General features: G+C 37.9%; 5 protein-coding genes and 1 non-coding gene across 12 annotated transcripts; 3 read left to right on the plus strand and 3 right to left on the minus strand.

Annotated features, from left to right (window-relative positions):
* Positions 1-80,068: 80,068 nt before the first annotated feature.
* LOC133525596 (insulin-like peptide receptor) lies at positions 80,069-101,383 on the minus strand. 3 transcript variants are annotated; one of them, XM_061861904.1, is made up of 8 exons: positions 100,990-101,383; positions 100,224-100,446; positions 87,574-87,784; positions 86,173-86,313; positions 85,511-85,716; positions 84,905-85,051; positions 83,856-84,030; positions 80,069-83,159 (listed from the first exon to the last, which is right to left on the minus strand). In XM_061861904.1, the coding sequence occupies exons 2-8, from the start codon at positions 100,244-100,246 to the stop codon at positions 81,276-81,278; spliced, it is 2,787 nt and encodes a 928-aa protein (XP_061717888.1). In that variant the 5' UTR covers positions 100,247-100,446; positions 100,990-101,383; the 3' UTR covers positions 80,069-81,275. The 3 variants fall into 3 exon arrangements, with proteins under 3 accessions (XP_061717888.1, XP_061717889.1, XP_061717890.1); XM_061861905.1 differs by having other exon boundaries at positions 101,185-101,228; XM_061861906.1 differs by lacking the exons at positions 87,574-87,784; positions 100,224-100,446; positions 100,990-101,383 and adding an exon at positions 86,910-86,995.
* A 15,629-nt stretch (positions 101,384-117,012) lies between these two features.
* LOC133525601 (uncharacterized) lies at positions 117,013-172,530 on the plus strand. Of its 5 annotated transcripts, XM_061861910.1 has the most exons (25): positions 117,013-117,152; positions 118,595-119,092; positions 120,966-121,055; positions 125,990-126,208; positions 126,786-126,934; positions 131,865-131,993; positions 133,075-133,170; positions 133,648-133,668; positions 134,883-134,942; positions 142,694-142,711; positions 143,736-143,813; positions 145,195-145,398; positions 146,787-146,931; positions 148,163-148,325; positions 150,617-150,688; positions 152,850-153,032; positions 154,925-155,072; positions 155,414-155,537; positions 157,340-157,465; positions 157,880-157,970; positions 159,490-159,688; positions 159,856-160,028; positions 160,654-160,854; positions 169,198-169,313; positions 172,355-172,530. In XM_061861910.1, exons 1-25 carry the CDS (start codon positions 117,094-117,096, stop codon positions 172,479-172,481), a joined length of 3,489 nt encoding a protein of 1,162 aa, XP_061717894.1. In that variant the 5' UTR covers positions 117,013-117,093; the 3' UTR covers positions 172,482-172,530. The 5 variants fall into 5 exon arrangements, with proteins under 5 accessions (XP_061717894.1, XP_061717895.1, XP_061717897.1 ...); XM_061861911.1 differs by lacking the exon at positions 134,883-134,942; XM_061861913.1 differs by lacking the exon at positions 125,990-126,208.
* Positions 158,863-158,969, plus strand: LOC133526038 (U6 spliceosomal RNA). The gene has a single exon (XR_009800671.1). It is a non-coding gene; the product is annotated as a U6 spliceosomal RNA (small nuclear RNA).
* LOC133525603 (uncharacterized) lies at positions 165,584-168,897 on the minus strand. Its single transcript, XM_061861916.1, has one exon. The coding sequence runs from the start codon at positions 168,788-168,790 to the stop codon at positions 166,154-166,156; it is 2,637 nt and encodes an 878-aa protein (XP_061717900.1). The 5' UTR covers positions 168,791-168,897; the 3' UTR covers positions 165,584-166,153.
* Positions 172,531-172,683: 153 nt separating the features above from the next.
* On the minus strand, positions 172,684-175,906 carry LOC133525610 (26S proteasome non-ATPase regulatory subunit 8-like). Its single transcript, XM_061861927.1, has 5 exons — positions 175,703-175,906; positions 175,456-175,631; positions 174,998-175,205; positions 173,873-174,043; positions 172,684-172,871 (listed from the first exon to the last, which is right to left on the minus strand). Exons 1-5 carry the CDS (start codon positions 175,808-175,810, stop codon positions 172,728-172,730), a joined length of 807 nt encoding a protein of 268 aa, XP_061717911.1. The 5' UTR covers positions 175,811-175,906; the 3' UTR covers positions 172,684-172,727.
* Positions 175,907-176,042: 136 nt separating this feature from the next.
* Positions 176,043-215,496, plus strand: LOC133525611 (centrosomal protein of 164 kDa). The gene is made up of 23 exons (XM_061861928.1): positions 176,043-176,447; positions 185,140-185,251; positions 185,554-185,701; positions 187,033-187,183; positions 190,889-191,158; positions 191,483-191,684; positions 192,898-193,100; positions 193,781-193,994; positions 194,432-195,341; positions 195,625-195,802; positions 197,777-197,934; positions 198,124-198,264; positions 199,055-199,155; positions 199,815-199,956; positions 203,187-203,280; positions 207,083-207,163; positions 208,249-208,318; positions 208,502-208,635; positions 208,882-209,039; positions 210,640-210,774; positions 212,314-212,446; positions 213,667-213,740; positions 214,749-215,496. Exons 1-23 carry the CDS (start codon positions 176,381-176,383, stop codon positions 214,830-214,832), a joined length of 3,960 nt encoding a protein of 1,319 aa, XP_061717912.1. The 5' UTR covers positions 176,043-176,380; the 3' UTR covers positions 214,833-215,496.
* Positions 215,497-215,756: the final 260 nt, after the last annotated feature.

The following is a 215,756-nucleotide window of genomic DNA, read 5'->3' on the forward strand; positions in this document are numbered from 1 at the left end:
CGGGACGAGTGCAGAATGACATTTCCGCACGTGTATCGAACGACGTTTTTAATACAGTTGCGAAAAAATAATAAAAACATCAAGTACTTTTTTATGCATGTTCTATAAGACAGAAACAATTGTAAATATAAAATATTATACTATTATTTATTACCTAAGTATCATTATTTACGATTATTTGTGTATCGTATATTATTTTAAATTATATAAAAACAATATCGAATGTTGCCTTTGGAAACTTAAAATATTCTTGCAGTACATAGACATACAATATAACTTGCAGTAAGAAAAACGCCTCTGCTTTGACAGGCGTTTCGGCAGCTATTCCGTTCCATTCAGACAACTTATTAAGAACGGTTTTTCAATATTCAATATTAAAAAATAAACGTGCTATAATGATGAAGAGGTAAGTAATAAAATATGAAATATGCTTATATTTATTATATTTACATTAACAGTAGGTTTTTATGTTGATTATGACTTTTAAAGGAAACTAACATTAACACTCATCAATAAGTAGTCATGAATTGGAACAAGTGGAAAAGTAAAAAGCACTAGTTCGCGCAATGCAACTTTCCGCACGCTAAACAGCTACGTAAAGTAGCACTTTTTGAGCAACTGTATTAAAAAATATATTTTATAATGATTACACAGGGCGTCATGGACTGATTGGCCTTAATTAAAATGTATTTACATACATTTGTATGTTTGTACGTACGTATGTACATAAATTTACGATGAAATGAAAACAAAAACTTTTATTTTAATCCTTGACCACTAAGTAGCTCATTCCAGAATCTTTAATATTATTGCCCACGTATTGCCAATGTATCAGTATCGGCCCACTATTTTTTATTAAATAACGAAATACTCTTTTACGAAATATTTTAATTCCAATCCATCTCATATCAATGCTTTTTTTTACACACACAAGCATACGGCCCGTCTGATGGTAAGCAGTCACCGTATCCTATGGACGCCTGCAAATCCAGAGGTGTTTGTTACATGCGCGTTGCTGACCCATTAAAATGCTTTCCTTCGTATTGAAATATATTTATATACCAAAAATGAGTTATAAATTGAATTATTGGATCATTACTGCGTCTCTAAACTCTAAACTTCGCAAGTCACACAGAGAATACAACATGAACACGATGATATCAAACTGCTAATCTCATAAGAGCTACTTAATAGAATAATATTGGCATAAACGAGTGAATAACGTAGACCAAGGCCACCGAGGGTCACAAGGGTTCTTCAGGGGTCTGGTTTTTAAAATAATATGACCAACGGGGTCCGTTTCTACTTAAGTTTATTAAGACACAAGTGGAGGAACCGCGGAAATCGCCTTTTCATACAAACGTCGTTCTCATTTTCCTCTCTGGATATTAACGCAGCGTCTTACGTGAGCGATGATTCGCGAATGCAACGCGGTGCGGTGCGGCGGCCCAACGGCATTCGCGTTCACAACGAGATCGCCCACGTAGGACACTTCCATAGGTATCAAAGGATTGAATTCACCCGCGCCGCGTCGCGCCGCGCCGCGCCGCTTCGCGTTCGTGAGTCGTTCGCTCACGTAAGACGCTGCGTAACATTATTAAAAAAATTTGGACATAATTTGTTGTATATCAACCACAGCTATCCACGTAAAGGACGTTTGATTTTTTCCGAATTGTTAATTATTATAGGAATTAGAGTCATTTAAAATTTTGTATGAAATCTGTTTTTCGCTCCTAATTATTATAATGATACAAAAATCGAAAAAAGTCAAATGTAGAAACATAGCCATGGTTAATATAAATAAAATCATGTAAAAATATTTTCCGTAATGTCAATATCCAGAGAGGTAAATAGGGACTACGTTTGTATGAAGAATCGGCCGTCCTCTTTCCTCTTAAATAAGGAAATAAGTAATATAGGTCGGCGGTCTGGATTCGAACCGCGGTCCGCCATTTGGTGACCTTCGACGTAGGCTATAGGGTCTATACTCTGTAGCTAACACAAATCAAGACAATATTGAATTGGGTCACTCACGTTTTTACCGTGATTTTGGCTGGGCTTTGGCTAGGGTCGAGCACGCATGTGAGATTTTTTTTCTAATTTTGTTTTCTAATAGTGCGGAAAAGTTGCGTTATATTATAGATAAAATGCAAAAATTTTTCATAATTTTTTGACATATCCCTTACAAAACTAAAAAAAACGGTTTATCCTAAAACTCTCTTGGGTACTTACTATTAAGTCAGTGGTTAGTCTGGCCCAAAGAATATAATACTCAGTCTGGCCTGTAGCTAATGACGTAGCGGGTGTTGTGTGTGACGTACGTGACGTATTATTGGATAATAATGTCGAAAACTTGGTTAGTTTCTCGCCTCCTACTGTGAAGGTTTGAAGATAACTGGCAATAGTAACAGTTATAGATTTGAATTCAGAACTATCGCCCTGCCAGATGAATACAAATCAGAGGGCCTACCGCGAATCATGTACGACGTGTTGCCTCTCTGTCGCACTTGTAAATTCGTACGTAAGTGTGATAGGGAGGCAACACGTCGGACGTTGTTCGCGGTAGGCCTCCTGCAGACGAGCATTCCGAAGGAGTAGTCGATGTTTGTGATGTAGCTGAATGATAAAAAAAAAAAATATATATATATATATATATATATATATATAGTATCAGAAATCTACGTCTGCGTTTATATTCTCCACCACAGTTAGACGCATTCCTTTTACAGTACCTATTTTTAAAAGTTATTATTCGTTTAATATTTGCCTTTTTAATTTACTCGTCCCTTATATTACCAATGAAACGTATGTGCTCATATTTTATTTCTCCAAGTCTAATTTACGTTAACCTAATCAAGTTTGAGAACTAATATGCTCTAGCACAGATCTGGAGCAAGTTTGGAATGCAAAACTCAGTAGAAACGTACAATTATCCCTAACTTTGTTACCACCTGTTCAGGGTTTAATTACTCTTTTACTTTTCTGTCGCTTTTGGACTCTTAAATGCAAATCGTCTTCGATTTCGCGCTTAAAGTTGCTCCTCTGATCTCGAGAAGGAGGATTTATTTTTCTGCTTACTTAACTTTCTTGTAGCTAATTTGGCTTAAAGTTTATGCTGAATGGCTGGGAATGTAAATTGTACCATTAAAATGTTGAACAATCGTAGAAACACGTAAACTAGTTGCACTTACAGTTTGGAGCGCCTGAAGAATTTATTAAGGAAATCGTTATTTGTTTGAAGTGAGTTTTTGCTCTAGGTTTTTTGGTAGGCGTTGTATGAAAATCCGATATTAACCCTTCGGGTGGCATATACATCATTTTAGAGTTATTGGAATACTAACTTTTTGTCAATGAAATACATTTTAGACCGACAAATAGATGTTTATATGAGTATTAATAGATTTTTACATGTATAAAATTGGTATTTCCCTCCATTATAAATAGTTTTCCCTAACATTATGTTAGTGTCCACTAATGTTCGGCATGCTGTAGTATATTGTTTCCGATGTAGGCATATTATTCCCCGTATCTAGTGGACAAGCCGCGGGCTGCAGTGCCAGCGGTAATCGGGGCTAAATAATTAATAGTCCGACCAAACGTTGCAGCTTTGCCTCTATTAACTCCGTATTGTGCCCTAATCTGTGCCTGACATACCTGTTTTCTAGTCAATGGTAAAGACGCTTCAATTTGTAAAAAGATGATGGTACTGCTGCAGATAGGACGGCCTCCCTCTTAGCTTAAGAATCATATGAAGCTAATCGCCGCCATACAGTTGAAGTAACGCTCATCCCGCGTAGCCAACATGCCAATCATTAAGAGGATACGGGAGCTGATATTTAAATATTTTAGGTGAATATATCCGTCTCATCGCTAACGGAAGCGGCTCCTTAAACTACATAAGCTGTTTCCTAGGCGACATACCTAAGCTATTTCCTAGGCAATGGAAAAGACGCTTGAATTTGTAAAAAAAAATGATACTGCTTTAGCAACTGTAGATAGGATTGTCTCCGCCCTTAGTAAGAATCATATAAAGCTAATCGCTGACATACAGTTGAAGTTACACTCGGCCCGCGCAGCCAACATGTCAATCATTCACGCACCATAGCGTAGTCATCTCTCTCTATCACTCTTCCATATTAGTGCGACAGTGACAGTTGCGTTTCGTTCGCTACGGAGCGTTAACGATTGATACGTTTGATACGCTGACGGACGTTTGAAGAAGCAACAGGAGTGGTCATTTCTCCATACAAACGTACTCGACTGTTTCCTCCATGGTTTTTGAAGCTAGAGCAATGATTTTTTCAACACAGATTATTATTTTTAATATCTGTGTCGGATGTATGCTTTTTTTTAATATTTTTGTTTCTTAAGGCTAATTTACTAGGCCACAAAGAAAAACATGGTATTCAAAACTGACATCAATTAGCCCTAAAAGCAAAACAGTCCGACACATAATTTCATTACCATTTAAACCTCAAAGTTTCGTTCCATTTGGTTAAGTTTTGGAGGAGGAAACAGTCGAGTACGAAACATCGTTTTTTGAGATTTTTCGCCTAATCCGGCGTTGTCCTTATCACGCTAGTTTTAGGAGCCGCTTCCATTAGTGAGACGGATATTCACCTAAAATATTTGAATTTCAGCTCCCGTATCCTCTTAATAATTGGCATGTTGGTTACGCGGGCAGAGCGTAAGCTCAACTCAACACTGCACTTAGACTGCGCGATTGATTCGAATTCGTGAGTGACACCACTGTACTAGGGGCCTACAGCGCAAACCGAAATTCGCAAATTGCGGGAACTTTCTCTTTTACTCTCACCATGACGTGATTAGAGCGACAGAGAAAAATGCCCGCAATTGACGAACTTCAATTTTCGCGGTTGTAGCCCTTGCTCCATTCTTATTACCCGTCAGGCCCGTCCTTAGATATATGTAAATGCCTCCGAGTTAATTCTAGAACTAAATTAAATAAATAGGTTTTCGTAAATAATACAGTTGTGCTAAGTTTTAAGGAATAAGACAGGTATCTCAATGCTAGGATTGATTGTATGATATTTAAAACCATTCAAACCCATGACCAGTGGGTTCAGGCAGGGTTACTACCCACTAGGCCCGACAGTTACTATAAACTGTTTGCAATTTATAATTTATAAACTAGTAAAAAACGGGTGTGTAACATTCAGCTACAATGATTTTAAAACTGCAGCTTTTAAACTAGCTTTGAACCGGTCCGGTACGATACGATATTAACCGTACCGTGTACCAGTTAGTGCAACAACCGTAATCTAAGCGAACATGCCGCGTGCATGAGCTTCATGTGCCACAGACGAGTCAGTTATGAGGACTGCTAACAGGGTGAACCCTCCTGTGAATGAACACCCCCCAGTGAATTAACAAAATCACATTTTATGTCTAAAGATTTTTACCACTGGCCGTATATTTTTTTACTAACTACTTGTTTTCTATGCAATGGCAACACGTAATAAATTTATTTTCACGTCAGCAGCTAGAACAAGGGTAATTTGCTGCTTAAAAACAGTGAGCAAAATCGCATTTTGCTCACCGAGTGAGACAAAATAACATTCAAGTGACCTTTATATTCGAATGTCATTTCAACGTGCGGGGCCTAATACAAGTTCGAAATATTTGGATTCTATTATCTTTATCCCTTTCACGTCATTAGCAAAAAGAAAGAGACAAAAAGTGCATACGTAATTCAACGGTATATTGACGGTTTATAATAGACCCCCGAAATAAGTCAGACCGCATCGTTCCAAAACACCCTACGAGTCTTCATTCGTAATAATTAATTAATTAAATAAAAGTTTAAAATTTAATAAAAACACCATATTTTACGTATTTTATTATACAATCAAAACAATGAACTTATACAATTTTACGCAATTGTTACGCAGTAAATAATTCTACTTAACTACTTTTAACGATCTCTACTATAGTTGACAAATAGTAGTATCCGCAATTCGGACCGAATCTTAGTGTTTTTTTTTTACAAAAAAAAGTTGTCGATTGAACTGTCAATTGGTTTTTTTTTTTTTTGATGTTCGTTAATTCATTATTTTCGTATTATTTTATTGAAATTTCTTTCGTTTTGTTTCATTACTGTAATTAAAGTTAATTGTTAGAATACCTTCAGAAAACATGAGTGAAATAGTGATCCGTCCGTCTGGATTACATTTTTTCAGGTTGTAATTTTTGATGGCCGACTGACGTGAAAAATTTTGTGTACTACACGAGATCAAAGTTATTTACATCTCGTGCGCTTTTGAGTCCCTTACTACGCTCAAGATTCTAAATTAGATTCACGAGCGTAGCGAGATTATACAATCTTTCGCTTGCACGGGACTCAAAACAAGCACTCGAAGAAATATCAAACTTTGCTCTCTTGTTGTACAAATAACTATTTCGACCCGTTCGACTAACACACACTCAGTAACTGTCTTTTGAAGTTTGTGTGATTCTGGTTTTGAGGATTCGTATGAAAAAAAATAGATCCCAAGTGCTTACGTTTGGAGCAACATATAAAGTGCTTATTTAATGTAAGTTTTGTTATTTGCGTGTATTAGGTTTACCAAAGTCAAAGTCAAAATATTCTTTATTCAAATAGGCCTAGCAACAAGCACTTTTAAATCGTCAAATTTTACAAATATCATCTTAATCTAAATATCAGAGCAATTTATTGATGCAGTTATTATTGTTCTAAAAAAAACATTGAACTATTATAGATATGGTAAACTTAATAATAAGAATTTCACAAAAAGATCGTCAAACATCAAAATTGTATAAAAATACTAGTCTAGAACCTTTCTAGAATAAAATCTAAATGTCAAAAAATACGGTATATATATACATTGAATTATCAATTTCATCATTAATAACATAACAATAAATATTCATTCTTTACAATCACACTTAATCCCACGGTGTTTCATCATTCATGTAGTCTTGTGTGCTATAATAGGCTTTAGAGATAAGCTTACGTTTTACATAATTTTTAAATTTACTAACAGACAATTCAGTTATAATATTAGGAAGTTTATTGTAAAATCTTACACAATTACCCATGAATGATTTCTTAATTTTATGGAGCCTAGTGAAGGGCACTGCGAGCTTATGCTTATTTCTAGTATTAATATTATGTATTTCACAGTTTTTCTTAAAACTGGCAATGTTTTTATGTACATACAGAATATTCTCATAAATATATTGACAGTGCACTGTCATTATGTTAATGTCCTTAAACTTATCTCTAAGTGTGTCTCTATGGTACATTTTATATATTGCACGAATAGCCCTCTTCTGCAGAACAAAAATGGTATTTATCTCTGAAGCACTACCCCATAGTAAAATACCATATGACATAATGCTATGAAAGTAACTAAAGTAAACTAATCGAGCTGTTTTCACGTCTGTTAACTGACGGATCTTGCTCACTGCAAAAGCTGCAGAACTCAGTCTATTCGAGAGATTAGCAATATGGGGACCCCATTGTAGTTTAGAATCTAAAGTTATACCAAGAAAAACTGTGCTATCTACTAGTTCCAATTCCTCATCCTTGACAATGACACCTGTTTGCTCATTCCTTATGTGACTTGTAACAAACTTAATGCACTTAGTCTTTTTCTCATTTAACAATAAATTATTAACATTAAACCAATTTACTACTTTAGAAATAGCATTGTTTACATCACTGCAAGCTTGTTGCTGTCGTTTGACTTTGAAAATAAGTGAGGTATCGTCTGCAAACAATACTATGTCATGGTGGGTCTTTACAAGGTAAGGCAGGTCATTAATGTAGATAAGGAACAGGAACGGCCCCAATATTGATCCCTGCGGTACACCCATAGAGACCAATGACCCCGGTGATCGCTGTCCACTCACATCAACCCTTTGTATTCTACCGTGTAAGTAAGACTTTATTAAATTACCTTCTGTAAATGTAAATTTTGTTAGCTTATTCTCTGATTAAGTCTTAATCTTTTTATAGCTCCATTACTAGATCATGAAATATTCTCAAATTAGTAAATGAACGGTGTGTTTATTTACTGGAGTCGCGAAGATTTCATTTTATTCTAAATTTAAATGTAAACGTAATGGTATTAAGCTTATTTTTTGTGATTCTGCATAGAAAACGATTCTGATTCTTTCAGCCAGTTTTGGAACAAAGCAAATTTCTATAGTCCATTTACTAGATTTTTATGTATGAACAATACAGTAAACTATAAAAATTTGGCTTATTTATTTATTACATTTCTACTAATTCTATGTATGAACAATGTAACGGCGAACAAAGTTTATTATTCTAAAGACTTTGCTGAGCCAGACCCTTTTTCTTCAAAATTTACACGTTATTACTTGTTTTACATAGATTTTCTTTCCCTTGTTAATTATTTAATATGTTCCTGTATTACTGGTGAAAAACATTCATTTTATTATATTCTAATCTATTTAGAACCAATATGGATGAGTAAAAAAGATATGAACATGTTCGATTTATGTCCTAAAAAGAGCTGGTAAAGCTTTTCTTTTTAAAAATGTTTGTAATGCTGATTAAAAAGACCTAAATAATGTTCATTCACTGGGTTTTGCGGTGTTCCTTCATTAGTTTTTATGTTCATTCTTGCTAATTTAATTGAGGATTGATTAAATAACAAATATTTTTTCCAGTTATTAATGAATGCTGAAATACATACATCATTCACTGGAGATCTTACCCTACATTTAAACTAGTTTAGATCCGGTCCGGCATGATCCGAAATTAACCCCTCAGGTATCGCTTGACTGGAGGGTGTGTTATGATTAATATAATTATAATAAAACTCTCATACACTTGCCATAATGCCATTTCATATATTATTACTTGTTATAATGTAATTATTATTTTTACACGTTGATTTTATTATATTATGATTTAATCTAAACCGCTATTGATATAATGCCTATTTTTGTATTGATTTTTAACTAGTATAAATACATATTGCATAATGGCTTTTGTTATATTATATTTTAATATAACGTAATATTTCACAAAATTTAAAACTTTTTTTATGGGGTAACAGTTCTAACCTAACCTAGCCCACTTATTGCTAGATATTCGTTTGTAAAAAGCACTTAATTCAATTTTCTGGAAGCCTTTTACTTCATTGGCCTCGTCAACAATATTCAGAGCAAAGCCAATTTGTATAGGCAATAGGCATTCATAGGCAAGAATAGGCATTCTTTATTTTTTACTGGTCTCTGGTGTCGCCTAACAAGCACCGAGCATTTCAATATTTAAAAGCAAAAGTCGTATCTGTATACAATTTCGTTATTGACATACGACTTTTTATGTAACATAGAACGATCTAACGATTCAATAGATGGAGCACATTTTTACGCTCTAAATTCTGCTTCTAAATGCGTTCCGATTAAGGTGTATTGGAGTTATTACGTGAAAGGAAAAATACAGATTAAAAAAACCTAAATAAAATTATACTCATTAAGTAAAAAAAATTTAACCATTCAAATTCATTATATGTATGTCATTATAATCATTCTATGTCAATAAAATATTCACACAACACAACCACAATCTTATAATAATAGGACAACCATAGACAATATTAAACATTGGTCCAAACGCCATTTTAAACCGACTGCCCGCTGTCGTTCGCTCCGGTCACTAACTAGATTTATGATAGCTGTGATAAACTTCAGAGTCAATTGTTGTTTCAGATGTTTAGGGTTCTGTATTCTGTACCTTATAAGGAAAAAACAGAATACTTATAGGATCACTTTGTTGTCCGTCTGTCTATCTGTCAAGACCCTTTATCTCGGAAACGCGTGGAGGTATCGAGTTGAAATTCAAACCATATTATTCAGTTCTACAGTCCCTTGAAGCTGTGAAAAAATCAAACTTCTAAGTTAAGGTAAAAAAAAAATATACTGCCGTTTATGCCGCAAAATCGTATAATTTCCACACGCAAGGGAATCTAAATTAATAGCGTACCTCCCGTTGACTTAGAACTATGAAATTTGGCAAATAATATCATCTACTCTATATAAACTACTACTACAGGAAAAATCTAAAAACAATATATTTGTAACTACAATTTTGTGGTGACCAAATATTTTTGTAGATTACAAAATAGTACATTACGATACAAGTGCGAAAAATAGGAAATTCGAAACGAGTGGCGATAAATTAAAACACGACCGAAGGGAGTGTTTTAAATCGACACGAGTTGCGAATTACCTATTCGCACATGTATCGTACAACGTTTTACAGTACATATGGCCCTTTAAATGTTTGACACAGTAACGTAATATACTTATTTGCGCACTAGTGCGCTAAAGTAGCACCATATGTACTGTAAAATATATAATAAGTACCTATACTATATATTCATACCGAATCCTCTTTTGTTTCACTTGTTTGTGTGTTTCACGTCGACTCGCACTTGTCCGGTTATTGTTTCCTGAAATTGGTTAGCTCATAGAAGAAACGAAAAATATTATATTTAAACACGTGTTATCTTTGATTGGTTTTTTTAAGTGTTAATCACAATGCCAGTTCAATGAAAAAATAGCAGCTAAAATGACATTCTAGACTAATCACGAACCCATTTAAAAAACTACCGGAATAACCCAAATACTCCCCTATTTCTAGTTGACGGATTTAGTTTCTAAAATACAAGCTGGCTAACGATTTATTACCAGAGAGAATTCTCTGACTAAAAATTCTAAAATCAAAACGCTGTTTTTTCGAGTCGTATCTATAGTACTACTGTTTTGAAAGGTTAGGTTAGTAAAATTAACATATTCATGTTTTAAATTTAACTTGATTGCGTACTTTTATAACTTATTTCTTATGAACGAACTCCAATGCTCACCCACCTAAAAAAATCAAATCAACAAAAAATCCATACAAACTATCAAAAACTAACGAAATCTCACGAGAATCTTTCGGATATAAGAAATAATTTTGTGTCTAAGCTGAAACGTAGACGCTACGCGCTCGCTCAGACAATTATAAAAAGATTACTAGTTTTTCCTCTAACTAAAATATAAAATAACATCGCAAATAAATGCAAAAGATGACAACTTTTAATACAAAAGAGGTCAAGTTGTCAAACTCGAAAAGTTACTTAGAACGGACGTTTCTATTAAAGTTGTGAAAGTACGAAGTTATAGTTCCTTTGTTAGCATTACAAAAAAGGTAAACAATCTTGACCTATCTTTTTATTTGAAAACACTTGAAAAATAAGTCACGGCAAATATGTTACAATTAATAAATCATAGCTACTGTTTTTAGAAAGCGTTTTTCAATAAAACGACATGTCAAGCTTGTTTACCTTTTTTAGGGTTCCGTAGTCAACTAGGAACCCTTATAGTTTCGCCATGTCCGTCTGTCTGTCTGTCTGTCTGTCTGTCTGTCTGTCCGAGGCTTTGCTCCGTGGTCGTTAGTGCTAGCTGAAATTCGGCATGGATATATAAATCAATAAAGCCGACAAAGTCGTACAATAAAATCTAAAAATTTAATTTTTTTGAGGGTACCTCCCCTACACGTAAAGTGGGGGTGAATTTTTTTTTTTGCTTCAACCCCACAGTGTGGGGTATCGTTGGAAAGGTCTTTCAAAACTAATAGGGGTATTCTACAAACATTTTTTGACAAAGTGAATATATTCGGAGATAATCGCTCCGAAAGAAAAAAAAATCCCCCCCCCCCCCTCTAACTTTTGAACCATAGGTCCAAAAAATATGAAAAAAATCGTGGAAGTAGAGCTTAAGAAAGACATTAAATGAAAACTATAGCGGACATGATCAGTTTAGCTGTTTTTGAGTAATCGCAAAAAGTTTCCCCTTCATAGTAAAAAGACTTACTTTAATTAGGTATACTGATTATGCAAATTAGCCATTTGTTTAACTTGCGTGAAAGGTACCGTTTCATCCCTTGGTTAACAATTTACTATACTTTAAGCTCCAGTTTAGCTTATTGTGACGGAAGAGTAACTACGGAACCCTACACTGAGCGTGGCCCGACATGCTCTTGGCCGGTTTTTATTTTCTAATGCTAACAAAGAGACCATAGTTTTAACCCATTAACCCCTTATTCATAAACGTCCACTAAAGTTAACAAGTCGCTAATAATCGTTTGTCCCTTTCCATCATACCAATACGTCGGAAAGGGACAAACGATTATTAGCGGCTTGTTAACTTTAGTAGACGTTTATGAATAAGGGGGTTAGAATTTCTGGCAAGATATGAAACTGTTATGTACTCCAATATGTACATACATCAATACCAAGCAAAACAAACAAATCGCAGGCATCCGTGCGGGCGCAGAACTCACAACTTCAAATTGAGTTAAATTATTTAACGGAAATACTTTCCAGGACCTTATTTTGCTATTGACATTCAAATTATACTGAAAATCTATTGGCTATATTTATATAACCAGCCTTCAACCAGGAGACTCTTCCTTGCTCCTAGGGCTTCTTAAAGATGTCTCAACCACAGATTTAGGGTTGCCATTATTATTGAGTCATCATTGAGTATTGACTTGAGAGGCGCTTGAAATCTGGAGGAGGCCTGCACCCAAAGAGGATCTACAAAATATGTTTATCATAATATATTTTTAAAATTTTTATTTTTTACTGTTATGTTGTTGATAATTAATAAAGGCTTTATTTTAAGTGAGACACAGACTTTCACTACGATTAGTAATTTAGTAAGAGGCAGAGCCTCTTTGTCGTGCAGTGCAATCTATATCCGTGATAGGTCCTCAGTTCTTGGCTCTTCTTGACGCTCTCGCTCTTTCACGCTTTATTTCGGAGAGCTTTTACTAGATTCCTATGATTTAATTTGCTCAGTTGCTAATACTAAGTACAAATTTAAACTCCAAAAAGATGTCTTATTTTTATCCGTTAAGTACCTATAATTTAGTTCGTTAGTTTAAGTTTTGCACCGACCTTGACATGACAAATGGAAGTGCCATTAAAAACTTCATATTTTCAAAGTAATTTGACGGTTATGGTGCCACTGTCACACTCTGTCACTGCAAACTATAGAGTCTGTGCCGAGTTAACTTGGTCTGACTCTATTTGTTCATAAATGCTCGATGGAAAGAAGAGGACGGTTTCAAGCTACTGATTGTATTGGATTTGTATTATAGGGTAGTGTACTTTGATTTCTAAATACGAACATGGGACATGCGATGCGAGCGACAACTTAGAGTCTTAGACTGAACTTCGAGTTTCGTTTGTAAGTATTCGACAAATACTTAATTCTTTTAAACCGACTTCGAGAAAACAATGGTGTACAATTTGGCACTATGATTTTGAAAGGGAAGTAAGAATAAAACACCGAGTAAAATTATAAACAGGCGTTTGTTTTTTCTATCTGAAAAATCTTTACACAATTTAATATAAAACATAAAAAAGTTTAGCATCTTATAGATTTTAGGATGAATAAAGTTTACGCGATGTAGGATATTCACCGGTCATAACAGCGCCATCTACCAGGATATTGGGAAAACACATCAAATGAGGAGTTTTATACAAATTATGTTGTATTTTTAGAAGCTTTTGTTTATTTGATTTTACCGTTTTCTGTGTGGCTTCAATAACTATATTACTTATTTGACTTTTATATGTTCCGGTTTTATGTGTAGGTACCTAATATATATCGTCTTTAGTCACATAGACTAATTAACTATGACAGTCGATCATTTCAAGTTTGAATGTGCATAGACTGATAAAAAACAAATGTCGATATGCCTCTACACATGCCTCTTACCAAACTTACTTGTCAACGAAAAAGTCCTTAACTGTTATCTTATCTAGGATTTCCCCCGTTTCTTAGATCGTAACATTCGTAACCATTTAGATTTGCCTCCTCACCGAAGTGCAATGCTTCACTTGAATTATTACGGAGCAGTCCGATAGCGAAGACGAATGCATCGATGCAATTGACTCTCGACCAACGGAGCGGAAAATATACAATCGTACTGATTCATGTGTTTGGACTCGGGAAAAATGGCTAATCTTAAAAGCTTGTTCTCATTCTCAGATATGTATTGAAGATTTATAGAGATCTTTGGGAGAAAATGTAAGGGATACGTACATTTGTCGGGTTGGCCGTGTCGGAAAAAGTTCTACGCAATATCAATTGTTACCGATTGTAATCAGTGCCATCTTTTGAACGAAAGTGAACTAGGATAACATACGTCGTATCTTAATGTTCGGTAGCTTCATTATAATAACGTGTAACGTATGACGTGTAATGCATTGATACGATACAATCGACAATCGTGATAAAGGAAACGGCAAAATGGTTCTCTAAATCATTACCGAATATTATTTTGCCGAATGTCATTTAGCAACCAAGTATTCCCATAATTTGTGTAATAATGTCCTATAATTTCACTTTGCTGAATGATAAATTGGCCACTCAATACAATAATAATTAACCAAATCTACTAATCAGTAGTAAAGTCAGCGAAGGCGCTGCCGGAGACTAATGCATCGATACGATTGACTCGTGAGTCTCGTGACAAACGAAGCGGAAAAATATACAATCTTTCTGATTCATGTGTTTGGACTCGAGGAGAAATGATCAATTTCAATAACGTAGCTGGGAAAGTGCAGTTCTAGAGTGGCTAAGTTTCAAAAACAAATTGGAATTGTTTTGATGATATCTCGTGATGTAACGAATGATCCCTATTACAGTACAGTGACTGTTACGTACTATAGTCATCAGCAGAAGTTTTTTGTCCGTCTGTCAGTTCATCCACGGCTTTGCTCCGTGATCATTAGTGGTTCCTACCACTAAAAATAATAATAATAATATAATATATATAAAAAAATACATATATTGCAGCTTCCTAGCTGCAATTTGGCATGGATACATAAATCATGAATGGCGATAGAACAATAAAATAAAAAGTAGAAATAAATTTTATTTGGTACCTCCATACAAAATATATATATTTTTTTTTAAGTCAATGGTGTGGGGTTTCATTGGATAGGTCTTTCAAAACGAAGGGCTCCAAAAACAATTTTGTGATAGAGTTAATATTTTCGGAAAAGCGATTGCTATGAAAAAAAAATGTTCCGTTCCTTCTAACTTTTGAACCATGGGTCAAAAAAATCGTGAAACAAGAACTTATAAAATATTTTCAATGAAAACAATAGCGAACATAATCGGTCCAGTCGTTTTAAAGATATTGCAAAAAATCTTCTTAGTAAAAAAACGTACAAAGCGCTGCAAAGGTACTTCCTTATGCTTGTAATGTACATTATACTTACTAATAGCCCCCGTTTGACCTATTTTAACAGAATGGTTACCACGAAACCCTACACTGAGCTTGTCCCGACATGTTCTTGGCCGATTTTTCTTCCTCCTTTTGGCGTTCACTGAACAGATATAGGGAGAGGGGACTGATACAATTCAAAACAACCACAGATCCGAGACAACGTAAATCAACAGTAGGTAATTATTGTTTACAAACAACAACAAACAATTTTGTAAGGAGTGCCGCTGTAAATACTACAATTGATATAGGACAAAAGTGAATATCGACAATAGCCACGAAATCTTGGTATTTATTGTACTTAAACTGATAAAATTAAATAATAGCACACAAAATCATATTGTAACGTTTCCAGCCAGCCTCGGCAGAGAGTACCATTTTGTAACATTTGGCGTTGAAACTCTAGGTCCGTGGGGTCCCAGCGCGCACAAGTATTTTGCAGAAATCGCAAAGCGTCTGGATGACGTAACTGATGACCGAAGAGCTGGCGGCTTCAGCGCAATACGCATCAATGCGATACATCGAGGAAATGCCGCCAGCAACCTTGGTACAATTCCTCAAGGGCCTATTTTAGATTTAAGCTAGCTATACTAATCCTCTATATATCATTATGTATATTGTTTTTCATGATTTTAGTGGAAAATATGTACATAAGTCAAAATACTTCCGATCCCGATAACAAATTTACAAAACAGCCCTCGAAGCATCTTCAGTCCGTTTGTAATCTGTAATCACCTAACGAATATTTATCCTCTGCCCTCGGCCGTTGGAGTATCCGAGGGCTTTATATTAATAAAATAATGTAAACAGATCTGAGATCAAAAGCGAATATCTACAGTTATACGTAGTTGCTAATACAGGGCGTTATTCATAAATCTTACCGAGTTTTTCGTCGCAACCGGAAGAATGAAGGGAGAAAAAATCCCAGGGTGTTGTTTAGTCACCTGCAATAATTTACGGGCTGAATATATAGGTCATGCTGAGCAAATTTTACTATGGGACCAACACTGAAATAGTGAAAAAAAAAATTTACTCTCCCATAGAAAATGTCAAGGTCAGACAGCCAGAGTGTATGAACAGCCAATATTTTTTTTCACGATTTCGAGGTTGGTCCCGTAGTAAAATTTGCTCATTATGACCTTTATATCAGCCCCGTAAATTATTGCAGCGGTGGCAGCATGGTTCCATTTTTATTGCTTGTCACTATGCCCGTCTCTTTTGCGCTTATGTACATACTTGTTAGAACGTAACAGGCATGGTGACAAATGATAAACAGTAGGCCATCTTAGCCCTACAGGTGACTAAATACTAAATCTTACTACGTATTACTTAAGCATGCTAATCACACTGACACTTCAATATCATAACTATGTAAGTACACACTTTCAATGGTAATTATTTCACTAGTTTTATAAACAAGGTATTTAGGTAAGTACTAACTTTGAATATTGCATATTTTACACTGTATCTTGGTTGACGTGATCTGGTCCTGGCAGAATATCAGTGCCTCTCCCATAGGGTCAAGCTTAATACTGAGCCAGAACCCTTTTGTTTCGCTGCGACACACACAATAGATATTTCCTATATGTATGGAACAGTATTATTTCAATGTATTTTTTCTTTCTACTTCTATTTTGTATAAATGTGTATTTCTCTCGTTTGATTTTGTATTATCTGTTTTTTTTTGTCATTTTATTATTTGTATTTCCTGTGTTTATTGTGGCAAACAAATAAAGGGATTATCTATCTATCTAAATAAACATCCTGTGTTAACAAGAAAATCCACTTCGATCTGAGGATGTTCCAGCTACGATCGCGCTATTACGTGCACTATAGCGTCGTAGTGGAGGCACACAGTGATGGCAAAAGTTCCTATTACGAAGAACAGTAGGCCTAGGACAGTTTGCCTTATGATGAGTTAAAGGCCCGACGATCCACTGGAGGCAGTGTCTTACCTGAGCGAATAACTCGCGAACGCGAAGTGGCGCGGCGCGGGTGAATTCAATCCTTTGACACCTATGGAAGTGTCCTACGTGGGCGATCTCCGAATGCCGTTGGGCCGCCGCGCCGCGTCGCATTCGCGAGTCATCGCTCACGTAAGCCTAGCTGTCATATACGACACTTACATACTTCTTAGAACGTGACAGGCATGGCGACAGACGATAAAAATGCGACCAAGCTACCGCCGCTGGAGTGTACATTTTCTGCTAAAATACGAGTAGGCTATGCCAGCCACCATCAAGCTCTTTTTTTTAGCTACATGTTTAAAAAGAGCCTTTATCAATGAGACATGTTGGCTCCGTTGGGCCTCTACATTATAGTTACAATGTGTTACAAGTTATCAAAAAACTGTACACGTATTTCGCAGTTTTAGACAGGGGTTCCGCCAATATCCCTCAAGCTCTCAAGCTCAACGTCGCTCGCGTCGACCAGTACAAATCCAGTCACACCGACCAGGACGGGAACAGGATGGTTACTAAGTCACACCATTCAATATATCGCACTAATGTTGAAGCGCTTGTCTGGTAAGCGATTGGTATATCAGCCCAGCCCAGGAAGATATTGGATCAAAGTTCACTGAGAGGTTTTAATTTCAGAAAAGCCTAACTTTCGCCACAGTTTTAAATATATAATCCATTTACTTTGAAGAAGGAATCGACGAAATGTAAGATCAAAGGAAAATTAAGTTTGGGTATCGAATAAACAAAACGTTTAAAAATAAATTCGTAATTACGTATATAAATATCAATACCAAAATTAAAACAAATGAACACTTAATACACACCTAAGAGTAAACACAAACAGAACTGCACGTGTAAATCTGTACAAGGGGAAAGTGAAGATTTGTATTTTCGGCCTTATTTCAAAGAAATAGAAAATCAGAACGGAAAAATGCCTAAAGAAGCCAATTTTAATTGAAAAACAACACTTGAACAAAGAAAGGAACGTGGATTCCATTGTTATTTTCATGGCTAACTGACCGAGCATTAGCGTAGGTGTCCGTTTCAGCTTGGACAAAAATGCTTTAGTATGTCCAGATGTTCACCTCCCAAGCGAAATAGTTGCTGCTCCTAGTGCGTCGGTGTTCAGAACAAAACTAAAAAACTGGCTTGTCGAGCAGGCTTTCTATAATCATAGCGAGCTATTTTGTGTTGATTTAGGATAGGATACACATGCTGTTGTACTGTATTTTTTGTGTGAAATTGTGAATACTTAATTAATTATTTGCAATATGTACATATGTACTTAAGTATAAAATGTATTGTGACATGTAATATGATATTACCTATAAATATGATTATGATTATTATGATTATGTTCTCCCCTACGGGTTGCATTTCTTAACCGATTCTTATGAAATTTTGAAAGCAGGTTCCGTAGTTCCTTAGATATTTTCTGTCGTTTCCTTTGTTAAAAAATGTTCAAAACATCGGAAATTCGCCTATTGGCATTATTAGTAGGGTCCAGGACACTTAAGACTATTGTGAGTTCTCTATGTTAAGGCCTCATGTAAGTAGGTATTGTTTATTAGGGTTCCGTAGCCAAATGGCAAAAAACGGAACACCCGAATTGATAACCTCCTCCTTTTGAAATCTTGAAGTCGGTTAAAAATAGGGACGAAAAACAAATTTCATACAAATGTTTAAATGCTCCTAACTTTTATACTAATTAGAAAATCGAAAAAATCAAATTATAGCTGCGGTTGATATAGGTACAATAAATTATATGAAAATATTTTCTAAAATGTAAATATCCAGAGAGGAAAATGAGGTCTACGCCGACTACGTTTGTATGAAAAGGCGCTTTCGAGCGAGTCCTCCACTTTCATCTTTAGCTATTCTAAAATAGTAGTCAAACCAAGATAAGTTTGCAGTGATTTTGATAGCCCAGACGGTACATGGGTTATTTTAAACGTCACAATTCTAATGAAATTATGGCATTTACTTGACACTTGTACCATCTGGGCTTTACCTGGACCCGGGTACGTCCTTAAACTACGTCCAAAAGAGAGGTATGGGCATTGTGAATTTCATCTCGCTTTGTGTGGTAGGGCACAGCCAGTGGATGTCATTCCAGATCTAGAGCAGAGCCCAACTAGGGAAGTACCTCCACCTTACAGAAAACAGCAGCCAAATAACACTAGACCCTACTCATAGTGTTGTGTTCCTGCCGGTGAGTAAGGTTGCCAGAGCTCAACGAGGGGGGACGGGTTTAGGGTCGGCAACGCGCATGTAACTCCTCTGGAGTTGCAGGCGTACATAGGCTACGGAGACTGCTTACCATCAGGCGGGCCGTATGCTTGTTTGCCACCGACGTAGTATATAAAAAAAAAATACCTTGGTCTGACTCTACGCGTAGATGCTTTTGACGCATAGTCTGATCCGCCGATGCTGACTGTACAATGATACATTGCAAACCACCTCAGCCAGAATGTTCCTTTGCCGTCCCGTCGAGCTGAACCGTGTAATTTTAACTTTATTCACGATATCTAGGTCAGCCGGAGAAAATGCTTCATAAGCGTAATAAATATCTCTTCAATCATTTAAAGCCGTAATTTGCTAGAAGGCGGTGCTCAGCGATTCTGTTGCCAATAGCGGCTGCCGTGAACATCGATATTTGAAAATTGTTCTGCGTCCCTGTCACTATAATCCAAGAGCGATAGAGATGGAGAAAGAGTTTCGGGTGAAGTAACAAAGCGTTGGTTCTATTCTTTTCTAATACGAGGGGCCACCAGGAACATTGAAGTTCAAAAATTGTTCTGCGTCGGTGCGATCGAATTTACACACATCTTATTGAGCTTAGTGTGCGGCTTAGTCAATGTGTGTAATAGTGCCTTATAATATTTTTATATTTACAATCCAACGTTCCAAAATAGTATTTTATACAATCGTGATATAATAAAGAGCTTTTCAGTCGAGTTCCGTATTTCGGCATCGAAGCTTGCTGAGTTGCGCAAGTAAGGTACGAGATTGAAAAGCTTGATTATATCACTTTTGTATACAATATTTTTTCTACGAGTCATCTAAAATTTTGTATGTATCCGAGTCTTAAACAAAATACCCGATCTGATCAAATTGGAACCAAAAGAAACAGTTTCACAAAAAATTAAAACTTTTCTCGTACATAAATGCTACTACTCAGTGGAGGAATTTCTAAATGATGAAACCTAGTCGCACTATAAGAAAGGTAACTGTCAAAAAATTGTAACTAAGCAAACATTGCCATTCAATTTAACATTGAAATTATTTATACCTCATACCATATACGAAAATTTGCTTTGAATTATTTTTAATTATACCTACATTAATTCAAATACTACACAATAGCATGCATAATCTGTAATTTAGTATTAAGCTAGATATAAGACAATTTGTGTGCCCTGACAAATCGAGAAAATTTTAAGGAGCCCACTGATTACCAGTTCACCGGACGATATCAGCCTGTCAGTAATTCGCGAGTGTCAGCTAATGCGAATAACTGGCCGATATCGTAATCAGTGGACCCCTTTTATTAATGAGTGCGCTGTGTGACTACAGCTTTGTGAGCTGTAGACCTCACGAGCTTAGCTTATCGGCCCCTTAAGAGGTCGCGTTTGTTGTATCACCTAGTTCCTATCACTACCTTTGCTTTCCATCCTTTGGTCACAGGTTTTTCGTAAGCACGAGGTACAAAAGAAAAGATATACTCGTAATTGCCATCTCACGAGCTACTGGGTAGACGTGTTGATAGGCAAGGCTAAATGAGCTGGATAATTTAATTTTAATTCAGTTTTATGTAAGTTAATTGATACTAACGTAGGGTGTAAGAATTATTTTACTGTTACTAACAAAATTTATGGATCTTATCGGTCTGAAATAAATGATTTTTATTTTTTATTTATTTTATTTTATAATGGTCCGATCCCATACGTTATGGGTCTTAGAAACCCAACAGCATTGGACATATTATACACCCAACATATTGGGTCTGTGACACAAACAAACAATTTTAGATATAGATTGTACTCCTCAAACGGTGACACTTTGGTTCAATAACATTTAAAAATTATGAAGTTTTTAGACTTCCTAATTAAATATTATCTTCAATGTACGCCATCTTCATTATAATTGACGTTTCTTGTCACGCCTTAAGTACCAAAAATCGCAATACATTGCGTCTTAAAATTAACTTTAAAGATTACTAAAAATCAAAACACAAGTTATTTTTAAAAGTCGCTGAACAAATGTTGGTCAGTTTTAGGAGTATAGCTTACAGTTTAATTTTTTGCTCCTGTTACATGCCCTACCCGGTATGTACTAACCAATACATTACTAACACAGTAAATTAAATGAAATATTTTCCTCGCAATCGAAATGAGGAGCAGAGTATACAGACCTACAAATTGGACATAAATGCAAATTATCGGTATCAATTGCCTCGGCTTAAATGGGTTACTTTATGCCCTTGTTGCTTTATGCATTCTCAGAAATTCGTTGTAGAAATTAATCTTAATCTTTCAATACAACTTTTCCTAGAATTAGCGATATAAATTCTTATTAAGTTTTCCATTTAATATAATCCTAAGTGAAACCCGGTCTTCAGAACGTGCTTGACTCATGAGAGGAGACTCGAGGGTTTCTTAGCTCAGAGCCGATTTTCTTATAAATGAAATATCGTTTAGGTTTTACACGTAAATTAGTACATTACGATACAAGTGCGAAAAATAGGAAATTCGAAACGAGTGGCGATAAATTAAAACACGACCGAAGGGAGTGTTTTAAATCGACACGAGTTGCGAATTACCTATTCGCACATGTATCGTACAACGTTTTACAGTACATATGGCCCTTTAAATGTTCGACACAGTAACATAATATGCTACTTCTCGCACTAGTGCTATAAAGTAGCCCCATATGTACTGTAAAATAAATTATAGTTCAGCTCCGTACTTGAGGAAAATTACTGATCTAAATTATGAAAATATTATTAGTATTTTTTCAATACTCGGCCACAATTTACAGGTTAAATACGCATGACTTATTGAACAATTACTACTACGGGTAAAAAAAAAAACAATCTGGATTTGAATTAAGAATACCTACTACCGGTCGGGATTTGAATTAGAACCCTACTAATGTTTTGAGAAATTGGTATACAATACAACCAAATACAACTAAATTAATACTATTAGCCTTTTTTTATATTTGAATTTGTGTTGAACAAGTAGAAATGTCATATACGAAAAAAGTGACCAACAACACAACAAAGACACAACACTAAGAAAAGAGAAAGAGACAAAGTGACTTGGTCGTTTTTTCTTCGTATATGACATTTATTTCGGCTTATAACAAAATTAATTTTGTATTAAGCAAATAAATGAAAAGTAGAAAAATTCACTATCTCGGGCGAGACTCTTAATCACTAGCATCGCTCTGAGCTACCGACTTCACTCAATGACAGCGAATATTTTCACCATATCACTCATTTGTGCCTTAGGGAGGCGCCTAGCGACATCTAACGTACGAGCATTACACTTCTTAAACGACACATAAGTATTCCTTCACTTTTCATATTTTTCTAAGACTTGTACAATTTTTTTACGACTATAAATATTTATTAGAGTTTAAAAATTATATAATATTTAAATTATAATAGAGAGCTTACAAATTTTAGGAACTTATATCTAAAATATAAATTTTACTAAAACTTAAAAAACGAAAGCCAAGTGAAACAAAACATCAAGCGACATTGTTGAACAACTTACAGAAACTTTAACTCAAAAACTAAACCGTGAAAGTGTAACAAGTGAAGTAAAGCAGCTAGCGACTGTAGAAAGTGTAGAACAATTTATCAGGTTGCATAATAATTCAGCATCCCGCGAATCTGTTTATGCAAATGACACAAGATTGCACTGCAAAGAAAACATGTAAGTAGGTCATTCATTGTTAAATCAGTTACCATAATCTAGATGGTGTCATTCACGAAGACGCATGCCTTGACTCGTCGTCGTGGATGACACGAACTATCATGCCTTAATGTTTTCAAGACTTAGCTCAAACCTCCAACACGCGCCTATGATACACTGCTATGTCAATCAATCAATTTTTCTTGTTATACCATGAGTCACTGACAGTGTCAAAACTGACATATACGCCATCGAGAACATAATTTACTTTCTATACATCTCGCTCGCACTTATATGCGAGTACGAGCGAGATGCATAGAAAGTAAGTTACGTTCTCGGTAGCGTTTATGTCAGTGCCGAACTGGTGGTAGCCACATGCATAGATGTTGACGATTCTGCCAATGTCGAGGTTGTATAAGACATAGCTAGTATATCAATCATCATATTACGATCATAGACAGTGTTATTTTTTACTATGTATGTTTCATGCAGCAATTGATAATAAACATACGAGGGCTGCTATTTATTGTATATACGGAAACCAGGATTACAATCTTCTTAAATAGTATATTTGACCTCCATGGTAAAATTTGAACTTTTTTAAGTACTTGCCGGTATATTTTTTCTTTCTTATTAACGCTAGTGTTTTGTTTTTGACGGGTTTTAAATGTGATCTCGCTGCAAGAATGGAACTCACTCGTGAAAATATTCGTGCTATGATTTTTCAAAAAGCGACATCTAGGATGGCTCAAGGGCAACACCGGTGTGAGCGGCTCAGGGGTGTCGAGAGGTGTATGCCGATTTCTACCCAGTGGCTGCGAGCAGCCACTGTGCCAACTCGCGTCTTATGCAATTTTTCACTTCCACCCCTGGAGCTTATAGCTCTAACGACTCCACTCTGGCCGGCCGGCTAAGGCAAGCCAGAGGCAGAGAATCCTGTCCCACCCACCCTCCTTGCGGCTAACAGAACTCCCCAGGAGCACTCGAGTACGTGAGGTCGCTACTCGCCAACAGCTCGCCACAAGCTGCCCTGCGTTGCCTGATTGCACTGGTAAAACCAGCGGGCGATGGGGTCGTCACATCCCTACGCCTTATTACATCCCTACGCCTTATTATTGTTATTATTAAATTATTGTTTTTCAAAAGTTCTACTTTTCTATTTACACTATGTTAGTACTAAACGTGTAGCCTGAAGCTCCGCCTCTCGCTGTGAACCATTTTGTTTCATCGTGCGAAAATACCACGAAGCTTTTTAAGACAATATAAATTGAGGTATTTCCTTTCGTTTAAATAATATTTGTTTTGCCTGCGGATAGCGGATAAAAAAATGCGCGAAACAAGAGATACACTAAGATCTCGCTAATCCGGACGGACACAAAACCGGCCGTTGACGGATTATAGAGACAAAATTTTAAGACAGGTATGTATATAAATCGCAAATGATTTATTGTACCCATGTATCAATGTATTACTTTAATAACTTAAATTCTTGGAATACAATTTTTGACTCGGTGACTTTGTTTGGACTAGTTAGGAGGTGGACATACCAAAAGTCCCCGTTCGTTCGTAACCTTTGAGTCCTTGGCTTTGAGTGATTGAGCTCAGTAAAAACTAGGGCCTACGTCGATTCTGGGGATTAGTTGTCAAGCGGACCCCAAGCTCCCATAAGCCGTGGCAAAATGCTGGGACAACGCGCGGAACGTGTGTGCTTTTCGGTCATATTAGTTCATAGTGTCCATACGTCTATTGGCGCGAGTGAGATGCACGAGCGAATGAGAACAAAATAACGCCATTTATATATCATTTTTATGTCAAATGTAAGTTTGAATTGGTCTCCAGGCCGAACTCGACGTAGCTTCAAAGGCCAGGAGCGTCTAAGCGGAGCGTGGTTTCATGCGAGACCGTAGGTCAACCGATATTGTCCATGACCTGTCAAAGGTGCTTTATAAACGAACTGGCGGACCGAAGCGTACGAACGCGGCGCGCTTCTTGCGAGGCCGAAAGTTCTAGTTTTTCCCTGCCTTCCTATTTGTATCTTTCTATAAAAAAAATATGCAATAGTTGAACCAATGCATCAATGCATTATTATACTTCAAGTTAGATAAAAACACCGATAAGTCGTCCGTGAAATATGAAGCGGAATTTCCGCATCGCTCATTTAAATATGTTACTCGCAGCTTCCAAGATATGCTATATTTCTACACTACGTAACCTCTTATCAAACTATTGACATATGAAAAGCAACCTTAACATTAGGACCATAAAGTTCATGTCTAAAAAGCGCAAGGCAAAGATATGATTTTAAAGATATTGGCAAGGCATTTTCTTTAGCACTTACGCAAACTCGTAAAAAACAAAGGGTGCTACTTGAAAACTAACTCTATTCATTACACATTTAGGTTTTTAATAGAGAAAGTGCAACGTGAAGATATGATATTCACGATGACGGCATATTTCTTTAAGAGAGCTCGGATCGAGGCAACCAATACTTACTCTTTTTAGTTGTTCTTGGCAATACATCTTTTGCTTCAGTACTTTTGTACGTACACGTACCATACATATAAGAGATCTTTTATTTTAGAACCTACCATATTTGTGTTTATATCTACCATGAGCAAATTATATCCGCATTTGTCCATCCTTACTATACTATCCTTAATTTTTTAGCTTTACAAAGAGCAAGAGGTAAGTTAGCGCTTTTTATGAGGCTCTTTAATTGTTATTAATAAATAATAGTGGAATTATCTAATGTAGCATAGTCAATACTTAAAATTAATTTCAACATTTTACCGCAAAAGTGCCCAAGTAATTTGGAATCACAAGCTTACTACTGCGAAGTTCTTTCTAATGTTGAAAAAAACGAAGTACCTGTCCGGCCACGGTAGGTGACGGTAGCTACCGACCGTCACATGGGAGCTAGGGTGAAATAGTTATGTTCACGTCAGCAGCTCGAACAAGGGTAATTTCTCGTTTGGTGCGCACCAGAGGAATGGCACAACGCGATTGGTTGATGAGTTCGATTCACGCGCGCGATTGGACGCATCTAGTTGCGTTGGACATACGGCCCGATTCGAAGAATGTTTGAGGCACGTTTAAGATCTTGGAAAGATCTTTAAAAAATCGATAACTAAACGATATGTCAAAATTGACGTTTATTTCGATACCTTTGTGATCCCAATACGATCTATCTACGATGTTTCTAACGTCAAAGTGACATTGGTTGCCCGAATCGAGCTGCTTTTGTCAATTATATAACATACAAACGATATCTAAATGAGAACTTATCTAAACCAGAACTTATCGTTATCGAATCTCATTCTTCAAATTGGGCCGTTAAACGATGGACTCGCATTTGTGTACTTAGCAGTGTGCTGGGCCCATTCTTGCCCGTAAAACCCGTCTTTACGAAGTAATATATCAGTCAATGCCCATGTATCTAACATGGCACACGGTGTATAACACAAGTATCGAAACAGATCGTTCCACTTACCCACTTCCTTTTTTCATTGGCTTTAATGACTTGTGTAGTTTCAGTTCGTTTGTATTTGCTTTTATCACAGATTACATAACGCTAAATAGACACGCCACTCTGCTCGGAAAAATAACATTACTTACTGAATCTGCGGGAAAGAATTACAAGTTTTTGCTAAGTCGACAACACTCAGAGAGTAATGAAAAATTGGATTGGGTGGATATCCAATCCTACAGGATTGTAGTCACGAGTTCGAATATCGCCCGATTTTCCAATTTTCTTTTACGTGTCCTTACCGCAATAAAAAATAATTGTTGAAATTTGAACTTTAATAGTTGTCAATAGAGTTGAATATTATATCCGCCATGTATGGCTTCGTATGCGGTAAAGGGTTAACATTGTGGACATTGATATTTTTGATCACAGATGTTTCAGCTATACGATTGTTAACTTCCTCGAAAAAGCAGCAATTGCTTTAGGTTTTAGCAGAGAAACCGATTTTATGATAAAAAAAAACAAATACACTCGTGTACGGAATTTCCCGCAGACAGATTTGGGTGCTTTGCGTCTGAATTCTGATAATACTTCTTGTAGGTAATCTTTGCCTCCCCCGGTTCAACACGAGTACGAGGTTTTAAATCCTAAGTTATACGGATTTCATTTAGCGTTTAGTTTCTTTTAAACTAAACTTTACGAAACTAATGAAACAGAAACTTTGCTAAGTTGTAGCATTACATGCGAAAACCCCTTTAATCTATTATCTGTACATATATAGTAAGGATTCTGACCGAATTTTTAGTTATCCTTTGCATTTTGTTCGAGAACGATTTTTTCTGCTTTTTAGGCAGTTCCAGACTAGCGTGCTTTTATGCACGTATACGGCCGTTTCGGCGGTATGTGCTTATACGTGTGTCACATTTCCGTACATTTGATTTTCATAAGCTTACGCGCGCACTTTTAGCTACTTTTGGTCTATACGCTACATTTTTTTTTTTATTATACTACGTCGGTGGCAAACAAGCATACGGCCCACCTAATGGTAAGCAGTCTCTGTAGTCTATGTACGCCTGCAACTCCAGAGGAGTTACATACGCGTTGCCGACCCTAACCTCCCTATGAGTAGGGTCTAGTGTTATTTGGCTGCGGTTTTATGTAAGGTGGAGATACTTCCCCAGTTGGGCTCTGCTCTAGATCTGGAATGACATCCGCTGTGCTGTGCCCTACCACACAAAGCGAGATGACATTCACAATGCCCATGCCAAGCTGATGGTCCCGGGTTCAAATCCTGGTAAGGGCATTTATTCGTGTGATGAGCATGGATATTTGTTCCTGAGTCATGGGTGTTTTCTATGTATTTAAGTATTTATAAATATTTATATATTATATATATCGTTGTCTAAGTACCCTCAACACAAGCCTTATTGAGCTTACTGTGGGACTTAGTCAATTTGTGTAATAATGTCCTATAATATTTATTTATTATTATTATTGTATCTCCTTGGATTTCACGGGCCTATAAATCCCGGTCTTTTGATAGGCTTGCGTGGGGATATAGATCCAACACGTAGAGGCCTCTTGGAGAGCTTTAATGTCATGTAGAACGCTTGCTGGAACCCGTTCACAGGCGCAACAATAAACAGCCATGAACTGGTCGCAGCAGGCATTGGGACTATTGTAGTAAAAGTGAACAGTATAACGGTCTATGGATTGAAGTTTGGGAGGACAATGAGACTGGGTTATTGCAAAGAGGTTCGGACACCTGCCATAACAATGTTTTCACTAGTTATCGAGGCAGGCGGTGACTCGCCGTCCACTAGATGGGCCCCTGAAAATGCCGTCGTGAAGACGACCAGGAGCAACACCGGTGTGAGCGGCTCAGGGGTGTCGAGAGGTGTACGCCGCTTTCTACCCAGTGGCTGATAACAGCCACTGTGCCAACTCGCGTCTTATGCAAGTTTTCACTTCCACCCCTGGAGCATTTAGCTCTAACGACTCCTCTCTGGCCGGCCAATACCTCTCTCAAACAAATATAAAACGCTAGTTTGTAACCGCCCTCGGGTGCAGCACAACCGTGGTTTGAACCCACGACCTTTGACGACCACACCACACATACTTGTAATATGAAAAGTTAATTAGCATTGTTAATAAAAACGGACCAAAATAAATCTGCACAGGCTATACAATTTTTTTTTATATTACGTCGGTCGCGCATGTACAAAGGAGTTATATGCGCGTTGCCGACCCTAAATCCCCCCCCCCCCCCCTCCTTGAGCTCTGGCAACCTTACTCACCGGCAGGAACACAACACTATGAATAGGGTCTAGTGTTATTTGGCTGCGGTTTTCTGTAAGGTGGAGGTACTTCCCCAGTATGAACGTGCCGTTTTTAACCTATTAGCAAGGTATACATAATACAAAAAAAAACTGGAGGCAACCTTTAACAGGGTGATTTTGTTATGTCTGACCATATGGTACACACCCCTCAAAGTTTTGTCAGACTTGACAAAATTACCGTGTATATAACAAAATGGAGGGTTGAAATAGATATTGTAGTGTCTCCGCTACCCAAAGGTTGTCTGGAAGTGATCGTTCTTATGCGAAAAGACCGCCTGTTGTTACCTCTATCCAATTGCCTTTATTTGATTCTGTACATGTATTGTAAACTGTGTGAGGTGTGAAATAATAGTACATTATGCAACGAGGGTGGTAAGAGAAATTTTGCAAACGAGGGGGTTAATTCACGAAAGCCGCAGGCTGCAGTGAATTAAAGACTCTAGTTTGCAATATTCTTACCCCCAGAGTTACATATAATGATTATCATCACACTTGCGAAGATACGAGTATAACTAAATTTTAAGCGAAATAATTCTTAAATATGGTGGCACTTCACACATTGGTCCGCCATTTTGTAATTATATATGAACGCCATATATGATGTAAGATCCTTCATAGCAATCTAGTAACGAAAATAGTGTTTGTTTAGACAATGTTTATAAAAATCATAAAAATAATAAGATTCGATCATTAAATTGATTTTTTTGATCCAAAGTTTGGATTTTTCTTTTCTAAATGCAGAAATTGGCATAAGGGACAGATTGGCATTAAACCAGCAATAGCTTCAGTTTGCTTAAAACTATTGTGTAAAGTATTTTTCACTTTTACATTTTCTAAGCTTAACGCGAGGTCTACAGCTCACAGATCACAGACCCACTAACTAGTTTAAATAAAGGTACCTACAATACCGTCTACAAAGTTATAAAAGGTATTGTATTATTACTTGGCACTTTTTATTATAATTGGGGTCTTTGTTGAACTTTAATAACTAGAAATATTTTTCGTATTATTTAAAACTTTGTAAAAATTAAATTTATGATCTAATCCCGAAATGTTGACGACATGAATTTTTATAATGACATACGTTCGAGATATGTACAGATGTAGTGAATAATCCTTTCCCATCGTATTTTCTCGGGATCGTTCGTATTTGTCTTGCTACTTCAGTCAACCTCAGTACATTTTGCACTGAGACTGACTGAAATAGCACGACACGTTCGTACGTTTCCGTAAAAAAAACGATGGGAAAGGATTATTCACTACATCTTGTAGAGTCAGACCAAGATAAAAATGGCAGCGATTTTGACAACCCAGACAGTGAAACAGTGCATGTGTTATTTTAAACGTCGATCTTCTATAAAATTATGACGATTATTTAACACTTGCACAGGCTGTAGGGCTAATATGGTCGACTTTTTATCATTTGTCACCATGCCTGTCACGTTCTAACAAGTATGTAAGTGCGAAAGTGACGCATGGCATGACAGGTGATAAAATGCGACCATGATACCGCTGCTGTAGGGCTAAGATGGTCGGGTCTTTATCATTTGTCACCATGCCTGTCACGTTCTAACAAGTATGTAAGCGCGAAAGTGACAGGCATAGTGACAAGTGATAAAAATGGAACCATGATACCGCCGCTGGGCTATCAAAATCGTTGCCAACTTTGTCTGACTCCAACTTATTTGTTTTACAAGGGGACAAAGTTGTTGTACAACATTTCGTGCTGAATATTGATACCCGAGTAAGCGAAACATTCCAAAATTGAAAAGTAGGAGGGGTCAAGGCCCGCTGTTTAAACACTCATTCGTTTTTGAAGAATAAAGTGAGTCTTTACAAGCTGGTGTAGTCAAAATTATATTAAAAGGAAATCTTGAGTGTTCACAATCGGCGCCATATTTAAAAGAAAGTCACCGCTGCTGCCTTGAAATAAGGTTGGAGTTGCCAATTGTTGGAGTTTGGGCGACAATAGTTAAGTAGGTAAGTGCCTTCCCTATTTAGAAAGACAGTAAGTAACCCTGGGCTATTATTTGATTTGTTGGGCAATATTTCATTTTGAGGAAATGACAATCAGCCCCATTCGAACGTTCGCTGATATCAGAATGACATCTAACTGATGTCATGCAGATGCATTTCGCTCGCACTTGTCCGTACATGTATTTGCGCGATTGAGACGCACGATAACTAAATGACATCATTTAGATATCATTCTGATGTCAGTGTACGTTCTAATTGGCTAAAATGTGTGCAAACTTAATGGGAGCTTGAGCGTCAGGCAGTGTCTTACCTGAGCGAATAACTCGCGAACGCGAAGCGGCGCGGCTCGGCGCGGCGCGGCGCGGGTGAATTCAATCCTTTGATACCTATGGAAGTGCCCTACGTGGGCGATCTCCGAATGCCGTTGGGCCGCCGCGCCGCGCCGCGTCGCGTCGCGTCGCGTCGCATTCGCGTGTCATCGCCCACGTAAGCCGCGCTGGCAGCGGCCAGCAGAGCGTGCCGCGGCGTTAATGTAGCGGCCTCAGTGCACGCTGCTCAATGTTATGGACGCTCGACGCCACGCTATACGCGCCGCTACTCGCTCGCCACTGATGCCGTTCACATGTTTAGTAATGATTTCATTAATTTCATATGTATTATAATCCTATGTTAGTCTATGAGTTACTAACGAACAATTTGATTCCTCACCCACTGTGAAATATTTTCATATTTACTAAGTTAATTGGTATTAGTTGTTGTTGGCATTGGCAAATGTAAAATTATTATGACGCTTATAGATCGTGTCATTCACGACGACACGTGCCTTGACTCGTAGTGTCATTTTATTAAAGGTTAGATTTGACAAATCTGCACGTCATCGTGGATGAACGAACTATACTGTAAAAACGTTAAATAATAGGCTACAAAACAGTTTGTTCAATTGTTCTAATATAGGCTTTGTTGCCTGAATCAAACCAATTAGAAACAAATATAATTATTTTTTGAAAATATTCTATTTTAGGTTTGCCTGACTCAACATTTGAATAAATAAATAATTAGACCTAATCCCGAGCAAGCAGGGCCGCGGGCTTAGCTCATATAACCCTTGATAGATAGAATTCCTTAAATATTATATTCAATTCACATTTATACGAAATTGGCTGGCACGGTTATGAGGGAGACCAATTTATAAAATAAATTATCTTTCACCCCTTGGATTGGATTTGTAAAAGTGGCTGCACTGGAAATATCGCATTTACATGAAATATCATTTTAAATTTGCGTCCAATCCTGTTTTGAATTAACACAAAAATCTAATGTTATATCTCTGAAAATGTAGCATTCATTAAAATTAAAATTATCCTAGCAGAATTGTATTCTATTAGGTTTTTTGGTTTTTGCTAAAAGTATATCAGTAGAAATAAAAACCCTTTTCCTCTCACAAAGGCGATCAAAAATGTAGCCTACGTATTTCGCGTCATAAAACCAAATCAAATACAACTTTGGGTGGTGTTATACTTATATTTATTTGCGTTTATATTTTTGTGTAGTGAGTGGATAGGTAGATATTAAGATAGGAATATTAATTGCATGCAAAAAATACGCATGAAAGTTTAACGGGTTAGGTTAGGATAGTGAGTAATAACTGATTGACTAGCACGTGGTTTTGATTCCCTCTGATTTTGACCTTATTTACTTACGTGTCTTACTATTATCTACTTACGTTAATATCAAAAGCTCTCTGTAATACCTGGTTAGCTACCTGAGATTTTGAGTATGGTGTAATTACTGCGTATATCCTGCATTTGTCTCTAAAACCTACTATAACATATTCCTATCAGAAAATAACTATTTGCCAACTGTACATATTTGTACATATTTTGTGCAATAAAGTTTAAATAAATAAATAAAGTGTTACTAACAAAATATGGATCGCTGCTGATCTGAAAAAAAGCATTTTCATTATTATGTGTATTGTATGCTTCTGCAATCTTAAAAAAGAAAAACAAGATTATACAAACAAAAATTATAATTAAGAAAACACTTAAAACAAACCTAACTCACATGTCAACTCTAGCCTCATTTACCACCACCAACATATACCACCATAATAAACTATACACCAACAAGAAACACAGGTCCGGAAAAACAAATGCCACACCACAGCCCCCGAAACAACTCGGTCTGATCACACAGTACAGACAAAAGAAAATATTGATAACAATATTTACACACACATACACTAGAGTACTCCATAAAAATACAAGAACTAGCTGTTCGTGATGTTGGCAAATACCGCATAATAGGAAAATGCTTGAGATGAAAAACCATGCGGTAATAATTGTGATCATCATGAGATAGCAGAGAAGATCTAACTTGTTTTGATAAATTGTTTTATATGACTGGAAATTGACAGCGAATAAAACAGTGCCGACACAGCCGAAGATGCCGTAGCATAAGCAGCCGACGCCAATGAGGATGGAACCGACTTTCACGGGAATACAGTAGAGGCAGTGCTCGTGGACGTTCATAGCACGCATGGGCCGAAAGTCGGCGTTGTCCCAAAAGACGAACTCGCTCTGTCTTCCCCAAGAATTGCCCATTTTTGAAAAGTATATCACATGGGAATCATGAGGGATGAGTTTTAGGCTCTTCTGCCGTTCTTCTGTTTCTTCGCCTTTTTATTTTGGAGATAGTTTTGCTATTTTTGTTGTAAACCTCTAAGGCCTGATATTCTTTTTGCAATCATTGTACTATTGAAACATTTTACAATTCATAAATATTCATCTATGAGTTTCACTGTCTTGTGATATCTTGTTTGACACCTGACACAATATGACATGTTTATATGTATAATAAAAATGTGTTGTCCGAATTAAAATTGTGTAAAAAGTTATAGATACTTTTTTGTGAGTACATTGCATTTCTTCAGAATTTTGATCAAATTTAGATGTGCGATGCGCGCTTGGATGTTTTTGGGTATAACAATAACTGATTTTAAGGCCCCGTAGGTTCGTGTTCCCCCTGACTTTCACTAAGCGTAAGGCGTAAGCGTGAGTTACCTATATGGAAGTGCGTGCTCGTGACCGCAGATATCATGTTTTTGAATTTTAATTTGCTGTAAAATTTAACGAAAAAATAAATTGATCAGTTCCCTCAAAAATTAAATTACGCATTTTTAGAAACAATTGTCATATTTTTAGTTAGTAAATTGGTACAAATTTTTAAAGTGCGTTTTAAACCTATGTCCGTCATTTTTTTTTATCTTACGAAAGAAAATCACGATGCGAATCGATGAAGTCACTAAAAAATCCTCAAGATTGCTAATTAAATTCTTGGCAACCGTATTGTGTCTCAAAAAGTGGTACAATTTTTCAATAACTCCGCTCTTTGTACTGTACCTACGGAATCTTAATCAAATGATGCCCCCGGTACTCACCCAATTCATAGACTATAGATAATCATAGACTCCATTTTACTAAAAATATTTTTTTATATAAAACATGACAATGCAATAGATTATTTCCAGATAACAATCCATAATTTTACGGAAAAATACTCGCACTTTTAATCCGAAAATGTGAAAACGTGTTTCTTGTGATATTTCGCAAGGATAATAGCGCCCCTTCACGCCGTAACAGCAATTACAAAACCAGTTTAAATTAGGAATTTTTCGCGGGATAATAAGGTTGACAATTGAATGAGTTTCCAATGGCTGATATGGCTGTTATGTTTAGTTGGGTACAATGCCTCACCTAATGGGTTTTGTCACGGTGAATATTAAGATTAACCTATTTAAACTAGGTTAATGTTAACGAAATATATTTCAATTATTCAAAATTCACCAGTTACACACGGCACAGAAGAAAGTTTAAAAAGGTTTATTCTATGTCGTACCACTTCTACTGATGCTTTTAGTTTTAGCTCTGTTTATGTCTATTCCAGAATTGTAATCAAATTGCTTTCAATATGCAAGAATATCACGTCATATTTAGACTGAGCCATTTTTTTGCCGCAATTTTATTGTAAGGAATGTGCCAGAAAGTTGCATAATGTATGCCTTTAAGCGGGAAATACTTTGCTATGGGGTAGCGCTAATATTTTATCGATAACCTGCTAGTTCACACCTATATTAATTACGTGGAAGATTTAGTTGCAACAGACTTTTGATATATGCACTGTTGTACTAATTACAGCAAAATTATCCCAGTAATTAGTACCTACAAGTGTGAAATAGTGGGATAATTATCACAACAATTTGTCATCAATCAGCACGTTCCAATTCCAATCTGCCCCAGAAAATCCATTCTAATAATATGAAACAATATTTTACACTAATATTTTTCTGCAAATAATCACACACCGGTGTTGCTCCTGGTCGTCTTCACGGCGGCATTTTCAGGGGCCCATCTAGTGGGCGGCAAGTCACCGCCTGCCTCGATAACTAGTGAAAACATTGTTTTATCCACCCAAACTTCAATCCATAGACCGTTATACTATTCACTTTTTCTACAATAGCCCCAATGCCTGCTGCGACCGGTTCATGGGTATGACGGCTTAGTGCCGTTGTTAGGCTCTCCAGGTTGGTCAAGATCTGACATGTGGGCGTGTAAGACGACTTTAACAGTAGTAAATAAACAATGGAACACTTTTAATATGCGGTATATTGATCAGAACAAATAACACAACACTTTAAATAATTAACAATGACAATCATTAACTACAAATATTCAAAGTAAATCACTAGAGGCACAACGATCCATCGGAGGTTCGCAACAGAATGCCGGCGCGGGCGCAGTGTACCGGTATTTATGCCTTCTCACTGCTTGTCACCGCACCGCTCCGAAGTTCCGTTAGGTGGCGCCATCCAGACTGAAGCGCACCTTGGCCTCAACTTGGTCAATAGATCATCTTATTTTATTTTGCCGACACGGCCTTCCTGACTTTCGCACGTCCTCGGGCGCTTAATCTGTAAACATTTAGCATAAATTTCACATTAATCTTAATCTTAATTAAATTTGACATCGTTCATAACATCACTTTGACTACAAATCAATTCATCACACTTATGTCACTCCAACAGCTTTCGTCCTGCACTTGTTACAGCTCTGCGCCTCTATCTGGGGGCCGACACTCATATAGAGTGAGGCAAGCCAGAAGATTGCAGCCAGTCAACAAATATGCAGCTCACCTTCACACTAAATTCTGCAGCCTCACATTCGGCTAGTCCCAGGGACTACCGGAGTGTCTTCCATCTTATTATGCACCTCAACATCTACTACCATCAGACTATTCGCATTTGTGTCGCTTTCACTTGCCGACACGGTCTCATCCTCCACATCAATCTCATCACACATAGCCTCTGCTACTTCAGTCAGCCCTGCTCGCCCTTTAGGTACCTCTCGCAAGCTTTCATGAGGGTATTTGTAGGTCCTACTTGAGCCATCAATGTTTTGCAGTTCATAGCGGTCATTTTCCAAAACTCTGGTAATTTTAAAAGGACCTTTAAACTTTCGATCTAGCTTAGTTTGGTTACGCTCGCAACACTTCAAGAACACAAAATCACCCTCACTAAATGACTTTACCCGAGCTTTGCCCCTGTCAAATCTTTCTTTATCGGAATTAGCTGAAGAAAGAATATTATTAGCCGCAAATTGCCTGTCTTCCTCCAAAGTATTCCTATTATTGTCGTTAGCATCTACATCGTGTATTATCTTTGCAATGCCTAATGGTTGGCTCTTAATACCGAACATTAGCTCGATGGGCGTAAATCCTGTTACACGGCATCTTGTTGTATTTAAAACTAACTGAATTTCTTCAAGTTCATCCCTCCAGACACTATCATCATTATTTTCCACTATTGTTAAAAGATTCTTAAGAGTCTGCATTACCCTTTCTACCTGCCCATTTGCTCGACTAGCCCCGGTCGCAATGATGTGCAAATCTATGTGATTTTCGAGGCAAAAGGCCCTAAACTCACTACTGACAAAGCAGCGCCCTTGATCTACAATGACTCGTTTTGGAGGTCCAAATAAACTTACAGCATATTCCAAGGTGTGAACTGCATTGGCGGAATCTAAATGTAGTGTGTGACGCAACAAAACGTACTTGGTAAATGCATCAATGGTAACGAAAACGTACTCTTTTCTTTGACTTTTACCGCTAAGTTTACCACTAATATCGATATGTACGGTATGCCAGGGAATAGACACCTTAGGGATTGGATGTAATTGAATTTGTTGCGCGCCGGAAGTTCCTTTACAAGTTTTACATATTAAACACGAGTCAACAAATCTTTTTACGGCTTTAGCCATGCCCTGAAACCAGTAACAATCGTACAGCTTATCCAATGTCTTTTCGTAACCAAGATGTTTGAGTTCTACGTGAATATGACTAATGAGTGACCAAACCAAGGAACGGGGTACCACGGGTAACCACGAACTCCGTTTATTGCGCTGGATTTTCCTATACAATACTCCTTTCCTAACATCATAAGACTGTGCTACGTGTTGGGGAAGGTCGCCGTTACTCCATTTCGAAACTATGTCAGATATTTCGCTGTCACGTTGCTGCTCTACAGCTAGCCATCCATGCTGCAACTCAACATTTTGGACGATTTTGTGTTTTACGTCAGTATCGGAAGAGGTACTTTCGGTAGGGAGAGGATTTCTTGACAAGAAATCAGCATGTGACATATGTCGACCTTCTCTATACTGTATGTCAAAATCATAGCATTGTAAGATAGCCCACCACCTGTGGACTCGTGGCGTCAGGTCTCGTTTTGAACTAGAGCTTTTCAGTGCATTACAGTCTGTACGTACTGTAAATCGACGTCCATACAAGTAATGTCTGAAATTCTCTATAGCCCGAACTACAGCAAGAGTTTCGAGCTCATACGAATGGTAACGCGATTCGGCTTGCGTGGTACGGCGGCTAAAATAGGCCACCACGTGGGGAACTTTGTTATGCCGCTGTATCAGGACTGCACCATAGCCAAGGGAGCTAGCATCCGTATGAAGCTCTATATCCTTATCGGGGTCGAAAATGGCCAGCACAGGCTCAGAAGTCAAAATTTCTATGACTTTTTTGAAAACATCAGTATGCTGGTCTGTCCAATTGATGGTTCCCTTTTGTTGAACTAGTGGATATAAAGGTGCCATCAGCAGCGAGAATTTCGGTATAAATTGCCTAAAATAGGAAGCTAAACCGATAAATTGCCGAACTTGAGTAGCTGTACGAGGATGAGGGCTATCTACTAAGGCCTGCACTTTATTTGGGTTGGGTCTGATTTCTCCAGATTGGATGACATAACCGAGGTAAGTAATTCGTGTCTTTAAAAAGCTACATTTTTTCATATTCAACGAGAAACCAGCTTCAGTAAGAGCATTAAGAACACGATTTAATCTTTCCATTCCTTCAGCAATAGATTGAGATGGTATTAGGACATCATCCATATAAATTTGTGCAAAATCGCAACCTTTGAGGGCTTTTTGAATACATCTTTGGAAAACGGAAGGAGCATTTCTGAGGCTGAACGGCATTGCAACATATTCAAATTGTCCATCAGGGGTAACGAATGATGTTCGTTCTATGGATTCTTGTTCAATAGGGATACAGTGAAAACCAGAGGTCATGTCAAGTGAGGTGAAATACTTGGCACCGTGTAACCGATCGATTTGGTCAGCTATTCTAGGAAGTGGGTAATTATCAGCACGAGTATTAGAATTTAGTTCCCTATAGTCGACTACCATACGATCACTACCATCTTTTTTCTTTACTAAAAGAATGGGGCTAGCAAAAGGTGAATTGCTTTCACGTATTATTCCTGCTTCCATTAATTCAGATATTTTAGTCCTAACAACCTGTCTTTCAGAAGCCGAAAGTCTGTAAGGTCGTCTTTGTACGGTTTTGTTTTCATCGATCAATTCAATTTTCATAAAGCCAGTATTCACTCTATTTGTGGGAACACCTTCGACAAAACTATCAGAAAAGTTGGTTATCAATTCTAAAAGGGCAATTTGATCTGACCCTGTAACGTCAGTATCGATATTTGACATATCAACTTTTGGAAGTACATTACAGACTTGAGCAAATTTTGATTTAAATAAAGTGAGCCCTGACTCATCATCGATCTCAACACGTACCCCCATTTTAAGAATATCACGACCTATTAATACAGGTTCTACTAGGCTACTATCACTAACGACGTACAGCAATATCTCTAATGTCAACTGTTGCACGTTAATAACACAACGCAATTGCTCGTTACATATTACACCCTCACCTACACCCTTCAAAAGAACTGTTTCGTGAAATGGTGTACCTTTGATTTGTTGCGCAACGCTTCGTTTAACCATTGAAATTTCAGAACCAGAATCAAAAATAAAATGACAGCTTTTACCTGCTATATGTAGCTCACCAGTTACCGCTTGCTTGGAACATAGGTTGACTTCCTTGATCGTCACATTTTCTTTTTTTCCTTTGGCGGCTTGGCATGTTGATGACAGGTGTCCAGGCTTGCCGCAGGTAAAACAGGTGACAGAGCGTTTTTCTTCCGGTCGAGAGGAGGGCTGCTTTGAAATCTGTGAACTGGTGGGTCGATTCAGATGACAGTTCATTATTTTGTGGCCAACTTCACCACATCGATGACATGTGCCGCTAAAAGTGCGAGAATCAAAATACCGTGGTCGTTTATTATCGGTGTGTTGCTCGAAATCATCATGTTTCCTTTTTAGAAGTGATACACCTCGCAAAACTCGGCACAAATGAGATTTAGTAGTTATAATGTGTGCATTTAGTTCGCGTCGAATAATCGGGTCAGTATTTGATAGAATCGATATGGCAAAGCCAGTAATCACATTCTCAGATAAATCAACATTAGGAATCTTTTCAATTAATTGCCATAGTCGTACAGCAGCATCAGCAGCAGTTTCTTTGTTATTTATTTGGAATTTAATGATACTATCAAAGTAATCCTGCATAAGCATTGGCTTAGCAAATTTGGATAATAACAATTCCTTTATACTGTCCCACGTGATGCAGTCAGTTTTAATTTTCGTTAAGCAAGAAGCTGCACGACCACGTAATGCATGTGTTAAAGCCAATAATAAATCGGTACCTTCAAGCTTCCTTTGTTTTATTATAACCTCATTTATATTGCACCATCCTTCAATGTCAGCGTCAGCATCCTCCGGGTCAAAACGAATGAGCTTCAGTGGCGGCCCAGGCGCCAAATTAGGTGTCACTTGAGATTGTAAACCACTTGCCATATTACGCAATACTCGCATAAAAATATCAGCGTCATTATTGTTTGCACTCACGGATGTTTTGCCTTTTATACTTTCACATTTGTTTTTGCCGTCACTGGGTTCGTTTGTCACTTCTGATGACGGCTTAGTGCCGTTGTTAGGCTCTCCAGGTTGGTCAAGATCTGACATGTGGGCGTGTAAGACGACTTTAACAGTAGTAAATAAACAATGGAACACTTTTAATATGCGGTATATTGATCAGAACAAATAACACATTAATCACTTTAAATAATTAACAATGACAATCATTAACTACAAATATTCAAAGTAAATCACTAGAGGCACAACGATCCATCGGAGGTTCGCAACAGAATGCCGGCGCGGGCGCAGTGTACCGGTATTTATGCCTTCTCACTGCTTGTCACCGCACCGCTCCGAAGTTCCGTTAGGTGGCGCCATCCAGACTGAAGCGCACCTTGGCCTCAACTTGGTCAATAGATCATCTTATTTTATTTTGCCGACAGGTATCTATTGTTGCACCTGTGAACGGGTTCCAGCAGGCGTTCTACATGACATTAAAGCTCTCCAAGGGGCCTCTACGTGTTGGATCTATATCCCCACGCAAGCCTATCAGAAGACGGGATTCACAGGCCCGTGAAATCCAATTCCTTGGCGTTATTTATTTCCATAAATAATAACAAATAAATTGTTTTTTTGTTTGTTTGAATGTGAAAGCAGCTCTTTCTCACAAATACTAAGCTCCTGAAGTAAATTGATCAGTCATTATAAATAGAAAAATACTTTGATCGGGCATATACAAAAATGCTTCCTACTGTGTTTTTAAAATCATTAGAGGAAGAAAAAGAAACGACAAAGACTGAACAAAATAGCGGGTGGAGCTTTAGACACAGAGCTAGTGTTAATATACATATAGGTACGAGTAAACAAAACACATCATGGATACTTGATTATTATTAAGCATGACATATCGTGGAAATTTAATTTGATTTCATTCGTTAGTTGAACGATTCGATAATTGAGCGTAATGTTCAATCTAAAGTACACTGCTTTAATTCAATCAAGCTTTGTTCGAGGCAGAGTAGGGAACCATGTTTGCCGTATTTCATCCACATTTAGTATCCAATTATTATGGCTATCGCCTCATCATAGGCTGAATGCGTTTAAACTAGCAGGGACACAATAATGGACTAGAAATCTGTTAGAGCTCGTCTACACTGCGGGGTTTATAAATTTTACATACTTACACAGCAGACAAATCGACAGAGTCACTCCATATATAAGTTCCTTTTTGCCTTTTTGTCCGAAACCCTAAAAAAACTCTCAGATCAGATCTGACTTATTGGTTCATCAACACGGCTAGTATATCTTACTGCAACTCGAGCGAGAAGGATCACTGAAATGAACTGAGGGCAAGATGTACCTACTGGCTAGTATGTCTAATTATAAACAGCTCTTCTTATAGCTTAAAAGCTTAGTTTTGGTTCAATGTTACATTTAGAAACCTAGCCACAGCATACCAATATCATCAGACCAAAAATCGGCTACTCAGCCTTTTTATCAACTCTCTCTTCTTCCTAGCGTTGTCCCGGCACATTGCCACGGCTCATGGGAGCCTGGGGTCCGCTTGACAACTAATCCCAAGATTTGGCGTAGGCACTAATTTTTACGAAAGCGACTGCCATCTGACCTTCCAACCCAGAGGGTAAAACTAGGCCTTGTTGGGATTAGTCCGGTTTCCTCACGATGTTTTCCTTCACCGAAAAGCGACTGGTAAATATCAAATGATATTTCGTACATAAGTTCCGAAAAACTCATTGGTACGAGCCGGGGTTTGAACCCGCGACCTCCGGATTGAAAGTCGCATGCTCTTACCACTAGGCCACCAGCGCCATCACAGCCTTTTTATCAACCTTTTTAAAGAAGGCGTTTCTCAATTCAGTTGTTCGTTTTAAAACGTACCTACTTATGAAAAAGCTAGGCTTCGTTAGTAACATTATAGTTTATTTATATAAATAAATAAATAAACATTATAGTGAACATCTGTTAACCGCACACACTACACAATTCGAACATAACAGAATATAAAATAGGAACTCAAAGAGCGTTAGAATGGAAAATCGACCGAATGGGATGAATGGAATGGATGGAACACAGCAATTAATTGGCGAATGATTCGGCATAATTCCGAACTAAATTCGACTAAAATTTCGATTGATCTAGCCTGTCCAAATTACGGGAATCGAGGCATTTGTGGTGGCTACAGGAATTATTGCCAGCGTTTCGATTCGCTAAGCGTTTTGTATTCAATTAGGTCCTTAGTGATTAGTGACTTCAGCCATTGTAAGACGTATCATTCGAGGCCACTGCTAGGCAAAGGGTCTATAAGGATAATTTCGTCACGAAAGAGGGCGAGAAGTTTTTATATTAATAGATGAACAAAGAATAATTTTAGTTTTTTTTTATTGGCTTGGGTGATCAGATCTGGGTGCACAGAGTTAACTAAAGGATATTATGACACAATTATTAGGTAGATTCTGGTTACTGGTTAGTCTTAAATAAACTGAGTCGAAGCTTTGTTGATAGCACCGATAATTTTAGGGCATATCTAACGGAATATTAGTTCCATTGTATTATGCTCGGGTTTATCAATGTTTTACGTGAACGCTGTTGGATTTGTTTGATCATATAAATCATACTGCTTTTAGTAAAACCATTTACACAATAAGTACCATAGTTATTTGGTTTACAAGATGGCAAAGTTGATTTTTAAATCCTCGTAATCGTGTTTCACCACGCTGACAATTGGCACATGACACTGACAATTTTCTGAGTCGATAAGTAAGAACAGTATACCCACGCAGCGTCAATATCTACATATTTACTGCTTGTTGGACCAGCAATGTACGGCGAATTCTGATTGTCAATTGACAATTGTCACAGTGGTGAAACAGGAGCCAAGTGCCCTTTGACTTAAAAAAAACTAAATTAACTGTTTTGGCTCAGCGATCCAAAAAGAATCTTGGCCTCCGAAACGAGAGAACGCTATCTGTCCCTATCCAGCGCGGTTTCCTGCCATGAATTGGCATTCAGCCGACGCAGGTCCACCTCCACGACATCACACCAGCGGTACCTGGGGCGCCCGATCAGTTGAAGGCCGGTTGGTCGCCCGACCGAGCCGGTGAAGTCTGTGAAATTTTGTTACGCCGATGATATTGGGCTCAGCCACCAACTCGTCGATCTCGGCATTTTTCCGGATTCTACAGGAGCCATCATGACTTCGGACGGTCCCAAGGTCCTCCTGAACACTTTTTTTTCCGCTATCAGGAGCTGACTTTCTTCTTTTTGAGTTAGTGTCCAGACCCCATAGCCGTACATAAGAATAGGCCGGATGACGGTTTTTATAGATTCTTAATTTTGTACTCTTACTGAGAAGCCCGGACACCAACACTTTATGGAGGGCTGCACTACATCGTAGTGCGTTTTGAATGCGAAGTGCAATCTCCTCCTTCCGCGTGTTTGTATCGGTGACTGTACATCCGAGGTAGCGGAACTTGTCAACACCCTGATAGACAGTACCCTCCACATGAAGGATGTCACGGCGAGCTCGCGTGTTTTTGTACCGTTTCATGTGAAGGTATTCGGTTTTTGCTTGATTGATCCTGAGACCTATCTTGGTTTCTTCCTGCTCGAGGACCTTTACCGCCTCCACCACCTCTTCACGGCGTTCCCCTAACAGAACAAGGTCATCCGCGTACCCAATCACCTTGTGCCTACCCAGCTCTACTCCTATGTCAAGGGTTATCACCTTGCGGACATGCTTCAAGAGTACAGGCGACAGGGCATCACCCTGCTTTAGGCCGGTTATTACCGCGAATTCGTCCGTCAGTTCTCCCCCAACTCTGACTCTCATCCTGCTCTCCTTGGTTGCCATGGCGATCAAAGAAACTAGTTTTTTAGGTATGCCAAAAGTAATGAGGATGGATGGATAGAGCCCTCCGATCCACACTATCGTAGGGTTTGGCAAAGTCCACAAACAAAGAGTGGACGCTCTGCGCGTACTCCCACTTCTTCTCCATTATCTGCTTTAGCAGGCTTGACTTTTTATTTTCGGCTTGATATTTTTATAAACCTGAGCTTTGTTTATCATTCACCTGAAAGTTGAATATTAAATTTACTTGTTAGGCTAGTTTTCTACATGATCTCCTTCGCTGGAGCTTTTGTTTGAGTCGGCAAAACTGCATTATAAGGACGCGCTCAAGTACCTTATGAGCGCAGAGAAATCAGCCTATTCAGTAAAACTGCAATAAACTGGCATTATTCAATAAACTGGGGTCTTCAAACCACGGCATGCGGGCCACATCCCACCCATGAGTCAAGCAAGGAAACGGAAAAGCCAAAAGCCATACAATCTCAATTTTATTTATCTAAAGATGTATAAGATACTACCTATATAAGTTTAAGAAAATTTCTGTACTAACCCAAATTATAACAAACAGTTCATTTTTTATCGAACCCTCGAAAAGGAAACAGTAGAGACGCAGACGAAGAGACCCTTGATTAAAAGCTTTTTGCCTTTTTTGCCCTTTTTGCCACGGGCGCCACGGCTCACAAAACGAGCCTCGGATTGGATCGGTAACTTAATCCCAAGATGTGGCACAAGCATTTTTCTTTATGAATGCGATTACCTTCTGACGCTCCAATTCAGAGGAGAACTAGGCCTTATCTCATTGGAATTAGCTAAATTTCTTCAGGATGTTCTTTCGTCGAAAAGCGAGTAGTAATCAACTAATATGTCAATATTTCAGAAAAATTCACTAATCATTTTTGTATTGTTTCGGTGCGCTGCCTACGCACAGCTGTTTCATTGCTTGAAAACTTGCAGCTGTTTCACAACTTATATATGTATTAAGTTGGTGTCGAAAGTATATTAACTAACTTTAGTCTTGCTACATAAAAATAAATCTAAAGAAGTACAATATCGCTTGGCAGAAAAAAAATCATTTAAAATACTTTACAAATTAAATGATAAATAATTACAATTATAAATAATAGACAATGGCCTGCAATATCTGGTATTCGGTAGTCGAAGTGCGCTCGTTGGAATACGGAGTTCTTTGTAAATCCTGAGCCAAAAGTATCGCGATCTCCGACCGGGCGCCATTCGAATTTAACCTCAGTTAAATTTCATCTCATTTTGATTCTTACTGCGAGTAATAATTACAACTAAGGGCCAGGCTGTACTAACCATAATTGATGAGCTGAACAACGTTACACAGCACTAAACTACTTATGAACTTAAGAAATTTCCATACAATAAACTCTAGCAAACTTGGATCAACATTCTTTTCGTTGTCTTGTTTTTTGTTCCCAAAAAATGTGACGGAATAAATTTTTCTTATGTAAAATATAATCTACAGCTAGAAAGACATACATTTTATTTTAGATTTATTTTAGTTTTAATTTATATTGTGTTTTTATAATGAATAAAATATTTAATTTTTGTACAAAAAAAAAACAATAGCACTCGACTTTTTTATTTATTTGATAGAAGACAAGCGTGACAAAGTGGTGACAAACGTTTGGTTAAACTGACCTTAGATTCGGTCTAAGCTAACTTTGTACTGACAAGAACAAAACAAAGTGAGAGGGCACATTACAAACGTCATATTTTCATAGAAATTTGACATTCATGAAGACATTTCCTTTGTTGTTTTTATTATATTTGTTTGACATTTAGAATTTATTCTAGAAACAATCTAGACTAGTATTTTTTATACATTATTTTTTTGTATGACTGTATTTTGTGAAAGTTTTAGTATTAAATTTGATCTATGAATTATATTCATTAGTATTATATATGGAATAATATTTACAACATCAATAAATTGCTCTGATAATTAGATTAAGATAATTATATGTAATACTGTCTTACTATTCATAAGTGCTTGTTGCTAGGCCTACATGAATAAAGTATATTTGAATTGAATTGAATTGAATTGACATTGTCACACTTTGTTGTCGTAAATTCCATGCAGAGTTAGGTTACGTCCGACTCTAAAGGCTCCGTCACACCGACACGGAAGCGTTCCGGAGCGGTCCGGAGCGGGGCGGTCGGTAGCAAGGCGGTGGGGATTCCCTCCAGTCGCATAACAACTTTCGTAATATTTTTAACTATCATACTCATAACACTTTACACATAAAATTTTAAGCCATAAAAACTCCTCTGGAGTTGCAGGCGTACATAGGCTACGGAGACTGCTTACCATCAGGCGGGCCGTATGCTTGTTTGCCACCGACGTAGTATTAAAAAAAAAAAACTTTAGACATAATTAAACAAACAAAAAATATATGAAAATGCATGTTATCAAATACTATGGCTAAAATTGTATGACACAATATAATATGACTTTTTATATGACACAAGTTGTTATGCGTATCAAAGATATGACTTAAACTTATATGCAACCCAATATGGACCCCAAGGCGGTGATGTCACATTGACAGTGGAAATGCACTCCTGCTCATTCATATTCATATAATGCCGTTCTACTACCCTTTTTGCCCTGAATTGTTTTACGGATTAAGAAATTAACGACCACTTAAGAGGCCACTTAGGTCTCGTTCTGACGACGTCACTTTCGAGGTAAGTCACTTTCTGAGGACGTAAGGATTTGTTTCTGCTTTTCTTCGCATGCTAGGTAGAGTCACCATTAAATAGGCTTTATTTTGACTTCACTGGGTACTATAGCATTAATTAGTCGCCGAACGCAAAGAATGAGATTGCAAGGCATTACTTGAGTGCGGCGAACGACTAAATGTGATTGTGGGTCAAAATAATGGTGTGCCCGTGAAAGGGTTCCCAAACGGCATCTACGTGTTGGATGTACGTCCCCATGCACGCCTTATAAATGACCGGGTTCGAAATACCCTTTGAACGCTTTATATCATAAACACAAATATCACACAAAAATGCCAAAGTCCCGAGCGAAAGGGAGCTAATGTAAACCTTACTCGAAAGTGTGAAAGTTACTTTGACAGCGTCCGCCATAACACCTATAGTTGTCCTTGGCGCTGCGGGCACGACTCGTAACGACGACTTTAGGTGTTCTTGGCGTTCTAAGGGTTAAACAAACATACATATTTAATATAAATAATAATACTATTTACAGTACATAACGGCGCTAGTTTACCACACTAGTGCGATAATTAGCACATTACGTAACTACATACGTCGAAAATTTAAAGGGCCATGTGCGAATACGTAATTCGAAACGCAACTCGTGTCGGTTTAAAACACTCCCTTCGGTCGTGTTTTAATTTATCGCCACTCGTTTAGAATGTCCTATTTTTCACAATTGTATCGTAATGTACTATTAAATGCAGCATAGTTAATTTAAAACGCTAAGTAACTATAGGACACAATCAAATAAAGACCAATGTGCGAAGTTCGAATGGCGTCCGGAATGCATGCATGTACAGGAAAAGAATAAGAAAGGTAAGAGTTTTCACAGAAATACTGAGTATTATTGAAAAATGTTTGGGACGAATTTGTGCCGCCGACTTATCTCGTGGTTCGAAGCTATGATAGGAGATCTAAAAGTAAGGTTTTGAAATGTTATTCTTTACAGAAATTATGTGGAGTTTTAAGTTGAAATTCATAAATTGTGTCGAGACGTTAGAATAGCATTATTCATCGACAATAAAATATTACGTTTGACTTGCAATGCTCTTTACACAACAATGAAACTTTGAAACAAACAATAGTTTATTTGAATATTTTAACTATTCCTTATAGAGCGTCCCTCACCTCTGTACTAATGTCACTCTGTACTAATTTCATGCCATAATACGGAGAGAATATTTAGGTGGTACAAGAAATATATGTAACATACGCATACTCATTACTTAGTGTGAGAAACTTTTGTTATAATGAGCATCTTTTACTATGCGACCAACCCAGAAATCGCGAAAAACAATGTCTGTTTCATAAATTTTGGCTGTCTGACCTTGATATTTTCTATGGGAGAGTAAATTATTCTTTCGCGATTTCGGTATTGGTCCCATAGTAAAAGTTGGTCAATACGACCTATATATTCAGCACGTGACTAAATAAATACCCTGTATAGGCACTTGTCCTTCAGTACACCTGCAGGAAATAAGATCTTTTTCGAGCAAGTGTGATGAAAACTAATAAAAGGCATCTATAGATACCTTATGCGATTGTGAGTACAAAGTATCAGAGCAATCTAGAGCGTAACTAAGTTAGTATTGAGAACCGAACTTACTTACCCTTAAATGTGGCAGCAGACATCGTAGCCGATGTTTTTTTATACCACGTCGGTGGCAAACAAGCATATGTCACACTGATAGTAAGCAGTCACCGACTAGGCTAGGACGTCGTCAAATACAATACAACCTTACTAAAATACCCAAAAACAGTCCCTTTTCGAAACATCATACAACACAAACCTCAGAATCCAATACTCGTCACCCAAAGCGTCATTATTGTTCCAAAAATTGCCTCGCCTCGTCACGTGCGGACAAGTCCTCATTTATCAAAATCGCAGAAGGGTGACAACTTAACCAACGCTCTCAAAAACCTATCAATTCATTTATATACTTGCGATTTAAACTTAAAAGCATACACATAAGGTTTGATTTAGAGTGCCAAAGATGATAAGATAAGAGTATTTCACGTTGCAGGTTTAAGTGTTTACTGTGGCGGAATTGCGGCTACACGCATTACATTTGAACATGTGTTCGTTCCGCGGAGCGGAAGATATATGCCTTTCGCGTTTTGATTTCTTTCTAAGGCTTTGTGTTTATATGCAAGGGTAGCAGGGCACAGCGGAATATCTCGCATCGCATACGTGGGTTAGAGTAAGTCGAACAAAAAACATGTATACTTGTGTCTACAATTTTTCGGAACGTCTCTATTTAAATTTATTTAAAAGGGAGCTAACGCAAAATTTTAGTTTTTATATTAGATTTTTACCAAGTTTAATCAAGGGCAAATATTATGAAAAAAATCACACGGTAAATGGACTATAATTTGGAACGGCAAACACCAACCAAAACCTTAAAAGGTAAAAGTAAAGTTTTGGTTTCATAGAAAATCATCATCATAATCATCATTTTTTATTCAATAACAATATTACATTGTGTTTGAAAAATCTTAAATCTAGGCACATGCATACAAAAAATATTTCAAAAATAAATATTAAAACTAATTCAAATAAATCGCCCGCTCAAATAGATAGCCCAAAAATAAAAATAAAACATGAATAGTAATTTAAAAAATTGTCAGTAAAAAATTAAAAATGAAAAGAATTACGAACACATGTCTTATTTTCATTTGTCGAACGAGCGAGCAAAGCGAAGCAAAGTTCTTGCATTGAACTTGGAACACACGGCTGGCTAGGGGCACGTCCCGTCATTTGGATGTTTTAAGCTGAACTATCAGAGGATAGTTTGATCGACAATTACTTAAGTAAATTGGTTCTAATTTAAATGAAATTTGGCAAACCTGTAGTTGAGGGCATTATATTTTAGTCATTAAAATTATGAGCAGGCTCGATCAAGGGGTTATGGACCTAGAAGAGCCTAGAAGGCTAAAAAGCTATTTGTGAGGAGTCTTGCTTTTCTGGTCAGCTTATTTGCAAGAAAGTAGAATCGAGTTTGGTATCAAATGAAAGTGCTCGGCTTACACATTTATGATATTGTTTCTGAATTTGCGATTTAAATAATAAGCATGATAAAATAGCGGCCAAGTGCGAGTCGGACTCGCCCAAGAAGGGTTCCGTACCATTTATGACGTATTAAAAAAACTACTTACTAGATCTCTTTCAAACCAATTTTCGGTGAAAGTTTGCATGGTAATGTATATCATATATTTTTTTTAGATTTTCCATTCTGTTATTTTAGAAGTTACAGGGGGGGGGGGGACACAATTTTTTTTACTTTGGAAGTTTCTCTCGCGCAAACTATTAAGTTTAGAAAAAAATGATATTAGAAACCTAAATATCATTTTTGAAGACCTATCCATAGATACCCTACACGTATGGGTTTGATGAAAGATTTTTTTTTTAATTTTATGACGTATTAAAAAAAACTACTTACTAGATCTCGTTCAAACCAATTTTCGGTGGAAGTTTGCATGGCAATGTATATCATATATATTGTTATTTTAGAAGTTACGGGGGTGGGGGGGGAGACATTTTATCACTTTGGAAGTGTCTCTCGCGCAAACTATTCAGTTAAGAAAAAAATGATATTAGAAACCTCAATATCATTTTTAAAGACCTATCCATAGATACCCCACACGTATGGGTTTGATGAAAAAAGATTTTTTGAGTTTCAGTTCGAAGTATGGGGAACCCCCAAAATATATTGTTTTTTTTTCTATTTTTGTGTAAAAATCCTAATGCAGTTCATAGAATACATCTACTTACCAAGTTTGAACAGTATAGCTCTTATATTTTCGGAAAAAAGTGGCGGTGACATAATCGGACAGACAGACGGACATGACGAATCTATAAGGGTTCCGTTTTTTGCCATTTGGCTACGGAACCCTAAAAATGAAATAAAATAAACATAATATAGTTAGTTATTTCACATTTGACAAGAAGGATTAAGTACGGCTTACCCTTACTTTACGCTTTACTTAAATCTATCAGTTAAGAGCTCCACTTATAAGAAATGAATGAATAATATCTGGGAGACCAAGCTTTGCTTGCTTTGCTTTTGCTTGCTTGAAAACATATAAAAACTCAAAAATGCGCGTTTTCCCAGAGATAATATAGCTACAATAAAGATAGCTAGATCGATTTTTCACCCCCAAAAAACCCCATATAGCAAATTTCATCGAAATCATTAGAGCCATTTCCGAGGTGCCCGAAATATATATATATATATATATATATATATATATATATATATACAAAAATTGGTCATTTAAAGGTATAAATATAATGGCTCCTCTAAACGATGGCCCAGCGCAGGCCAGTCCAAGGGACGCATTTATGCGTTAGAGAAAGTAAGTGATATTGCGATCTCATTCCACCGCATAGCTGCGTCCCTTAGACTGACCTACGCTGGGCCATCGTGAAGAGGAGCCCTAACATTTAATTGAATGAATATTTTGGCATCAAGTTCATGTCATAATCTCTTAAATTCTCCAATTTCCAAGTGCCAATGGATCCATAAACGTGCCAGCTGCGTAGTAAGATTATACAATACTTGACCGACAACGTTGTTCATTACACTTCTATTGCCTTATTATTGAGGGAGAGCCATTAAGGGCCTTAACGGGACGGTTTTTAGATCGGACCTTCGATAACGGCCTTTGTTTTTAGCAGATTTTGAAGTAATTCTCGATGGAGGTTTTTGGCTGGGTTTTTTACACTTATTGAAGAGACTGGGTAGTGGTTATGTATACCTATAAGTAGGGTTGCCATGACAATTGGGTAGTGATGGCGTCACGGTGGGGGGAGGGTGGAAATACATATTCCGATGGCTTTGAGTAGGTATAGAAACAATGTGGTTAAACAGGGATGATTTTTTTAAGTATTTTACAACAGTATTGGTGACACACTGTTTCGCGTCTTTCCTGTAGACATCGCAAAGTCAAAGAAATCTAAAGATAATTATAGCACTGTACACTTACAGGCGGGCGGGATACATTTATTCAGTAATTGCAACTCAAATAAGAAAACCAGGATATATACACGGGACATGTACCAGAGTCGTTAACTTTTATTGCATTGTCCACAGAAGTGACCTTTTTCTAAAATATGTTTACCCATATGTCTTATGTTTGTGTTGTGTCTCTCTCACAGCCACAATTTACAGAAAAAAACCTCACCTCACCAGACACTAATGAAAAATAAGCCACTAAAATTATTCAACGAAATCCAAACGTCCATTTACGTTCAAGCCCGTTTTATGTAATAACCGTGTTATGGGTAAAATTTACGCAGTAAAATATAAATAAGTTGTAATATACCGATATCGGTCCCACAATGAACAAAGTTATACGATATGGAGCCAGTGGGCTGGTTTATGTGAATATTTTCTATTTGATGTGCGACTAAACGGGAGAACGGGACACAGTGATGGGGTTGAAATATCGATATCCTTATTTTGAAAATTTAAAAGTTAACTCCATGGATTTTTTAAACCATAACAGATACCGTTAGTTATTTACTAAAAATGTTTTGACTTACTGAGTACTCGACTTAGCGGAAAATCATTACTTATAACAAATAGGCACTACAGTGAAATAGTAGAAAATAAATGAGGGCGCCACTTTCTTCATAACTGCAACATTTTTCACGTAAAATGCTTAAATATGGCAATACTTTTGTTTGGAAATTCTTCAGTTTCATTTTATTTCATTTCTACTCATTCATATCGCACTATGAATAGAATAGAATAGAATAGAACAGAATAGAATAGAATAGAATAGAATAGAATAGAATAGAATCTGTTTTATTCATAAACACACAAACAGTATAGACAGACATAAAAGAATGCGTGATATAATTAGTATACATTAATGGCATTATTCATAAACGCCTGTTAAGTCTAAGAAGCCCTTGATAATCGTTTGTCCTTATTCGTCATTTTGATATTTGCGTTTGTTGGAAAGGGACACAATTTAACAAAGATCTTCTAAGTTTTATAAATACGGGCTTTAGGGGTTAGAAAGATAATATTGTTTCTGCTGCTAATTTGTCGGCTGCTATTAGATTACACTAATATTATTTATCCGCTATTGCGAAACAATATTATCTGCAACATTACATTTTAAAGCAAATATACTAGCCTTTTCTCTATTCAATAAGTTATATGGAAGGTATGTACAGTCACCATCAGTGGGAGCGGATAAGAACTACGACTCAAAACTATCCTCCGTTTTCTGAGATATATCTTCAGCTACAGACTTCTGAGATATATCTCAGATCAGAAGTACACTTTTCTGTGGTAAAACAATTGCAAGGGCGTCGCCAGCTATTGGACTAGGGGGCAGTTGCTAAGTTGCTATGGCCGATGGCGTGGAGTTACAAATTAGGGGCAGCTGCCCCTTGTGCCCCCCCCCCCCTGGCGACGCCCTTGAGCAATAAGAAAATGGCAGATATTATTGGCGCGTTGTTCTATCTACTATTATTGAAGGTGACTGTTTTTTTTTTTGTTACGTCTTGGAAAAATCATTACTTTTTCATATCGCAAATTGGTTACAAATAATTGGAAGGAAACCGCTGAAAGTTGTTAAGAACGATCTTGGCAACAGCAGTGGAGCAAGAACTAATTTTCCTTTTATTTCCCCTACGTTCGAGCTAGCGAGCCTTATCGATTATGGCTCATAAAATAAAGAACTAGAAACTTTCATGTTGACCGCAAGATTCGTTACGTTAAGAGGAAATGCGGCTTCTCTAAATTAGTCAAAGGGGAAGAAAGTTAGATTGAGTGGGCATTGGGAACGACGCTAAGTAGTAACTGCAAACAATTTTGATTTGTTATTTACAGAGATTTTGAAGAACTTTACAGTCGACTTGTGGTCTCTCGTTAAATTTGACATTTTTATGTCAATCTATGTCGAGAATTAAATGCATGTTAGTGAATAACTTAGGTCAGGGGTCAGGGTACTAGAAAGGCCACAAGTAAAAGTTTTTCATAGGTAGAGGTAGTACACTAAGTAAGGAGATAAATTAAGTTTGCCCTTTTAATAAAAATTGTTCCTTTTACATGGACATAGTTACGGTATAAGAATTTATGCGTTAACTTCCAAAAAGCATGTATTTTTCAAAAGGATTTTCTGAAATTTAACCCTTATGGAGTGAAAATGGCATTGATTTTTTTTAATTTCGTTCATAGGCTAAAGATAGGTACATACTGTAAAACATGTATCTAAAATCCAAAAGCTATAAGTTAATACAAACAAACTGCCAACCACGCTTCCGCTTAAGACCACCCGCAATCCACATGTGGCCTTAAGAAGTTGCTTGGCCATTCGCCAGTGTATAAATTACGCTTAACTTTAAATAAGCTTGCACTTGGATCTAGAAACCGATTCTGATTTATCAATTTGATATGGTCCATCTTGTTTTGATAAGAGCATGACAATTGCTCAAGCGGATTAGTCTCCGCGCGCGCACCATCGTCGTGTCATTAGGTATTTCTCTCGCACTTTTTGGTGCGCGTGAGATGCACTGAGAGCCGTGCCAAAGATCTTTTTTTTATACCACGTCAGTGGCAAACAAGCATACGGCCCGCCTGATGGTAAGCAGTCACCGTAGCCTATGGACGCCTGATACTCTAGATCTGTTACATGCGCGTTGCCGGCCCTTTAAAAACTAGTACACTCCTTTTTTGAAGAACCCCATACTGTAGACCCTCGGCAGGGAGCTCATTCCACAGCCGGAGCGTCTGCGGGAGGTAGTTCCTCTTAAACCGCACAGTGCGTGACCATTTAGGCTCTAGCTCTAGGGTATGAGAATGAACCGTTCCCTATCGACAGTACCGACGGCAAGCAGTATCGTATCTTCTTCGTATCTTGAACACAATGCCGCAGATGCCTTTTTTAGATGTATTTCAATATCGTTGCCGTTGAAGGCAGGTATTTTTGATATTTTTTGTACCTATAAGTTTTTATAATTAAAAACTTTTGCTTACTTTTTCAAAATCTAAATCACAAATTGTTACATTAGAATTGGCTTACTGGTAAAGTGGAACTTTGCTGAAAGCCGTGGTATAAATGCACTGAGTATGTCGTGTTATTAGTTATTGCATTTTATGCTTTGGTTACTGGGAATGGGAGCCAAAACGTTGGTTGCTTCTTTGATTTGTTGTCCATAAAAGATATAAACGTTACCTACGGATAGATTTGAAAAACAAATTGGTTAAAGAATAGGTATTAACGCACTTATTTTATAATATATACGCACTTAGAATAAAGTTTCCTTTTGAGTTTAAATTTAGAATAATTTCTTCCGTATTAACTAGTGTTTAAATACAACGTTATCTTAACTACTACAACTAAAGATTTCCAGCTCTTAAATTTTTTTTTCCAGCTCAGCTCAGCTCTTAAATGGTTTTACAAATAATCCTGACGACCTGTCTGGCCTAGTTGGTAGACTTATGAGGCCGATGATCCTGGGTTCAAATCCTAGATAGGGCAATTATTTGTGTGATGAACACCGATATTTGTTCCTTAGTCTTAAGTGTTTTCTATGCATTTATAATTTAGTCACAAATTAATATATATACCGTTTTCGAAGTACCCATAACACGAGCCTTATTAAGATTGGGGTGTAAATGTCCTATAAAAAAATATGTATCCAAGATACTATTTTTAATACCTTCACCGTGTTTGAGTATGTATGTATGACGTAAATATGTCATAAGAAAGTTGACAAATAAAACATCGATATATAGACATCCATCACTAGAGAAGGTCATTTCATCGCATGAGATGTGCGCGTCTATGCCGTAATAGTATTGCCACAGTAGAAAAACGGTAGTACGTCATCGAGCGTCTTCTTTCTTTTATTACTCTTAAATTTCCTCTAGTATAAATAAATTTATACCGAACCGTGGCGGCGTATTAAAAATGTTCGTACGCAAGCCGGGCGCAATTTGACTTTCTTTTGTATATAAGCTAAGAAAAGTATTCAACTATTTCAAAGGTAGGCAAGCCGGTGGGTATTGAGTTCTATAGACGCCCCGTCACTAACCAATCACTTGCACCAATCGCTGACTCGAGGTTAACCGGTTAAACCTGGAGTTACCATGGTTACCGGTTAACTCCGGGTTAGTGGAATGGTGCAAGAGACCCTTACTAAACTAACTTAACCCGATGCTCATTATCTGTGACAAAAAATCTTATCATACATTTGTGAATAAAAATAAAGTAATAAACACGATAAAGCGTTTGCATTTCAATAAAATATTTAAAACTTACACTTACAGTAACTCTCAATGTTCTTCAAATACTAAAAATACTCTGCGATAAGGTACCTAATTACTTTCTTTATTAGACAGTCTAATGTAGAATTATTTAATTTGCTTTAAAGTACACTGACCATAACCTGTTTTCAAATTAGCGACATGCGAGGCAGAGGCAATTATTCATATAAGTAATATTATGGGCACTACACTTTAAATCACGCACACAACAATAAAATCATGTAATGACGGAGAGTTTTTGAAATTATAGTTGGGTCCAGGACTGTCACATTTGAAACATACTATCTTTGTCTTACTCTGGTGCTAGCACCCAAAAGAAAGGGAAGAGTATAATTTTACTGGATCTTACTGACTGACAAGTTGTGTTTGCCAGACTATTATTCTTTTTTCGTACAGTACCTCTAGTGTAACTTCCATTCGATAGCGTAACGTAACTTTCGCGTTTAGGTTAAGTCTCATTTTGTATGGGATTTTGAACAGCGCACCAAGCGGGACGTTTTGGAAACTCAAAGAGCGAGTGTAAATTATAAGTACGTTTACTCAAAGTGTCGCTCACGTTTACTTTTCGTATCGTATTTATAAGGGATCGCAAACCGTTTTATGTTTTAAACCGTTTTTGTACAATTACTCGGGAACGAAAAGGTTTTCGTTTCCGCTTGCGGTTACCGGTTAAAGAACTATTCTAATGAGGTACCAGTTTATGGCAAATTAGTTTTATTTTGTGTTTGTGGAAAGAAATTAACCGGTTAAATTGAATATATCTACAAGATACAACGGCAAATATTGCTATCTTTTTAACATACATGCAAACGAGTTTAACTGAGTGTCTCCGAAACTGTCGAGAGTAACAAATATTAGGTATATCGTTCCGGCGAACCACAAAAGCTCGTTTCCTCTTATTTTTGGAAAAAAAGCAGACATAGGCAGATGTTACAAAAAAGAGGATAGGTACTTATTGGTTTTTAAATTATAAGTGCAACCTACATCCTGAGACAATTCCCACTAAGATTTATAAACATATTTAAGTGGCATTGTCCTCGGATTGAGGTAAAATAGGTACTAAACTAATATTAGTACAAGTACACTGACGATAATCTCTTCTTAACGATTCAATTCAATTCAATAAGCCTTTATTTAACAATCTTATTAACTAGTTTACAAAATATAATAATCATCTTATTTCCTAGTTTCACTTATCATTAGTTTAAAAACTATTATTATATATCAATGCTCAGTTTCAGACATCGGAGTCGAGATTGTCTTGCTTTCCAGCATAGGCCTCCCCCAAGTTTCTCCAAAGTTCCCGACCATGGGCTTTCCTCCGCCAAGTGGCACCAGCAAGAGCTTTGAAGTCGTCTTCCCATCTTCGTAGAGGTCTATGATTTTTTCTGCCACCTTCTTAACGATAAGGAGAGAGAACTAAGTTTTTTAGTTCATGTTCAATCAATAAACCGGTCACAAATGATAAAACTTAGATAAGTCATGTTTAAATATACCTACTTATAAATTTCTGAAAAGATTGGACATAAATAATAAAATATTTTTATTTAACGTTAATTTTATTATGGTCTATTTAAAAAACGAATAAACGTGTTTTGCACATTATACCGAAGCGAAATGATGAAAAAAATGTAGGCATGTAAATTTGTTAAATATGGTATTGAGTGAGCTCAAACTTTTAGTAGCTGATTGTTGATTTCATCTGTGCTAGATATGACTTATACGGTCCAGACAATATCGAGCAGAATTAAACTTATACATTCAAGAAATTCATTAAATTAAATTTATAAGTGACATTTATTTATTCTAATTTTATAAGTGCCGTTCAAGTATTTAACTAATCAATCTGCATAATAGAATGACTGTTTCATTTTCTATTTTATAATGATATCATTGATTTTTCCTATCTACTACTCGTTGTGGAGCCATCATCAGCAGTAAGCAGTAGTATCATAAACATGTTAAAATGTTTACAAGCCCTCGCATTAAAAATGGTAGAAATACAACACAAATTAATATTGACCTAACTGATAAAGTATTAAGGATGATATTCAAATGAACATCGAATCAAAACATCACCAAAGACGATGAAGATAAAACCTCTTTAAGAACGTTGATTATGAAGAAAAAAATGTCACAATTGGGTGAGATACGATTATTCCAAAGTAACCAGACTCGGATGACATTCAGTTTGACACTTGTCATGTAAAAAGTTAATCGAGCAAACTACTGACGATACGTTTTACTTTAATATGCGAGTGTATTGCGCAACGTGACACTTGACAATTCTGAAAGTTAGCTCACTACTTTCATAGTTAAATTCTTTTCGCATGTTGGCAGACCTGGGTGGTAATCATCAAATTACGAAGTACAGTGCATGTGGGATCTTCCGGCGTATAAAGACCGCTACTTTATTTGTTCAAGCTATAGGTACGAGGCCAATGAGTAAAAGAGAAGTTTTAGAGTATCGAACAAGCAATAAACTTTACATTAACGTGGATGCCATGCCAGTATGTACAGCAAAACCCTTAATAATGGTCATATAGCTGAGTACCTACTAATATTACCCGATGCCTACCTGAAGTCCGATATTTTTTCAACAGTTTCAGCACGCATCAAAAACTGAACTGGGGGCCTACTCAAGATGACAATCGTTTGTGCTGACGTAGCTATGTATCTCTATTTCACTAATATGGAAGAGAAAGAGAACGGAAAGCATTTCGTTATCGTAGCAAACTATTGTCATCTCGGCTAAGATGTAATCCCATCATCTTAGATCGCTCGTTGCATATCTACTTACCACTTTACGTGGCCAGTGCAAAGCAAGCATGAAGAGCGTAACATATCATAATGAGCTTCGAGAAGCGGCGGCACAGAGGCAAGTAAAGTATTCTACAGGATACATCTTGCTGAGTTGTTTTTGAGTGCACATAATTTTTGTACACATAGATAAACTATACTTATATTACAAAACAAAATACCAACTGTATTGTTTATATTTGATACCTACTTTCAAGATCTGTAAAAATATTGTAATGTAGCGAACGATCAATTAAAAAAGGCGTATATTTTATTTCAACTTTTTAATAATTAACATAATAATAATTATGTACATCTACAAACAATGTCTTACAAGGTACCTAGGGATAAAAATTGACCGAATAAGTCAAGCCTATCCACCGTTCTTCGGTCCGTAGCCTACTTCTCTCCGCTGAATGCTGGGAAGTAAATCTTCGTCCTCCTGATCCACTTGTAAGCGTTTTGGGTAGATCAAGACAGGTAGGTAAACAATTACTTTGATGAAAAGTTCCATGCTGGAGGCAATTTGCAACACGGTAATCCATGGTGTTTCACATAGGTACACATCACATACATTATGTATAATTTTCATTTTCATCATACTTGCTCGAAAAAGATCTTATTTCATGCTGGCGTACTGAAGGACAAAGGCCTATATTGTTCCCCCGGGAGTTATGGATTGTGAAAAAAAAAATAGCAACCGAATAGATCCACCGATTACCTTTATTAGGTATACCTCTATTTCTATTGTATTTTCATCGATGGTAAAGGTAAACAATATATACCTAAGCAAAGTTTTAGATCGATACGGCTATATAAAAAATAGGTAATACGGAATGGAGAGATCTAATTATATTATTACTACGAAACTTCCGATATAAGTAATTTAACGGTCACGGTTAGTTTCACTAGACTTAAATTGACCGGGATATAAACCATGATTACCTTTTATATTGTTTTAATAATATCGGGAGCTCCATAAAAATAATATAAAACCGGTCAATTAAAGTCTAATTCAACTGTCTCCTAGCCTAGACGGTAGTGACCCTGCTTACAAAGCAAGAGGTCCCAGGTTGAAGTCCCGGTATGGGCAATTATTTGTGTGTTCATCACGAATATTTGTTCCCGAGTTATGGATGTTATCTATGCACCTAAGTATAAATTTATCTATACAAGTCTGTGTATCGTCGCCTAATACCCCAAGCACAAGTTTTTTCTGAATATGGGACTAGGTCGACCTGTGTGAGATTTTTATGGACTCACGAGCTCTCACCACGTACCAGCCTCATTCCTTTCGAACACGTCTGTCAAATGGGACTATAAGAACAGTAAAGTTCGTAAGCATGATCCTGCACCACCCATCCACGAGGACTTAAAACGGGTTTGCTGAAGGAATGTGTCATCATGTCACATAATAATTTCTAGAATGTAATAAATTCAATGAAATAGGTACCAATTCACATATGTCAGAAGGTCAGAGGATGGCAGTTTTTTAAAAGACAAGGAATTTTTTCAAATGATTTTTGTCAAACAGTGTCTAATAAGAAAAATAAAAATATGTTTTACGGTTAGCTTTCATTTGATACCATTTTCTTCAGAGTGGCATGAAAATTGGAAAAGTTATTGAGTGAAGAACCAAATATGTGAAGTATTTAAGAAGATAAAGTGCTTGCTATTTCAAAGCTAAACAAGAGATACTTGAATTTGTGTAGAATGCTTCTGAGATTTTCGGGCAGTAATCTACACAGAAAACTATTTTTGCCTGTACAAAGTTTAATATCTAAAAATATCAAAAAGTAAGCTCTGCTTAAACTGAATATTATCGCCCTTAGTACAGTCAGCATCAAAAGTAGCGGATCAAACAAGGTTTCAAAAGTATCTACCATTCTGTAACAACTTCACAAAATGTGGTGGTTCTATATGTAGAACAATAAAGACGGTAAAAGATATACTTTTGAATGTAAATTTTAGAGATTTATCTATATTTTGAAAAGTTATCCGGAATATCAGATACTTTTGGCGCGTTGTTTCATCCGCTACTATTGATGCTGACTGTACTATGGCATCAACAGATGATATATTTTAGACGAAATACCTACAAATTACGTTTTCTTGCTCTCCTCAAAAATTGGTTAAAACCGAGATACAGCAGCACTCCTCTCTGACAGCAGCACATGCGACATGCCGTGGCCTTGTACGTCTGAACTTTTTCTTACTCCACGTTAAATGGGGTTGACCGGTCGAAGTATTTTACAGATGGCGCCAGCATAGGTTTTGTCAGTCCTAACGAATAGTGTCAGATTCTTGGTTTTATTGTACTTTAAAACACTTTAAGCCAAATTTCAGAACAAAACTAGAGACAATTTAATAGTAAATATTTCATAAATGTTAGAAAATGTAAAAAATGGAATTGCCACCTGAGGGCGAAACTCCAAACGCAACATTTCACTCGACAACTCTCGAGTGACTAATTTAACTATTGAGTTTAGGTTTCGAAACGTTTACGAATGTCATATTTGAATTTACACTCGCCCGCAGTCAGCGCGTTTGAAAACGGATACATAATATTCTTGTTCAGGGGTCGGCAACAGGCGGCCAGCGAACCTTCCTGGTTATTTTGTATATAAAATTTATATCAGGTCTACGTCTCTCAAGTCGGCGCGTTCGGAACGCAAATGATCATGACATAACATGACATGACAGGGCCAACATGATTCGTGGCCTCGCGCTTACAAACATCGATTTTGTTCGTAGTACTACATATAGTAAACACCCCTATAATGGAACAGGCACTAGTAATGGAATGGTATAGACAAATCCTGTAAAACAAGTATTTACCATCAGTTTTTAATCGCTGGCAACATTTTTCCATAAACAAGAGCCAAAGAGCTGCTTAAGTTTAATTTTTCATTGATACTTGTTATTTTGAAAATTAATGGCGCCACAAAAAACCACAGTTTTTATTGGTTAATAATATTGAAGTGTGTAAAGTCAATTGCAGTGTAAATTTCATTAAATACATAGAAAACATAAAGGACGAATTGGACATTTAACTTTTAAAGCGTAAAGCGGTAGAAATTTTACAGGTGTCGGTGAAATTACAAAAACACTCCAAATTTTCTCTTAAATGTTCCATGATTGGTGCCGTTAACATATTATAATTGTATCTGTACTTAATCTATGGTCTATTCAGATTTACTAAATAAGTATCGCGAACCACGAAGAAAGGGTGCATATTTTTAAACAGCTTGATTGTAGATTTTCATTATCGAAAAGTATTACTATCAAGTAAAAGGCAAGCGCAAGCCCGTGCGGCATTTGAACTTGAGAGTACTGCCGCTGTCGGGAACTTTTTTTGTATCCTTTAAAATAGGTATTTGTTGACAATTGTTGTCGTTTTCAGTCGTCGTTGACATTGTCGAGTGCTCTTTGCATAATAATAAATTATCAGATATAGTGATAAAGTTGCAAATTATAAATAAAGTGCATTGGCTGCTTAAAGGTTGCCGACCACTGCATTTATTCAACGGAAATATAACGCGAACCAATTAAGTGGTGATCTTAATACGCTCGAAGATCCCACATGGGCTGTACTTCGTAATTTGGCCACCTATAACACCCAGTTCTACCAACATACGAAAAAGGTAAATTACTGTCAAAATTAGCTATCTTTTGTAAAGGACGAGTTTGAGGTTGCATGTCACACTCGCATGTTAACTAAAAAGTATAGGTTTTTAGTTTCCGAGTAGTTTTCTCACCTAACGTCATCGAATAGTTAACGAATATTTTGCTTTCATGTTACACTAGACCTTCTGATAGCAAGTTGAATCGCCAGTTGCAAGATGGACCAAAAAGTTTCTTCAAGGTTTTATATTATTTAGCTGGATATCGTGCGCATAAGTCACATTTACTAATTCATACATTCAATATTGTTTTTACTGCTAGCCTACTCTTTGTAGCTGTGTGTGTAATAATTCACCTCAACTCTCCTACCGATACCTATACCATTTGTTTGACGGCCGTCAAATGAAATGTCAAATAAATAATGTGTCCTATAGCCGCCAGATCGCGCTATAAGGTATTGTTTACTCTAGTATTATTTTTTTATAAGTATGAAGTACTACGCCATACATCTTATGCAAGAAACAAATAACCGTTCCATACTAATTTCCAATGGACTGTACTTATTTGTTAAAAATAACAGACTATCGTTGCAAAGAAAATTACTGAATTGAAAGGTCATACTGTTTCCCTTCTACTGCGCTATTGCTTTTATTATGATTAATTTTTCCGCGAAAATATATACTTTACGATCATATTTAGTTACGGAACGCGGCAACATGTGGCACCTTTATACTTGAACTAAGATAACACACTGCTTGTACACTCGGCTATTTACACCACAGAATAAACAATAGTACTACCGTACAGAAATAACACTTCCTACAAAACCGAAGTTTGACAGCGATTCAGGGTCGAATTATGCTGTCCCTCTTATGTATGGCACTATCCCTTTCGGCCATTTAGGGTTGTCAAAATTCAAGTCATTATTTTATCTGTGGTCGTGCACGTATAGGGACGTCAAGTGGTGCCAACCCTAATAATTGCTCGGAGCAATGCTGAGCCGAGAAAAGCCGAAAGGAGGAGTGTCGGCCCACTGTTTACATTTTACTGGCTGCTGAGCCTGGTAATTGTATGTCTGATAGGTATATTCGGGTAATTTAGAATATCGAAAACTGTCGAATAATTCCGAAAAGGGACTCTTATTATGATGGGATTTTGGGTGATTTTCATCTGGTTGTCGGAATTATACCACATACGAAATTATTCGAAATATCCGAATACAATAAGGCCCGATTCAAACTTTAAGATAAGTAAGTCGAACATTGGCTACAGATACGATGGATCGGATATGTGAATGTCAAAAGTTACGTTTCTTCAAACAAAAACGATGTCCGATCCATATCGTATCTTTAGCCAGTTTTTGATGAATCTTAAAGCTCGAATCAGGCCGTTTGTCTTTATAGTTTTCAAGCTGAGCTGAGTTGTAAAATCTAATGTCTATTGTACAGTCGAGTTCATAAATATGTATTCATTTTTTCACCTTATTGCATAAGGATTAAGGTGAAGAATTGTATACATATTTATGAACTCGACTGTACTAAAAAACGCAAACAGAAGGCGCCTATTAAAATATTTGAAGAGCTATTTAATGTTCATCTAATATCATCTCTATGGCCCTAGGCAGTAGATACATATTAAACTGTATTGGACTGAACTGGCCTTATTAGCGCGTGTGGAGCAGAGGCCCTACCGCGAAAAACGAAAATCAAAATTTCTTTGTCTCGCTCGAATATCCAAGAGTGATGGAGAGACAGATAAGAACATACAAAACGCGAAGTGAAACTCTGAAAAGGGGGCGTCCATTCATTACGTAAGGAGATCAGGAGTGTAGGGAGTCTAGCGTAAGGGAGGTTTCGACAAATATCACTTAATTTTATTCACGGTCAAAAAATTGTGTAAAAAAGTGAGAATGTCAGAGTAATTTAAAGTTAAACATGGTTTTAGTCGTTCTAATGTTATCTCTGTGTAATCTTAATAGATTACTATCTAAACAATCTCAAATACTAAGTACTAGTCCTAATAATAATTATCAAAAACGTCTCACGTATTTAATGGACGCCCCCAAACGTAAGTAGTTTGTACTTTGTCTTAACTTCGCATTTTCCTGCAGAAATGCAATAAAACACACGCTACAAAATGAAATACTTGCTGAAAGGATGTTAAATGACGCGCCCAGGAATAATGCTTTAGATCCGTTCTCTATAAGTCTAGATTCTAGAATCTAGATCTAGATATGGCATGTGATCAGGTGCCTTAACACGCTGAACATCTAGAATCTAGATGCATCTCTAATAACTCTAATAAGGCATTTGATCACATTCCATAGCTCAGCTGTGATTTAAAATTATTTTATTTTATTTATTTTCTTTATTGGGAAAAAACTGACATAGGCAGATAGTTCAAAGAAAAAGATATTGGTACATAAACTAAAAGTTTTAATTAAAAAAATAAAAATATAATTTTGAATAATGTAAACTAAAACTAAAATATGACTAAATTAAATCTAAAATAAAACTAAAATAAATCTAAAAATGGCCCCTGCGGCATATTACCGAAGACGCTGGCAGCATTAATTATACATAAATAGGTGCAACCTACACCCTGAGACAATTCCCACTAACAGAGGCGGCGTTAGGCGTGGGCGACGTGGGCCACCGCCTACGGCCTCGCGGTCCGAGGGGCCTCGCGCCTCAAATAAGTACTTGTACCTCGGCACCGTAAAAATGTTCGTTATTTCATGCGCCACCAGAGGGCCTCGCTAAATGTACCTTGCCCACATAATATTTTGGTCTTGCCCCGCCACTGCCCACTAAGATGTATATATTTAGAATGTTTAAGTGGCATTACCATTGAGGTATAAAATGCGTCGAAAACTGCGTCGTCAAAATGATATTTATATTTTAAGATTTTTATTATTGTATGTATGTTAGTCTGTAAGGTATGTATATATGGGCCATAGTTGCCTGAAAATAAATGATATTTAATTTAATTTGATATTTAATAATGCAAGAGCTAATACACACTAAACTAAAATACTTATACTAACGATGATAATGATAATAACAGTGCTGACATAATAACTAGTGGATATTGGAATTAAAACATGTATATTGTACTCCTCAAACTAATTATGAAGTCTTCAGACGTCCCATTTTACAAACTAATGATTATCTTCAAGATCGTCATTATAATATACGATCTTGAAGATAATCATTAGTTTGTAAAATGGGACGTTTTGGAAACTCAAAATCCCATACAAAATGACACTTATCGCAAACGCGTACGTCACGTCTGGCTATCGAATAAATTTACACTAGGGGTACTGATTGACGTTTCTTGTCATTTTCTTTTCTTCACATTAAACATACCAAAATTCGCAATACATTGCGTCTTACATGCGTCTTAGAATAAACTTTAAAGTGTACTAAAAATCAAAACAAGCTATTTTTAAAACTCGCTGAACAAATTTTGCACAGTTTGAGGAGTTCCTACAGCCTTTACCCTTCAGTTTAATTTATTGCTCCTATTATGGGCCCCGCCCGGTATGCTTATAGGTATAGGTATAAGGTACCTTATTCATTCATCACACTTGCCAATATAAAGGAACGTAATAAATAATCTTTCAGGGATTCCAAATATTTTTATTTTAAGTTACAGAAAACAGCAATATGAACACTAAAAATGTATGGCGTTATTCATAAACACATAACAAGCCCGAATTAGCTATGAATAGTTTATCTTTATCTGTCATTTTGACTTATGTATTTGTAAGAAAGGGATAAAACAAAATTTAACTAATTCAGGGTCGTATAGTTTTATGAATAAGAGGCTTATTAATGTACCGTAAAATGTTGCTACTTTGCGCCCCGCTGGGTAACTATGCTCCAATTCAGTAAAATGAGGTTAACGTCTAATATATTCAAATATATATTTCTATGTTATGTTATTGTATAAATATAATATTAAACAAATTAGTTATAAAAAGAATACCCCTTCTAAAGCCTCCGCCTGCGGCAAAGATCCCATAACGCTGAGGGGTATTCTTTTTATAACTAATTTGTTTATTAGTATATCTTTTAGTTTTAGTTTTATTTAATATTAGTTTAATTTTTAAGTAGTTTTATTTTATGGCTAGTTTAGTTTTAATATAATAGTTGTATGTTATTGTTTATTTACTCAGATAAACGAAATTGAATATGTATTTTGAATTGCCACGTTAGTCATAAAATAATCTTTCTTTTTTGGCGAGCCCTATCTATTGTGAGCACAATGGGGTAACTTTGCGCCCCTAAGTAAACTATAGGTAGGAGCAAAAATACCCCAAACAATGGGTATGTTTTTGGGTATTTATTCATTGTTTTAGATATATAAAACAATAGATGACATCGATTTACCGATGAAAATACTAGATTAGAGTCAGACCAAGATAAGTTGACAGCGATTTTGATACGGTGCAAGTGTGCATAATTGCTGCATAAATGCTCAAAATAAGTTTTCATTTAAAAATCTTGCTAGCTGAATGAAAAAATCATAATGTATGCGTACTCGTAAGCTCTATATGTTTTGTCGTTATTTATGTATATGTATGTATTACATATGTATGTTATGTTATTGTATTATATTTTGTTGTTGTTAAAGTAGCACCGCCCACAATCTCTCTGCTTTGCCTAAAGGTTGACTGGTAGAGAATGCCTCTTGGCATTAAGTCCGCCTTTTGTACTATAAGGTTTTCTTTTGTGCAATAAAAAAATAAATAATTTCATAGAAATTTGACGTTTCAAATAACCCGTGCATCGGGTGCAAGTGTCAAGTAAACGTCATATTTTCATAAAAATCGTGCACCGTCTGGGGTCTGGGCTATCAAAATCGCTGCCAACTTATCTCGGTTTGACTCTAGATGTTTTGCTTAATATCAATTCGTCTGAATATTTAATAATGAATACTTCAAAAAATATTCAAAATTTCCTTAAAGTGGAGCAAAGTAGCATGACTCGAATACATTTCGCCCGAGCTAATAGTTACGGCCCGATTCGAAGAATGATTAAGAGTAATAAACACGTTTAAGATCTTGGAAAGATCTTTAAAAGATCGATAACTAAACGACATGTCAAAAGTGACGTTTATTACGATTCTCTGTGATCCCAATAAGATCTATCTACGATATTTCTAACGTCAAAGTGACATTGGTTACCCGAATCGAGCTGTTTCTGTCAATTACACGACATACAAACGATATCTAAATGAGAACTTATCTAAACCAGAACTTATCGTTATCGTATCTCATTCTTCGAATCGGGCCGTTAATAAGGGATATTGGGATACCTTCCTCCAATTGAGGGGGGATTTAAATCTTCTCGGGTCAGAGGTGTAGGGTTAGAGCCGGTGTAACTTTATTTGACGTTCATAAGCGCATGGTTATATGCCTACTTGAATAATAAACTATCTTTATCCTACGATGCTCCCCAAGGTTTATATTTATGAGAGTCGACGTCCGATCTCAAGCCATCCAGCTTAAAACAGTTAATCCTGTATCTGTAATGGCGGCAATCAAACCGTTTCTTTATCTGCGAGGAAGGTTTACAAATAGCGGCTTAAGCCGGCGATTGAGCCTGAACTATGGTTGTCGTTAGGGTAATGGAGCTTCTTCGAGTTAATGCGCTGTGGCCGCCGGGCGGTTTTGGAATCCGTCTAAGTCAACACAGATAAAAATATATTTTGAAATAAGAACAAGATATATTCAATAATCTCACTAACGATTCTGGGATGTTAAATTCTTAAAATTCAAGATAGGAAAGTCCTGTGACAAGAATTATATTACTTGGGTCAAGATATAATATTGAATCACAACATTCACAACTGACCTTTATTATTTTACAATTTGTCTTTTTGATAAAAAAGTAAGTAATAGTAATTTGCACAAGATCTACAATACCTACAAGACATTTTATTTCTTGGACGAAGAAATTTTCGAGTTAATTTCCATATGTCGAACTCTAAATGATCTTAAAATAAAATAATATTTCAAATCCTAGTAAGGGCATTTATTTGTGTGATGAGCACGGATATTTGTTCCTGAGTCATGTTCATGACTGTTTTCTATGTATTTAAGTATTTATATACCTATTACATCTATAAAGACGATAAAAAGCTTTAAAGCTTGTGTATTAATGAGCTCACTGTGGGACTTAGTCAATTTGTGTGATAATATCCTTTAATATTTATTTATTATAATATAGTATTCAAGATCTTTTTTTTATCCGTGAACTCTCGTGGCAGAGACAAAATATGTAAGTGCCACTATAAACGTCATACTGCTCAAAGGTTAACTGGAAGAGATCCCTTAAAGGGATAAGTTCGCCTTTGTACTAATGACGATTGTTTTTTTTTTCCTATTTTATTTTCATTTTTGTACAATGATGTGTTTTACTACTACTACCTCCTACTACTACCACATAGTCGTATTTTCATGAATTAACGTTTTAATGGCACTTGTACTCTCTGCAACTGCAATGTATGCAGTGCAGAGATAGCTTGGCCAAGCTACGCTTTAGCCAATCTAAATTTCATGCCAAGTGCTTCGTCAAGTATGGCAAGGAACATTTGTCGTTTCCAAGTATGTGCAGATTTATTAAGTTTCTTTACAGGTCACATTTATCCTATAATTGGCAGAAGCAGCTCGATTCGGGCAACCAATGTCACTTTGACGTTAGAAATATCGTAGATAGATCTTATTGGGATCACAGCGGAATGGAAATAAACGTCAATTGTGACATGTCGTTTAGTTATTTATTTATTTATTTAATCTTTATTGCACAAAAGAAAACCTTATAGTACAAAAGGCGGACTTAATGCCATGAGGCATTCTCTACTAGTCAACCTTTAGGCAAAGCAGAGAGATTGTGGGCGGTGCTACTTTAACAACAACAACCAAATATAATACAATAACATACCATACATACATAATACATACATACATAAATATACATACTTATATTTGTTATTGATCTTTTAAAGATCTTTCCAATATTTTAATATGTCTTAAACATTCTTCGAATCGGACCATTATGCTTTATTCACACTCATCGCCATCACAAAACAGGATCGGTGCTAAATTCCTCAAATAACCGCCAGCAACGTGTGGCAGCACTAAAGTTGACAAAACTTCTACAAAAAGACCTTTTGTTCTTACGAAAAACTTGTCACTTACCTACGTCTTTTTGGTACACTGAAATGTGAGTTCTTCATAAAAAGCCTATGTTGATAGGGATAGTGTATGGCTCAAGTCGTTTTTGATGTGGGGGGGCGATAAAGTTAGAGGTTCAGTAATAAGGGGTCCAGGTAGGGTAGTCAGTGCTATTAGTTACGGGTTAGCTGGGATTATAAGGGAAGGGAAACAATTAGTTTTGGCGGAAAGTCAAAAAGGGTTTGATTTTTGGATCAAGGGGGTAGATTTACAGTGATTTTTAATAAACTTACCTCATTATTATACCTAAGGACTTTTTTTGCCTGATACAAATATACAGTACCTAGGAAGCTCTCAATCAGTAAGCAAGATGCTTATACACAGACTGAAGATTGAATATGGAATAAACGTTTGTGAGGTTCTTCACAGATGATGTCTTTCCTACAGGTTCAACCGTGGTTAAAGTTGTGGATTAGAACGCTTTCAGTCCAAAACTTAAAAACCAAATAGAATTATAGTCCTGAATAAATATACTTACTTTAAAAAAAAACGAATGACAGTCATAGAGGCGTGTTCTGATTGTAATAACAGGTTAAAAATTTGACCTGGATTTGATATGGATATTTCAGTATCAAATGTGACAGTATTTCAACCAGAAATGTCACTATTGACACTGACATGTCATAACCATAAGAAATCCAGATCAAATTCATAACTTTTTACCTGATGGTAAATGCGCCTCCTAAAAATAATAATATAAGTAAGCCAAATCTTCAACGGTAGACACTAGTCTTTAGAGAAAACCGGGCATAGTTGTCTCAGGGGTTGGTTGTCACAGCAGCCATAAATAAACAACTAAACCAACGAATAAGTTATCTACCGGTGTCGAAAGATCGCAAGAGGCCTTCTTCTTTACGTTATGAAATCGATGTTCGTTTAGTGGTTTATTATGGCCGCTGAGACAACCATACCAGTACCCCTAGTGTAAATTTAGTCGATAGCGAAACGTGACGTACGCGTTTGCGTAAAGTCTCATTTTGTATGGGTTTTTGAACAGCGCGCCAAGCGGGACGTTTTGGAAAGTCAAAAATCTCATACAAAATGACACTTAACGCAAACGCGTACGTCACGTTTCGCTGTCGAAAATATTTACACTAGGGGTACCGATCTCCCCTACCTGGCCTCTACTAGTTACTAGAGGTAATGTCTAGCAAATTAGGATTGTATTCCCATGTGTACCAAAATGACCACTGCTTTTATAGGCGTAAGACAAATTCAATATCCGCACGTTAGGCCGGGCGCATATTGGATTTGGATATGAATTAATTTCGTAAGTTAGACGTCCGAGTGCCCGTCACTTAGTAAGTTGTCTCACGAGTAAAATTTCATTTAATTTTTTTTTATTAAATGGAGCCCTTTCCATCATCAGACATCCAAGCGCGGGGAGCGAATGCACCCATTAGTGGTAAACGTTCTATTTGTTCGCACGAAACGATTTGCCTCCTATTTTTTGGTACGGACGGCTAAAGAATGGAATGCGCTTCCGCCATATGTATTCCCTGATAAATATGACGTCGGTCTCTTTAAACCTAGAGTGAATAGGCTACTACTGAACCGGTGAGCTCCATCTTAGGCCCTGTCTTCACTTTCCATCAGGTGTGACTAGAGCCCTCGCAGTCATCCGGTTAACACCAGGACTGCTGAGAAGCAGTATGACTGGCAGGGTCGCCATGAAATGCGTTAAAGGTACTAATTGATACTCAGAAAATCGGTACAATACTAACTGCTTTATTAAAGATATACAGGGTTTATATAGTAGTCATCTACGTGCATTGATACCCTCCCTCAGGTCCCTCAATCAGGTCGTAACCTTTGCATTCGTTGAAACTACGTCACTAGGTACACGACGTCGCTGCCGATCGTTACCTTTCATCAGCTGTCCGAGCCGACCTTTATCAGTTTGACGTCAGCTGCACATCGAATTGGCCAAAGTGTTACTTTTGGATTTCTAATATTAATACTTATATTACTAGATTTAGTAGGGGTTCGCACTAAACCGCATGCAATATGCGACTGGCCTTATCCTACAAAAGGGAAATTGCGCATTTCCAGACCCTACATAATGTGACCCGTTTCATCGGAATCAGGGGATCGATTAACGCGCAATGAGCTCAAAATACGCGACCCTTGTCACGCGCATCGACGGCCCGAGATTTTCATTATAACGTAAACTAAATATAAACGTTGGGTGTTGTTAGGTGGTTGATATTGCTATGGGTATCGCTATCAGTTGATACCCTCACCGTGAGTTTTACGGGGCCATAAACGCTAGCGACTGCGTCAACTAATAGGCAGTGCATCTCGCTTGCACCAATGTCACTACGACGGAGATACATTGTTAGTTAGTTTACGCAGTCGCTAGCGAATATGTCAGTGACAAACTACTCATGTTGATGCCGTACGCTGAGTGTTTCGGAGGGCAGTCTCTGTAACTAAAATGTAGGTACCTGTAGGCATAGAAATGAAAGCCGCTACGAGTGTCAAAAATAGATCAGTAAAGTTTAAACAGACCGGAATAAGCAAATCATCAGGAGTCCTGGAACCAAGGGCATTTGCTCAGCAGTGGCAAAATACCAGGAAAAATATATTTTCGTCTCATTTTCCACACCAAGATGACAAGCGTTGTTAGAACACTCCAATCGAAACTTAAATTATGTATGGAAATAGTCACGTGACTTAAGTAGCATATGTCATCCCGATACATTTTTCTATTTGTTTGGCGTTTGTCGATGTACAGTCACCGACATTAATTGTTGAGCCATTTCAGGTTCAAGCTAATTGGTTGTCAAACTAACTGTATGAAATGTCCAATATAATAAATTAAACCCTAATCAACAAATAAAGTCCGTGGCTGTACGATTCTCTTCTTGGCTAGGGCCCCTGGTTAAGATAACACTTAAAAGGACTTCAGAAAGAATAGTTATTTGTACAACAAGAGAGCAAAGTTTGATATTTCTTCGAGTGCTTGTTTTGAGTCCCGTGCAAGCGAAAGTAAGGGACTCAAAAGCGCACGAGATGTAAATAACTTTGATCTCGTGTAGTACACAAAATTTTTCACGTCAGTCAGCCATCAAACATACAACCTGAAAAAATGTAATCCGTCTTCATCACTATTTCACTCATGTTTTCTGAAGGTATTCTAACAATTAACTTTAATTACCGCAATAAAACAAAACGAAAGAAAATTCAATAAAATGATACGAAAATAATGAATTAACGAACATCAATTGACAGTTCATCGTCAACTTTTTTTTGTTAAAAAAAACTTTGTAAGATACGGTCCGAATTGCGGATACTACTATTTGTCAACTATAGTAGAGATCGTTAAAAGTCGTTAAGTAGAATTATTTACTGCGTAACAATTGCGTAAATTTGTATAAGTACATTATTTTGATTGTATAATAAAATACGTAAAATATGGTATTTTTATTAAATTTTAAACTTTTATTTCATTAATTAATTATTACGAATGAAGACTCGTAGGGTGTTTTGGAATGATGCGGGCTGACTTATTTCGAGGGTCTATTATAAACCGTCAATATATCGTTGAATTACGTATGCACTTTTTTTGTCTCTTTCTTTTTGCTAATGACGTGAAAGGGACAAAGACAATTGAATCCAAATACTTCGAACTTGTATTAGGCCCCGCACGTTGAAATGACATTCGAATATGAAGGTCACTTGAATGTTATTTTGTCTCACTCAGTGAGCAAAATGCGATTTTGCTCACTGTTTTTAAGCAGCAAATTACCCTTGTTCCAGCTGCTGACGTGAAAAAAGTATTTGTTAACTTGAACTTCAACATTTATTCAGCAAATAGGCCACAAGGGCACTTTTACACGTCAACATGGAATTTACATTCAAGCAAAAACAAGCACATCAACAATTATAAAATACTACTCATTGAAAATATTAATGCAAACTACTTAAAAGTATTATTGTTTAAAGAAAAAGTAAGTGAATTATTATTATTACTTAGAGATGTATAAAGTCTATAAATGTCGAATTACAAAAAATAACTAAAATAATAATAATAATTAAAAAAAACAGATACAAAAAAACTAAAATTATTTAGAGGTGTAGATATCTCTAAATGTCAGAACTAAATTACTTTTATCAAATTATCCTTAAAACAATTTACGAATTCCCTCGTGAATTAGTTTATTTATTGCTATAGATATTCTACTCGTAGAAATATTTGACCACACAAAGGCAACACTTAGGTGCAAATCATAGCAATACCTAATAAGACCCTGGACCTGACGGCGACACGGTATTTATTTCTCGATGGCTTTTTACAGCGAAGTTATAACAACGTGCTTCACCTTAGCTGACAAAATGGCGGCATGCCGGGTTAAGGCCCCGTGAGTTCAGCTTCTTCTTTCACTCTCATTGAGCGTGGATATCATGTTACGTACGTGTATACCTAATCAATGAGTTCGTTTAAAACTAAAATTGACCATATAAGAAGCAATTTTTAAGTTGCGTTTCAGACGTATGTTCGTTATTTTTTTCTATGGAGAAAAAGTCAGGAAGTCAGGTTTCGAATCGATGAAATTACTACAGAAAGGCCTAAAGATTGCTAATTAAAGTTTTGGCAAGTATGTATTGTGATGTAAAAAAAGCGCTACGATTTTTCAAAACCTGTTGGGTGAATCTACTGCACCTTAAGGTGCATTTAAGTTTAGAGTAGCTATGACGGGGTTAGGGTCGGATTATGACACTAAGGCCTGAGTGGACGCTCGAAGCGGAGCGTTCGGCGGGGCGTGCAGCGTGGCGTCGGGCTTACAAGTGACGTGAGCAGCGTGCACTAAGGCCGCTCCTTTACGTTTGTATTAGAGTAACATGCACGCCGCACGCCCCGCCCCGCTGCAACCCCAACTCGAGTGTCCACTCAGGCCTTAAGAAGGCTCTTAGATTTGCGAAATTATGCTTAGTACTAAATGAAATTAAATTTAATATATTAAAACGGGTCACTCGCGTATTTTAAGTCGAAAAACGCTCCGCCGCCGCCGTCTGCGTCGGTCCGTCAACGCAAGCTCCTGACGACAATTCTCGGTACGGACTGAAACATGTCGAGCGTTTTTCGACTTAAAATACCCTTTTCACGTCAGCAGCTGGAACAAGGGTAATTTGCTGCTTAAAAACAGTGAGCAAAATCGCATTTTGCTCACTGAGTGAGACAAAATAACATTCTAGTGACCTTAATATTCGAATGTCATTTCAACGTGCGGGGCCTAATACAAGTTCGAAGTATTTGGATTTTTTTGTCTTTGTCCCTTTCACGTCATTAGCAGAAAGAAAGAGACAAAAAAAAGCATACGTAATTCAACGATATATTGATGGTTTATAATAGACCCCCGAAATAAGTCAGACCGCATCGTTCCAAAACGCCCTACGAGTCTTCATTCGTAATAATTAACTAATGAAATAAAAGTTTCAAATTTAATAAAAATACCATATTCTACGTATTTTATTATACAATCAAAACTTATACAAATTTACGCAATTGTTACGCAGTAAATAATTCTAGATCGAATTTTAACGATCTGTACTATAGTTGACAAATAGTAGTATCCGCAATTCGGACCGTATCTTACAAAGTTTTTTTAACAAAAAAAGTTGACGATTGAACTGTCAATTGATGTTCGTTATTACATTATTTTCGTATCATTTTATTGAAATTTCTTTCGTTTTGTTTTAAAGCGGTAATTAAAGTAAATTGTTAGAATACCTTCAGAAAACATGAGTGAAATAGTGATGAAGACGGATTACATTTTTTCAGGTTGTATTTTTTGATGGCTGACTGACGTGAAAAATTTTGTGTACTACACGAGATCAAAGTTATTTACATCTCGTGCGCTTTTGAGTCGCTTGCACGGGACTCAAAACAAGCACTCGAAGAAATATCAAACTTTGCTCTCTTGTTGTACAAATAACTATTTAATTGTACACATGCACTGCATTTTTATACTGTATGATCAGATTGTAGCGTTAACCCCTTACTTCATGTCGTAAACATAAGTATTATATCTGTTTAAAAATAAACTTTAATAGCTATCAATAGAATTGAATATTATAATTGCCATATAGGGCTGCGCATGCGGTAAGGGCTTAAATAGATAAAAATATAAGTAACATATAGACTACCTAGCTTGCATATTATACGAGCTTCGTCTGCCAACAAACCACTCTGTGGTTTGGCAGAAGTATATTGTAAATATTTATAAGGCATGAAACGTGAATAAACGTTTATTTTTTTTATTTTTTTTTTTAATATATTTAATAAAATGCTTACTATATGTTTGTAAATAGATAATAAAGATATTTCTCATTTTCATTTTCATTTTCATGTCTGTCTCACGGAAGATATATTATTAAATTATTATTTTTTCAAGTTTCTTTATCACAGGCAAGTTGGTATGGGTACTCTCAGCTGCATATAAACTTCCATGCAGAGAAAGGGTTAAATCTCTACAGCTGACTGCGGGGAAGTCGGAATATCAATTTTACTCAATACTTAATTAATATATACGGATGTAAATGACTTAATAGAGTGCCGATAGCTTTTTCCCAGGGACCCGAGTATTTTTCAACTGACTGAACCGACTCATTGTTTTAAGGCGCACACACACCAGCAGTCTGAGCTCCTTAGCTCCATGAAAAGACAATGCAAAATGAACAATAAGTTACGCTTGAAACAAATTCATACAATGTACAGACGAGTAGAAACAGTAGGAACTCCGCTACAATTTCTAGAAACAAAGGTGCGACATCGTTGTTACGGTAAACATGTTGATAACAGTACTATAACGCCACCACGTTGGCACACTACACACTGGTGAAATAATTCGTGTATAAACGAATTTTGGTATAGTTGTAGGTAAAGGTGCCTTACACAATATACTAAAAGTACTGACGAATGGGGGTGGCACTAAGGTCCCTTTTTTCGTAAATAACTCGTAACGGTGGCAGATATAAAAAAATAATTTATATAAAATTTTCTACAATAAATATTCCGTACACTTTTTCGCTAGGATCAATATTTAAAAATATATTAAAGCGGGAAAGTTAATTAAAATAAATAATATGATAAGATTTTTTTTTCGTGAATAAGGGGTCAAAGGGTAGCCAATAGTAAAAATGCTGTTAAACATTAATAATCTACACAAAAGTACACTTTTTGCACGGATCAATATTTAAAAAGATATTAAAGAGGGAAAGTTGATTAAAATCAATTCCAAGGTTCCTTTTCTTTACTTTTTCGTAAATAATTTGTAAATATTGACGGATAGCAAAAAATATTCTTATTCACAGAAATAATCTACATTAAATTTTCTACAAAAAATGTATTTGCAAAGGACATAGACAGCCAGGGATTTTATTAATTGTAAGTAATAAGTATTCAAGTTATCCTTAACTCGGAACTCAAGACTAGTCAAGACTTCCGATATTTTTTATAATAATAATTTTTAATAATGTCAATACTTAGGGAGGAAAATGGGGACTACGTTTGTATGGAGAAGCGGTCATCCACTAACGTCATAATCGAAACAACAATTGCTGCATTTTTCAACACGATTATGCAAAATTCATAACAGGAAGAAACGTATTTACCTCTAAAGTATCCAATAATTCGCATCAATGCCCTACTGATATAAAACTTTACTGTACCGTTGCATATCTAAGACCAATATAACCTGCTCTCTGAATAGATTCTTTACTGGCACAAAAGCTTATACTTGCGAACAATGCAAGCATCACGGTGGCTCAAATTAATCTGGCTGTGTCCTCTATTCAACTGTCTGTGTTACAATTACACGAAGTTGTAATGAAATGGGAATTGAACTGTACATTGATAACCTGTTACAAGATAGAGCATATCAGGACTAGCGATGCATTGGTTAGATTAGATTACTTAGGTAATGATATTTATTCAGGGTTTTAAAAGGTTGGTACCATACACACAACACCAATACAATATGTTTACTACAAATTGTAAAAAATGTGTGTACAATATCTTTATTAACAAATGTAATTCTAAAGAAAATATACGATCTCAACACAGATATGACATATGCACAGTTCGCCCTTCAAGTTATATTCTAAAAAAGAGCACTTATGTTAATGGAATAAAAATATGCAATGATTGGCTGCTGTATAAATGTTATTACGATTTAAATGATTATTTTTTGTAATTTAGACCAGCTATTTATAATTATTTCTTAGACATTAAATTTAGTAATACAAGATATTTTTTACGCTCGAAATGGGCAAAATTGTTGATACTGTTATATTTATATACACAATTTTGACAATAAAATATTATCTTATCTTATCTCAACACGCCTTATAAGTACCGCTTGCCTGTAAGGGGGCAGTATGGTTGTTTACGTGGTGTAAAAAGAACACACACTAGTTTTTATAACAAAACTTCTGTGGGACACAGTCATATTAAATGATATAAAAAATAAAATAAATAAAAATATTTGAAGTCGAAAATCGTTCGATATATTTCACATATTTCATATTTTACATACCACAAGGTTAATTTTGATCCTTTAGAGTACCATGAGGATAGTGATCGAGTTCACCAAGGAGTCATTTTCGCCAGGGATTCAGGTTCAGAGATTTCCGCGGTTGCGGATATAAAACAGAGTTTAAAATGAGATATAACCTCTAGCGACTTACGACGGTGTACTTGTAATCAATAATATTAGATAAAAAGATTAATTTGATTTTGTTGTAAAATGAAACAAAACGAATACAACTCTATTCCAAATAAATTTTAAAAAATGATTTTAAATTATGCAATATTATGTATTGAAACGACAGCTGTCATTCGTACCCGTGCTATGTGTAAAATAGTATAATATTGGGGCGTGGCTCGCTAGGATAAATAAATAAATAAAATACGACATCTAGTGGGTGATAATATACACGCAACAGTAGAAATGGTAGTTGCTGCTACGATATCGCAAATTAGACACTGCTGTGTTATTATTAGGTACAGTTATGACTGTTATGAGTATTAAGTACTATAATATTTACTAGACTGATTCAGAATTTAGACTGCCAATAGCAGGAAATTTGATGCCGTATAGTCCAGTCAGGCTGTAGAGATCACAAATCACAATTTGTCACCGCGGCCGGCAAAACGTCCCACTTTTTCGCTTGCCATATCTAATTGTGTTCCTAATTCATACGAACCAAGTAGGTATAAATGAGTTTTACTTTTAAAATACCGACGTTTATAATTTATTTTTATTATTGATATATTTAATAGCTGTTTAACTTTATTCAGAATTTTCAATCTTGGCTGAATGCCGGATAGGTCTGTGCCTTCGATGCCTAACCTGTCAAAGAATGACAATATGGCGGACGAATGTTTGAAATGTCACCGTAATTAAGAATTAATTCGCTTAAACATGGATCCTCCCATCACTGGAATTATTTTTGAACTAAACTAAAACTTTAACGGCAGAAGTAACGGTAAGAAAATATAATCTCAATATATATTTTTTAATTCCACTTTTTTATAATGGATGGCTCATTTTCTATCCATTTAACTAAATTTTGTTATAATATTCAACATGTGTCAAGGACCCAATTGCAATACTGATAACAGGGTTTGGTAAGGTCAATGTGTGTTACGACCGTATATAAGGCAAGACCGTCTACAAGTTCTTTCGTTGCTTTTAACTGTTGCGTTTGTACACATCCTCACTTAATACATAAGGTCGGCAGAGCAGAAAGAGTTCAGAAACAGCCAGAAAGAAAGAGTTCTACCTTTCTGGCTGTTTCTGAGCAAACATACGTATGTACGTATTCATATACGTAATGTACACAAAGACGAAAGTTCTTGCCTATTGTATGACTGCCTTCCCTGCAATAAATTGTATACGCCGGATTTCTCCACATTGACCTCAATAGTAAGTATTCATACTGTATCGCCCGGTTTACCCTCTAGCCTTGAACCAAACAGACCACAAAACTCTGTTAATAACGTCCCACGATGAACACTTTTAATTTAAAAAGCAATAAACAAAACGTTAAAAGAAACATTTTGTTCAATATTACTCATTTCCTTCCATTTGATAGAACGAGTTTCCTTAAAATCTTTATTGTCCATTGGACTGGAAGCCAAGCTATTGTTTCGGGTAAAATCTTTACGATCAAGAAAAGGCTTCATAAAGGATTATAAAAAATACACTTTTATTTCTATTAAAATTCTTTTTATAACGTTTTCCGTCTTTGGCTTTCATCACTGGTTTACTTGTTAAGCTTAATTAAATTTTACAATACATATCCCACACTAGTGCGGGAATGAGCACTTTCGGGCGGGAAAGTTTAAAGGCCCATATGTACTGTATAACATCGATACACGTGCGAATAGGTAATTCGCAACTCGTGTCAATGTACAACATTCCCTTCGGTCGTGTTTTAATTTATCGCCACTCGTTGAGAATTTCCGACTCGCCGCACTTGTGTCGTAATAGTACATTACGATACAAGTGCGAAAAATAGGAAAATCGAAAGGAGTGGCGATAAATTAAAACACGACCGAAGGGAGTGTTTTAAATCGGCACGAGTTGTGAATTACCTATTCGCACATGTATCGTACAACGTTTTACAGTACATATGGCCCTTTAAATGTTCGACACAGTAACGTAATATGCTAATTTTCGCACTAGTGCGGTAAAGTAGCACCATATATACTGTAAATTACTATAATATACTTACAAGGAACAAATTTAGCGGAAGTTGTTCTTGTTTTGTCTACAAAAGACTATATACTAAATAACATATATAATGTCAATTCGGTTTTAGTTATTTTTTTAGCATTTACCCCCTACGTCTATAATCAATAGGTCATATCTTGTTGTTTGTCATTCGTCAAATGTCAAATACTCAAAAATGTATAGGTAAGAAGTTTAAAAAGTCAATACCTAGAAGCGACCTTGTCGTGTGAAAACTCAAAATGTCAATAGACCAAGAGAATAAACTAATAATGTCAAAATTACTAAGTGAAGTATATAACTTTAATTACAATGTAATCCTGTGAGTACTATTTTTTATTTAATTTATATATGTAACAATTCAATCAAAACAAATATTTGTTTCAGTATAACGTCATAAATTAATGCAATTTTTAATACAATATTAAAATAGCTTAAGAGGGAAAAATAGCTTTTCGAATCTAACGAAATAACGGTAATTTATCAATGAAATTCCATTTCGGGAGAAATCGTTTTCCACTAACCAAATCTTAACAAATCACTTTGATTTTGATGTCGATCCTTTCAGGATATATTTAGAAGTGGAAAAATGTTTTCTCCTTTTATATGGGCGATCACGTGGAATACTTCTCTCTTAAATGCAGTATGACCTTATTATTATTTAACTATCAATTAAATCTGTCCGAGACACGTGTAACGAAGGCGTAAAATCTAATAAGGAAAATATTGGAGGCTCACTATCAGTCCGATAACTCGAAGTTATGTCCACAAGAGGTACAGTGTCACTCCGTACTCGGCACGTCGTCCACAAAAACCCGACTAGTACAGACAACATGCACAGACAAACAGCAAAAAACACTCCTGCCCACGTCAAATCAGGTGAGTGAAATGAAGATGTGAATTCAAGAAAATACTCTCTTCCAGACATCTTTTTTCTTCCAGTGCACCCAGACTGAGATGCTAGTGTCAATGAGCATACTTGAACAGTGTAGTTTTGGTCTTTCTCAAATTGTACAACTGCCGTTGTCTGAATTGAGGGTACGCACAACCTTTGAGTTTGTAGTGTACCCAAGTCACTCACATTTTTATCAGGCATTATTTTCAATATATACGCTAGTACAGGACCGTTAGATACTTTTGGTGGTGTCCAAGAGACTGATATAAGTCCAGGCTTAATCAGCTCGATGGTGCTGATAGAAGGCATATCAGCATTCTTCGAAGGTAAAGTCCTCACCACGCCTCTAGTCGATCTGCTGCAAAAGTCCTTTGTACAGGCGCGTAATCGAAACCTATAATCCCTGTACGGAGCCAAGTCTCCGACCTGGTAAGCGTTTCTTGGCGCACTGATATTTAAAGACAACGTCCGGACGAAGTAGCCCAAAGAAGTATTAGTCACTGGTAGCTCTTCTACTTCGTTGCACGCAGATCCAATGGAACTGCAGATGTCAAAATCTTCTTCTACCATAGCACCATGAGGGGTGCTCGATAGCATACCACACATCGATTCGCAGCCTTTACCGTAATTAGGTGGTGGTCTCATAACCACCGCATGTTGCCAGATTTCATCCAGCTCCTCCAATGCATCATCTAAATGCTCACATTGATTTCTTGCTGTAACATCTTCGGGGTATATTTCTACAAGCGTGACACTGAGCTCATATCGTGTGATATGAGGAAGGTAATCCACATGATCCGCCCAATGAAGGACGACTAAGTGAGGGTTATCCGCTACGAGTTCCATTAAAAATGGTGGTTCTGGTTTCCCAACAGTCGTAGTAAAATTGAGAATGGAACTACGTTTAAGGTGTTTCTCCTCGAGGTCATATGATTCAATACAAACAAGGTATGTGGAAGCTGGTCGGAGATTCGTGAGTTGTACTCGATTGGTGTTGTCAGGAGCTTTAATAGCACGCCACTCATATTTGCTACAAATCTCAGGAACGATTGATGTAGATTCCCCTGGTGGGATGCGCACGTAAAGAATAGTATAGTGCATATTATTACTAAACAGGGGTGTGAAGTTGACGATTGCAGATGTTTGGTTGACTTGTTTTACATTTACGCCAAGTGGGACCTCTTCACACCCAGTGTATGCATTTAAGCCGTAGCCATATGGCTTATCCTCTGTACCGTTAAACAGTTGTGGAAATGTTTTCTTTATTTTATCCAATTCACTCATGCATAGCATTGGATTACGAAGAATGTTTATAGAGCCTTTATCTATTTGGAGATTTTCTGTTACATTAGGAAGAAAAATTGTTTGTAGATTTGGATTATCGCGGATCAAAAGGCTGTATTTATTGTCTTTAAGTATTTTGCCGTGAATACGTTTAAGGGAAGGGAGGAAATCGATCCTTGCTAGTGATAGTGAGTCGTGTATGGCGATATAATGGAACACTTCTTGTATTTTGCTGAGATGTATTTTCATTTCTTCAAGGACTTCTGGCACGGCTGGTATGTGGATAGTTAGAGATCCGTTGATGTATACGCATCGATGGGCTGCTTGAATACTTCCCAATGATAATATAGTGATGTTTCCGCAATACTGGTGGGGACAAAAATAAAAATCTAAGTAAGTAGCTATCAATATAATAATAAGTTTAAATTTATCGTTTATTTTGTAAAATGTCTATCGAATTGAGTGTCGATCCAAAAAGCCATTGTGTTATTCGGGACATGCTACACATCACGCCACGTAACGATCTAAGCTACTTTGCACCGATTTGAATAGAACCAAGTGAGGTATGGAGTGTAGATTAAAAGGAGTGAAATCACTTATGGTAGAACTGTTGCAAAAGTGTCCAGCTGTCAGCTATAAATAATAGTTCAAAATATCTCCAGAGTAGCGCTAGAGTAGCTAAGAACCTAGGCGTTATTGACGGAGTGAAGTACGCTGTCTATGATTTGATTTTTTTGTTCAAGTACTCTAGTTCAAGTATTTTATTGTAGTGCCACCTATTTAAGGTTTTTTGATGACACTTTTTGGTATATGGAGATTTCTTTCCTATAAAGTGAGGGGTTTCATTATAAACGTCATAATTTCATAGAATTGGCAAGAAAACGTCGAAAAATCGGAAACATGCTAAATATTGAATGTAGAACAAGAAAGGAGCAGGTTGCCTTATGTTTTGTCTCTTTATGTAGGACAATCTGAAAATTAGCGAATAAGGTATAAAACTATTTTCTAGCAATGTGATAGCAAAAAGCGTTTTGAAGTAAATAGAGTTTTACATCAACTGACCTCCTTACAAGTAGAACAATATTCGCAGGTAACCTTGTCACCCTTGTCAGTCGTTATGTTTTTCTGGATGTAGTTGTCCGGGCATGCGATCACGCATCTGTTTTTCCACACCCATCGCTTCAGGCTTAAGCATTCTTCTTCTGTGATACAGTATTGGTTTTCTTCTAAGATGATTCTGTGAAAAAGTAAATTAAAACAATGTTAAAGTAAGTGGTTTGTCGAAGATTTATTATCGATACTTCTATCACCGGCTTTACTTCAACAATCATCAAGACGAACCCAAACACATGATGCGGTTGTGTTGCTTTGTAACAGAGTTTACAGTACATATGGGGCTACTTTATAGCACTAGTGCGAGAAGTAGCATATTATGTTACTGTGTCGAACATTTAAAGGGCCATATGTACTGTAAAACGTTGTACGATACATGTGCGAATTGGTAATTCGCAACTCGTGTCGATTTAAAACACTCCCTTCGGTCGTGTTTTAATTTATCGCCACTCGTTTCGAATTTCCTATTTTTCGCACTTGTATCGTAATGTACTATTCTATGGCCGCCTTCGAAGTGAACGGTTTATACACATTGTGTTATTATAACTATAATATAGAGAAGCTATACCAAACAATGAAATTGTTGCAATTGCAACCTGTACCAAGCGAACAAAACGTCGTAGGTGCCGTAAAATTCATGGCGCTTACGCGTTTAGATCGCGAGATTCACGCTCCCTCTATGGTTTGTTGTCAAAACAACAAGAACTGATGGCGCAAAAAACTGGTCCCTGTGCCGGATCTATACGTAGTAATAATAGTTCAATGTTTATACAGTACAGTGTATACTCGTAGTTCGTGTCATTCACGATGACGCGCAGATTTGTCGAATCTAACCTTTAAAAAGATCATGACAATAAGAGTCAAGGCAGTGTCCGTGAATGACACGATAAACGTATAACCTGAAAAATACTTAATCGTAAAATGGTTTACAAATTTTAAACACAACTTAATAATAGTAACATGCGCACATTGCAGAAGTATAAGTAATGGGAACTTACGTATTATTTGGGCATTTGGACACACACTGTTTCTTGTACGTGTAGTGGCGACACAGCGTGCAGTCCGTAGCCTCGGTCAGGCGACAGCCGAGGCATTGCTCGTGGCATGTCATCGCCTCTGGACCTTCTATGTACCGCTGACATTTCCTGGGAGCAAGGAGAACTTTCACATATTTCTGGACGTGGGCTCGGTCAGGAGACATCGCTCGTGGCATTTTATCGCCTCGGACCTTTTGTATGTCACTGCCATTTCCTAGACATAAGATTACTGAGCATATCCCTAGATTTTCACTCGTCTAGCAATCTCTTGCCGGTTTCCGACCAGCTCCAACAGAAATACGGGTTTTTGAACACAGTGTTAAACTTAATTGACTAATAGTGTTTCTAAAATCTTGTAGGAAAAAAATATTACGTTGGTATCAGCTCTAAGCTCCTTAGTCGTTCAATTCAACGGTCATGCACGTGATGGCTTAATCGTACTCGTTTTGAATTAGGTCCCTCTCTTGTTTTACATTCGCTCTCATTTTAACACCCGTTAGTCGCCTCAAAAGTTGGTCCTATCAACACACACCACTCGTTACCCTAAATGTAGGTCCCCACACTCACCTGTTATTCCAGCAGTTGTTAAATCTAGCATCATCAGTGCACATGCAAATATTCTTGCACACGACGTTATTGCTGGTCGGGCTGAGCACGTGTCTGTAATGCGGCGCAATGCTCTTCCAATCCACTGTGTCGACGTAACACGTATTTGGCCCGCCATAGATTATCACGCCGCCGCGATCGATCTTGAGCAGGCTGTATAGGTTGATCTGGAAAATCGCGTCAGATACAAATACGTCAGTTGAATTCATGAATAAAAAGCATTTTTGTGGCACAAGAGAGTTTGAGCTATAGTCCCCAGGGGACACATTTTATTGGATCTTAACTCTTTCGCGCGTTTCGTGTAGGCATCGCAAACTTGAGAGAATACAAAGCTAACATTTATGTGGCACCCTAACAGGCGAGATATTTTTTCCCGGTACTTAAGACTTAAATGACAGCTACTAAAAAACAGCTACTCGATTGAATCCAGCTCTGGGACCATGTATCGCCATCGCCATGTAGCCCGGAAGACTGACCTCAGTAAGTTAGTTCATGTCGTATATGGTGAGGGCGTAGTCATGCAGCACGGCTCGTCCGCGGATGCGCGCCAGACTCGTGAACAGCTGCACGATGGAGTCCAGCTCTGGGACCATGTGTATCGCCGTGTAGCCCGGTAGACTGACCTCAGTAAGTTGGTTCATGTCGTATATGATGAGCGCGTAGTCGTGGAGCAGGTCTCGTCCGCGGATGCGCGCCAGGCTCGGAAACAGCTGCCCGATGGAGTCCAGCTCTGGGACCATGTATATCGCCATGTAGCCCGTGATCTAAAAAGTATAAGCAATTAAGACGTATGACTAGAGTTGTGCCGGCTTGGTCTTTAAAAAGAGCGCTCCGATTTCGGTCAATTGGTCAAAGGAACTAGTTCGCTCTTTTAGTTCCTTTAGTTCAGGAGCAAATCTCGAGATCTGAAGGAAAGGAAGGAGCTAGCTAAATCGATCCGGTCCGTGGCTGCCGTTATCTGTACCGACGTGCCGACTACTGAACTAAAAGACCGAGACCGATTAACAGCGCTTAAGATGAAGTAGTTCCTTTCGGTCCGTGGTGGGATTTCATTCCTTTTAGTTCTTCGGTCCTGACCGACTCAAGCCTACGTAAGACTTATTTAATAAACTGAAACAAATTTTGAAACCTCGTCTCATTTTGAGTCCTCTGTCATAAGACTCAACTCAGTTTTCAATAAGTAATTAAAAACAACTTTAAAACTCCAATAGGTAATTAGACCAAAACTTGGGCTCTTTTAGAGCTCGTGTTAGAAACCCAAGTATTTTCTTTAGATTTGAATCCTTTTCAAAGAAGTATAATTTTTTTTACAACAAAATTCTAAAGGGCTAACGTAAACTTCTTAAGTTCAGATACTTACACAACTCATAAAATAACGCCTAATTTCTTTCACTGACAATTTTGAAACTGTTGGCTAAATCTTTATTCCGAGGTTCGAGTCATTTTGAGTTGAGCTGAAATAATTAAACAAACGACTTAAAGCTAAAGTTTTTTAAGCGCATAATCTCGTTAAGACGATTTTGCGCCATGAGTTCTTCTTTATAGACTGGAAAGACTTCGAGTATGCCAGAGGAAGTTCTCCTCTCCTCTCTTTATAATTATATTCCCGCGCAATAAATTACAAAGTCCATAGTTATCTTCTGGCTATTATGGGTGTGCGTCGTAGTGAGTAAGAAAGCGCCCTTATCTACGCCCCTCCTTAAGATTCCAGCAGTGGCAGCATAGTTGCATTTTTATCGGCTGTCACTATACCTGTCACTTTTGCACTTACATACTTGTAAGAACGTGACGGCATGGTGACAGGTGAAAAAATGCGACCGAGCTTAGCCCGTCGAACGTGATATTCTCAAAAATAGCTTCCTCCAGCCAATTATATGGACGTAAAGTTTTCCACTATACATGAGTCAATGCTTAAACCCAACAAAACTCAGCAGTGCAGAAACTACGTGACGATCACAACTACTAAGAAAACGTACACAGGTGACGGTATACAGAAGCTCAATAATGAGTCTCGACGTGCTTACCTCCTTAAGATTCCAGAACGTGATATTCTCAAAAATGGCCTCCTCCGGCCGACCGAAGTATATAAACGTAAAGTTTCCCACTATAGTGACGCACGAGTCGATGCTGCGCAAACACGGCAACGTGCGGCAGTGTATGGTGCCGCAGATTCCGTTGCCGGGCGTCGTGACGTTATAGAGGACTTGTGCTGAGATGACTCGGAGCAAAATGAATCTGAAATGAATAAGAGCGTTTGTGATCCGATATCGGATGTCGGATACGATTACAAAGAAGTAAAAATTAAAAAAAATTTTTTTTTATTATTCATTCACGAAAGTGTCCTCATTTTATCATCTGTACCCCTAGTGTAAATTTGATCGACATCATAACGTGACGAACGCGTTTGCGTTAAGTCTCATTTTGTATAGGATTTTGAGTTTCCAAAACGTCCCGCTTGGCGCGCTCTTTCTAAATCCAATACAAAATGAGACTAAACGCAAACGCGTACGTCACGTTTCGAAATCGAATTTATTTACACTAGGGGTATTGGATATTAGCATTATTGAAAATATTTTGACACAAGTTGTTGTATATTAAACACAGCTATGCCCTTACGTTAGATTTTTTTTATTTAATTTTTATTATTATGAGTTTGGAGCATTTAAAATTTTGTATGGAGACCCTCTAGCAGCTGCTTATCCCCAAGGATCATCCGACATCTTATATCGGATCTGACAATATAAATACGCTCTAACGTAACTATTAGACCCACTTAAATTAGCACTTATTACTGCACTATTACGAGGTAAAACGTGCAAAAACTATAACCTATTTAATAATGGCACATAATTATGGGTATTCATTAGTCGTAATAAATTTCCGGCCGATAACTTATCCAAAAGCTTAATACAATAACGTTTCAAACTATGACCTAGATATAGACAAGTACATTGTAAAGACTGTAAATGTTAATGTTTTGTCACAAAAGATCTATTTTTCAATATATCTAAAGATATACTACAGAATACTACAATTTCACTCAAAGAAATTTTAAAACGTGAGGATCCAGTTTTAATTAAATATTTAAAGCAGTATTATAGTATAAAAATAACAGGATTAAACGGATTTTTGTAAGTTATGGTCATTTAAATAAAGATAATATAATTAATTAAACATGTCATTTTTATCAAATATAATATAAAACCGAGACTTCGATAAATAATCGCACCTTCGCAGCCGGTGACTGTCAGTCTTTATTATTTACTAACCCCTGCTGTAGCTAACTCATGTAACATGTTCATCATTATTTTACCTGATAAATTAATTTTAATTATAATATTAATGACTTTACAAAATGCAATTTAATAAAATAAAAAACTTTATAATGTGTCGAAAATACGTAAAATTGTTATACCCTGAATCATAATTAAATTCCATCAAATCTACCACTGTGTTGTCAGAATACTGGTGGATGGCACCGCTCTGGAAGTCGTCAATAAGTTTTGCTACCTTGGATCGACTGTGTCAAACAATCTCTCGCTTGATGCAGAGATCGATATTCGTATTGGCAAAGCAGCGACCATGTTCGGGAGGCTACGTTCAAGGGTTTGGTGTAACAAACACCTCACTATTAGAACCAAGATGATAGTATACCAGACTTGCGTTCTAAGTATACTCTTGTACGGAGCAGAAACCTGGACGACGTATGCAAAACAGGAGCGACGGCTCAACACTTTTCACATGCGCTGTCTACGCAACATTTTAGGCATAACTTGGCAGGACAAAGTGACAAATCAGAGGGTTCTTGAAAAAGCGCAGCTGCCCAGTCTTGCCGCTCTTCTCAAACAGAGACGCTTGCGGTGGCTGGGGCATGTGCACCGGATGGAATCCTCTAGAATACCTCGACGTGTCTTGCTTGGTGCAGTTGCGTATGCTAAAAGGAACGTTGGAAGACCGATGCTGCGCTTTAAAGACTGTGTTAAGCGAGACATGTCAGCATTTGAAATCGACCACCATGCCCGGGAAACTTTAGCTGAGGACCGTGATGGATGGCGCAAGCGTGTTGTGGAGGGGAGAAAGCTATGCGACCAAGCCTGGTTTACTACGTTAGATAGCAGAAGGTGTCGCAGAAAGCAAATCGGGACTGGAACCTCAGGTGGCATGAGCTTTCTCTGCCAAAAATGTGGGAGGTCGTGCCGCTCACGCATCGGCCTCCACAGTCACCAAACCCGTTGTCTAAACAGCAATGCTTAAATCGTCTGCAATAGACGCAAAGGCCTGTGGTGGTGGTTGCCAGTAAAATGAAACGTTCCATAAATAATAAATATATTATTGGCGAAAGAATGCACGTAAATAAATAATTTACTACTAATTTGAACTACAACATTTATATGCAAAGTTCAAATAATTAGACTTATTAAAAAAAGCAGTCCCATATAATTAATATTGAATTTAAACTATTTTGCGAACATATCGTAATAATATTTTTTTATGATTCCAAAAAGGTTGGTGGCATCTGGTCTGTCATACTGACGTTGACAGATGTCATTGTGACAGTGACATTTCTTGGTAGATTTGATGGAATTTAATTATAAATTAGGGTATAATTATTAGGCCTCTTCTGTAATTAAAAAAATAGTATCTCTGATAAAAAAAAGTCATAGATTTTTCCAACGGGAAATTGTTTCCTGTGCGTCATGCACAATTTAACAGAAAAATCCCTAATAAGGGAATATAAGTAAAACGAGTATCCGAATAGAACAATTTGGCTGTTTTTGGCTACTTTGGAAAAAATTTCGCTATTTGCTAACGCCAAGCTGTCTATCTATATCAAACTTAGTACCTTATAGATAATTCATATTCTGAGTGTAAATAGTGAACAATGGCAAAGAGATCAATTTATTTAGTATCTATCCTATTTTAGCTACCTTTCTGTGCCGGTACCATAAATATATCACACAAACTTTGGAACATGCCTATACAAAAAATCATATAGGTAAGTGCTTTTGTTTTTATTATTAAGTAGATGCATAGTGGAAAGAGATACGTAGTCCAAGATTTATAACTTGGAAAGTTTCTAAGACCATCACGATCTGAGGGCCTACCGCCAAACACGAAAACCGAAAGTCGTTATCTGACCCTATCGTTCTACCATAGTTGTGCGATAGAGAGACAGAGGTAACGAAATTTCGGTTTTCGCGGTAGTCCTTCTGCCTCTGCACCACCAAGTATAAAAATGTGAACCTTAGTGTCCTATTCCATTTCATTTTCACAATATATCTTCATGAGAGTTTAGAAAAAGATTTTAAGAAACAGCAGGAGTGGTCATTTCTCCATACAAACGTAGAAACGTAGTAGAGTAGGTTTGTATGGAGAAACAATACAATACAATACAAATCCTCTTTATTACACAACCTCTGAAAATAATGTACATGGAAACACATAAAAAACATGAAGATAGAGGTAAACAACAGGCGGCCTTATCGCTACAGAGCGATCTCTTCCAGACAACCTTTAGGTAGGGAGAAACTGTTTCTTCCGTGGTTTTTGAAGCTAGAGCAATTATTTTTTCAACACAGAATTTTTATTATTAATATCTGTGTCGGACTGTTTTGATTTATTGATATTTTTGTTGCTTAAGGCGCTTGTGCACTTCAAATATTCGTAAAAACGGCCTTTTACTAGGCCTCAAAGAGAAGCATGGTATTCAAAACTAACATCAATTAGATTAAAAAATACAACAGCCCAACACAGATCACTTTATTACCATTTAGATCTCAAAATTTCGTTACATTTGGTTAAGTTTTGGAGGAGGAAACAGTCGAGTACGAAACATCGTTTTTCTACGCAGAATTTTTCACCTAACCTAGCGTTATCCTTATCGCACTAGTTTTAGGAGCCACTGCCGTTAACGAGACGGATATATACACCTAAAATATTTAAATATCAGCTACCGTATCCTCTTAATAGCTAGCCGTCAGCAATTGAACGCGAGACGGGCAAATGTTTTGAGTTTTTACCAAACAAGTAAACAAGCGTAATCTCTGCATGACAGGCAGGGATTACCTTTATAACAAACTAGCTGTGCCCGCGGCTCCGCCCGCGTGGAATTCGGTTTCTGTTATTAAGCGGCTATTTCGCCCCTAATTTCTCTCCCTCTCCCATGGAGGTGGAACTTGAAGTAAAGTTGACAGATGGATACGCTAGAGGACTATAGTCCAGATAAAATATTTTACAATTAGGTACCACTTAAACTACACTCCAAAATCAAAAGTTTTTTTCGCGCTTATTCAAATTTTTGAGGTGATTTAAACGACATAGAGTAGTAGGTGTATATCGGACAATACAGTACCATTTTTGTATGTTTACGTGCTTGACTGTACCTATCCAAATCATGTCCATGGCGAATATCATCCAAATCGGTCCATGAAAAGGTAAGAAATATACACATAGAAATCCATACCTCCTAACATACTTTCGGATGTAGGTGTAATATTAGTTAGAAGTAAGATGAGAGGAAAGGAGAAGAGATATCAAAATGTTGAGGCCGAGCATTTGCATTTTATTTACAGTTATGTTTATGTATGCACACCCAAATATATACATACAATTATATCTACAGTTACATACAAATAAGTAGGTATGTAAAGTATATTTACATAACATTGACATTTTACAATATTTTTTGTACACCACATTGTAAGTCTCCCTGGCGGGTATTAGCACGAATAGCTCCGTGCAGCTGGTAACGCGCAAACACGCCACGTAGAGCTGCCCGTGCGAGAAGCAACCCGTGCGCAAGTCCATGCCGGCGGCGCGCAATGTCTGCCCCTGTGACTTGTTAATGGTCATGGAAAAGCAGACGCTCAAGGATAACTGTAGGTGCTTGAAGCGGAACAGGAACTTGCTCAGGATGAGGGGCATGCGCGGGATGAACACGGCTTCTCCGGCGCCGCACCCCGTCAGGATCTGCGCCTCGATGAGATTTCGCTGCAGTTGCACTACTTTTAGCCGGGTTCCATTGCATAACGTATGCTAGGAATCCTGAAGCACTCGATGAGTTTAGGAACTCCACCGGGTATGTTGTGACGTTGCCTTCATCCAAGACAGTGTTAGAGGAATTATATATTTTTTTTGCGTGAATATGGCTCTCTCACAAACCCAAGATTTCTCACGCTGCGTCACATGTGTCAGGTCTCCGTTCCGAATGAGGTTTTCACGGACGGAAGGAACGATTCTGCATAACGTCTCTGGTAGTCGCGGCTACGTTTGAAATCACGATCGTCGCTAGTTTCGAGCGATCTCACAGATTGCGTACGATGTCTTTGGGATCGCAACGGAGACTCGCGCTGGCATGCCGTTTCAGCCGAAAGTGAAGCGGCCTGCCTGGCTAGAGCGCCACTGAGTCTCTTACCGTGGTCTTCCTCAGACTCCTGAGACCGTGCCCCTTGTAGCCTTAATTTGCGAGACTTTCGCGAAAGATTTCATTTTTTCGGGAAGGCATTTAAACGCGTATAAAATGCGAGTTATAAATCGTTTGACATTTACTCCGCAAACGTCAGAGAAAACAGTTTTTTTTTTTCAAAGTACCCACCTTCGTGGCCATCATTAAGTGCTTAAAGAAGGCTATACGTATGAATACGGATGCGATATAATTACGATTAGGTATAATTCATGACGGAGAAAATTAATATTTTTTAAAATAATTATGCAGTTATGCGTGTTAGATAATAAGTGACAAAGAGAGACCTAGATAATATTTTTCGGCAATACGAACAGTAATAAAAAGTAGTTAAACTAATAGATAATTAATTTTGATAACCGGAAGTACACTTTGTATATTTTAGTTTCGATTAGAGTATTGTGATGTAATAAATTATGAATAAATCTTAAATGAATTATCTTCAATTATGAATTGCTATAACAGTAATTATGAATTGCTATAACAGTAGTTTAAAGTAAGTTTAATTAATATAGATAACCGGAAGTTGTCTTGGTTGTTTTGTACAAACTTAGTTCGAATGAAGGTGGGGATTTTAGCACAGAATGGGCGGTCCACCAGTGGAGGGGACATTCTTGCTCTGACCGTAGCTGGAGACGGAAGTCTAGGAGGTTAAACTCCACACCTTCAATCTATTATTTTACCTTTGTATCGCATTGTGATATTGTTTAAAGCGGATTTTATGTAATACGTGGTGATCTGGATTTTGTGAAATTGGCAGTGTCAGAATACATGTAAGTAATTTAAATAAATATGTTTTATTTCCAGTAATATTTCTTTTTATTCTAAATTTATTATCCTCCTATTTAACAACATAAATGGCTCTAGATACATTGTTCGAATTGAAATATAATTAAATAGCTCACGTTTACTTCTATTTGTTTCATAAATAAAAACAAAATAGATATCTCCTTAAATTCTTCTATCATCAGAAGTGGGATCATAAAAAAAAATATATAAGACCACGCCCCTAATTTTTTTTTGTTTCTGTTTTTTTCTATGTTTACAAGCCATGGAGCCAACTCCAATTTTGGACTCCCTCGTGAAAGCTATTCGCGAGGCAGTGACATCAAATCAGCGGCACGATGATGTCGCGCTGCCGTTATACGACCCCGAGAAGAACGACAACGGAGCAGAGGCATGGTGCAGATCAATCGAGAAGCTTGGTGCTGAAATGAAATGGAGCAGCATTCAGCAAGCCGCCAAAGCCGGTAAGGCCCTTCGGGGCTCTGCTTTATTATGGTTTGAGACATGGGAGCCGGAGACCGAACGGTCTTGGGAAGTTATGCGTAAAGACATTATAGACTTATACCCTGAGAAAAAGAATCTTTCTGAAAGATTATCTAAAGCTGTTATGTATACTTCCGAATCAGCCGATACCTATTGTGAATACGCTAGGGAAAAGATAAGGTTACTACGTAACACTAAGGTAGCTTTTACGGAAACTCAGCTGATCGAACTTGTATGTGGAGGTATAAGTGAAGTGAATGTAAGGATATCGAGTCTAAACAATGCGGTAGGTTCAACTCAAGATTTGATAACATTGCTTTCTTCGTATGAGAAGGCGTCAAAAAAAAGACCTTTAGATTCTGTTGCACAATCGACAAATTCAAATAATTTGAAACGCTTTAAATTAAATAACGATTTACGTAGGGAAGAAAAAACGTGTTTTCTTTGTGGAAAGAATGGACACCTGATGATTCGCTGCCCAAAAAATGTTTCGCAGTCCAATAACAAGGAATCTGCAAATGAAAACATTCAAACGACTAAGACCACGTGTTCTTTTTGTAACAAAGTGGGTCACTCGTTTGATAAATGTTTTCATCGTGTGGCTTGTACAGTTTGTAAAAAAATGGGGCATTCCTCTGATAGGTGTTTTCAACGTACTTGGCAACAGCAGAACAAAAACATTAATAACACTGAATCTGAATCGAAGTGACTAGACAAGAAACTAACAAAAATTTGTATTAATGACATTGTAGTGGAATCATTGTTGGACTCTGGAGCTGATTGTAGTGTTATTAAAGAATCGGTGGCGAAACGTCTTGGGTGTCCCTTCTTACCTTGTTCTTTATATTATGATGGTGTAGGTAAAGGAAAGCTTCATGTTTTTGCCAAGATAAAAACTACAGTTCGGTCCCGTGATGTATGTTTAGAATTAGAACTAAATGTTGTTAAAGATGACGATCTCCACTATGACTGTTTAATCGGGCGTAATGCGGTACAGAGTGGTGACGCAGCGTTAGTAACAGATTCAACTGGCAGTGTTTTGATACCAACCAAAAGTATTGAGCCCCAAGTTTGCGTAGTTCAAGACAACCCCGGCATTAATGATCTCTTTTTGCGACTTGAACACTTGGACAAACCTTTGCAGGATAGGGTAGTCGATGTTTTTAAAAAATATCCCTCTATTTTCCCAACAGACAATCATATGAGCACAGTTAAGACAGGCGAACTAAATATTCGATTAAAAAGTAACAAAATAATTCATTATCGGCCTTATCGAATGGCTCCGATTGAGAGGGAGAAGGTGCAAAACATTGTTAATGATTTACTTCGTAAAAATATCATACGAGAAAGTGATTCAGAGTTTGCTAGCCCTGTTTTATTGGTAAAGAAACCTGACGGTAGTGACAGATTATGTGTTGACTACAGATCATTAAATAAAATAATAGAAAAGGAACGTTACCCTCTTCCCCTCATCGAAGACCAGATTGATCGTCTAGGAAAAGCACATTATTTTATTTCTATTGATATGAAAAACGGTTTTTACCAGATTCCTGTGGCACCGGAAGCTATAAAATACACTTCATTCATAACTAATGATAATCAATATGAGTTTTTGAAAATGCCGTTCGGAATCTGCAATGGGCCGTCAGTTTTTCAAAAGGCCATTACAAAAGCAGTTAAAGAATTAAAATTTCTTTTGGTCTACATTGATGATCTTTTAATACCGTTTACTACTATATCAGAGGGACTTGATTATTTAGACCAAACGCTTAAGGCCTTGAGTGATGCAGGTTTCACCATTAATATAAAAAAATGTAAATTCTTTGAAACTAGTGTCGAATACTTGGGCAGAACCATATCACACCAGGGTGTTAAGCCGAGTCAAAAAAAGATATCTGCTTTAGTTAATTCCCCTATCCCGGCAAACGTTAAACAGGTTAGGCAGTTTATGGGTCTTGCTAGTTATTTTAGACGTTTCATACCGGAATTTGCTTATCGAACGGCTTGTATAACTAAACTACTAAAGAATGACCAAAAGTGGGAATGGGGATCAGAACAACAGGAGGCTCGTGATTACGTGATTGACCATTTGACAAAAGAACCGTTATTAACCATTTTTAATCCAGAATTGCCGACGGAATTACATACTGACGCGAGTTCAATAGGCTATGGTGCGATACTTCTACAAAGAAATAACGGTTTAAATAAAGTTGTAGCATATTTCAGTAAAAGAACAAGCCCCTGTGAGTCACGATACCATTCCTACGAGTTGGAAACTTTGGCTATATACAATGCTTTAAAACATTTTCGCGTATACCTATTGGGAATTACATTTAAAATAATTACTGATTGTATTGCAATAAAATCTACGTTTAATAAAAGAGATATTTCCCCAAGAGTGGCGCGATGGTGGAGTTATATGCAAGATTTTACGTTTGAAGTCGAGTACAGGAAAGGCCAGTATGTTAGTCATGTAGACTATTTTAGTCGAAACCCAGAATTAAGTGAAAAGTCAGAAGCCGTTTCCCAAACTGCAAATGTAACATCGGAAACTTTAATAACGGAATCTGTTAATCTTATAATCTCGCCTCGTTCTTGGTTAGAGACTGCTCAGGATCAGGATTTAGAGACTCAGGCTTTAGTTGAAAGAGTACGGTCGGGTGATTTAGATAATAACCAGTACATGATTCAGAATAATATTTTATATTACAAAGCAGACCCCACATCCGCACCGAAATTATATGTACCCAAAGGAAGTAGGTTGAGCATTCTTCGTTTGTTCCATGATGACAATTGTCACGTTGGTTCCGAAAAGACACTTCAAAAAATATTTGAGTACTTTTGGTTTCCGGGTATTTCTAAATTTGTAATTAAATATATAAATCACTGTCGAATTTGCATCGAAAAGAAAAGCCATTGTGGACCAAAACAAGGAATGCTACACCCGATCGATAAGACTCCCATTCCGTTTCATACGGTTCATTTAGATTGTACGGGGCCATTTCCTCTATCTAGCAATGGATACAAGTACTTGCTAATAATAATTGATGGATTCACCAAATTTTGTATCTTAAAACCACTTAAAACAATGGGTGCTCAAGAGCTAGTTAACAAAGTTCGTGATTCTGTCATTATATTTGGGACTCCTTCCTTAATTGTAACTGATCGCGGCACTAATTTTAATTCTCGGCCAATACGAGAACTATTCGAAGAATGGCAGGTTAGGCATCACTTGATTTCCACGGGTACGCCCCGTGGAAACGGGCAGGTTGAGCGTTATGTGGCAACAATAACTAACATGTTAAGTACCACCTGTGTTGACGTGTCAGACTGGCCGAACGTTTTAAGTAAAGTCCAACTTTCTTTGAACACCACAGTGCAAAAATCAACGGGATTTTCACCAATGCGGTTACTTGTTGGTAGGAACTCTAATATTCCCACTGTGCAGGCTCGGTTAGATGAGATATTACACGATAACGATGAAATAATAGATGTTAGGGCTGATAGGTTACTAGCACAACAGCGTTTAAAAATTGTAGCTCAAAACTCAAAAGACAGATTTGATTCTACTCGTAGGGACAATATTCAATATAATATAGGAGATACTGTTTATGTTAATCAGGACCACAGGCGTCATAATAAATTAAGTCCTAAATATAAAGGTCCTTATGAAATAATAAACATACAGGATAATGATAGGTATTCATTAAGAGGTATTGGCTATTTAAGGAACATAACCGTAGCAAAAGACAAGCTACGGCTATGGCCTGGTGAATTTGTAGAATAAATTTTGAATAATTACATTATAAGCGAATATGATTGTATACGATTGAGTGGTTAAATGATTATACGTGGAAATATAATGTGACGATTATGAGTATTACTTTAGCTGATGTCCGGAATCACTGTCGCGGGTGATTAAGCTTCACCGACAGCGGGTGATTGGCCGTACACAGTATGATATGCGATGATTATTTACGATTATGACGATTATGAGTTACAAGTGAATCAATGATTTTGAAATGGTAATATGTATTTATATAAAAATTGTATATGGTTAGTATTATTTGTTGATACTTCGAGAACGAAGTATCTATCAGAATGGCCGTGTTAGATAATAAGTGACAAAGAGAGACCTAGATAATATTTTTCGGCAATACGAACAGTAATAAAAAGTAGTTAAACTAATAGATAATTAATTTTGATAACCGGAAGTACACTTTGTATATTTTAGTTTCGATTAGAGTATTGTGATGTAATAAATTATGAATAAATCTTAAATGAATTATCTTCAATTATGAATTGCTATAACAGTAATTATGAATTGCTATAACAGTAGTTTAAAGTAAGTTTAATTAATATAGATAACCGGAAGTTGTCTTGGTTGTTTTGTACAAACTTAGTTCGAATGAAGGTGGGGATTTTAGCACAGAATGGGCGGTCCACCAGTGGAGGGGACATTCTTGCTCTGACCGTAGCTGGAGACGGAAGTCTAGGAGGTTAAACTCCACACCTTCAATCTATTATTTTACCTTTGTATCGCATTGTGATATTGTTTAAAGCGGATTTTATGTAATACGTGGTGATCTGGATTTTGTGAAATTGGCAGTGTCAGAATACATGTAAGTAATTTAAATAAATATGTTTTATTTCCAGTAATATTTCTTTTTATTCTAAATTTATTATCCTCCTATTTAACAACATAAATGGCTCTAGATACATTGTTCGAATTGAAATATAATTAAATAGCTCACGTTTACTTCTATTTGTTTCATAAATAAAAACAAAATAGATATCTCCTTAAATTCTTCTATATCTCTTTCTTTTTCTTTTTATATTCTTCTTATTTGTTGATTTTACCACTAATTCGTAAGTATTTAAGTAAACTCATTTTTAGTTTACTTGATTACTAAATGTTTACTCAGTTCCTCAAAAGATGGCACTGTGCAATGTGTGACAATCAATTTACTGTTAAATACAATTAAATTTCTTGATATCCGTACCCCCTCTTCTAAATTTAGAGTTAATTTGGCAAAATCCTTTCTCGGAGGTTTAATTTCAGCGCCATCTGTTAGTTTAGCAGGGTACTCGATAGTCGTAGCATATATTTGAAAAAAGTTTGCACCTCCTTCAAACCAAAAAAAAACCAATAAAGTTTGCACCTTCTTTCCTTTTTTGTAGCGCCATAAGACTCAGGTGCAAACTTAATCGAGTGGAGTGGCTACGCCCCCCCCCCCCCCCCCCCTTGAATTTTTTTAGCCTATAACTTGGCCGGGGATTTTCTCGACAGATTAGTAAAGTTTGCATCAAAATCCGTTCAGCCGTTTTAACGTGATGCGCGGTTAAATAAACAGACAAACAGAAAAACAGACAAACAGACAAAAATTCTAAAAATTGTTGTAACGTCTTCTGTTATCGATTCTAAGTATCCCCAGCCAACTTTTTTTCGAATATCTTCCATGTACAGACTTTCGACCCTCTTCAGCTTTATTATATGTATAGATACTAGTAACAAAGTCAAGTCAAAGTATTATTTGTGCAAGTAGCGTAACCTAGCAACAAGCACTTTTAAATCGTCATATTGCACAATTATGTATCAGAGCAACTTATTAGTGCAATTATTATTGTTCCTAAAAAATATTAAATTATTATACAGATGTCAGACATAAAGAAAAGTCTAGAATAAAATCTATATGTCAAATCAACAACAAAAGTACCTTAATATACACCATATATTGAAATATCCATTTCATCTAATAATGATTCCAGGGGTGTCACTTGCGTGTGGCTAACTTTAAAGACAAACTCGATCTTTAAGGTGTACGTTTACTTACCTCCATAGACTATGCGCTCACTCAATAGTTACAAGAAACTCCAACATAAATCAAGTCAAAACTTTTGTACCGCAATGATGTAATCGGCGGAAAAGAAAAGAAATATTACCCAATCACCGCCTTCGCCGCCATGACACTTTGCCGCCAAACTTCTTATATTTTTTCTTCCTCGCACTCCACACGAGACGACCGAAGACTCTTAGGTAACGATATTTTATGTTTATAGGAATACACATTGTGTGACGTTTCCCATGCCGGCTCGATGGCCCATTGTATGCCGAGTGCGATTCCTACATTTCTAGTTTGCTTCGCAAATACACTAAATACACAAACTGAAAGGGCTCCTTTATCGTATCGTATGTGGTTCCACGTTTGAACAGACGGAAAAAAAGCAAATTTTCAGTTCGTTGAATTATTTAAATATGCGCACATTTAAACTGCAGTTTTTTAATACCTTACGGGTTGATAATTATAGCTTTTAAATTTAGTAAAATGTATGCCTGCATTTGGTACTTTCTCCCTACTTAGTTGCTATTTTCATATTTTTTATTCAAAATCGTTGTCTCTTATCCTAAAAATATTTGAAAAAAAACGGACTACGATCCGCCTACTACTGTGTCACCTAAGAAGATCTCAAAATCGGTTAAAATCACTCATCCACCAAAATCGGCTCAGTAGTGTTGATGTGACAATGGAACACATGATACTAACATACATACTTACTTACTGTTACAATACAATAGACTATTAAAATCATAAATCTTTCCGTAGTACGTAAAAATAGGACATTTTTGTACTTGTATAAAATTTAGTTTCCAGATCGTCACACAAAAACTAAACGTGACGTTCCGGAAAGGACAATTAGATACTTTTACTTTTTTTCGTTTTAGTTCGAAAGTTATTTCCCGCGTAATAGCCCACTTTATACGATTAGTAATTACGCTTTGTAATTTAAGACGCGTTTTTGCGTCGTTCTTTAAAAATCTTCTTAAGCGGGTTCTGCTACTAATTAGTGAAATTTTATTCCGTCAACTATTACTAAGCCACTGTGCACAGATATAAATTACAACCTATTGAACGCGCGTACACTTGAGGCATTTAAAATGTACTGACTTGGCACTGACATTTGACCGCACGAATCAAGCCAATGGAGCTAATCGAATCAAAGGACATTTCGATGGCTATTAATATCTTAATTTTAGTTCGTGACCCCAATAAAGGTCCATTAAAGACAGTCCCGACGCGATGATCAAATTGACCGATTTGATCAGAAAAGAAATGGGTAGTTTTAGTTTCCTACTAGTCAAATCAGTTTCGTTTTTCGAACTGTCAAAACTAAACTGTGACGTCACAGTCAATTCACCTACTTTTTAGTTAGTAGAAATCGTGTCAAAAAATGACTGCTCTCTCCGTTCTTATAATAATTATCTGGTGCTTTATTTCGTCCATGGTGTGAAATAATTTATTTTAAACACAGGAAACAACCCTTTTGGCATCAATCTCCTATTTAATCATCAATTTTAGATTGATGGTAATATTTAAGCGCTCTTAATTTAAAATATCCCAAACGCGAATAGCGTCACAAATTGGTATTATCAGTAATATCGGTCATAACCTTACAATGAAATCGGCGAGCCAATTTGGCATTTGCGTCCACACCACCTGATTTTCAGACAATTTAATCAGATTGCCGAAAAATTGTTTCCGTCTGGACTGGCCTAAACAGGAACAGACGTTTGATCTCAAAAGGCCTCATTGTAACAGTGGCGTGTTTAAATATTTTAAATATTTTTAAACGCCACTTTTTTTAATTTACAATTTTATTATGTTAGAATCACGAGGTCATACGGTTTCGGTCCAAGAAAAAAAGTGTCCCATGTTTTTTTCTCCTGTCCATTTTTCCTAGATCAAAATCTGTGATGACGTTATACCTATAAAGGAATGGACGGAACGAAAATTTTTTTGACATTTTGGGATTTTTTTTTCTCTTATTTGGATCGAAAGGGATCGTGATTCTAAGTGCCGGTGAGTAAGGTTACCAGAGCTCAACGAGGGGGGTGGGGGTTTAGGGTCGGCAACGCGCATGTAACTCCTCTGGAGTTGCAGGCGTACATAGGCTACGGAGACTGCTTACCATTAGGCGGGCCGTATGCTTGTTTGCCACCGACGTAGTATATAAAAAAAAAAACTAAGTAGAAATAACATAAACAAACAACTAAATTTCATGTTTTTGTGTTTAATATTTGTTTATTCGTGTACGTTAGTTTTTCCTGTTTGTAAATTGTGTGTATTTGCAGCAAACAATTTATTAAACGATTCATCTATATATATATATATATATATATATATATATATATATATATATATATATATATATATATATATGTTTATAGATACCTATAAAAAAATCAAATGAAAAAAATGCTGTGTATATGTGTATAATTAGCACCGAATCGCCATATTTTCAAGTTGTTTAAGAGATTGGTGCAAATTTTATTTCATCAACCATATATTATATGTACCAACGAACAAAATGGCCCATTTACACACAGTGATTGTTGTAATCAAGGCTTTAGGAACGTAGATTGCAGGTGCAGGATGACACATTAAGGGGCCCATTTCTCGAACGGTTTTAGTCTAATATTATTAGTGTGTTGCCATGGTAACCCATACGACTCGACTGCAATAATAATATTAGTCTAATACCGTTCGAGAAATGGGCCCCTGGACTAGGGAATGCAATAACGGGCCAAACATCATAAAGTCGGACCAAGATAAGTTGGCAGCGATTTTGATAGCCCAGTTTGTGGTAGTGTTAAGTAAACGTCATAATTTCATAGAATTTTGACGTTTAAATTAACACTTACACTGCCTGGGCTCCCAAAATCCCTGCAAACTTATCTTGGTATGACTAACCGGTTTCGGTTACAGTTATGTCCGAAAAATAAATGAAAGTGGTTTTGTTTAAATTAGATATCATACATTTTCAAAGGTGGTTTTTACAGATGGCGCCAACATAGTTTTTGCCTGTCAATTCTACGAATAAATATTGTCAAATTCTCGGTTCCGTGCCTCAAAAGGAAAAAACGGAACGCTTATAATATCACTTTGTTGTCCGCGTGGAGGTATCTCAAGTTAAAATTAAAACCATATACTTACTCAGGTCTACAGGCTCTTGAAACTGTAAATAAATAAATAAAAATTAAAAAATAAAAAACTAAGATTACTCTTACACTAAGAGTACAGGGAAAAATCTAAAAACTATAAATTTTTAATAAACTAAAAATAAGATCAATTTGTACGGAACCCTCTGTGGGCGAGTCCGCCCCGCACTTGTCAGGCTTTTTGTGTTAATATATTTTATGTAAAATCTCAAATCTGAGCATGCTAGGTAGTTTATTATTGTAAATATTTTATTTTAAATTATACTACACCGATCTGGTAAAATTGTATTGAGACCAAACAACATGTTATAAAAATGTACCATCTTATGTAAACATACAATTTATGGCAAATAAATGAAATGAAATGAAAACAAAACTAGACACAGCAGGTAAACCTTATACTCAGGGTTACCATACGTCCTATATATTTAAAAAGTTCCAATAGACTTCTCAACTTCTAGCAAATTCAATTCAATTCAATACTTTATTGATAAAATAAAATTTTACATGTCGGGTACATTGTGCTTATAGCTAAGTCTTATTATTTAATATTGCTCATAGTTGAGAGGCAAGGCTGAGTTAACGAACCAGTTGTTTTGTATGTATATATATATATATACACATATGTACCTAGTTTTACTCACTTGATACAGTGCTAGGTCTCGAAAAAGGCATCGACAGAATAGTATGCATCAGACACCAGTGCCCCTAGTGTAAATTTAGTCGATAGCGAAACGTGACGTACGCGTTTGCGTTAAGTCTCATTTTGTATGGGTTTTTGAACAGCGCGCCAAGCGGGACGTTTTGGAAAGTCAAAAATCTCATACAAAATGACACTTAACGCAAACGCGTACGTAACGTTTCGGTGTCGAAAATATTTACACTAGGGGTACAGTTTAGATTTAAGTTTTTTATTGAAATTTTCGTCGCTCGCAGTTTGTTTTAACTCGAGTAGTATTTTATTATATACTTTAGGCCCTACCGTGTGCATACACTTTCTAGACTTGGCAAGTCGCGTTTTAGGGGGATAAAGTTCATTTTGCCTTCTGGAACTCGCACCGCGTGCTAGCATACTATCTAAACATCGCATACCAAACCCGATAATATTATGATTAAGGATTACTAATGGGATTCCTTGGCTGACTAAGACTGAAGTGAACGAATCTTTGTTATGGAATAACTATCCTCTCACAACTCGAGAATTTTTAATAGGTATATGTCCGCATCAGGGAGCCGAATACCGAAGTTCGAAAATTGCGGACATCTTTTTCTCTTTTACTCCAATTAAGGGGTAATTAGATTGACAGAGATCGGAGCAGCGATGGTGCTCCAAAACGCCATGCACGCTAGTGGCGTTATTCATAAACGTTTGTCAAATGTAACTAACTGTCGATAATAATCGCCCCGGCCGGTTGGTCAATAGGTAACTCATGAGGCCCTAGTACCTACTTGCTCCTTGCTAAATTCAATGTTTGGACAGTTTTCTCGATTTTGGCCACAGTAGGTAACCTATGGAGATAAGCAACGCCAAGTGGTCTTCGTAGTCTATGGAGATTGCTATATTAAGGGTGTCACATGCGCGTTTCTGACTTGTGAAGCCATTGTTTCTACTATACATTCTAAAATAAATAATTAATTTTGGCTATCGTTTTGTTTCGTCCTCTTGACCACGGCGGCATCGGCACGTGATTGGTCAAATTTTAGATATAAATACGAGTACCTATACATATTAGTTGAGTCGGATTTCAGTTTAGTGTACGAAGTCTTAATTCACCCATAAAGGGTCCCACAAATTACCAGTTATTCGCAAAAGCTGACAATCGCGAATAACTGACAGGCCGATATCGTCCGGCGAACTGGTAATCAGTGGGCTTCTTTACTGTCGACGAGTAGAAAAAGGTTTGTAAAGGTTGCTAAGTTTTATGTATAAGGGATAGGTAGATTTTACATACCGTTGGTATCATATAAGGTGCAGTGGGTTCAGTCAGCAGTTTCTGAATATCGTAGCGCCTTTTTAGATCATAATCTTCTTCTTCTTCGGTCTCTCATTGCTCAGGATCACGACCATGTATGCTCCGTCTCCGTAGTACGCGGTCATAAGCCATATGGGACACGCACCTCATGTTGCCGCACTTGCCGCCGACCACCCTCTTCACAGCATCAGACCATCTCGTGGGTGCTCTTCCTTGCGCACGCTTGCCATCCATTTGACCCAAGATAAATTGCCTCTCTAGGTCATGTCAAGCTTTTTAGACCGCATGATATGACCAAAAAAACTGAGTGCCAAAAATATGAATAGGAATCTTGGGACCTTTCTCTATTAACTTCCTCGATTTGAAACTTGGTTAAACAACTTTCGCACGATATAAAAAAAAGCGGCCAAGTGCGAGTCGGACTCGCGCATGAAGGGTTCCGTACAATTTAAGACGTATTAAAAAAAATCTTCTTACTAGATCTTGTTCAACATTTTACCACTTTGGACACACATTTTACCACTTTGGAAGTGTCTCTCGCGCAAACTATTCAGTTTATAAAAAAATGATATTAGGAACCTAACTATCATTTTTGAAGACCTATCCATACATACCTTACACGTATATGTTTGATGAAAAAAAATTTTTTTAATTTTATGACGTATTAAAAAAAAAACTACTCACTAGATCTCGTTCAAAACAATTTTCGGTGGAAGTTTGCATGGTAATGTATATCATATATTTTTTTTAGATTTTTCATTCTGTTATTTTAGAAGTTACAGGGGGGGGGACACACTTTTTTTCACTTTGGAAGGTTCTCTCGCGCAAACTATTCAGTTTAGAAAAAAATGATATTAGAAACATTAATATCATTTTTGAAGACCTATCCATAGATACCCCACACGTATGGGTATGATGAAAATTTTTTTTTTTTTTAATTTCATGACGTATTAAAAAAAAACTACTTACTAGATCTCGTTCAAACCAATTTTCGGTGGAAGTTTACATGGCAATGTATATCATATATTTTTTTTAGATTTTTCATTCTGTTATTTTAGAAGTTACGGGGGGGGGACACACTTTTTTTCACTTTGGAAGGTTCTCTCGCGCAAACTATTCAGTTTAGAAAAAAATGATATTAGAAACATTAATATCATTTTTGAAGACCTATCCATAGATACCCCACACGTATGGGTATGATGAAAAAAAATTTTTTTTTTATTTTCATGACGTATTAAAAAAAAACTACTTACTAGATCTCGTTCAAACCAATTTTCGGTGGAAGTTTACATGGCAATGTATATCATATATTTTTTTTAGATTTTTCATTCTGTTATTTTAGAAGTTACGGGGGGGGGGACACACATTTTACCACTTTGGAAGTGTCTCTCGCGCAAACTATTCATTTTAGAAAAAAATGATATTAGAAACCTCAATATCATTTTTGAAGACCTATCCATAGATACCCCACACGTATGGGTTTGATGAAAAAAGATTTTTTGAGTTTCAGTTCTAAGTATGGGGAACCCCCAAAATTTATTGTTTTTTTTTCTATTTTTGTGTAAACATCCTAATGCGGTTCATAGAATACATCTACTTACCAAGTTTGAACAGTACAGCTCTTATAGTTTCGGAAAAAAGTGGCTGTGACAGAATCGGACAGACAGACGGACATGACGAATCTATAAGGGTTCCGTTTTTTGCCATTTGGCTACGGAACCCTAAAAACAGTAACATAGGTCTAATGGCTCCTCTATACTCATGGCCCAGTGATATAGCTGCGTCCCTTAGACTGGCCTACGCTGAGCCATCGTGTAGGGAAATTTGTTTCAATGATGTTTTTTTTTTAAATCTTTAAAAACCCCTTACGTAATTAATGGAAATGGACGCCCCCTTAATTCCTTTAAGGGGGCGTCCTTTCCAGTATGAGGATTCCCTTGAAGTGTTTTTCTTGTCCCAGTGTTTCTCTTACGCCATCTAACCTTATACTAAACTTGATTATTTATGAAATACGAACCTACAAATTGTTAATCAAAATTAGCTACCTACATAATAACTTAAATTGTGCTTAAGTGTAACAAAGACGTCTCGAACAAAAGGGATCAAGTGCCATAATTATTGCTCCAACAATACGACGTTCTTACCAAGTGTTGCCGTCAATACCGAACCCCTTTTAGTGTATACCGGCCTTAAATCAATTTTATTAAAACTGGAACGCAAAATATCGCGACGATACTATAGATTACATAAGGATAGCAGATACACTATTCTGTTTTTAGTAAGCAGGTTTAATTGCAACTGTGTGCACCGCCACCGCACCTTGTGGGCTTGCACCAAGCGCGGGAACCACAGAAAAAGAAAGATATTTTTTGTCTGATGAGAACATTGGGAGTTACGAGGTAAGTGGGGTTACCCTGCTATTCTTCAGAGCTTAGACTTACAGTAGACTGAAAAGCTAAAAGATGACGCACGTTAGAACGGCCCGGGCCCGGGACGGGACATCCGTCACTTCGTTTTCTATAGAAAGCATCACGTGATCACCGACCGTGAGTGTCAGTTGCCCCGGCCCGGGCCGTTCTAGCGTGAATCATCCTTAAAGCTTTCATTAAAAATACAAAACTTGCCTGTTATACGAGGATAATGATATTTATGTTTTTTATTTCTTTCGATAGCAAAAACAAACGTCAAGTATCTTATATAAATGGAGAGCCAAATAAATCTGCAAACCGCGCCCCGCGGCGAAATGAGTCCCCCGTCTTACCCGTCAAGTTTAACGTGAAGTATTTCTCGGCCATACATTGTCACTGCCGGATCGAGTACACAGGCCAAAAAGTGTGTCCACATGAGAAGTCGAACTAGAGCATTGCATTTCGTTCTAATTAGGGTGACCATAAGTCATATGTATGTGGGATATTAGGATAAGTTGGAATGTATAGTTTGGCCAAGATCTTTTCTGATTGGTATAGTGTGATTGGTATGGTATAGTCAGAGAGAATCACACTGTGTTTTCCGTATGCTAATATAACTAATGTATTGTGGTTACTGTGTGGTGTGGATACTCGTCATGAAAACTCACTTTATGTAAAGCTTCATACTGTGCTGCCAAGCCGGTGAAAAGTTAGTTAGTCTTGTAATTGCCGGAAGGTTTTTTTCAAGAGTGGTGTATCTATTATCAGTTATTAACATAGTCTCTGGCGATATTATGAGGCTGTTTACAGGCGTCGTTATTAAGGAGCTGTGTTTATTCTCAACTCGAAATTTAATATAACAACTTGCCATAGATTTTATCTATTGAAAGTCTGTCGGGGTATTTTGAGAGTTATGGTCGAAAGAGTATAAATTGAGTAATTAATTGAAGCGTTTCCCAGTCGTTATTAGATTATATTTAAAGTTCCTTGGAACTACGAGATAACATTTGATATTTACTAATCGCGCTTTTTAGAAAGGTTTCCATGGAAGACCAACATCAAAGTATCCAAACACCAAACGCTACCTTGACTACAAGGTAGGTTTTCAGAAGGCCTACCGCGAACCACGTTCGAGGTGTTGCCTCTCTGTCGCACTTGTAAACTCGTACGTAAGTTTGACAGGGAGGCAACATGTCGAACGTGGTTCGTGGTAGATCCTCAGTGACGTTACGTAATATAAATTTTGTGGAATGTGTGAAATAGTTAAGTTTTTGTTGTCTAAACGCTGATTAAAATTTATTCTATTCTATTCAATGTTTATCGGTGAAGGGTGGTGTAGCTTTTAATTTAGGGGGTAGTTTTTATTTTACCCGGGTTAAAATATAAACTACAAGAAAAACATAGTGTCGTTGGATAGGTCTTTCAAAACTAATACGGGTTTTTATAAATCATTTTTTTAACGTAATAATTTCGGAAGTAATCGCTCTGAAAGAAAAATAACATATGTTTCCCGTCTCTAATACTTCCCATAACTTCTGAACCATACGTCCAAAAATTAAAGACTAGAGAAAGAAGAGTTTTTGAAAAAAGTCTATATTGACGGAAGGGTAACTACCTACTAAGCTTGCTTGCTTATTCTAAACTAAAAATTTGAGTCTTGAAGAAAAATTACGAAAAAACGATGTTTTCTTAAATCATCTATGTCTCTTTGTTAACTTAAACAACCTGTAACTCCTTAAGTATTGATTGTAGAGTAAAAATAAACATATCTGAATTTGTCGAAAATTTTATTAATGTTTTGTCCGAAGTAATTATAATGCTATTTGTAAAGATATTCAAGATATGAGCAAAAAATCTGAAAAAAGTATTTTCAAACCCCTCCCCTCCCCTACACCCTCCGCACAACCCCCACCCTCGGGGACTTTTAGTATGTTCATCTCGTTCATCTGGATACCACAAGGTATAATAGGGTTGTTTCCAATTTTTTGAAACGCTCGTATTACGTTCTATATTAACTAAAAGTTGGCCCAAAATTCAACTTTTATATTAAAAACGGCTTTAAATATGTTAAATTAACAAAATATATTTGACAGATGCTTTCGTGCCCAAAACGATCTTTGAAAATTGTGTGACGTCACAGTTTACGGTTTGACATACACACGTAGAAGATACGAACTGTCAACTGACATTTGTCATTTCTTGTTTATCGCCAGTGATCGGAACTATGGGAGTAAAACTTTAACATAACTTGTTAAGCGGACATAAAATAGTGCATACAGCCCTAAAAATATTCATGTCCATAGGGATAGGAATAGTATAGTACTTACAGACATAAAAATAGTTACATTCATAGATATTCGAATATTTTTAAGGCTATAAGCACTCTTTTTACGTCCGCTTGATAAGTTTTGTTAAAGTTTTACTCCCATACTTCCGATCACTGTTTATCGCCTAACTGTCAACAGTGTCAATCCGAGAGTTGTGACGTCATCAGAATCTTAAATGACGTTTCGAGTTTGGTCACGTGTCGTGTGCCAAAAGATATTTTAAATTCAATATTTACAAAAATATGGTCATTACAGGTCCCCTAAAAGTAGTTTAACATGTTCTTATAATCCAAAAGAATTTATTGGAATACAATTCTGCCCTAAGATTTGTAGAGGGAAACAACCCTATTGTACCAATTAACGAAACTAGACGAATTATTTCCCCTGATTGCCTATATTCGGGTTAATTTTCTTACGCTATTAAATTTCCGTGCGTCCGCAATCTCCAGTCAAATACTATGTTAGTTACAAGCAAGTGGCTTGCTTTTTGACGATGCAATACATTTATACAGAAGTGCCTCAAAATGAGTATTCAAGGTATACTGTACACTCGAAATGTGTGAAGCGCCCATTACATCTACACTTCTCGATATCGGGCCCGAAATCAGTCCCGAATAAGGGCCTGATAATCGTTTTCGTTTCACGGAATATCAGCACATCGTTGAAATGTAAAAAATACTTCATCTCTAATTGCCAAAAATGTTTGATCTTTGATATTTTTGGATATGAACCATTTTTTACATTTAAAATATTGTAAACGATGTGCTGATATTTGGTCAAACAAAAAAATACTCTTTCTCGGGTCCAACATCGGGTCTGATATCAGGCCTGATAAAGTGTGGATGTAATTGGCACTTAACGTATATTTGACGTATAGTTGGTCAAGCAAATCTTGTCAGTAGAAAAACGCGGCAAATTTGAAAAATCGCGGGCTAGCAACACTGTGTTCGAATAATTCCAAAATCGCGTGTAATCTGTGTTTTATCTGTAGAATGTGGATCGTCCATCTTGTTTGTTTACATTCCGAATCGGTGCTAATTCAAGAGAAATTTCTGCTCCCAGCATTAAAATAAATATCAATATATTAAATAATATTGTGCATGACCATAAGCAAAGTCAAGATGCCTACAATGTAAGTAAAATCATGCTCGTTGATCTTAACCATTAGAAAATTTTGAGGTTATGATAATTACTGCAAGATCCCGGAGAATTTTTAAGATAATGTGCAGTTTTTTCTGTTTCAGGGTTAAAAGGCTTAAATAAAGATAAAACGTATGCCTCAATATATCCAATAAGACCACGAATTGTGCCCTCGAAACCGCAACTGATTCGATTGTTCCCAATATCAACAGATGAAGTCCTCAAATATTTTCAAAGGTAACTTTTTTAAACAATCTTAAGACGTTTAAGAACCTTGATTATACCTACTTTCTTTCGCAACATCTACCTAATACTTCCATATGTTTGTTGCAGGATTAAAACTCTCCCAATATAAGGCGTTCGTAAAAGTTTCTCTTCATACAAAACTTACCTACGGCGGTTTACGTACATACGTGTACAACGCAAACAAGACGAAAAATAAACTTGTTAATTAAAAAAACTAAAAAAATTGGTACAATAGTTTAGATTATTATTGTAAAAGTTGTCCGTTTGTTAATCATCACGAAAATATATTATTTAGGCTGATTTGTTTCATGCACTCAGCTATTGCACATGTATACCTATGGAAAATCCTAGTTTATACTTTCTGAAGTCGGTATGTACCTATTTAAGAGAAGTTTTAAGTCGCTTTACCTGTTTGTTCAATAAATTAAAATAATTTATTCAGTGTGCATAATTTTAGAAAAATATTTTAACATTTAAATCATACCTTCTATTATCCAGAAACAATATAACTCCATATTACTCACATGAGTGGAAGTTGTTAAGTTTCCATTGTCAAGGTATCTTTTATTAATATTTTGAGTACCTGAAATTGTGTCAGTTCCTGACAAGTCTTGAATAGACTAATGTGAAAGTTAATAAATTTCTTAACAGCATTCTCCTGATATCTAAATGACTTTTTTAATTATCTACATATAAAATATGATCTAGCCGATACATGTAAATATCTAACATTTTTAGCCTGTATAAAAACAGTAGTGTGAGCAAAACCTTACCAAGCTAGCATGTAAGAGTGGTCTCAGAGATATTGGAATATCTCTGTACTATAAATTAGGCAAATTGCTTAAGACTAAGTTTTATGTGTAACTACTACTGAATAAATTTTGAAACTTGGAATGGAAACTTTAAACTTGAAATTACAAATTTTCAAACAGATCTGTTTTATGCTTAAGATGCAATAAGTGACTAGGTACAAAGTATTCTGATGCTTGGTTGGAGTGGACCAGTAACATTGGTAACTTAATGATATTTTTTCAATGAATGGCCTGAATTAAGTGTAAGTAAGCTAAAGTGATCCGTATCTTAATTGCCTTGAAATTAAATGAACACCAAAATATCTGCAGTTGTGTTTTATTTATTTTTAATCTGTATATTTATATAAGTATATTGTAAAACCATTTCAAAATTACACTGGTATGTGAATGTGACATTGTTCAAGAGAAATACACTAATTTACAATTAACAAGTGGCATAATTATTTTCTTTGGGCTTCTTCAGTTTCTGAACAGCTTTCTACCGTGGTGCTCATGTTCTCTTTGCTCCCTATTTGTCTTCTAAGTTTGCTAAAACAGAATAAAACCATATCAAAATGATGTAAATAGTCCAGATATTTGATATTTAATAATAGACCAATAGTGGGACCGGATTTTTGCCCTATAAGTTTCGATAATTCTAAAGAGTGAAAAGTGATGTTTATCTCGTATGGGACATATTTTTAAGCATATTTGTAATATATGAAGAAAATTTAGAACGAGCGTTAGATATAAATAAGGTATTTATGTATTTTTATTGATGTATTTTGAATATTGAATTAAAGTACAAAAATTAAGCATCGTCTTTTATAATATGTATGAGGCTTTATGCTATCAAATTTTTAGAAAAAAAATCAACGTGCTACTTTGTCAAACTCAAATTAGCTTATTATTTTGTCAATATTGAATTAAAGTTTGAAAAATCCACAATATCATATCTAAATTCTTAAGTTAATAGGCAAGGCAAAAAATTAGAAGAATAGGATATGTGCTTTACAATTAATATGCGTTTTTTGTCCTGTAAGATCTAATATTGAATTAAAGTCCGTAGAGATAAGTCTATTACTATAAAATAATATATGCAGCTATTTTATGGAAAGGTAGAAATATCTGTGTGTAGCTTGCATTGTAATAGTAAAATCAACTTAAAAAGGCGCGAAATTCATAACCACGCCGCGCTGGTCCGTCAACATGTCGGCTCGGCGCGCGGGAGCCTATCGTAGTCGACCTAGTGAGCGATAGATACCTCGCCCCGCCCGCGCCCCCCGCTCAGCTTCGCAAGCGCTGTTTGTCTTTTCTTTCAAATCATTCATTTGTTTGTTTATCGTGCACATAAATTAGATGCGGACATTATATGAATTTAATTATAGAATAAAAGTTATTATGACTTCAAAATGAGTGAAAAATGTTTGATATGTGTACTGTACTGTACTGACTTAGTAACAGAGAAAAAACGAGGAATTGAGCAGTTAATAACTGCGAGCAAATAATCTTTCTTGGTGATGGGAAAGTTAAATATTTCTACGGGAAGGAGGAACTACGTTTCCATAAAAAGTGTAGATTATACATTGAGTCGAAGGCTATACCGGCGTACAAAAGACTAATGGAGGTGGCATCAGAGGGCTTACCGCGAACCACGTTCGACGTGTTGCCTCCCTGTCATACTTACGTACGAATTTACAAGTGCGACAGAGAGGTAACACGTCGAACGTGGTTCGCGATAGGCCCTCAAATGTACAGCCAAGTGACGATGATGAAAATTACATTTTCAAAACTTTCGTCTTTTGTTACCATTGTGTTAGCCGCCTGTACTTACTTTCAACATATATTAGTAGTTTATGTTACTGCTACATAATAAAAGGCATTAAAATACACGAGTGTGGGCTTAGGAAACGAACGAAGTGAGTTTCTTAAAAAGATCACACGAGTGTTTTAATGCCTAATTATCTTATACCTTTAAACGAGCAATTCTTGTATATATATATTTCCGGGATCTCGGAAACGGCTCTAACGATTTTGCTGAAATTTGGTATATAGGGGTTTTTGGGGGTATACAATCTATCTAGATTAGTCTTATGTTTGGGAAAACGCGTGTTTTCGAGTTTTCATGCGTTTTTCTTTCGACGCAGAATATGGTCACTAATTTCGTGTTGCCGGCCACTGTCCGTCTGGTCCAGCGGGTTAAGACGCGGACTGCTAAACGAGTGTTACGGGTTCGATCTCGCCCGGTGACTAACTTTTGTTTTTTTTTATATGTTCAAGTTTATATATAATTTTTTAATTTTTATTGTTTTACACAAGTTTAATTTAGTAAAAAAAAATGACCTATGTAATAAGAGAAATCGACAATAGATGGCGTTACTCTGTGACAAGTGCTGTAAGGTTAAAATCGATTGTAAATAATAATAATTGTCAGTTCACATTTTACTTTTTAAGTTTATGTACATTATCACCACCATATTACATAAATAGTTATAACCGAGCAAAGCTCGGTCGCCCAGGTACTATATTACTAACTGTACTAGGTTGCCTTTTTAACAAGTTGGTCCAGTCCATGGTTGCCTACATAAAAATCGGTTAATCTAGGCGACCATTAACTGGACCAACTTTTTTAATACGGCAACTTTCAAATAAGCTTTCATTTGATATATCATACGATGAAATAACAAACAAAAAAACTATCCGTACGCAATCTTACAAGGCAACCTACTTGAAATGTATCACTGTGAATTTTGTCTTACATTTATTTCTTATCAGAAATAAATAACATGAGGGTGCACATACCTTATAACGTATCTCTATATAACTATCGGTTATCAATATTAGCATTAGCGGTTAACAACAACATTCCCCTTAAAACAAATAACTATCGCGAGGAAAATACCAAGTCCAAACATCTGAAAAAAATCGGGAAAGAAAAGCTGCAACTGGCTTTTAAAATGGTACAAGGAAGGGTGGTCATCTGTATGAGAATGTGTTTTTTTTGTCTCTATTTGACCCAATGGTTGACTGGTAGAGAATGCCTTTTGGCATTAAGTCCGCCATTTGTGTTTTTTTTTGTTTGTGCAATAAAGTTTAAATAAATAAATAATATTCATGTAACGCGATAACGAATTCTACGTGAACGAAACCGCGGGCAATACCTATTATAGTAACAACAAAATAACAATTTTCTATTGCTATTAATTTAAAACACGCTTTAGGAATTTTTTTGATGGACCGTAGACGCAGTCAAGGGCACCCCGCTCCCCACTACCGTTGTTCGCTGCCTCCTGCCACAGCGCGCGGCGCGCGCAAACTTGCCGCGCGTTTGAAACGTAACGTATTTATATAAGCAAGGAATGCATACATATCAGTAATGAGTATCGCCGTGATTTTATATTTCTAAATTTTTGTTTAGTAACTGAGATCATTGTTGATGATCGATTATTATTAACTCTACAAACTTTAATTCAATATTAGCTATACTGCTTAACCTGAAATCAATATCTAGACAAGCACATTGTCTACATGTCTAACTTTTTACTAGAATACTAAGTTGATCGATAATATCGTAATTTTGCAATATCAGCAACTCTAATTCTATATTTACAAAATAACTCGTGTTTTTACGTTTACCAGAAAGCAGCTGTTCCAGATTTCTAAAAACTGAAAATTGTACATAAATTGAAGTGTTATTCGATATGCTAAAGTTTTCTGTAACTTTAATTCTATATTTACTTAGTTATTAGCAAAAAATAAAATATTTAAATATAACCGAAAGCTCAACCTTAAAATTTCTAACTTTTTACCAAAGTATTATTTAACATACTCCCAATGACATATCAAAAAAGAAAAAACTTTAATATTATCGAAACCCATTTTTGTTCAACCGCTGGTCTATAAGCCCTGCAATTGTGACAAGAATAGTTACAGTGATACCCTACCAGGGCTACCGCTGCCAGTGATGGCTCAGGGGTTACTTACCTAGGTTTTAATATTTACCTAATTAAAACAATGGATTGTTTTATTCTAGTTAAATTCAGTAGTAGGTATAGGTACCTACTAACAGCTCGTTTTGGTAAAAAGTACTCAAGTGCAAATGCCTTAACCTTTACATTTATTTAGCTATGACATCTTCATGTTTAAGTTGAATATATATGTAGCAGATCTGCTCCTAAGCATACCAAAGGTTAAGAATGCGAGCGCTCGCCTTTTGCGTCCACCTTTTACTAAGCATACAAACCTTTATTTTAATTCAATATATTGATATATTTTTCGATTGTACCTACCTAAATATGTCTAATTAGCTTTTGAAGGTTGCATAAAGGAGCATTTGTATTGCATTTTATCGTGATATATCTTTAATATTGAATTCCAACCGAGAAATCTGATAATATATTAAAATCCAGCTACCTGCGGAAGCAATGATTTGATTCAAACATTATTTTCTCCAGCATAGTCCGTTTGCAAATAGGTATTTTTTGATCTCGTTTATCATATTGATTGACATCGTTTTTACTCCAGTTTAAATTGTCCCTCTCATAATAATAACAATTTCCAAATGCTTCAATAAACCGCGAGCGGCAATTTTAGTTGACGTACGAAGAGCGCGCTCAGCGGAAAAAAATATGTTTCGGTTCGATGTACATTGCTGCTTTTCTTAGCGCAATACTGCTATGTGAGTGTTGCCATACTTCAGTTTGCTTTACATTGCTACTGACAGACTTTGCTTGACAGACTATATATGCTCAATCGCTGGCTCAATGTGCAAAGTTGGTGCAAAGACTTAGAAAGCTCAATTAGCTACACATGGCAAGTCTACATAAACGTCAAAGCCGTTGTCTGTCAATGTCACGCTGTCATGTCAAACAATTTCAGCTGGTAGTGCATCGCTAATAGTTTCGTTTATATTTTATCCCCCGAACTAAAAATGTCCACAAATGTAATTAATATACAATTGACTGGACAATGCACCAATACCAATAATAAGTAATTTTTTTTATTCCCTTATTGCTTAATACTATTCATTAAAATATTCCCTCCAAACCTGGCTGCAACTTTCTTAGTACTTGACCTAGTACCTTGCTGTGTTCTGGTAGACAACAGTACCGGAATACCGTAGATTTTTGCAGTCTTGCCGCTCGGTCCACCTCCTCGTTACCCGTGATACCAACATGAGATTGATAATCTCTTCCCTGTTTAGTGTTCGGATTTTACTCATTAATTACCTTTTTATAATAAATGTGTGTAAACTTTTATATGAAATATCTAAGTAATAAATAAAAAAATAACTTAAGTCACTGAACTGTATAGTTTAAAGATTGAAAATAGAGTGTATAATTGAGGTCACAAATGTTTTAACAAGCCAATGTTCCAAAAATATATTTACACAACCTTAGAGGTGCCTTAGAGGTGTGTAAATATATTTTTGAAATGTAAAGATGTTTGTGAACTTAACTGTACCTACCTAGCCCTAAGAAATTTTAAAGATTGAGTTAGCTGTAGATGGTTTTTATCCAGCAGCATTAACTTTTCAGCCTAATAGGCTGGATTATAGCTATTTTCTAGGTCTTACTAACTGGGTTTATCTTCTTCTTTCTACCCTTATCCCATTTACTTGGGGTCGGCTCTCCTAATACGGCGTCGCCAGGAATGTCTGTCCTGGGTTGTCTCGGCTGGCATATTTGCTTCTTTAAGGTCCTTTTGGATAAGCGCCATCCTTGTTGTCTTGGATCTTCCGCGCCCCCTAGGCTTCTCACTGATTTCTAAAACTCTCATTAGCATTCTCAGCTCCGCGGCATGTTGTTTTTTAAGAGGCCAACATTCAGAGCCGTATCTCATTGCTGGCCATACAGCTGCCTTATAAACTTGGACCGGTATTCGATTATCACAGAGAACTCCCGTAAGGTCACGCCACTTCATCCATCCAGTGTTGATTCGATTAATAACATCAGCATCAATAGTGCCATCATTCTGGATGTTCGAACCAAGATACTCGAAGGTTGTTACTTCGTTCAGAGAGTTACCATCCAAGTAAATCGTGCTGTAGAGTTTAGAACTGCTGAAGTCACAGTGCATTACTTCAGTTTTCTGTTGGCTGATTCGAAGTCCACCGTCCTCTAAAGCTACTCTCCAGGATTCTAAAATGTTTTGTATCTCTTTTACGGGCCACACCGCTCACTAATTGGACTTACGTATTAGATAATTATGTAAAATATTGATTTGTTGAGGTTTGTCCATAACAAAGAATTGTAACTTTTTGCAAAAAAAAACCTAAACAACAAACAATCGATTTTCTGAGTGTGAAGTAAATCTACTAAGTTAATGACTTAAGTTGAGAATCATTTAAGTTAGTTTTTGAATACTTTCATACCTATTTATTTTTTTTAGTGAACTAATTTAATTTTTTAATCTAAAAATTTTTTTTACAGGCCTAAAAATAAAAATTACAAGGTACCTCCTAAAGGAAAGAAGAAACAAAATCAAACATCAAATAAAAAAAACAAGATATATAACTTACTTAATTTTAATAATCCAACCCCAGCCCAGTTTGTCGCTCCACACCACGGACCAAACTACTTTGGTACTCCAAATCTGGCTCAGAATGTGGTTGGACAAAGTTTATACCCAACACCTTGGCCATACCAGAATATGATAGGACAGAATCCTAAGTCTGCGCCACATCCACAAGGACTTGGAAAAAAAAGGGCTAAAAGATTGTTGAAACTGCCATTTCTGATACAGCAAGCTGCTGCTGCTGCTGACCAGGAAGAAAAAGGAAGAATAGTGTGTGAGATAAGTAAAGTGGACCAACTAAGCTCGAAAGTAAAGAAATACAAAAAATTATCTAAGATTTACCAGCAAATTCGGAAAAACCGCACAGGAACTACTCTCAATCCACAGACAATTACAACAGCACAAACAAAGAAGTAAGATTAATATATATTTATTTTAATACAATAGTTTGCCCACCATTTCATCCACATCCTCTATCTACAATGGGACCAAGATAACTCTGCAAGGTATTAACAACGACATGACGAAGTGTGGCGATTTTCATTAAAATCCGTTCAACCTTTTTGGTGTTAAGGAGGAACAAATATACGGAATATTCCATCTTTCATATTATTAAAGCATGGACGCTTACCACGACGAATTTCGTGCATTGAACCGCCTGTTACTATCTCTTTCGCACGCACATAATTATACTAATGAGGCCCTACCGCGAAAAACCGTAAATCGATATTTCGTTATCTGCCTTGACGCGTTTAATCGACATTTCGTTATATTATACCGCGAGCGATAGAAATTTATATTAAAATAAAATATAAATGAGATAAAAAAAAATTATTTTCGTATTTCACGATAGCGTATGGCCCACCTAGAGATGAGTCGCAGGTATTGGGTTAATAATTTACCCGTGTCTACCCAAATGGACGGGTAGATTCATATCTTATTGCACATGTCGATTTGTGTTATAGTGGATATATAATGGAAGTAATTATTGTGTGTGTGTAAAAGCGCTGGTGGCCTAGCGGTAAGAGCGTGCGACTTTCAATCCGGAGGTGGCGGGTTCAAACCCCGGCTCGTACCAATGAGTTTTTCGGAACTTATGTACGAAATATCATTTGATATTTACCAGTCGCTTTTCGGTGAAGATAATTTATTATCGCACTTATAAGTTGATAATAAACATTCAGATTTCGGTCGGTGGGAGGGTGTGGTTCGGTTATCGAAAAGTGTTGTATGTACAAATTAAAAAGGACATAATTTCCTACAAAAAACCGGACAAGTGCGAGTCGGACTCGCCCACCGAGAGTTCCGTACTTTTTACTATTTGTTGTTATAGCGGCAACAGAAATACATCATCTGTGAAAATTTCAACTGTCTAGCTATCACGGTTCATGGGATACAGCTTGGTGACAGACGGACGGATGGACGGACGGACGGGCAGCGGAGTCTTAGTAATAGGGTCCCTTTGGTTACGGCCCTAAAAAGGTAATGTACCTTTTTGTTATATTTGACTTATGAGCTTCCCATTCCCAAGTTGTGATAGTACACATTTTTTTTTTCATTCACTAGTAGTCTTTATTTTTCACTTTCTAATGACCTGATGAATTTTTGACGACCGGTCTGGCCTAGTGGGTAGTGACCCTGCCTACGACGCCGATGGTCCCGGGTTCAAATCCTGGTAAGGGCATTTATTCGTGTGATGAGCATGGATATTTGTTCCTGAGTCATGGGTGTTTTCTATGTATTTAAGTATTTATAAATATTTATATTTTATATATATCGTTGTCTAAGTACCCTCAACACAAGCCTTATTGAGCTTACTGTGGGACTTATTCAATTTGTGTAATAATGTCCTTTAATATTTATTATTTATTAATATTTAATGTATATAAAAAGCGTTTAAAACATCTCCAGAGGTTAGAGAATAATTTTACACGATTTTCATAATTGGACTGACACGTTATAATCGAACTTCGCCTCATAGCAAACTTTTCTTTATTAATTTGAATATAAATTATATGTACCATTGCAAGAATTAACTTAAATTAATCTTATTCAAACTGACACACCACTTAACACGTCACATTTAGAAGAAAAACGAAAATACCCGCGGTTAGATATATATCGGGTATTCACCGCGTAAATACCCGGGTCAATGACACTGACACGGGACAGCAATATCAGGCGGGTGAATGTAAGAAATTCTTCGTGGTAAGCGTCATTTCTTTAGTAGGATATTTGTGTATCAGTATCTTTCTATACTTCTATTATAAATAACCATTTTTGCAGTGGCGACTTCGCACAAGACATTGTGATACCAACACAAAGTTTGCAGCAGCAACATAACCAGTCCTATGTTATCAAACGAAATGTACATCCGTAAGTAATTATTTTTAAATATTACCTTTCAACCATATATCAAACCTCGGATTTATAATTTAATTCGAACGTACTTGGTACGCCATAGGCATTTTTAGGGTTCCGTAGCCAAATGGCAAAAAACGGAACCCTTATAGATTCGTCATGTCCGTCTGTCTGTCCGATTATGTCACAGCCACTTTTTTCCGAAACTATAAGAGCTATACTGTTCAAACTTGGTAAGTAGATGTATTCTATGAACCGCATTAAGAGTTTTACACAAAAATAGAAAAAAAACAATAAATTTTGGGGGTTCCCCATACTTAGAACTGAAACTAAAAAAATCTTTTTTCATCAAACCCATACGTGTGGGGTATCTATGGATAGGTCTTTAAAAATGATATTGAAGTTTCTAATATCATTTTTTTCTAAACTGAATAGTTTGCGCGAGAGACACTTCCAAAGTGGAAAAATGTGTCCCCCCCCCCCCCCGTAACTTCTAAAATAACAGAATGAAAAATCAAAAAAAAATATATGATGATATACATTGCCATGCAAACTTCCACCGAAAATTGGTTTGAACGAGATCTAGTAAGTAGTTTTTTTTTAATACGTCATAAAATTCTAATATTTTTTTTTTTTGCATCAGACCCATACGTGTGGCGTATCTAGGGATAGGTCTTCAAAAATTATATTTAGGTTTCTAATATCATTTTTTTCTAAACTGAATAGTTTGCGCGAGAGACACTTCCAACGTGAAAAAAACTGTGCCCCCCCCCCTGTAACTTCAAAAATAACAGAATTAAAAATCTAAAAAAAATATATGATATACATTACCATGCAAACTTCCACCGAAAATTGGTTTGAACGAGATCTAGTAAGTAGTTTTTTTAATAAGTCATAAAATAATTTTTTTTTTTCATCAAACCCATACGTGTGGGGTATCTACGGATAGGTCATCAAAAAACCTATTGAGGTTTCTAATATCATTTTGTCTAAACTGAATAGTTTGCGCGAGAGACACTTCCAAAGTGGTAAAATGTGTGTCCAAAGTGGTAAAATGTTGAACGAGATCTAGTAAGTCGTTTTTTTTTTAATACGTCATAAATGGTACGGAACCCTTCATGCGCGAGTCCGACTCGCACTTGGCCGCTTTTTTTATATGTAGGCGCAAAAGTTCCATCCAAAGAGTAAAGTAAGTAGGTATAAAGGGTTCTAGCTACCATAGTGAAGCCCGACCAGAAATATGATTATTGTCAAGAGGGCGCTGTTATTCTCATGTATAGGGTGAAAGTTCAGTTTAGTATGAAAAATGGGCTTGCCAGAGTAAAATCGGGTATGATTCCTGTAGGCCTAGCACAGCAGTGGCGCGACACGACAGTATCTCACCCGCAAGATAGGCTACCGGCCTTTTTCTAACTGTATTAATTAGTGACATGACCGGTACTGACCTAGGCCACAAAGTTGTCTGCACTCCGTAGAAAATTTTATCCCATCAAAAACATTTTCATCTAAAATGTTGCCAAGACGAAACCAACTTTATGACAGTGCGAGCTAAGGCTTATCAGATCTCTTGTTTGCTTGCTTGGCTCTAGCTTCTAACTCTACAAGCCCGAGCTTCACAAGCTAAGGGTTTTGGCTGTTTCACTACTGTCACATGGGCGTAAGGTTTCATTCGTTATTCTTTTTTTTTATACAATAGTTCTTGTAGTAACGAAACGGCCAAGCCACATATTTTGATCAAGGTGTAGTTTGTGAATTTAGGGCTTGTAGAGTTAGAAGCTTGGCTCTATAACCGCGAAAATTGAAGTTCGCCAATTGCGGGTATCTTTCTCTGTCACTCTCATTACGTCTTAGTCAGAGTAAAAGAGAAAGATCCCCGCAATTTGCGAAAATCGGTTTTCGCGGTAGGCCCCCTGATACCTTTTTGACAGTGCGAGCCTTATGGTTTCGTCTTGGCAACATTTTACACGAAAATGTTTTTGATGTGATTTCACTTCTTTTTGTAAGTTGCTTATGACAATCTCGCATCCCCTGATTTAAAGGGTTGGGGGTGATTTACTATTAAAAATCCTGAAATATGTATCCGGGGGCATATTTTATACAATCTGCTTTTTTTACTGATTGCCCATAGAAACTTCAACCCCTTTTTCCCCTTAACGCCCTTTCCTCCCCCTTTTCATCCGTACGGGGTGATTTTGGGGTTGAAAACTATTCTATATCCTTCCCCATAACAAAAACTATCTTCATACCAAATTTCAACTAAATCGGTTCAGCGGTTATTGATTCCCCATATAAAATTCCACCCCCCTTTTGACCCCGGGGTAAAAAATTTCAAGATTTTAATATTTTTTTGTTGCTTGTGTACTAATACTATCCTACATACCAAATTTCAGTTTCCTAGGACTTCAGGAAGTACCCTAAGGCTTTTGATGATCATCAGTGAGTGAGTGAGTCAGTCAGTAACGAAATCGGTTTTTTTTTAAATATTATTAAAATCTAAAGTATGAGAGCTATGCAACTGAAATTTTTATGCTTAATAAGTCCACTATTGACATTACATCCCGAGAAATTTGTTTATCTGGTATAAACCAAACCCAAGTGATAACTTAAAAAAAAAAGACCAAGCGCTTCGAAAAAAGGTAGCTTTGCTCGTCTTGGCGGTTTCACTACCATGATACTCATATCCCCAGATACTCAAGCCATAGCCATTTGGTGGTAGGCAAGATGTGTATGTGTGCTTATAAATGTGTATATGTGGGTTTTTTGCATGTTTTGAGGGATGTAGACTTGTCGATTTTAATCATGTTATATATCGATAATCTCTACACAGCGGAACGGAATAGCGATTAATTGAAGCTTCTATATCTTCACTAAAAATAAACATCATAGAAATGCTAATGGATAATGAATACTTTATAATATAATAACTCGATGAATGTTAAAAAAAGGAATGTTAGTTTTACAAGATTTTAAAGGGGCTTATTAAAAAATATGAATATTTTAGGGCAAAAATGAGTTCTTGTCAGGTGGTCAGTTCCATGAAGCGGCACCCAAGCATTTTTTTAAGTTATATGGCATGAGGTTAAATGTATGAAAAAAATCATAGAAAACAAATATTACCCTCCTAAGGACCACGGTAAAAATAATTCAACTACATGTAATCGAATTTGTAGTTAAAATTACACAAGTAATTGATTACGCCCAACACTGATCTATGGTGATCTAAGGTGCCAACCCTAATAATTGCTCGGAGCAATGCTGAGCCCGAATGCTGCAGTTTCTCCCTCCCTGCTCAGGGCAAAATACGAAGTGGTTGGGCTATAAGCGCTTTGGTTGTAGAGTCTGTGCGGAAAGAGAAGGGTCGTGGAATGTATGAGGCCCAATACATTCCACGACTCTTCTCTTTCCGCACAGACCTTAATAGGGACTGGATATGTGAAACAAGTGCGAGTCGGACTCGCCCATGAAGGGTTCCGTACCATTTATGACGTATAAAAAAAAAACTACTTACTAGATCTCGTTCAAACCAATTTTCGGTGGAAGTTTGCATGGCAATGTATATCATACATTTTTTTAGATTTTTCATTCTGTTATTTTAGAAGTTGCGGGGGGGGGGGGGGACACACATTTTACCACTTTGGAAGTGTCTCTCGCGCAAACTATTCAGTTTAGAAAAGAATGATATTAGAAACCTCCATATCATTTTTAAGGACCTGTCCATAGATACCCCACACGTATGGGTTTGACGAAAAAAGATTTTTTGAGTTTCAGTTCTAAGTATGGGGAACCCCCAAAATTTATGGTTTTTTTCTATTTTTGTGTAAAAATCTTAATGCGGTTCATAGAATACATCTACTTACCAAGTTTGAACAGTATAGCTCTTATAGTTTCGGAAAAAAGTGGCTGTGACATAATCGGACAGACAGACGGACATGACGAATCTATAAGGGTTCCGTTTTTTGCCATTTGGCTACGGAACCCTAAAAATCGACGTTGCAATTGATATTAGGTTTGCCTCTCTTTCTGATAACCATATTTGAACTCATAGTCGTTTGTCGCGTTTTATAAAGCTAATCCTTGCGAATTTGTGTTATATTCCGCTATGACCGCTAATTGCATCTATTTCTTCAATATGTCAAACAAAAGTGACGCAGCAACAACCACGAAGTCCCCGTAGATTTTTCGCGGATATTTTTTTTTCTACAATAGCAACCCTACCGATACGTCAATGTCATTGTCAAAATGTCATTCATGTCACTGCTTTTGCTTTGATTGCTTGTAGAATCGCCGTTTGTTGAAGAAAATTGTTTATATTCATTTTGCCATCAAGATCAAATATAAATTGAATTACGTGTTAATCGTTAAAAATGTATCATTTTAAAAAGTAAGTACTTTGAGGTTAATAAAAAAACAATACGCAGAAGGTTGTAGATGTAGCTGCCTGTTTTGGCATAACTTGTAATTTTTGTTGTACCTGCATTTTCTGAAATAATACCGTTTCAACGTATTATTTTGAAACAGTCGTTAGAAAATAATGCGTTGAAACGTTTTTTTTAGTTGTTTTACTAATTTCATAAAATATTATAATATGAAAAGGGTTAAAACAGTCGTATACAACACGCAATTTTTGGTTGAGAATATTTACAGGCCATCGTAATTTATAGCGAAAGAAAGCTTATACGTTAGTCTGAAACTGTTGTAAAGTAAATTTATGAAATGTTTTATTATAAAACATTGCTTTAAATAAACAATAAATAAAAAAATTGAGTTCAAAAACTCATTACAGTTTGAGATCTTCGATAATTTAAAATTCATACATCAAGCAAGAGCAAATGAGTTAAAAAAAATTATTTAGCATTTTACTATGCTATTATATTTTTATAAATATCAATGACAACATGTACCAAAGATATCAAATAATAAGACAGTGACTTATTATAACTTTATTTCAGAATCAGAGCAAAGAAAAACAAAAATAAGGCCAAGCTTATGCAGAATGTGCAAGTGTTTAACATTTACAACCCTGGGGGTAGTAGGAGCCAGTTCCAAGCCCCACACCAAGACGAGCCGGAGGACCTTTCGGACGATCTGGCCCCGCAAATGGGGCAGGGGCAGCAGCAGGCTGGGACTCAGACCCTACCTGTGACTGCAGAAAATAAACTAAACTTTAAGTTAGTACCATAGTCTCACTTGTCCTTTCTGCCTACTTCAAAAAGTCCTAAATGACATAGACATTTTTTGGTGCCCACTGTTTTTTATGGTGGGTAACAATTAACCCGACCACATAACACGTTGTTTTTGGTATGTTGTCAGAAATGTTAAGTGTTTTTAATTTTGTTGCATTGCATATGTTCAGTCCCTTACGGGATATAGCACTAAACTATCTACCATCTATGATTTTGTTACATTTTCATTACAGCCTTCTAAGACCGTAACAAAATGGACAAATAAAAAATCTATGGAATTTTGGGGATATTTTCTCTTATTAGAATCAAAAGAGCTTGTTATTCTTAGTGGAATTAATAAAAAAAATCAAAATATAAAATTCAAGTAGGGGGATGAAAATAAAATAACTTTAAATAGAAATTCCAAGACAGATTGTGCATGTTTTCCTCTGTTCAGTACTTATAACACAAGCGTTATTGAGCTTACTATGGGTCTAGCTTGATTTATGTAACATTGACAACATCTCATCATCTCATAGTTCCATTTATTTATGCTTATAATAAAGTTTTTCTAATGTTGCAGGTTCCAGAGAACTACCCAAACGAAGACTCCAGACTGGTCCGAGTACCAGAACAAGTTCAAACGGATCGGGGGAGCCTCTCCAGACCATGAGGATGAAGGCAGCCAGGAGGTCAAACAGGAACCCAATAAGGACCAGTCTGTGAATACTGGTACGTACACCATGGAGCTTTCAGGCAAAGGGCTATGTCATGACTTCTTATTGTCTAATGATTAACCCTTTGCGTGAAAATGATATAATTTTTTACTAATTTATAGGATATTTTTATCCACCATGTTTGTTTTTTGTTTGGTTTAGTTACAAGTGAGTTTTAATTATTTTGACCACCTTAACTGGTTGTGCCATTCTAATCCAAAAAGGGACTTACTTATTGTTGGTTGTCAATAAGGTGCTATTTCCATACAGCTTCATTTTGAAATCAACATTAAGGACAAGCAATAAAGTGTTACCTTTTGGTACATTTTATATAGCGCATAATCATAAAACGTTGGCATTGCATGAAGGTTCATTTTAAACTCTACCTGTTTAATTGTTGTTTATAGCCTAAGAATAAAAAAAAATAACTAAATAAATAAAATATTACGTAAAACAGGATTTATTATAAGAAAAACGGAATATTAACGAATCAATCATTTTTATTGACTAAACGAGACTTAATAGCCTAAAATAAGTTTATAAATGAACACAGTCCTGTTTAGTCAATAATAATGAATAAAAATCGTAAAAATTTTAAACATTTAATAAAATGTGCAAGTGATTATGACATAACTGAAACTAACAATTTGTAACAATTGTGCAACATGGAAATGTAGTAGAAACTGTCTCTAACAGGATACATGTTCGAAGAAGATGTTGAGATGAAGGAACTCCCGACCCACCACATCAACATGAAGGAGCTGAATGTGGCCGTTACCACCGAACCATACGTCTACCTCAATGATGACCAAGTCAAGGATATTGATGAAGCCCTAGTGAATAAAATCCAGGATGCGATCTTCAATCAACAGCTATCATACATCCCAACCTTCCAAGACATTCCTGTACACAATTTAGGCCATCTACCACTCAATTGCCAAGGACCTAAAGATCTAATTTGGCTGTATGAAACACTTTCAAGCATAGCCTCACTGATACCAAATGTCAATTTAGTGATCAAACCTCAGAGCGAAATACCAAACATGATAAAGGTCAACCTATTTGTGCCTAAGTTCTCAGGCAATTTGGAAGAGCTGAAATATCTTTTGCAGAAGCAAAACCATTGGTATAATATGAGTACATGGATGCTTGTTAAAAGTGAGAAACAAGGAGACGATCCTTCAAATTACACTTTAGAATATCGCGTTCCGGAGATGCAAGCTATGATTATTGACAACAGGGATAGACGTGTAGCTTATTCACTAGGATCTGTCTTTGCTATAGTTTCAGACGATAACACTATAGATACCGAAAAGGTTTTCAAATACCGTAATGCGGCCATGCATCTACAAGTATGTGTCTTAACGGAGCCATTTCGCTACCTGACTGTGTTAGAAGTAGAAATGATCAGGCTAGCATTAGTGTATAAGTTAGAGAAGGACGTTTATTCGGAGACTGAATATATACCAGCTTTCAGAGGCTGTCCGGGACATTTCAAAGGCGGCTTGAAGGTTTGGTGTGAAAGTGACCGAGACTTGAGATGGCTAAGAGAAGCAGTTATATCTATAGTTTCACCGGCTATTGGTACTAAGCTGATTATCAAACAGCAAGGTGCTGTACCGCAGAGAGCTAGAATGACCGTGTCCATACCAACCACCGAAGACGGAGCTTTTATTTTAAAAGTTCTAAAAAGACAGAATCCTTGGTGCGATGTGGACTCTTGGACGCTGTTTTCAACACGGTTGGAGGCTAAGTCTAATGGCCTTATGTGTGTATTTTATATACCACATAAGCACATACGGCTTGTTAAGGAGAAATACTGCCGTCTTTCGTTTTTACTTGGCTATGTAAAGGCTGATATTAAAATAGAATGATTTTAACTTGATGGCTGTGGAATTTTGTGAGAATTCATATTTAATATAAACTTATAAGTTAAGATAAATTGCTTTTAAAATAGGGTTATAATGAAAGTGAGAGTTTTAGTTTTTATTATTTAAATTTTTTGTCAGTATTTTATTAAACTGATAATAAAAAAACGTGATCTCTACTACTTTAGTATAAGTTTTTTATATGAAATTTGAGAAATGTTTAGGTAGTTTATGCTGTGTTTTTGAGTACACATGTCTTTTATGCCTTAAGAAAACCATGATTTTTGTTGTACTAGAAAAATGTCATCTCAATTCTCAACAGGCGGGTCTACACAGAGCGACCATACGAGATAATTTCCTCGCGCACAAAACGGCCAGTGTAGACGTGCCTCGGCCGAGGCGGCGCGCTCAGGCGAGGAAAACTCGTATGCCGCCTCAGCCGAGGCACGTCTACACTGGCCGTTTTGTGCGTGAGGAAATTGCCTCTCGCGTATGCTCGCTCAGTGTGGACCCGGCTAACCATAGTTTTTAAGATTTAACTTTTTTTAAGTAGGGAATGGCACATGGATGTATACTGTATTCTCGTAAATGTAAACTTTTTTTTTATAATGAAATTGAAACTTTAATACTATAAATTATCTACAGTCGGTGCCCTAATATTATACTTAACTTAAAAGTAATGTCAGTGTAAATAATTAAATCCGGCCAACCAAACTGAAATAGACTTGACAAGTCAAAACAATTGCACACTAATGACAATAAATAATTATAGATTATAGTGACATAATTTACCTACTTAGGCTGCGCTTCTACCAGACATGTGCGAGGATGAGTAGTGAGGGATCAACCAATAGAATCACTATACGCTGAGCGAGTAAAACAAATGCAGTGATTGTATTGTTACCTATAATGATAAAGGATCGCACATCTCTCGTGGAAATGTAGCTTTAATGGACGGGCTGCCTTATTTGAGTTTCTGCCAATTTGATGATTGATAGAGACACAAAAATTTGGTGTATGTCTGTTTCAAGTATTGTTATAAAATAATTTGTTTTGATTTGGCTATAGCCTAAGTGTTGAAGACAGAGGTGGAATCATTGCACTGTCTAGTATGAACTCAATTTTGGTTGGCCAGCAACCTCTTTACATTACATTGTTCAACAGTATCTATGTACACCGATTTGAACACGACAAAGTGAGAGAGAGTCATTATGAAGTCATATTTTCATAGAAAGTTGACATTAATGATGTCATTTCCCTCACTTTATTATTGCGAATGTCATGCAAAGTTAACTTGGTCTGTCTATATAGCGGTAAGATGGAACATAGATGGTATATGCGTTTAGATCGAGAGGCTGTTTGTATGTTTGTGTTAGACACAAGACTGAATGTTCTTCTGAAAAAGGTATGTTCTTGTGAAACGACGGTTATTTGGTTATATTATAAGATACCAGATGGCGCTGCTATATTTTTAAAGTTTATTTTATTTAGAGTTATTTAAGACTTTGTTACTAGAATTAAAGTCATAAGCTATCGTAAAAAGATCTCAAAATGATTTATGATATGATCATAATGGTTTTTCTGTGATTTTACATAATAAGTAAGTTAAGCTCTCAATGATACTTGTGTTGAAAACATTTTGCTGGAATGTAAATGAAATGATACATAAAGTCCGCAGCAGCAAAATTTGCTAAGCGGGCGAAGTGTTCAATATTATTTACACACTTATTCTTTTAAAAATAAGATCGTGTAATGACGATTTTGGAAACTTCGCCTTTTTATTTGTATGTTCTGTAGGCCTAGCACATGATTGGCCCAGCGACATAGACTACCCGTCTTTTTCTAACTATGTTAATCAAAGAGGGACGGGTAGTCTTATCTCGCTGCGAGATACAGTCGCTCCAATCATGTGCTAGCCCGGATGCTGCTAAATGATTCTACAATAGCATGATGTATGATAAATGTAATCTCATTTTCAATACATTCTGATCAACACTTGATAAGACTAATTTAAGTTTTATGAGATGTCCGTCTTTCATTTGCGCAACTAGATTGTGTATAACACTTTTTGATTAAACGATTTATTTTATATATAAGACTTTTTATTTTAACATAACATAACATCGTTCGTATATTCGTTCGGTTATAGTTCGGTAGTAATTTGACATTGACACACATTGTCATTTTTTTTCCCAATATTTTTCAGTACGGCTTCTTTTATATTTGTAATTTATTTTTGTGATTAATATTTGAATGCTGAAATTCCAGCCGAACATGTAAAGAACTGAATTTGTATACTAACAGCTTATCAACTCATGTTTTATCAAATAAATGATAATCTTATCTTCGAAACGATGCCGCCTTAGATCTATTAAATGGCGCCACTTTTTGATATTAAACAAATTAACACATATCAGTGAAAGGATAAGGATCAAAGTCAAATGGCGTTCTAAAAGTTTTAATCATATGTCTAAAGATGGCAGTAAATTTACTGTGGCTAGAGTCTGTTCGGAAAGAGAAGGGTCGTGGAATGTATTGGGCCCCATACATTCCACGACTCTTCTCTTTCCGCACAGACTCTACAAAGTTTGCTTTGACAATCCACCTCTATTTCAAATTTTGTTTGCTATTTAGAACTGAAAAATGATCCCACATGTATTGTCCCGCGAGCGACTCAACTGTACTGCGCGCAGCTTTTTTTTTATATTGGACATTATTACACAAATTGACTAAGTCCCACAGTAAGCTCAATAAGGCTTATGTTGAGGGTACTTAGACAACGATATATATATAATAAGTATATAAATACTTAAATACATAGAAAACACCCATGACTCAGGAACAAATATCCATGCTCATCACACGAATAAATGCCCTAACCAGGATTTGAACCCGGGACCATCGGCGAATTTAAGTCGAATAAACGCTAGACATGTTTCGATCCAATTTTTGGGGATCTTCGTCTAGGAGCACCGACTGCACCTTTACTGATCGAGGTGCGCTGTACCGCGGGCTAGAACCCGAACCGCACGGTTCCATAATAATCTGTGGGTTTTTAACCTCACTTTTTTGTTTCAGGACCAAATACCAACCTTCGAACGCAGATTCCCTCAATCAGCCAGCAAACAGTAACGGCCACACAACAGAAACCAGCAGTCACTCCGAAAATCGAACTAAAAACAACAACTCAGAAGTCATCAGAGATACGTAGGTTTCCTTGTTCAGAATTTCTACAAGTTACTGTCAAAAAAAAATATTTTTTACAGCACCTATTTGGAAAAAAGTTTTTTGTTCCCTGCTAGCAATGATCAAAGTGGCACTTTTCTTTCTGTTTTTGTTTATTACGTAATATTTTGAAATAATAATTTTCTCATAGGTGATGTCTGATGCGAAAAGCGGTATGTGTCACATGCTAGCAAAATTTTATTTTTACCTTTAGCGTTAACACTTGAATCCCTCACTACGGTCAGGTTTCAATGTACGCCCTCGTCGTAAATATGTAGCTTTGCTCCCTTGGGACACAATTTACTATAATGACACAATTAAATTGCTGACTGTATTTCTCACATTAGCATGTATATCACTTCTCGAGACCTTCCTAACGAACCAAAACTAAATGTCTTTGGGTTTTCCATCGAGGAGTTCCTTTGGTTGCTCCCGACTATATCATCAGATCAGAGCTCCATTTCAGACTCCATTGACATCGGAATTACGGAAAGTACTCCAAATCCAAACGCTCCGGCCTGTGAGCAGAGGAAAATGGGGCCTACGGCGGTCACGTGACGTCGTCCCCTTTCATCTTAAGTTTTAAGATTAAAGTAAAAAAAAAAACTCAAGTGTAAGCGATTAAGTCTCATTAAAGTAAATAATAATTATAATGCCTGTTTTACAATAGTGGAGGACTTAATATTTTTTTCATCTTCTTCAGCCTAGAGTCCACTTGGCAACTAATCCCAAGAAATGGCGTAGGCACTAGTGTTTACGAAAGCGACTGCCATCTGAGAGGGCAAACTGGGTCCAACCCAGAGGGCAAACTGGGCCTTATTGGGGATTAGTCCAGTGTCCTCACGATGTTTTCCTCCGCCGAAAAGCGACCGTTATATATCAAATGATATTTCGTACATAAGTTCCGAAAAACTGATTGGAACGAGCCGAGGTTTGAACCCGTGACTTCCGGATTGCAAGTCGCACGCTCTTACCGTTAGGCCACCTCTGCTCCACTTAATAATTTTGTAATTAAAAATGCAAAATTACTTTTTGGTATTTATAAATTTTATTGATATTTCAGCTCTGAAGCCAATAGACGTGCGAGTGCGGAACGCGAACGCGGGTTACACCCTGCCCCAACCTACTACGCACAGTAATATTCATCTGGCCAACCTGGGTAGGTACTAAACAGCAACATTCTTAACCCTTTGAACGCCAAATACGTCAACTGATGCGCGGCTACAGCCCAATATCAACCTTCATGCATCCCAACAAGGTGGACGATGACGCGCCGCGGACGATAGGCGTGGCGTTTAAAGGGTTAACTGAGATGGGCCGAATATTCGGTAATCGATAATTGTTCGGTATATTCGGCAAGTTTTTCAATGTTCGAATTCTGCCGAATTATTCGGTTAAATTACCGAATGTTCTACAATATTTTTTCACACCAACTATTCGGAAAATATCTTTTTCTTCCCTGCTTAGAGGGATCAAAGTAGAACTTTTCTCCCCTACAAGCTAATCGGAGCGTCGATCGAGCTACAAAACATGTACTTATGCTATATCCAGATCTTTGTTAAGATAATCCATTTATTTGATATGGTCACCGTAATAGTATAATGTTTTATAAATAAAATTATTAATTTTGTTTCAGCCTATGAAAACTATCCGAAGGGTAAGTTGATAATACCTACATTATGCGACGTACAGGGTAATATTATTAATAGGTACAATGTTTTCAATTTAATAAAAAAAAACTCTTTTATTCTTAAACACAAGAAAACGAGATCATGTTACTTACCTATCATATTACACTATAGTCTGTTTTTTTTACTTTAAAGTACCTACTACGCCAATACGTCATACATTTTCTACGCAAGAAACTAACGAGCGTTCCATACTATTTCCTAATGGACAGTACTTCATCTTTGCCTCTACGAAGCATATTCGCTTCATACCGGGAAACCCATGTTATCGGCTACGACGTGGCGCTACGACCGTAGCTCAGCTATGAATGTGTTAAAAAGCAGATATAACAGGTACTTCAAAATTATACATGATTTTATATTAATTTATTTGATTCGCCACCTTAACAGTAACACAATAAGTAACACAGTAGTTTATGTGACTGTTAAATAATTAAAGGCCTCAAAATACACGAGTGAGGGTTTAAGAAACGAACGAAGTGAGTTTCTTAAAAGGTCTACACGAGTGTTTTAATGCCTAATTATGTACAGTTACGTACACTATTTTATCTACACACATATTATAACCTTTTTATGATATATTCACTAAACTCATATTACAGCGGATATTAGGGCATCGTTGCTCTCTGGCGGAACTCGCGGAGTTAGCGTATGCGAAATATCTTTATCGCTCATTTTACACGTAACTTTTGCTATAGTTTAACAAAAATAATTAATTTTATATTTACAAACTAATTAAAAAATAAACTGTACGCAAATGGCGGTAAATGAAAACTTTTTCAGGCACGTCACGCATCCGTAGTTTTTTTTACACATAGACAAACTAGATAACGGGGCCGATTGCGTTTATATCCACTAACATAAGAGATATATCAAAATTGTATGCAATTGACATTTCATTTCGAATTAAACGTCATCTCGACTGATATTAGAATAGAGGTCAAATCAAATCGTTTTTTTTTCAGATGTTCGAAATTTGAATGTCATTACTAAATCGATTTTGATATAATAATGAAGCAATCACAACATTTTCACAGATAATAAATTTGTTGTAACAAAACAGTTTATCGTAATGTTGGCTGTTATTTATGGATTTTGAAGGCATCATAGAGAATTTATGATAGGTGTGTAGACAAAGTTGTTTTTTTAAAGACGACGCTCAGTAATCTAAAATTTTCTCCAGGTATACCGAAATCATTTTTGCCACAAGAAAAGAATCCTGTTGCTCCACATCCGATCGCAGGTACGATTCCTACACAAATAGTTTGATTATAAACTTAAATATTTTTATTTTATTTTTATTTTTAAATATATGGCATACACGAAATAAAAAGTGGACAAGGCCTCCAGTGCTTAAGGCTGGTATAGAACCAGCGGCTCATGCATACGCAAGACCACTATCCACTAGAATACCTGAGTCACGGCGGTATGGGTGAAATTTCTCGAGTATATTTTCTTATTTATATGACATCTATTTCACTTTATAATTTAAAATATTTTGTCTAAATCTATATCATAAATCTCCCTATAGGGATGTTGAATGTATTTAAAATAAATTATTATACACCATGCATGAAATAAAGCGCCATAATATTCATAGAAAAACGTAGACAGAAGTTATTTTTAGACACAATTTCTATTGTACAAATTGTATAGAACTATAAAGAGTAGGTAAGTTGACCGTGATAACTGATATTTCATATAAATTCCATAGTGGCAAAAGTTTATATTTTCTAAATATATAATAAAGTAATTGATTAGTAGTCAAATACCTTATTAAATATTTAGAAACGATAAACGAATGTATCTGTAGGTGCACCGTAATTTTAACTTTACTTTATCGATAACCGATAGTTTAAAACATTTCATATTTTTAAGTGCTACTTTTTATTGTCTACATCGAAAGAACGCACTAATTTAAGGTACCCGTATTTTTTTTATTTTGCTTAAGTCCTATATTTTGGTCATAAAATCTATTTATATTGTTACTTGAAACAAAAGGGCGTATGTAACACACGTCATTTGTCAGAATCGTGACGTCACGGGTCTGTTTCATACACTGGAAAAAACGTTGAATTAATTTACGTTTGAGCATAGACAACAGTGCGAGTGACAATAACCTCAAACGTTAAAAATAAAATCAAAAAATTAACAAGTGTCACAAACGTCAAAACTCAAGTCAAACGATGGTTTTCATTTTCATCCCGTTTTCAATGACAATGACAATGTCAACCCAATCGGAAGTCATTTTTTTGCTTGTAGTGGCAGAACTGAAGGAGCTGGGTGACGTCAATTTCCGTTTTAACTATTTTTAGAGATTATGAATACAAAAATTCGTAAAAAATATATAAAATTTATTTTTTTGTAATCTACAGGAGCCCCTCTGTTGTCAATTATATTCAAATTTAGAACAATTGTACATGACTGCAATAAACAAATAAAAAAAACATCTCTGATAAACAAATGAATTTAAGTTGGCCTTTGGCTACGAAAATCGTCAAACGATAACGATTTTCCTGGCGACGATTAATTAGGCATGTCCAAAGCTGTAGGAAATAAAAATAATTGATAATAATTTGGGAAAATATTTAATTTACCTAGTTAAACATAAACATATTCTTATTGGTTGAATCAAACCATGTAAATCCTTGCAATAAAATTGTCAAACGAAAATTTAAGTTCATAACTTTCATAAGATATGCCATTCCCATAAATAGCAGCGTTTTACCTTACAATAAAACGCTTATTAAGCGAAATACCTTATTTGAAGCCTATTTAATATTTGAGAGTGCGATGCTGTTTGACAGATGACGTAGCGGTTCACTATAGGCTGACACCTACCCCCTTTGTACTTGTATTTCAAGTTTTAACCCCCTCCACCAGGCGCCCGTGGCCCGCGGCCGCGGAGCTCTTCATTGGGTCTCAAAATATAAATAAAACGAAGTTGCAATATACCACATTCGAAAAAGGATTGCATTTGATATTATTTATTATTTCGTTTTCAATATGAAGAGACATACCAGTTGACTTGTATGTATAGACTATAGATGTTGCTTATTGCAACCTGCATGGTAGGAGAAAACGCAGTGAGTTAAAAATACCCTCGACGGGCATTATATAAGTGATTTGGTTTATTGCAACTGAGTGTTGTAGCCACAGGCGAATTTAAAAATATAGGCTTCAAATAAGGTATTTCGCTTAATAAGCGTTTTATTGTAAGGTAAAACGCTGCTATTAAGCTTCTGTACCGTTATTTGAAGCCTATTTAATATTTGAGACGTGTCTGTGATCGCCTGGTGGTCAGAAAACGCCAATGTGATTAATTTATACTGATATGTGAAAATGGTGGAGACAACAAGTACAAGTGTACTTAACAATCCGGGTACATGGATGAATGTGAAAAGGCTTAAAGTGTGCAGTGACATATTTTACTTTACAATGTTATTTATAGATAGGACCTATAAATATGGAAAACTGTATGTTTATTAAAATAAATTATGAAAACATAATTATACTTTTTATTTTATCCATCCAACAATAACATTGCGATCATTATATGTGTTTCAATACTTTCAATTGATTTCAAGGTCCACATTCTAACAAACTGACTCATATTTGACCTTATATTACCTTGCCAAAAAGAAAATAAACTTGATTATTGACACTTTAAAGTGTCTTTTACCCAGATATGGTTACCAAATATTGGTATTTACTTATGAGGCAGGATACAATTTAACTTATAGGCTCACAAAAACGATTTTTATATACATTTTTCAGAGCTTCGCTTGTTTGTTTTCCAAAAATCCTACAGTCTTAAGGGCAAAGTAAATCATATGAAAAGTGCACTTATCACAACATGCAATATTGTCTATTATATTGTAGAAGTAATCAAGCTCTCAGACAATTAATTCATGGATTAACATAAGCTGTCCTTATTTTCCCGCTTTTGAACATTCTTAAATAACAAATAGACAGTAAGTGATATAGTAGGTTAATTTGGTAGCGCTATTAACAGCTTTATGTTACTCATCCAAAAGAGTTCAACCCGTTACCACTCTCACCGTTGTAGTTGTGTACAGTGCATAGCCATTCAGAATGTAAATAAGCTCGTAGAATATCCAATTTTCAATCATAATACACAACAAGTCCCCAATCCGCATTGGGCTAGCGTGGGGACTATAGCCCGAGCCCTCTCGCACATGAGAGGAGGCCTGTGCCCAGCAGTGGGACGTATATAGGCTGAATTATATTATATTATATAATACACAACAAATCCTATTTGCTGTAACCATTTTAATTTTTCTTTGATATTCGCTACGATGGTAGTCTTACCCCAGAGAGTATTCTAAAATATTTTTGGGCCTAAGCCCATACTTTAACCAGCCTATAATGTGGTTTTATTTTATTACATGTACAATAATTAGGGCCAGTATGGTAAGAACATGACCTTTATCAATTCAATGCCTGTAATACAGCAAAAATAATACTAGGATTTTTCCTCTTGGAGGTATCATTATTACGAGTATCATGTTGAAATTATGTACCATCATGCAAGATGTATAGGTATATTTAAGGCTTTCACCTGAATATACTTACTTGGTCTTTAGTTTCATACATATTAAAAACATAAAGTGACTGATTAAAATCTTAAACAAGATCTGTATTATTGGCACTAAAAGCTCGTCAATTTCAGTTAGTGAGCTACAATTTAATCTTGAAAACTGCCAGGAGAGTGCTCTCCCGCTTGGTTCTTTGTATCGTCTGGTATTTCACATATTACAATGTCTGCGTTCCTGATAAGCCAAGGTTAGGCCTGTGCGTAGATGATAGATTTACGTTCGCTAAAGTGTTTGAATAAATTACAATTCGCATAATTTAACACATATATGTAATAGCCATTCTAACTGGTAGTCCCAGCTTTGTCCACAAATATACTCGTACCTTATTTCAGGATTACCTACTTGTACTACCTGGTGCAAGCTCAAGGAAGCGCGAGATGTATGGACATAACTATTTATCTTACCAAGGATATGTTATTGACTGACGGGTTAGATAGTAAGGTCAAAGACCTTCGTTAAAATAATCAGTATTTAATCATTTGGCATTAAGTAGCCTTCCTATTTTTATGTTTTTGAAGAAAAACTAATGTTACATTACTTTAAACGAGATTTGAGAACTATATATATACTTAAGTAGGTAATTCAACCTGTGGCATGCCCATGCCCAATGGCGCAGACTTGTCTAGCATTTACATTGTATCAACGGTGATATAAAGCAATTCTAATGTTATCTCAGTGAACTCACTGATTCTCACATATATATTTTGTAACATACAGTATACAATACAGAACTTTGTCTTGTACATTATTGTTGCCAAAAACTGAATACTTATGGGAATAATTTCATAGGACACCAATTAATGAACATTGGTATAGAAATAACCTTCGAGGTTGCTTGCCTTTTTTACTACGTCGATGGCAAACAAGCATACGGCCCGCCTGATGGTAAGCAGTCTCCGTAGCCTATGTACGCCTGCTTAATTCCATCCGGGAAATTTGTAATGTTTTATATTGAATATCATAACCACACAGTCTTTTAAAGTAGATTCGAACCAATAGGTAAATGTATGTATCTCAACCCTTAAGGGTTTGTATCCGTTATCCAAAAAAGCACTTTTGGCTATTAACAAGAAGTCGTCCCGACATCTAGGACATATATTTTAACGAGATTAATAACCGAAATGGCTTTCTTTCATTTGGACTGCGATGATGAGTTGCATTGAGCTATGATTATATACCAGTTGTGGGTCATAGACATTTTATTAAGTCCTTCACGTCTTTCCTGTAGACAACGCAACGTTAACGGAGTTCAAGCCACGCTATGCTGCTGCAATCTTGTTATGCTGCTACGGGCGGGATACATTTTTCCCAACCTTTGTTGTGTTTGACCCAAATGGGATTAAATGATGAATGGCCAAGAACCTTGAACCAGTCCAGGGTAATATATTTATATCTTTAAACCATTAGAACTATGTAGCGGCGGGGCGGCCGGTTGATTAAGGCAATTCAAAACAAATTTAAAAATTTTAATTCAACGATCAGTATCATGAACTCTAGATTATCAAGATTATTAGCATGACTGAATGGGCCACGTATGAAGTATGAACCACTTATGGTGATTTTTAATATTACTCACCGGAAAGCCAGTTAACACATTCAGTGCCAGCGTGAGCTACGCGTTACGAGCGAAGTTGATAACGCGAGAAAACAGTATGTCTCGCAAAGCGCCTACTAAAAGGGAATACGCCTAGCGGGTCGCTGGCAGTGAGTGTGTCAAGGCTTATTTTATCTTTTTAGGGTTGGTCTTCCTGGGCCAGTCTCATGTTTAGTGGGGGGTGTTTTCGCAGCAAAACGATAGTAATAATTATTTCTCGAATGCCTTGCGTAGGATTTTTATGTGCAAATAAATGATTATGAATTATTATTGTGAATTAGGCGGAGATTTACATGGGAGTTGAAATCTTGGCTTATAGAAATAGATACATGTTAAGTAGGTACGTACTTGTATCATAATTGCTTTGTAGTACCAATATTTGATTAATGATACCTTGAACCAATTGATACCCGCTTGCGCAGCAGGCAAATGGATGTTGCACGCCTTGCGCAGGCATGTTGTATGATCTTAATATACTTTTATCTAATAACAGTATCAAAACCATGTCTGACTTTTAGCCCCAGTGTCTAATCATTTTCACACGCCTTGCGCAGGCGGGAAAGGTCTTGGCGTTTGGAACCATGTTCATTGTATTAAGTATACTGGTCTTATAGTAGCCATTTTGCTTCATCTGCTAGCGTAGCAGGATAATGAAAATCGCACACCTTGCGCAGGCGGCAGGTCTTCAGCTGGCTAAATAGTAATATTCACTCGCCTTACGCAGGCGGGAAATATTAGGTACGTTATGTATGTATGCTTAACAGCACATATTTATATTTTAATAAACCTTCTGCTAAGTAGCAGGATAGTTATTGTAGTAGGCCATGGCGGATATCCATAATAGGTACCGGTAGTATAGGTACAATAAGTTACGCAATGGTAGTAAATTTCTCCACACCTTGCGCAGGTAGGAAAGGTTACAGTATGCTAATTTAACATAATGCAATATTGTTCAACTCTGCTTACGCAGCAGGATATGTGTTATGCCTTGTGCAGGCAGCGGCGGTCTGTAACCACCCGACCTCCCAGTCTCAATTACGTTCTTAAGTCATGAAAAGATACTTCGAACCTCCTTTTCTCACAAGGGTTATAGTTATAGCAAAGGGGTAAATAGTGCCCCTCCTGTATGCAGTTATACATGTCAAAACTAAAATTTTATACGTATATAAATATAATAAAACTCCTTAAACGAAATTCAAAATAACACAACTGAATGGGGATATGTCAGTTTTACATCCAAGAGTTTCACTTTTAAATCCCTTGCTTTAACTAGAAGGCACTTTTAGCAGTTGCACTATTTATTATTACGTACAAATACCTTAATTGAAAATAAAATTCACAAAGATATTGACGGTACTGTGCATCCAAAATTGGTATTATTAAGAAAAAACTTTCCAAAGGATATAAACAAAAAGATCGAAAAGGAGGTTTTCGATGTAGGTTTGTTAGTTACCTTTCGTCCCTCAGAGCGGAAATAGAAGCCCCGCGACAGCGGGGCTTCGTCGACTTTAAGGCGGATAGGCCCCTAATTTGGTAGCCAGCATCCCCAGCTCGCAAGCATTCTAAAATTGGGGGTACTTCCAAATCCAGCCTTTATTGTGATATTTCGATTTAAATGCAAAATAAAATAATTTGTATCACAGCAGCACAGTACCAGAAAATCCGGAAATGCACGGAAAATATCAGGTCATATATATCTTACGATCATTATTATTGTAATTACCCTAAGGTTACTTAATGCAAAATCACAAGTTGATTAGCATAAACTACGACGTCGCAGAGCGCGTCTTTTTAGTTATTCCTAAGTTAGGCAGTTCTATACTGTAATAGGAACCGCTATAACCTCCCTTTCGGAGGACAATAAATCTGTGGCCTATAAACTGCCATTCACATTTACACTTTTTCAAGGACCTGCTCCGTGCTTAAAATGATTCGATTCGCTGTAAACAAAATAAAATAAGAATCGCTTACTTACGCGACAGCTTCGCTGCGCTCGCGATGTGAATCGATGAGGTGTCAGCTTTGCTAAACACATTGACGAACACAAGCTGTCCATCAAATCATTGAAGTAATATTAACAATCGAACGGTAAAACCGTTAACAATACTTTTAATTAGTACTTACAAAAAATTCTAAGAATCTAAGGATTTCTAAGAATTTTTTGCAGTGAACCGAACGTTCCGACAAACAGAACGCCAATGAAGAGCTCCGCGGCCGCGGGCCACGGGCGCCTGGTGGAGGGGGTTAAAACTTGAAATACAAGTACAAAGGGGGTAGGTGTCAGCCTATAGTGAACCGCTACGTCATCTGTCAAACAGCATCGCACTCTCAAATATTAAATAGGCTTCAAATAACGGTACAGAAGCTTAATAACTTTTTTTTACAAAATTGTGTTTTTGTGACGCGATATTTTTCACGCAGAAACACTGCTTACGTCATCGTCATGCAACCACTTAACGACGAATACATTGCTCTCATCGATCTGCTGTATTATTTGTAACGCACATCACGATATTCCCGGGCAAATCTTAGGCTCATCATGAAATGGCGGCGTTTCATGATATGCCTAGAAAATTCATGATCTGGCGGTTTTCTCGATCGGCCGCCGACGTACACATAGAAACACAATTTTGTATATAATAAAAAAATGTATAAAGAAATAAACGAACGCACTCCCATACTAAAATAGTACTAGGACGCCTGTGTGTGGTAACCGAGAGTTGTCTTATCCGTCATGTATTTGTTTTATTCCTGTAGAATTAATTTCTTGTTTTTTTACAGTTTATGGCCTGCCAGCAGGTAAGTTGTTTATTCCACATAAATTACAAACAGTAGCTGTACACGGCGTAGTTGTAGTGTAGGGACGCCCGGCCCGGAACAGGCGGACATTATGTCGGTTGTTCAGCTGTCGATCACCCGGCGTACTTAGTTACATACAGTGGGTAGCTCGACTTCTGATGATGGAGTTCATGAGGAACTGAGGGAACCCCTCAACTCTTATAAGCACACTGATATCATTATTTTTAGGGTTTGCAGCCAAATGGCAAAAAACGGAACCCTTATGGATTCGTCATGTCTGTCTGTCTGTCTGTCCGTCCGTATGTCACAGCCACTTTTTTCCGAAACTATAAGAACTATACTGTTGAAACTTGGTAAGTAGATGTATTTTGTGAACCGCATTAAGATTTTCACACAAAAATAGAAAAAAAAAATTGGGGATTCCCCATACTTAAGAAACTAAAAAATGATTTTTTTCATCAAACCCATACGTGTTGGGGATCTTCAAAAATGATATTGAGGTTTCTAATATCATTTTTTTCTAAACTGAATAGTTTGTGCGAGAGACACTTCCAAAGTGGTAAAATGTGTGTGTCCCCCCCTCTGTAACTTTCTAGAATAAGAGAATGATAAAACTAAAAAAAAAACTTACTATGCAAACTTCCACCGAAAATTGGTTTGAACGAGATCTAGTAAGTAGTTTTTTTAATACGTCATAAATGGCACGGAACCCTTCATGGGCGAGTCCGACTCGCACTTGGCCGCTTTTTTTCTAGAAACCAAGTATTTTTATTTAAATAGTGCTATTAACTGCTCGTCAAAACGAAAATAAATTCCTCTAATTGTAAATGTCTCTCATATGCATCTCATATGTACTCATCACCATCTTCCTCGCGTTATCCCGGCTTATAAAGGCTTAATTCAAAAAAAAAAATTTCTCTTTTATTAAATAAGACAAAGTTCCAAATTCAAAACATAAGCGTCTGGGACTTGGAGGTTAGACGAACTATACATATTTTTTAATGTTTTTTTTTTTCGTCGCCAGGTATACCTCGATCTTTCTTAATCCAAGAACAACAAAGATTGCAAGAGATGTCGCCTACGCCTCTACAGATCCCAGGAGGTACAGTAGCAGAAGTAGCTAAGCGGGCGAGGTGTTCCAAATCTTCTCCACACACTCTTAAAAGGCCCGCTAATAACCAGTTCTCCGGACGATATCGGCCTGTCAGTTATTCGCGATTGTCAGCTTTTGCGAATAACTGACAGGCCGATATCGTCCGGCGAACTGGTAATCAGTGGGCCCCTTAACAGCCAGTTGCATCACATCTATACCCTATATATATAAATATAAATCAATATTATAGGACATTTTACACAAATAGACTAAGTCCCACAGTAAGCTCGATAAGGCTTGTGTTGAGGGTATTTAGACAATGATATATATAATATATAAATATTTATAAATACTTAAATACATAGAAAACACCCATGACTCAGGAACAAATATCCATGCTCATCACACGAATAAATGCCCTTACCAGGATTTGAACCCGGGATCATCAGCTTCGTAGGCAGGGTCACCACCCACTAGGCCAAACCGGTCGTCAAATACCAATATAGAGTTTCATTTTTATTTTTGTTACATCGAATTAACAGCGTTCTTATGAAAACAAAACAATTGTTAGATTAACCCCAAAACACTGTAGTAATTAGTCGTTAGAACTGTCTTAAAGGTCCAACGGATTATAGACTCTCTATGAACACTAGATTAGAAGTAGATTCATTAATCTGTTATGCATAGAGATAGAGTCGATAATCCGTTGGACATTCAAGATAGTTCCAACGACTTTGTACTACCGTGTTTTGCGTTCAACATACGGGTAATAATTGCTTTGTTTTCTTAAGTACCTACGCTTTTAAGTCGATTGGACAAAAAAAAAAAAACTTGTAATCACTCAATTGTTCATAAAATCGGTTTAATAGGTACAAATCGGTCCTATTTTATGACGGCTGTACACACTCGTTCTAATAATTGAAAATTTACAAATTCAAACAATGTAAAATTTGTTTTCTGCAGACGTATTCTTAAATTGTACCTACGTATTAGCTATAAATTAATAACAACGAAACACCTACTCAAAAGCGTAAACTAAGTAAGTATTACAAAATAATGTACCTACTTAGAGTTTGATAGCTGAAGTAGGCGACACTTTTATTTTCTAGCCTGGAATCAGAAGAAACAGTTTACATCTCCAAAATTAATGTTTTATTAACCATAATGACTATACATCTCTGTTATATTTATTCTAAAATTATTACAGTGTTATGTTTACCTGTGTTTTTGGCTGTTGTGTTTCTAAATGTTGCTATGTATTTTTATGTCACTATATGATGTCACTGTAAATGTTGTATTGACTTTTGAAAGAGCCTTTGAGGCCTTACGGAATAAATTTTGAATTTCTGTCTCCATGTGAGACATAAAATAACAGAATGTTTTTTTCCAGCCCCCAATTTCCATCCTCAACCAACCTACGTGGACCTGCCGAGCTGGATCCTGCCGAGCCAACCGCCCGAGCCTCCACAACAGATCCACGATCACTTGTCGCCAAACGTTGGTGCACCAATGTTACCATATGCACAGCACGAGCACGTAGAACGGCCGTATTCGCCTACCGATGTGTATTCAGAGAGTCAGAGAGCTGATGAAGGTAAATAACTCCCTTAACCCTTAACTAACTCTTGACCGAATCTCCATAACAGATCTAAGGAAACTTATCGCCAAACGTTGTTCCACCAAGGTTACCATTTGTACAGCAGAAAGATATAGAACGACCTTATTCCCCTTCTGACGTGTACTCAGAGGCTCAGAGAGCTATGAAGGTAAATAACTCCCCTAACCCTTAACCGAATCTCCACAACAGATCTAAGAAAACTTATCGGTAAACGTTGAAACGCCTATGTTACCATTTGTACAGCAGAAAGATATAGAACGACCATATTTTTTACTGACGTGTATTCAGAGGCTCAAAGAGCTGATGAAGGTAAATAACTCGCTTAACTAACCAACTCTTAACCGAATCTCTACAACAGATCTAAGAAAACAACAACAACGTCGCCAAACGTTGTTCCACCACTGTTACCATTTGTGCAGCAAGGAGATATAGAACGACCGTATTCTGTATTACTGACGTGTCTTCAGAGGCTCAGATGGCTGATAACGCTAAATAACTTCCGTATCTATCTCTTAATTGAATCTCCACAACAGGTCTAATCTATGAGAAGTTATCGCTAAACGTCAGTCCCACCAATGTTACATTTGTACACCAGGAGCACGTAGAACGACCGTATTTACCACGGTCAGAGAGCAATACTCTTGAAACCCTTAGGCCATCCCACACTAGCGTCTCCCGAGCGTCAGCGTCTAGTCAACTCTGTGGCTGCTGCTCGACGCAACGCCAACACAACTGCGACGCCATTTCGTGTAACGCTGACTAGACGACAACGCTCAAGAGCGCACTAGTGTGTGGAGTGGCCCTTGAATTTGACAAAACCTATGAAAAACTGGACGTTATTTTTGTGAGGGAATTGTTAGTATTTAATATAAGGTAACGACGTTTTTATGTAACTGTGAATATGCATTGCTGGAAAATCCCAAATTTCTTTTAACTTTCTATAGTGGTAGACGATTAAAAATCTGATTCTCGGTATGAAAATGTGCTGCGAGCAAGGCTTGGGAACCGGTTAAATTTCCAAACCGTTATCATGTGCTTGGCGCAAAACCTTTTAGTTTCGGTTTCCTTCGTAAAACCGTTATTTTCGAAACCGATTTTTAGGAGAACATTTCCATAAAATTCTTGTCAGATTAACCGGTTTAGAACAATAAAAACCGGTTTCTACCTATGTTTGTGTCTTTGTTTACGCGGCACACTACCAGGCCGGTCGCCCGTCTTGTCGCTCGTCGTATAAAATCGTAATTTTAAAACCGGTTCCGTGCCTTGGCGCCGAGACGCATAGCATGGGAATTTGAGATTTCCTACCTCCAAAACGTGTATACAATATTTGGAAAATACTAATTTAAATCTATACTAACTTTCAGAACTCCGAGAAGGCTCAGAGTCGCCGGACCTCCTCCAGTCGCACCAGAAACGGCAGAGCGCGTTCTCTCGGCTCGGCCCCCTCACGCAGCCGAAGAAGCCCAAACTCACTATCAACCTGCAGCTGAATAAGGACCAGGCTGTCAGGTACATCATGTCAATACGAGGCGCTCAAAGAGATCTGACCACAAAATTCAAGTGCACAATTCGAAGCACATGTTTTTATTATTCTGTCTCCACTATTAACTAATGACTCGCGCTGTAGACCTCGCGATAAGCTTAAAAGCTTCGTTGGGTCATTATCACAGCAAATATGAACGGTAGAGGCAAGGAACAGAATCTCCATATACTAAAAAGTGTCCGACAAAAAGCCATAAATAGGTGGCGCTACAATGCCTAGAATACTTGACAAAAAAATCTAATCATAGACAGCGCACTTCACTCCGTCAATAACGCCTAGGTTCTTAGCTACTCTAGCGCTACTCTGGAGAGATTTGGAACTATTATTTATAGCTGACAGCTGTACACTTTTGCAACAGTTCTGCCTAAGGAGATTCTGTTCCTTGCCTCTACCTTCAATAACAGCAAACTTACAATGGTCTTAGGCGCCATAGACCCTACTGCCAATAAGTCCTAAAAAAATGGAATGACAGAAAAAATACTATCGAACATGTTCACGAAATTTCACGTAACTCGGTTTAGAAATGCGACCTGTAGCGATCATCCGGATGCTTTTGTATGCATTTTTAGCCAAGCTTAAACGGTAACCTTCGTTAACGCTCCCTCAATAATTCTTTGCAATTTGTAAACTAGAATTCCCTATACTTGTTGCAACAATTGGCTTACTGACTGTTTTTTTGTAAATAATGTCAAACGATCTTGATTTTCCTGGGGATCAAATGTCTATATAGGACTCATGGCATTTAAGCAACACAAACGTCAGAAATGAGAGTTAAAGTCTGACGCTCGCACTCGACGATTGAAACGCCTCTAACAAAATGATAAGGTGATGTGACGTCACATCATATAAGTCTGTCCTAAATGTATGGAGATCAAAGAAATTGCCATTTTGACCCTGAAATATTGCGTTTATGTGTATAGTTGTCGTACAATTTATTTTTCAATAAAATGTAAGGAATCGAATGGTACCATTTTCTTTTCTATTTTTCAAAGACAAAAAAAAAATTTTTTTTTGAGACTTCGGAGCCTTGTATTTTTTTATAAACTTAATATATTTTTTTAAATTCAACTTTTTTTATAATGGATGGCTCATTATCTATTCATTTAACTAAATTTTGTTATAATATTCAACATGTGTCAAGTACCCAATAATCTTGCCCGACCACGTTTTCACCATATTTAATATTTCATTTACCAGAGAGGTAGTGGACGGAACGGACGACTCGTTCCGCTACGTACCGGTTCACCTCCGCAAGGACATACTGCAGAGCGAAGACGAGATCGTCAAGAAATACCTGCCTTCCTGGCCGTGGAAGAGGAACCTGCAGCTTAGGAAGACTGTCTCCGCTAGGTTATCCAAGGTAATTCCAAGAATATGAATTTTTATTACGTCTATCATAGTTTACTTAGCCTGATTGTACAGCTTAGATAGTTGGTCAAGTCTATTTTTAAATTGATTTACATTTGTAGAGTTCGCAACTATTCGGTTTGCAATAAAGCTGTTTCCAGCAATGTTGCACAATCTCTCTGCTTTGCCTAAAGGTTGACTGGTAGAGAATGCCTCATGGCATTAAGTCCGCCTTTTGTACTATAAGGTTTTCTTTTGTGCAATAAAGAAATAAATAAATGTTTCCCGTATTTAAAATAAATTATTTCACTGCAAAATAATTGTGCATGGTGTGAAATTTTTAGACTACTAGAAAATTAATAGTAAAACGTAGACAGCAATTATTTTTTGACACTATTTCTATTTAATAAATCAAATAGAACTATAAAGAGTAGATGACTTGGTCGTTACGTCACTTGTACAGTTTTCATATGAATTCTATATTGGCAAATCGTTTTGACAGTTCGGCAAAAAGTGATTTGACGAGTAGAAAAGTATTCTATTCTGCAGAATCAATCACTACGAAACGAAAACGACACTGATTGTCATCTAACCTTCTAACCCAGAGGAAAAACTAGACCTTGTTGGGACAAGTTCACTTTCCCTTCATGTTTTTCCTTAGAATAAATATAAAAGTGGATAAATTTACTGTCCTGGATGAGACTTGAACTCATGACCACTGGATCACTAGCCTAGTCCTCTGCCATCTGAGCTACCAAGACCTCATCCATGTACAGCGAATATTTCCACCATATGGTCCTTTTAGGGAAGCACCCTAGCGACATCTACCGTAGGAGTATTACACTTAAACCGGAGTTCCAAGTCATATTGGAAGTTCACCAGTTACTAAATTAAATTTGTATCAAGCATTAACGTCTGTGAACTTGGATGATTTAACAAGTGGAGACCCCTTGTTATTTTCTGTACAAACGTATAAATAGCCATGTCAAATTTTACATACAATGTCTGCCCCTCTGCGGCGTTTGTCCCCCCCCCCCCCCCTCCTAGTTCACTGGCTGGCTACGCCTTGTCCATACAATAAGTATGACCATTAGCCGAGGTTTTCGACAGAGGGGTAAGCTCTTAAAAACGACTCCAGTTCTTAATTCCTCGAAGTCTGTGAATGATGGTATTAATGTTTAATAGCATGGTTCGCTTAGCAGGGGTTTTTGCTTGTTTTAATTTATATTTTTCCTTTCCTAAGGGCAAGTGAGTCATGCCACAACTAGAGTAACGTAACCCACCATATTGTTGCTGGTTTCTTTTATTAATTATGTAGATGTAAGTTCTAATATATTTGTAGGTAACATTTACTCTAGACACTTAAAGTATCATCATTAAACACGCAATGATACTTTTTAACGAGCTTTTAATTACAAGCTTTTATTTACTTTCATTACAAGCTTTTATTTTTACTTTCACCTGACCGTTGTCTGTTTGTAATCAAATCTTGCAAGTTAAATTTGACCCACTTCCCGGTTTCCGATGAAGCTGAAAATTTGCATACATATGTAAGTCGGGTGATAATGCAATATTATGGTACCATCGAGATGATCTGATGATGGAGAAGGTGGCCACGGTGGAACTCTGTGATAAAACAACGTAACCTAATTGTGTTTGGGGTTTTTAGAATTGTCTCGATGAGTATTAGTTAAGAGGAAAGAAAAGTACAGTCAGCGATAAAAGCTTGTACCGAAAATGAATTTTTTTCCAAAAACTTATATTAGGTCGACCTGTATGTAACTAACTATGTAATGGAATCTAAGGTAACTAATTTAACCATCTTCCAAGTATCGTAGAGTCATGAAAATTGGCTGCTGTATGTAGTTCTGATGACAATACAATAATATGGTACTGTCGAACTGATCTGATGATGGAGCCGGAAGATATGACTGGAACTTCATGATGAAACATCGTATCATAGCTGTGTTTGGATTTGTTAGAAAAGACTTGTAATGAACTTTGTCCACGATTAGGTTTCAAGGTCTGATGATGAAGCCGGAAGATAGGCACTGGCATTCCATGATGGAATATCGTATCATAGTCGTGTTTGCACTTGTGAGAAAGGTCACGTAATGAACTTTGAACACGATCAGGATTCACATATATAAAAGCGTGTTTTTCTAGTGTTTTTTACACTATTAATTTTATTACGTGGAAAGATCGAACCCGTCATCTGGATTACACGTTACACCCGCTAGGCTACCAACGCTTGACAATGACGCTGAGATTAATAATTTTGATGAATATTGTTTTTTTTTTCAGTCTGTGATGCTTTTGGAACAAGAACAGATGGAGGCGGGATATGAAAAGGACAACCTGTTTATACAAGTCGTGGTAAGTCAACATTCTATACATATTTTAATCAACTTTCTATTTTTTTTAATAATAAATTAATTTTATGTTTATTAACACGAAATTAAGAAATAAATAATAGAATTATATAACTAAGTAACCTATAAAACTTAAGATCCAAATCTCAAAGTGAATAAAACTAATCTTAAGATAAATAATAAAAGTTGTCGCCGGCAAAAAGTTCAAAATCCCAGCGGTTTCAGTGAAATTTCATTTTTTTCCCACACAACACAGATAACTATTTTTATTCGTTAAATAAGTAGTTCACCCTGAATATACCTGTCGATCCGTGTCATATCGAAACTTAAAAATTGTATTTCCTAATCAATGCTCAAGTACATAATGTACACTAGTGAATAATGCTCAAGATATTGGCTAACAAACATAATAGAAAAGGCACCTCTAGTTGATCCTAAGACCTCATCATACCTCGCTCGGTCGAAAATTGTAATTGTTACAAATTACAAAAACCTCTTTAAACATAATTTGAATAAATAAATATCGTGGAAAAATCTTTACGTGAATCGACCTAGTCCCACCGTAAGCTCAATGAGGCTTATTGCTGGCACTGTATATATATTTAGTCAGGTCATAAGTTCTGTAAAAAGGTTTTGATTGATAAATAAGTTTTTGGCAAAAAAAAATCATTTTTGGTACGAGCTTTTATCGCTGACTGTACCTATCTTTCCACAGGCAACTAATACTCATCGAGACAATTCTAAAAGCCCCAAACACAATTAGGTTGCGTTGTTTTATCACAGAGTTCCTATGGCTACCTCCTGTCTCCATCATCAGATCAGCTCGATGGTACCATAATATTGCATTGTCACTTGACTTACATATGTATGCAAATTTTCAGCTTCATTGGAAACCGGGAAGTGGGTCAAATTTAACTTTCAAAATTTGATTACAGACAGACAGCGGGAAAGGTGAAACTAAATAAAAGCTTGTAAAAAGCTAGAAGTAAATCCCTTATTATTCATATACTGGGTGTTTCCTGTAACACGAGCAAATAATTAAACCATATATTGTACTCCTAAAACGATATAGCTTTTGAATAATAACTTTTAAAAATTATGAAATCTATAGATTTTAACTTTTTCATACAAATTTAATATTATTTTCAATGTACGCTGACATCAGTAAGTGTGACGTTGCTTGTCACGCTTTAAACATAACAAAATGCGCAATACATTGCGTCTTAGAATTAACTTCAATGTGTAATAAAAATCAAAACATAAGTTATTTTTCAAAGTTGTTGAACAAATGTTGGTCAGTTTGAGGAGTACAGCCTACAGTATAATTTATTGCTCCTGTTTCAGGAAACACCCGGTATATGGGTTGAATGCTTATTTAATGCTGAATTACTTACAATATAATTTAACGCGATTATCTGTCTCAGTTTCGCATAATTCTAAGTAATATTCGGAAAAAGTACGGGATCTGTTCAAGGTGATTTTGATCCCTATGTATTTATTTTTCTTTATTATAGGGTTGTATCCTACATAAAACAAAAGCTGGATCTTTTATCTTTCTTAAAATATATAATTCATGTGTGTAGGTATTGCCAAAATTGCAACTGTACGTATTTTACCAAACCTACTCGTACGATGACAGTAAAAAATTTGCGTGTCACTGAAAACCCTAAGTTTGAAGGCTGTAGTACAGACTTGTCGTAAAACGAAATGCTGGTGATAAAATAAAGTTCTAATAAAGTAGGTTACAAATATACATACAAATAAACAATTATACATATTTTATTAATGTGTCACTGATTTTTACTACCTTTTGTAAAGTATAATTTATCACAATCCAGCCGCGTATTCCCGTCTAACGACAATCCCAAAGTAAACAAGTAGTAAATAAAGACGCGATCTAAATTTTAAACTTATTATATTCCGTTTTGATCGGTATAAAACAAGTTTTCAAATCAGTGCAAACTCTTTTTATTAAAAGCTTTGTATTACATTTTATCTGTCAAAAAGTTTGTGACAGAACTTATGACCTAACTTAGTAAACATATAATAGATATATATAGATAAATACATAAAAATATATAGAAAACCTCCATAACTCAGAAACAATTATATAGGAGACCGTCAATGTACGGTCAACTTTTACATTACTCCGTTATTTGTTTTAGGTGACAGGATACCCAAAGACCTGGACGAAGGAAGACGTTCTCGACGCAGTCCTAGAATGCGTGAAGGGCAAGAGCTTCATACCTCTATTCATAGAGTTTACTTCGCAAAAATGCAGGTTTCTGGTCATCCGCTGCCATTCTGCGTTGGTTGCTATACATAAAGTCGGGTTCTGCATACGCAAGGTATGTTATACTTATTTATAAAGTAATTTTCTAAGAAAACATCTTTAAAATCAGACATAAAATACAAAAGATACATTATATAGAATGAAAAAAAAAGTTTAAATTTGTATTTTGATGGATTATAAAGGTTTCGTCACACTGCAACGCGGTGGTAGCGAGGAAGTATAGATTAGATTAGATTTATTTATTTCACAACATATGATTACAGTACAGTTTACATTAATTTCCATTTATAAGATACTATATTGTGATCGTCTGAACTAAATTTAAATAATAGCAAGATAATCCAAATAAATTAATTTCATTAATTATACATAATATGATAAATTTCACTTGAAAAGGATCGTCAAATGATACCAATAATAAACAAAGACAATGTCATATAGGTATGCGAATATAAATTATACACTTGTATAATGGGTTATCCAGTACAAAAAATCCATTAACCCGCATGTCATATCAATGTGGTTCAGTGAAGGGGACGAACTGAAAATCAGCGCTGCGCAATCAATTTGTAATAAAATGGCTGACGCAGCGTACGCTGAGTCCGTTCCTTTTGCCGCGCATGCCTATTTTTTTTTTTTTAAGTGAAACATTGTATTTTGTGAGGCAATAAATGGTTTCTTATTCTTATTCTTATTCTTATTCTTAAAAAGTTTCTCAATAGACACTTGAATGTTGTATCGCATACGTCCCGCTACCACCCTGCTTTGGTCGCGCTAACATGGCGCGCGGCGGTCGCGAGCTAGATGGATACACTCTATTCTATTCGAAGCTCGCTAATTGCGGGCATCTTTCTCTGTCACTCTAATTACGCCTTCATTGGAGTAAAAGAGAAAGATCCCCGCAATTAGCGAATTTCGGTTTTCGCGGTAGGCCCTCTGGTGCGCCACGCCATGGCGCCCCGCGCACGTCGCACCAAGCTCACGCTACCTACGCTACGCTAGGATTTTTTTATGATAACAATCTTAGTCGGGTTTAAGGGTTCAGGTTCTTCTCTCACTCTCACTGACCATAAATGCAAGCGAGATGGCTGTATTGGCTGTGCGTGCCCGGGATCGCGGACATCATGTTTCTAAATTATAATTTTTTGTAAGCTTAAAAAAGTTATCACTAACTAACTTCAATCAAAAATAAAACTGCGCATTTTTAGAAGCAATTTTCATATTTTTAGGTTTTGTGCAAAAGTTGTTAAAAAATTTAAAGGTGCGTTTTAGAAACCTATGTATGTTTATGATTTTTTGTGTGAATTAGGCTTCGAATCGATGATGTTACTAGACCAACAACCATAATGTGGTCTGAAAAAGAGCTACGATTAAAAAAAAAACTTTATCACTAACTAACTTCAATCAAAAATAAAACTGCGCATTTTTAGAAGCAATTTTCATATATTTAGGTTTTGTGCAAAAATTGTTAAAAAATTTAAAGGTGCGTTTTAGAAACCTATGTTTATGATTATTTGTGTGAATTAGGCTTCAAATCGATGATGTTACTAGACCAAACACCCATAATGTAGTCTGAAAAAGAGCTACGATTTTTTAAAAAACTTTCTTTCTTATACTTCAAAAGCTTTTCAAACGTTTTGCTTCTTTCATCATTGGCCTTTAACATCAATTAAATGATGGTTTAAACAGCGCCCATAACATTGCGGCACTTACGTAAATGACTAGTAAGTCCAATTCGAGAGCGGCAGCCGCGACCGCATGGCGGGCAGGAGAATGTCATGCCCGGTGACGAAGGTGGGAGAACAGCACGCTGGTGTCTCAGTTCTCGCCTAGTGTGAAGGAGTTTAAGCCATGCTTAATCGTGTGCAACTATCTCCCAGGGTCTTCTTTTTGCTTCTTTACTGCATTAATTATTGTGACAGTAATATTATTTTCTTTTTTTTAAAGGACGACGTCGAGCTAACGTTGAGCATATCGCTCACAGACACAGGACTGAACCAAATAGATCTGATCCCTCGCCTCGTCCTACGCAGAAGACTGATGATCATGTCAGATGAGAACCACGTGGATCTCACCGAGTTCCTCGTCGAAAAGGGTAAGTACTTGAAATTTATTGCGACACAATTCCAAATTTCATAGTTTAAATATTTATTCTGCAAGTAAGCTCTAAGGACTATTCAAATCCGTTCGTGTCTCTAAACAGTAATTTTCCTCGAAAACAATAAATATTCTAGCGATAGAGGCAGCTAACGAAATTTCGATTTTCGCGTTCCGCGGTAGATCAATGTCATAATGAAAACTTTCCAAAAAACTGTTTAAGGCATAGTATGTATAAGCTACTCTATAGTTTACAATATGTGATAGTGCGGCCCGCTCTGACGGCAGAACATTGCAGTAATACTTCCTATTCTAAGTATTTATTTATATTTTCTCTAGATGTGAGCCACTTCGTGTACTTCCCTCTAAACCGACCTACGAATCAGGTGGAACTGATCCAGCTGCAGAGCGCCGTGACGTGGGAGCACCTCGCCGAGCTCAACCTGTCCCGGAACAGGCTCACGTGAGTACCAACTAGATATGTCACGAATATTCGCGTTCGTGTACCTAATTTTACTTTATTTCAAATAGGTTATACTCGTAGACCTGACACTTGTTATGGACACAAATCCAATAAATTACACATAACGAACTCCTTGACGCTTTAGTGCCTTGCAATCAAAAAATATTGGCATATTATGTAGAGACAAACTAAAACTTATCACATGGAATATTGAAGTTATCTACCATTGGTTTACCTTATCCATCTTAATTAAAGCGATAACTTCGCAGACAATCCCGTACAAAAAGTTCGGTAAAAGAATTGTGTAATACGAAATTTTCGTCATATAGATACAAATGATGTTATTTAAAAATAAACTTAATGTTAGGTTAGAGATGTACCCTTCTCCCGATGACGTTCTTCCGATACTATTATATATATATAATGAAGCAGTTGACATCAAATATATATATTTGATGTCAACTGCTTCATTGCCGCTCCGTTGTTTACTGACGTAATAATTAATTATTATAGTTATCTTAGTAACTTAACTGTAGTTGGGAGCTGCGCGCAACTACGCTCCCTACAGGAAGACCAGCGTCAGCGTACTACTTCAGCAGGACCTGGCATTATGTTCACCTTTTTCAGTATAATTATATACAGTGTACAAGTTAGTTATAAGTCTTTCTTTTCTCTTTCTTTCTCTGTATGTATTATATAACTGTGTACTTATATTTCAATAAATGATATTCTAATACCTATACGAATATTCGCATCATTTTAAACATTCGCATCGACATTCGCATCAAGCGAATGTTTTGCGAATATGCGCAGGTCGTGTCCTGTCTCGTCGACTCGCGTACGGGCAGTGCGCCCAAAATGTTATCAAGTAATGCATTTTGACCAGTAGACAGCATTTCTCAACACTTTATAACATCCCGTTCTAAGGTTACATATATTTTATGTACTAAAAGATTTTTTTTTTTTCTAATTAGGAATGATAAGAACAACTACATATTCCCTAACATTCATATTCACATTCGGATATTCGCATCCTGGACATTCAGATTCGCATTCGCGAATGAGATGAATGCGACATTCGTGTTATCCCTGATACCAACAGCACTAAACCATCGCAATAACGTACATACAAATACACACAAATAGGGATGAAAATATAGCTTGATGATGGAAATCGCGATTTATCAAAGAGTGTACTAATACCATTTTAAAGGCCTGCAACGCACTTAAAACTTAGTATTGCGAGTATCCTTGGGCAACGTTAATCTCTTAGCATCAGGCGATTCGTCTGCTCGACCCCCGTACGCTCTCTTCTTGAAAGTTTGATCGTCGTATCGGCCCGCTCATAACTACCACAAATAAATGTAAATACCATAATAAGTTTTTGGCAAAAGAATCATTTTTGGTACAAGCTTATATCGCTGACTGTACTTTTCTTTCCACAGGCAAATCATCAAAACAATTCTAAAAACCCCAAACACAATTAGGTTGCGTTGTTTTATCACAGAGTTCCAATGGCCACCTCCTGTCTCCATCATCAGATCAGTTTGATGATACCATACTATTGCACTCGTCACTTGGCTTACATATGTATGCAAATTTTCAGCTTCATCGGAAACCGGGCAGTGGGTCAAATTTAACTTGCAAGATTTGACCCGTACAAACACACATAGTTAAGTTGCAAGTTAAATAAAAGCTTGTAAAATATGAATCTTAAGAGTTGTTCAGAGTATCGTAATCATGGCAACGAGTGACACTGAACAGTTGATTCACCCATTTATCGGACAAATTTATTGTTCCAGCTCCATCGACGGGTTCGACCTCCACAAGAACACGCCCCGCCTCAAGCGTCTCGACCTGTCCCACAACTACCTGGATAAAGTCACTCTACTGCTACCTATTCGCGACCTACCGCTCCGCTCGCTCAGGTAGACCAAAAGCTATCAGGGTTATGGCCACCCTAGCGTCTCCCGAGCGCCGGCGTCTAGTCAACTCTATGGCTGCTGCTCGACGCAACGTTGGCGCCACTGCGCAGCGACGCCATTTTCTATAGCGCTATCTAGACGCCGGCGCTTAAAAGACGGTAGTGTGGGGTGGCTAGTGTGTTTTTTGACAAAAAAAATAATTTTTGATAAAAGCTTTTATCGCTGACCGTACTTTTCTTTCAACAGGCAAATATTACACAGTGAGACAATTCTAACAAACTCAAAATTAATGATAAGAGATTAAACATTTGTTATATTATTATTACAGTAGTTATTTATGTTAATTATGTATTTATAAATGTTTTAATGAACCCTACTCGCAGAAACAATTTAAATTTTGTTCATTTTTAATTTCAGACTTGAGGGCAACCCGCTGTGCCGTGACTACATCGATGCAGGCCACTATGTCAAGGTCGTTAGGCTGATGTTCCATGAGGTCATGGAGTTGGTAAGTTTATTTATATCAGACTTGAGGTTAACCCGCTGTGCTGCGACTACTTCACAAAAAAGTTTTTTACTCTTCCATATAAAATGTCAAGATCAGACAGCCAAAATGTATGAAACAGCCGTTTTTTTTTATCGCGTTTTCGGAGTTGGTTCTATAGTAAAAAATTATATATTCAGCCCGTAAATTGTTGCATGTGCCTAAATAACATCCTGTATAGGCTAGACACCATAAACAATAGAAGACAAATAAATGAAAATTTTGATAAAACCACAGTTTGATGTTTGGTAGTATTTTTGTAGGGATTGGATTGGTGAGTCATATTATATTACTTGGTTTTTCGAATTGCCATGGCCAAAACGAGTTTGCATAATTATTCAACTGAATATGACGTCACATGTTACTAATACTCGTAACATTCCATCAAGTTGCTTCTGTATCTATATTTATTAATTTTTGCGCTTATTTTAACACTGACGTACTTATCAATCCAAAGTGTAACAATTATTTCAAAAACCATCGTTATTTTTATTTCTCTATCTAAGCAAACTTTAGACTTTACCGCCATCTTTTGGCAAGGCTTAGTAATTAGCATTAAATACAAGGGTTCTATAAGGGTTGACGTCATCAACTTGGATTGCTCGGCCTACCACTAGATGGCGCCACTGTCACCAAACACTGAAATTATTACGGTTTTGTTAAAATTTTCAACAAATTATTATTTAATTCAATGAATAAATTGTGTATTGATAGCTATGAAGATATACTTCCTATTTTATAGCATACAATTCCGATATATTGATATTTACATATTTTAAAACGGTAAGTCGTAACTCGCGCTTACGAAGTTTTGGATGTCTGTTACTATATATAGAAGTTAATGTCCATGTTAAGTGTACTTGCTTCGGCAGTACATATACTAAAATTGGAACGATACAGAGAAGATTAGCATGGCCCCTGCGCAAGGATGACACGCAAAATCGTGAAGCGTTCCACATTTTTTGGACAATTTCACCTTGAATGAATACTCTATGTTTGTACCTACGTAGTGTTCGAGTTGAACTTCCGTTCGGAAACGAAATGGCATCAGATAGTTTTCAAAGTCGTGATATTTTCTATTTTTCATACAAACTAATAGTTAAATAACTACATCTGCCGATGTATTCCCATACGGCGGAGACAAATGGGAATACACCCATCCGTCGCTTTAATAAAATACATTTTCCCTTGATCCGACCTAGTCAGGATGTGTTATTGGGGTATTTCAGGAGTCAAGGAAGCTCTTCAAATAATAGGCATTACCTACCTATAGTGCCTTCGGGGTAATTCAGTAACTCGTGTATTTGTTCTCCTGGCGAAAACCATAAAATTATCAACGGACACCATATTGAAGCATTGTATCGTAACCGCCTTTGGGCTTATTGTACCTAATTAATAGCACAGTTTCGCACATTATGATGCACTATGGTGGATACATATGATTTTAAACTGTTTAGTAAACTTTTTTATTTTTTTCCCATAGGATGGCGTCCGTATCACTCTAAAAGGTGACCTGCCATCAATGAAACGCAACTACTGCCCGGAGGCCGCGGCGGCCGTCGTCGAGAAGTTCCTAGAAACGTTCTTCCCCCTGCTCGAGGCGGCTTACGACGACAGAGCCGCCATCGAGGACTTATATGACAAAGACGCTGTCTTGACTATCACGTTTAGATATAAATTACGTGAGTATTGATTGTTTGTGAGATTTTTGTGACAACTGACCTTTTTACGATGAAACATCATTCTAAAACCCGCGACGGGACAATAAATTGGCAATTCGATCAAAAACAATTACTAAATTAGCGTTGTTAAAAAAACACGACTAAAATTCAAAACTTCTCATCAACAGGTTACGGCACTGCGTTCCGGTACTTCCGGAACCTGTTCCTCCGCGCCCGGAGCCTCGAAGAAGGAGAAAAGGACAGCGTAGTGGGCGCCGGCTCCATCACCTCGCTCATCTGCAAGTGGCCCGACATCGAGCACGACAGATACACCATCTCCGTCGACGTCATACATCATGACGTAAGTCACGCTAAAACTTTTTTTACGATTTTTTTGTTTGTTTTAACAGTCTTAAAATTCGGGAGGGATAATCCTTAAAAGATTCCCAATATGGTTATAAAATTTCATCGATTTTTGTTTGCACTGTAAAAAGTTATCATCGAAAAACAGAAATGTCCCACATGCACATCTACAATTATGTCAATTATGACATAATTTTAGATGTGCATGATGTTATAGGATCCAGTGTTCAATGTGAAGACTAGAATTCAACCGAAGTAAAAGAAGAAAGTAAACCTAGAACCGTCTATCCTTCTAAAAACTTTAATTCTTAAAGTACCCCACTGATGATTAAGACGATAGTCGACGACCCCTTCTCGATACAAACGTAGTCCCCATTTTCCTCCCTGGATATTGACATTATGGAAAATAGTTTTACACGTTTTAATTAATTTTTTAGATTTTTGTTTAAGAGCGAAAAACTAATTCCATACATTTACTTAAAAGGGTTAAGCTATGGTTAATATACCTGCATCAAATTTTATGAAAATATTTTCGATAATGTCAAAATCCAGAGAGGAAAATAGGGACTAAGTTTGTATGGAGAACAGGTCGTCACCTTTCCTCTTACTCTGATTTTCAACAGGACTTCACAACGATCCTCCGCCTCGGTGGCGTGCTCAAGCTCACAGCCAAGTCTTTAGCCGAAGACGAACACCTCCTGACCTTCACCAGGACCGTGGTGCTGCACTCTAAAAACGGGGCGGAGTATAAGATCACCAACGAGATGCTGTACTGGGACGTGCCGAGAGAAGAGGTCACTAGGACTGCCTTCAATATTACCACGGTAAGCAACATATAACTTTCTATTTTCATTCCATGTATATTTGTTTTCATGAGTGCCTGATATTTCGGCACAATTGCACATGCCATCTTCTCGGAGCAACTGACGTGCTGCGAGGTATGTATTACTTATCATAGCCATGGACCCTCTTTTGGATTTGGTATTTGAACACATATACTTTAAGGGACATCTTACATCTTTTGAGTAAGTAGTAAATAGGTCACGTTCTTTAGAAGCCAAATTCGAAGTAACCTGGTCCTCAAGCTCGCAGCCAAGTCTTTAGCCGAAGACGAACGCCTCCTAACCTTCACCAGGAACGTGGTGCTGCACTCCAAGAACGGGGCGGAGTATAAGATCACCAACGAGATGCTGTACTGGGACGTGCCGAGAGAAGAGGTCACTAGGACTTCCTTCAACGTTACCATGGTAAGGAACATAATTATAACTACCTAACCTTCACCAGGACCGTGGTTTTCCACTCCAAGAACGGGGCGGAGTATAAGATCACCAACGAGATGCTGATAAAAAACACAAAATATTACTTTACTAATCCGCGAAAAAATAACGTGCTAGTGAATCAGTGCTAACCTGTTATACTTACTTGCGTATTTTTACATGCAATTAATGTTCCCACCCTCCCACCGCGAAAATAAATATAACAATCCACCACCGAAAGTACAAAATTCGACACGTGTTTCGCCTCTCTACGAGGCATCTTCAGGAGATGTTGACGGTCCGAAGTCCGACGACTGAATGAGCTGTCTAGAATGGTCGGCCATATTTATACTCGTACCTTGGCCTCTACTGTGCAAGCGCAAGTTAGATGAAAAAAATCGTAATAACGGCGACGACGCAACATTCATCTGTTCGTTAAGAATCATCCCCCTATTGTTATACCTAATTATTTCTAACTGTTCCAGAACACTTAAACGCAATCCTTTCTCGCAAACATGTAAAATATGAAATGGTTCTCAGAAAGATATAACGTGGCCACTCTCTATTAAGTGCTTTGCAAAATTAGATTTTTCCGGATGGTTGTGTCTTTATGACGCAACATGCTCCCACATACACTTTATTACATTCCTCACAAGTTAGCTTATAAACTCCAGGCTTCTCGATTTTATCTTTCCCATTGCAAAGAGTGACAGGTGTTGTTTGTCCGAAAGGCAACAGGAATGTCGTTAAATTAAAAAAAAAAATTAAATTGCATCTGACAATTTGCCAACATAAGTTATGCTCGGTTTGTATTTCTTAATCGGTGCAGAGGATCGTGCAGCATACAACATATTGTTGACCATACTATTTCGCTTTTTTCTGATGATTCCATCCACAACAGAGTTATCATTAATTGCATGTAAAATACGCAAATATATATAACGGGTTAGCACTGATTGATTAGCACGTTATCTTTTCTCGGATTAGCAAAGTAATATTTTGTGTTTTAATTAATATGGATTTACGCAAAGTAACGCCTGATTTTATTCGTTAACGAGATGCTGTACTGGGACGTGCCGAGAGAAGAGGTGACTAGGACTGCCTTCAATTTAACCACGGTCCGAACAATCCTACGCCTTGGGGAAGTAAGGTCAATGTGGAAGACGGTCCACAAGCTCTTTCGTCGCTTTTCACTCTTACATTTGGACACTGAGCGACATACTCGTACAATGTGTACAAGTGGGGAATCGTACATATGGGATATCTTGCATGTTTTGGGCAAGTAGGTCATATTCTTTACAAGCCCAATTTAAGTCCTCAAGCTCTTTGGCCGAAGACGGAGACCTCCTGAAAAAATCAAACTTCTAAGTCAACGTAAAAAAGGATATGGCCGTTTATGCCGCAATAAACGTATGTTTTGACACTTAAGGGAATCAGTACCTCTAGTGTAAATAAATTCGATTTCCAAACGTGACGTACGCGTTTGCGTTTAGTCTCATTTTGTATTGGATTTCGAAAGAGCGCGCCAAGCGGGACGTTTTGGAACCTCAAAATCCTATACAAAATGAGACTTAACGCAAACGCGTTCGTCACGTTATGATGTCGATCAAAGTTACACTAGGGGTACTGAATTCATGTGGTACTTCCCGTTGACCTAGAACTATGAAATTTGGCAAGTAGGTAACATCTTACACTACAAATACAGAGAAAAATCTCAAAACTATAAATTTGTAAAAAATAAAATAAATAATACTTAAGTTAAATTTGTACGGAACCCTCGGTGCGCTAGGTAAACGAACTCGCACTTGACCGGTTTTTTTACCTACTTATACAACGTTGCATACTACTTACTTTTGGCTGAGCGCCGACTTCAAATGTATCAATTGCTTGCGCGTATAAAACGGGATGATTTTTTATTTTTTCCTTTTTGAAGTCGGTTTTACTTTTTTAAGTTTATGAAAGGACCATGGGCAAATTTGTATGGGCACTGTCCCCACCCACCAACAGAAACAAAACATGTCTCATTCAATAGGTCTTGGCAACCTGATGATTTGTTACTATGACGAGGATCGCCCTATGCATGGGGTTTTCTTATAAAACTGTATTTTCTTTTTATATATTTTTTGCTCATTTCATTGAAAGTTGCAGGCAGAAGGTTATAGAAACATTATGTTACTGGCAATAATAAACAAACTATGTGTTTTAAAAAAAGAAAAACAAAAATTCGCTTGGTATATTTTTTATATCTACAATATCTAATACTACTTTACATATTAGACATATTATCACTTATCACATTGTTAACTCAAAATTCATCTAATATTACATTACTTAAGAGTTCTGCTGGCAGAATAAAATCAGTATGCCTAATAATACTCTGATAAGGAAAATTCAGAAATAGATGTCGTTCGGGTACTATTTAGAATAAAAGTTAGGTTTGACATTCATTTGCATTTGCCGTTTTTTTCCTTTGGCGGGTTTTTTTTTTGTCTCGGACTGTTATGGAAAATCGAAGATGTCTGGCCTAAATATATAGTATATAGTAGGAACATTATTGCTATAACCTTCTGCCTGCAACTTTCAATTAAATGAGCGAAAAATATATAAAAACAAAATACAGTTTTCCAAGAAAACCCAATACATAGGGCGATCCTCGTCATAGTAACAAATCATCAGATTGCCAAGATCTATTGAATGAGACATGTTTTGTTTCTGTTGGTGGGTGGGGACATTTCTGCCCATGGTCCTTTATAATATGTATGCTAGTCTATAAGGTAATGATAAGGTGTACCGGTTGTGGCCTGTAACACGAGAAAAAAAAATGTAGGCTGTACTCCTCAAACTAACCAACATTTGTTCAGCGTCTTTTAAAAAAGTTGAAGTGTTTCGACTTCCTATTTTTCATACAAAATAAATAATACCTTCAATGTAATCAATGTACACTGACATTAGTGTAATTGATTGACGACTTGAAACATAACAAAATCCACCATACATTTCGTCTTAGAATAAACTTTAAAACGTTCTTAAAATCAATATACTTACTTACTCCGTTGGATCAGCGACCCAAAATGAGACTTGGCCTCCGACACAAGACAGCGACACTTTTCTCGGTCCTGTGCGACCTCTCGCCAATTGTCGACTCGAAGCTCGCGCAGATCCGCCTCCACCATGTCGCTCCAGCGATACCTAGGGCGTCCGATAGCACGTCCTCCTGCTAGGCGACCCAGGCACGCTCTTTTTACGTTCCGATCTTCGTCCATTCTCTCAAGGTGGCTCAACCAACGGAGTCTGTGGGCTTTGTCCCCTGATGTTAAGTTCAGCCACTAGACTATTTTTACTATTAAAATCAATATACAAGTTATTTTTAAAAGTTGCTGACCAAATGTTGTTTAGTTTTAAATAAATTAATTAATCGCCCCCGTTTAGCCTATTCTGACCGAATGGTAACTACGGAACCCTACACTGAGCGTGGCCATGGCCCGACATGGTCTTGTTCGATTTTTTATTTCTTTAACCAACGTACCTATTAAGTAGGTAAAGTCTGACCAGTAATATATGATCACGTGCCATATTGCGGAATTTCATTGGAACTACATTTTTCACACTAAACTGAACTGTCACCCTCTACATGAGAAATACAGTGCCCTCTTGACAATGATCATATATTTCTGGTCGGGCTTTACAGTGCAGTAAACTAGGTGAATATAATTAATTTTAGTTTACGGTGGCCAGTAATTAAACAGTGGTCAGTAATTGAAATTTTTCCGCGACTTGCACAACTGTACGGTCACTGCAAAAAATAGTGACCGACGATAAAGTGCAAAAAATATGTATACACCTTAATATATGGGCAATAAGGTCGCGTATACGTATTTTTGGACGTTGTTCGTATCGACATTTTCAGACATGACTGTACAGGGCGGCCTAAAAACATGTTGGCATTTTGTTGAAAATTTTAACTTGCGTTTGTCTTTGTGTATCGGAGCTAAAGGAGAATATTATAAACAATATAAGTTTTGTTTTTGTTAAAAGACGTGTACCAGTAAGAAAATTATTCCTACAAATTCTTTGTCTACTTATTTTTGGGCCAGCCTATGTAATAACTAGGTAACCTTAATTGTACTAATTTCTAAACGATAGGTAACCATTTGAATAGTTAAACGATGTATACTTTTCCAGCAAACGGGAATGAGAATACTGAAATTGTGTAGACATATTTTGTAGATTATGCTAATGACATGTAATTTCAAACAATCAAAGAAATAGGTACACAACATAAAAGAAAAACAAGACATAAGAGAAAATATTCCTTTTATTTACTCGACCAAAAGATAAATGTGCCGGTTTGTTTCTGAAATAGCTTTAAGAGCTTACCTATTCTACATCACTCACTGTATTTATACGTTAGGGCTAAATAATCCCTTTACAATTGTTCTGATGCTGTTTAAAACTAAGAAATACATGGTCATATCATAAGTTAAAACTAAAGTTAAAGAAACACTAGAGGCTTTTTTGAATGGAAAATTTATTACAGTTTTTACATAAGAATATACAGAGCCGATTGATTACTAAGGCACATTTAAAAGAGCATTGTTTTACGACAATATATGTGGTCGGCAACTATAGAAGGCTCGCTATTAAGGTGCCAATAGTTGCCGTTGAGATATTGCTGTGAAAAATGCCCGTTTAAAAGCACCTTTAGGTGGATAGGTACATCTTAAATCTACTAAAGAAAACTTAATAAAGACAGGAACTGAAGACCGGTCAGAAATAAAATAATGATGCTTTTTAAAATCAACTTGGCACAGCAAAAGGGGCTTAAAAGAAACTACTAAGTCTGTATCATCCAACGTCTGAATGATTCTCACACGGTGTCCATGGACTCTTCGTTCGTCGCTTCAGTTTCCATCTCCATGTCCTTCTCATCGGGCCCAGAAGCATATTTCAATCGCAGTTTCTCGTAATGTAACTGCTCCTTTGGTGATACAGACGGCTTGCACTTAGACAAGGCCATTCGGAAGTCCTCGAACGTTACGTATATCTCGCCATCTAGGGTACCGTTGGAAATGTGAGTCGTGAGAGAATTAGTAGCGGCCGCTTTCACTAAGCCAGCTAGATCAGCGCCTGTGTAACCTTCAGTTAAGCCAGCAATCACTGTCAAATCTACATCCGGACCTAACTGAGGCTCAACGCCGTTTTTGGTTAGTTTCTGTAGGATGTCAACTCTGTCTTCTCTAGCCGGCATTCCAACGTACATGACACGGTCTAAGCGGCCCGGTCGCAGCACTGCCGGATCTATGATGTCAGGTCTGTTAGATGCAGCAAGCACGAACACCCCCTCCCGGCTCTCAATACCGTCCATTTCGGTAAGTAGCTGGTTGACAACTCGCGCTGCGCCATTATTGTCGTGCGAACTTCTCCTCGGACAGAGCGCGTCAAACTCATCAAAGAAAATTACGCAGGGCGCAGAATTTCGAGCTCGTCTGAAGCACGTACGGACTGCCCTCTCACTCTCACCCACATACATATTCAGTAGCTCTGGTCCTTTCACAGAGATAAAGTTCACTCCGGCTTCATTAGCTACAGCTTTAGCTAGCAATGTTTTACCGCAACCTGGCGGGCCACAGAGCAAAACGCCACTCGGCGCAGATAATCCTAGCTTCTTCAGCTGTTCAGGATACTTCACTGGTGCCAATACAGCCATCTGCAAATCTTTGCGAACTTGATTCAGCGATCCTACGTCCTCCCAAGTCACATCTGGAACGGTAACAATACCTTCTCGTACAGCACATGGCTTAGTCGTTTTCAGTGCCTTAAGGAAGTCCTCTTGTCTTATACAAACTCCAGCTAACTCATCAATTGTGTAGGGCATGTTATCCTCTAGGAGACTCAGCACTTCGGCCATTGGGTCTAGAGGTTGTTTTACTTTAATAGTTTCTGGAGGTGGCTGAGTAGGTTCAACAGCAATAACTTCGCCATTGACTTCTTGGGTGGTTGATTCCGCAATTTCCGGTTTAGGCTCAGCTTCAGTTGGTTCTTCAGGCTTCTCCGTTGCTGCGGGTGCCTCACCCTCATTCTCTCCATTAGGAATAGTAGTGGCGGCAGCAGCAGCAGCAGCAGCTGCTGCTTCCTCTCTGGCCTTTGTTTTTTCTTTTTCCTCTTCCTTTTCAATCTCCTCATCCTCTGCTGCACGAATTTCCATAAAAATTCTCTTTACAGCATAAGTACTTGCCTTATTCACAAGTGCTTGCAGATCAGCACCAACAAAACCAGGAGTGACTTGAGCTAGATGGTTCATGTCAATATCGTTGCCGAGAGTCATGTTCTTACATAATATACCAAGGATTTCTTTTCTAGCTTTTAATGTTGGTATTCCTAGAGTAATTTCTTGTTCAAGACGCCCAGCTCTTCTCAAAGCGGGATCTAAGGTGTCCGGGTTGTTAGTAGCAGCAAGAACTAAGATAGATGCATTGATTTCACCCACATTATCTAAGCTAGCAAGTAACTGAGCTACCATTCGCTTTTCCATATCCTTCTGAGCATGTATTCTGTTACCACATATGGCATCAATCTCATCTATAAATAATAAACTAGGTGCACAAGAAATAGCTCTTTCAAAGAGTTCCCGGATCCTTTCTTCTGACTCCCCAGACATGCCCCCAACTAACTCTGTGCCGGACACAGCAACTAGTGGCAATTGCAATTTACCAGCAATAGCATGTGCTAGTAAGGTCTTTCCTGTCCCAGGTGGACCATGGAGCAATGCCCCTCTAGGTGACTTGATACCCAACTCTTTATACACTTCTGGATGCTTCATATGCAGGACAAGATCACATATTTGCGTTATAATATCTGATATACCACCTATGTCCTCAAAACTAACCTTAACATTCTTCAATGTGCCAACTTCAGACTTTGATTTTTGTACTGCAGGTTTATTGACCTCTGGTTTACGTTTTTTAGAACTATTTTGGTTCTGTTGCGCCCGCGGAGAGTCGCCGGCCGCCGCGCTGTTCGCCTTGCGGGTGGGGATGTGTGGTGTTATTGTGATTTGGTCGCTGATTTTCGGCAATTTGGGCGCCGCGGAGCCGTCTTCGTCGCTGCTCAGGATGTCGATAGGTTCGCCAGATTTGCCGCTGTTGCGGGTTCCTGTTACTGCCGGTCGCTTTTTGTCTTGCATTTTGTACATTTGTAGCAGACGGTTGTTAAGCGCACTGTTGTTTTCGTCCAGCAACTCCAAATCGGATTCCTCCTCGGAGCCTTCGGACGTAAACGCGTCGTCGAGACCGTAGCTCTGTAGAACCATCTTGTAAGCACTGCCAACGCTTTTACGGAAAGCGCTGTCGCTTCTATTAGCGTATTCACGATACCGTTCCTTCAGAGTGTGCGCCATTTGCCGGACGTCAACGAAGGTCTTGTCCACATTTTCCGCGAGATAGTTCTTGACCCGCGACACCATAACCGGGTCATTAAACATCTGACCCCCTTGATGTTTCTTCATTTTAATTCAATTGAGATTACGCGAAAACTGTTTCTATTTTGTTTCCTTCGCAACGTTTGACAGCGGCGTGCGTGCGTGCGTCGCCGAATCGATGGAAATTGTCAGACTCAAACTTTTGTGCTTGTCTATGGTGTAAGCTCATGCTGTTCCAGTCACAATAATAAACGTCATCAGAGTTCAAAGTAAAATTAAACATCTATCTATATCTCCTAGTGAGTATTATATTCTTTGATCTATATCTATAATTAAATACAATTTTAAACATGTGTTCAATATTTTTTTTTGTTTTGTTTGTCCTTTCTAGACTGTATCATGTACCTAGTTTGTATAAATACTGTTTATTATAAATTCCATAGTGTATTAGTTCTCTGTAAAAAAAAATCAATAAAAAAAATGTATTGTTTCAGGTGCGGCCAAAGCAACTAAGTCTCAAACTAGAGTCGCCACCAGATGAAGAGCTGAAGTCTAAACTAACCGACATATTCGTGAAATTAGCCGATATTGACAAAAAACGCGGGGCAAGGTAATCCATTATAAAATTTAGTTCTTTTTGCATCTCTTTCCTAAAATGAGCCAAATGGAAGTTTTAATTTATGGTATTATTATTTACTTTAACGGGACTTACCCTGGTCGGAAACGCACAGCAGAGGGGCTACCGCGAACCACGTTCGACGTGTTGCCTCCTTGTCACACTTACGTACGAATTTACGAGTGCGACAGAGAGGCAACACATCGAACGTGGTTCGCGGTAGGCCCTCAGACAGCACTATGAATGTGTATAGCGACGTCCCGTTCAAACATGGCGGATGGAAATCGAGTCAAAATTCCGTATGTATGTGGCCAGCCTTGATCGCGTACTTATAAGAATTAAAATTAACTAGTCAGAAGATATCTATGACGCTTAAATGTGCATAAGTAATAGAGAGGCAGTCAACGATGTTTGAATTTTTTATGTTTGCGATTGGCCCTAAGATCGCTGTTTCTATAGTGTTCTATAGTAGAAAACTGCGGGAAGCCATAAAAAAACATTGCAATTTCACTAGAGACGATGGTTTGGTTTCAGAACCTCATCCACATGAAATCCAATCATAAGTAAAGGGTGTAGCAGGATAGCCTAGGAAAAACTGCCCCCAGCGATTTTGGGCCGAAACTGTAATCAAACGATGCCTTTTGGGGAGGTTATACTCTGCACAAAGTTTCATCCCTCTGTTACCCCCTGGGGGTGAAAAACACCCGATTAACCCCAAAACTGTTTTAATTATTTTTTCCTAAACTATGAAAGTGACGAATTTCAAATTTCGTACAAATATTAATAAGACTAAAAGCTATGTGCTAAAAAAATATTAACCCCCTAACCATTGAAATTCTTGTAAAAAAAAACAAAAATAAAAAAAGAATCAACCTGTATATCAAGTTTGGCTCATGGTACCACACCATTTTTTTTTTTCAAAAATGAACCAGTTTATATTCTACATGATACAAAAGTTTCATGGACCTACTCCAGAAGGAACATTGCGAAATTAATATGTATTGGCTCTTTGGTGCGTACTATTCATTGAACTCCCACTAAGAGCCTTGCATTATTAATAAACAATGGCTTGCGATCGGACCGCTGGCGCTGCTCGTGCCCGATTTGAAAAAGGTGGGGATAAAGAAGTATGAATCAAACTCATTTGTATTTATAAAAACATTTTTAGGGTTCCGTAGTCAACTAGGAACCCTTATAGTTTCGCCATGTCCGCCTGCCTGTCTGTCTGTCTGTCTGTCCGAGGCTTTGCTCCGTGATCGTTAGTGCTAGAATGCTGAAATTTGGCATGGATATATAAACCAATAAAGCCGACAAAGTCGTACAATAAAATCTAAAAATTTAATTTTTTTGAGGGTACCTCCCCTACACGTAAAGTGGGGGTGAATTTTTGTTTTTTGCTTCAATCCTACAGTGTGGGGTATCGTTGGAAAGGTATTTCAAAACTAATAGGGGTCTTCAACAAACATTTTTTGATTAAAAGAAAATATTCGGAGATAATCGCTCCGAAAGAAAAAAAAATGTGTCCCCCCCCTCTAACTTTTGAACCATAGGTCCAAAAAAAATTTAAAAAATCGTGGAAGTAGAGCTTAAGAAAGACATTAAATGAAAACTATAGCGGACATGATCAGTTTAGCTGTTTTTGAGTTATCGCAAAAAGTTTCCCCTTCATAGTAAAAAGACATACTTTAATTAGGTACTGATTATGCAAATTTGCCTATTTGTTTAACTCACGTGAAAGGTACCGTTTCATCCCTTGGTTAACAATTTACTATACTTTAAGCTCCAGTTTAGCTTATTGTGACGGAAGAGTAACTACGGAACCCTACACTGAGCGTGGCCCGACATGCTCTTGGCCGGTTTTTTTAAATTATTTTGTTTTCGGGTCCGAGACGTTGCGTATTAAGCATGATACGAGTATAATGATTAGTAGCTACGAAATAGTACGTTTATTTTAATTTCGCAATGTTCCTTCTGGAGTAGGTCCATGAAACTTTTATATAATATAGAATATAAATTGGTACATTTTTGAAAAAAAAAATGGTGTGTGTACCATGAGCCAAACTTGAGATCCATGTACAAATGAGTTTGATTCATACTTCTTTATCCCCACCTTTTTCAAATCGGGCACGAGCAGCGGTCCGATCGCAAGCCATTGTTTATTAATAATGCAAGGCTCTTAGTGGGAGTTCAATGAATAGTACGCACCAAAGAGCCAATACATATTAATTTCGCAATGTTCCTTCTGGAGTAGGTCCATGAAACTTTTGTATCATGTAGAATATAAACTGGTTCATTTTTGAAAAAAAAAATGGTGTGGTACCATGAGCCAAACTTGATATACAGGGTGATTCTTTTTTTATTTTTGTTTTTTTTTACAAGAATTTAAATGGTTAGGGGGTTAATATTTTTTTTGCACATAGCTTTTAGTCTTATTAATATTTGTACAAAATTTTAAATTCGTCACTTTCATAGTTTAGGAAAAAATAATTAAAACAGTTTTGGGGTTAATCGGGTGTTTTTCACCCCCAGGAGGTAACAGAGGGATGAAACTTTGTGCAGAGTATAACCTCCCCAAAAGGCATCGTTTGATTACAGTTTCGGCCCAAAATCGCTGGGGGCAGTTTTTCCTAGGCTATCCTGCTACACCCTTTATTAGCGGAATCGAATGTCGCCGGTTAAAAAACTGAATAACGTTAGTGTTGTGTGTTGAACAGAGTGACATCCCTTCCTAGATAAACAGGGCTAAAACCGCGAAAACCTAAGTTTGCAGGCATTTTTCTCGTCACTCTAATTACATTCTCGTGAGAGAAAGATCCCCGCAATTTGAGAATTTCGGTTTCCGCGGTAGGCCCCCAGGACCAAGTGCGTAGTTCGAAAACTTCGCGCAGCTAGATGTTGATATTAACTTTAGCCAAACTCCGAGGCCACGTGGACCATGCCGTCCTCGAGACATCTGCGTGCAATAAAGTAAATAATCATACGAAAATCGCGAAAATATTAAGTCAGTACTTCATTTATGGTCTTTTTGATTTCAGATGCTTGGAGCTAAAAAATTGGGATCTTCGGAGCGCGCTGGATTACTACATTATGCTTCTCAAGCTAAACGATCTGGCACCATTGTCGTCACCTAAAGACAGCACGCCGGCGCCACAGGCGTCGTAACAAGGGGTTTTACAAAATGTAATTTAAATAAGAATAGTTTTTAAGGTTTTATGTTTGTTTCATTGAATTGAACCTATACCTACTTACCTAATGTGATGTTCACACTAGGTTTCTCTATATTTTTTCAGACATTTAAAGAAACCTACATTAGTAAATCATACATTTCGGATCTCACGTTTACAACAGGTAAAAAAAAACTTAGAATAGAAAAAAATCTTTATTATCTATGATTAAAATACTTTCAATTTACACAATCATCTCAAGATGCCTAGCATACTCTATGGTCTGTTCGGCCAGTTCAGCAGAGGGTAGGATGCCGGCGGCCGCGGCGGACGTCTCTTCGGCAGCGTTGAAATGGTAGCAGTTGTCGGGACCAAGCACCCATCCACGCTAAAGAAATCAAATTAAGGAGTTAGCTTGACTTGACCTTTGACTCGCCACAGTCAAATGACGACATACATTTCCTCACCAAAATATCTTAAAAAATATAAAACCTTACGATCTACACGTAAATTACTACATCTCTAAGGATAATTTAATATATATTTTTATATTTTATCTCTGACACGTAGAGACTTATACATCTCTAAAGAATTTTAGTATTTTATGGTTTTATTTTTTATCATAGTTTTTTTTGTGTAATTCGACATTTAGAGACAGTATACATCTCTAATAAAGTATTTATTATTTCATAGATTCGATATTTGTAATTGTTTTTTTATTTTTTTTTATTTATTGTTTGTAAAAATGGACATGTAAAAGTGCCCCTGTGGCCTATTTGCTGAATAAATGTTTGATATTTGATATTTGATATTTGATATTTGAATTAAATATGATATTAAAACTTAAAAGTATGATGTTTTCTGCAGGGTTCGAAAGGATAATTATCAATGATAGTTATCTTGATAATAAGCGTGATTTTTATGCCTGATAATTATTGATTTGATAATAACCTAAAATTTTACGAAATATAATTAGATTGTTACATGGTGATTATCTTATATTGCAATCCTTAATAAAAAACTAATCAATAGTAGGTCAGTTATTATTTGTACATAGCAAAGACCCCCAACCATATTTCTTACTATCAAAGAATTCAAAGAAAATATATATAACACCATCCATACCTGGGATAATTATCCAATTATCGCGATAATTATCAAAGACTATAATTATCTGGATAATTTTGAACCCTGGTTATGTGGCAGTATAACTTGATTTAGTTTTTATCAATGCAATCCGTATTGGACGACGCATAATGATGTAATTGCCAGTTAATATGTTTCGACATTGTTGGCATATTATATCATTGGGTGAATTGCAAAAAAAAAATGTAGTTAGTGTTATGTTAATTTATGAAGAGACTTTAAATCTAAAAACCCTGGTTTTACCTTCTTTCCATACTCCAGCACCGCCTGCTGCGAAGCTAGGTTCAGCCTCCGCGCAGCCTCGGTGCATGTGATGCTCAGATACGCCTTCTCAATACAGGCAGCTATCTCACCACGGACAGTATCCAGGAGGGTATCCATAAAGAATGTGTAGCTTTCTGCCGGTACATTGCCCTGTCATCAAAAGTTGGAATGATTAAAAATTCTAATTTAAAATCTTTACAGGTTGTGCAGGGTAAATAATGAGCTGTTTACTTCATATTTCACTTCTAGCTGCTGCCTATAAAAAAGGCTGCAATTCAATACTAATTTGAATCTTTAAATAAATTATAGATATTATAGGACATTTTTATACAGATTGACTAAGTCCCTTGGTAAGCTCAAAAAGGCTTGTGTTGGGGTACTCAGATAATGATATATGTAATATACAATTTTGCTCATCACACAAATAAATGCCCTTACCGGAATTCGAACCCAGGACCATCTGCTTCATAAGCAGGGTCACTACCCACTAGGCCAGACAGGTCATCATCTTTATTTTGACAAATCATAATTGTATTTACCTTGGCAAAATTTTCATGTCCAGGTGGCTAGCCAAGTAACATTTTGCAAATTCTTTTTAGACTCTGATTTTGTCATTGAGGAGAAATGCTCTGCCAGAAGTCTAGTGTGATGATATAAAGAAAACATATTTTGTTTCCCAATGCCAAAGGCTTGATATTTGTTTTTATGATGCTCCAAAAATCTTCCCTGTTTTACAAGTACCCTGCCTCAGAAATTTAGCAGGGAAATTGTACTTCTTCTACTTCATTCAGGAAACTTTTCCCTGTTACTTTAAGATTCTGTTATACTGATCTGAAGCCATGTAATACTTTAGTCTTACTCATCATCAACAATACAATTAGAACAAATGAACATATTAAACTATTTGAATTGTATTAAATCATCTTCCTTATGTTGTCCCTGCTTTTTGCTATAGCTCATGGGAACCTGGGGTCCACTTAGCAATTAATCCCAAAAATTGGCATAGGCACTAGTTTTAACGACTGCTACCTGACCTTCCAGCCCAGTTTAGTTTCTCCCTTTTATAGTCTTACTATCTCAATATAAAAGTCATATATCACACACCTTAGCTAAAAAGATTTTGTTGTAGCTCCCCTCCATCAAATACTGCTCTAATGCAAGTGGGTGCTTAACATATAGGTCAGCCCTGATCACATCCACTGGCAGGCGCTCTAGCTCTGTGTGGAACTCGGCTACCCTGTTCTGAGCCAGTAGGAACAGCAGGTTTAGGCCAAGGAGCTGGTACATAAATGCTGATTCTGGGAGGTGCTCTCTGGAATTAAGATATAAGTCATTTTAGGTTTACCTACATTATAACACCAATGGAGCCACCTAGATATCAAATGTCCTATTCATTTTGAGAAAGAGAAGCAAAGAAATAATTTCTACAAGAAGCCAGTAATACTAAAGGACTCCAGATAAACCATGAAAGAAACATGTTATTTGCACATACTGTAATCGTTTCAACTAGATTTCCATATTACTGAAGATAAATTAGCTTATAATATGTAAACCATACTGACTTGTAATCGAAATAGTAGCATTTTAGCTGTGACATGTAGCGCTCGAACGCCTTTACGTCTTTTGCGGCGACGGCCCACTGTGCTCCAATTTCCAAGACATCCCGCGCCAAGATCAACTCCTTTTGGTTAGCCGCTGTGTTATTACTAGGCAGGAAAGTCAACTGCGTCAACGCAATCTAGAAAACAAACGGATTTTAGAAGAAAAACATCTAAAAATTGACAAGTCATTCCAAACAACGGAAAGTACCTTGATTTTGTTCAGCAGCTCCCCGCACTTGTCCAGCTTGCGTGGCTTCTTTGCCCATTCGGTTTTCAGATTTTGATATAAAGACGCAACTTCTGTCATAGAAGCCATTTCGATTTATATATGCAATTGAATTATTTAGAGAAATAAAATGTACGCTGACTCGTTCCCGTTCCACAACAAATTTGAGGTTGTCGAAGTCTGTTTAAAAACTGAAAGGTCGCATGGTTTTAATTATTTTTTATATATGTGTAAAATAATAATATACCTTTGAATAAGATATTTTCAAATCGTTTTATTGTTTATATCATAAATTTATTTACTAAAGCGTTCTGACTATGTATTATTACAGTTCTTAACAACTTCGGGCTGGTAATTGAACGTACATTATGACTTGTCAAATTGCAAAATCCATAGACAATCATCACAGGATTCGGACTTGATTCGGACCGGCAACACAGGTGATGGTCCTACGACCCACAGTCGGTGGTCGTTATTACCATTTACTCAAACGCGCTGATCTATTGTCAGTGTCAAAGTTTCCATCGAGATTTTGCTCGGTTTTGTTTGCTCTTCTTGGGTTTAGCGTATAAGATAATGATTTTTTTACCGAATTTGAAATTCTTTGGCTATGTGAAGCCGTTTTCGTTCAGAGTTAAATAAAATGTGATACTGGAAGCCATGAGCTCTCCAGCAGCGATCGTGTGCCGCGAAGTTTTCGATGAGAACAGTCAACCATCTGCAGAGGGTTTGTACCTTTTATAATTAATTAAATACTTTGTGTAATTTATCATAAAGTATATCAGTAATAGATCATAATGCACGCCTGATACATCTAGATGTTAGCTGGTGTTGCTAAATTCCTATTTTACAGTCTTAACAATTCTTAAGCTACCCTTTAAATTTCGGTGTTTCGCTCACAGTTCAGTATTAATTATTAAGAAATTTAAATACTTCATATGATCGACACTAGTGTTCATACACTACTGCTTATGGGAAAGTACACCACATACAGTATTTCCCTTACAGACTCAGAATGTTAATACAGAAAACGAAATCTTATTGGATTTCGAAATTGCAATAAAAAATAAATAAAAAAACTGATGAAGTACTATACTAACGCGTGGAGGGCACAGGGTTTTTACTTAAGTCTGCTTGTTATGAAGTAGGTATATTTTATTTTATTATCACATCATCACAACCAGTAGGTATATGTATTTGATGTTTAATGATTGTACTGTTCTAGAAAAACACTTTATTATAATAATAAACAGTACCCTTCAGAAAAAAACTCTAAAAAGGTACTGTAAAGGTACTGTTTCTAAATAGCAGACTTGCAAGAAATATTTGAGTATAAAGTCATTGAAATCAAACATTCATTTTTCTTACAAAACATAATTTAATTATTTTATTTATATCCAGGGATAATTTCCACTTCTATTTATTTTATTATTCCTTTGACATTTTATTTGCTGACATTGATACCTATATCCAGGTACAGTCAGCATCAAACAAATAGTGACAGCCAAAGTGGCAAAATTGAAAATATTTATATATCAAAACATGGACTTTTGACAGAAGCGCCGTGTGAGTCTGTTCACTTTTAGGTTATATTCCTTTATAAATAACAAATTCATCCTTTTTTTATTAACTTGGTTGTGGTTTATTTATATAAATTAGGTTAAATATACATTTGCTCTGATATAAAGCTAGGGTAAGGCCTTTTTGGCCCTTAGGCCAATGGACGGGAATGAGAAGGAAAAGCCCCCTGACGAAGCCGATGGTAACTCTAATGTTGGCATGGACATTGACAATAATACTAGAAAAAGAAACCTGCAAACATTAGGCTTATCACCGGTAGGTAGCCCACAAGAACCAGCTCCTAAAAAAATTACAATCCACGTTCACAAAGAGATCTCGGACCAGGTAGCGACAGTATGTGAGAATGTCGTCATCCCCCACGTAGATAAACAACCCGATGAGAATGCTGCGAACCCACTTTTTTATAAACACCCTGATCTTAGCACAGAAGCCCGCGGATACAATGCTGACGACGATGGCCCATTTGTGGTTCACATCTCAAAGGAATCCTCTGCTGACTCCAAGTCATCACTAAAAGCTATCTACGTAGGTATGCTCTTAACACAGGCAAATGTCACAAATATTAAGAAGGACGGGATAAAATCTGTAGGTCGTAATAGAGTTTCAGTAACTTTTGATAAAGCTGCTGATGCCAACTCCATTCTAAAAAACCCTATGCTAGACAAATACAAACTATCGGCAAACATACCAACATACAACATATCTCGTATGGGGCTAGTTCGAGGAGTTCCAACTGATTGGTCCATGACAGATTTTGTAAAAGGTACGAATTTAGAAGAAGGTAAAGGTAGGATTCTGAAAGCGCGCCGTCTACAGAGAAAGGTGACCAAAGAAGATGGCTCCCCATCCTGGGTACCAACCCAGACAGTGGTAGTCACTTTTGAAGGCCAATCTTTGCCATCTAGAATATTTGCTTATTATACCTCTCTAGTGGTGGAGGTATACCAACTGCCAATAATTCAATGCCGGAAATGCCTCAGATTTGGACACATTCAGACCCAATGTCGCTCAGATGCCCGCTGCTACAAGTGTGCCCAGAAGCATCCGGGTGATGGTTGTAATGTAGCTCCCGAACACATCTCTTGTATTTTCTGCACTGCCCGACACTATGCCACTGATAGAAACTGCCCAGAACATCACCGCCAAAAGTCCATAAAATTGATAATGTCTGAAAGAAATATTTCATATGCTGAAGCAGCCGCACAAGTGCCAGTTGTAAATCGTAGGCCCTATGCGGATGTTGCAAATATAATGTTCGGCCCCACAAGGGAATCACCCCCCCCATCACAATCTCCCTTTGACCCAACAGATTTACCTTCTACCCCTCCTAGAACCTCTCACCGCAAGACAGTCTTTTTGTCACCTAGGCCAAGGCCTTCCCTGTCCCCAGGTTACGACAGACAGGCCCATAATAATATTGTCCGACCCCCTCCATCTGAAATTCCCAACGGACAGGCCCTTAATAACCCTTACAATAGAGTAACTCCGAATGAGGACCTCATGGAGCTCCTCCTTAAACTCTTAACTAATATCATCGCCAAATGGAGTGATTGCTTACCGAACGACGTTGCACCTTTAATGTTGACCCTTGTCGAGAAATTGTCTTTCCCTAACGGCCCCCCAGGTCACCTTTTTACAATGGAATAGCCGCAGTCTAATCCCAAAAAAAACAGAACTCACCCAGCTGATCAATGACCATGCTGTGTCTGTCGCGGCCATCTCGGAGACGTGGCTGAGACCCGGATCTCGGTTTCGGCTCCCGGGCTTCTCATGCCTCCGGGAGGACCGCGTTGACGGACGTGCAGGATGTGCTTTATTGATTAAGCAATCTTACCCCTTTTCCCAAATTCCTCTCCCTCCTCATGGAGATGAAATTAATGTCGTAGCCGCTAAGGTTATGGGCATTAATTTCATTTCAATATATATTCCTCATCCTGACCTTGACCTTATTCCTGAAATATCTTCTATCCTAACCTCTGTCCCACCTCCCCTTATAGTTTTAGGTGATTTTAATTCACATAACATTTCTTGGGGATCATACCATTCGGACAGGTTTTCATCACTCTTGTTGGAAATCTTCGATGAGATTGACGTTTGCGTTATAAACGATGGAACGCCCACACATCGAGTCTATCCAGGACAAAACCCACAATCCGTTCCTGACTTATCAGCTTGCTCCCCCAATTTGGCCTCATTATTATCTTGGACCGTACTTCGTCCAATAGGCCAATATTGTCGGCGAAACAAAAGCTCACCGTCTCCGCTGGCTTGGCCACGTTTTGAGAATGGAGGAGGATCGCGGCGCTAAAAGGGCATACCTGGGACGCCCGGTAGGGCGGAGGCCTATCGGACGTCCCAGATATCGCTGGGGTGATGCTGTTGAAGCGGACTTGCGCGATCTCCAGGCCGATAACTGGCGGGAGATGGCGCAGGATCGAGACAACTGGCGTGTACTCGTGTCGGAGGCCAAGACTCATTTTGGGTCGCTGCGCCATTAAGTAGTAGTAGTAGTACTTCGTCAGTCCTTTGGCAGCGATCACTTCCCCATTATTATTTCCAAGCCCTCCTCCGTTCTTCCATCTCCGGCTCCTGAACCGCTTCTGAAATACAGATTGCAATCAGCTGACTGGTCGAAATTTTCTCTTTATGTTGAAACAAAAATTAAAGAATGGGACACGAACTTAAATGACCATAGGGAAAACTACTCAAAATTCAAAAATTTACTTTTAGAAGCAGCTGATAAGTATTTCCCCCGGAAAAAACACAAAAAGGATAAAATCTCTTCGCCACCATGGTGGAACGCCGACTGCACAGCTGCCGTAAAAGAAAGAGATGAAGCAGAACAAAGATTTAATGAATCAGGTGCCATGGAGGACTTTATCAATTTTAGGAAAACCTCGGCCCGCACAAAACGCCTATTGTCCAAAACCAAGAAAAAGGGATGGAAGGGGTTCTGTGAGAGCCTGTCCCCTAGAACACCTCCATCAATTATTTGGAAAAACATAAAGCGGTTTAGAGGCTCCTTTAGTCCAGATATCTTGTGTTCTGTTGACAAATCGGCTTGGCTCTTGGACTTTGCTGACAGACTGGCACCCCCAACTGCCCCAGAATTATCCTGTGTAGTATTACCACCACTCCCTCGTCCGTCAACCACCCTTGACGAACCATTCTCGTTTGCGGAGCTCAAAATAGCTTTGGATGGACTACGCAACACTTCACCGGGGGAAGATGGTATTCCTTATTGTTTTATAGCAAACCTTAGCTCCTTCTCACAAGAATATTTCCTTGGCATTTTGAATCGCGTGTTTGACACAGGAGAGGTCCCAGAAGATTGGAAAACCCAAATTGTCATCCCAATCTTGAAACCGGCTAAAAATCCAGAAGAGGCCAGCTCGTACCGACCAATTGCGCTCTCCGCTACAATGGGCAAGATTCTTGAGCATTTAATAAAGAATAGGCTGGAATGGTACGTTGAGAGCAGGGGACTGTTAGCAAACACTCAATTCGGATTCCGTAAAGGTAGGAGCACAATGGACAGCTTAAACATACTAACCACGGATATAAGACTATCACTCTCTAAAAATGAGGAGCTACTAGGATGTTTTCTTGATATTTCGGCAGCCTATGACAATGTCCTTCTTCCGGTGCTCAGAGCAAAAATGCTACATCTGAGCATTGCCGTGAAGATTGTACAAATTGTCTCCAAACTATTCATAGGAAGATCCATCAAAATCCGTGATGGTAACTCATATCTTCCTCCTCGTACATTGTGGCAGGGCCTCCCTCAAGGATCCGTTTTGAGTCCAATACTTTATAGCATTTATTTATACATATGACCTAGAGCAGTCCGTGTTACCCTTTTGTAATATTCTACAGTATGCAGACGATCTAGTCCTCTATGCTTCTGCAAAATCCATTGATACAGCGGCTACCAGGTTGAACATGGGCCTTAGTTACCTCAAGGATTGGCTTGAAGAGCATGGTTTGTCTTTGTCACCTTCCAAAAGCTGTGCCGTGACTTTCAGTCGCAGAAGGAACATGCCCATCGCAGATGTTCATTTTGGTGAGGAAAACATTCCCAATGAAGAATCAACCAAATTCCTGGGTGTTGTCTTGGACTGGAAAATGTGTGGAAAACAGCATCTGAAATACATACAAGACAAGTGTGAAAAAGGAATCAACATTTTGCGAGCACTATCAGGAGTTTGGTGGGGATCTCATCCATATTGTCAAAAGCTACTTTATAATGCTATTATTCGCAGCCACATGGACTATGGATCCTTCATATTAGAACCATGTAATAAGGAAGCCTTAGAAAGGTTAGATTTAATACAGGCTAAATGCTTAAGAATCGTACTTGGTGCCATGAGGTCTTCTCCAAAAAACGCAATGCAAGTAGAATGTGTGGAGCCTCCACTGGCACTGCGCAGACAATATCTTGCCAACAGGTTCCTCATAAGAGCTATCTCCAATTCCAATCACTTGCTGATTCCACGCTTGCAGGCTCTTGCTTCACTGGTCACTGAAAACCCATATTGGATGCATAAGGAGTTTCCAAAAAATATTATTACTTATTCTAAATTAAATCGTATAAACCCTATATTATATAAATCAGGAACAAACCCCATATTTGAAACAAAATTTGAAACTTTAATTTACTCTCCTAGGATTATTCTAGACCTAGGAATATTTAAAAATGATCCGGGAGCTAATAGCAAATTTAAAAAACTTTTAGAAAAGTGGGCAGGCTACTTACCAGTGTTTACTGACGCATCAAAAAGTGATCCCACAAAGTGTGTTGGAGCCGCAGTGGTGATTCCAAAATATAACATTGTCTTGATGTTTAAGTGCCCTCCAGAATCATCAATTTTTACAGGCGAGGCTGTTGCCATCTTAGAAGCTGTAACGTATGCTGACTCTCACAATATAACAAAAATGATAATATTTACAGATAGCAGGAGTTGTCTGCAAGCTATTATGGGCAATCAGTTTAAAATGAAGACAAAATTTCCCTTAATACTTCAGATCAAAACCCTATTAAGAAAATGTGACTTAAAGGGGTTAAAAATAGTACTCGGGTGGATCCCAGGCCATTGTGGTATTGCTGGAAATGAGTCTGCAGACTTATGGGCAAGGCAAGCTATTGAGATGGGATCACCAGGTCACGACAAGATATACAGCTCTGACCTTCTGAGCCATGCACAGACTGATCTGTTTAACACGTGGCAAAATCTCTGGGATTCTTCCAGATTGGAGGTAGGAAAGCATTATGGCCACATTCAACCCAACATCCCCCGTAAACCATGGTTTTTTAAATTCCGAGCTTATCCTAAATGGGCTACGTCTACAATCTGTCGTTTACGCTTAGGGCCAGTTTGTACGCCAGTATTTCTTGCTAAGATACGGGTCCGGGATACCTCACTGTGCGAATGCGGGTTCGATGAAGGCACCGTAGATCACATTTTCTTTTCTTGTCCGAGATTCAATTACTCTTTGTATGATGTGCTACCTGAAAATATTCCACGACCTATAAATTTCTACTCACTTCTCACTCTAATGGACCCGCCTCTAACTTCTATTCTTATTAAGTATATACAGGAGCATGATATAAAACTTTAATTTTTGCTCTTACTATATTTCTATCTATCTATATATTTTAATTTCTATGTTTTTTCCTCCATTTCATCCGCTATGTTGCTTGCCTTAACAATCTGTCATCCGCTTTCCGCTCTTTTTACTAATGTTGGTATTATGTCAAATGTGTCATGTCATGTGTTTGTCTGTGTTGTCCATAATATTTGTTTGTTTTAGGTTCCCAGTCTATCCTTCCACAAAAATCAAAATTAAACCGAACATTCTCTGCTCACATAAGTCAAAAGTCCACACCTCGACATTGGCAGAATTCACCTTGCTAAATTAGCGAGGAGTAAAAGCCATTTATGGAAAAAAAAAAAAAAAAATATCAAAACATATAAAAACTCAAAAATGCACATTTTCCCAGAGATATGTCCTAGCTAGATCGATTTTTCCAGCAAAAATATTCACATTATAAGAGTCACAATTTTTTTCCTTAGATTTTTAGTTCCGGTTAGTGTCTTCATCGAGCCCTGAACCAAATTTTCCAAATTGTCATTTGAGGACAAAATTACCTTTTTTTTTTAAACAGGCGAAAAAGGCCTAAACCTCATGTAATATTCCTCCAAATCTTGGACGTTAATAAATGAGCCACTATAAAATAAACAAAATGATTCCCTAAAATAAGGGGCGTGCCAGAACTGGCACTTTTTCAGATGACCAAATGTAAACCTATTAAAAAAACACTCTTTTATCAAATACTTAGAAGTCCACTATATTTATTTTATTAACTTACGGACATTTATTAAAGGCAAAAAATTAAAAAATTATTAAAAATTTATTAAAGGTTTTTTTTGTAAGTCTCAAAACTTACGAACAGATGAGGTACAAGAATTGCTTGTTTAAAGGTATTATAAAAGTATTAGATATGTACCATCCTTGTTTCTATGGCACCTAACAGAGGTATTCATTACAATATATTTGGCCATCACTGTCTAGGTATTAGTTGACTGTTTAACTTTATACATTTTATTTTATTTAACCCTTTAACAGTCAAGATTTTAAAAAATACACAATGTAAGCCTCATAATATCTAGGCCCTATAAAGGGTTAATGCTAGTTTATTGCAGTTTTCATCTCAATAAGATTTGACTTTTCAACTTGATGTATGTATTGTTGACACTGAGCTGATGACATAATAAAAGTATGTATAAACTCTTTATTGTACAAAAGACAAAATATAAATATGGCACAGGATAAGCAGTACAAAGACGAACTTATCCCTTTAAGGGATTTCTTCCAGTTAACCTTTGAGTAGATGAGAGTTGATGAAGAATAGTAGACAAATATAGCACTGAGTACAATAGACTAGAGGAAAGTCAATAAAATTATAAAAGACGGCGAAAAAAAAAATAGAAGCTATAGTATAACAAATATATAGAATACATATATTATATACAATAATTATATATTTATAGTCACAAACATGTTAAATCTGGTCAGATAGCCACAGCTTCTTTAACTGCCCCTTAAGCGATGCTACGGACCGCGATTGCCTTAAGGAGGTAGGCAACTCATTCCAAAGCTGAACCGCACGTACCACAAAAGATTTACCATACGCACGAGATTTCTGATGAGGTGTTGCTAGTGCAAGATTGGTAGTAGTAGTAGTGGCCAACTGGATCTGGAAGGCCAATAACAGCAAAATATGGATCTGTAAGAGGCCTATACCTAGTGTTGGTAACAACTCGAGTCCTTTGAGTCCTCTGTTTTGAAACTCAACTCAGTTTTTCAGACTCACATAATTAAGTCTAAACTCGAGTTCTTTTCAACTTGTTAGAGACTAGAGTCTTTTGTAGTGACTTGAATAGAAATTAAAATTTTTGTTTGCTAAATTTCGTTTCATACAATAACGCCTAATGTCTGTTATTTTGGTAAAACCTATAAAATTGTCGAAGGCTCGAGTCCCTTTAAGTTGCTCTTAAAAAAGACTCAATAAAGGACTCACCTCTAGACTTAAAAGACTCGGAATTTTTTTAAGCACTGTGTCTCGTAAAAACGAGTTGAGTTCTTCAAATTTAGACTCAAAAGACTCGAGTTCCTACCAACACTATCCATACCTCTTAAGAGGGTTCTGGTGTAATTTTTCTTTAAATATATATCAAGATAAATCCTAGGTTAAGTTACGAATTAAGTTACAAATATGTTATATTGTTATTCGGTTACCCGGAACTAAAAAACCTTTTTATTTTTATTGTTGACAGAGGTATCAGAATATGCCCAGCAGCTGGGCATTGACCCAGACAGCGAGAGCCACCTTCTGCCCCTGGCAAGAGACGGCTTGATGCAAGCTCTGCCTGCACCATGGAAGGCATAGTAAGTTGTATTTACTGTTATAATATATTATGCCATGAATGTGACCATGCCAATGAATAACGAAGTTATTTTACAGTACAAAATTTTTACAAAACCCAGTAGGCGGGTCCACACAGAGCGAGCATACGCGTGAGGCAATTTCCTCGCGCACAAACCGGCCAGTGTAGACGTGCCTCGACCGAGGCGGCGCGCACGTTTTCCTCGCCTGAGCGCGCTGCTTCGGTCGATACCTCGATAATCACTATTGGCAATTTATAAATACAACATACCTACTGGAAACTGACTGACCATTCTTTGAACAGCTTCGACGAAAAGCTCCAAACCCATTACTACTACAACGACGAGACAAAGAAGACGCAATGGGAGCACCCGTTGGACCACGTGTACCGCGAGCTCGTCCGCAAGGCGCGGGACGCCTCCGCCATGGACGACACGTGTGCGTCCGTGCAGGTAAGCTACCCATTACTACTAAAACGAGACAAAGAAGACGCAACGGGAGCACGCTGGGCCACGTACACGCTACACGCGTCCGCGAGCTCGTCCACAAGTCATATTTTTTACATTTTGTAAATCGCCTAATAGTATTTTTGAACAGTACTTTCATCATTAATATATCCTATCTAATCCAATTATTCACTACTAAGAACCCACTAGGTGGATTCATTTTGTAATTTTTGTATCGGAAATGGGGCGCTTGGCACTGAAAATGTTAAACAATAATGGCATTAAAAAAATACCTTTAAAAGGGAAGAAGCTTTTCGAATCGTAACGAAATAACGGTAATTTTTTTATGAAATTCCATCTTGAGAGAAAACTGTTTTCACTAACTAAATCCCAACAAATCTCACTTTTATTTTGAGGTTTCGCCTAAAATAGGCCACGAAAACATGACCTAAAACAAGTACAAACAGAAAAGCTAATAATCAAAAGTAAATCAGCAATTTTATGGCCCTACCGATGACACTCGCCACTAATGAGGAGGCGAAAACCGTTAGCGCTATTTTATGACCGCCATTTGTTTTTATAGAACACGTCGACCTTTTGTGACCTTTTCGTTGTACACTGATATCTAGAATTAATCTATGAATAAAATGACGGCAGTCGAAAACTCTTTTAATCATACGTATTTATGTAAACATTAAAAAATAGGTATGGAAGAAGAAGGTATGGAGCAACGTAAACAATAATAACTTTAAGTCATAAAAAAATTAAAGATTAGATATAATCTGAATAACAAAACTTGTGTGAGACCCAAGACATTAATTAAAACGGGTCACTCACACAAACGGGTCTAAATAGAATAGAATAAATTTGTAGAATATCTGAGTATACAATAGCATACTTACACAAAAGGTGTCGTGAGCCCCAAACTAGGCTGTGAGCCTGTATCTTGGGACTCGGTTCGGTTGGTGTGGCACGGTTCACTTGCATGCGGTTTTTGGTCGAACGATAGAATTCATTGTACCTATACCTACTGTGTAGTTTAGCAATGCATGCAAATTCTTGAACCGTCTATTTGAGGCTTTATTTTTGAAGAAAATATTAGTTTTCAAAACTTTTGCCCCTATTAATTAAAAAGTAAAAGTTTTCCTCTGAGGGTATAAAAATAGGGGATGATTGATTGGTTATCTACCAAATTTACAGTTCCTTTTTCGATGAGTATATTTTTTAAATATTTGTGTTTAATATGACTTAAAAAAAGAGACGCTTATATAACGTTTAAACGTATTAAGAGGAAATCGAGTCGCGTTTAACACTATTTGATTTACAATCACTTTCAGGAGCTTCTAACATCAGAAGAAAACACGAAAAACCTAGAGCGAGTGGAAACAAAGGCAGAAAGCGACGAAGATCTATCGACGGACAGCGCTGAGCATCCATCGGATGTTAAGGATTCAACTCTTATGCCGGGTAGACGTTTGGCACCGTTAGGTGAGTTACTACTGGTAGCACACTTAGGTACCGTAAAATGTGCTTACTGTGCTCCCCACTGGGTAATTGTGCTCCAAAACTTTTCATACGTACATTAAAACTATATCATAACTGCACTCAAGAGACAATATGATGATAGTAGTGATGGTCTACTTTAAATTGGCATAGCATATATACACGTATAGTACGATGAATTTTATCGACAAATCACCCCCATACTTACCTATGTTTTTCCAACCATTTTAAAAATGCACCCTTTTAAAGTTTCATGGTGCCAAACACTAATGCACTCGATTAATGTAACATTATCTGTCCATTTACCTACCTTAATTCCAAAGAAACATTTCCCGCTGCCCGAATTATCATTTGGAACTATAGCAACTTAGTTCGACGCACATTACAGTGTTTGGACTCGTGTAACTTGTGAAATGTTTTAACTAGGGCTATAATTTTGATGTCAACTTTTAGCTGATATCCTGTACTATCATTTAACAATAAAAAAAGTACAGGTCAATGACCTCGTTTTCAAAAAAAAAGATAAAATTTTAAAAAATGTACATTTATGAAGACAATTTTTATCTTTGTTATCAATTCTCGAGTATTTGTAGAAAATTTTCTGTAACATTTATGCTTGAAATTAATGCCATAATTCATAAGCTATTGAATGATTTCTATTTTTTTAATGTGCGATAGGTAAATGGACAGATAATGGTACATTAACCAAGTGCAGTCAGTCGTGTTTGGCAGCTTGAAACTTTGAAGGAGTGCAGTTTTTTTATTTTTTATTTATTTATTTATTTAAACTTTATTGCAATACATGAAGAGTACAAATGGCGGACTTAATGCCAGAAGGCATTCTCTACCAGTCAACCATGAGCCAAACCGAAAGATCCTAATTGGTGCAGGGTCAGAATACAGAGTAAAATGACAAAAAAAAATATCACAAAATTATATAAAATTATACGTACATAAATAATATGATACATAAATATAAATACATACATATACAAATATATACCCATTGTGAAACATCATGAGGACGACCTTTGAACCTTGTCAAACAGATGCTTGCGCAACATGCGCTTGAAGGAGAATTTGTTCTGGGCTTGTCTCATAGAGAGAGGAAGATCATTCCACAGACGGATTGCCTGAATGTTGAAGGAATTCGACATGAAACCTGTACGATGTCGAGGGACAATAAGTTGAAGGCTACGGGAGGTTCGGAGATCGGTGCCGGGGCGCGGAGTAACAAATTTGAATTTGGAACGAAGGTAATCAGGGGCTGAAGGATTAAATAAAAGTGCAGAGAATACGCAAGGATCGACGTTCACGAATAGGGAGCCAGTTAAGTTTTTTGCGATAAGCGGAGATATGGTCGTATTTTCGGAGTCCAAAGACAAACCGGATGCAATTGTTAAGTAACCGATCGAACTTGGTTAGGTAAGCTTGTGAGAGATTGCTGTAACACACATCAGCATAATCCAGGATGGGCAGAACGAGGGCTTGGACAAGAAGAGTCTTGGTGCAGGTCGGGAGAAAATGTTTGAACCGATAAAGTGCTCTTAGAGTATTGGTCACTCTACGACAAACGTCAGACACCTGAGGATCCCAGGTCAGCCCACTATCGATGATCAACCCCAGGTTCTTCACTTGCGGCACAAAAGGTATATCTACTTGCTCATACTGGATAGGGGCTAAGTACGTCGTGTCCGTCAAAGACAGCAAGCGCGCACTACCAAGTATGATGGCCTGACATTTGGTGGGGTTCACTGCAATGCCATAACAACGTGACCAGGTAGATATGAAGTTAAGATCAGCGTTCAAATCAGCAATAGCTCGATCCAAATCATCGGTGCTTGCTTGAGTGTATAGCTGCAAGTCGTCGGCATACAAATGGTAGGAGCATTTAATCTTAGCGGTAATAAGATTAATAAAAATGCAGAAAAGCAGTGGGGATAGAATGCCACCCTGTGGAACCCCAGATTGGAGTTCACACCAGTCCGAAGAAGATCTGTCAGCCCGAACTAACTGATGATGGTCCCGGAGATAGGAAGCAAACCATTCAGCCACAGATGATGAAATGTTCACATTCTTAAGAGAAGCCAAAAGTAAATCGTGATCTACCGCATTAAAAGCGTTAGAGAAGTCGATAAGAACCAACACTGTAAGCAGCGAAGAGTCCATACCGATCCTCACGTCTTCGACCACTTTGAGCAAGGCGGTAGAAGTGCTGTGGCCACGACGAAATCCGGACTGAAGAGGTGAAAGCAATTGATTAGAGAATATGTGGTGAGATAACTGTTTATGAACTGTGGCTTCCAAGATTTTTGACAAAAAGGGTAGAACTGAAATGGGACGAAAATCTTTAAGTGAACTGGGATTGGAAACTTTAGGTAATGGAATGACATGGGCATTACGCCATAACGAAGGAAAAACCCCAGAAGACATTGAAAGGTTAATAACATGGGTTATAACCGGGAGGATACATTCTAAAATGCCCAAAATCATCGTCCTACTTAACTCATCATGACCTACAGCGTTGGATTTAACAGACGTTATTACCTTGCGAGTTTCATCATCTGTGACCGGGGTGAAAGAGAAAGTTTTATTAGAAATACAGGGCAAGGCATTGATATGTGAAATACTGTGAACTTTAGTGGCGGGATCTAGTGAAGAAGGCTTGGCAAAGTGCACGTTTAAGTCATTTAAGGAAAACGAAGAAGTTGCAAAAGAAAAGTTATTAGAAAAATTGTTAGACTTGGCCACACCAATGGATTTTAAAAATTTCCATGTTTCGGCAGGGGATGACATGGCAATGTTGTCATGAATGTGTTTCCGTTTTGCTGCTCTTACCATCTGGTTGCACTTGTTCCTAGCCATTTTAAATGCACACCAATTTTCTTCGCAACGATCGCGCTTAAATTTACGAAACGCCCGATCCCGCTGCGTCATCGCAATACGGACGACTCGGGTGATCCACGGCGCAGGTGGGCGTTTAAGTTGGACTTTTCGGACCGGCGCGTGTCTATCAAAAAGATTTAAGATCGACGAGTTTAAAGACGCCACCGCCTCATCAACTGACGGCGCTTAAGTTTTATAGTGGTTGAGAAAAAACATAGGTATGGGGGTTGATTTGTTGATAAAATTCATCGTTCTATACGTGGTTAACGGCTCGACTATACGTAGACAAACACATAGTATAGTATATATAATTTTAAAAAAAACTACTTATTTTGGAGCAAACTCTGGAGTAAAGTAGACACATTTTATGGCAATCTGCGACAAAATGCCAAGAGATATGTATTGTAATGTTTATAATTATTACAAACTGATTGTAACTTTAGACGCTATTCATGGTTTTGTATCAGAATTACCGATTTATGACGAGTAGCAGTAGAAGTTTCCTAAATACACTTACAACGTACGCGGAGAAATACCTAGGATTGAACATGAATACTTTACTTAACTTTAGTTAAGGCAATAATTTAATTTGAGCATATTGCATCAATTATCTCACTTTTGGAGTGGAAGTAAGTTTTCGCCCTCTTAAGGGATGATTTCTGGAATAGAAACTACTTATGTCCTTCCCCGGGACACAAACTATCTCTATACCAAATTTCAACTAAATCGGTTCAGCGATTTAAGCGTGAAGAGGTAACAGACCGACAAACACTTCCGTATTTATAGTATTAGTATGGATTTCAGGGAGACCACCCCTCGCCCCCCTAGGCAGACTTGACAAGAAACTGGGTGAGCTCCGAATCTCCCCCTTACGGCGCAGCGCAGAAAGCTCAGTTTCGCCCAAACCCAGCCTCTTCCGAAACACGTCAGACCGAGAGCTACTTAGCAGACCCACGTCCTTTAAAACGGACATTATTGACTTGAAAATGAGTATTTTGAGTCCAGAGGAGGAGAAATATAACCCGTTGCTGGCGGCGGCGAAAGTTGAGAAAGGACTACCTTTACCTTTGTCAGGTAAGATATAACTCTCATTTGCCCACACCCTAGCCCAAAAGTATGGATGCAACAAACAACAAATAGAAAGTATGGTCTATAGATGGTAATGGTTTCAAATTTACACTACGCCACGTAGACCAACGACGGTTGAAAAACTGTCACGGTCGCCATGTACGGATGGCGCTGAGGATGTAAATCAAACAAATGTTAGGCTCGAACTGAACTGTATTGGGTATTAAGATGATGACTTACCATTACAAATTCGATGCCCTGTAATGTAACCTGTTTAAAATAATTTTAATATATATTTTTTATAAATATTCTAATATTTTGTAATTTTAGGAAGAGGCACCATGTTTCTAAAACTAAAGTCCGAGCTCCCCAGTCCGGACACAGACAAGTCGTTGACCATAGAGTCTGTAACCAAGAGCGATCCCCCGAAGGGCATCCTGCGCGAGGGCAAGCCGGAGCTGTCGAGGAAAGCCGAGAGCGCCGTGTTCGGAAGGCATGCCGCTAGTTTGGACGATGATCGGAAGAGTGTCAGGTTAGTCATTTGCAGGGTATATCTTAGAAAATCTTGAAAATAACCAAGGTAAGAAAAAGGTAGGTAAGGTAGGTAAGTTAAGTTAAATTCCGGTAGGCACTGCATAATAAAAATAGATCTATCTCAAAAACATGATTAAATACCAATCTGCGTCCATTGCGATCCATACCATTCGATATGATCCACACCTTCTGTAATCTATAAAAACGTTTAAACTCTATAATTAATCAAAACAATAAATTTAAGTACGAAGGTAATAATAACATAAACATATGCATACACTTATCGAAAGAATGTAAGATAATTGGATTTCACCACGATTTTCCTTTTGCAAGCCGTTTCTACGATTTCTGAAAGTACCGTGACCTACTTTATAGAACTAAAACAATAAAGTTAAATATTATAATATGTTTCATTGAGACTAAGTGAAAATCTTATCCTTTTTTACGCACATATTTAGCTTCACCGCGTATATATATTTGTCCACATGCACATACTAGCTTCTGCTCGCAACTTCGTCTGGGTGGAATGATGATGATGATTGATAAAAAATATTCTATCTCCTTCTCCGGGCCTCAAACTATCTCCATACCAAATTTCATCTTAATCGGTTCAGCGGTTTAAATGTGAAGAGTTAATTTAAATTTGAACCATTTCTTGGTGTCTGACTAAGCTAAAATTTGTATGCCTACTTCCGTATTTCCGATGACAATGCAATAGCCGGGTCCACACTGAGCGAGCATACGCGTGAGCATATTGCCTCGCGCGTATGCTTGCTCTGTGTGGACCCGGCTAATAATATGCTAATATGGCATGGAGCTGATCTGATTATGCAGTCGGAAGGTAAACAAAGGAACTATTAGATGGAAAACATAAATACATTGAGTTTAACACTGATTTAAACTCTCACGATTTATACACATTATTAACTCATAGAAATGGGACCTAATCGCGTATTAAGTTTTAAATTTACCTCCGACATTGAGTTTGGGCTCATTAGAGACATCTCGAAAAGCACTTGATAGTGTAGTGTGTGTACTACGCCTTACCCACATACGTGCATAGCTAATATAATGACATTTACTTGTTAATTACGTGTTTGTCTTTACGTGCCACGTTACATGGCGACCCTGCCAGTGCGGTAATAGGAGAGAAAATACATTTGGCAATAAAAGCGTATATCAAAAATATTTTTGACGGTAACATGTTTCAGATTCAAACTGGAAACGCTCCCAGACCCGACCATCAGCCCAAGCTCGAACAGCTCCTCAGAACAAAACGAGGGCTCCATCATCAGCAACCCCCTCGTGCCCCCCGTCCCGCCGTCCCCCGCGAGGCCGGCGCCGCTGGCCGCGAGGCCGCCGCTGCCGCCGAGGCCCAACGTCGATAGCCCGAGGTCTGACAAGGATTCTCTTGGTGAGTCCGCAAAAAAATCTTTTCTGACATATTTTAGCGTCTGTTTTGGTTCCATGCTGAGCGTAATAGCCTCGAAATAGGGTGTCCGGACAAGGATTATGTCGGTAAGAGGGTTGAAATGTTTTCTCTGTCATATTTTATCAGTATCTTGGTTGCTGATCTATTCTTGGTATTTTGGTATGTTATTTGGTATTTAGGTATTCAAATCGTCAAGAAAAATAATAATAAACTAGCTTTTCTTTAGAGTATTTTTTTGTTTACATTCCAAAGGTCATCAACAGGGGCACTTAATAATATAGTTTCCTATAAATAATAGAAATTTTTTCATAGTGCTCCTAAAATTACGGATTTAATCAGAAAAATCCTTTATATTAATTAACGCTTTCAATTACTTTAAAATCAACGACCACTTCTTAAAAGAGATGGATTAATTGTGACGCCACCGTCATTTTTCATACTGACTTCTTACTTTGTAGCCACAGTAAATTTACTGCCATCTTTCGACACAAGATTAAAACTATTAGAAGGCCATTTGATTTTGCTCCTTACTCTTTCACTGATATGTGTTAAATTTTTAAAAATTCTAAAAGTAGCGCCATCTTAATGGATTATCCCATTAGTTATGACGCCATCGCTCAACCTAATAAAAAAAATATGAAAAATAGGCTATTTATGTCCAGCAGAGAGCGAAACTCGCGATTCCCGCGGTGCGTCTCCCCGCCGGCGCTTACTGCGGCCTCCAGCCGCCGACTACATCAAGCAAGACCTGTTCCAGAAGAACTTCCAGAAGATCGCCGACCTGGTGCGGTCTACTGATATAGAACCTTCGGCGAATAGTGTGGGTTCAGCTAACAGCTTGGAAGAGCCTTCGGGTGAGAAGGAAGTTAGACCAAGGTAATGCTCCAGGACTTCCAGAAGTTTGCAGATCCGGTGAAGTCTACTGACATTGAATCGGCTCGTAACGGCGTATTAGCGTGGCCATCGGAAAAGCCAACAACATAAAAAGATGATACTTTTTCCAAAGAAACCTGTTGTAAAGAATTTATTTTCATAAAATGAAGCTATGTTCGAAGTAGTTTAATCGAGAAAGACCTTCTGTAATATTGTGTAATACGAAATTGTTTTTAAAAATATGTTTTCTTAACCCTTTAAACGCCACGCCTAACTTGTGCGGCGCGTCCTTGTCGAAGTGCACGAAAGTATTATGTTGGGTTATATCCGTGCGATTTGGCGATCAAAGGGTTAAAAACAAAATCTACTTTCCCAAGCCTGTTAGTTTCAGACCCATATTCATTAGCATGCATACTAGCTAACTTAAACATTTGTTTCAGATCCCCAATGATACCTCAAAAGAACAAAATATCCATCAACCTCATGGAGAGCATAGAATCCGAAACCTCCATCGATTCTCCCGACAGAGAATTTGCCAATCTGGACTTAAACGATCTTGACGACTCCAACGACCAGAAAGAGGACGTTTCAGAAAAAGAAGATAAAAAAGATATTGTAAAAGAAGACTTATCAGAACATTCCACTAATTCTAAGCAGTCCAAATCCCCTAGAATAATAGATAACATTCCAATGCCAAATATAAAAGTTCCTAAGTTAGATTTCTTCCGCTCCCCTAAATCAGAATTCAAAGAGTTCAAGAACGACGAATCGAAAACGAATTCTAGATCGGATAGTGTAGATTTAAAAAGTCCGCAACTTAAATCTAGGTCGGATAGTTTAGAGGCACCCTTAAAAAGCCCTCAGTTAAAAGTGGCACCCAGTATTCCTGATAGATCTCCAAGAGATTTAAACAAACCGTGGTCGGGTTTATCATTTAAACCGAAACCTGTTGCATCTCCATTGAAATCTTCAGACTCTGCTAACAGTTTAGGAAAAAGTTTAACAAGCCCTCGCCTAGATGGTGTTATACTATCTCAAGGCAAATCAAGTACAGATAACGTAGTAGTTGTATACCAATTTGAGCAGGAAGATAGTTTTCCGAAAATTAAGTCACCTTTGCCTGATCCGGGTAAAGAGATGATTGAGAGAAGTAAAGGAGATGAGAGGAGAAGACTGGACTTGTCGTTGCAGAAAGAGATAGAGACAATAAGAATGGAGTGGGTGGGGAAGGAGAAGAGGTTAAAGGCCGAGTTGCAAGAGGAGTTAAAGGAGGCAGAGGAGAAATTTTTGGCGGAGAAGAAATCGAGGTTGGAGGAGCAGGCGGAAAGGCATAAGAGAGAGATGGAGGAGGTAAGTTTAAGGCCTTTATGCAGTGGGTTCAGTCCCATATTAGATCATAATACGAATGTCAAAAATATGAATAGCCATTTTTATGCCTTTCTATAGTAACTTCATCAATTCTAAATCTGATAGAAAGGAGGAGGCCCTGAACTCACGGCGACTTATACATAACATTACAAATGACATAATGCGTATTTTGCTAATTCAGAATTACTTACACTCACAAAAATGTAACTTAGTTTAAATTGGCGGTCAAAGGGTTAAGGAATTTTTAACCAGTAATTTGTGGCAGGTGTTAGCAGCAGCAGAAGAAAATCACCAAAAAGCGGTAGAAGAGCACGCTAAAGCACTACAGGAGCGAATAGTAAACGATACTGAAGCGGCTGAGCGCGAACACCAAGCCGCCATGGAGAAACTTCGAGAACAGTACAGAAATAAGCTGAGGGAACAACAGCGTGAACTTGAAATAGGTATGATCCATAGATAATATTAAATACGGAGCGAAAGCGGCTGAGCGCGAACACCAAGCCGCCATGGAGAAACTTCGAGAACAGTACAGAAATAAGCTGAGGGAACAATAGCGTGAACTTGAAATAGGTATGATCCATAGATAATATTAAATACGGAGCGAAAGCGGCTGAGCGCGAGTACCAAGCCGCCATGGAGAAACTTCGAGAACAGTACAGAACCAAGCTGAGGGAACAACAGCGTGAACTTGAAATAGGTATGATCCATAGATAATATTAAATACGGAGCGAAAGCGGCTGAGCGCGAATACCAAGCCGCCATGGAGAAACTTCGAGAACAGTACAGAACCAAGCTGAGGGAACAACAGCGTGAACTTGAAATAGGTATGATCCATAGATAATATTAAATACGGAGCGAAAGCGGCTGAGCGCGAACACCAAGCCGCCATGGAGAAACTTCGAGAACAGTACAGAAATAAGCTGAGGGAACAACAGCGTGAACTTGAAATAGGTATGATCCATAGATAATATTAAATACGGAGCGAAAGCGGCTGAGCGCGAGTACCAAGCCGCCATGGAGAAACTTCGAGAACAGTACAGAACCAAGCTGAGGGAACAACAGCGTGAACTTGAAATAGGTATGATCCATAGATAATATTAAATACGGAGCGAAAGCGGCTGAGCGCGAATACCAAGCCGCCATGGAGAAACTTCGAGAACAGTACAGAACCAAGCTGAGGGAACAACAGCGTGAACTTGAAATAGGTATGATCCATAGATATATATTAATATTAAATACCGAGCGAAATCGGCTGAGCGCGAATACCAAGCCGCCATGGAGAAACTTCGAGAACAGTACAGAACCAAGCTGAGGGAACAACAGCGTGAACTTGAAATAGGTATGATCCATAGATATATATTAATATTAAATACCGAGCGAAAGCGGCTGAGCGCGAATACCAAGCCGCCATGGAGAAACTTCGAGAACAGTACAGAACCAAGCTGAGGGAACAACAGCGTGAACTTGAAATAGGTATGATCCATAGATATATATTAATATTAAATACCGAGCGAAAGCGGCTGAGCGCGAATACCAAGCCGCCATGGAGAAACTTCGAGAACAGTATAGAACCAAGCTGAGGGAACAACAGCGTAAACTTGAAATTTGTAAAAAAATTGTAAAGCTTTGCAAACCGTTTGTATATTAAGAGAGTCGGAAAAGGAGGGTATGGAAGGTTGGAGAGGGTTGAGTGTAATGAATCGGTAAAACGGCAATCAATTTGACGTGTGGAGCATATTACCCATACTTGCCGGCTTACATATACCCTTTGGTTTATTCCACTTTGTTTTCACAACAAAAAACTGTCAAACGTGTAATACTTTTGCTCTTTTTATCTTTTTTTTTTCTCAGTTTGGGAAAGGGAATATTTCAATGCAACTTTTCTGCTTTTTCCTAGAACGCACAATATTCCTATGTGGGATGAGTTTTAAGTTAGGCTCAATAAAATCAGCCCAACTGCATGACGCGGCATTTTACTGAATGGGGATTTTATATTTACTATATATTATTTGTGTTCCATTTTCATGTTAATACATGAATAACATAATAAATATAATATAATTGCCGTTAAATTTATTCAGTCTTTTTTATAGTTTATTCTTAACCATTAGGCGCGAGGCCATTTCCTCACGCACAAACCGGCCAATGTTAAACTCGCCCGAGCACCCCGCCTCGGCCGAGGCACGTCTACACTGGCCGGTTTGTGCGTGAGGGAATTGCCTCGCGCGTAAGCTCGCTCTGTGTGGACCTAATTATGTCATTGTATCTAATCATAGATAAATAAATAAGCTTAGATAGAGTGCTCACTCCTTGAAAAGATAGAAACCCATTTCTAATAAGTTTTAAAAGCTTATTTATAATAAGATTTAAGCTTAATAAGTTATCAGCGAATTTTAAACTTTTTACTGTACTAACAGAAAACGAACGCGCCCTCTCCGAGCTGCGCGAGCAACTATCAACCAATCTACACAGAGAGCGCGCGAGCATGATGGAAGAGAACAGGGCCACTATAGACTCCCTCAGGGACGAGCACAGCAACAGGGTTGCAGAACTGCGACACGACTATAGGGCAGAGGTAGGGCAATGTTTCAAATTTCTCATATTTCTCGTAAACGTTTCAGTGAATTCGACTCTCGCCCGACAGTGGCGTAGCTAGGCGTGGGCAAAGCTTTTGCTCCAAATCTGCCTTCAATCAAAATTTTCCCTTTTTTATTACGATCCTTTCATGACATTTTCTACAATTTTAGATATTATTTTGTCACAGGTTGAGCGAATCCGCACCCAACACGCTTGCCACCTAGAAGAGCTCCGCGGACGACTGGCGTCCGACCGTCTCGCTCCCACATTACCCGACAAATACCGCTGTCTCAAGGAGAAGTACGCGCGCCTCAAACACGACGTCAAGGTAACATCACATGTCACACGAGACTGGGAGAAATTGTCCTCCAAAGTACTAAAAAGTTACTAAATCTTCTAACTCCTATAGAAGGAATTTAGGAAAAAATGAGTTTTAGCCGATATAACAAAACACGTGCTCATTATTTTTTGCTGCTTTCAAACATATATTTAAACCAGCCATTAACTAGCAAGTTGCTTGAGCATCACATTCTATAGGAGTTAGAAGATTTAGCAACTTTTTAGTACTTTGGAGGACAATTTCTCCCAATAGGTTGAGTTTGGGCAGCTAAAAAAAATACGTGTCCGTTAATTTTAGACTACTCTATAACATATATAAATATAAATCAAATCGGAACCGGACAATTGGGTACCTTTCCTTGTAAGATACGCGAGCATACCTTGATCCGCGCCCGGCCCGCCGCGGCCCGGCCGGTCGGCGACACCTCCTCGTAACTCATGAGGCCCTGGTACTTGCTCTTTACTAAATTAAATTGTTGGACAGTTTTTTTCTCGATTTTGGCCACACTAGCCTATGGAGACTAACAAGCAACGCTAAGCGGTCTTCGTAGTCTATGGGTGTTGCTATATTACGGGTGTCACATGCGTGTTTCTGACTTATGAAGCAATTGTTTCTACTATGCAACCAAATTAATAATTTGTAAGTGCTGTTATGAGGAATAGACAATATAGACTCACCTTGAAACCTTTTATGTATGTTCTTATATTCGTGTTAATAAATGTATAAATGACAGATAACAGTAGAGGAGTAGGAAAAATTTTTTTTTTTTTATTTACAGATGTCCATCGAGCGGCGGAACAAGCGTCGGGAAATGAGCATGACGACGGGGTCCGAGACAGAGAAATCTAACTCGCACAGAGCTAACCAGTCGCTGGAAAGGTCATTTTATCTGTCTATAAGTTTGTTTCAGTAGAAAGTACATAAAGTAATATTTTATAGCACCGTCGGGATTTGAACCCTGAATGATAGGTCACTATTCCTCTCGAATGATGGTCCCTATGACAGCTCATGTTTTATATTTTTAGGGTTCCGTACCCAAAGGCTAAAACGGGAACCTATTACTAAGAGTCCACTGTCCGTCCGACAGTTGAAATTTTCAAAACTAAAAAGTACGGAACCCTCGGGTGGCTAGGCCGACTTGCACTTGTCCGGTTTTTTTTTATATATGGACTAGTTGTCATGTAAAACGTTTGTAGACATATTATGTATGTGTAGGCCCCGGTTAACGTCTGAGGGCCTACCACCAACATCGAAAAATCGAAAAGCGTTTTTTGCCGCTCTATCGCTCTTGCATATACGAGCGATAGAGAGGCAGATACAGATAATTATGTATGTTTAGCACTTTAATTTATTTAAAAATATAACTAAGTAATAAAAATACGGTAAAACATAATTTTTATTTAATATATTTCCTCTTTCGACTGGGGACTGGTCGGTCGTTGCTCAAAACCGGGATGAGTGGAAGAAGAGGGGGGAGGCCTTTGCCCAGCAGTGGGACACAATGGGCTCGTTATAATATATATATATTTCCTCTTTAGGTGCAAAGAGTTAAATGAGACGTCGGTGAGCGCCGTGATCGAATCTGAGCCGACCAGGGTGAACAACAATTTGGTCGTTCGCAACAACGACAACGACTCGTGCTCGGAAAACAACGCCAACAATAACGACCACTGCAAACACGTGAGTATATACTATACTAGCAACTTTGTCTACTCGTTTTGTTATTTGTAAGCCTGTTTCCATCTCTATCGCACGCGCGTAATTATACACGGTGTAACACGGGGACCCGAAAGATTTTAACCACGTACTTCTGAGGCCAAAAGGGAAAAATGTTTTATGGGTTTTTTTAATTTTTTAATGTACATAAAACGTTAATGTTATGGTATAACTGGCACTGAAAATGAAGTTTTTGCAAAGGTTATTTGTCACTTTTTGACATCTATCAATAAGGATATTTAGACTACGCCCCATAATGGCATCATCGCCATCAAAAAGGCGTTTTCCACTAAGTTACAATAAGATGTTTTTTATATTGGTATTAATTCTGAAACTAGGCAAAATCCAGAAAAGTTTATATGACATTTTAGTCTCTAAATGTGATCAGGAATACATTAAATATAATATAAATATAAATATAAATATTATAGGACATTATTACACAAATTGACTACACTTGAATTGAACATTGTTAAAATCTTTCGGTTTCCTCATGTTACACTGTGTATATATCTCTCTCGACCATGACGCCGGCGGTCAATGATACAAAATACAATACACTATACAATAATTATGGGCGTACGTATGGGATTAAATATGAACGAAATTATTTACTGACCGGCCTAAGGCCGGCCCCGGTTAACGTCTGAGGGCCTACCACCAGCATCGAAAAATTGAAAAGCGTTTTTTGCCGCTCTATCGCTCTCGCATATACGAGCGATAGAGAGGCAGATAAAGAAATTTCGATCTTCGTTTTTCGCGATAGGGTCTGGTACGTACAATATTAAGTTGTATAGAAAAGACGCTGGCCTACTAGGGAAGTATACCACTTGACCGGTTCTACAAAAAGAGAAAACGTTTTTCCACTTCTAAATATTTTCCATTCTCTATGATTTCTTAGTATGTTATTGATATAATGAAAAACTAGGTTTATAGGCATTCCTTTTTTTTTATCTCGCAAGACAATTTAATTTTTTTTTTAAGCGAAACTTGAAGCGATTGACATCAAAATCAAAGTGATTTGTTAAGATTTAGTCAGTGGAAACAGTTTTCTCCCGAAATGGAATTCCATAGAAAAAGTACCGTTAGTTCGTTAGGATCGCAAAGCTATTCTTCCCTCTAGAGCAATTCCTAGCTGAGCAACTTTTCAAATCTCGTATTTTTGAAGCTATGTTTCTGTCGCGCTGCGGTGGGCAGGAGTGCGTGCGTGCGATAAGGATCCCACGCAAAAACTCAAAAATCGAGGTTTCACTCTCAACTGTTTCCTCCGCCAAAACGCAACCAATCATTATGAAATTTTGGAAACTGCAAGAGGAAGAAATAATCTATGCCGCTAAGTTTTGGTTTATTGGATATTTGTTGTCATATTTGTAAACTGCGCCTTTTTTTGCAGCCAATTCAATTGAGCCGTTTTTGCGATTTTTGAGGCGCTGTAAGTTTCTTCATAATAAAATAGTCTATGATATTGATCTTATTTGAAACAATCATTGCTCTAGGTTAAAAATCCAGGGAGGAAACAATCGAGAGCGTTTGTATGGAAAAACGCAACTAGGAATTCCTCTTAAACCTGTGTGATTGTCATTTTTTAGTCATTTAGTCATTTATTTATTGCAACCATAGTTTAGTACAGATCTTAATAACTAAGTACATTCAGAGTCATATGGGCTCTGGCAGGGCATTGCAATGTCATACATATTTTAATTTACAATTATCTCAATCGTTATTCGTGAATCTACTTATTTGGCACCTATCATGCATGCATATATTTTTACAATCACATATCTGGTCTTAATTTTGTACATTATGTCACACTCACCATTTACATTTTTACAGCGATTTGTTTGCACTTATATCTAGATCCTATTTCATGTCAAGTTAGGTATATATTTAAATTTTAACCATAATTCCAGAATTAATACAAAAGCAAAATAAGTCAAAACAATAAATAAAAATAAAAATAAAAATAAGAAGAATAAATTACAATTGAAAATTAAATTACCTTGTCAAATTATTATCATTTAAAAAGTCATTAATAGTGTAATACGCTCTTTCTATAAGCAAGTTCTTTAATTTACGTTTAAATATATGTTGTTTTTCTTCGGCTTTTATACTTTCAGGGATTTTGTTATAAATTATTATAAACCTAACATGTGGACTGTTTCTGTGCATTATTAAATTTGATTTTGGCAGGCATAGTCTGTTTTCATGACGAGTTGCTATTCTTCGATTTGGGGCATCTTTAATCTGGCGGAAAAAGTGCATGTGCTCCCTGACGAACATGCCAACCTCTAAAATATAAATGGATGGAAGAGTGAGAAATTTATACTCTCTGAAATAGGGTCCACATGGTTCAGCATGACGCAAGTTTAAGAGAATGCGCAAGCACTTCTTCTGCAATATAAACAGGTCGTCGGCATCTGTGCTAGCTCCCCACAAAATTACTCCGTAACGGAGCCAGGCATATGCGTGCGCATAGTATGCTGTAAGTGCCGTTTCATAACTAGTATTAGCCTTTAAAATACCGAGTGCATAGTTAAATCTTGTCAATTTTGTTTTCGTTTTTATAATGTGCATTTTCCAATTTAAGTTTGAGTCTATTGTGATGCCTAATAGAGTAAATTGTTCCACTTCTTCTATTTGACCATTTCTTGATGTTAAGTTAAGATCTAAAGGACTTTTTTGATATGGTCGAAATTGAATAATTTTAGTTTTTTTAAAATTAATTTCTAAATTGTGATCCATAAGCCAATTGTCTACTGCCAGGAGAGTGTTTTCTAATTTATCATTACATTGATTGCTATTTTGACTTTTGACAACATCAGAGACACATCGTCCGCGAACATTACACACGTCGTGTCTAATGATTTTGGCAATTCATTGATATATATCAAGAATAGTATGCATCCCAACACACTACCCTGTGGTATTGAACCTCTGGCGTAACAGATATCCGATTGAATATTTCTCTTAAGCTTTCATTATAATGGTCTATTTGTACACATTGTCTACGGTTTTCTAAATATGATTTAAACCATTTGTGAATGTTTCCCCGAATTCCGGAATCATACAATTTATCTAGGAGTATGTCATGGCGCACTCTATCGTATGCTTTTGACATGTCAAGCAAAATACCGACAGCGTAATCTTTATTATTTATGTGGTTAAGTATTGCTTGGATATAATTATTGTTCAAGTCGGTGCCGTCAGCAGACACACCAGCGCCGCCCAAACCCGGGCCTCGCCGCGGCGCCGTGGCCTTCCGCGAGCCGCCGCGCCGCCGCCGCGACCGCGACAGGGAGCGCCGCGGGGACCGAGACACAGGTACAGTCAGCGCCGCGGGGACCGAGACACAGGTACAGTCAGCGCCGCGGGGACCGAGACACAGGTACAGTCAGCGCCGCGGCGCCGTGGCCTTCCGCGAGCCGCCGCGCCGCCGCCGCGACCGTGACAGGGAGCGCCGCGGGGACCGAGACACAGGTACAGTCAGCGCCGCGGGGACCGAGACACAGGTACAGTCAGCGCCGCGGCGCCGTGGCCTTCCGCGAGCCGCCGCGCCGCCGCCGCGACCGCGACAGGGAGCGCCGCGGGGACCGAGACACAGGTACAGTCAGCGCCGCGGGGACCGAGACACAGGTACAGTCAGCGCCGCGGGGACCGAGACACAGGTACAGTCAGCGCCGCGGGGACCGAGACACAGGTACAGTCAGCGCCGCGGCGCCGTGGCCTTCCGCGAGCCGCCGCGCCGCCGCCGCGACCGTGACAGGGAGCGCCGCGGGGACCGAGACACAGGTACAGTCAGCGCCGCGGGGACCGAGACACAGGTACAGTCAGCGCCGCGGCGCCGTGGCCTTCCGCGAGCCGCCGCGCCGCCGCCGCGACCGCGACAGGGAGCGCCGCGGGGACCGAGACACAGGTACAGTCAGCGCCGCGGGGACCGAGACACAGGTACAGTCAGCGCCGCGGGGACCGAGACACAGGTACAGTCAGCGCCGCGGGGACCGAGACACAGGTACAGTCAGCGCCGCGGCGCCGTGGCCTTTCGCGAGCCGCCGCGCCGCCGCCGCGACCGCGACAGGGAGCGCCGCGGGGACCGAGACACAGGTACAGTCAGCGCCGCGGGGACCGAGACACAGGTACAGTCAGCGCCGCGGGGACCGAGACACAGGTACAGTCAGCGCCGCGGCGCCGTGGCCTTCCGCGAGCCGCCGCGCCGCCGCCGCGACCGCGACAGGGAGCGCCGCGGGGACCGAGACACAGGTACAGTCAGCGCCGCGGGGACCGAGACACAGGTACAGTCAGCGCCGCGGGGACCGAGACACAGGTACAGTCAGCGCCGCGGGGACCGAGACACAGGTACAGTCAGCGCCGCGGGGACCGAGACACAGGTACAGTCAGCGCCGCGGCGCCGTGGCCTTCCGCGAGCCGCCGCGCCGCCGCCGCGACCGCGACAGGGAGCGCCGCGGGGACCGAGACACAGGTACAGTCAGCGCCGCGGGGACCGAGACACAGGTACAGTCAGCGCCGCGGCGCCGTGGCCTTCCGCGAGCCGCCGCGCCGCCGCCGCGACCGCGACAGGGAGCGCCGCGGGGACCGAGACACAGGTACAGTCAGCGCCGCGGGGACCGAGACACAGGTACAGTCAGCGCCGCGGGGACCGAGACACAGGTACAGTCAGCGCCGCGGGGACCGAGACACAGGTACAGTCAGCGCCGCGGCGCCGTGGCCTTCCGCGAGCCGCCGCGCCGCCGCCGCGACCGCGACAGGGAGCGCCGCGGGGACCGAGACACAGGTACAGTCAGCGCCGCGGGGACCGAGACACAGGTACAGTCAGCGCCGCGGGGACCGAGACACAGGTACAGTCAGCGCCGCGGGGACCGAGACACAGGTACAGTCAGCGCCGCGGCGCCGTGGCCTTCCGCGAGCCGCCGCGCCGCCGCCGCGACCGCGACAGGGAGCGCCGCGGGGACCGAGACACAGGTACAGTCAGCGCCGCGGGGACCGAGACACAGGTACAGTCAGCGCCGCGGCGCCGTGGTCTTCCGCGAGCCGCCGCGCCGCCGCCGCGACCGCGACAGGGAGCGCCGCGGGGACCGAGACACAGGTACAGTCAGCGCCGCGGGGACCGAGACACAGGTACAGTCAGCGCCGCGGCGCCGTGGCCTTCCGCGAGCCGCCGCGCCGCCGCCGCGACCGCGACAGGGAGCGCCGCGGGGACCGAGACACAGGTACAGTCAGCGCCGCGGGGACCGAGACAGGTACAGTCAGCGCCGCGGGGACCGAGACACAGGTACAGTCAGTGCCGCGGGGACCGAGACACAGGTACAGTCAGCGCCGCGGGGACCGAGACAGGTACAGTCAGCGCCGCGGCGCCGTGGCCTTCCGCGAGCCGCCGCGCCGCCGCCGCGACCGCGACAGGGAGCGCCGCGGGGACCGAGACACAGGTACAGTCAGCGCCGCGGGGACCGAGACACAGGTACAGTCAGCGCCGCGGGGACCGAGACACAGGTACAGTCAGCGCCGCGGCGCCGTGGCCTTCCGCGAGCCGCCGCGCCGCCGCCGCGACCGCGACAGGGAGCGCCACGGGGACCGAGACACAGGTACAGTCAGCGCCGCGGGGACCGAGACACAGGTACAGTCAGCGCCGCGGGGACCGAGACACAGGTACAGTCAGCGCCGCGGCGCCGTGGCCTTCCGCGAGCCGCCGCGCCGCCGCCGCGACCGCGACAGGGAGCGCCGCGGGGACCGAGACACAGGTACAGTCAGCGCCGCGGGGACCGAGACACAGGTACAGTCAGCGCCGCGGGGACCGAGACACAGGTACAGTCAGCGCCGCGGGGACCGAGACACAGGTACAGTCAGCGCCGCGGCGCCGTGGCCTTCCGCGAGCCGCCGCGCCGCCGCCGCGACCGCGACAGGGAGCGCCGCGGGGACCGAGACACAGGTACAGTCAGCGCCGCGGGGACCGAGACACAGGTACAGTCAGCGCCGCGGCGCCGTGGCCTTCCGCGAGCCGCCGCGCCGCCGCCGCGACCGCGACAGGGAGCGCCGCGGGGACCGAGACACAGGTACAGTCAGCGCCGCGGGGACCGAGACAGGTACAGTCAGCGCCGCGGGGACCGAGACACAGGTACAGTCAGTGCCGCGGGGACCGAGACACAGGTACAGTCAGCGCCGCGGGGACCGAGACACAGGTACAGTCAGCGCCGCGGCGCCGTGGCCTTCCGCGAGCCGCCGCGCCGCCGCCGCGACCGCGACAGGGAGCGCCGCGGGGACCGAGACACAGGTACAGTCAGCGCCGCGGGGACCGAGACAGGTACAGTCAGCGCCGCGGGGACCGAGACACAGGTACAGTCAGTGCCGCGGGGACCGAGACACAGGTACAGTCAGCGCCGCGGCGCCGTGGCCTTCCGCGAGCCGCCGCGCCGCCGCCGCGACCGCGACAGGGAGCGCCGCGGGGACCGAGACACAGGTACAGTCAGCGCCGCGGGGACCGAGACACAGGTACAGTCAGCGCCGCGGGGACCGAGACACAGGTACAGTCAGCGCCGCGGCGCCGTGGCCTTCCGCGAGCCGCCGCGCCGCCGCCGCGACCGCGACAGGGAGCGCCGCGGGGACCGAGACACAGGTACAGTCAGCGCCGCGGGGACCGAGACACAGGTACAGTCAGCGCCGCGGGGACCGAGACACAGGTACAGTCAGTGCCGCGGGGACCGAGACACAGGTACAGTCAGCGCCGCGGGGACCGAGACACAGGTACAGTCAGCGCCGCGGCGCCGTGGCCTTCCGCGAGCCGCCGCGCCGCCGCCGCGACCGCGACAGGGAGCGCCGCGGGGACCGAGACACAGGTACAGTCAGCGCCGCGGGGACCGAGACACAGGTACAGTCAGCGCGAGGTCTTCCGCGAGCCGGAAAAACAGAACTTGATCGCGCTTACTTTTACTATTTAACCTGAATTTTCGAATGTGATTTCGAATGTGGCAAGGAATCATAACAACATCTTCTAAAAACCCACGCAACTAAGAGATTTTCTCTCAACTACTGTTTATTACTTTAATCATAACTCTATTAAAACTTATTCATTAAAAATGAGACTTTTTCACAGCTACCACGGACTTTCAAGATTCATCCGACGCAACGACAGCTGACGACAAGCCGAAGGAGCCCATTAACGGTAATACTGTGCCCGCGCCAACCAATACGGATTTAGGGATGTCAACTGCACTTTAAACTAGTAGTTCTCCACAACAGAGACCTTGCGACAGATTTCGATCAGTCTAATTATTTAACCTTTTTAGGTTGACGTTGACTTTCTCATCGTCTAACTCAAAAAATGTATTTTCATCACACTTGCTCGAAAAAGTTCTTATTTCATGCAGGTGTACAGTCAAGTGTAAAAATATGGGTGTACACATCTTACTCAAAAATGTGTCCCATAGCATCATATTTCAGTGTAATAAGAGCGTAGTAACCATATTTATGAGACTATTTATTCGATACATATTTTTGCACTTGACTGTACTGAAGGACAAAGGCCTATTTTGTTCCCGCGGGAGTTATGGATTGTGAAAAAAAAAATTATTCATGCAAACCAAGTAGCATTTTAGTAGAGTTTTACTTTTAAAATACTGATGTTTATAATTAAATATATATTTTTATGTTTTAAAATAAATAATTTGATTAATTTAACAGCCGATTAAAATATTTTTACTAGTTTTTCAATCGTGGCTGAATGCTGAATAGGTCTGTGCCCTCGATGCTAACCTGTCAAGAAATGACAAAATGGCGGACGAATGTTTGATATGTCACCGTATTTAATAATTATTTCGTTTAATATTTAGTTTTTTCTTCGCAAGTGTGTTGAAAAACATTGTAACTCCGGGGGTAAGAATATTGCAAACTCGGGTCTTTAATTTTAATAATCACTCTCGTATCCAAAATTTCACTTACCCCCTTCGTTGCACAATGTACTATTATATGGACTACATTTCAACACCATTAAATACTTGAAGATTACTCAAGATGGCGTCTATAGATCGTGTCATTCACGATGACGCATGCATTGACTGTAATGTCATGTTATTAATCGTTAGATTTGACAAATCTGCGCGTCATCGAGGATGACACGAACTATAAGTGAGAAACATGAACGTGCACCCCTAGTTTGTCCTAAGACCCTAGAATTTAGTTAGTCAACATCCCGAATTGAACCTTGTGTCTTGTGTCGTAAGATTTAATTCAGGGTGCGTGGCCTTGCAGGTCACGGGCGGCGCAGGTGCTTCACGAGACTGAAGTCCGCGTCCACTTCGCGACTCAACTACTCACCGAAGTACGTATGATCGTATATGTACAGAATAGACTACTTGACCCCTCGAGTTCCAGCCATAGATAATAAATGACAAAATCCTCTAAGTTTGATGCCCTTGGAGATTTATGGGTTTTTATATGATTTGTTATATTTTCTGGAAGAACTACGTATTTGTAATATTTGAATAAACTTGTGTCATTCCAGACGAGGCGAAGGCTGGTCGAGCCCTCTAGAATCACTACGACAGCAGCTCCGAAAACTAGACGACTTAGAAGACCAGTTCCCGGACTTAGCCTGCCAGCCTGCCTACAGCCTGCGGTACCCCTTCGCAGAACTAGGTATGCTGTATCCAGAGGCAGAGATCCAGCCCTCTAATGTCCTTACAGTAGCTCCGAAAACTAAACGACTTAGAAGACCAGTTCCCGGACTTAACCCGCCAGCCTACCTACAGCCTGCTGTACCTCTTCGCAGGTATGCTGTATCCAGATGCGGATCCCTCTAGGCCTTACGACAGCAACTCTCATTTATAAACTCTCATTATGTCGCAATCACATAAACTACTATTATTTTATTATTGTAACTAGGAGCCGTAGCCACCGCCGACACGCCCGAGTTGGAATTCGTACGGCACCGCGCCTTGATAGAGCGAGAAGGCATGCGCAGAGCGAGAGCGGTGTTGAAGCGGCGCAGAGCGGCGCTCAAACAGACCAGGAGCGAAAGAGAACCACATAGAGCCCCTAGCGTAAGTTATTTTTTACGTTCAGAAATTGGAGACGATAGTGAACGAGAGCTTCTCCATACCAACGTAGTCCCCGTTTCCTCCCTGAATATTAAAGTTATGGAAGATATTTTTACATAATTTTAAATCTTATCGAAGTTATAATTTTTATTCTTTTTGTTAACTTTATATATTATGGATGGATGATACTAACCAGGAGGTAACCAGCTGTGTGATTTAACACAATTTAGTAACCGTTAAGAATCCGCAGCAAGCTCGGTTCTCCATGCAAACGTAGTTAAGCTCTCATTTTAACACGACTAGCTAGATTGCTCTAAACCTTTTTACTTACAATAGGATAAGGTATATCTATGCCTGTAATTAGTTTATGTAGCTTCAGATGCCATAGTTTAAAAAAATACAGCGAATTTAAGTTTTTCATACAAAACTTGTTTTTGCTCTATTCGTTTATTTTATCACATCGACATCGAGCGGGAGCGCAGAGCATTGTCTGTACGGGCTAAAGTAATATGATCGCCCGCAGGTTTTTACATTGTTGTACAGCCTTTTATACCAGCAGCCTGTGGAGTGATTATACCCAGAAACAGTACAATGATGCGTTCAGAGTGCTGATGAGGTTGCCCCGATACTGCAGCGCGTCAGGGATGGTTGCGACAGCCAGGGTAGACTGCTTCCATGCCACCATGCGCAAGCGCTGCGCCTCCCTGGTGCGCCCGGTGAGGGGCAGCTCCAACAGCATTCTGACAATGATTGCGAGCAGGTTCGACTGCCCATATGTAAACCATTGTTGCATGACCCAACTTAATAAAAATGTTATTTATTAAAATGTTATGTTATTTCCGCTACCTAAAGGTTGTCTGGAAGAGATCGCTTTTTAGCGATAAGACCGCCTGTTGTTTACCTCTTCTTTATGTGTTGTATTATTTGTACTGTTTCTGTATTGAGGTGTGCAATAAAGTATATTTGTATTGTATTGTATTTATGATATTGATGATTAATGAATATTTATCTATAAATAGTGAAATATATAAATTGTGTATGTAATATCGTAATGTAATAATAGTAATTATTTGTGTTATAATTTGTAATTGTGATTATTAATTTAATTTGTAATTTTTATTTTAATGTGTTTAAGGACTCTGCCTGAAATAAAAGATTTTTTTATTATAAGCTGGAGCTATATAAACGCATTACAGGATATACCTGATATCATTGTATATGCATTTCATTACAATACAACACGTAGTTTTAAAATGAGAAGTTTACATGGGAAGGTGAAATTCGGTCGAGCTTGCTGCGTACTCTTAATGGTAATAATAAAAAAAATACCTACGCGTAACGAGGTAAATGAGGTTTCTGGCTAGCCAATCCACTTAATATCGGGAAGACGTTGGAGATTTGGAAGTTCCAACATTGGATCCGGGCTACCCTGCGGGTAAGTTTGCTTTTGTATCGTCAAAGTTGCGCATTCGAGAGGCCTTTGTCGATGGTGAAACTATGGTGTAAGCCAGTTCCAAAATGACCGTTCACTTATCGAGTTGATATTTTATGAACGCATATATTTTTGTTTGTTTTGTGTCTGATGTGCTATGAAACGGGCTAGGAGGAGCGTGAGTCCACCGAGTTGGAGGTTGCTCTACACCGAGCGCGGGCACTGCTGGGGGAGAAGGAGATTCGGCTGCGACACATCGAGCGCGCGCTGCGAGCGCTGGCGGCGCGCCCGCCGGTCGCCGTGCAGGTCGAGCGATAATCTATCGTGTTTATACAGATTTTTGGTTCAGTTTCGCTTGAAACATCTTCTTGCAATTTTCATTCATTCGCGTAGTAATTTGAATCAGTTTCGGTTGCAAACATCGTCACCTTTTCATTTTTATTTATCCGCTTAGTATTTTGGTTCAGTTTTGCACACACACGTCCGTGTTGGGTAAGAAGTTCGGGCAGTAGCCGCTCGTCGTGCAGGTTTTTGGTTCAATTTCACTTGAAACATCATCGCATTCATTCATGTTACTGTCACTCTAGTATTTTGGTTCAGTTTCGCTTTAAATGTGCTTGAGACAGAACGATGCATTTACCTTTTGGTTCACTTTTGAATAGTTCATCCGCTATTCATATTTTTCTCCTAAGTTTTATTCTGATCTTTACTTTCAAGCTGCGATGGTTAGTTTGAATCAGTTTTGCATTTTAGTTTGATTTTTCTTACTTCATCTAGTTCTTTAGTCATTTTTTGGTTTCTACTGTCAAGCTCTGTGACTGGTTAATTTCTCCAGATTATAGGCGGAACGTTAAAATTACGTTTATTTCTTCCTTATGGTGCATATTGACGTTTCATCTTCAAAAAATACATATTAATTTGCTCTTTCTTTATATTGCTTATAAATATTTGCTCCAATTGCTCATTTAGTCCCCATTTTCAAATTACCGTAGCACTTCTGTAAGAGGGGATAAAGAAAAAAATAGAAGGGACCGAAAGATATGGCGCGCTGCGCAAATCTGACTGAAAATATGTCCATCGCGCGGGCTTTAACGTTTTACCTCAATAGCTCTGTAACTTCTCACTATACTTTTTCACTTACTAATTGCTCTCAGCGGTAGAACGCAGTCGCTGTGCCCGAAAACGGCTAGGAGATGATGATAATGATTTCTTTTTAAAATTTTGCTCGTCACGTACCTCGGCTACATCACTAACTATTTTATACTAAAATAAAATTATACTGCTGTGGTGTCCATTGTAACGATATTATTGAAAATTAATAAAAATTTGACACATTCTTGTGATTATTTCTATGGAGCCAATTTTAACCTACTATGATTTTGATTGGAAATAGATTCTAGTTTTGCGTGATTTTTTAGGGTTCCGTACCCAAAGGGTCAAACGGGACCCTATTACTGAGACTTCGCTGTCCGTCCGTCACCAGGCTGTCTCATGAACCGTGATAGCTAGACAGTTGAAATTTTCACAGATGATGTATTTCTGTTGCCGCTATAACAACAGATACTAAAAACAGAATAAAATAAATATTTAAGGGGCTCCCATACAACAAACATATTTTTTGGCCGTTTTTATAAATAATGGTACGGAACCCTTCGTGCGCGAGTCTGACTCGCACTTGGCCGGTTTTTTTCTATTACATTTCCTTTTGTAACAATGTAACAAACGCGCTAAAACACGCGTACGCGCGTATTATTTTTCGTGAACCCGCTCTAGTCTCCGAAGGGCCTTCAGGCTGCGTCCATATCTGGTGAACAGGCTCGAGTTCACCTATGCCTGTGTCGCCAGGAAACCTCGTCGTCGGGCTCGTCGGCGTCGTCGGCGGCGGCGGGCGGCGCCGTGCTGCGCTCGCTGCGCGCCCTGCACGCCGACGTGCGCGACATCTGGCGCGCACTGGACGCCAGGGACCCGAGAGTACCAGGTTACTCATATTTTTTTATTTTTTTTATTTTTATTTATTTTATTTTATTGATAAAAATGTTTACATGACATTACAGTTGAACCAATGCGTCACGAAACTTAAACTAACTAATAATTATAAGTATTAACAATTATAAAACAATAATGGCACATTAACAAATTAAATTGGGACAGTTAAGCACCTAGCATCCATCGCCTCATAGAATCTCAAGCATTCACTATACACTGCCGCCCATCGCCAAGCAAATAAATCGCATTCAGGCGTCGATTTTCACTCGTTCCATCGAGACCTAGATCAGGAAATCATATTTTCCATTCGTCAACTGACGATAGTTGACGCTTCTCTGTACAAACGTAAACGTAAGAGTTAAGAGCGAAAACCATTCCATACAAATTTTTAAAAGCTCCTAACTCTTATAATAATGAAAAATGTATATGCTGTATTTCTTAGTTAACTATTTTAACACCAATATGAGAGATTTAGGCTTTGTGGTCATCTGGCATCAATGTAAGAGTAGATCAACAATATTAATTCCTAAACGCTATCGCTATCTACCGGGTAAGATTGAAAAACTGGTTATTTGATAAATCATTTTACAGCACATATGGCGCTACTTTACCGCACTAGTGCGATAATTAGCACATTATGTAACTATGTCGAAAATTTTAAAGGCCATATGTACTGTAAAACGTACGATACATGTGCGAATAGGTAATCCGCAACTCGTGTCGATTTAAAACACTGCCATCGGTCGTGTTTTAATTTATCGCCACTCGTTTCGGATTTCCTATTTTTCGCACTTCTATCGTAATGTACTATATTATAGTCTAAAATAATATTTTGAACATTGCGTGTTATTTAAGTTTGCGTCCCAAAATGGATAACTGTTGGATCTAATAAATTGTATCAGGATTACTATCTAGAAATGTACAGTCACGTCTGAAAATATCGATACGGACAAAGTACCAAAAATATGTATACACCATGGGCAATAAGGTCGTGTATATCTATTTTTGGCAATTTGTCCGTATCTATATTTTCAGACGTGACTATACACAGTACTACAATGAATTATTCTTACTCTCATAACATAATATATTTTTCTAGACATCATTTCAAACCTAATGAGGTATCAAACCTATTTCTAGGAGTAGTATCTTTAATTTTCACCGTTTTCATGTTTAATACAATTTTATTCCATGTCTATTTTATTATGGCAGCCATAACAGCTTCCCCCGAGTCCAGCTCCTGCAACGCCCCAACAACCTCGCACACTCGGATGACTCTCTCCGCTGTAAGTATATTTTAGGATCCCGTACCTCAAATCGACAACCATTGTGCCTATTTTGCGTGAAACGAGGTAGCGGTAGCGCTACCCACGAAACCTAGCAGTGTTTCCAGGTTGCTAACTGCCTCTTTTAGTGGAATAAGACATAAAAATAGTTTAATATTCTACTATTATTGATAAATTGGTTTGGTAGACTACAAAAGATTTATTGCATAATAAGGTCACTTAAGGTGCAGGTTCGAAGTTGATACCACGTACTCGTTCATACAAAAAGAGATAATGTTTTTCCACTTCTAAATATTTTCCATTCTCCATGATTTTTAGTACGTTATTGACACAATAAAAAACCAGGTTTATAGGTTTTTCATTTTATTTTAAATTAGTAATACAACAAAAATAATCCAAGCGAGACCTATAAACCTAGAATATATTATGCTAAAGCGATCGACATTAAAATCAAAGTGATTTGTTAAGATTTTAGTTAGTCGAAACCGTTTTCTCCCGAAACAGAAATTTCATAGAAAAAGTACCGTTACTTCGTTAGGATCGCAAAGCTATTCTTCCCTCGTAATGGTACTTTATTACTGCACTAAATACAATCTTCAGTGTTGTATAAACATTACTACACCCTATAAAACAAAGTCCCCCGCCACGTCTGTCTGTCTGTATATTCGCGATTAAGTCAAAAACTACTGAACGGATTTTCATACGGATCACTTATCAATAGAGTGATTCTTGATGAAGGTTTAGGTGTATAATTTGTTAAGGTTTTGTGTAGCTCGTGCGAAACCAGGGCGGGTCGCTCGTAAAATTATAAAACATATATTTGAGATTCTCACGGCGAGCCCTCACAAGATATATGTAGTTTGCAAAACTTTGACTCGTCTTTTTTAGTGTATTAGCATAAGAAAAATACGACATAATAGTATCATACGATATAATAGTATGATTCTTTATCCCTATGGTATCCCTTTATCCCAAACTATTTATAAATAATAAAAACTATTGTTTCAGCCTGAGCAGTCGCTGCAAGACAACTCCGACGGCGTGGCCGAACGAGCCCGGGGGCTCCGCGCCTGGCTGCAAACTGCACCATAACATCGCTTCTCCGGTCAAGCTAAACTCGCTCTTATGTCGTCGAAATAAGGTTACCATGAAACTGGGATGGCTGAACGGACCCGCAGTCTGTGCGCTTGAGTGCAACCACACCGTAACCATCGTATCTAGGCCAAGCTAATTCCGCTCTTCTGTCGTCGAGATAAAGCTTACTACACAATTAGAGTGACAGAGATGGCCTGACGCTCCGCGCTTGCTACAAACCAAGCTGATTCCGCTCTTACGGCCTGTCACTTTGCGCGGCGGCGGCGGCCATAGGTGAGAACGAAAGGTCGGATCGCTGTGTCTCGCTCCAACCTATGGCCGCCGCTCGCCGCTGCGGCTCGATAAAGCTAATTTTCGTTTAGTAGTTCTGTTGCGATATAAAAAGAACACGTTGTGCTTAAGGTTTAGTGAAATCTGGAAGATTTCACTTGAAAATAATACGATGTTAATATCAAAATTAGCTCAATCGGACATCTTATTGTATGTTGTTAAAATTAGAAGGGCTATTTATTTTTTACGTGTAGATCTGCGATTGCAGTCTAGACAACGATATGAATAGCGGGGTCCACACAGTCCACGCTCGGGCGAGGAAAACGCACGCGCCGCCTCGGCCGAAGCACGTCTACACTGGCTGGTTTGTGCGTGAGGAAATTGCCTCGCGCCTAATCACTAGAAAAATACACTATTCTTTAATTTTATTACTGGTCGACCAGGCTACATATTTGGATTTTTTTTTATACATTTACGCTTTTGTTATGTACACTATAAGTTTACACTATTTTTTTTTTTCAATTGTACATCGAAATTGAAAATTAGGAAACTAGGTCTATAACGAAATCAATGTATTAGCTAAGTTGCTCATATGTTTAATTTAAGACTGTTTGTTTCTCAATAAATTAAAAAAAAATACCAGATCGGGGT

Source organism: Cydia pomonella, chromosome 15 (genome assembly GCF_033807575.1).
Source record: "Cydia pomonella isolate Wapato2018A chromosome 15, ilCydPomo1, whole genome shotgun sequence".
NCBI lineage: Eukaryota > Metazoa > Arthropoda > Insecta > Lepidoptera > Tortricidae > Cydia > Cydia pomonella.

Excerpts from the sequence above, each read along its gene's own strand:
- LOC133525601 (XM_061861910.1), top strand. The coding sequence starts at position 117,094 with ATGTCCACAAATGTAATTAATATACAATTGACTGGACAATGCACCAAT. Across the intron at positions 148,326-150,616 it reads TCTCCGCTAGGTTATCCAAG|TCTGTGATGCTTTTGGAACA; the intron begins GTAATTCCAAGA and ends TTTTTTTTTCAG. Across the intron at positions 157,971-159,489 it reads TCCATGAGGTCATGGAGTTG|GATGGCGTCCGTATCACTCT; the intron begins GTAAGTTTATTT and ends TTTTTCCCATAG.
- LOC133525611 (XM_061861928.1), top strand. The coding sequence starts at position 176,381 with ATGAGCTCTCCAGCAGCGATCGTGTGCCGCGAAGTTTTCGATGAGAAC. Across the intron at positions 197,935-198,123 it reads GACACGACTATAGGGCAGAG|GTTGAGCGAATCCGCACCCA; the intron begins GTAGGGCAATGT and ends ATTTTGTCACAG. Across the intron at positions 212,447-213,666 it reads CAGGGACCCGAGAGTACCAG|CCATAACAGCTTCCCCCGAG; the intron begins GTTACTCATATT and ends TTATTATGGCAG.
- LOC133525610 (XM_061861927.1), bottom strand. The coding sequence starts at position 175,810 with ATGGCTTCTATGACAGAAGTTGCGTCTTTATATCAAAATCTGAAAACC. Across the intron at positions 175,206-175,455 it reads TGCTACTATTTCGATTACAA|AGAGCACCTCCCAGAATCAG; the intron begins GTCAGTATGGTT and ends TCTTAATTCCAG. Across the intron at positions 174,044-174,997 it reads ACAAAATCTTTTTAGCTAAG|GGCAATGTACCGGCAGAAAG; the intron begins GTGTGTGATATA and ends TTTTGATGACAG.
- LOC133525596 (XM_061861904.1), bottom strand. The coding sequence starts at position 100,246 with ATGGCGGCGAAGGCGGTGATTGG. Across the intron at positions 87,785-100,223 it reads GCGGCGAAGGCGGTGATTGG|ATTCATTTTGCTCCGAGTCA; the intron begins GTAATATTTCTT and ends TATTCATTTCAG. Across the intron at positions 86,314-87,573 it reads CGTTCTGGAATCTTAAGGAG|ATCACGGGCTACATGGCGAT; the intron begins GTAAGCACGTCG and ends TATACTTTTTAG.
- LOC133525603 (XM_061861916.1), bottom strand. The coding sequence starts at position 168,790 with ATGAAGAAACATCAAGGGGGTCAGATGTTTAATGACCCGGTTATGGTG.